This window comes from Oncorhynchus mykiss, chromosome 21, assembly GCF_057628025.1.
Source record: "Oncorhynchus mykiss isolate SJ-2025 chromosome 21, ASM5762802v1, whole genome shotgun sequence".
NCBI classification, from domain to species: domain Eukaryota; kingdom Metazoa; phylum Chordata; class Actinopteri; order Salmoniformes; family Salmonidae; genus Oncorhynchus; species Oncorhynchus mykiss.
This window is the reverse complement of record NC_143042.1, coordinates 44,573,975-44,857,500: the sequence shown is the minus strand read 5'-3', so window position 1 is coordinate 44,857,500 and position 283,526 is coordinate 44,573,975. Positions and strand designations below refer to the sequence as shown.

Below are 283,526 nucleotides of genomic sequence, written 5' to 3'. Positions count from 1 at the left end.
TCTAAAAGCCTGGTATGGTATATTATGTTTAGATTTTGAGTGGAAAAAACATTTTAATACATTTTAGAATAAGGCTGTAACGTAACAAAATATGGAAGAATTCAAGGGGTCTGAATACTTTCCAAATGCACTGTAATACCTTTGTTAATTAACAATTGCTGGTCCTTTGTCTCTGTTGGTAGAGCATGGCTCTTGCAATGCCAAGATAGTGGGTTTGATTCCCGGGACCACCAATACGTAAAATGCACACATGACTAAGTCCCTTTGGATAAAAGCATTTGCTAAATGGCATTTTATTATTATAATATTTCATACAGTAATTATTATATATTATTATTCAATTATTATATATGACATTTTTCGAGTCCCCTTACTGCATCTTAATTTGAGGATCAAGAAAGCATATTCGTGAAGGCATGTCCTTAAACAAAATATGTCTGGCTGTTTTGGCTTCATTTGCTTATTAAGAGAAGAATGTAGCTGAATTATTTGTTGCACTTTGGAAAGAGATGTTTAGGTGTTTTTTCATGGGCTTCTGCGTTCCAGTGGAAGGGCTGGTGGTTACATTGAAATGGACAATTGCTAATTTCTTCATTAATTTGTACTTGTAGGCGACCATGAACAAAGGTACTGGCAGAAGATCCTGGTGGACCGCCAAGCTAAGTTGAACCGGCCCAGAGACAAGAAACGGGGCACAGAGAAGGTAGAGTTCCGTCCTATTTACATTTTTTTATGGATTATTTACAAGTATCTCTAGCAGCACCCAACCTTTTTCTTTTGAGGAAAACCATTTTTGAATGAGCATGTTGTTCACTCATATTATTCTAGGCCTTAAAATTGATTTTAACAGAGCAATGTCTCCCTTTCATCTCCGTTTCTGCCCCAGCTCATTTCCAAAGCCGAGAAAATCATCATAGCCCGGGCCAAGGAGGCCACTAAGCACATCCGCTTCATGGAAGACTGATCAAGACTGTCAAGTTCTACTGTGCGTCCTTTCTTTTCTGAATCCTTTTCTTCCCTAAGAGTTTATTTAAATGTCGGCCATTTTGTCATTCCTAAATAGTTTGATGTTTTTGTTTTACTGTTCATGAGTGGTACAAGCAGAGAAGCCATGGTTTTAAAATTGAATTTTAATAAGTCATGGTAACGTTGTGTTTATTTTTTAAACAGCCATTCTGTCCAATGTAGTTTCAGTTCCACTAACTGGAAGGTTATATATGTTCTACAAGCAGAAAGCAGCTGCATTATTTAAATTGCGAATAGGTTCGCTCACTAGTCTTCTTTTATTGTGTTGTAGTGAGAGCTGCCCAGATTTCAGTTATGAAATATGAATGTAAATATGCTGTACATAGGATTTCAAAACTTGCTCAGAGCTTCGCCCAAGATCTGTTTTCTGTAATTTGTCATGGCACCGATAAACTTTTCTTTTTGAAGTAATGTACCTATTTTCTAATTAATAAACATACATTTTGGTGGTTAAAGGCCCAGTGAAGTAAAAAAAAAAAAAAAAAAGTGAATTTCCTGTGTTTTATGCGTTTCCACACTGTGGTTGGAATAATACTGTGAACATGCCCTTTTAGTTAAAGTGCTGTTTGAAATTTTTTCTTGTGGGATGGAGTTTCGGCTAGCCTGGAAACATCACCAGGGGATAAATGAGTTAATAGACCAACAAAGAGTTCCAAACCTCTGCCAATAGCTTGTTTTCAGTTTTCCCGTCCCCACTCAGACCACTCCCAGACGGTTTCTTGCTTGAGAAATTGCTCTTTGCTAAGAAGCTATTTTTGTTTCTTTTTGACCATTTTAATTGAAAACAATCACAGTAAGGTACTTACCACCCTCACCCAGATAACACAGTAACCAGGATGGAGTGTTACCCAGAAATGATTTGATATTGAGGTAAAAACAGCTGCATTGGGCCTTTAATGGACTGGCTTTTTATTCAGCTCATTAATAAAAACTTAATTGATTATATTGCTGGTACACACATTCTGCTGCATCATGTCCACATTGTTAACTTATAACATAAAATAGCAAAAAGCTTAACGATGTAATGTTCAAGTAAGAATTTGTGACGTCTTTGTATAAAATAAATAAAATGCACAACTAGCATTATCACATTTTTTAAAAATGTGACTATAAAACAATACTGAAGGTGCTCTATTTGAATAGAAAAATAAGAAAGTCCTCTAGCTAGCTGTGTGTGTACAGGTTAGTAGTCAGGACTCTGGCACCCTCTTGGCTTGGCTGGGGAGCATGCAGCTCTTCCTGCTGTGGGAGTAAGGAGACTTGTGGCTGCGGCCAGCTGACTCGGCCCTGTTTCCTGTATCGAGATGGTCCGGTACAGCCTGTGTCTCCCCCATGGAGCTGTACTCAAAGCCAGGAGGACAGCCATCCCAGGCTGGGCAAGATGGGATCTCCTTGGGCGTGTAGGTGGGGCGACAGACAGTCTTCATTCATGGCCTGGGGACTCGGCAGCGTCTGAGTGGGCTTGAAGCTAGTGGCGCGCTGGGCCGTCTTGGGTGTGTATACTGAGTGGAAGGTGGTGGTCTTGGCGAAAGCCCCCTTGGGTTTCTCTAGCTCATCTGCGTGTAAAGTGGGGCGGGGACGCAACATGTCCCAGGCACGGTAGTGCTCCTTCATGGTGGACCTGGTCTGGAGGGGTGCCCTGGCCTCCTTTGTCCAGGCACTCGTAGCTGACATGGTCAGCATGAGCTGTGGGCAGACCAACCATAGTGCCCTCAGTTGGGCAGTACTCCTCAGCATGGTGCCGGTGCTTGGGCTGCAGGGGCCAGGACTTGTACTGATCATGGAACTCGGTGGTCCCCTGAAAGATTGCCGGGCTGCTCTCCCAAGCCACCTTGGCCCTGAAGGGCTTGACGGGCTTGGCCGGCAGGCCCAGATAGTCCTGCCTGTAGGTGGAGACCCCATTGAGTGGGGCGCTGGTGGGCCTGTAGACGGCCTTCTCCTTGGGCTGCCTGGGCTAGACAGGATGGGACATATACTGCGTCTGGTAGTTGGTGGCGCCATCGAAGGGCAGGGTCTCTGGGGCATCGGGTGCTGGTTTGAATCTCTCCCTGGCCTCGGCTGGGCCCTTGTAGCAGAATTCGTCTTGATAGGTGGTTGTCACCTCAAATTTGCTGTTGTTCAACTTCAGGTTGTCACGCGTCCTGTAGGGTTGGACTTTCTGGATTTGCCATGCTCGAAAATCCTCTGAAAATAATAATGAAAGAGAGGACTTAGTTTCATTTGAAATCTATAGGTTATTGGTATCTGATGACATTCCCGAAGACGCACATACTGTACCTTTGTATAAAGACTGGGCAACCATCTTTGCTGTGGGCGGATGGTACCCATCTGGCTTGGTCATGATGTGCTTCTGAACAGGGTGAGTTGGGTAGTCCCTGACGTAAGTGCTGCTGTGTCTCATTCTCCCATCAGGTGGCACATACAACTTGGTGACCTTTGGTGGCCTCTGGGTCACTTCATGGGCCACGTAGTCTGACCTGAAAGACATTAAAGACGTTACACTCATTACTTGCAACGTGCAGACTGAATGAACTACGCAAACTATTAAAGAGGGAATGTTGTCAGAATCAGAATATCATATCGTCTTTGATGAATTATGTGTTTGTCTCTTACCTGAAAGTGGTCATGTTGGATATCTTTCCTTCCATTGGCTGGTACTCATTCTTCAGCTTCTTGGCTGCACGGACAACAGTGGTGCAGTAGGCAGGGTACTTTTCCTGGTATTCCGAGACCATGCAGCCTGGGGTCAGGACACATGGCTCCTCTGGATGGGATCCTTGTAAACAGTGGTGCTTCCTACCAGGAAAAAGGGATTAAGTGTTGGGATTGGTTAGAATGGCCAAGAGAGTGTGTTGTTGAGAATATGCTTTAGGCCAAGTTGGTGTTCAAAACAGTAATGGAATGTAGTTTTTTTTTTTTATTGATCTCCAGTTATTTTGTGTCTCAGCTACATTCAAATAATTATTTGCTCCCACACAGCAAGTTTACAGCCCTTAAGCTTGATAATGTCGTTTAATCAGTTCAGTCAGTGTGTTTGCATTCTTTTGGAAGGCATAGCCCTAAGCCTACCCTACCTTCAAGTAAACATGCATTGCAACCCATACCCAGTTTTTTCTTCCTCTCATCAACGATTTATCAGTCATATAGTTTACTCTCGCTATCACCAGAATATAACTCGCACTCCATGCACGATCAGATAGGAACTCCGATGTATTAACGACCGCAAAGTTTAAACATGAATCTTACCTCCTTGGCAAAGGTGGGCATCTCCAAATTCTGGATATACCTTGAAACATCGCCCTCATGGAATATCCCTGCGCATCTTTACGCTTTACGCTCGGGCGTTGTGACCCAATCCATCGTACCAAACAGTTTTGAAATTATTGACCAGAAGAACATGGATTGTGTTGTAGTAGGCTACAAATGAAGTGCGTAGTGACAGAGCGCTTCAAAAAAATAAATGCAAGTGGATTACTCCCTCTCTAACTGGCGCGTTTGAAGCACTGAGCGAAGACCCGGTGCATATTTGATGAGGGTGAGAAGTTCTGGACGCGGCTGTCCTTTTGCTCTGTACTAGAGGATTATTTTTAGGGTTTTTGTGGTGGAAATGGATTACATGAAGTCCAGCTACTTTTAATAAACAAAAATAGTTACATTTAAATGAATGAACAGCAGATATATAGGTCATTCCATGTCCACTCCAATTACGAAATTGGAGTGGAAATGAATGATTGACATACACTGACGGTACAAAACATTAGGAACACCTGCACTTTCCATTACATAGCCTAACCAGGTAAATCAAAGTGAAGGCTATGATCCCTTATTGATGTCACTTCAATCAGTGTAGATTAAGGGGCGGATACATATTAAAGGATATTTAAACCTTGAGACATGGATTGTGTATGTGTGTCATTCAGAGGTTGAATGGGCAAGACAAAATATTTAAGTGCCTTTGAACGGGGTATGGTAGGTGCCAGGCGCACTGGTTTGTGTCAAAAACTGCAACTCTGTTGGGTTGCGTGTGTCTCAAGAATGGTCCACTGCCCAAAGTACAAAGTACAATGAATGGTCCACTGCCCAAAGGACAATTTGACACAAATGTGGGAAGCTTTGGAGTCAACATGGGCCAGCACCCGACACCTTGTAGAATCCACGCTCCGATGAATTGAGGCTGTTTTGAGGGAAAAAGGGGGTGCATCTCAACATTAGGAAGGTGTTCCTCTAATGTTTTGTACAGTCAGTGTAGGTTACCAGTGATAATAGGCCATGAGACATGTTGCAGCAGATTTTGAGTCAGTGTGATTTTGAGTCAGATCTCCATGACCTAGGCCGTGTCGTAGTTGCAGTGCTGTCCATCTGTTACCCTTCCCTAGCCAAAAAAAGCAGTAGACTGCAGCTGAAAGTGCTGGGTGAGTGCACCGGTTGGTAGGGATATTGGTACCTACCCGCAGGTGCATATCTGGCACATGCATTGGATTGCCATGGTTTCGGTGTGTTGACTCGAAGCTCCAGATATATTATTACATTTTTTTATAACAGTGTTTTGAGAGAATAATGATTCCAAGCTTGCAATTTAATATTCGAGAATGTGCTATTGTTTTTGTGTCATAATTAGGCTTGTTCCACGAGTGTGATCATAGAATTGGAACAAATTCTTTGGATGTGACAGACTTTATGACATTGATATCTGGGCTGTTCTCAATATACTTCTGTGGATTTGTCATAGTGACCTCAACCTATATTAAATCAATTCCATTATGCCATTAATGCATCGCTGGGCATAAGGCCCATAATACAGTACATAGTGAGTGGACCCTAATCCAAAAGCATTTCCAATCTTAGCCTGCAATGTCTCAAAAAGTCCACACAGAGGCAGCCATATCCTGTTTCTTACATTATCAACACAATCACAATCGTACTACCTGCTTGGTTTCATATTACATGATTGAATCACATTGAGAGAGAGAGAGCGAGAGAGTTAACTTTAAACTGTAAAGCTGTGACGCAGTCAAGGAAGTCAAAATAGGACATTGAACTTTGATAACACTTAACAGGCCATTGGAGCTGATTTCACTATCAATCAACATTGAGTAAACATTTATATAAAGTTGGGATTACAAAACCTACCACATCCTGTACAAATACATCATCTTGTTGGCCTAATAACAAAACCCAATGTGACTAAAACCCAAAGTTACACATTGCTTTTGCATTGCTGCTAGACAACTTCAACTTGTTGATTAGTTAAAGCTGCGTTAGACTTTCCTAATATTTCCAAATGCAAATATCGCTTATTGTCTATGATATGTATAGGTCTAGAGCACCTATAGTATAAGATTCAAGACATCAGTAACTACTAGTACAATGGTGACATCACAAAGTGAATGAAAAAAAGTGATGACATTCATTGTTTGTTCTTGAGCCATAGGTTGTACTTTGCTTGTCATCATCACATCATGCTGGGCAATTAAAATGATATGATGATCCATTCTGGATTATAATACACTATGTGATCGTATCATAGTTCACACCAGTACAGTGTAGTAATCACAAACGTCACTTAGTCATTGGAAGGTTCTAGCCTACATTTTATAACCAGTGACGTAGTGGAGTGTAAACTTTGTTTTTACCCACTTTTTTATTTTGTGAATAGGGTTAACCACCTATTACTATAGATCATTTGGGCTCCCGAAGGGTGCAGCGGTCTAAGGCACTGCCTCTCAGTGCTAGAGGCATCACTACAGACACCCTGGTTCGAATCCAGACTGTATCACAACTGGCCGTGATTGGGAGTCCCATAGGGTGGCGCACAATTGGCCCAGTGTCGTCCGTGTTTGGCAGGTGTAGGCCGTCATTGTAAATAACAATTTCTTTCTCAACTGACAATTGCCTTGTTAAATAAAGGTTACATTTTTTTGTTGTTGATTGATTTATGCCCACCTATTTACCCATCGTGTTCAGAATTTATCTTATTTTACCTGCAACTCTGTTGGGTTGCGTGTGTCTCAAGAATGGTCCACTGCCCAAAGTACAAAGTACAATGAATGGTCCACTGCCCAAAGGACAATTTGACACAAATGTGGGAAGCTTTGGAGTCAACATGGGCCAGCACCCGACACCTTGTAGAATCCACGCCCCGATGAATTGAGGCTGTTTTGAGGGAAAAAGGGGGTGCATCTCAACATTAGGAAGGTGTTCCTCTAATGTTTTGTACAGTCAGTGTAGGTTACCAGTGATAATAGGCCATGAGACATGTTGCAGCAGATTTTGAGTCAGTGTGATTTTGAGTCAGATCTCCATGACCTAGGCCGTGTCGTAGTTGCAGTGCTGTCCATCTGTTACCCTTCCCTAGCAAAGGCAAAGGAAATGGGGTTTAGTTCAGTTATGTAGAAAATATCAGTATCTTAGTTCAATATCTATTTAAACCAGACGTTTGAGCATGGCCAAAAATAATAGCCAACTGGGGAACAATTAATTGAGTAACACCAAAGTATTGAGTATTTCAAAATCACATGGCATGATGACTCAGCCCAAAGATGAATTACACTTAATTACAGGCATTGTAATTATAGGCACACTGTCCAGGGCCCAATGACTGTACCATACAACCTAAACGTTGTGATAAAAGTATCCATTATTCTGACACCCATGACTGTAAAGACTCAAGTACTGTAAAATCCAGGTTAAATAGCTGGTCAGTCTATGGAATCCTATGACTTTTTGCTCGGGATATAATCCAAAATGGCCAGCACCTGCTTTTAGGGACTATGATTCAAAGATATTCTCTGAACATAACCAGCATAGAATAGAATCCAAACAGCAGAAAGTTATGACATTGTATGCACTGAAATAAATAGACCATATCACTATGGGATATACACTAGATGTTGACTATCAAGTATAAAGCACATACAATGTATGTCTGACATCATTTATTCTCAAGTGATGCAGAGCAGTTCGTGCCCGTTACCTTTGCCCTAGATTTTTTAGTGGCGACCACGTCAAGTTATGAGCAATATCTCGCGAGAAGCAGATATTATAAATACGGACGCTGTCTGTTCACTGTCAAATCAAACCTGATATAGAGTGAGTTACTATACTGCTGGGAACATAATTTACCAAAGTTACCCAACAGATTTGGTAGGTACATTTTTAAAAGTTTTTATTATATAGGCTGATTATGAGTGACGGTGGTTGTGTTTTGTGGAAAACTGTCCGAACGTGAGAGTTCATCTTTCGATTTTGACTGCGCTGCTGTAACCTTTGCTATACTGTATCATTCAATATCACTTGCACTAATGTGTATGCTGTCGTGGGGTATGTCAGAACATACAGAGGTAGATAGTTTAATTCGTCTCGTCAGCAGAAAATAATCATAATCAACTAGTTCTCTTTTTATCTTTTTAATGAAACGACTCATTTAATTTTGTATAACATTAACTTTTCTCCTCTTGCTTATGTTTGCAGACATGGAGTCAGTTGAAGTCGTCAATAATCAGGTTTGACTTTGGGACTAAAGTATCTAAAAATAAAACATGAGAGCAGAATATAACATACACAAATTCAAATAACTAACATGTTCAAGTGGCATTGATAATGACTTTTTTTTTATTGATTCTGTGTTTTCTTGTCCAGTATTGTGAAAAATCCTAGCAAGTTACACCGTTTTACACTATACTACTGTAGGCAGGACCAGTATCCCAGACATGGATTCACAATCATTATTTTGCTAATTGCCTCCAGTGGATATGATTTGGGTTGCTCATCCTAACCTCCTTAGCAACCTGTAACCTAGTATTTTTTTGTACTTGAGATATTTTGTTGACCGAGTGTTCTAACATCCACTTTCAACTGTCACCAGAATGTGGTTGAGAGGGTGGCCAGCCTCCCCTTGGTGAGCTCCACCTATGACATGGTGTCCAGTGCCTACTGCACCACCAAGGATAACCACCCCTACCTCAAGTCCATGTGTGAGGTGGCTGAGCTGGGGGTGCGAACCATCACCACTGTGGCCCTCACTGGTGCAGCGCCCATCATCGGCAAGCTGGAGCCACAAAGTAAGAATCTAGCCATCTCCAAATCTATAGCAACCTGGTATACTTTCACAAATGTAGACCTACATAGAGTTTCATCTGTTTGATTCATTGGTAAAATCCAGAGACCTAAAAAAACAGAATAAAATACTCTATTGTGAGATGCCAGAATAAGCACATGCTTATTACTAACACAAAGGTGAACTGCCAAGCCTTTTGTGACGATGAGAAGATCGAGTCCGACTTCCTCATTTGTAAGGAGCACGAAGTCTGGCCAGTCATCTCTGAGCTGTTGCTCAACAACATGACCTTTTACCCAGTAATGTGTAAGGCCTTGCCTTGAAGCAGTAAGACTTTTTCTTTTGTATGTATTTATGTGTAGTGATACAAATTATTACTCTCCCTTCCCAACCTTGAATGTGATACATTTAGCTCATTCTTTTCTGCCTTTTTCTGACCCCAGTTGCCATGGCCAATGACCTGGCTTGTAAAGGTTTGGATAAGATTGAGAAGACCTTGCCAATCCTGCACCAGCCTTCTGAGCAGGTATGTGATGACTCAATGCCCAGTCTTTACTTAGCACTGACTGGCAACGCGACAACACACTTCACAGCGAATCAAGCTCATGCCAGTCAGGGAGGCCAACCGTAGAGGGAGGAGTAATGACTCGTACCCTGGGTGACAACCAGTGACGGGTCACCCATTTGGATCTGGCTCTCCCTGTGTCGTAAAAAAGTGTCTAGTCAGTTAGAGGTCATTTAAAGCATGGGGCTCACTTGAAAATCCGATGTCAACCTCGATGTGATCTCACTTTTTAAATGAAGGATAAACTGAAAATTACCCTTTTTTTTCTCAATCCAAATATTCCTGTTTAGATTGTTGCCAACACCAAGGATGCAGTGACCGGTGCCAAAGACGTGATGTCTGTCACCGTCACGGGGGCCAAGGACAGTGTGTCCCACACCTTGACTAGCGCGGTGGACCGGACCAGGGGCGCTGTGCAGGACAGCGTGCAGATGACCCGGGCTGCGGTCAGTGGTAGCGTAAACACGGTGATGGAGAGCCGCATGGCCCAGATGGTCAGTAGCGGAATGGAGACGGCCCTCACCACCTCTGAGCGCTTGGTGGACCAGTACCTGCCTCGCACTGAGGACGAGCTGGGTGAGTGTCAGGCTTCTAACTTGTGGCTCAGTGGGCATAATCCTGTACACAATGTTTTCCTACAATCCAAAACATAAATGTTGTCAATGGACTCTGTTAGAAAGTGAACTACTCATAAATCCATTTCCTAGAATGTGTGAAAATATTCACAACGCATGCTAACTTCAAAACACATACAAGGTCAGCATTTATGATGATTACAATAGTGATTTTATAAGGCGCTTGAGGTTTTTTACACAAAACTTTCAAAGTAATGCAATGCTTTATTTCATGCTCCTATTTTCATCTGGACAGAAATGGAGGCTAAAACGGTGAAAGGGTTCGACGTGGCCAAGGATGCACCTAACTACTATGTTCGTCTAGGCTCTCTGTCTACCAAGCTGCGTAAGAGAGCGTACCACAAGGCCCTGGCCCAGATCAAAGACACCAAGCAGCGCAGCCAGGAGTCCATCTCACAGCTCAACCACACTGTGGACCTGGTGAGTGACACCAAATTGTGGAAATCGAGAACTTTAATTGTCCATAGAATGTGGACATTTTCAGAGGATGAGGAGATGACCTTTCTTTCAAATGATTGAAAATGAAGATCCTATTTATCTCATGAGACTCGTTTTACACTGAGACAGAATACAAACATAATTTTTGTATGAATGGAACATTATATATATTTTTTCCCCAACCCTTTTAGATTGATTACGCCAGAAAGAATATTGACGGAGCTAACCAGAAGGCGAAAGGCAAACTGAGCTCCCTGGTCGAGTGGAAGTCTAATGAAGGAGATGGCAATGAGGCAGAGGTAATGATCACGTTCCAAAGAGCAGTCTCATAAAATACTATTTTAGCCAAGTCATATTGTACATCTACCCTCTGGCAGGTTGCATCTAAATTGCATATTTCAGTTATTTTATTTGGCGAAAGGCTATTTTAATGTGAACATAGATTAATTAAATGGACTTCCTCATTTCTCCCCCAGAACATAGAATCGAGGACCCTGGCGATGGCGCGCTCCCTCACTCAGCAGCTGCAGACAACGTGCCTGGCGCTAGTCTCTGGTCTGCAGGGCCTTCCACAGAACATCCAGGAGGAGGCGCTGTCCCTTAGCCACTCTGCCTCGCAAATCTACTCCAGCTTCAGCAAGGCGTCGGCGTTCGGGGACCTGTCGGATGGCGTTCTAGCCAGCAGCAAGGCCCAGCTGAACAAGATGAAGGAGTCGCTGGATGACGTCATGGACTACCTGGTGAACAACACACCCCTCAACTGGCTGGTAGGTCCCTTTTACCCCCGGCTGGCCCCACCCCACACCGCTGCATCTTCCCCGTCCCAGAAGACACCAGCCCCCGCAGAGGTGGAGATGAAATCCATGGACTCTAAGCACTAGCTGCCTGTTTAACGACTTTCTATCATATCCCATAGTATTATTCCTTCATCAAACATCCCTGAGTCACACTAATGAGCCTGCATTTATTCAGCATGTTGATGAATAAATGTTGATATACTGTTTGACAATATTTAGGCATTCCGACTGAACGTTGCTCCACGTGTGCTCAATAATCTAGCAACATTTGCCCATGCCTTGTCTTATGCAGCACAGTGCTTTTGATACTGTTGTTTTTGACATCATTTTATATCCTGTTGTAATCATAACTTGCCATATAGTAGTTATAGACTCATGTTAGCGCATAACCATGTATGCTTTCATCTTTATACAAGTCTAATAAATGGGTTAATATATCTGTGTGTTGTCTTGCTGCCTTGAAAATACACCGGTTTGAAAGCATGAGAAAATGGAATTTGGTGTTTTTATACATTGTCGCACCCATCTTCCGCTTCAGTGAATTGTGTGTGTAATGCATTGAGATATCTTGGATATGGAGTTGAGTGATTCAACTAACTGAACAGTAGTGGTATGTTTTTCCAGGACTAGGTTTTGCAAGAATGATGCAACCCTCCCTGTATTTATTTGTAGTCTTAAGTCTTACCATTAGGCTGTTTAATTTGTTGGACTTAGTTGCATTTTCCATTGGCAGGTACCAGACTTCACCTTCTCAGACTTGGCCTCGGAACCTGACCTCTCCTCAGTTGAGGATGATGGCATGTCAGATGAGTCCAACAGCAACGAACCCCTATCAGCTCCCCTTGCTCACCAATAACCTGCATTGTCAGATAAATCAAATGTCCACAGGTCATGTGTCTGTAATGCTTAGTTATACTTGAAAATAGATTTTAATATTTTTGAAATACCATTGGTAGACAATCATAGTAGTTGATTTGGCCAGTGTATTTGAAAGTACACAATGTATTTAAATATGTAGGTATTAAATACGCATGGATTTGAACAAAGGTCTGTTCTGTTGTGGATTGAAAAAATATTTAGTCACTGTGAAAGTGACCACCTCTTCCGTTTTACTTCCATGTCCAATACAGTTTTGAATGGGATTCAAGATATCATAATTCATGAACGCAGTCATTTAAGATACCGTTTTTGTGGATTATCTACTGATGCCTTAGCGACAGCATTTTTAATTTTTGTACTTCTTGCACTGAAACGTTTAAAAACTACAAGGCACAGAAGGCGGCCACTTTCCCAGCGTATTTTCATGGCAGGTGTGTGAGCCTTTAAATAAACATTGCAGCTGTACAGTAACCATGGTGTCCTTAGCTGAACATAATGGAAGACAGTGGGATACAGACTAACAGGAATACAACACTCAGTTGCAGATCATTTAGGAGTCAATGTAACCTGTTGTGTTTCAATGATCAGTTCTTTATTCAGTAAAAACACTTACAAACTAAAGAAAAGCTGGGACCACTTTATTTGACATGCTGCTCATAAAGCCTTCAAGACAATGTCTAACAAATATGAGGAATAGACATTTACACAAAATCTCTACAAAAACATTGCCAGGAATCCTTCACATGTCTTCCGATCAGGTCTTAATTCCAGACATTTAATCCTAGTAAAGATTCCCTGTCTTAGGTCAGTTAGGATCACCACTTTAATTTAAGAATGTGAAATGTCAATTTATTTCAGCTTTTATTTCTTTCATCACATGCCCAGTGGGTCAGACGTGTACATACACTCAATTAGTATTTGGTAGCATTGCCTTTAAATTGTTTAACTTGGGTCAAACATTTCAGGTAGACTTCCACAAGCTTCCCATAATGAGTTGGGTGAATTTTGGCCCATTCCTCCTGACAGAGCTGGTGTAACTGAGTCAGGTTGGTAGGCCTCCTTGCTCGCACATGCTTTTTCAGTTCTACCCACAGATTTTCTATAGGATTAAGGTCGGGGATTTGTGATGGCCACTCCAATACCATGACTTTGTTGTCCTTAAGCCATTTTGCCACAATTTTGAAAGTATGCTTGGGGTCATTGTCCATTTAGAAGACACATTTGTGACCAAGCTTTAAATGATGTCTTGAGATGTTGCTTCAATATATCCACATAACTTTCCCCCCCATGATGCCATCTATTTTGTGACGTGCACCAGTCCCTCCTGCAGCAAAGCAACCCCACAACATGATGCTGCCACCCCCATGCTTCACAGTTGGGATGGTGTTCGTCAAGTTCTGCAAGTTTCCACCTTTTCCCTCCAAACATAACAATGGTCATTATGGCCAAACAGTTCGATTTTTGTTTCATCAGACCAGAGGACATTTCTCCAAAAAGTACGATATTTGTCCCAATGTGCAGTTGCAAACCGTAGTCTGGCTTTTTTTTTTTATGGTGGTTTTGGAGCAGTGGCTTCTTTCTTGCTGAGCGGCCTTTCAGATTATGTCGATATAGGACTCGTTTTACTGTGGATATAGATACTTTGTACCCGTTTCCTCCAGAATCTTCACAAGGTCCTTTGCTGTTGTTCTGGGATCGTTCCAAAATACGTTCATCTCTAGAAGACAGAACGCGTCTCCTTCCTGAGAGGTATGATGGCTGTGTGGTCCCATGGTGTTTATACTTGCGTACTATTGTTTGTACAGATGAACATGGTACCTTCAGGCGTTTGGGAATTGCTCCCAAGGATGAACCAGACTTGTTGAGGTCTACATTTTCTTTTCTGAGGTTTTGGCTGATTTCTTTAGATTTTCCCATGATGTCAAGCAAAGAGGCACTGAGTTTGAAGGCAGGCCTTGAAATACATCCACAGGTAGACCTCCAATTGACTCAAATGATGTCAAGTAGCCTATCAGAAGCTTCTAAAGTCATGACATCATTTTCTGGAATTTTCCAAGCTGTTTAAAGGCACAGTCAACTTAAGGTGTATGTAAACTTCTGACCCACTGGAATTGTGATAGTGAATTATAAGTGAAATAATCTGTCTGTAAACAATTGTTGGAAACATTACTTGTGTCATGCACAAAGTAGATGTCCTAACTGACTTGCCAAGAAATGTGTGGAGTGGTTGAAAAACAAGTTTTAATGACTCCAACCTAAGTGTATGTAAACTTCCGACTTCAACTGTATATGATATGGTGGTTCTGTCAAGTCACGTTCCGTGGTCAAACTATAGTTCTAGAGGGCCTCCCGGGTGTAAGGCACTGCCTCCCAGAGTCTCTGTGCCACCAGAGACTCTGGGTTCGAGCCCAGGCTGTCGCAGCCGGCTGTGACCGGGAGGTCCATGGGGCATCTTCATCAGATGACACTCATTGGACTTCATGTTACACAATAAATTTATGTTTTGTTTGATAAAGGTCATATTGCGCGTTTTCAGTAGTTTAATTTTTTTTTTTTAAATAAACATCTGGTGATTTTACAGAGCCACATCAATTTACAGAAATACTCATCATAAATGTTGATGAAAGTGTTATACATGGAACTTGAGATATACTTCTCCTTAATGCAACCGCTCTGTCAGATTTCAAAAAAGCTTAACCGAAAAAGCACATCATGCAATAATCTGAGTACAGCACTCAGACAACAAAACAGCCAAACAGATATCCGCCATGTTGTGCAGTCAACAGAAGTCAGAAATAGCATTATAAATATTCACTTACATTTGATGATCATCAGAATGCACTCCCAGGAATCCCAGTTCCACAATAAATGTTTGATTTGTTTGATAAAGTCCCTCATTTATGTCCAAATAACTCCTTTTTGTTTGCGCGTATAGTACACAATCCAAAATCACGACGCGCAGGCAAGTCCATGCGAAAGTTCAGACGAAAAGTTATACTACAGTTCGTAGAAACATGTCAAACAAAAAATATAGAATCATTCTTTAGGATGTTTTTATCATAAATCTTCAATAATGTTCCAACCGGAGAATTCCTTTGTCTGTAGAAAAGCAATGGAGCAGAAGCTAACTCTCACGTGAATGCGCGTCATGAGCTCATGGCACTCAGCCAGACACCTGGCTCAAACAGCCCTTATGAGCCCCCACTTCACAGTGGAAGCCTCAAACAAGGTTATAAAGACTGTTGACATCTAGTGGAAGCCTTAGGAAGTGCAATATGACCACTGTATCTTCAATAGGGCACGAGTTGAAAAACTACAAACCTCAGATTTCCCACTTCCTGGTTGGATTTTTTTCTCAGGTTTTTGCCTGCCATATGAGTTCTGTTATACTCATAGACATCATTCAAACAGTTTTAGGAACTACAGAATGTTTTCTATCCAAATATACCAATAATATGCAGATATTAGCAACTGGGCCTGAATAGCAGGTAGTTTACTCTGGGCACCTTATTCATCCAAGCTACTCAATACTGCCCCCAAGTCCCAAATAAGTTAACCCGTCTCCCCTTTATCTACAGTGATGGAAGTGGATTTAACAAGTGACATCAATAAGAAATCATAGCTTTTTTCATAGGTCAGTCAGGTGTTCTTAAATGTTTTGTATACTCAGTATCTATGCAAAGTATTCTGCCCTTAATCTCAATACCATTGACGGCCCCTGATGATGGCCGTTTCTGCTGCCCAGAGTTCCCAGCCTCTTCCAGTCTTTTAGTGTCCTCATCACTTTCCTCATTGGTGTCTTCATCTTCCCCGCTGACTTCTTGCTGTCCCTTCTCACCAGCCTTGTTCTTCCCCCCTTCTGTCGTCACATCACTGTCTTCACCCTGCCCTTTCCTCCACCTCTCTGGGTCGGTTTAGACTCCAGTGAGGGAACGAGGAGGAACAATGTGGACAGGATGGTATCAGAATCGTAGAAGAGAACATCTGGAAAAGAGAGAATCCAACCGGCTTACTAAAGCTATTCTCTTTCAGGAGAATCCCCCACAAGCATTTACCACAGAGGTGAAGTTCAAGTAGATCACCTGAAGGATTCCTTACCTTCTTTAAGGTGCCCAGGATGTCTATGATTCTGCAGCAGTGTCTTCAGATGCTCTGGGTCAGGGTCAGGGTCAGAGACAGAGACAGACTGCTCACACTCCTCCAGATCAGTAGGGGTCAGGTTGAGAATAGATGCTGTCTGAGAGGGAGAGAATAATAAGTAGAACAGCTTCTATCTCTCCACTCACCCCAACCTGGTCCCACACCAGGGCCCTCCCCTCGCCCCAACAAGGGCCCGCACCAGGGCCCTTTCCCAACCAGGGCCCTCCCATCGCCCCAACCAGGGCCAGAACCAGGGCCCGCACCACGGCCCTGTCCTCGTCCCAACCAGGGCCCGCTCCTCTCCCCAACCAGGGCCCTGTCCTCGCCCCAACCAGGGCCCGAACCAGGGAACTCTCCTCACCCCAACCAGAGACCTCTCCTCTCCCAAACCAGGGACCTCTACTCGTCCAAACCAGGGCCAGAACCAGGGCCTTCCCCTCACCCCAAGCAGGGCCTGCTACTCGCCCCAACCAGGTCCAGCTCCTCGCCCCAACCAGGGCACGCTCCTCGCCCCAACCAGGGCCCGCTCCTCGCCCCAACCAGGGCCCGCACCTCGCCCCAACCAGCTCCTGAACCAGGGACCTCTCCTCGCCCAAACCAGGGCCTGAACCAGGGACCTCTCCTCGCTCCAACCAGGGCCTGAACCAGGGACCTCTCCTCGCTCCAACCAGGGCCTGAACCAGGGACCCCCTGCACACGTCGACAACAGTCACCCCCTTCACACCGGTTACATAAGCATGCCTGAAGAATGGAGAAAAACACAGCCCAATCCCACAGGACCCCTCCTCTGTTGATACTTACGGATGTTTATTCATTCGTGGAGGGGCCATTTAAAAATATATATTTTTTACCTACATGTCAAGCAAGTTTACAAATGAATGTCGACATGTTTTAGATGATCTAATAGGGTGGAGGTTGCTGAGGGGAGGACGGTTTATAATAATGTCTGGAACGGAGTAAATTGAATAGCATCAGACACATGGAAACCCTGTTTGATACCATTGCACTTATTCTGCTCCAGCCATTACCACGAGCCAGTCCTCTCCAATTATGGTGTCACCAACCTCCTGTGAGTGGCATCAGTACTGTGTAAAGTTGAGCACTGGCAGCATCTCCTCCAGTCTGTCAAAGAACTGCCACACCAGTATCTGCAGCGCTGTATCATACCTAGAGCTGTACTGCACAGGGAACACCTCCAACACAGAGATAGAGTCATTATGTAGTTTAAACCCAGGCATACCGTAAGTAGTAGTCAAATCATACTCAATATTCCCCTCAAGGTCATTCTAGTCCTTTGAAGCAAGGATTTGTGACATGATCTAGACATTAGATATTATCTCACCTGAAGTGTTCCCTCTTCTAGCAGTGTTTGGACCAACTCCACTTCTTTATCTGTTGATGCCTCCACTTCTTTATCTTTGCTCTGAATATGCAATCACACACAAAACAATTGCAAACATCTGCAACTAGGTAAAGCAGACTTGCCTTTAACAGACTGGTGTGTGTTACACATATTGCAGGTTAAGTACCACCTCACGCATTGTGCATGAATGGATTCTGTCTAGGTGGGGCTGGATGGTTTTGTACCCAGCTGGGTTAGACTACACACCACCACAAAATTCAAGAACCAGCTGAAACAGGAGATGTATGCATTTTATATACCGAGGAGACAAACTGAGGAGTCAAATATGTAACTGATAAGGAGTGAATACAAGGCTTTCAGGAAATTGTGACGAGAGCGATCCCATGTCTGAGATCCAGGGGCGAACAAAAGTCTGAATTTCACCCCCGACCCTACACCATTCTCCACCCTAAACACTTCCACCCATCTCACCCTCGCTCTCAGTCCCAGGATGAGATGGACCCTCTGCCTTAAGGTCAGCAGCTCCGGAACCATCTCTAGTTACCAGTCACAAACTCCTCCAGCTTCCCATACTGCATCATGTCATGCTGCTGAGCCACTTGCCACATGAAAGCAGACTTCAGATGTAGTGGTGGCACCAGGAGATGTAGGGAGGATAGAGGGAGATCAGCACCTGTTATCAGAGGTGGAAGTTAGGCAGCTCCTGTCAGTACACTCCACTGTTTTGGTGTGTCTACAATTTGTTGTAAACAATGTTGTTATATGTTTGAAAGTACAATGTCGGTCCTTACATTCTCTCTTTAGCTAGCTAGCTATTTCTACATTAATAAAACAACAATTCAACAAACCTGAAAATCTTGATGTAGGGTCCATTTCCTCACTCACTTGGGGAACTTTCCAATTAGCTAGCTAGCAGGTGCGGCAAAACGTGGTTTTAACGTCTTAAATGTTATGCATTGATTGTCAACAAAATATCACGGCAAGCTGTCCTGGCCAGTAAACAATATTTCGCCATGAGATAGGGTTTGAATATTTTCTGAACTACTTGGCTTAGCTTCTCACAACCATTTAGCTAACTAACTGCTTTATATTCTTCGGATGTCGGATATTTCTTCTTAATTCTTATTTTTTGCCACGCACATTTTTTTCCCCGTGGTATGGAGCAGAGCTTTACATTTGCCTTTAGCTCACTGAATGAATGTGTTGTGACCCCTCTCTGGTGTGTCACGTAAACTAAAGGAAAGCACTGGAGACATAAACCTTTGGAAACGGGGTTACGTCTCAATAGTTTGTGAATTCCTCTCTTTAGCTTTTTGCTTTTTCTTATCGGTTGAAGTAAGGTCATGTGGATATTATCTTGTTTGGCAATATTTAAACATATGTTGTTGTTTTTATTTAAATACCAGCACACCATTCGTATAGATGCTTAGACAAAACGTTATTATAAATGTTAGGTAGCAATTATTGGGCCTCATCAACACACACACATCTATAACGTCATGTACAACATACATGACATTTTAATATGTCCAGAAGGAGTTTTTCCTACTGTCCATCATAATCGATTACATCAGACAACGGAAAGTCACATGTGCAATTAAACACAAATATGGATGAAGAAAAGGTGAGCGACTTCCAACACATTTCATTATCAGAAACTATGACTATTAAACAAAATAAATTGCAATAGTTATAAGAATCACAATTATATAGCCTAGGTCTATAGATATGATGCTTTCAAGACAACTGGAAACTCCGAAAATAATGAGGTCAAATAGTGACTTCAGTGATTTCAGAGCCCTGTCTTGTCTACACTTGACACTTACGTGGGACTTCTGCTATCAGAATAAGAAGATTGCATTGAAAATACAGGTCTAGATGCAAAAAAAGTTGCGTTGTGGTCTGATTGTGTTCAGATCTGTCTGACCACTTCGGGTGGTGGTCAGGGATGCATTGTGTTCGGGTTTCTCCTCTGCCTGGATGCAATCAGGCTACCGAAAGTGCATGCAGTGGGTGACGTCATCAGCACTTTTCATTATAAAGTTGGAGGAAATACTTTCCTAGCGTGTGGGGAATGTGTTTTCCAGCCTCTTAAATTCTAGCCAGCTAGCTAATATTTAGAAAAACTATTTTTTATTTGGCTAGAGTTATGCTAGCTCATGCCCTTTAGCGTTGCTTGCTAGCTAGCTACAGAGGTTAGCTGGCTACTTAGCTACAGTAGTTAGCTACTGCCATCAGTTGTTGTGTTATATTTGACCTACTCCACCGTTTTTAGAACCCATATTGGCATTTTAATATAGTGCGGGAACGGACACAATGTGGACATGGTAGACACATTTCAATGTAAATGTAGACGCAGGACGTGTTCCGAATTCCATGATCAGAACTCCATTATCAGAAAACAAAAGCTGCATGAACTGTCAAGTCTAGACGCCAGAGGATGATCCCAGAGTTTCCGACTTGGAATTCCAACATGGACGACCATACAATTTATTTTTTGCCCAGTCGGATGCTTGTTTTTTCCCCCAGAGCTCCAGTTGTCAAATCAAATCGAATCAAATTGTATTTGTCACATGCGCCGAACACAATAGGTGTAGGTAGACCTTACCGTGAAATGCTTAGTTTACAAGCCCTTGAATGCACTGAAGTCGGATGCCGGAGATTTACAAGTTCCCAGTTGTCTTGAACACAGCATAATTTCAAACGTTTTTGATTTCTCTGGCTAATGCAAATCATAGTTGACACTTATTGTACTTTGCTCAGAGAACCTAATTTCTACCCCTGAAAATAACTATATACACCGATTTGGTTCACTTAGACTATGACTGAACTGTGCCTTTTGTAGACTAGTCTTGCAATGGAATCGCCTAGCCTATGCTAAGTACCCACAGTATCATTTATTGTACATTCAAAAAAATATAACCCAAGTATAAGAACTTACACATTTTGAGCTTTGGGTTGCACATGTCCCACACACACACGCGCGCGTTCGTCTTAACTGCAGCCCCACTTTTTTTGCTTTAACTGAGTGTTGGGTACTGCACTGTGGTGCTGAACGTCACATTGCGGGATTCCAGTTCAGTTGCTGTCCACTGGAATGGGGCTGAATCTCCTATCGTGGCCATTTGCTTGTTGTTTAGGCCTACTAATTAGCACCATCAAAGTTTTAAGCCTACTCCTGTGACAAAGTCACTGCTAGGTCTTCAAAATACGAACATGGTTCGTAGCATAGGAGGCTGCTGTGGGGAGAATAGCTCATAATAATGGTCGGAACGGAGCAAATGGAATGGAAACCATGCGTTTGATGTATTTGATACCATTCCAAATGTTCCGCTCCAGTCCTTAACATGAGCCCGTTCTCCCCAATTAAGGTCCCACCAACCTCCTGTGTGTAGACATACAAAATGGGGAGTGAGGGACAGCAGAAATATTTCTTTAAATCAATGACCAAGTTGAACTTTTATGAATAGGTTGACTTGAAGTTGGAAGTGATGAAGGAAATTGTCACATGGGCCTAACTGTGTGGAACCAGTTATTGGGCCTATGCCTACAACACAAGTGTTATTATGACTACAGTAGGCTATTTTAAATGGGACATGGTTGCATGGACTTCAATTCCTGTCCAGGAATTGTCACAACTACACCATTATGATGTCAAAAAGGTCAACACCTGTGTCCACGGTTCAGACTGTTTAGAGGGCATAGCCTATAACTAGGACACAATTCTGCGCTTTTAAGTTTTATTTTACAAACTTGATCTAATGTTAGATGAAAACACTCTAGGTCTATTTTGGCAGCTTTGTGTTATAGTCTTTTCAACAAAACGTTTATAAAATGTCTACAGATTAAAATATTTAAAAAAAAAGCTTAATTTTCATGAACACTATATATACTGTAGGCTATGATGATTATAACAACAAAAGTTGCTTATAACATGAATTATAAGATAGTCATCAGGAGAAAGGGATGAAGGAGGTGAAGGAACAGATACTCAACCAAAGGAGAAGGACAAGTCTGTCAAGGTAGGATTGGTCCTTTGGTCATTTTTTTTCCCTTCTCAGTTAAGCGATCTTGTTTCATTTTACAAACTTGATTCAAAGTCAGACAAAAAAGAGGCAGGTCTATGTCTTTCGACAGCTTCATGCATATAAAAAAAACTCTTACTTTAATTTTGATGAACACTGTGAAGAAAGAAGAGTTCAGGTGAAGAATGAGAGGAAGGTAAGATTAGTCCTCTGGTCATTTGGGTTCCTTGCTAGGTTTTAATTACTATCTGCCTATGTATTGGCTAAATAATGGGCTGCATTGACTTGGTGCAACACATTAGGGATAATAATTAATGTGGTACCTGAAATCTGTTTCCTTGAAGACGAAGAGAAAATCAAGTTCCAAGAACACTTCTGAAGCAGGTTAGATATTTTTCTATATTAAATTATTGCTTTTCCCAGTACGTGTACTGTTTCGTTAGTGTGCCCTTTGTTGTTCAGATTCATTTTTTTTAAACAAAACAGCTCATGTCCTTTAGGTTCCTCAGTGGCATTCTGTTCACCCAGAGCTCAGTATCCAGATAAATACCAAAACAGAGCTGCAGTAATTCAACTCTTACAGGAGGAAGGCACTACGGAAGAGTCTACTTTACCCGAGAGGATGTCTGCTTCCCAATCATCATCAATTTCATGAGGAATTTCACTGATAGGTATGCTCAAAATCTTTAAATAGCGTCCATTCTTTATACAACAACCCTGTCTGGACCACTACAAAACAACTGAACATGTTAACTTGTCTTAATCAGGCAGTGGGAGGTGATTCAGGAGGGCATGAGAAATCCTGTAAGTTAATCTGTCAACATTTGATGTGATTATTTGATAGAAAGTTGGACCTGAAGTTTATCACATTGACTAACTAAGCACTTGACACCACAGCCTCTTAAAAATAAGTATCATGCTCTTTTTTTGTATTAAAACAAAATATAACGGGAATAGAGTGAAAACAGTTTCCCATATAGCGGAAGAAATCCTCACCCTGAAATCTAGCATATGACAGTTCTAAGAATGAAAAGCTAAAGAACAACTGTTTTTATGGTAAAGTAAGAAGGCAGACACCACATCTTTAGAGAACTAAATATTACAATTATTGTGATTTAGGTGAATTTAAAGTAGTTATTTGTAGAGATCAATATGTAAACATTAGTCAAGATTGATCAATTCTTGTGTTTGTTTTGAAGTTCCCAGACGTCGTTGCAGAGGGCACATCGAGGAGACGCTCGACTGACAGATCCTCTGAATGCCCTCTTTGGGATCACAGAGGCCACAATTCTCCAAACGCTGGGTGATCAATCCTGCTCTTCTGGCTCACCTGGATTGACCAGATCTGTGGTCAGAGATGTCGTGAGTCAGGTGAACTCTGACATCTCACTGATCATCTCCTGTTCCAGCTCAGGTAAATCAAGACCAGTGTTGTGTGACACTGGCAGGCGATATGCCATGCAGGCCGCCCAGAAACTGGTGTCTTATCTGTGCCAAGTTGCGGAAATTTGGAGTCACTGGACAGGCTGCTTCTCAAGCCAAAACCAATCCATCTAAGGAGAATGTGGACATTGAGGCTTCCCTTGCACTGTCAACAGGAGAGGTCATGGCTGTTATGGTCAACTCCAGAGAATGCCAGGGAGGAGAGTAAAGAACAATGGATGTGCTTCGAGAAATCGCACAAAGTCCATTTTTTTTTCTCCCCCGCTTCAAGGGATAGTGTTGGTGGTCTTCTGGAAGACTCCCTAGCAGAGAAAAACAATCTGAAAGAGACTGTATCCTCTGGCTGCTTGGTGAGTCCAAACATCCTCATACTTTCACCTTCTGAGAAAAAGTTTGGATCTCCTGTAATGACAACCATTGAGAAATTATCCAGTGTTGAATTGAAGTCAGAAGCAACTAAAGTTTTTAGCGAAGTCTATCTGCACAAACGTCTGCTTGCACACCTGAGCTTTCAAGTAATCTGGCCAGTGAAAGGAATCTACCAGCTATGTCAGAAGACCATTTAACAACTACAAAGAATGTAGGTTCTGAAGCCTCAAATGGTGGATTCCTTTCTGAGGAGCAGGCCCAGAGTGGTTCCAGTTCTCCTCAGGCTGTGAAACAAGGCAAACTACTGTAAATCGCTCTGGATAATATAATCTGCTGAATGACTCAAATGTAAATATGACACCAACGACTGATTGCTCTCGTGACATTAGGAGGCTCTGAAGGTTTAAGAAGTAGTACGCTAATCAGATGTTCAACAAATACGCAGTTTATTTATCAGTTTACATTTGCTTCAGCATTGTTAATATTGAGTTAATAAGGGCTCAGTAAACTACTTACTTCAGTTGATTGAAAAACTATTGGTATAATATGGACCTCGAGGGGACCTGTAACATGATGCAACATGAGTTCTAGGATAAATACAAATTGAATATACCGGCAAAAACGCTGACTGCAACATATGCACAGTAGCCTACATAAAAATTGCTGACATAGAATACGCAATAACACACAGACATGTCAAGTTCAGAGATCATTCTGAAAACAATGTATTGCCTGCCCTAATACATACTTTCAGAAGTAAAATCTCACTAGTGATATGGATTGTCTGACTAACACAGACATTTGATTAACTTGACTACTTGATTTTAAACATCCTACAATTTGGGGAAAATAACCTCAAATTCTATCTAGACTACAGAGAGCTCAATCTGTGAGAGTCAATCCTCTGAGATTCATAGAAGGAAAGTTTTATATCTGATAAACAACTCACTGAATAGTAGGGTAAAGCATCACTGACATAGGACTCTAGTCTAACTCACATAACTCAGCTGTGGTCTTAAAGCAATGAAGCCAGAACCCAGGATAGAGGGGCTGCGTGAATCTGGTCTGGACACTGTGGAGGAGGGTCATTGTGTCAGAGACACTGTAGAAGGACAGAGTGCCCGCCTGGTGATCCAGGTACACTCCTACTCTGGAGGACTGAGGGCGTGCCACTTCAGTCTTTACATTATTATGTCGGAAAAAGTAACCATTACTACAGCACTCTAAACTCCAGGACTTGTCATTGTGTCCAAATTGACAATCATCTGCAGGCCCAGATCGGCTGATGTCTTTATACGAAACTCCTGCATAAATCTTCCACCCACTCCACTCCACCTCCCAGTAACAGCGCCCAGACAGACCTTCCCTGCACAGCACCTGACACAATTGAGTGAATCTGTCTGGACTACTGTGGTAGGAGTAGCCTTTGCGCTTCAGTTTCACCTTTCTGTTCCGCTCAGACAGAAAGAGTTGTCTGTATAACGTGTTTGCGTCCAGGGTGAGCCGACATGAATCTGAGGGAAGAGAAATTTAAGAAATAAAAATATGATATGAGTCCCCCTCTTTACTTGTATCTCAGGGTTTGTGGCGAGTACCATTGAAAATACAACTGTTAGCAATTGGACTCACATTGTAAGAAGTCGGCTCTGGTCTTGGGCTCGGGTGGGTGTAGAACATCCACTAGATTCACTGAAACGCACATTCACACACAGTGAAAGAGTGTTATGATTAGACAATATAATGCAGTGTAGGCTAGAACTTCAATGTCATCAAAGTATGCAGATGGAACTCTACTTTCTAACCTACCTCTGGTGGAGATTCTGCACCATTCTCTCTTCAAGATACCCTCCAGCTTCTCTCTCAGGTTAGACACAGCCTCACTCACATCCTCAAAGTACTGAAGAGGACAGACATCGATGGTGGGCAAGTCTGAAAATACACTGGGACTGGCGAGAGACTGATAACTCTGCAGAGAGAGAATTTATTTGTATGGATGTTTGACAGTCAATCTTCTGTGTGAACTAACAAATTCCTAAAATGAAGCACTTTGCCTCTCTACGAGAGACATAAGTAGAAGTCCGCTAACTATATAAATAACATACTACTCACTACTTTAGCTAGCTACAAAGGCTTTGGTAAACCCACCCCAGAATAACGAGTTCCTTTTGCAATAACAGACAGATGGTCACTCAGTGAAGCTACCTCCAGAAAATGGATGTGATCCTCTGTGTGTGTCAGCTTTTCCAGCTCAATCTCTCTCCTCTTCAGCTCAGTGATCTCCTGCTCCAAACGCTCCATGAGGGCTTCAGCTTGACTCACAGCTGAATTCTCCTGGGCTACGATCAGTTCCTTCATCTCCGAGCGCCTTCTCTCAATGGAGTCAATCAACTCTGTAAAGATCCTCTCACTTTCTTCCACTGCTGCCTGTGCAGAGCGCTGTTAAAACACAAATGTAGACAAGAGATGGCTTCATGTTAAAAAGTATATTATATTTCTCTGACTTGGAGCCTCAGAAGATTGCAATATCATATCATTGTGGTTCCTGAGATATCAAACGCTTCTCCAGGCGGTTTGGGATCATATGATCTGCCCAACACGACTGCAACAAAGATGACATGGTTAATCTCCTCTGGTCAATACTCACGCTGAGAAACTCCACAGCCTGTTGCAGTTCCTTCAACTCTTTCTCCCTCTCCTGGACTCTCTGGTTGACCTTCTGCTGACTTGTCCCTATCTGCTTCTGTGGACAAAAAAACACTTTATTGAGCTACATGGCAAATCTGCCTCATATGCCTATCTACATGTGATGATTTTTGCCATGTTGTTTTCATCACAATAACTAAGATTAGCTCCGATTCTCACCTGTTTCTCAGTCTTTTCTGCAGTGATTGAGACTGTATCATGGCCTTTATGTTCATCCATGGTACACAGATAACAGATACACTGCTGGTCGGTCCGGCAGAAAATCTCCATCAGTTTGTCATGATGAGAGCAGATATTGTCCTGTAATTGTGTGGTGGCTTTGACCAGCTTGTGCTTCATCAATGGAGCTACATTATAGTGAGGCTGGAGATGAGTCTCGCAGTAAGAGGCTAGACACACCAGACATGACTTGAGAGCTTTCTGCTTCCTCCCATTGCAGAAATCACATTCCACATCTCCAGGTCCAGCAAAGCACAGAGTAGGAGAAGTAGCCTGGAGCCCTGTCTTCTTCATGTTCCCGACCACCATGGCTAGCAGGCTATTCTTCATCAGAGCAGGCCTTGGGGAGAAGGTATGTCTACACTGGGGACAGCTGTAGACACCCGTTGGGTCATCCTTATCCCAGGAGTCCTCAATACAGTTGCTACAGTAACTGTGTCCACAGTTGATAGTGACCGGCTCTTTCAGTAAATCCAGGCAGATAGAGCAGCAGAACTGGCCCTGGTCCAGGAGAACTCCCTGCTCAGCCATTTCACCGATCACTCACAAAGACACACCCCGGCAGTAATGCTACATACAAACAAAACGTGAATTAATCTAGACAGCTAGACGATTAAAATATATCACAGCCACCTAGTTGAACTAGTCTAATTCCAATTCAATAATACACATTTTACCAGTCGTGATGATCAATTCAAGATATGACAATTCAAATGTGGTTCTTATTGTTGAATCGACTAGCAGCGAAGGATCAATCCGAGATCTGTAGGGGACAAAATTATGCGCAACACAGGAAGTATGCAGATCAGCATCCGGCTAATTATTTTCTTCTTGAAATATTTGGCGGTTTGAAGAAGACATTCATCGAAGTTGGCATGCGTAATGTCGATTAACTACATATGTATGGTGTACATGCTTTATTTTTTACGGCAATTGTATTTGTATCATTTGTTGGAATTCGACGACGGTAACGTTAGTTACTATCGCTAGCTATGTTCGCTTTCTGCCCAACTAACGTTAACTAGCTAGACAATTTAGTTAGCTACCGTTAATTTAGTTGCATCGTATGTTTCAGTCTTCTGCTAGCTAGCAGTTAGATCACTTTTAGATCTCAAAACTGTCAGCTTGCTGGAAGAATGTCGACTCTTCAGAGAACGAACGGTAAATATCTGTGGTGGTCTCTTGTGGGTCTTGGATTTCAACCCGAAGTCGCAGCATCATCAGGAGCCAGCAAAGCCAATGTTAAACACATCATTCTTGGACCGTAAGTATTGATTGTTGTGGTAACAGCTAACGTTAACAGTTAGCGTTGACAGTATCAACATCAGTCTTGCAACCCTGTTTCAATCCAGTGAGACAAACTGGCGATGACATGACAATAAAAATAATAGGCATAGGTAGAACGACTCGATTCTCTCAGCTCAGTCAGAAGCCTGTTTTGACACCAGTTTCTCACCAACAGCAATATGTTTGACAAACCAAACAAGGACGCATTCTACATAGTTACCAATTTCCTGTTAGAAAAACTCAACCCCGCACGCTTCCACGATGCATACAGGTATGAAGGTCCCAGTCCCGGCTTGTTTCTTTTCACACATTTGTCATTTTTTGCAATCATGTAAAATGCTGGGTCTTGTATGCAGGCATTGCTGGCCAGTGTTGGACCACAAAGCAGATGCCGAATTCCGTAAGGTGACCTGTGCTTGGCTGCGAGATCTAATGGTAAGGATTTGACATGTCTTCTTTCAGATGTGCACGATTTGACCTACTTGTTGCAGCAGACTACTGTCTGGTCAACAGGTCTAAAGTATTTGAACATTATCTGTGCTTTCAGGATGAGCAGGGGAGCACAGTTCCCAAAGTGGTGGCGTCACTATTCCTCTCGCCTGGTGGACCCAAGTTCGTCAACCTTATGCTCCATCTAGCCAATCATGTCATGTTGCATGAGATGAAGACATTTTCAACAGGTAGTAAGACCTATACAGTGCATTCGGAAAGTATTCAGACCTTGACTTTTCCACATTTTGTTATGTTACAGCCTTATTCTAAAATGGATTAAATTGTTAGAGTGCACGTGCCATTAACAGTGGGCATATTTGCTATATAACACACTTTTTTGTTGTGACAACCATCGGTAGAGTTAAATGTGAACCAATTTAACAATTTTTTTTTGGTACATGGGGATTTGACTGCAAAGTTATTTTATGTGCACTACGTCATCACGCACAGACTTTTTTTTTATATTTTTTTTTATCCGCAAGAAGTAATTTTGATGGAAACATCTCTGGTGGGAAAATTGGCATATTTTACAATAATCACTTTGTCAACAATTGGATGGAATCCTAGCTAGTGGGTATTTTCAGTCAGCCCAATTCTGATATCAGATGAGCTCTGGAAGAAGAGAAAAAACTGATATGAATAGTCTGTGATTGGTCAAAGACCGATTTAGTGAAAAAATATATCAGAATTGGGCTGCCTGTGTGAACGCAGCCAATGTGTGTTAGATGGCACATGGGTCCCAGAGGCAGCGGCAGCCCCTGCCTCTTCTGTGGAAATGGCGCTGAAGCGGTTTCAGCTGGTCAAGACCAGATTCCTGAGAGGAGCTGTGGAACAGGACCTGATGCTGCAGGAGTACCAGAGACAGGCCCAGTAAGTCATGGCTACTACACAAACCACAGGCATTGGATGTGTTTGTAGATACACTGGTGTTTTACAATGCCTATAAGTGTCTAAACATTTGAGACCAATTCGGTTAGATAAAAAAAAAAATATATATTTTAATTGGTTAGGTGTGTTGTGATTCTGGCTAATTAGCACAGGTGCAAATGATGAGCAGGCAATCATCAAGCCACCCTCGTAAAACAGGTGGTCACAGAGGTTTGGAGTTTGTATGCCCTGAGGTGAATGTCTTGCCTTTGCCAGTCAACTGTTTCTTTTCAAATGTGCCTTGTTTTGGCCATTCTACATCTGTTCTCGCTTGTAGGTCTCGAGTGAAGTCTTTGAGAGATTGGAGGGCTGAAGATGCAAAGTATGATGATTTGCATAAGTATGTATGAGTCTCCATCTACCCTTTTTTTAAGTATATATTTTTTGGGACTGTAGTTGAGATGTAATTTTTTTTGTATCAAACATACACCGAGTGCTAATAATCAATGGCAGCTGGTAAAATAAATGTATTTCCCCTGCGCAGGCGTCACAAGAAAGTTGAACAGGAGGGAACCCCTCAAGCTGACAAGATTCAGAAGGTTTTCCTTCATTTTATAAATGACTTATAGTTTGTATAACATGATTAGAAATGGACATTCATAACATTTCTATGTGCAATAGTCTGACCATTTCACCTCTGAACACACCCAAGGTGCGCTCCTTGTGGTCATTCATGGACGGAGTGCTGTCCACCCTGGAGGAGGAGCGGCGGGTGGTGGAGAGTGTCATCAGGGGAGATGTGGACCAGTACACCATGGATGGGACGGACCTTGCCCTCAAAATCCCCCGGGTTCTGCTAGAGCAGATAGAGCAGTTATCCCACCTGGTGAGATGTGCAAAAAGGCCTTTTTAGCTTAGCGGGTGATGGTGCATTTGGAACCTAGTCCATATGTCAGTGCAATGTTTCCCAAACCTCTCAAGTAACCCCAGCTGTTCCACATGTTTATGTTCCAGAGCTAGCACAACCGATGAAACTAATAAATTGTCATTTAGTTAACTGATTGAATCAGGTATGCTAGTACTGGAAATGCTACAAATAAGTGGAACTTTCTGAGTGCTGTGGGTACTGCTCTAGTGTTTATCACTAAGTAAGTTCTGTGTGTTCGCCAGTCGAGTGTGGGCAGTGTTTACGAGGCAGGCCAGCTGAACATCCTCCGTATGCTGGAGCTGCTCCACCAGGCTCTGGTCCTCCTAGGGGAGGAAAGGACCCGGGTGGCAGGACACACCCCCATTGCCCAGCTCCACCCCTTGCACCTGCAGGAGAGGAACCTACAGATGGCCCGTGCCATGGAGGATCTCCGAGTCATGAGGTGGGCTACAAACTGCTATTGCAGAGGCTTGCTTGTTGGGGAACTACTACCCAGTTTAGCAGCATTTAGCAGCATTTAACATGTTTGTAATTCGTTGTCTTTTAACACAAGACCGCAGCAATTTAAATCCATCTTGGACAGTATTAATAGCTATTTTAAACTGTCAAGCTCGGTTCTCTCTGGCATCACTGCATCCCACTGTCTCTCTTTACAGGAAGAGGATTTCAAAGGAAGAAATTCCCGAGGTGAAGAGCCTCATCAGAAAGTTGGAGGCGGAGTGGGACCGGAAGTGGGCGGACTGTTTGAAACGCACGCCGCTGACCTCGTTCCTCAACAAGGATCCTGTAAGTGCCTTTTCTGGTTTGACATGGATGTATTAAATGGCTTTGTCCAGCAACAGCCCCTACTGCCTAGGCCAGGGCTATTCAAATCTGACTGAGGGCTGTACTCTCTCTCTCTCTCTCCCTTTAGGCCCTGGACTTTCTGTTCCCCATGGCTCCTCTGTCCTTTGAGCCGGCCACTGACGCCAGCTTCAAATCCAGCATCTTCTCTCAGTATCCGGCCAATCTACCCGGTGAGTAAAGCAAAACAAAAGATTTCCACTTCTAAGTTGCTTTTATTGTTTAACTGAATATTTTAACAAGTGGTACCTTGTGGTGGTTTCATAACTTAGAATTTCCTGAGGAGAAGCCTGTGGCGACTGACTCTGTTCCAATGGAGACCGTTACCACAATGGATTATACCCTCAAAAGGTATATTAAAACTCTGCTTGCCTTGCATTCATTGTTAATGGGCAACTAGTATTCTGATTCCTCTGTTGTTGGGAGGCAGATACCTGGTCAGTCCTGAGCTGTGCTCTGTCTGTCACAAGCCCTCCCTATAGCATACCTGCTCTCTGATGACCAGGGCGAGTTGAATGAAATCGCAATGGACAGATACGGAGCAGACAACCGTTATCCAGTCTTGTTTTTTCTAACCATATTTCCAACATCATTTGATCCACAGAATGTCTTTATAACAGGTCTCTTTTTTTTCTCTTTTTTTAACAGCCTCTACCCTCCAGCTGTTGAGATGATTACATCTCTTCCTAGTGTGGCCATTTTCCCACTGACTCCCCTCCCTGCACTTTCTGAATCTCCTCTGGCTGTCCCTGCCAAAGCTCCCTCACCAAGCCACCTGCCGGTAGGTGATTTGCAACAGGCGTCCTAATTGGCTTTAAAAATATATATTTTAAGGCTTTGTTTTTAGCTCATTCAATGTTATAAATCTGTTTTTTAGATTTAAAGGCTTTTGGCCTTTTAGTCACCCCTGAATACCAAAATATGTCCCTAATTTATGTACATGTTTAATCACATAGGTTATCTAGAAGAAAAATAAATGCACACCTATTTAGGTGAGGTGCTGGCTAGCGGAGTAGAAAACTTGAAAATAAAAGAGCCGCACACTCTAGGAGCTCGGATGCAAAAATGTAATTACCAACGTTTCAACAGCCAAACTGTCTTCATCAGGGTATGATAATCACCTATGTGACCATTCTGTTTCTTTATAGGCCAGTGTAAGGAAGACTCCTCGTGTTTCTGCAGTGAAGAAAAAGGCTCAGATCCTTGACTCTGAGTTGGACAACTTAGCAAATCGGGTACAGTTTCCATATGGGGGTGCTCTGACCGTCGCTAGCTCTCCCTATAGCATACCTGCTCTCTGATGACCGGGGCGAGTTGCGTGAAATCGCTACGGAGCAGACAATCCATACCTGCATCAGGGGTTGGAACTGGTTTTGGGAACAGAGGAGAATATATAATTTAGTGAAATTAGGATGCTAATAATGGCCTAAACCATTCCAATTCACATGTCATGATGCTCAGCGCTTCAAGCCAAGCCCCCTCAATGTTCACCCCTCTTTCACTCTATCCACACCCTCACATCACGTGCCTGCACTTAACTGTTCATCAAGCATGTAAACAACTAGCTTACATGTTCCATAGCAAGCTGCTCTGTCCACGCTAATTGCTGGAGTTAATGATTGGCTAAATGTAAAAACTGATGATTTTAAATGGTAAAAAATAACTATTTGAACCATTACTTTTTGGGGGTTTGAACCGGTTCAGAACTGTATAATGCTGGTCGGAACACTGGAACGTAACTAAATAACTAGGGGTTCTGCTCGGCACGATTGGAAAATTTCTGTTCTAACCCACTGATCTGTGTATGACTGGTATTGTCTGTACCATGTTGCTTAACATATTCAATTCCTTACTGTTTGTGTGCGTTTTTAGTTTGCGGAGGCTGTGACCCCCAGCCCTGGCAACATAAGTTTACGAGGACTTGAGCTGGGAGACATACTCGATACTCTTGGCGAAGACCCTTTCTCCACCAGGAAGCAGATTCCACGCACCCCAGAGAGTTTGAGTGAGTATTGGGCCTTATTTGATGTAATTTGAAAGGCAGAATGCTCTCTTCAATTTTGCCTTTTGTTGGCCAGAGGAGCAATGTTTTCATTCCCCCCCCCTCAGTTTTGGATGTGAAGAGTTCCTGGCAAAGGGCGGTGGAGGAAGGGGAGGCTCAGAAGGCCTGCCTGTCTGCTACATTTGACTGCGACAATATCCGTGGGTGCCTCATGCCCCTCAGCGAGGTACATGAGGCCTCCCTTGGCCATGACTTTTCCTCCCTGAGCACAAGCCTGGATCCCACCAATGGGTGCAGTACTGCAGCCCCCCAGCAGGCTTCCCTCATGTCCACCCTGTCCTGGGACTCCTCCAACATGGAGGACCTCAATAGCCTGAGCAACAACAACGTGGTCCAGTTCAGCATCAACCAAGAGGTGTTCCCTGAGCAGTACAGTATAGATCAGGAGACACTTCCCGAGCTGCCGGGCAACGACAGCAGCCTCCTGACCTCCATTAACTCCAGGGACATATCCAACACCGAGGAGGAAGAGCTGCTCCTCCCCCACATCCCCTATCTCCTCCCCACAGAGACTGAGCCAGCCCTGCTGGATGCACGCAGGCGTTTGGACAAGATCCAGCAGGCTTTTGGAGAGGCCTCCTTCATGGACCACCGCCAGGGGGTGCCAGAGCCCTCTCTCTCACAGCATGACAAGAGGACCCTGGACGCCAGAGACAGGCTGATGGCAGCAACACTGGAGACCTCAGCCACAGTGGAAGTGACGGACAAGGTCTTTTCCCTGGATCTGGACACTCTAGAGAGCCCCTCACCGCCAAGAACAGGGCAGTATAACCTCCCGCAACTGTTCACATTCTCCCCCATAGACGACCTGTAGTGTCTCCACATTATATATTTTCTGAGCAGTCTTCTAGTTTCTTACTTTTTCACAATTAAGGCTAACTAATTTCAATGCACATGCAATTAAAATATTTGTACATATGTGTGCCAATCTAACATGGTCTGAAACTAACATGGAAACAAGTTTTAAAAAAAATATTTATGTCTAAGATGACATGATGGGTGAGAATAAACAAACATGAATTGTATATTGTTAAATGAATTAAATTGTTACCAATGTCAATCAGGGTTAATCTTTTTGGGGATTAAGTTCCTGGACTTGTAAAGGCCTTGTTTACACTTGCATGGAGTTATTGGGGGTTCAATCATCTAAACTACACTGATGCAATAATTTCAAAGATTTTACTGCGTTACAGTTCATAATGCATTTTTTTTTTTCAATTGACTGATTTCCTTAAGGCTTAATCTATGGATTTCACATAACTGGGATACACACATGCATCAGTTGGTCAGATACAATAACATAGTAATAGGGATGTGCATCAGAACCAATTAGTGTCTGGTGTGACCATTTTTCTCATGCAGCACAACACATCTCCTTCAGAGTTGATCAGGCTTTTGAATGTGGCCTGTGGAATGTTGTCCCACTCGTCTTCAATGGCTGTGCGAAGTTGCTGGATATTGGAGAGAACTGGAACATGCTGTCATATGTCCGAGTATGCAGGCGATGGAAGAACTGGGACAATTTCAGCTTAGAGGAATTGTGTACAGATCCTTGCGACATGGAGCCGTGCATTATCATGCTGAAACATGAGGTGATGGCGGCAGATGAATGGCATGACAATGGGCTTCAGGATCTTGTCAAGGTATTTCTGCATTCAAATTCCCATCGATAAAATGCAATTGTGTTTGTCTGTAGTTTACACCTGCCCATCTTGGGGCACTGTTCACAAAGTTGACATCAGCAAACCGCTCCACCACACGTCATACACGCTGTCTGCCTGGTACAGTTGAAACCAGGATTAGTCATTGAAGAGCACACTACTTCAGTATGCCAGTGAGCATAGTGTTTGGGTGATATCTACTTCAGAATTTTATTTTGGACTACTTTTACTTCACATTCCTAAATAAATGTACTTTTTACTCCATACATTGTCCCTGACACACAAAGGTACTTGTTACATTTCCAATACTTAAAAGGACATGAAAATGGTCCAATTCACAGAAGAACATCCTTGGTCATCCCTACTGACTCTGATCTGGTGGACCTACTAAACACGTGCTTTGTTTTTAAATGATGTTGGTCTGTGCCCCTGACTATCCGTAAATGTAAGAACACAAGAAAAGTGTGCGGTATGCTTTGCTTAATACACGGAACAAAAATCTAAACACGTAAGGTGTTTGTTTCATGAGCTGAAATAGATCACAAATGTTCCATATGCACAAAAAAACGTATTTCACTTTGTGTACAAATTTTTGTAACCGGGATGTGAGCAGTTCGTTGCCAACCTGACAGGTGTGGCATATCAAGAAGCTGATAAAACAGCATGATCATTACATAGGTGTACCTTGTGCGGGGGGGGGGGGGGGGAATAAATAGACACTAAAATGAGCAGTTTGGTCACAACACAATGCCACAGATGTCTCAAGTTTTGAGGGAGCGTGCAATTGGCATGCTGACTGCAGGGATGTCCACCAGAACTGTTGCAAGAGAATTTGTTTCTCAAACCTTAAACCTCCTGCAATGTCGTTTTAGAGAATTTGGCAGTGTGTCCAATCGGCCTCACAACCACACACCACATGTAACCACACCAGCCCAGGATCTCCACATCCGGCTTCTTCACCTGCGGGATCGTCTGAGACCAGCCACCCGGACAGGTGATGAAACTGTGGGTTTGCACAACCAAAGTATTCCTGCACAAACTGTCTGAAGCTGTTTCAGGAAAACTCATCTGCGTGCTAGTCCTCACCAGGGTCTTGACCTTACTACAGTTCGGTGTCATAACCGACTTCAGTGGGCAAATGCTCACCTACAGAAAAGTGTGTTTACAGATGAATCCCGGTTTCAACTACCGGGCAGATGGTGTGGGCGAGGGATTTGCTGATGTCAAAGATGTCAAAGTCAAAATGTTTGGGTGTCAGCTCAGGCATTTTACTAGCAATGCAGTTTGTGGCACAGTATTCCCTAAAATAAGACTATACTCTCGTGCCCCATGGCAGCAGTCGGAATATGGGCAGGCATTAGGTACGGACAATGAACGCAATTGCATTTTATAGAGATCCTGAGGCCCAGTGTTGTGCTGTTCAGCCCCATGTCGCAAGGATCTGTACACAATTCCTGAAAGCTGAAGATGTCCCAGTTTTTCCATGGCCTGCATACTCACCAGACATGTCACCCATTGCGCATGTTTGGGATGCTCTGGGTTGACGTGAACAACAGCGTGTTGCAGTTCCTGCCAATTTAACAGCAACTTCACACAGCCATTGAAGAGGAGTGGGACAACATTCTACTGGCCACAATCAACAGCCTGATCAACACTATGCAAATTATATGTATCCTGCTGCATGAGGCAAATGGTGGTCACACCAGATACTGACTGGTTTACTGATCCACGCCCCTACTTTGTGGTTGTTGAGGTATCTGTGAACAAGTCTTGTTCTACAAGAGATGCATATCTGTATTCCCAGTCAAGTGAAATCCATAGATTAGGGCCTAGGGAATTTATTTTAATTGACTGATTTCCTTATATGAACTGTAACTCAGTAAAACCTTTGAAATTGTTGCATGTTGCGTTTATGTTTTTGTTCAGTGTATTAAGGAATATATATTTTTTACACTTAAATATATTTTAGCAATTACATTTACATATATTTAAAACCAAATACTACTTGAGTAAAATCAAAGAAGTATTTTACTGGATAACTTTGTTTTCATTTTCTGTTAAGGTATCTTTACTTTTAGTATGACAATTTGATACTTTTTTTACCATTGGATGAGCATTTCCCCACTGAATTCAGTTGCGTGGCAGAACTGCAGTCAGGTCAAGACCCTGGTGAGGACGACGACCAAGCAGATGAGCTTCCAGTTGGAGGTACTGCCAAATTCTCTAAAATGACGGCTTATGTTAGAGAAATTAACATTAAATTCTCTGGCAATAGCTCTGGTGGACATTCCTGCAGTCAGCATGCCAATTGCACGCTCCCTCAACTTGAAACATCTGTGACAGTGTTTGACGAAAACTGCACATTTTAGAGTGGCCTTTTATTGTTTCCAGCACAAGGTGCATCTGTGTAATGATCGTGCTGCTTAATCCGCTTCTTAATAATATGCCCCCCGTCAGTTGGATGATTATCTTTGCAAAGGAGAAATGCTAACTAACAGGGATATAAACAAATTTGTGTCCAAAATTTGAGAGAAATTAGCTTTGTGCGTACGGAACATTTCTGGATCTCTTATTTCAGCTCATGAAACATGGGACCAACACTTTACGTGTTCTGTTTATGTGTTTGTTCAGTATAATTCAGTCCCATTTTTCTAGCGATTGGGGAATGTATAAAAGTGAAATATTTCACCTTCTTAAGGGTTTAAGGGTCTCATCAGTAAGAACATTTAGTCATGGGAAACTATATGTTATCCAGAATAATCATTGGATTATTTTTGGATGAATTCTCATTTCTCTCACTTTTCAATTCATGAAATATGGGCCTACTTGATTTTTGAAAAATTGCTTATTTATGCAGTAGACCTAGTATTGGCTATATAACACCCAAACTGACTAAGGGAGCTTGTATATCAAATTTATTGTCACTAAATGATAAAAAAATTCAAATACTATAGCACTCTATAACACCTGTTGAATTTGCAGCCTACAATATTCTGGTGTCAAGACATCATGCATTACATTTCACATGGGGGTAGGGGCATAGGCCTTAGTAAATGCGCCGCCGCAGAAGTCAAAGCAAACATACTTTTTGCGCTTCGTGGAGCAGAGAAGAGCTGTTGTGAAGGAAGTTGTCAAGGAAGTGAGTTTGTGTTTGTACAGGACCTCCCGCCCCGACCTAGCGTCAACCAATCATGTCAATGCAGCTGTACCGAGCCCTCCGCATTGTTACACAATTTGATAGGCGCACGGCGATGCCGTACAGAGCTTGATTTGGCCGCTGGATGCTCCGCAATTGCGTCACACGAAGCATCCGACCACATTTTCAGATCAAGCATAAACTGGCTTTAAGAGGCGGTTGGAAAAAGGCGGAGAGGGTTTGTCATCTGAGTGCCAGTCACTATCTGGGCGGTTTCATTCTGTCTCATGCAGCGGTGTAAAAAAATAAAAATAATTGCTCACTAAAGTGTGACCAAACGCAAACATGGCGACTGCTTGCACCGACAGCTACCGATAAGAGTGTCGTGAACAAGCTATACCTCAGCGAACAAGTGTGACAAAGTTTCCAAGGATTATCGAAGTGCGCACACTTTGTGCCTTCAGTGGTGGTTTTGTAATCTAAAACTGGATCGGAATAACTCGAGCGGGTGAAAGCTGCAAATTGCCTACATGTCAAAATTGTCTCTTGTAGTGTTGTAAACAGCTGGTAAGTATTACAGCACTGTCTGCCTCTATTCTGGTTAGGGAGCTAAAGTAAGTTTGTTTTTGTTAGGGTTCTATGCGCTTTAACTTTGTTAATAAACTGTTACTTTATGATGCAGTAACGAAATGCAATGTTTCAAACATTTAAATTGAAATCCTTTGCGTGAATGTATTGCTAGAGCCCGGTGTCTGCGTAATAGTTTTTTTTTACTACGCAACATAGACGGGCTGTCTCTTATTGAGAATGAAATGCTTTGTTTTCAGTGATCAAATGTTGACCTACTTTTATAATAAAGCCATAGGCTACGATGCAACAGTTGGAACGTAATACTTCCCCCGCCCCCTCTAGGCCCCTTATACCGTGAGAGATAGGTTCTCCTGTAGGCCTTGGGTGTGTCAACACTCAGGTAGTCTATTGTCAGGCAAAACCATTGTCTTTTGATATATCTGCCTCGCTTTCCCAGCAAGAAAGTCTTAAGATCAATTCCAACAATATACTATCAAATGAAACAACCACCACTCATACTTTAACTGCTTTTTAAAAAAAAAAATAGAACCTTTACTTGTTTTTCACAAATACCATTCTCCACTGGAAAACTTTAAATGTGGTAATGGACCTAAAAAAAAAAACATGCAGAGAGCACTTGTAGTATCCTAGTATTTCCATAATTCTCTACTACATGTCATTCAAAGTGTGGACCTCAGTTTTGGCTGAGCCTAAGTGGACTTTTGTTACTGAATTTGCAATGTCCGTCTGCGTTCGTGTGACCCTGACTAAGAATTAAATGTCTGTCAATGACGCTCTGTAACCTACAGGTTCCTGCAAGCCAAGGTGCTCACATACAGTATATGTTGCTCAGCACTTGACTGATTGCCAGCAAGCAACTGTGGTGCTGCAGTGACAAACAGAATGTGTCATTCCTTCCTCCCTACCTCTAAGCGGGTCTCTATGTGTGTCTGCCATGGCAACCTGAGGGCCAAAACTGTGGACATATTTAAGAGATCTTGATACACCTTTTTAGCTTTGCTTTTCCTTAGGGTGCTTTTTTAGTCTTTCTGTTTTTATTTTTTATCCTCTTGTGTTTTGTAGTACATATTTCAGTTTATTTTTATAGTTTAAAAAATATAATAATAATTGTGTGAAAAATTGCGTTGCATTCATGTCTAAAATGTGCTGTATAAGTAAAGCTTGATTTGATGGCGTCTCTGTGCCAGTTGTCTACGGCATTAGTCCCAGCAGGGCAAAGAATGGTATTTCCCCACAGGTTACTGTAGCCACATTTTGGTTTCCATTAGGGTAGCAATGCATTTGTGGTAAAAGAAAGTCTCACCCTCTAAATCAGGGATGGGCAACTTTGATGCAGATGGGGGCCACAAAAAAATCTGAACTCATTATGAGGGCCACAGTGGCTCGCGGGTCTGCGTACCCACATCCATACTCACTCATGCAGTCAGAGCAGGCCTTTTGAGACCCTAAGTGTAATTTTGTTTTAGAGTTAATTTCCTGTCATTTTACACATTTTGCCATGGGGCATAGAGAAAATGTTGCAGTTTTAAAGCAAGTTTGCTACAATTTTACACTACTCCATGGGTGGAGAGATTTTGCTATTATATAAGGGGGAAATTGATTTGGGGGTTGCAGGCCGGACCACCAGTTGCCCATCCATGCTCTATATGCTACCAAATTGAATGGTTTAATTGGTGCTGCATTGCCGAAATGTTGATTTTATGTTAAATTATTAACACATGAAATTGTTGGGACCATATATGAAGTGTGACTTTATTTTTCTACAGTTTATTCTTTGTTAGTCAGCACCTCTACAAACAATTTTTGGGTGTGTGTCAGCTCAGGCATTTTACTAGCAATGCAGTTTGTGGCACAGTATTCCCTAAAATGAGACTATACTCTCGTGAGGAGGAACATAATCTGACTTGTCTCTGTGCATGGGAAAAAATGAATTACACAATCTATTCAGATTTCTATCTTGAATATTGTTTCAGGCCAACCGCTAATGTTGGAATGCAATGAAATGCTGCTCTCTAGCAAGTGGTGCCATAGTACTTACTAGTGTGTCTGTTGTGAGAACTTGTGACTGAGTGGGTGTTGGAGTATGTTTTGGCACATTCAATGTTATGCCATGACTAATTGGGTCATGGACCCAGTTGGGTGTGTCTTCGTGCATACAGTACCAGTCAAAAGTTTGGACACCTACTCATTCAAGGGTTTTTATTTTTTACTATTTTCTACATTGTAGAAATAAGTGAAGACAGAACTATGAAATAACACACATGGAAGCATGTAGTAACCAAAAGTGTTAAACGAATCAAAATATATTTGCCATTCTTCAAAGTAGCCACCCTTTGCCTTGATGACAGCTTTGCACACTCTTGGCATTCTCTCAACCAGCTTCATGAGGTAGCTGTGTCCAAACTTTTGACTGATACTGTAGGTAAATTTAGATATTTCAACTAGGTGCCAGGAGATCTGTGTCAGGTGATGGGAAAATAAGGAAGCAGTCTGGCAAGGGAACATCAACCTAGAAGAAAAAGAAATGCACACCTATATAGGCGAGGTGCTGGCTAGCGGAGTAGAAAACTTGAAAATAAAAGAGAGCTCCACACTCTATAGGGAACAACAACGAACAGGGCTCAAACATAGAGATAGATAGAGGACTCTAGTGCCAAAAATCCTGTTTTAGCATGGGCAACACCATTGAGAACTTTATTTTTTTTAGTAGTCAATTGGGTGGGACTTCTGATGGGGAAAGAAAGTATCACATAATTCCATCCAGGTCATCAGGAGTGTTCAGCCAATGAATTATACTCTTGAGCAAACATTCCATAACTGCATGTGGCAGTAAATTGCCAACTGTGGCTTTGGTACCTGTTCATACAACACACTCCAGGGGGCAGTACACAGTCTTGGTAAACAAACTAACTCATAGAAGTAGAAGAAGAAAATTGACTACTTCAAAATGGAGCTGGCCTCAATGGCACTGCCCATCCTCTGACAAATACAATGTTGAAAAAGTAATAATTAATTTGTACAGCATGTACTTAGGTAGGCCTTTTCCTGCGAAAAAGAACTATGATACCGTTTATATGCTTCACTTCAGCATGCTGTTTAGGTCCATGCTGTTTCGGTGCGTCTCAGATGTGCCACAGAGGAAATTGATATTGTGGTTCGTTCTGTGTGAAGCAGAAGATAATCTGAAAATGGCTTCAGTCTCTTAATTGAGTTACAGCAATAGTTCATATGAGGGAATTTAGTTTGGCCAAGTAGAGTTAGTATTCATTGGGTTCTAGTGCTCACAACAAAGCTTTATGTTTTGCCTTTAACTTTTTAAAATGGCCTTGTTTTCTAAATATTGTATTTTAATTTAGTCCTACTCTTAGTTTGAAGATTTTGCATCCCAATACTCATGTTTCTATAGACGACATAGGCCTCAATTCACCTGAAGCCACAGTGCAGTATTGACACTGTAGCACATGCCTTCAGTTTTCTAAATAAGACGTGCACATCACACACAGTCAGGAAGTCTTTTCTAAATGGAGATAGGCCTACTCGTCCAACTTTGCAAAGGATCATTGAAAGAATCCATTCTTTGGTTTCTTCTCAGGTGACCTATTCATTTCCTCTCACTCGGATGTTTCTGCAATCTTTTTGTTCTGATCTTTCAATGGATCTGGGTGCTTCGTCTGTCAGTGTAGTTAGGGCAGTGAGTGTTTCCCCTCTCCCTCCACTTCCCTGTGGAAACAATGCTTTTTGTCTGGCCGCCCGTCACGCTTGAGGAAGGAGGCAGTGAGTCTTGACGTTTCAGCTGAGCTTTCCTTCACTCTTCAGCTTCCACTGTGGGATTCTTATCCGCTGCCTTTCACCTGTTAATGAGTACCCAAAGTATTATAATGGCACCAGAGCTATTCAATTAGAAATATTTTAATTAAGCCTTTTTCAAGTATATTTTAGCCTTTTGAAAACGCATTCTCTCCCATTTTTCTCTCCCTGTTTCCTGCTTATAGTCATCATAAGCAGGTAGCCTAGTGGTTAGAGTGTTGGGCCAGTAACTGAAAGGTTGGTGGATCGAATCGCCGAGCTGATAAGGTAAAAATCTGTCATTCTGCCCCTGAACAAGGCAATTAAACCACTGTTCCGAGGCCGTGATTTGAAAATAAGAATTTGTTCTTAACTGTCTTGCCTCAGACCGATGATCACGAGGGTTTGTTAGCCTTGTATTTATTCTGTATCTCCTACAGCCAACACAACTCTCATGGATAGAAGACAATGTCACGTCTCGCAGTGCAAACATTTTATCAGGCTTGTATGTAAAGCATGTCTTTTGTTGGATATGTAGGCGATACGAATTCTTTGACATTAAGTGCATTATAAACACCAATGCAACAGTACTATATTTCATAGTGCCCGACTTTCAGATGGTAACCAAGCCGTCTTAGAATGGAACACTGACACAGAGAACCTGCTTTTAGTTGCTGACTGATGAGTGAAAAGAGGGGTAGAAAGACAAGTGAACATTGTCAGGTTCTATTGACATCTCTCTTTACAAGACTCTTTAGAGATGGCGTTCTACATACATCATTGTTGTCATCCAGAGTTTCCCAAGTTATAGTAGACTATATTTTACCCAGGAGGGTTTTAAAGGACCAAAGAGTTTGGTCTGTGTAGTTTTTTTTCTTCATTTTGCCATGGAAAACAATATTATTGGTATTGTCCCAACTTTAGTAGTTACATTGCCTTCAGAAAGTATTCATACCCCTTGACGTATTCCACATTTTGTTGTTACAGCCAGAATTCAAAATTGAATAATTTTTATATATATATATTCTCATCTACACCCAAATACCCCATAATGACCAAGTGAAAACATATTTTTTGATTTTTTTTCAAATGTATTAAATTAAATACAGATATCAAATTTACATAAGTGTTCACACCACTGAGTCAGTACTTTGTATAAGCACATTTTGGCAGCGATTACAGATGTGAGTCTTTCTGGGCAAGCCTCTAAGAGCTTGCCGCACCTGTATTGTGCGACATTTGCCCATTACTCTCTTCAAAATTCTTCAAGCTCTGTCATATTGGTTGTTGAAAATTGCTAGACAACAATTTTTAGGTTTTGCCATAGATTTTCAAGTAGTCTTTAGTGAAAACTGTAACTTGACCACTCAGGAACATTCACTGTCTTCTGTGTAATAACTCCAGTGTAGATTTGGCCTTGTGTTTTACGTTATTGTCCTGCTGAAAGGTGAATTAATTTCAAAGTGGCTGGTGTAAAGCCGATTTCAACCAGGTTTTCCTCTAGGATTTTGTCTGTGCTTAGCATTCTTTTTTTTTTTATTCTGAAAAACTCCCCAGTCCTTAACAATTACAAGCATACCTATAACATGATGCAGCCACCACTATGCTTGAAAATATGGAGAGTAGTACTCCGTAATGTATTCTATTGGATTTGCCCCAAACAACTTTGTCCTGAATACAAAGTGTTAATTGCTTTGCCACATTTTTTGCAGTATTACTTTAGTGCCTTGTTGCAAATAGGATTTTTTTAAAATGGGATATTTAAAAAAATGTTGTCTTCCTTTTCACTCTGTCAATGAGGTTAGTATTGTAGAGTAACTACAATGTTGTTGATCCATCCTCAGTTTTCTCCTATTACAGCCATTAAACTCTGTAACTGTTTGAAAGTCACCATTGGCCTCATGGTGAAATCCCTGAGCAGTTTTCTTCCTCTGCGGCAACTGAGTTAGGAAGGCCACCTGTATCTTTGTAGTGACTGGGTGTATTGATACACCATCCAACGTGTAATTAATAACTTCACCATGCTCAAAGGGTTATTCAATGTCAGCTTCTTTTTTTTTTTTTGTCAGCTTTTTTTACCCAACTACACTAATAGGTGCCCTTTGCGAGGCAATCGACAACCTCCCAGGTCTTTGGGGTTTAATATTTGTTTGAAATTCACTGCTGGACTGAGGGACCTTACAATTGTGTTGGGTACAGAGAGGAGGTAGTCATTAAAACATCCTGTTAAACATGTATTGCACACACAGTGAATCCATCCAAATTATTATGTGACTTGTTAAGCAAATTTGAATTCCTGAATGTATTTAGTCTTGCCATAACAAAGGGGTAGAATACTTATTATTATTTAATTCATTAAATTCCACTTTGGAATTGTGTGTAGTTCAGTGACTAAAAATCTAATTTGAATCCATGGTAAATTCAGGATGTAACACAACCAAATGGGGAAAAAGTCAAGGGGTGTCAATACTTTCAGAAGGCACTGTAAACACACTGGTGTCATTCAAAAGGACCCACAAATGACTCTCATAACCTCAGTCAGTGAACCAACACTGTGTCGGTGTTGGTCCTTTTGCCTCCAACTAGTAGACTTAAAAAAAATAAAATGAACACTGCCTGCATGTCACCTTTTTCCATTGGCTGGTAGTCAAGGGGGCACTCCACCTGGAAAAGCCACAAATATGCATTGGGATATTGTGCTCTTGCGTACAGTTGAAATCGGAAGTTTACATACATTTAGGTTGGAGTCATTAAAACTGTTTTTCAACCACTCCACAAATGTCTTGTTAACAAACTACAATTTTGCCAAGTCGGTTAGGACATCTACTTTGTGCATGACACAAGTAACAATTGATACAAGACACATTTCCAACAATTGTTTACAGATTATTTAATGTATAATTCACTGTATCACAATTCCAGTGGGTCAGAAGTTTACATACACTAAGTTGACTGTGCCCTTAAACAGCTTGGAAAATTCCAGAAAATGTCATGGCGTTAGAAGCTTCTCTTAGGCTAACAGACATCATTTGAGTCAAGTGGAGATGTACCAGTGGATGTATTTCAAGGCCTACCTTCAAACTCAGTGCCTGTTTGCTTGACATCATGGGAAAATCTAAAGAAATCAGCCAAGACCTCAGAAAAAACATTGTAGACGTCCACAAGTCTGGTTCATCCTTGAGCAATTTCCAAATACCCGAAAGTACCACGTTCATCTGTACAAACAATAGTACGCAAGTATAAACACCATGGGACCACGCAGCCGTCATACCGCTCAGGAAGGAGATGTGTTCTGTCTCCTAGGGATGAAAATACTTTGGTGCGAAAAGTGCGAGTCAATCCCAAAACAACGGCAAAGGACCGTGTGAAGATTCTGGAGGAAACCGGAACAAAAGTATCTATATCCACAGTAAAACGAGTCCTATATCGACATAACCTGAAAGGCCACTCAGCAAGAAAGAAGCCACTGCTCCAAAACCGCCATAAAAAAGCCAGACTATGGTTTGCAACTGCACATGGGGACAAATATCGTACTTTTAGGAGAAATGTCTGTTGGTCTGATGAAACAAAAATAGAACTATTTGGCCATAATGACCATCATTATATTTGAAGGAAAAAGGGGGAAGCTTGCAAGCTGAAGAACACCATCCCAACTGTGAAGCACGGGGGTGGCAGCATCATGTTGTGGGGGTGCTTTGCTGCAGGAGGGACTGGTGCACTTCACAAAATAGATGGCATCATGCGGAAGGGAAATATGTGGATATATTGAAGCAACATCTCAAGGCATCAATCAGGAATTTAAAGCTTGGTCGCAAATGGTTCTTCCAAATGGACAATGACCCCAAGCATACTTCCAAAGTTGTGGCAAAATGGCTTAAGGACAACAATGTCATGGTATTGGAGAAATAGAAGCTGAAATAAATAATTCTCTCTACTATTATTCTGACATTTCACATTCTTAAAATAAAGTGGTGATCCTATGTAAACTTCCGACTTCAACTCTATATATACACTGTAATGTAGCCTATTGTATTGAACTTGTGGGTGGCATGTAGCATAGCGGTTAGTGTGTTGGCCCAGTAACCGGAAGGTTGCTGGTGCGAATACCCGAGCCGACAAGGTGAAAAATCTGTTAACGTGCAGGGTACTTGACCCTAATTTGCACTGGGGTGCCCTACTACTATGGCTGACTCTGTGAAACAACACAATTCCCTGCAACTGTCTGGTATGTGACAAAACATATTTGTGTTATTGTGCTCTTATGCCTGCATGATATGCAACATGAAATTGCCTTGGAGAAACACAGCTTTTCATAGAATTGGTGCGAGGGAAGTTTACAAGCTTGTCTTGCATAGAATTGATTGTTCTGACGCTCTATTTCTCAACTGTTGTGTATACTCTGCTTGTCTGTTGAAATCAGATGATGCTCCGACGTGAAATTGGATAATCACTAGGACCTGGAAGACTTAGGAATATGACATTGTCATAGAGTACCACAATATGAGTCATAATACCCATAAATCCTAGCGGTCAAACAGGGAAATGGTTCCAATTTCATTAAAGTTTCCCATAGGGGATTTTAGTGACACTTAAAATAAGGGCTGTGTTTCGTGTAGGCTTACCCTGGTGTGACGTTTTGAAAACCATGTAAATTTCTCTAGGACAGGGTGACTTTTATCAGTATATTTACCCCCTCCAAAATGAAACGCTAATTAGCTGCTCATGTGGCAATCATAAACAACTACAAATGCCATGATGATCTGGATGAGACTGCCGAATCGAGGCAAAGGTAAGAATCTCTGGATTAACTATCTTATGTTAGCTAAATGTTGTAATTAATAAATTGGCAAAATGTCTTAAATGGACAATTCTGTTAACTGTCTTGTGCAAGTTTTAAATCGACACAATACCTGTTAGCAAAGGTGTCAGCTAGAGATGACGTGCAGAAGCTTGCTGGGGATATATTGATAAGTCACCTTGTCCTAATGATTTACATGGTTATCAAATCTTCACGCCAGGCTAAGCCTACACGAAACACAGCCCTTATTTTAAGTGACTCAAATAACCAACTTCTCATCAAGATTTGATTATTTGAACCAACTGCGCAGTGCTTGGGCAAAAACCAGAACGTGCAGGACCGAGTTTTGGAAACCCTGTGTAATGTATTAGTCTTTACGTCAGACTGCAATTGGTTACCCAGAGCAGGGGAAAAAACATCAGGAGTTGAATCAGAGTTGAGTCAACATGTTGCTTGCACTGAAAAACAGGTGGTAACCCATGGAGTATGTTTTAATCACTCTTTTCCCCAGTCATGTGGGTTTTCACTCAGCTTCTTATTTTCCCATTCTGCTGGATGGCTGTGTTATTTTCTCCATCTACGTCTCCAGATTTGTTTTCCCTTTTTGCTGCAAATTGCAGATGAGGCTTATTGCCTCTGGCAAAGAGTTTCAATAAGCTATTCGATGTTGACCTCTTTACCTGCGCATCGGTGGAATTTTTGGCTGATTGCTGCCTGTTATCCGTGTCTAGACTTGACAGTTCATGCAGCTTTAGTGTTCCAAATGTGTCATGCATCAACACCTACAGCACCAGTCAAAAGTTTGGACACACCTACTCATTCCAGGGTTTTTATTTATTTTTACTATTTTCTACATTGTAGAATAATATTGAAGACATCAAAACAAACAATGAAATCACACATATGGAATCATGTAGTAACCAAAAAAGTGTTAAACAAATCAAAATATATTTGATATTCTTCAAAGTAGCCACCCTTTGTCTTAATGACAGCTTTGCACACTCTTGGCATTCTCTCAACCAGCTTCATGAGGTAGTCGGCAGTATTGCATTTCAATTAACAGGTGCGGCCTTGTTAATTTGTTGATTTTCTTTCCTCCTTAATGCGTTTTGAGCCAATCCGTTGTGTTGTGACAAGGTAGTGGAGGTATACAGAAGATAGTCCTATTTGGTAAAAGACGAAGTCCATATTATGGCAAGAACAGCTTAAATAAGCAAAGAGAAAGGACAGTCCATCGTTACTTTATAACATGAAGGTGAGTCAATCTGGAAAATATCAAGAACTTTGAAAGTTTCTTCAAGTGCAGTCGCAAAAACTATCAAGCGCTATGATGAATCTGGCTCTCATGAAGACCGCCACGTGAAAGGAAGACCCAGAGTTACCTCTGCTGCAGAGGATAAGTTCATTAGTTACCAGCCTCACAAATTGCAGCCCAAAGAAATGCTTCACAGAGTTCAAGTAACAGACACATCTAAACATCAACTGTTCAGAGACTGCGTGAATCAGGCCTTCATGGTCGAATTGCTGGAAAGAAACCGCTACTAAAGGACACCAATAAGAAGAGACTTGCTTGGGCCAAGAAACACAAGCAATACACATTAGACTGGTAGATCTGTCCTTTTTGTCCAAATGTGAGATTTTTGGTTCCAACCGCTGTCTTTGTGAGACGCAGAGTAGGTGAATGTATGATCCCTGCATGTGTAATGCGTGGAGGTGCTTTGCTGGGGATTCTGTCAGTGATTTACTTAGAATTCAAGGCACACTTAACCAGCATGGTTACCACAGCATTCTGCAGTGATAGGCATAGTTTTCACTTAGTCCTGTTGAAAAACAAATGATACTAGGACTATGAACCAACACACCTCCAAGCTATTTGACCAAGAAGGAGAGTGATGGAGTGCTGCATCAGATGATCTGGCCTCCACAATCACCTGACCTCAACCCAATTGAGATGGTTTGGGATGAGTTGGACCGCGGAGTGAAGAAAAAGCAGCCAACAAGTGCTCAGCGTATGTGGGAACGCCTTCAAGTCTGTTGGGAAAGCATTCCAGGTGAAGCTGGTTGAGAGAATGCCAAGAGTGTGCAAAGAGTGGCTACTTTGAAGAATGTAAAATAAAATATTTTTGAATTAGTTTAACACTTTTAAGTTACTTCATGATTCCATGTGTCATTTCCTAGTTGTGATGTCTTAACTATTATTCTACAATGTAGAAAATTGTCAAAATAAAGAAAAACCCTTGTAGGTGTGTCCAAACTTTTGACTTGTACTGTACATTTTGAATGTGTCGACCGTGTCCACAGTGTGTCCAGATTCCCTTTTCCCACGCTATATCAAGTGCCAGTATGCGTTCTATTAACGGTGGAATAGGCTAAATATGATAACACGACAATCACAACTGATGGCAGTAGCTAACTAGCCAGCTAACCTCTGTAGCTAGCTAGCAGGCAACGTTAAAGGGATAGCAAACGGGTTAGCAGAACTAGTCCCCCCCCCCCCCCCCCCCAGACTTTTGGGAGGAGTGCTGATGACATCGGCCACTGGATGCGCTTTTGGTAGCCTAATTGTGTCCAGACTGAGGAGAAATCCGCACACAATGAATCCCTGCCCACCACCTGAAGTGGTCAGCCAGTTCTGAACATAATCAGACCACAAAGCAAATTTTGTGCACCTAGACCTGTCTTTTTCAATGAGAGCAGAAGTCACTTGTAAGTGTCAAGTGTAGACCAGACGGAGCTCTGAAGATCATTGAAGTCACTATTTGACTTCATTTTTATGTGTTGGGGGGGGGGGGGATTCCATCCGAATCAAAACAGGCAAACTCCCATTTCCTTTCAAATGGGAGTTTTGTTGCAACCTTGTCCCAGCTCTGTGGCGCAGACAGACACCACTCTGTGATGACAGGTGGCAGGGCCGCTGCTTTGCCACGAGCTCTAGGCAGACTATAACCATGGAGTGGCACTTGAGGGAGACATGGGTCCTGCACGATGGAGGTATTAGTCCAAGCTGTCACCAGATTGATGCAGGTTCTTACCATGTGTTTAGGGCAGGCTATATGTAATATGCTGTTGTATCTTGTATATGAAAGTATTTTGACGTATATTCAATCAACATCTATATCCTGATGTTATGGGGATGAGACACATTATTCTTGTCTTTAAAGAATGTAGTTTTGAATTAATTGTCAGAGCAATATTTTCTGTGTGAACTGGAATGAGCCTCAAGTTTATATGAATTTAATTGCTTTGCCCTCTCTCAGGACCCTCTGGATATTAGTTTGTGTTCTATTTGACTCCCTGGAGATATTGCTGAATCCTGTTTGAGTTTGCTCAAAAGTATTGTTTGATTATAGCACTGTGTAAATGGGAAGGAGATGGCTTACTAAATTGTGTAGGGTTTCAACTCTAACTTAAATTCATGAAACTAAGGCAATGGGATTCCTGTCATTGCAACCTATTGAAACTTTCTGTAAACCGTTATCGAGAGAGAAGCATCTTTTCTTCGGTAGGTGAACTCTGTTAGTTCCTTCTGTGATATGCTCGTATCTCTCTCACTAACTCTGTATGACAGGTGTGGTTGTGTATACAGTTGAAGTCAGAAGTTTACATACACTTAGGTTGGAGTCATTAAAACTCATTTTTCAACCACTCCACAAATTTCTTGTTAACAAACTATAGTTTTGGTAAGTCGGTTAGGACATCTACTTTGTGCATGACACAACTAATTTTTCCAACAATTGTGAACAGACAGATTATTTCACTTATAATTCACTGTATCACAATTCCAGTGGGTCAGAAGTTTACATACACTAAGTTGACTGTGCCTTTAAACAGCTTGGAAAATTCCAGAAAATGATGTCATGGCTTTAGAAGCTTCTGATAGGCTACTTGACATCATTTGAGTCAAGTGGAGGTGTACCTGTGGATGTATTTCAAGGCCTCCCTTCAAACTCGGTGCCTCTTTGCTTGACATCATGGGAAAATCTAAAGAAATCAGTAAAGACCTCAGAAAAAAAATTGTAGACCTCCACAAGTCTGGTTCATCCTTGGGAGCTATTTCCAAACGCCTGAGGGTAGGTACCGCGTTCATCTGTACAAACAATAGTACGCAAGTATAAACACCATGGGACCACGCACCCATCATACCGCTCAGGAAGGAGACTCGTTCTGTCTCCTAGAGATGAAAATACTTTGGTGCGAAAAGTGCGAATCAATCCCAAAACAACGGCAAAGGATCTTGCGAAGATTCTGGAGGAAACGGGTACAAAAGTATCTATCCACAGTAAAACGAGTCCTATATCGACGTAACCTGAAAGGCCACTCGGCAAGGAAGTCACAGCTCCAAATCCGCCATAAAAAAGCCAGGCTACGGTTTGCAACTGCACATGGGGACAAAGATTGTACTTTTTGGAGAAATGTCCTCTGGTCTGATGAAAAATAATTGAACTGTTTGGCCATAATGACCATTGTTATGTTTGGAGGAAAAAGGGGGATGCTTGCAAGCTGAAGAATACCATCCCAACGGTGAAGGACAGGGGTGGCAGCATCATGTTGTGGGGGTGCTTTGCTGCAGGAGGGAATGGTGCACTTCACAAAATAGATGGCAACATATGGAAGGGAAATATGTGGATATATTGAAGCAACATCTCAAGGCATCAGTCAGGAAGTTAAAGCTTGGTCACAAATGGTTCTTCCAAATGGACAATGACCCCAAGCATACTTCCAAAGTTGTGGCAAAATGGCTGGACAACAAAGTCAAGGTATTGGAATGGCCATCACAAAGCCCTAACCTCAATCCTATAGAACATTTGTGGGCAGAACTGAAAAAGTGTGTGTGAGCAAGGAGGCCTACCAACTTGATTCCGTTACACCAGAACTGTCAGGAGGAATGGGCCAAAATTCACCCAACTTATTGTGGAAGGCTATCTGAAATGTCTGACCCAAGTTAAACAATTTAAAGGCAGTACACTCAATTCCCACTGGGAATGTGATGAAAGAAATAAAAGCTGAAATAAATAATTATCTCTATTATTCTAACATTTCACATTCTTAAAATAAAGTGGTGATCCTAACTGACCTAAGACGGGGAAGTTTTACTAGGATTAAATGTCAGGAATTGTGAAAAACTGAGTTTAAATTTATTTGGCTAAGGTGTATGTAAACTTCTGACATCAACTGTATATGTGTCACTCACTGCCATTGCCATTCTCCTCAGACAAGCTGGTCCCCAGTCCCCACTGAATGGAGCTGCATGACGGGGGTTCTGATCTGCTGGAATAATTGAGACGAGGCTGTCTGCTATCCATGACGACACACAAGCCCCCATCCTTCCCCCCCACAAGATCTAGCATCCATGGTGTTTTGTGTGACAGGAATGAGATCACTAACTGTGGGTGGGGGAGACCATTGGGGATGGAGTTAGGGGTGTTCCACTTTACAGCTCACACTGAAGGAAGGAACCACCTCAACCCTATAGATGAGGCTTTTTGCTCCTACTGCTTATTCCCTTGATTTGTGTAGATCTTGCTTAGAAGTTGACACGGTAATATCATCAACTTTATAAGAGTGCTGGGAAGGGGGATATATCGTACATACCGGTATGGATTTTTAAAATACGGTTAGGGGTGTAATGATTAACCAAACCGATGGTTCGATATGTATTGTGGTTTTTGGGTCACGTCTTGGTATTTCATTTTCCTGCTAACAGTTACTGTAGTTAATTTTTGTTTATTTAATAGCCATGTTTACATATTGATTTCACATGCATATTGCACTTTATTTTAGTGTTGAGTAATTGTGTGCTTCATTTAAGAAAATACAAAGTGGTGGTATTCCATATATGATCATGAGTCATATAATGCCTGATGAGCGCACCATCAGGAATATCAACCCTTTACCGTTTTCATTTAAGAAAAGACAAAGTGAAATATGTAAGGCTGACATTGTATAGGTCTATTCTATATTTTCTTACAAAGATAAAAATATGCGCACGTGTGTGACTTTCATAAAGAGGGCGTGTCTTTCACAGTCCGGGGTAATGTAATGGCCTGTCACTTAAGTGTTTCGCCAAAGACCATACAGCATGAAGATAGGCTAAAACTGCTTATCCAATAGAAATCCCCGATCACACTTGTTGGCAATGTCATGGCAATGTTGGCTAGCTAAACTCGTGCGGAGAAACATCGGTTCCAAACGCGCCGAACTGCACATGTGCAGAATGTCAAATCAAAGGCACTCCTTTGATGTTTATGACGAAAATGTTTCAGTTTGTCATTTTCACGAGGTTGGAGTAATAACATGTTCAACTACTTAAGACATGGGCTCGAATCTAGCTTGTGCCTTTTTTAGATTTGGATTAAATGAACAACTAACAAATCATTTTACACTTCTCAATCCCGAACCCCGGCCTGTTCTGTTTGGTCAATTTTGCAAGCGTTCCCGGAAGTCTCGCGACGTTACACCTCGTAATTTAGAAATTCTGTGAGCGCTCTGTAACCCTGGAGGTCCATCAATCTGCAATTAAACGCAACACTGGGTGGATTGGCGAATTCATTGACAATTTGGGTTTTAGCTTGCTTATAGAGTGCGAGTACTACCTGTTTGCTGAAATGGGTACGAGCGGGCGAAGTTCGTAACGTGGCTCGGGCACTTACACGAGATGCTGAAACCCCCTATTCTCACCCACTGAGAATGTGCGCGTTTCCACGTCTATAAATATACATATTGCTCTTGTAATTTCTTTGGTCCGTTCAGAATCAGCTGCGAAGGGCTGCTTGCATGCAAAGGGGAGACGTTGTTTTTTGCGTTTTAGTCTTTCTCCGGTGGTAGGGATACTGGGGTGATGTCGGCGTAAGTGTGTCAACGTGTTTTGAGGTGTTGGCAGCTGCATATGATATTCTCGTTGAGCAGTGGTGACATACTATTTCAGTCCATTGTCGTTGTAATATACTGGGAATCCAAAATGTTCCCAAACTGGAGATTTAAGCGACGATGGAGAATCCTTGTGGTTTATTGACGTCATCATACAGAACTAGTTCCCGGCTGTGCCTCACAAAAGCACAGTTTGAAATACACCAATTTAAGATTTATAATTTTGATTACAACGTACACATAGGCTCTAGTTTTAATGGCGTAGACTGACATTTTTATTCAGTTAAGATTTATTGCCCATAGGCCTAATTGTTTTTATATTTCTATTTGTATTTATTCCGGCCCCCAGCGCGGACGGAACGGTTCGGTAAGGACACGTGTATCGTTACATCCCAAATGAACATCAAACACTATTTTGATACAGTGCTAAATTAAGTGAAGTTCTGCGCATTTGACTACTTTATTCTCCGCTTTGTCCTAATTTGGTTGAGTATAACACCAACATTGAGAAAGCCCATTTAACGACTTTGTTACCATTCTAAGTTCTACTACTACTACTACTACTACTACTACAACGTAATTAGAACTTTGATTATTCAGAAACATAAAATACAGTAAAGTTCTGCCAAAAATTAGAAACATATTTTGGCCATATCCCCTAGTAGGGAGAGATTTAGAGTGCTGTTCAAATTGGACATAAACTTGGCAGTTGGCACACCGTGTCCTGTTAAGGGTGCCACCCTAGTGCGTTTGTGTGTTGTGAGGGTTCCTAGAAAAGACCTCATCTACCCGAGGGCCGTTGGACCAACGCTGCAGGCTTCGTCAGGTTTTCAAGTTGAGACCAGCGCCACAGCCAAAAAACATGACCTTTGCCGGCCAGCACGCCCCCTGGTTGACCAACGGTCAAAGAGGAAGGGAATTTCTGCCATATGGCTTACAACAGGACTGTGTTCTGAAGAGCACAATGTATGGAAATGTTTTGAAACAGAAAATGTGCGTTCTTATTGGACAAGTTCAGGTTGTGCCTCCATGTCGGAATGTTTTTTTTTTTCTTGGGACATAGTCATTAGGGAACACCGTAGCAAAACGTTTTGCAGTCCAGGTTGGCCCTCCCTGTTTTTGTCATTTTTTTCCCCCCCTGTCTGTTTTGGTGTCTAATGAATACGACATGTGAAAGTTGGGTGAAAACAAGAGTAGTTTGAGTAGTGTTGGCACTTGATATGGCCCTCTGTTGCTCAGTCACACAGCCAGCATTGCGGAGACAGCGCTCCTATAGTAAAGGCCAAACAAATACAGTGTGACGCCCGAGTAGTTCAGCTCTGCCCCAGAGGTACACAGGAACAGGTTTTTGTTAGGGAGGGGCCATTTTATGTTCACAACCTTTAGTGACTCGGGCTCACGTTACAACATTAGGAAAGACTAGTTAGAACAATGGACATTTCACAGACCAGTTCAATTCTCCATTATTATTATTATTATTATTATTATTATTATTATTATTATTATTATTATGAACCTCTGCTTGATAATACTCGTATATTAATTAGTTTTATTAGCCCGAGGCCTGCGGTTGCTTTAGTCACTGTTTTGTCTCAACACATTTATTGCTGACTCATTTTATGTTGGTGTCAGATTGTTAAACGGTTAGTTCTGGCCACACATTCTGATTGGCCGATGCCTCTTCCATGTTTCCCCGTAGTCTACACAGGCCGCTATCCTCACAAGACAAGATGGCGGAAGGAGAATGGAGTCCATGCACGCTCATTTTTAATTTATAATAATCCATTTAACAGGTACTTTTATCCAAAGCGACATGTAGTCGTGTGTATACATTTTTTGTATAGGTGGCACCCGGGTATTGAACTCCCAATAGAATAAAAATCACATTTATATTGGTCTCTTACACATATTTAGCAGATGTTATTGCGGGTGTAGAGAGATGCTTTACAGCCATGCTCCACCAACTGAACCATGCAGCACCATAAACCTCAAAGGCTTTTAGTTCAATCCCTACCTAAGCTATCTTTATTTGCTTTCCGGATGTTTAAAGTGGACTTTAAAACAGCCCTTCCCCGCTTTTATTTACTGTAGGCCTACATCTGAATTGAACTGTTTGTAGACCTCAGAGTGCATGTAGGGATACAGTCTCTGCGTGCCACCTTAAAGACCCACACCAGATTGATTTCCTGTGGCAACTCACCCCTGGTCAGATAGAATAACAACACGAGGCTGCCTGGCATTGTTGGGGATGCGTTGCCATGGCAGCGCCAGTGTTTGTCTACCCTGCGCAGTCTGCCCACAAAGAGAAGAACTTCTGCTTGGTTCTTCTCTTATTGGAAGACTAGTTGTCAACACTTTGCAGTTGTGCCTCCTGATGAACAATGCTTATCTGTTCTGTTCACTAAAGTTTATTGCAGCGTACTGGCCGCCTACTTGTCGTCTTATTGGACTAGTGCAATATGTGAGTCATATCGTGTGTGTTCTGCGTAACTGTTGCATGACACACCTGACAAGGGCCTCTCTCTCAACTCTCTCTTTCTGTCTCTCACTGTCTCTTTCCTCTCTTTCCCTCTGTCTACTGGCGGAATTTGATCTGGCCCTATGTGTCAGAAGGAGGCTCTTGGCATGGTGGATCAGGTTTTTGGCAGGCAGGCAGCACATCTCTCCGGATGTGTGGGTGTGGTGTGTGTTGGGGGTACTTTTCTAAGTGTAGGTGTTCAGCAGGTAATCCATTGTGCTGCAGAATTCCAAGCGATTGGGTTGGTTGAGAGTGCCGTTGTCGGGGAAACGGCGGTGGAGCTAATCACTTTGTCAGGACCCTGTGCTGAATACGAAGCTGTGATGATGCCTCTTATCCCGGGGGATAAAGGAAGTGTCATCCATACCAGACAGTGATTATAAAGGGTGATGTTTCCTCTGTTTAATTCCAGCGAAGGGTGTGTTTGATATGAGATGCTGTGTGCATTGGTTTACTTAGGCCGACACAAATTACATCACGACTTTGTTATGGTTGTAGGTAGTTTTGGGGGATTTATTTTGTTCTGAGCCTTACAAGGTGCAGATTTATAGATTTGATGAATGCCAAACTGCTTTGGTATAATGGGGTGTTGGCAGTACAGTGTGTCTGTCTGTGTGCCTGTCTGCCTGTGTTGCTTGTTTATGTGAGGGAGCAGGCATCTGTGCCCACGCTGCCGGGAAGCTGGCATGGCCATGAATGAGTCATACCCCCCACTACTACTACTTCTACCACCTTAAAGGATGATCTGGAATAAGGGTTTGTTCTCGACTCCTGCTGGCACCACACTGACAGCTAGAGAACAAGGAGCTCTTTTTGTGTTAGTGGATGTTTGTGGTCTAACGTTAACTGTCTACAGTAAAAATGTTTTATACTCCGTGTATGAGTCGTCTTCAATAATCCAGTGAGATTGTGAACTAATCATTTGAGTTGTTAATTTTATTCAACAGAAAATATGTACCAAAAGGCAATATGCTTTTTTTAGTGGACTGTAAGTGGATTTTAGTGGCCTAACCCCCACACCTGGGCTGTATGAACAAATCCATATCACGATAAATGTACTAATTGATGGTATAATGATAAATGGAATGATACGTTTTTAACATTAAGCTGTCCCACCTTTTTAAAAATTGTAATTCTCTTTACTACAACTAATTTTATGGTTGTAGCCATCAATTGTTCCATTAACAATCTGTCATTAGTCAACTTACTTCATTTAAAACTAAACTCTTCTCTAGTATAGGCTACTTATCTAATCGTAGTGATCAGTGTCGATCATTTCTGGTTTACACAAACACACCTGCTGCTGCTACTCCTCGTGCTGCTGCTACTACTACTACTACTGCTGCTACTAGTACTACTACTACTGCTGCTACTACTGCTACTGCTGCTACTACTACTACTGCTACTGCTACTAGTACTAGTACTAGTGCTACTACTAGTACTACTACTACTACTACTGCTGCTACTACTACTACTACTACTAGTACTGCTGCTACTACTACTACTACTACTAGTAGTAGTGCTAGGCTGCTACTATTACTACTACTGCTGCTGCTACTACTACTAGTACTACTACTACTAGTAGTGCTAGGCTACTACTACTACTAGTAGTGCTAGGCTGCTGCTACTACTACTACTACTAGTAGTGCTAGGCTACTACTACTACTACTACTAGTAGTGCTAGGCTGCTGCTGCTACTACTACTACTACTACTACTAGTAGTAGTGCTAGGCTGCTGCTGCTACTACTACTACTAGTAGTAGTGCTAGGCTGCTGCTGCTGCTACTACTACTACTACTACTACTACTACTACTAGTAGTGCTAGGCTGCTGCTACTACTACTACTAGTAGTGCTAGGCTGCTGCTACTACTACTACTAGTAGTGCTAGGCTGCTGCTGCTGCTACTACTACTAGTAGTGCTAGGCTGCTGCTGCTGCTACTACTACTAGTAGTGCTAGGCTGCTGCTACTACTACTAGTAGTGCTAGGCTGCTGCTACTACTACTAGTAGTGCTAGGCTGCTGCTACTACTACTAGTAGTGCTAGGCTGCTGCTACTAGTAGTAGTGCTAGGCTTCTACTACTAGTAGTAGTGCTAGGCTTCTACTACTAGTAGTAGTGCTAGGCTTCTACTACTAGTAGTAGTGCTCGTTCTATGCATGATTTCCTGCAAGACAGTAATGTCAGTGTTCTGCCATGGCCAGCAAAGAACCCAGATCTCAATCCCATTGAGCACGTCTGGGACCTGTTTGATCGGAGGGTGAGGGCTTGGGTCATTCCCCTCAGAAATGTCCAGGAACTTGCAGGTGCCTTGGTGGAAGAGTGGGGTAACACCTCACAACAAGAACTGACAAATCTGGTGCAGTCCATGAGGAGGAGATGCACTGCAGTACTTTGTATCTGGTGTGGCCACCAGCTGCATTGACTGTTACTTTTGATTTTGACCACCCCTTTGTTCAGGGACACATTATTCCGTTTCTGTTAGTCACATGTCTGTGGAACTTGTTCAGTTTATGTCTGTTGTTGAATCTTGTAATGTTCATACCAATATTTACACGTTATGTTAGCTGAAAATCAATGCAGCTGACAGTGAGAGGACGTTTATTTTACTACGACTACCGCTACTCGTGCTGCTACTACTACGACTGCTACTAGTGCTGCTACTTCTGCTGCTACTACTAGTGCTGCTGCTGCTACTACTCGTGCTGCTGCTGCTACTACTCGTGCTGCTGCTGCTGCTACTACTACTGCTAATACTACTGCTGCTACAGCTGCTACTAGTGCTAGTGCTGCTGCTACTAGTGCTAGTGCTACTAGTGCTTCTGCTACTACTACGTCTAGTGCTGCTGCAACTACTGCTAAGTACTACTACTGCTGCTACTCCTGCTGCTGCTACTACTACTACTCCTGCTCCTACTACTAGTACTACTGTTACTACTATGACTAGTACTACTAGTGCTGCTGCTACTACTAGTGCTGCTACTGCTACTAGTGCTGTTACTGCTGCTGCTGCTACTACTAGTACTACTGTTACTACTATGACTAGTACTACTGCTACTAGTCCTGCAACGGCTACTGCTACTAGTGCTGATGCTGCTACTACTACTACTAGTGCTGCTACTAGTGCTGATGCTGCTACTGCTACTACTGATGCTACTACTACTACTAGTGCTGCTACTAGTGCTGATGCTGCTACTGCTACTACTGATGCTACTACTACTACTAGTGCTGCTACTAGTGCTGATGCTACTACTAGTGCTGCTGCTGCTACTACTACTACTAGTGCTGCTGCTGCTACTACTACTAGTGCTGATGCTACTTGTGCTGATGCTACTTGTGTTGATGCTACTTGTGCTGATGCTACTAGTGCTGATGCTACTAGTGCTGATGCTACTAGTGCTGATGCTACTAGTGCTAGTACTCCTGCTACTAGTGCTAGTACTCCTGCTGCTACTACTGCAACTGCTACTACTAGTGCTGCTAATACTATACTACTAGTGCTGCTACTACTGCTGCTGCTGCTGCTACTACTACTGTAGTAGTGCTGCTACTACTGGTGCTGCTATTACTACTACTACTACTACTACTACTACTACTACTACTACTTAGCCTACTACTAAGTGATGCTTTTTGAAATCAAGTTCCTCCATACTGGCACCACATGGACAGTGCTAAAGAATGAGGGCCTCTGGGTCAAGGAATGAACACTGTCGGCTCTGCTGCTGACCCCTGACCTCTTATCAGCTAACATGAGCTTAGCACCTCAGGATAGCCTAGCTACGCATGGTGCTAAGGCTAGCACCCATCCACCCTAGCTCAATGCCAATTCATAGTTTAATTCTCAACACTCACCCCTATGTTCACTCTAAGGGATCAACACAGTGTCCTCAAACGGAGCTGACAGAGGTTCCAAAAAATTCAGCTGCACAAATGTACATACAACTACGTGTAGAGCGACGCAAACGGTCCTCTGTTGGCTCTATTTGTGTAGACCCCTTTAGGCGTCAGACTCAGACAAACGTGACAACACACTTTGAGTGACAGCTGCTTGAATGAACAAGTCTAGAGGCTACTCTAAATAGGCGTATGCTTCTGGTCTAGTTATCATGACCGTGTGTCCCTAGTCCATCAATATTGATATTTTCATTGTCACAGGAAACTTGGCAAGCTGCTTTAAAAGCCCATTCAGGCTAGCCTCGTTAAGCTGTGGGTAATGCAATGTTATAACTTAGATGTTATGGCAAGATGTATTTAAATGGCTCAGTCCGTGTTAATTGAAACGTATAGTATTGATTAGCTCTGAAACAAACAATACATCAGTCACTAAGTTTTGTGTTATGTTGCCATAGTGCAAAAAACTGTAAATTCAGCTGTTTTTTTTTTGTGGGTGCGTTTACTTTGGCAGTCCAATTCTGATCTTTTTTTTCACTAATTGGTTTTTGACCAATCAGATCTGAAAAAGATCTGATGTGAATAGCACTGATGTGCTTTGTCAAAAGACCAAATAGTGGTCTTCAGATTTTTGATGTGAAATGTCTGACACTACTTTGAGAGAGCCAGACCCCTCTGCCTACGCATACACATCTAAAAAGTAACAAGACGTTGTTTTCCAGTCACAAGTCCACTAACCACCACCAGACAAACACGGCCTCTGTGTCATAACGGAGCGTTTAGCTGGAACACATTTTATGGTCTGCTTTATTATATGGTAAACAATGTATTTAAAAAAAAAAGTATATTTCTTGACTCTGTTACCAGTGAGGTGTAACCATGGATACAATGGTTTAAATCTCTGCAGAAAGTAGGACCGTCAGTGCCTTATCTCTGTCTACTATAGTGCACTGCATAGCATATTACGGGCTCTGTTGAATCAAGCTAACTCACTATCTGAATGGTGAAGGGGTTGGACGAACAACATATGTTTGGACGAACAAAGCATGTTCGGATTCATTTGGATGAGAACTTTGTTTAATGCGCGACGCGAAAAGAAACTTGCATGCATTTTGATTTGCACACACACAATCTCGGAAGTATTTTGGCCAAGATTCAATATCAGCCATGATCAGTACCTTGCATATGTCTCTATCCCATGATTTGGAAAGTACCACTAAGTAGGCACATGAGGCATGTATAGATTCAATAGCATGACAAACCCTCATGGTATGGAAGGAATGCTGGCTGGCTGTGGTTCTCTCCACTCCACCCCCCCCCCCCCCCCCAGAGCTAAGGAGATGGCCACGGGTAAGAGTGTTCTATGGGATGCATCTGTGTGCTCCTATGAGCCTGAGTGCCTGTCTGTCCCACTCACTCTCTCCATTGAGCTAGCCAAAGAGGAAGCCACTGTGTGCATATGTTGTCTGTCCCCCTTCCCTCACCATTTGACCATGTAACGCTCCAGGGAACTTTTAGCATTTCCATTGTATTCTCCAACCAAACCCCATCAGAGGGGATGCCACCCCTCTCTCATTATCAAAGCGTTTTTTATTGCCTGCCTTGTTTGTGGAAGCCCTCAATCTTTCACAAAACATGAAACTGTATTGTCTGGCTCTTGACCATGATGTAATGCTTTGAGGGTGATATCCAACAGGGATGCAGCACTCACTCTTGAGTCGTGCTGAGAAATCAGTCTTTGATTAGCATACTGCGACGGTATCAAGTGTCTTACAGTAAGAGTGCTGATTTTAGGATCAGTTTGGCCTTTTTTGATGATAACTCATAAAATGACATATGACGGGGGAATCTGATCCTAGTTCAGCACTCCTACTCTGAGATTGTTTATACAGAGCTGAGCTGTGTACCTCCTGATCTAAAATATTGCTCTTTGTTGAGTTGGTAGCAGTTCTGTTTATCCCTACACCTTTTTAGTGAGATAATTAAAGGCTGCTAAATCCAGAGGGATATCCTGAAACTCCCATTTTGACTTTGCTGCTGGTGAATAAAGAAACCCTGCTATGCTTCCCTCCCCAACCGCCTGAACCTCTTTCTTCCTCTGCTGCTCATGTTGCTACACGTGATGCACTGGATAACGTCTGACCTGGCAAGAACAAGGTCATGGTGCCGTGCTGAAAGTCTGAGACAGAGTTGATTTAAACACTATTATGAAGCCGGCTAAATTAAGTCCAGAGCCGTGTGCTCTTTCAGTTCAGAGGAGCCACGTTGCTCCTTTCTTCTTTCTGGCTCCTGCCCCATGCTGCAGCTGACTCCTGACTCACCACTGGAAAATGTCTCTTCCTGTGTGGGTCTCCGCTGCTTTCTTAGCTTTTCTTTCTTCTTAGACGGCCGTGTTGCTTCTTTATGCTATATTCTCCTTCCAAAGCCCAGTGTTTTTCTTGGACGTCTGAATAAGCCCTATTTGCACCACAGAGAACTCCTCCAATTGCTCCAAAGTGTATAAAGCAGTCCATATTCAATGGGATCCCCACACTCTCACATGTCACATTATGCAAGATGATCTGGACTTACGCTGCCAAGTTATTTGAGGCTGTACCGTTGACAGTATTTATGCTTGTGTTTATCGTGCCCAGCCAATGGCTTGTTCAGCGATATGTTGAGGGATTTGAGTACCATGTAGACTATTATAAAAGTAATTGTTTTTTATACCCACAAAGAGAGAGCAGCTATGATAGTTGCCACCCCTTCTGAGTCAAACTTGTGTTGTACATAACAGGTGTAAACTGCTTCCCAAGGATGCAGAGCGAAAAATAGTAACACAAGGAATAAATTGCACATGCTAATTACATATGCTAATGACTAAATATTTGCCATGGTGCTTATTACTGCTAATTGGTGAGTCATGTTACGTCTTCTACAGCCGGAACATCTGTTAAATCATCTCTGAGCTTTAGCATAGCGGTCCTTATTCTCCGGATGGTAACGTTTTATATCCCATGTGAAAAGAATAACAAGACTCCAATTCTTTAGTTTTCACAGAGCGTTTTTTTAAGACTTGTGTTTCGTCTTGATTTATGCTCACAGTGGATTCCACACTGCTCTGCTGCTCTCTTCTGCCTCTCCCAAGTCACGAAGCTCCTAACTCTCTCCATGCCCCTTAGTCTGCGACCAGGAAGTGAACAAGTCCAGTCATTCCTTAAGTACATTAGGTACTTTATGGTGGGATGCTGTTCAGGCACTCACTTACTGTTAGACATATACAATCATATTAGGGATTCTACATATGCTGTTAGAATGTATCGGACTGTCCCATGGTGAAAGTGAGGTATAAGTAGGCGATCGTTCCCATGTGACTTCCTCAGTACCATCTATAGGCTGTGTCCTAAAAGTGAACCTATTCCCTTTAACACCCTAATGACAACCTATTGGGCTCCTGAGTGGCCTAAGGCACTGCATCTCAGTGCTTGAGGCATCACCACAGACACCCTGGTTCAATTGCAGGCTTTATCACAACTGGCTGTGATTGGGAGTCCCATAGGGCGGCGGGCGCACAATTGGCCCGGTGTAGGCCGTCATTGTAAATAAGAATTTGTTCTTAACTGACCTGCCGAGTTAAATAAATATAAATATTCCCTACATAGTGCGCATAGGCTGCGTCACAAATGGCACCCTAAGACCTAGGCTACATTCTCTGACCTCTATCCTCACCTTTTGCTCTTCTCTCTCCTCAGGCACGCCCAGTCATGATCGAGGACAAGGGTCACCGTGTGACCGACTACTTTGTGGTGGCCGGGCTGACCGACAAGTCCACGCCACTGGAGCAGGACCTGTCGGAGACCAAGTCCAGCGGGCCCAAGGCGCCCATCACTGACCTGGCTGTCATCAACAAGTCAGCGGGCGAGACGGTGCCGGAGGGCTTCACCTGCATCGAGAGCACCTACAGCGCGCAGCAGGCCAACCTCAACCATGGCAGCCTTAAGAGCCCCGAGATATTTCTCTGCTACAAGAGGGGCCACGACAAGCCCCCGCTCATTGACATCGGGTGTGTGTGTGTGCTCTTCTGTGAACCCAAATGAACTATTCCAAGTGTGTGAGCACCACACTAGTTAAAGTGTGTTAGTTAGTTACACAATGGTATCATTAGGGTTAACTCTTAAAACAGGAAAGCCATAACCTCTAAGTCCCTTACTCGTCCTAATGAGACCAATTACCGGAGTAGTCATTTCTAATAAAGTTGCTAAGTACATCTAGTTTAATCAATTTCCACTGATAAGAGAGAAAATGGTTGTGAAATATTGCTTCTCGTGTATTATTGCGCTTTTGTGGACTAACCCTTGGTAATATGGTGTGTGCTTATGAGTGTAATGGGTTATATGCTAGATTTATTGAATGCATCCCAATTTGTGAAGTAAATCATTTCATTTTCAGGCACTTTTCCTTTTCTGTCTATTAGGGAAATAAGAGCACCCAATAATGTTGCATTTTGGAAGAGTGATGTCACCCACTATTTAATTAGTGTCTAGAAACCACAGATATTCCCCCACCAGTGGAAAATATCTACTCTTTGTTGTGTTTAGCCTTCACATCAGTTCTGTTTTGTTTCCAGTGGCCATGTAACGTTCTGTGGCCAGAGAAGGAGGTGCGTAGCAATAACCCCCATTGGCTTTACTTGAAATGTGACGACACTGAAGTTTAAACTTTGCACCATGCTAACTCATCGAGACGCCAAAACCTCTTGGTGTTGCAAGGTTGAATAAACTTCAAAAGACCCGTGTATTTACAATTTGTATGTTTTCTGAAGTAGAATGTGCGGTATCTATTGGGGTTAAACTCCAGAGATGGCTCAGTGAAACATTTGTGTTCTGTGGTAATGACTGCCTACTACAGTAGGTCAGACTCGTTCTGCAGAGTGAACAAGAGGCCAGGTCTGAGTGAGGACTGATTATGTGTAGGCAGGAGTCATTCCCCTGCCATTCCCCAACACTCTATCTGCCAATCTCAGCTTCCTCACACGTTGACACTCAGGACTTTTGAATGCAGGTCAGAGGGTGGGCGAAGGCATTAGTCTGTGACACTCTTTCCTTCTCTCTTTCTCAGTTTTGACCTACTGTGGGATATGTCGGACTACATTTAGAAAATTCACTACAGTGGTGTCCTGTAGTTGGAGGCGCTGGCCATACCTAGGCTTATTTTCTTTTGGCCATGGTGGTACTGGGTCTTTCTGTTTCCCTTTCATTCTTACCAGTTTGTGAAAGACTCTGTAAAGGTAATTGCTCCTCCAATTCACTTTATCTGTAGAATGATTCTGTCTAGTTTGTGAATGTGTTTTGTTGTTGTATGTATTCATGTGTGATGAGTGAATGTGCACATATTATACACTAATATTATCTCTCTCCCTCTCTGTCTGTCTCCCCCCTCTCTCTTTATTTCAGGGTGTTATATGAAGGTAAGGAGCGTCTCATCCAGGGCTGTGAGGTAATCCAGGCCACTCCGTATGGCCGCTGTGCCAACGTCAACAACAGCTCTGCCACCTCGCAGCGCATCTTCATCACCTTACGCCGTGCGCCACCCGTCCAGCCCCAGAACTCCCTGTCCGTCACCGACATCTGCGTCATCGTCACCAGCAAGGGCGAGACGCCGCCACACACCTTCTGCAAGGTGGACAAGAACCTCAACTGTGGCATGGTGAGTTGAGTGAGGCCTCTGGTAATGAAGTAGGCTCATGACCAACTCAGTGGCCTTGTGATTATAGTTTCCCTCCTGTGATTGGAAGGTTGGTGCTTCCATCCCTCATCGAGTCATATCAAAGACTCTAAAAATGGCACTCGATGCCTCTGCTTGGCACTCCGCATTAGGAGATGGACTAGAACCCTGTCCAGGGGTGGACTTGTACATCAAGCTCCCTCACGCTACAGAAACAGGAGATGGGCTCCTGCCCTATGGGGAGTTCTGGTTTGGACTACTTGGGCTACTTTCTTAACCATGCCCACACACTCAATTGCTCTAACACATACCTTTTCGGTTGGTTTACAACATTTCGACCCCTAGAAGGGTCTTCGTCTGGGCCAGAAAGTTAGAGCTTTGGGGAATCAATGGGTGTGGAATGTACAGTATGGAGCTGGAATATACCATGTTATGAAATTCAGGCCATGCCACTCAACCTCGCTGAGAACATTCTGCCGAAATGAATCTTTGAAAATGTTGTTTTGAGCCCAAAGTCACATGGTCTTGTTTTTCCTCCTCCAGTGGGGCTCTAGTGTTTTCCTGTGCTACAAGAAATCCGTGTCGGTGTCCAACTCCATTAATTACAAAGCCGGTGAGTCTCGCACGCTATTGGCTCTTTTATTGTTACTCTCAATCTACCCATCTCTCCGCATCAGTCTTTCTTTTCTGCGTTCATTGATGAATAGCTATTATTTTCTCTAGCCTTTTGTTCAATGCTGTTTACCATATGTTTCCACTTGCTTCGTGCCTGAGTTGACTTCACAGTAATTGTATGTTGATCTTCTATGATTGATCTGATTTGAAAGGAGCTTTCTGTGTGCTGAAGATAAGACTAAATGCACTGGCAAATGACAACTCTATCTGTCACTCAAATACCTGGAAACTGAACCACACTCTCCCTGATGATTCCTGGAATAAATGGCTAGAAATTAGCAGGATTGATTTGGGGGCTGTTGTTGGCGTTTTTGAATCTCGAGATATGTTTTGCGTCACAAATGCCACCCTATTTTCCTATAGGCACTGGTCGAAAGTAGTGTACTCTGTAGGAAATAGGGTGTCATTTGGGATAAAGTCCTAGGTTGAAATCGCTATTCGTCAACCTGGAGTTTAGAAAAGGGCACTGGCCTCACATTAGACAGGTTCACGGCGACTCTCATTAGCAAATTTCTGGTGCTAATTTATTTCAAGGTGGAAAATAGTGGTGTGCGTCATTGCTGTCACCCGGTGTTAAATGGTTTATCTTTTCTCTTTTGGGTTTTTCACTTAAATGACCTCCAAACAGGTTCTTATGGACTATACAAAAGCATGTGTAGAAATGTAATGTTTCTGAAGACATTTACCCCTTAAAATGTTCAGAGGGTTTCATTCACGCTATGTATCCACCTTCTTGTAAATACAGCAGTTTGTCCCCATCTCCAACTTGCTACTTTCTGAGGTCAGAGCTGGGTGTTGGCTTAGACGGGCCCCGGTTCAGAGACTCCACATGCACACAGCCTTTATCTTCACTAGGCCTTCTTCCTGTGAGGTGATGACGTTTGTTTGCCAGACCACACGCTGCTTCCTACCCCGCCTACTCCTTCAGTTGCTTTTTTTTTTCTACAACATTCTCTAACGTTCACAATAGGCCATGGGTGACAAGGCATTGGTCAGCAAAGTGTTGATTTCTTTTGAAAATAATGTGTTCTAAATCTCAACACACTGGCTGACGTTAATGAAGGGATGACGAGGGAAAGGGGTTTGATCTTATTCCAAGTTCTGTCCTTTCAACCTCCTCTCGTCCCTTCAATGTTATGATTGTGTAGTGGGATCTGTTGACATCATGTGTACCCCAGTTAGATCCATATTGCATAGCTAGGTTTATTACATGTCTTGTGTGTGTGACTGGCAGTATAAAAAAAAAGATTGATTGATTGCTCTCTCTCTTCCAGGCCTCATCTTCCGCTACCCAGAGGATGACTATGAGTCCTTCCCCCTGTCGGAGTCTGTGCCCCTGTTCTGCCTCCCCATGGGGGCTAAGATCGAATGCTGGACCCCCAACACACGCTACCCTCTCCCCGTCTTCTCCACCTTTGTGTTAACCAACTCCTCTGGGGAAAAGGTAGGTGGACTATAACAATGGCATTTTATCAGTGAACAGGGATTTACACTGATTCATGACTAGATTGATCAGGGCTGTTCAATTTATGTCCTGCAGGGCTGAAACACTTGTTTAGTTTTTCATTAGGAGAGAATGAAAACCGGAAATGTTTTGGTCCTCCAGGACAGGAATTGAATAGCCCTGTGAGAGTTGTCATAGTCAACATTCAAGTCTCACTTCCTGAGCTGCATGTGACATTGGGATTGGGGAGAAGTATTACTTTTCCCCTCAGGTTGTGTGTATCAAGGCACCTGAATGTCAGCTGCCTCTTGAGCAAACTGCAATCTCATCACAAGTTATGTCACAAACCACGTTGCATTTCCCTGAGCTAGAGGGAGTAGGGAATTTGCTTTTCAAAATGTACTTTGCTATATAATTGTTGCATTTCGCAATTTAGTAATGGGTGCATAAATGTTACTCACCCTATCATAAAAATGTGTGAAGGGTGTTCGCTAAAGTCCCTAAAATTCTTGTCAATATATCTTTAATCTAATTTGCTCTGTGCCAGGTGTACGGTGCTGCCATCCAGTTCTATGAGGCCTACCCCATAGATCTCCTCAGTGAGAAGCAGAAGGTGCAGTTGGGCCTGCTCACCACCGTGGAGAAGAAGATGATCCCCAACCGGACAGTCAACACCAACAAGTGCATCTGCCTCCTTTCCCGCTGGCCCTTCTTCGAGTCGTTCCGCAAATTCCTCATGTTCCTCTACAAGCTGTCCGTCTCGGGCCCCCACCCGCTGCCCATCGAAAAGTAAGGATGCCGTCATTTGTCAATGGTGGGGGGTTGGGGATTTGAGTTGGAGATGTGCTTGATTTAGCTTGGGGTTTTCACTTTTGGGACTATTCCGTTGCTTCATTGTACCAGGAAAACAAAATCGGACGCAGCTCAAGATTAAAGTGTTTGACGCATGTATTTGACCCGGGTCTGGAGAGGAGTAGGTGGGTGTTTGAAGCTAATGCTATTATTTTGCTTGCGTGTGTTTCTTTGCCAGGCACATCTCCCATTTCATGCACAACGTGTCCTTCCCCTCACCTCAGAGGCCCAGAATCTTGGTCCAGGTGAGATGTCGTTATTTCTGTGCTGGCGAATGCAGTTTGTTGGTGACGCAGTTGTGACAGCGTTGTATTCTCTTTCAGCTCTCTGCACACGACACCTTGATGCTCGCACAGCCTGTGTGTACTCCTATGCCTCTCAGGTAAGACCTTTTCTAGGCTATCAACATTATATATTTTTTTTTCAATGGCATGATTTCAGAGGGTACGTCCGTTCGACGACTGGTTTAGAGACAGTATAATCTAGGCCTAAGGAAAAACTTCAGTAGCAGAACGAGAGAAAGGGCCCGGTCGTTCCCGTTGTCATGGTAGAGCATCAACTACAGTTTTTCCAGAGGAAATAACGGGGTTAGAAAAGGCAATCATCCACCAAGCACACTCCAAACTTTCTGTCTCTGTAATGCTAAACGCATGAATTACTGACAGTTTTCCCAGGTCAAATATTCACGCTTTGAAACTACCACTGGAAAACAGGCACTAGGACTGTCCCAGAAACAGCGCTGCCTGTCTGTCACATTGTGGACAGTTCCGTCATTATTTAGTGCAGAAACACAGCCCCTGTACAGATGAAATAAACTGTTGTGCTGCTATTGCATTCCACCAAGAAACCGCATGTCTTCAATCAGGCTTTTTCCTCTCTACTTTTCATTTCAGAGTAGAATATGTTGTTGCTCAGCTAGTGAGAAGAACAGAAAGGCCTGCACACTGAATATACTCCCAGTTGACCACCTTCATTGACAACGTTTCAATCCAACATGGATTTTCGTTTGACCTGAAGATCTGTGTCGATTCAAAACGTTGTGAATAAAGGTGGTAAATTGGGAGCATATTCAGCGTGCCGGTCTTTCAGTTCTTTTCATTTTCACAAAGATGTGTCTATGACCACAAACTCTTCAGTAGATGGTCAGCTAGTGAGCTCATGCCTTTTGGGACTGGAAGACTTGCTGGCTAGTGCCTTTGGGACAGATTTACAAGCGTTTGCTGCTTTGCAAAGTTTGAACCTATTACTCTCTGAAAATAAAATAAAGTATTTTTCCCCTTAAAAGGTTTAAAAAAAAAAAAAACAGGTTTTGTAATCTGATCTTTTGTCTCAATCCAGTTTACCTTCACCCCTTTCTGATTTACCCACACACCTTCTTTACTGCACATGTACCAATCCAACCAACCTTTCATGACCCATTGTATCCCTGAGTCTCGTTTGAATCCTTTCCCCAATACCCCTGTGCTCCTCTCTTCCCAACTCTCCTTTCCCTCTCGTCCCCTCCTCTCTCTCCTCAGTGGTGCAGACTACAGTACACTGCTGATTAACCTGGGCTCAGAGAACTGTGCCACGCTGTTGCACTTTGTCCTGCTGGAGAGTAAGATCCTGCTGCACTCCTTGAGACCCGCTGTACTCACCGGGGTGGCAGAGGCTGTGGTGGCGGTGAGTAATACAGGATATGGTCACTCAGTAGTGTTTTTAAAATGGACTATATAAATAAAATGGATGGGTTGGTTGGTTGGTGTGTTTTTTTAATCCAGTTACCGCTTTTATACATTATGTGGACCGTGTAGGAATGACGTTAGGTTAAAATGTGAAAAAGTTTATAAAAATGTGAAAAAGAAGTTTGATTTTCTCTCTGTCTGTGTCCTGCTATCTAGATGATTTTTCCATTCCAGTGGCAGTGCCCGTACATCCCCCTCTGCCCGCTCTCTCTGGCGGGGGTCCTCAACGCACCCTGTCCCTTCATTGTGGGCGTGGACTCCCGCTACTTTGACCTCTATGACCCTCCTCCGGACGTGGTCTGTGTGGACCTGGACACCAACACGATCTACCTGTAAGATCCAGACACTTTAAAGAAGCATTCCCCCATCTGTTAACACACTTATCCTCACTGTTGACGATGCCCCAGAAGCCGTTTTTCAGTCCGTATATCGCATATGAGGTATTTTATAATTTACACCATTATAAGCACATTCCAATAATGCCTTACTAACATTCTGAACCATCTCTGCAGGTCTGATGAGAAGAAACACAGCAACTGGAAGAACCTCCCAAAGAAGCCCTGCAAGAGTCTGTTTAACTCCCTGACCAACCTGCAACACCAGCTGGGCATCGGTACAAACAGTCACATAATTCTAGTTCAACTTTACTCTCGAGTCTCATAGCAACTGCTTCATGCCTGAGACATGGAACCGTGCTGTAAAATATCTGATACAGCATAGTGTGATTGGTGAAAAGGATATAAGTCAATAGCATGTTTAGCCTACTATCCCTAGTCCTTTAGTATGTGAAATGTAATTATCCCTATCTGGTGGCTGTTTTCCAGTGCGTCGGACGGCCCAGGAGGGCTTGGCGGTGGAGATGACCCCCATCGAGGCGGACTTCACCTGGCACAAGAAGATGACGTCCCTGGAGATGGAGATCCAAGAGGCCCTGCTGCGCTTCATGGCCCACATCCTGAAGGGCTACCGTTCCTATCTCAAACCCATCACCCAGGCCCCCTCCGAGAAGGCCACCTCTGCAGACTCACTATATGACCTACAGGGTTAGTGTGGGTGTGTTTCACCACTCTTATCTCAAACCCATCACCCAAGTCCCCTCAAATAAGGCCACTGCCTCCGACTCACTAAACAAACTACACTGTAACAATGGGGAATAGATTGTTTTTAGTCATTCATTCATTTATTTGCCCACAACATTTATCACGGTACCCAGAACAAAATCTTGCGCACACGCTGTATTGTCTGTCCCGAGAGAATACACAAAACGGACGTAAAATGTGCTAATGGACAGTTAAGAAAATACTTTTACTTGGCTCATGCGACTCCTTGTGGCGGGCCGGGCGCCTGCAAGCTGAATTCGGTCGTCAGTTGAACAATGTTTCCTCCGACATATTGATGTGGCTGGCTTCCGGGTTAAGCAAGCGGTTCTTACGGCTAGACGTTCCGCTAGTAGAACCCCTCGACAACATCCGGTGAAATGGCAGAGCGCCAAATTCAAATTAAATTGCTCTAAATATTAAACTTTCATGAAATCACACTTGCAATACACCAAATTAAAGCTACACTTGTTGTTAATCCAGCCAACGTGTCAGATTTCAAAAAGCCTTTACGGCGAAAGCAAACCATGTGATTATCTGAGGATAGCACCCCACCAAATGAACACGACATTCATATTTCAATTCGTCAGGCGCGACACAAAATGCAGAAATAACGATATAATTCATGTCTTTGAAGATCTTCTTTTGTTGGCACTCCAATATGTCCCATAAACATCACAAATGGTCCTTTTTGTTTGATTAATTCCATCGTTATATCTCCAAAATGTCCATTTATTTGGCGCGTTTGATCCAGAAAAACACAGGTTCCAACTCGCTCAACATGACTACAAAATATCTAATAAGTTACCTGTAAACTAGTTCCAAACATTTTAAACAACTTTCCTAATGCAACTTTAGCTATTTTTTTTAAGACGGGATAAACTGCGTTCAATAGTGGATAAAAACAAAGTGGAGTGTGCTTTCAGGTCACGCACCTCTAACAAACAGTACACTTCACTCAACCCTCGTTCTGAACTGCCCTACTTCTTCATTACACAAAGGAAAAACATCAACCAATTTCTAAAGACTGTTGACATCCAGTGGAAGCAATATGAACTGCAAGCAAGTGCCCCAGAATTGTAGATCCCCATAGAAAAGTCATTGAAAAGAGCGTGACCTCAATTATTTTTTTCCTGGATGGATTTTTCTCAGGTTTTCACCTGCCATTATCAGTTATGTTATACTCAGACATTATTCACACTGTTTTAGAAACTTTAGAGTGTTTTCTATCTAAATCTACCAATTATATACATATCCTAGCTTCTGGGCCTGAGTAGCTGGCAGTTTACTTTGGGCACGCTTTTCATCCGGATGTGAAAATACTGCCCCCTAGCCCGAAGAGGTTTTAAGAAGCGCGGCTTGGTGGCTCATGTTTCGGCGGACGCATGACTCGACCTTTGCCTCTCCCGAGCTCGTTGGGGAGTTGCAGTGATGAGACAAGATCATAATTGGATTCCAATTGGATATCACGGAAATTGGGGAGAAAAAGTGGCGTAAAAATACTACAACAACAAAAAATATTTTTTTTAAACTGTAAAATTATTAAAAAAAATTTTTGCACCTAACACATTTCTCAAAGTATTATTATTGCGCAATGTACAGTACCAGTCAAAAAATGTGGACACCTATTCATTACAAGGTTTTTCTTTTTACAGCTAAAATAAGCAATGAGAAACGACAGTCCATCATTACTTTAAGACATGAAGGTCCGTCAACCCGGAAAATTTCAAGAAAAGTTTCTTCAAGTGCAGTCGCAAAAACCATCAAGCGCTATGATGAAACTGGCTCTCATGAGGACCGCCACAGGAAAGGAAGACCCAGAGTTACCACTGCTGCAAAGGATAAGTTCATTAGTTACCAGCCTCAGAAATTGTAGCCCAAATAAATGCTTCCGAGTTCAAGTAGCAGACACATTTCAACATCGACTGTTCAGAGGAGACTGAATCAGGCCTTCATGGCCGAATTGCTGCGAAGAAACCACTACTAAAGGACCGCAATAAGAAGAAGATACCTGCTTGGACCATATTTGAGATTTTTGTTTCCAACCGCCGTGTCTTTGTGAGCCGCAGAGTAGGTGAACGGATGATCTCCGCATGAAACATGAAGGAGGAGGCGTGGGGGTGCTTTGCTGGTGACTTTGTCAGTGATTTATTTAAAATTCATGGCACACTTAACCAGCATGGCTACCACAGCATTCTGCAGCGATACGCCAAAACACACCTCCAAACTGTAAGGGCTATTTCACCAAGAAGGAGAGTGATGGAGTGCTGCATCAGATGACCTGACCTCCACAATCACCTGACCACAACCCAAAGGAGATGGTTTGTGATGAGTTGGTCTGCACAGTGTAGGAAAAGCAGCCAACAACTGCTCAGCATATGTGGGAACTCCTTCAAGACTGTTGGATAAACATTCCTCATGAAGCTGGTTGAGAGAATGCCAAGAGTGAGCAAAGCTGTCATCAAGGCAAAGGGTGGCTAGTTTGAAGAATGTCAAATATAAAATATATTTAGTTGTTTAACACTTTTTTTTGTTTGCTACATGATTCCATATGTGTTATTTCATAGTGTTGATGCCTTCACTATTATTCTACAATGTAGAAAATAGTCAAAATAAAGAAAAACCTTGAATGAGTAGTTGTGTCCAAACTTTTGACTGGTACTGTACATTATACATTGTTTTAATGTCATCCAGGAGCTGTGCTAACCAGACAGCGTATCTGACTGCTGCTCAGTGTTCATAACAGGCATATCTTTCATTTCACAGGCCTAGTCAGTCATTGCTCAAAGTGTCTGAAATCAATCAGCCGTGGTATTGGCTGCAAAGACTTTCCACTGATGTAGGCTTCTTGGAAAGTAATCACATCCTCATTTAGGTCCATGGAGGCCAATGGAGGCTGCAGAACCAGTGGGGAAAGAGCTACACATCTTGGTTATATGACAAGCTGTAATGGCTATATTGTCTTCATCCTGGGTTAAATACTTTCAACTACATAATGCGTTTGTAAGAAAATATACTTGTACCATTATATTCTATTCCCCATTTGATTTAAAGGTTAGTTCACCATCTCACTGAGTTATTGAAGACCCGAGTCCCACACTACCCATTCACTGAATATACATGTGTTTTTTATTACTGGAGAATTGTAATTTAAAATAAGGCCACTATCAAATTCACACAATGCAAATATCCTTTGCCATTTTATTTTGACTCTGGCCACACATCGTTTGTGTTTAGATAACAATTGTGTAGCATTTCCTGAGGGTTTCCTATAGGGTAGGCCCATTGACCTGGCTCTCTGTCCTCTCCCAGGTTTCCTAAAGAGCAGGGAGCGAGCCCACCAGAAGTTCTATTCGCAGCTGACCAAGACTCAGATCTTTATACGCTTCATCGAGGAGTGCACATTCGTCAGCGACAAGGATACAGGCCTTGCCTTCTTCGACGACTGCATTGAGAAGGTGAGCATTATAAAGCAACAGGAGTCCGTGTGGGGGGTCAGTTTCATATCAACTCCGGCTATCCAGGAAGTGAATTGAAATTCAATTAATTATTTTTAAGTTCCAACAGTGTTCCCTGCAGCTAAAACTGCTTGTAATGATGCCATTTTTTATGCTTTGCCTGCTGGGTTGGCCAATTCCATTATAACACCCATCAAGCCAGGAAGTGAATTGAACATCAATTAATTAATTGAAAATGTATCTTTGAAAATAAACTTCACTTTTAGATTTCTGAATTGGAATTTCCCCCCAAACCCTGCTAGACAAGAACGTGGCCCAAGAGCAATGTCAATTTTTGAACCCGATTTCTGTGGTGCTTTTTTAAATGTGTTTTATTGGTGACTCAGTCGTAACATTCCTCCAGGGGAGACTGACGGAGGAAGGCTCATTTTCCTCTGATTTAATCTGTTCTTTTACTTTTTCCCCCTGCAGCTATTTCCCTCTGATAAAGGCAACGACAAAGGCACTAAGGTAATCCCTCGGGCCCTAATCAAGTTTTAACACATCTCCTTTTCAAACTAGTGTCTCTCATTTTTATGCATTAGAAGAATGGTTTTAGTGATTTTGATTTGTCTGTGTTTTTATTTATAGATTGTTTTCTATTTAATTTTTACCCCTTTTTCTCCCCAATTTTGTTTTATCCAATTGTCTCATCACTGCAACTCCCATATGGACTCAGGAGAGGCGACAGTCGAGAGCCATGCATCCTCCGAAACACAACCCAATCAAGCCGCACTGCTTCTTGACACAATGCCCACTTAACCCGGAAGCCAGCCGCACCAATGTGTCGGACGAAACACCGTACACCTGGCGACCATGTCAGCGTACACTGCGCCCAGCCCGCCACAGGAGTCGCTAGTGCGCGATGGGACAAGGACATCCCTGCCGGCCAAACCCTCCCCTAACCCGGACGATGCTGGGCCAATTGTGCGCCGCCCCATGGGTCTCCCGGTCGCAGCCGGTTGCGACAGAGCCTGGACTCAAACGCAGAATCTCTAGTGGCACAGCTAGCACTGCGATCCAGTGCCTTAGACCACTGCACCACTCGGGAGGCTTGTCTCTGTGTGTGTGTGTGTGTGTATGGCCATGTGCGCTGACACTGAGAAGATGTTTTCCTTTCCATAGGTGGAGGGTGAGTCCTCGGAGGACACTAAGCTCATGGAACTAGACGAATCACAGAGGAGTGAGCATACAGTCTTCGTCATGCCCCCAGAACCTCCCACCACCGAGGACGAATCTGATCCCCCTACCCGCTACAGGTGAGCTACCCCCCAGTACAATGCTGCGCCACCAACACATTGACAGCGCAATAACACCAGTGAGACCGGTAGTGTTTTACAGTGGACGTCTGGCTCAGTCTGCATTAGTTTCACTCTCATACCTCTGGTGTTTTTTTCCCCTTTCTCGCTCTGTTAGTTATAAGAGTTTCCCTCGGTTGAGTATGGACCTGTTTGACTGTCCCAAAGAGGTGATACCAGCGCTGAGGAGCAGTACACCAGGGGCCAGCCTGTCCAGCAGCCCTGCACTGCTGGCCAAGAGGACCAAGCAGGTACACGCCCGCGCACATGCACAGTGGCAGGACCATGGGATAGATGCAATGATGTGTACAATAACATAAACGGTCAACCAGAGGATCAGGTGTAACGGGCTGTAAAACACTACAGTACGTTTTATTCGCTTTGTAAAAAAACAGGTTTTGACTAACAGTGACATGATTATTTACCGGTCCTTTTTCAACAATTCAGAGTTAAAGATGAGAGAAAAATACACAGTGAATAACAATAAAGAGTGAAAATAACATGGCTATATACAGGACGTACCAGTACCGAGTCGATGTGCAGTGGTATGAGGAAATTGAGGTAGGTATGTACATATAGTTAGGGGTAAAGTTACTAGGCAACAGGATGGGTTAAACCGTGGCAGAGCGTACGTGGTGAGTGTGAAAGTGTGTGTGTGGGCGTATTGTGTGTGTGTGCTCATAGTCAGTGCAGGATAGTTAGTGCAAAGTGTGTGCGGTAGGGTGTGTTTCCATTTTTAATGTCAGTGCGTTTCTTGCAAGTTCTAACCCCTAAAATGCAATAATCAATAACAATCTAATACTAAAAATAGCAAGGTAGAACCAAAACACGAATACTAAAAATAGCAAGGTAGAACCAAAACACGAGATATAAAAATAAGAACACAATGAAGTAAGTAAGCATACTATACACAGGGTCAGTTCCAGTACCATATTTACAATGTGTAGGGGTACTGGATCGATAGAGGTAGATATGTATAGGGCTATGGTGACTAGGCATCAGGATATATGATAAACAGAGTAGCAGCAGTGTATATGATGATTGTATGTGAGGGAGTGTTTGTAGAGTCAGTATAAATGTGTGTGAGAGCAAATTATGGAGTGAGTGTTTATTTACGTTGGAGTATCCGTGTGCATAGAGCCCTGTGAGTGACGATAGAGACTGTGTACACCCCTTCAAATTAGTGGATTCGGCTATTTCAGCCACACCCATTGCTGACAGGTGTATAAAATGGAGCACACAGCCATGCAATCTCCATAGACAAACACTGGCAGTAGATTGGCCCGTACTGAAGAGCTCAATGACTTTCAAAGTGGCACCGTCATAGGATCAAGTCAGTTCGTCGAATTTATACTCTGCTAGAGCTACCCCTCAACTAAGTGTTGTTACTGGGAAGTGGAAATGTCTAGGAGCAACAATGGCTCAGCTGCGAAGTGGTAGGCCACACAAGCTCACAGTACGGCACCGCCGAGTGCTGTAGCACGCAACACTCACTACCAAGTTCTAAACTGCCTCTGGAAGCAACGTCAGCACAAGAACTGTTCGTTGGGAGCTTCATGAAATGGGATTCCTTGGCTGAGCAGCCGCACACAAGGCTAAGATCACCATGCGCAATGCCAAGCGTCATCTGGAGAGGTGTTAAGCTCGCCGCCATTGGACTCTGGAGCAGTGGAAATGTGTTCTCTGGTGTGGTGAATCACGCTTCACCATCTGGCAATCCGATGGACAAATCTTGGTTTGGCGGATCCCAGTCGAAAGCTACCTGCCCCAATGCATAGTGCCAACTGTGAAGTTTGGTTAAGGAGGAATAATGGGGCTGTTTTTCATGGTTCAAGCTAGGCTCCTTAGTTCCAGTGAAGGGAAATCTTAGTGCTACAGCATACAATGACATTCTAGACCATTCTGTGGTTCCAAGTTTGTGGCAACAGTTTGGGGAAGACCCTTTCCTGTTTCAGCATGACAATGCCCCCATGCAGAAAATGGATGTCCATACAGAAATGTTTTTTTGAGATAGGTGTGGACGAACTTGATTGGCCTGCACAGAGCCTGACTTCAATCCCATCTAACATCTTTGGGATAAATTGGAACGCCGATTGTGAGCCAGGCCTAACCGCCCAACATCAGTGCCCGACCTCACTTATGCTCTTGTGGCTGAATGGAAGCAAGTCCCCGCAGCAATGTTCCAACATCTAGTGGAAAGCCTTCCCAGAAGAGTGGAGGCTGTTATTGCAGCAAAGGGGGGGGGGACCAACTCCATATTAAATGCCCATGATTTTGGAATGATATGTTCGATGAGCAGGTGTCCACATGTTTTTGGTCATGTGGTGTATTTAGTTAGCTATTTAGCAGTCTCATGGCATGGGGATAGAAGCTGCTCAGGAGCCTGTTGGTGTCGGGATTGATGTGCCGGTACCACTTGCCATGCGGAAGCAGAGAGAACAGTCTATGGCTTGGGTGGTTGGAGTTAACTATTTTTCAGGCATTCCTTTTACACCGCCTGATATAGAGGTCCTGGATGGCAGTACAGCTGTAGACGTTTTTTAAGATTTGAGGGCCAATGTCAAACCTTTTCAACCTCCTCCATGACATTGGCCCTCAAATCAGAGACCTGGCACCACACTGCCAGGTCTCTGACCTCTTCCCTAAAGGCTGCCTCATCGTCGTCGGTGATCAGTCCTACCACTGTTGTGTCGTCAGAGACCACGCAGTCCTGGTTGAACAGGGAGTACAGGAGGGGATGAATTGCACACCCCCGAGGGGCCCATGTGTTGATGGTCAGTGTGGCTGATGATGCGAGTGCTAAGGGGCGATAGTCATTTAGACAGATTACCTTGGTGTTCTTGGCACGAGGACTACGGTGGTCTGCTTGAAACAAATTGGTATTACAGACCAGGTGAGTGAAGACACTTGCCAGCTAGTCAGCGCATGCTCTGAGTACATGTCCTGGTATTCTGTCTGACCCCGTGGACCTTGCGAATGTTAACCTGTTTAAAGGTCTTACTCACATCGGCTCTGGAAAGCGAGATCACACAGTTCTGATCAGCTGGGGCTCTCATGCATGGTTCAGTGTTGCGTGCCTCGAAGCTGTTCTGATGTCCAGATGCTGTTTTTGGTCATAGGAAATTATGGCGGAGACATTGTTAAAACAAAAAAAAAGGGGGGGGGAAAAGGAGAATTGCTCAGGAGCCCGTAAAACTGCTACAATTCACTGCAGCGCCATCTTTGTCAACACACATTGGTCAACAACATTGTCCTGATCATTTTAGTTTTACTCACTGTGTCCTGTCTACTGCCCTGACCACATGACCAATTCCCCAATCAGGGAATAACGTTGCCTGCCATGGACGCTGTCGGCTGCTGAGTCATTCTCTCACCTGGTGTTCCAAATGGCACCCTGTTCCCTATATGGTACTGTACTTTTCACCAGGCCTATAGGGTAGTGTGTGCACTATGTAGGGAATATGGTGCCATTTTGGACAACCATTCTCCTTCTGGAATGGTACACAGGCTGGTTCCAATAAAAATAAGTCACTCACCACTGTCATCAGCAGCAACTTATTTACAACAGGGCAGAGTAGAATAGCAGACTCTGGGCTATAACGCTGCTGCTCTTTGAGTTTTGTCTAGGCCAAGTACAGACAACCAGCTTACTTTGGACAGAGATGGAAGAGGGGGTGTGTGTGTTTTGGGGGAGGGGAAGGGTGTTTTTAGAATAATAGACCTCCCAGGAAACAGGCTTATTTTGTCTTGTGATTCTTGTTGTTTTGTCATCCTCTGCTTTTGTGGGAGGCCAATATATTTTTCCAGGTCAGACAAAACTGTTTGCTGTGTATGTGTAGTGCTTGTCTGGCTACATGTAGAAGACCTAAAAAGCACCTTGAAAATAAATATTTTACCTAATATAAACTGGGTGATTTGAGCCCTGAACGCTGATTTGGCTGAAAGCCGTGGTATGTTAGACCGTATACCATGGGTATTACAAAACATTTATTTTTACTAATCTAATTTATAAATAGATTCCATAATATGCACCACAAGTTTTTATATTCACACACATACCACAAACATGGTGCGTGGTGGCTGTCAGTATGTGGCCGTTAATATTTCTGTGGCGCTTGAAAGACTCTCCTCAGAAGGCCACATGCAGTATTATTAGGCCATTATTGTACGGAGGGAGGGAAGGAAGGTTCACCATTAGGAACGTGCACAGTCACACACTCTCCTCCCAACTCTGACCATGAGGAAATAGCACAAGATAATAATAAACTTAAAATCATCTGGAATCACTCATCATTCAATTGTATTCATGTCTCCCACCCCCATTAAAGTGACAAATCAAGCTAAGTTAAACTGAACAGAAATGCCTCTCTGCAGGAGATCAAGCTGGCCTACAAGATGGCCAAGCGCTTCTACTCCGACCCTCCGCTGTGGGCCAAGTGTCTGTTTAGCCACTGCTACAGTCTGTGGTTCATCTGTCTGCCGGTGGGGGTGAGGCTGGTCCAGTCAAAGAGCTGGGCCATGCAGCAGGCCTACAACGTCCTGCTCAAGATGAGGACGTCTGAGGTGGAGGTCCTGGATGAGGTGAGGGGAGGGGAGTTGGGGTATGGGAAGGGTTGGGTTGTGGGGTTTTGGTTATGGGGATAGTGTGGGGATTGGTATGTAAGGGGGGGGTGTGTTTGTCAATGTTAACGTGTGTGTGTGCGTGCGTGCGTGTGTGTGCGCGCGCGAGTGCCATCATTTCCACTACAGGGGTAACGACTACAGTGGAAGTCTACTGTAGCTATTAGGTTGTTATTATTAGCCACCATCTCTCCCTCTGTAGGTGTGTTACCGTGTAGTGATGCAGCTGTGTGGTTTGTACGGTCTGCCGGTCATGGCCGTCCGTGTTCTGGTGGAGATGAAGAAGGCAGGGGTGCACCCTAACGCGATCACCTATGGCTACTACAACAAGGTGGGTTACTTTAACCAGCCCATACACTTACAGGTAACTGCCAAAATAAAGGGAAAGCCAACATAGTGTCTTAATCGGGCGTTGGGCCAGAACGGCTTCAATGCGCCTTGTTATAGATTCTACAAGTGTCTGGAACTTTATTGGAGGGATGCGACATCATTCTTCCACGAGAAATTCCATAATTTGGTGTTTTGTTGATGGGGGTGGAAAACGCTGTCGCCGCTCCAGAATCTCCTTTAAGTGTTCAATTGGGTTGAGATCTGGTGACAGAGACGTATGTATGTATGTATGTATGTATGTATGTATGTATACACTACTGTTAAAAAGTTTGGTCACTTAGAAATGTCCTTGTTTTTTAAAGAAAAGCATATTTTTTGTCCAATAAAATAACATCAAATTGATCAGAAATACAGTGTAGACATTGTTATTGTTGTAAATGACTATTATAGCTGGAAATGGCAGATTTTTTTAAATGGAATATCTACATAGTCGTACAGAGGCCCATTATCAGCAACCATCAACTTTTGTTATATATATAATATTGCCAAAATAAATGGGCAACTGGGTATTTTTATACTTGGCCCTAAGCATAATGGGATGTTAATTACTTAGGAACCATACCTGTCTGGAGGCACCTGCTTTCAATATACTTTGTATGCCTCATTTACTCACGTGTTTCCTTTATTTTGGCAGTTACATGTACATACAGTCCAATTAGCTCCCTGCCCCATCTCCTTTGACCCTTCAGTGTTTGGTCTGGATAGGGTTGAAAGGATAGATTTGGGCAATTTCCCGAGAGTGATGAATTCATGGACACCATTTTTGTGTATGAAGGAAGTTTGCAGTAGTTTTGTGAGATAATACTAACTAGCTTTAGCGCAATGACTGGAAGTCTACAGGAACCATTGGCATGCTACCTTCATACTGGACACAGAGACATAAAAATGGTATCCACTAGTTTGTCAGGCTCTGAGGAAGTAGATAAAGGGCTTCATTACCAAAATATCGAACTATCCCTTTAAGATGTTTTGTGGTGGAGATTCCACCATATTGCTTATACCTTATATATCTGCAAACATTTAAGATTAGGGCACTTTAAACTAGCTCATCAAATACCTAAATTCAAAGCAGGTCCATGTTAACTTGCAATCTGCTCTTTCCTCCAGGCTGTTCTGGAAGGCCCCTGGCCAAGTCGGAACCGCAGCGGTCTCTTCATGTGGGCCAAGGTTCGCAACGTGGTGCGTACTGTGGCCCAATTTAAACAGGCACTCCACCGGATGCCCGCCACGAAAGGACCCACCATCATCACGACAGGTGAGGTGTCAGAACACTACAGGGACAGAGCATGGGAGAGTGTCGTTCACTTAGGTTGGAGTAGAATCACAACAGGTTTTGCACCAAATTCATATTTCTTTCTAAACGTTTTAAATCCATTTTATCGATGCAATGTAATGAATCAGTGCTTGATTGTAGGACAGTAAAGTCAATTCACAATAATAGAGTATTATACTGTCCAGGCTGTATTGCTTTGTTTCTTTGTATAACTACTACATGGTAAAGGGCAGTAGCTCCCTTTTACCTTACTCACCTAAAACTCTGATCTGGGACACAGGAAGTGATGTAGGCTTGTTCTCTGTCTGTAGTGGTGTCGGTGAGCGGCGACCTGCTGAGCCACGGGAGTGCAGACCACTCCAGTGAGGTGAACGGAGAGGATCACACGCTGTTCGCACGCAGCCTCATCATAGGAGACGCCACGGACAACCACTGCAGCACAGGTAGGCTGCAGCACAGGTAGGCTGCAGCACAGGTAGGCTGCAGCACAGGTAGGCTGCAGCCTGGAAACACTGGACCAGGCCACTCACACAACTTTGCCCAGCCCCTAGCTGCTAGCCCCTAACCCCTAGGTACTAGCCTATAGCTCCGAGCCCCAACTCCTTAGATATGCACAGATCTGAACGGACTGGGTAGATGACAACAATATGTTTGTGTCCCACAGGAGGTCAGTCTGACCAGGGCTACGGCTCTAAAGATGAGCTGCATCAGGTGCAAGTGGATTTGGCTCCATCAGCAGCCCCTCTTGTCAATGTGGATCACCGCAGCAAGCCCAAAGCACAGCACAATGGTAACCAAATCAGGCATTTCCAAAATATATACGCCAGTCTAATCTAGAAAAACGCATCTGCTGGTTGAGCATGCATTTTTATTCAGGATTTTCTATCAGCAAAAATTAATAAAATAAAAATGTTCACTTGATGTGGGATAATGTCTCTTCAGATGGGGACATAGCTGGCTCGGTGGACAGTTCTGTGGTCGTAGCGGAGCCCACCAGCCCTGTTGAAGCCATCCCACATGTCCCCAGCATCGTCAAGCTGTCCACAGGAGGGAGCTTCGATACTGCCATGAAGAGAGGAGAAACTGGTAAGTGACAGGAGCAGACCCAAACTTATAAACCTAATCTCAATCTGAGGTTGACACATTTGATATTAAGGTTAACGTCTGCAATATCACTGAACTCTGGGGGGGGGGTGGTTTATTTGAGTAAATTTCCGGACAGAAAAAGGTCCCCAGAATTGAAGGCATGCTTCTGTGTTCCTCTCTACCACCAGCCCCAGGGAAGCTGTTCTCTCTGCGCAGCCAGAGCGAGAATGTCTCTCTGCCGGAGGAGGGTGAGTCTACAGCCCCGGGTGGCTCTGGGGAGGCGGGGCCTGCAGTTCAGGGGCAGGGCCAGCGCCAGAAGGCCTTCTCGGAACGCAGCTGCAGCTTCAGCGTCGAGAGTCGTGCCGGCATGCTGATGGAGAAAAATGGTGTGGACCACATCGCGAGACGCATGGGTGCCGATGCCCGAATCCTCGCCGATGCCCTTTCTGGGTGTGGCACCACCCAACCACCTACAAATCCACCATCCAAGGCCCTTTTTAAGGAGTTGGAGTCAGAGGAGGGGCGTTGTCCGATGCTGGGGAAACTGTCAGAGGAGGAGGGTCCTGTAATGGACCCAACCCCATTGGAGGAGGGGCTAGGGAAAGAGGAGGAGAGAATGGACGGGGAGGATGAGATGGGACTGAAGTTGGAAGAGGAAGGAGATTCAGGGGGGAGGGGTGATAGCTCTCTCCCAACCCTGGAGATGAAGGAGGTGGATGTGGGGGCTGATCCCCTCTCCCTGCTGGTCTCAGAGCACGAAGAGTTGGCCTCCGTAACCAGCCAGGAGCTGCCGCACTCCCTGCCCGCCGTGGTGTCCCGAAACCTGGCAGACGAGATTGAGATGTACATGAGCCTGCGAAGCCCACTGGGCCCCAAGTCCTCCAGTATGGAGTTCCACCAGGGGGGCCAGGGAGGGGACTCTTCCCCGGACACTGCCCCAGTTAAGCAAGCTCTAGAACGGAGGTCCAGCCTCCCTGTGCCCCCTGTCAAACACCCAGGGGGTTCAAGCGGGGACTCGACGCCCAAACGCAGCCCTGCTGCTGTCACGCGCTCCAAGACATTCGCCGTAATAGCCACCAGGAGCCGCGGTGTTGTGGCCAGCCCGAGATCGTCACTGACCGCGCTGGTGAGGTCATCGCAAAATGGCTCGCTGGGCTCGGTCATCAACTCCATCTCAGGCATGAAGATGGACACCCTGCTCTCTGGTCCCAAGATGGACGTGTTGAAGTCAGGCATGAAGCAGGCAGGGAACCTGGCCAGCAAAGTGTGGGGGGCTGTGGCCTCAGCCTATTCCTACTCCGATGACGAGGTGAGCGGGGATGGACTGCAGAACATACATACATAGCTTAACTAAGAAATAACCGTAAAATGGTAATTAATTGCACAAAAATAACCTGCAACAGCCAGATGATATAGATACCACACGGTCAAACACCATTATATACAGAAAAATTATGTAAGACTTTCATTATTCATTTCAGTTTCACTTCGCAAATCATATTGCAGAATGCATTCAATGTTGTACATGGGAATAATATGAAGATTCACAATCGTTTGGAAGTTTGAATTTTTTCTTATTTCCCCCCCCTCCCCAGGATGAGCTGGCCCCGGGCTATAGGGATAGGGATAGTTTCCCTGCCGGGCTGGATGAGTCCATGCTGTCAGGGGGTGGAGGAGGGGACAGTCCCACCCACAGAGGGCCAACCCAAGGCCTGGTGTCCAACGGACTGACACAGAGCAGCACCAGCCTGGCCAGCAGCAGTAGCAGCAGTGACACAGGGAGAGGACCTCACTCCACATGTAAGACGCGCGCGCACACACACACACAGCTTATATAAATACAAAAGTATGTAGGCATATACTCACATACTCCTATATATGCATGCAGAGACAAACAACGTTACCTGTATACACAGTCGCAACTTTACCTCTGCGCGCACAGTAAACACACAAAAAATATGTAGACGGGTGTATGGTTGAAAACTGAGTGTAGAAGTGAGTGACTGTATACTCTGTGTGTGTGTGTGTGTGTGTGTGTAGTGACTCCAGGACGGCCAGGAAGAGGTCCAGACTCTGATCAAGGCTCCCACCACACCAGCTCCTCAAGTATCTACCAGAACTGTGCCCTAGAGGTGAGAATATCATACTCACAATTACTGGCTACAGTACTCAACATACTGTCTCACCGAGTCAAAGAGTGAGCACAAGTGCTTTAGTAACCTGGCAGTACATACATAGGAGCTATAGAGTCATTTTAGACTGTGACATCTTGCTATCCATAACATGAGTTTGCTGCTGTTATCTAGCCAGGGAGCCTCAAGTAGCCTATGCCAGGTGCATCTGTAATGTTTCTGTGTGTGTGTGTGTGTGTGTGTGTGCGTTTCCGCGTGTTCCCAGGTGCTGATGTCCAGCTGCTCCCTGTGTCGGTCCTGTGAGTGTCTGGTGTACGACGAGGAGATCATGGCGGGCTGGACGGCAGACGACTCCAACCTCAACACCACCTGTCCTTTCTGCCGCGCCGCCTTTCTGCCCCTGCTCCACGTCGAGTTCCACGACCTGCGCACCAACACAGCGTGGGTGTCTGTGGATTTGTTGATCGTTGAATAGATCTGTTTAATAGTACATTTTTCCGGTTTAAAACCCAGTGATTTCCCTGTGTTTTATATACACTACCGTTCAAAAGTTTGGTGTCACTTAGAAATGTCCTTGTTTTTGAAAGAAAAGCACATATTTTGTCCATTTAAAATAACATCAAATTGATCAGAAATTCAGTGTAGACATTGTTAATGTTGTAAATAACTATAAGTTGACTCAGGTTTGCCAAAAATCATCTGGAAGCACCTGGATGATCATCAATACTCTTGGAAGAATGTTCTATGGACAGATGAGTCAAAAGTATAACTTTTTGGACCACATGGGTCTCGTTATGCCTGACAAATCAAACACCGCATTCCACACTAAGGACATTATACCAACGGTCAAGCATGGTGGAGGTAGTGTGATGGTTTGGAGATGCTTTGCTGCCTCAGGACCTGGATGCCTTACATTTACAGAGCAGAATTCACGGTTCCTTCTATATCAGAGAATTCTAAAGGAGAATGTCAGGCCATCCGTCTGTGAGCTGAAGCGCAGCTGGGTCATGCAGCAAGAAAATGATTCGAAACACACGATCAAGTCGACATAAAAATGGCTAAAAAGTTGAAGTTTTGGAATGGCCTAGTCAAAGTCCAGACCTAATCCCAATAGAGATGTGGCAGGACTTGAAACGAGTAGTTCATACTTGAAAACCCACAAATGTTGCTGAGTTAAAGCAGTTCTGCGTGGAAGAGTGGGCAAAAATTCCTCCCCGGCGACGTGAGAGACTGATCAACAACTACAGGAAGTGTTTGGTTGCAGTCATTGCAGCTAAAGTTGGCACAACCAGTTATTGAGTATAAGGGGGCAATTACTTTTTCACACAGGGCCATTGGGTGTTGCATAACTTTGTTTCTGAAATTAATTAAATAAGTATGTAATTGTTGGTTCCCTTTATCTAAAATTAGGTTTTGGTTGAAGATCTGATAGCATTCAGTATAAAAATAGAAAAAAATAGAGACGACTAGAAATGGGGAAAATACTTTTTCACAGTACTGTATATGGCTGGAGTTGTGTATGCTCTATTCTGTCTCAAAGTGTTGATCTCCCCTACAGGTTCTACCTGAAGCCCAGTGCATCAGGAGACAGTATCCACAGCGCCAGCCACCAGCCCACAACTACAGACTCCACTGTGCTCGTGGTGGGGGGTGCAGCAGACACCCCGCGCCCGGACCTCATCAGCTTCCCAGAATCCTCCTCTGAGGACCCAGGGGAGGCCCCGGCCAGCCAAACAGCCACTCACAAGAGGTCTGTTCACAGAAATGCCTGTCTCATGAATCACTTAGTGACTATACTAACACAGGTAGAAAAATAACCCAGATGTTTCACCGGATGTATACATCTGGTGAGGAGAGGAAGCCCAGTGGCCGGCAATAGGGGAGTATGGAGCGAAATGCAACTGGGCCTTCATTCTGCCGACGTTCCATAACAGAAATATGCAAATGCATGTTGGAATGCGCCAATAGGGTCTCGTTAGCTTGTTCTTGGCTCTGCCCACTGTGCTTAGTTTGCTCCCATTGAAAAGAACACAGATGAAGTATCTTGGTTTAGTTCTATATATAAACTCAGCAAAAAAGAAATGTCCCTTTTTCAGGACCCTGTCTTTCAAAGAAAATTTGTTAAAGTCCAAATAACTTCACAGATCTTCATTGTAATGGGTTTAAACACTGTTTCCCATGCTTGTTCAATGAACCACAAACAAATAATGAACATGCACCTGTGGAACGGTCGTTAAGACACGAACAGCTTACAGACGGTAGGCAATTAAGATCACAGTTATGAAAACTTAGGACACTAAAGAGGCCTTTCTACTGACTCTGAAAAACACCAAAAGAAAGATGCCCAGGGTCCCTGCTCATATACGTGAATGTGCCTTAGGCATGCTGTACAGAGGCATGAGGACTGCAGATGTGGCCAGGGCAATAAATTGCAATGTCCTTACAGTGAGACGCCTAAGACAGCGCTACAGGGAGACAGAACGGACAGCTGATCGTCCTCGCAGTGACAGACCATATTTAACAACACCTAAGCAGGATCATCTGAACATCACACCTGCGGGACAGGTACAGGATGGCAACAACAACTACCCGAGTTACACCAGGAACGCACAATCCCTCCGTCATTGCTCAGACTGTCCGCAATAGGCTGAGAGGCTGGACAGAGGGCTTGAAGGCCTGTCGCAAGGCAGGTCCTCACCAGACATCACCGGCAATAATGCCCCCTATGGGCACAAACCCACCGTCGCTGGACTAGACAGGACTGGCAAAAAGTGCTCTTCACTGACGAGTCACGGTTTTGTCTCACCAGGGGTGATGGTCGGATTCGCATTTATCGTCGAAGGAATGAGCGTTACACCGAGGCCTGTACTCTGGAACGGGATCGATTTGGAGGTGTAGGGTCCGTCATGGTCTGGGGCGGTGTGTCACAGCATCATCGGGCTGAGCTTGTTGTCATTGCAGGCAATCAACGCTATGTGTTACAGGGAAGACATCCTCCTCCCACATGTGGTACCCTTCCTGCAGACTCATCCTGTCCTGGCCTTCCAGTATGACAATGCCACCACGCACAAAAGGAGCAGTATGGCTGATTTCCTGCAAGACAGGATTGTCAGTGAAGAGCCCGGATCTCAATCCCATTGAGCACGCCTGGGACCTGTTGGATCGAAGGGTGAGGGTTAGGGCCATTCCCCCCCAGAAATGTCCAGGAACTTGCAGGTGCCTTGGTGAAAGAGTGGGGTAACATCTCACTGACAAATCTGGTGCAGTCCATGAGGAGGAGATGCACTGCAGTAGTTAAGGCAGCTGGTAGCCACACCAGATACTTACTGGCTTTTGATTTTGACCCCCCCCTTCGTTCAGGGACACATGATTCCCTTTCTGTTAGTCACATGTCTGTGGAACTTGTTCAGTTTATGTCTGTTGTTGAATCTTATGTTCATACAAATATTTACAATATATATATTTATGTTAAGTTTGCTGAAAATAAATGCAGTTGACAGTAAGAAGATGTTTCTTTTTTTGCTGAGTTTAAATATATATTGTGTGTTAAAAAAAAAAAAATTTACAACGCTCCTTTTTCTCCCCAATATTGTGGCATCCAATTGGTAGTTAGTCTCGTGTCATCGCTGCACCTCCCGTACGGACATGGGAGAGACGCATCCTCCGAAACACAACCCAGCCAAGCTTCACTGCTTCTTGACAACAACACCCACTTAACCCGGAAGCCAGCCGCACCAGTGTGTCAGAGGAAACACCGTACTCCTGGCAACCGTGTCAGCGTGCACTGCGCCCGGCCCACCACAGGAGTCGCTAGTCCCCGATGGAACAAGGACATCCCTGCCGGGCCAAACCCTCCCCTAACCTGGACGACACTGGGCCAATTGTGCACCGCCCCATGGTTCTCCAAGTCACGGCCGGCTGCGACAGAGCCTGTACTCGAACCCAGAATCTCTAGAGGCACAGCTAGCACTGCGAACCAGTGCCTTAGACCACTGCGCCACTCAAGAGGCCAGTTCTAAATATATTTGATACTATTATAAGGGCATCACGTGTATCCTAATGATGCTAACTTCTTCCTCTTTTAAATTGAACTGTCAGAGCCGAAACATCACAAGCTGACGACTTGCTGTAAATGTTTGTTAAAGTTCCTATGTCTCTGTATTTGCCCTCTCCTCTGTACGTTTGTCAGTTTGGTACCGGTACCGGAGCCGGCTCAGTCGGACCCTCTGGGCTTGCTGGAACACCAGGCAGGGAAGCGGGGGACTTCTCTGACGCGCAGTAACAGCGTGGGCGGGCCACTACAGAGCCTGGTCTCTTACCAGAGACAACCCGGACACGGCGTGTCCACCACCAGCCTGCCCTGCAGCCTGACAGAGGTGGTGAGTGTCCTGAGACTGTTTTCATAACGTATCAATAATGTCCTCACAATGTCCCAGTAATGTCCTCACAATGTCCCAGTAATGTCCTCACAATGTCCCAGTAATGTCCTCGCGATCCTTACCACTTCCAGGACTTGAGTCAATTACATTTCAGTAAAGTCAATTCAGGGTATCAATTGAAATTCATGTTTGAGTCGAAAATTACTTTCTGTTTGTGGACTTTCATTGAAATGTAGTTTTCCGGTACTCTAAAACTGCAGCATCTATACTGGCCATGCAGTTACAGTGCATTTGGAAAGTATTCAAACCCTTGACTTTTTCCACATTTTGTTGCAGCTTTATTCTGAAAGGGATTACATACAAAAAATCCTCATCAATCTACACACAATACCCCATAATGGCAAAGTGAAAACAGGTTTTTAGACATTTTAGCAAATGTTTTAAAAATAAAAAACATAAGTATTCAGACCCTTTGCTATTAGACTCAAAATTGACCTCGGGTGGATCCTGTTTCCATTGATCATCCTTGATGTTTCTACAACTTGATTGGAGTCCACCTGTGATAAATTTAATTGATTGGACATGATTTGGAATGGCACACACCTGTCTATATATGGTCCCACAGTTGACAGTGCATGTCAGAACAAAAACCAAGCCATGAGGTCGAAGGAATTGTCCATAGCGCTCCGAGACAGGATCAGGCCTTTATGGTAGAGTGGCCAGACGGAAGCCTCTCCTCAGAAAAAGGCACATGACAGCCCGCTTGGAGTTTGCCAAAAGGCACCTAAATGATTCGGACCATGAGACACAAGATTCTCTGGTCTGATGAAACCAAGATTGAACTCTTTGGGCTCAATGCCAACTGGCATGTCTGGAGGAAACCTTGCGCCATCCCTACTGTGAAGCACAGTGGTGGCGGTATCATGCTGTGGGGATGTTTTTCAGCGACCGGGAGACTAGTCAGAATCGAATGGAAAGATGAAAAAGAGCAAAGTACATAGAGATCCTTGATGAAAACCTGCTCAGGACCTCAGACTGGGGCGCCCATTCACCTACCGACAAATTATATATTGTGTGGATGGTCAGAAGGAGTTATGCAACTGCCTAAAGCCGTCTGTATGTGTCTCTCTCAGGATGGCCTGGGACAAAAGCGGCCCAACCCCATGCCAGTGTCTGTGCCCTACCTCAGCCCCCTGGTCCTCCGCAAAGAACTGGAGACCCTACTAGAGAACGAGGGGGACCAGGTAATACACATTTAACAGACCAAAGAATATGTTCAGAAGGATGCAACATTTCAACTAGACAGGACCGCAAAATGGAACCCATAAATTGTTACATGAATTATGACTTATTTATGTGTCAATGATGTCAAGATGCTATTGTATGTGTGTCCCGTTGACTTTTTAAGTCATTTAGCAGATGATCTGGTCAGTTTTCAACCTTGCTTTTGCTGTTTCCATCATCCCAGGGACTTGACAGATTTGAACAATAAGCTGTAGTACCCCTTTTGAGCACTGTTTAATTCACAACCAGGTGATCTACACCCATAAATTCCTGAGTCAACACCCCATCATCTTCTGGAACCTGGTGTTTTATTTCTGTCGCCTGGACCTGCCCAGCTACCTGCCTGGCCTCATCCTCACCTCAGAACACTGCAACAATGGAGTACAGGTACATGACCATGCAGAGCACCCGTACACACACTACTCCTCTCCACATGAGAGTACTGTAACAATAGACTGGTGGTCAATCTCACGCAGATAGTCACATTCAGTTTAGGAACATTGCTCTCTATGATCACGCCGGAGCACTGTTCAAGTAGGGTAACAGAAGATGACTGTGTTTGTCTGTATTTTTTTTTTTATTCACCATGTTTGCAGCTCCCCCAGACCTCCCTGTCCCAGGACAGTAAACAGGTGTATGTGCAGCTGCTGTGGGACAACATCAACCTGCACCAGGAGCCTGGCGATCCCCTCTACCAGAGCTGGAGGACCCTGCGTGAGTACAGAGAGACAGAGAGCGAGCGCTCGTACGTCTGATCAAGCAATCATCCTCAGAACACTGCATTCTCTCTTTGGGCCTCTGTCTGCGTGTGTGATGTATTTTTGGCCATATTCATTAATGGACAGGATGTCTGCTATTAAAAATATCTATACCCATGACATACATTATTCTAATATATTGAACAGTGAATGTAATGAGTAATGACCCATCTGTTGTTCCCCAGTGGAGCAGAAGGCCACCCTGGCCCCCACGGACCATCAGGAGACACGGACCTTCCTTAACAGCATCGTCCGCAGCATCCAGACGAACGACGTATACGGCCCCATCAATCTGCTCCTCCGAGAGGTCAAGCGGCACCCGGAGGTCAAACGCCAAAGGTACGTCCTCTGAAGCTTATGGCTTTGGTTGATCCATTTTGTGAGACGAAAGCATTGCATTTGTCAATGTTCTCTGTTGGTGTCTGTCTGTACTGTTTTGATCTATTCATGAATCAATCGATCTGTCTCTTATCAGGGGTATCTATAGGGAGATCCTCTTCCTGGCGCTTGTGGCATTGGGACGGGAGAACATTGACGTCGGTGAGTGAACTGTTTTCACAACCCAACCACTCTCTTTAAACCAAGACTGGGATTTGGGTAATTCCAATCAACCACTGTTGTTGAGACTGCTATAGTTACCACAGCTACTATGAGCTTTTCTATCCTGAGTTTGATAAGCTATGTATAAAAAAAACAAATTCTATTTCCAGGTTTCTATCATGTTCTGATTGGATATTCTTCCCTCCTGTGTTTCCGACAGAGGCCTTTGACCGTGAATACCGCCAGGCCTTTGATGATCTGAGCACAGAGCAGCTCAAGGCTCTGCACAAGATTGACCGGCCACCCAACAGCAATGTCCAGTGGTGCCTCAAGTGCTTTGGCGCTCCAGTCATCTGACCTTGCCACCGCTGCCCTCTACTGGACGGTCTGAGAAGTGCTCCACCTGTGGCCCTCACTCACGCCGTGGAGAGGAGCAGAGAGGAGACAGAGGAAAAAGGGGAAAGAAACTTGATGGGTAGTGGTGGGTCAGGGTGTAAGGGAGAATCTTGGACAGATCATTTTTACACCCTCCTATCGCCCAAAGATGGTACTTTTTTTTTTTATCCCTATCCCGAAAGGCCCTATTGTTGATGTTTTTTCTCCTGCCTATTGTAGCTCTTCCCGCAGGCCGATTTGTAACTCAAATAGTTATTTATGTGAATATTCTGGAGGGTGCGGTAGAGAGACTTGTTCTTTATGAAATGGTGTGTTTCTTTATCGATGTTGTAGAGCGAGTGAAGTGTGTATCTCACTGCCCAGTCCTGTGTGACTTTGCTCCAGCTCTGTCCTACTGTCCTGTAGCCCCACGGTGACCTCTAGAACCACCTTGTAGTAACCTAGGAGGCCATTCACCCATGGACAGAATACTGATCGTCACTGTCATTGATGTGCACTTTTAGAAACGGTAACTTTACCAGTCCATTGGTTGTCTTTTTTTGTACATATTTTTCTAAATGGGGGAAATTTGAAAACCGGGGTTGCCTTTTTTTCAAAACGAGGAGGAATATTGGTGCCTTGATAATTTCTCCAGATTCAGTCTTATAAACTAATGTTATTGTCATTGTGGGTGTTTCTCTCGATGCAATTTATTTTTGAGCTGTACTTTTCTCTTGTTTGTGTGTGAATAAGTGTTGGATAAGGGCGTATTGAGGCTGCCGCAGACAGTCAGTCAAGATCAGTTCGAGAACATTCCAGAACCCTGCACTTGTGTCTTAAAGAAAAGCAAGAACTATATGAGTTTGTATTCTTACCATATTGACATCCCAATAGGAGAGAAATAGTATACCCAAAAACCTTGAATGTTCCAGACATTTTGGGACTAGACATCAAACGTAAGCGTGAATTGGAAGGGAACTGAGATGCCAAACCACTAACGTGCAGCTCTTTCCTTCTCCTGCCATCGCTCCATGCCTTAAGCAAGACACGAGAGCTGTTCTCTCACATGAAAAGAAACCATGGTAAGTTACTGCGGTACCTGTTGACCAGTCAGTCAGTCAGTCCAATGTGTTTGTTTGTTTTTAACGATTTCATTTTTAACTGCAACGTACAGTTAAAACGATTATGGTAAAATATGCATTCATGTGATAAAAAATCTGCTTGTGTACATGCTTGGGTCACTCCTTAATCATAAACCATAATATATAGATTAGTACATCTCCCTTGGAAAGCATCATGAAGCATTGTAGTTATGGCAAATACTGTTTTCTTTGGACAAGCTAGCTTTTAAGGTTTACATATTAGTGTGGTCTGCCTTAATTCATTTTGTCACGTCTCTTGTTTTCCATTGATTGTGAATGGAATATCAATTTTGACAATGAAGAGCGGAAGAGACTACACAGAACGTAAAGGACTCATTAAAACCAACGTGGTATAGTGTATTCAAACAGGAGAGCTGTGCCCAGCGCCTATGAATAGAAGTGTCGATCCTAGATCAGCACTCTAAGATGCTTTAAGAATGCGGACCCAAATTACATTCCAGAAAGTATCATAACTCCTACAACGGCTCTACACACCGCGTTGTAGGACAATGGGTGAATATACAGACGTGTGAATATACTGTTCATTGTTCAGATTGTCCTGCTTAGATTAGTACATGATTTAACCACAATTGTTATCCTCTGTTCCAACATTTTAAAGGTTTAAACATCAAACATTACCACCGATGAACATTTATTTCACAATTTCTTTCCAAATCAGTAAATGGGATGAGGATCTAAAACTTACAGGAAACCTAAAATAAACCTAATTCCAACGATTTGTTATGATATGGTAACGTATGGAGTACAGAACATGTATCAGTCCAATCACACAGTGGTGTTATACGTTTGACTAACTTCTTATATTGAAGTGATCCCACCATATGTGGCATTGTACATTTGAGCGTTTCCTGTTGGCTAAGAGCTTATGAGGATATGCTCGCCAGAGGATGTACAGAAAGAAGGTTCTATTCAAAATGGTTAAACGGACCCCCTACTGTCCTGTGGAATAGATGTGAATGTCTATACACTATTGTGCCCCAATAAATTAGTTGTGACCTGATTCAAAACAAACCCTGCATCTAGTGATTTATTTGCATTAGTCACTGCATTGGTTTGGAGACAATTACTAACCCATTCTTCAACATGGCATTAAGGGAGTACATCTTGCCACCAAAACACCAACACAGTTCTGGAAAAGTAACTTTAGTTATGAATGAATGATTTTAAAATACTAACAATATATAAAAATAAATGATACAAATATATATACTGAACAAAAATATAAAAACAGCGTTCAACAATTTCAAAGATTTTACTGAGTTACAGTTCATAAGGAAATCAGTCAATTTAAATGATTTCATCTGGCCCTAATCTATGGATTTTAGTGTCCTTTCCTTGGCCCCAGCACAAGGTGCACCAGTGTAATGATTATGCTGTTTAATTAGCTTCTTGACATGCCACACCTGTCAGGTGGATGGAAACAAATTTGAGTGGGCTGAGATTATAATAATATTTCATATCTCATTATGACTGCAAGAAAAACATTTATAGCATGTTTTTTTTCTAGTTTATCTACGTCTTAATTTCTCCTACTTCCTCTCTCACTACCCTCATAAGTTTATTTTCGTGGTCTTACGCATCAAAGCCATTTGCAGTACGAAAGAACACCAACTGTTTTCGAAGTGCTTGCTTTGCAGGTCGGCTAACCTATTATTAACCAATGAACAGATGACGCCTGATGCAGGAATAACACTTTGGAAAGCTTTTTCTGAACCATTGTCTTGTTCGCGCATACAGATAGTGATCAAACAAAAAACAGTCTTCTGGAAGGGGAATCACCAACATACTTAAGTGTGGTCTAAAGCAACCTAAATCATCTCTTACTCCAAGGTAAGAATTCATCAGTGTACTTCGTCACAGTGACACACCCAATTACACGAAAGCCACCAAAGTTTGGAGTAACCTTTTGACCTGTGTGTCGAACCAAATACTGTGTAATCTACTGTTCACCATCCCTCTTCTTCCCTGACCCTTTCCCTGATGTAAACTAATAGAAATATAAGTACAGTACAATTTTTTTAGGGGAAAATTTATTAAGCTTTTTAAAGCTTTATATCCTACATGCAACCGCAAAATGTTTTGTCTAATCCTGACTATTCTTCTATTCCATAAAAGATGAGATATATCTTTTCAAAACTTCCTAGAAACTGTAAAGCTAAATATGTTACTAGTATCCTAAAGTTAACAATCTAATAAAATAGATGTATCTAAAAGAGACTATGCTGCAAAACAGTGCTTTAGCTATTTCAGTCCCTGAGAAACTGTGTATTGGCACATGCAGTTTGTGTAAGATGGACATATGTGGAACCCGCTTTATCTCCTGATGCAGACACACATAGTACCAGTCAAAAGTTTGGACACACCTAATCATTCAAGGGTTTTTATGGTTACTGTTTACATTTTAAGAGTAATAGAGAAGACATCAAAATTATGAAATAACATATCATGATCATAATCATGTAGTAACCAAAGTGTTAAACAAATCCAAATATATTTTATTTTCTTTAAAGTAGCCTCCCTTTGCCTTTATGACAGCTTTGCACAGTCTTGAAGGAGTTCCCACATATGCTGAGCACTTGTTGGCTGCTTTTCCTTCACTCTGCGGTCCAACTCATCCCAACCCATCTCAATTCTGTCGAGGCCAGGTCAACTAATGCAGCACTCCATCACTCTCCTTCTTGGTCAAATAGCCCATTGTCCTGTTGAAAAACAAATGATAGTCCCACTAAGCGCAAACCAGATGAGATGGCTGCAGAATGCTGTGGTAGCCATGCTGGTTTAGTGTGCCTTGAGTTCTAAATAAATCAGTGTCACCAGCAAAGCGCCATCACTCCTCCTCCATGCTTCACGATCGGAACCACGCGTGGAGATCATCCATTCACCTACTCTGCGTTTCACAAAGACACGGTGGTTGGAACCCAAAAAAAGGACAGATTTCCACCAGTCTAATGTCCATTGCTCGTGTTTCTTGGCCTAAGCAAGTTTCTTCTTCTTCTTGGTGTCCTTTAGTGATTTATTTGCAGCAATTCAACCATGAAGGCCTGATTTCACGCATTCTCCTCTGAACAGTTGATATTGAGATGTCTTTTAACCCAAAATATAAGCTCCTTTTAGTCCAATGTTTGTTAACAAAGTACTTTCATATTCACCTTTATTTAACCAGGTAGGCCAGTTGAGAGCAAGTTCTCATTTACAACTGCAACCTGGCCAAGATAAAGCAAAGCAGTGCAACAAAAACAACACAGGGATAAATAAACGTACAGACTATAACACAAAATAAAAGTATATATAGTGTGTGCAAATCTATATACAATGTAAACTAACTATTTAGCCAAAATAAATTAAATGTAAACTATAATTTTATCATGCATGCTTTATCATTGCATTCATAGCTCTGTATATGAATTTGGGAGTGGTTACATTTTTCCAGCCCCATCCCTCAGCTGGTTACCGAATCAGTGGCGGGGACTCCGCTTTGTTATTGTTTCAACTACTGATTTACCCCTGTAATGATCAGCTTCTGCCAGGCTGAGTCTAGTGAATTAGCCCCCTCTATTGGCACTTTTACATATTTACAGCAAAAAGCAGGCATTAGTGTATTGCTTTGGAAATGCATTAACTCAGGTATTCCTAAACTGGGGTACAGACCATGACGACAGGTGTATGCCAAATACAAATGTGATTGACATTTAAAAAATGGGGCTAAACATTTGGGTGAGGTTTTTTTCTTGCCTGAGTAGCCTCGTTTCACTGACAAAGTTAAATTTTATTTATCTAGTGTTCAGTAAAATAACACAATGTCAAATACAGGTAGCCTCGTCAAATAATTAACATCCAATCACATTAACCATTACTCTCTCGCATGAATTCCACTAACGGTCTGTATGTAGCCAAACGTAGCTGCTGCTCATGTTGGTATCTGTACTGATGGCGCAAAAGCTATGACAGGGAGACATAGTGGAGAGATAAGGCGCATGCAAGCAGTTGCTCCCGACGCCACTTGGGTAGATTGCAGCATCCACCGAGAGGCACTTGCTGCCAAGGAAATGTCTGACAGCTTGAAAGATGTTTTGGACACTACAGTGAAAATGGTTAACTTTGTTAAAGCAAGGCCCCTGAAATCTCGTATTTTCTGCACTATGCAATGATCTGGGCAGCGACCATGTAACGCTTTTACAATATACAGAAGTGCGCTGGTTATCAAGGGACAAAGTATTGACACGTTTTTTAAAAATTGAGAGACAAGCTTAAAGTTTTCTTTACTGACCATAATTTTCACTTGTCTGACCGCTTGCATAATGACGAGTTTCTCACACTACTGGCCTATCTGGGTGATGTTTTTTCTCGCCTGAATGATCAGTATCTAGGATTACAGGGACTCTCCACAACTATATTCAACGTACGGGACTAAATTGAGGCTATGATTAAGAAGTTGGAGCTCTTCTCTGTCTGCATTAACAAGGACAACACACTGGTCTTTGTATGATTATTTTTTTTTGTATGCAAATTAACTCGTTTAGAGACAATGTCAAATGTGATATATCGAAGCACCTGAGTGAGTTGAGTGCGCAATTATCAATCAACCAATCAAATGTATTTATAAAGCCCTTCTTTCATCAGCTGATGTCACAAAGTGCTGTACAGAAACCCAGCCTAAAACGCCAAACAATAAGCAATGCAGGTGTAGAAGCAAGGTGGCCAGGAAAAACTCCCTAGAAAGACCGGAACCTAGGAAGAAACCTAGAGAGGAACCAGGCTATGAGGGGTGGCCAGTCCTCTTCTGGCTGTGCCTGGTGGAGATTATAACAGAACATGGCCAAGATGTTCAAATGTTCATAGATGTCCAGCAGGGTCAGATAATAATAATCACAGTGGTTGTAGAGGGTGCAACAGGTCAGCACCTCAGAAGTAAATGACAGTTGGCTTTTCATAGCCGATCAATCAGAATATATCTACAGCTCCTGCTGTCTCTAGAGAGTTTAAAACGGCAGGTCTGGGACAAGGTAGCACGTCAGGTCAGGGTTCCATAGCCGCAGGCAGAATAGTTGAACTGGTGCAGCAGCACGACCAGGTGGACTGGGGACAGCAAGGAGTCATCAGGCCAGGTAGTCCTGAGGCATGGTCCTAGGGCTCAGGTCCTCCGAGAGAGAATTAGAGAGAGCATACTTAAATTCACACAGGACACCAGATAAGACAGGAGAAATACTCTAGATACAACAGACTGACCCTAGCCCCCCGACACAAACCATTGCAGCATAAATACTGGAGGCTGAGACAGGAGGGGTCGGGAGACACTGTGGCTCCGTCCGATGATACCCCTGGACAAGGCCAAACAGGCAGGATATTACCCCACCCACTTTTCCAAAGCACAGCCTCCACACCACTAAAGGGATATCTTTAACCACTAACTTACTATCCTGAGACAAGGACGAGTATAGCCCACGAAGATCTCCCCCAAGGCATGAACCCGAGGGGGGCGCCAATCTGGACAGGAAGATCACGTCAGTGATTCAACCCACTCAAGTGACGCACCCCTCCTAGGGCCATGATGGAAGAGCACCAGTAAGCCAGTGACTCAGCTCCCGTAATAAGGTTTGAGGCAGAGAATCCCAGTGGCGAGAGGGGATTACGCAAGTACTTTCCCGAAACTGATGACACAAACAACTGGAATCTTATCCCTTTCATGCCCTGCCTCCAGTCCACTTATCGATATCTGAACATCAAAATTGCAACAAGCGGTTCTGTGAAATTTTAATTTAATCAGAAGCCACTGCCAGATTTCTGAATTGGACTGTGCTGTTAAGACACTGATGCCCTTTGCAACCACGTACCTACAGTGCCTTGCAAAAGTATTCGGCCCCATTGAACTTTGCGACCTTTTGCCACATTTCAGGCTTCAAACATTAAGATATAAAACTGTATTTTTTTGTGAAGAATCAACAACAAGTGGGACACAATCATGAAGTGGAACGACATTTATTGGATATTTCAAACTTTTTTAACAAATCAAAAACTGAAAAATTGGGCGTGCAAAATTATTCAGCCCCCTTAAGTTAATACTTTGTAGCGCCACCTTTTGCTGCGATTACAGCTGTAAGTCGCTTGGGGTATGTCTCTATCAGTTTTGCACATCGAGAGACTGACCCACATACCCTCTACTAACCCGCTGCTCATCAGGACTCTGATTAGCTGAAATCAGGTGTGTAAGTTAGAGCAGGGTGGGAGCACAAACCTGCACACCCAGTGACTTTCCAGGAGGAGAGACCACTAGGCCAGTCCACCCCTGCTCTAAATGATACATGACTTGTATACGATGCGTAAGTATGACATCTCTAGCACTGCCACAGGGGTGCTATTCTGTCTAAAGACCTGCAAATAGGACAGAGGTCACAAATCTACAGATTAGAAGGAGAAAACCAGTCCGAGTAACACCGGAGTCATTCTCCCCTGAGATGAGACTGGATGGGAAGTGTAAGCAGAACTGCCAACGCTAGGTCTAGGCATTATCCCACAAGAAAGATTCTATTTCAGGAAGAGTTAGACAATGAATCACAGTCCGTTGTTCCCCATTATGATCTCAACAGTTCCATTATGGGTCAGAATGTATTCTGTGGTCACAGCCAGCCAGCTAGTCAGTCACAGATGGTGTGTGTTTCCATGGCAGCTGGCCCTAACCTTTGATTTGCTGTGGCGGATGAGAGCTGAGAGCAGTCTGTTGGACTCTCCCATGACTCCTGCATGGTCCTTGGCCTCACACCACTCTACCAGACGCTCCACAAGCTTGGAATTGGTCCCCAGCTGGTCTGCCGCATCCGCTGGGGAGAAAACAATAGTTAACACTATTTTACATCCCCATTAACACTGGTAGCTCTCTGGTATATAGACTGAAATGACTCGACATAAAAACTGGTAACTTCTTGTTGAAATTATTTTTAAATGGGTCAATTCTTGGTAACAATGAGTACTTTCTAGTATTTGTTATAATGAATCTCTGAACTCCAAGAAGGAAGAGATAAAAAATCTGTATTGTAACACCATACAGGTATTAATGTCCTATCACCTTGAATTGCCTGCTATTCTAACACCCTGTCAACATCGCACTGTGACACTCCGGTCCATAGCGACTCAAAGATGGACTCCATCGATTATGAGCTGTGTGGAGCAGTGTGTCAAGAAGCAGTTTGGCTTGGCAGGGCCGTGTTTCGGAGGACGCATGGCTCTCGAAAATACTCTGCTGAATAAATAAAATCTTTGCACCTGGATTTGATACTGATCTATTTAAGGACAAATAGTGAGGTATGGAACAAATCAAGTTTAGAGCGTCATTAGGAAAGCATTCTCGCCTCCATTTCAGAAAAGGTTCCTTTAGATCTTTCTGCAAATTTAATGGGTTGAAACATTCACACGTGACTGATTCTGGTCAATTTACAGTGCCTTGCGAAAGTATTCGGCCCCCTTGAACTTTGCGACCTTTTGCCACATTTCAGGCTTCAAACATAAAGATATAAAACTGTATTTTTTGTGAAGAATCAACAACAAGTGGGACACAATCATGAAGTGGAATGACATTTATTGGATATTTCAAACTTTTTTAACAAATCAAAAACTGAAAAATTGGGCGTGCACAATGGGCGTGCACAAAATTGGGCGTGGTTTCAATGAACAAATGTTTTATATGTAAGATCGTTCATAATAATCAATCATTTTGCACTTTAATTATCTTATTATTTGTGCCCTGGTCCTATAAGAGTTCTTTGTCACTTCCCACGAGCTGACACTCATTTTTAGGCTTACAATAATGGCAAAAAACAACATTTGAGAGTGCGCTGACCCTGGTGCAAAAGGGGTTATGCAGCTGGAGGTTAAATGTTTGAAGGGGTACAGGACTATAAAAAGTTTGGGAACCGCTGCTAACTGATTGATTGAATAGTCTGTTCATAACATTTAATTTGGTTAGACTGCTTAAGGGTGGCGTACGCCGCCTGCCCAACTGTAAACTATTTAATATAGTTTAAAAAAAATGCATGTTCATTGAGCAGCTTTTGTTCTGAAGTAGTTATATATTGTGGAGCATTGTAAAACTTATACATTTAAAATAACAATCCAGGCATTGCATGTAAAGTTCTTGTTGACCCTAACTATAATGCCACAGTTTTTTATGATGGACAAACTATAAATAACTGCAACAAGCAACAATTTCAAAGATTTTACTGAGTTACAGTTCATCGAAGGAAATCAGTCAATTGAATAGAATTCATTAGGCCCTAATCTATGGATTTCCCATGACTGGGCAGGGGCCCACCCACTTGTGAGCCAGGTCCACCGACTGGGGAGCCAAGCCTAGCCAATCAGAATGAGTTTTTCTACAGACAGAAATAGCATTTCCCATCATCCTGGTATCAGATAAGATGATTACACATCGGCTCATCCCAGACACCTGTTTGAGAAGATTTTTTGATCAAAGGTTTGTATTTAGAGTTTTATGGTGGTGTGCAAACCAGCTCTTTAGGTGAATTACCTCAAAATCCTGTTTGTGTAGACATCCACTTTGTGTAGTGTCATATCCATTATGCATTACCAATTGTGCGCCGCCCTATAGGACTCCCAATCATGGCCGGTTGTGACACAGCCTGGAATCGTACCAGGGTCTGTAGTGACGCCTCAGCACTGAGATGCAGTGCCTTAGACCTCTGCGCCACTCGGGAGCCCAGCATTTATTTTGAAAGTTTACACAAACACTGGTATATTTAAAGCTATTGTGTAGGCTATAGTTAAAGAAATACGTTTTTAATAAAATACAAATATATGTTATTGGAATTACTCAGAGTCTGCAAAACCTAAATGGGTATCTTGTGTACTCTTTACATCAACCAAAGACTCTTTACATCAACCACTCCTATCACTGCAACGAAATACACGGTTTATGGGATAATCTCAGCTAAAGTGGGGTGGGAAATAGTCAGTACTGTCTCTACTAACCAAATATGGTTAGTTTTGGAGTGTGTCGTTCTCTGTCCCCTCTATAGCGCCCGATTTAGTGCTTGTTGAGGTTGGTTCAGTTTCAGTGCGATTATTAAAACAATTTTTTTAATGAAATGTATTATGAAATAATGACCTTACAATGATTTTGGGGCTTTTTATTGGAAATTCCAAAGCCAAAAATAGTGAACATTGAATTACCAAAACAATGAAAATGTTACATTGTCTCTGTCAGGTCCACATTGGATAGACATCAAAAGAAAAATAGGAAATTACTATGAAACAATAAAATATTTCAGTTGTGTATATTACTTTTTTATTTGATAACTATTATTTTTAATTCCTTAAAGGTTCACCCATTTTGAATGTTGTATTGTTTTTGTGCTTCTCTGAGTGATATTCTGTCAATTCCCTCTGTCATTTCATGTTTTCCTGTGTATCTGAGTTATTGGCATTAAAGCAGGCAGAAATCCGTCCGTTATGACATAGCACCGTGATAAACTCGCTCTCACCACACTGGAAGTTAATAGGAATACGACTTTTAGATCGTGAAAACGTCTATCATACATGTCAGATTTGAATACTGGCCGATGTCATAAATCGTGAGGATGTCTTCTCTCGAATGAGCCATTGATAATTTGCGATATTCCTACCTTGATAAATGTTTCATTTAACGGAGGGTCTAGCACATTTTTACTATTTCCCTGCCTCTTTAGTCCAGGGTGCATTGCATGGTGCCATTGCTCGAGACATTATAAAAGGAGATAGGAATTCAAAGAATGAAGGAACATATAACGCCCTCATTGCACAAAATGATTGCTAATGTTGGGTTTTTGAGTTTGTGCCCAATAGACTCCCATACACTCCTTGAAGGAGAGCTCTCCTGGTCCCAGAATCGCCCAGAATGCACTGCATGGCCCATTGACGAAGCATGGGAAACATTACCCATCTCCTCAACCGTTAAGAATGTTAGACTCGGTGAGGTTCATCGATCTGCGGGTTGAACATGGTGAGATTGCAGACTCCTAAATTGATAGTGCAGTTTGTTTAAGCGATTTTACAGCTAACTAACTATGTTACATGCTGATATTGCCTTTGGTATTATTGTGTTTCGCTACGTTTGCTAGCTTGCCGACCAGTCCTTAGAGAGAACATTGCATTGTGGACTTTGTAGTGGACTTTGGAGTCGACTGGAGCTGCAACAGATTTCCACAAGGATTTTCCATGTTGCTACCAACCTTAAAACGCCAAAATGAAACATTTGTTCACAAAAAATATTGTTTTCACATATTAGTGCTATTTAACACAGTAAATTAAAGGAATGAGTGGTTTTGGGTGGATTTTTCCTTTAAAGTAATCATCTCTGCCCAGGTAGTAGCAGTAACCCAATGTGCTCCCCATACTATACTTACTGTCCTTAGTCATCCTATCCTTAGCTAGCCTGCCTAAGTATGCTGCACAGCTGTCTGACAAAATCATTTGACTAGTTCTTCAAAGTAGATGTTCATGAACTGTCTCTGTCTATCTCGCCCTTGTGTTGTGTACATTCCTCTCTCATGTGGTCTGTGTGTATCTAACCTAAGGTACAGGCTTAAAAGTGTAGGCCTTTCCATCCAGAGATCTGTATATAATGACGAGGTGCTCATGTCTATGCCCTAACAATGGGAGTTGTTGTCCCAACGGTGGGAAGGCAGGCAGGCGACAAGCTTAAATCCAAAATAGGCCCACAGAAACACATTGGGTTTATTTTGGACAGATTTTGGCGAGCGTGAAACCTCTCGCATCGCCTCTTCCTCTCTGAGCCGGAACAAACTGGTGCAATGGATTATGCTCATTGTAATTAATTATAAAAAAAAAATGCGCTGAACTAGGTTGAATATTTGCTTAATGAAAATTACAACTCCCTTCAGCCCAGTGTTCCTCAAAGTTCTTGATTTTATTTCTCTATAAAGAAACAGCTAGTAGAGACCCTACTGAGTATTTCCCAACCTACTTTAGCTGAGACAGGTAGAAAACATATCTCCCTACAAGCCAATATGTATCCCATGTACAGTCTATTACAGTGTATTGCATTGGGGGCTATGGAGGGGGTGGAGTGAAAAGCCAGCAGAAGGCCGTGCGACACAGTCCCTCTCCAAAGCTAACCATACTTGGTTAGTAGAGACCCTACTGATTATTTTCCACCGGACTTTAGCTGAGATAGATACAAAAGTTCTCTCTACAGCCCAACATTCAAATGAAATGTTATTAGTCACATGCGCCGAATACAACACCTTACAGTGAAATGCTTACTTACGAGCCCCTAACCAACAATGCAGTTAAAAAAAATATAGATAAGGATAAGAAATAACAGTAACAAGTAATTAAAGAGCAGCAGTAAAAATAACAATTGCGAGACTATATACAGGGGGGGGGGTGGGTACCTGTACAGAGTCGTTTTCACTATTCCTGACATTTAATCCTAGTAAAAATTCCCTGTCTTAGGTCAGTTAGGATCACCACTTTATTTTAAGAATGTGTAATGTCAGAATAATAGTAGAGAGAATGATTTATTTCAGCTTTTATTTATTTCATCACATTCCCAGTGGGTCAGAAGTTTACATACACTCAATTAGTATTTGGTAGCATTGCCTTTAAATTGTTTAACTTGGGTCAAACATTTTGGGTAGCCTTCCACAAGCTTCCCACAATAAGTTGGGTGAATTTTGGCCCATTCCTCCTGACAAAGCTGGTGTAACTGAGTCAGGTTTGTAGGCCTCATTGCTCGCACACACTACCAGTTCTGCCCACAAATGTTCTATGGGATTGAGGTCAGGGCTTTGTGATGGCCACTCCAATACCTTGACTTTGCAGTCCTTTGCCACAACTTTGGAAGTATGCTTGGGGTCATTGTCCATTTGGAAGACCCATTTGCGACCAAGCTTTAACTTCCTGACTGAAGTCTTGAGATGATATTTCAATATATCCACATAATTTTCCCTTCTCATGATGCCATCTATTTTGTGAAGCGCACCAGTCCCTCCTGCAGCAAAGCACCCCCACAACATGATGCTGCCACCCTCGTGCTTCACGGTTGGGATGGTGTTCTTTTTCGGCTTGCAAGCATCCCCCTTTTCCTCCATATATAACAATGGTCATTATGGCCAAAGAGTTCCATTTTTGTTTCATCAGACCAGAGGACATTTCTCCGAAAGTACAATCTTTGTCCCCATGTACAGTTGCAAACCGTAGTCTGGCTTTTGTATGGCGGTTGTAGCGCAGTGGCTTCTTCCTTGCTGAGCGGCATTTCAGGTCATGTCGACATAGGACTCCAGCATCTTCACAAGGTTCTTTGCTGTTGTTCTGGGATTGATTTGCACTTTTCGCACCAAAGAACGCGTCTCCTTCCTGAGCGGTATGACGGCTGCTTGGTCCCATGGAGTTTATACTTGTGTACTATTGTTTGTACAGATGAACGCGGTACCTTCAGGCATTTGGAAATTCTTCCCAAGAATGAACCAGACTTGTGGAGGTCTACAATATTTTTTCTGATGTCTTGGCAGATTTATTTTTATTTTCCCATGATGTCAAACAAAGAGGTGCTGAGTTTAAAGTTAGGCCTTGAAATACATCCATAGGTACACCTCCAATTGACTCAAATGATGTCAATTAGCCTATCAGAAGCATCCAAAGCCATGACATTTTCTGGAATTTTCCAAGCTGTTTAAAGGCACAGTCAACTTAGTGTATTTAAACTTCTGACCCACTGCAATTGTGATACAGTGAATTATAAGTGAAATAATCTTTGTGTAAACAATTGTTGGAAAAATGACTTGTCATTGTAACGGGTGTCGTCGTCAGATGAGGAAAAATCGGACCAAAGCACAGTGTGGTAAGTGTTTATGACTTTTATTGAACTGAACACTGAACAAAATAACAGTGTGCAGAAAACAACTACCCACAAAACATAGGTGGGAAAAAGCTACCTAAGTATGGTTCCCAATCAGAGACAACGATAGTCAGCTGTCCCTGATTGAGAACCATACCCAGCCAAAACAAAGAAATACTCAACATAGAAAAAATAATATAGAATGCCCACCCAAATCACACCCTGACCAAACCAAAATAGAGACATAAAAAGCTCTCTAAGGTCAGGGCGTGACAGTCATGCACAAAGTAGATGTCCTAACCAACTTTCCAAAACTATAGTTTGTTAACAAGAAATTTGTGGAGTGGTTGAAAAATGAGTTTTAATGACTCCAACCTAAGTGTATGTAAACTTCTGACTTCAACCTTACATGTAGGTAGAGTTATTAAAGTGACAATGCATAGATGATAACAGCGGTGTAAAAGAGGGGGAGAGGGTAGCCATTTGAGTAGGTGTTCAGGAGTCTTATGGCTTGGGGGTAAAAGCTGTTTAGAAGCCTCTTAGGCCTAGACTTAGCGCTCTGATACCGCTTTCCATGTGGTAGCAGAGAGAAGAATCTGTGACCTCTGACACTGCCTGGTATTGAGGTTCTGGATGGCAGGAAGCTTGGCCCCAGTGATGTACTGGGCCATTCGCACTATCTTCTGTAGTGCCTTGTGGTCGGAGGCCGAGCAGTTGCCATACCAGGCATTGATGTAACCAGTCAGGATGCTCTCGATGGTGCTGCTGTAGAACCTTTTGAGGATCTGAGGACCCATGCCAAATATTTTCAGTCTCCTGAGGGGCAATAGGTTTGGTCGTTCCCTCTTCACGACTGCCTTGGTGTGCTTGGACCATGTTAGTTTGTTGGGGATGTGGACACCAAGGAACTTGAAGCTCTCAACCTGCTCCACTGCAGCCCCATTGATGAGAATGGGGGCGTGCTCGTTCCTCTTATTCCTGTAGTCCATAATCATCTCCTTTGTCTTGATCACGTTGAGGAAGAGGTTGTTTTCCTGGCACCACACGACCATGGTCTCTGACCTCCTTATAGGCTGTCTCGTCATTGTCGGGGATCAGGGCTACCACTGTTGTGTCATCGCCAAACTTAATGATGGTGTTGGAGTCGTGCCTGGCCCTGCAGTCATCAGTGAACAGGAAGTACAGGAGGGGACTGAGCACGCACCCCTGAGGGGCCCCTGTGTTGAGGATCAGAGTGGCGGACGTGTTGTTACCTACCCATACCAGTGTCAACATTGTATTTTTTCATTATTGGTCATAAAAAACGTTTTTAAAACCGTCTTTGATTTGGTTTCATAAATTACTTATTGCATTTTCTTGTTGGCACAATAAAAGTGGCCATTGATTAAAATTCAACACTGTTATCCACCTAATTTTCGAATGTTGCTATGGGTATTGCCAAACAATCGACTTCTGCTTTACTGCCCTACTGCAGCGCGCCTGAGTACATTATTTGAAGGTGTCAATTTATAGAGTATAAAAGTCAAGTTAACAAGTGTATGTGTAATTTTATATTTATTTCATTCAGGTTTGCTAACGTTAGCTAGACATACTAGTAGACTATTTCTGTTGTGATAATAATGTTAGTTATGTTGTCAGTTAATGGCCATCCACCAAGCCAATAACTATAAAACGTTGGTGAGCAGCCACGCTAGAGGACACTAACAGTTTATAGTTCAGCAGTCCTACACCTGTCAACGCATCCTACTGCACGCTGCCTATTAGAAAAGTTGTAACAAGACTATTCATGAGGTCTCTCACGCACAGATACTGGTTCAGATCATTCAGTGCTATCAGCATGCGTTCATTGTCAAAAGGACAACGGCAAACTTAAGTCACATGTAGGTGTAACAGTATTGCTTCCGTTCCTCACCCCTACCTGGGCTCGAACCAGGGATCATCTGCACTCACAGACAACAGCCACCCTCGAAGCATCGTTACCCATCGCTCCACAAAAGCCGAGGTCCTTGCAGAGCAAGGGGAACAACTACTTCAAGATCTCAGAGCGAGTGATGTCACCGATTGAAACGCTATAAGCGCGCACCCCGCTAACTAGCTAGCCATTTCACATCGGTTACATAGGCCTAATGAAAATATTAAAGTAACTTGTATTTAAATGTAACAATTCAACAACAAACACTGTTTAGCTTGCGCACATATTATAGCATGTCATTGTCTCCTTGCTCAAGTGGTTTGCAAGTGATTTCCATTTTTCTAATGGTTGTCAATTCCTTTGTGTCTTCTTTTTCACTGTGCTCATCTCTCTGTCTATCCTCTGCAACTATTTGCAATGCATCAGTGCCGCAATGTTATCATAACCGGCCAAAAGTGATCACACCAACGCACTTTGTCTCCTCAACATTCCCTGACATGCATGTTCTATGCTGTGGGCCTGTTCTACATTCAGCAAGAGCAAGCCTGCTCCTTTCCCCAGAATAGGCTATAAAAAATAAATGCCCTATAGCTTTAATTATAGCTTTTCCTGTATTTCACGAGAAGAGTAATGGCCTATTGCAGAGAGGCTTGCATAGCCTATAGCCCAGGGGTAAGGCAACCCAGGGTCTTTCCCTAACTAGGCACCACACCTGAGCAAATTGATCAGTTCAATGATTGCCAAAATTCAACACACCTGGTCATGCATGGTCGGTTAAATCAACCAACATGAAGTTGAAGGTTACCCATCCCTGCTATAGCGTGTTGTCCACGGAACAGCTGGAGGAGAGGCTAGTGAGGTGAAGTAAGATGCTAGGTATTAGGCCATTCATTATCTACAATTTTATTTATTTAATTTTATTATGAAATGACAGATCTGTAGTGCATTCCAGCAGGCTGCAATCTATGGTCCCAGGACACGCAAAACGCCACAATTGATTAGGCCTGTTTTTAGACGTTCATTTTTATCCTTGGGCTACAACAAGTACAATGAGGAATTTATTTTTTATCAAGTGAGTACACAATTATTGTCCATAGGCCAATAATAGGCCATAAACTGCGGTGATGTAGGCTAATTTGAGTAACCTCTTAAACGTCCTATTTTGTTTCATTATGAAATAACTTTCCAACTCCCCGCCCGTTCCTAATGCTGTAGTGTAGCCTATTTCACGTTCAACAAGCGAGAGCGAGCGTGCATCTCGTCCAATAGGCTATTAGTATGCTAAGGCAAATCAATCGAAATAAGTGTCCAACAAGCTTTTGTAGTCTGGCTTTTCCTGGGACTCCACAAGATTTGCGGAGAGGCAGGTGACTAATTGCATAACAGAACAAAGACAGACAGGCAGGTATAGCCTAAATTAGAAGCGTATGCATATTAGCCCATAATTCATAAACTCAATGTTAGGCTTAATGCTGCATTGAAGTCATATTTACGGCGAGGGGAAAAAAGTGGATCAGATAATGAAATCATAGGAAACCTAGCCTACACTATGGGCACCCCCGAAACTGCGCTGAGTGCACTGCTCCCTCCCAGACCCTGGGTACCAGCTCGAAAATCGGCCATATTGTTAAAAAATGTGAAGGACGAGGAATGCATCCTGCCTAGGCTACAACAACACAATGTAATGAAGAACGTTATTGTTGTTTTTAAGTGCGTACAAAACTCTAGTCTAGGGTGTAAATTGCATTGAATAGCCTATGGCCTATATCATTTGAATAACCGCTCAAAAGCCTGGCGTTTTGAATGCATAAACGGCACATAGCCTGCCTGATTGGGCAACCATTTGGATCAGTTATGGGTTTGTTCATTGTAGTTTAGCCTACAACGTCCAGGCACATTAGCAGACCAGTAATATCTGGTGCATTTTTTTCAGGATATTTGGCTAACAGAAGCATGCTAATGCAGGGATTTCTAATGGCATACATATTAATTATGATAATGCGCGAGTGCGGAGGAAGTTGTATCCATAGTTTCCGCGTTTTGCTTTCGGGTTTTAAAAGCGTTAGAAAATTAGAGGTGCGTTCGTAAATTCCCTCAGGAGAGCCCTCAGTGTGCTCTGGGCGTTCGTAAATTCAGAGTTGTCAGATTGTCCGTTCGTTAATTCAAAGCGTTTCGCTTTCTGAGCGTTCAGAGCGAACAACGGCAGTCAAGCACCCAAGCTAACTGGCTAAAGTTAGCTAGCTTGCTAGCTACTTCCAGACATAAATGAGAGAACACCTCACTGACCATTTTTGTCACCCTAGCAGAGCTGGTTAGGCTGTTTTCATGATATCCAGAGCATTGGTGACTGTAACTGTGCTCCTGGCAACAATTTAATGGCATGTTTACTGACACCGGCCATATTCAACGTCCATAAATTCATCAGTTATTCTACGCTTTGGCACACTCAGACGAGAGCGCTCTAAAATCGGAGTAGATAGCCAGAGTGAATTTACGAACACGCCCTAGGCGGATACCATGGTATTGTTGAATACTCATTTCTGATTGCCTTGAAGGGCATTCTAGACATGCATTATTTCCTTATTTTTTTTTTATTTAACTAGGCAATTCAGTTAAAGAACACATTCTTATTTACAATGACGGCCTACCAAAAGGCCTCCTGCGGGGACGAGGGCAGTGATTCCAAATACATTAAATAAAGATATAGGAGAAAACACACATCCCGGCAAGCGAGACAACACTACATAAAGAGAGACCTAAGACGACAGCACAGCATGGTAGCAACACAACACAAAACAGGGTACAAACATTATTCGGCACAGACAGCAGCACAAAGGGCTTGAGTGTAGAGACAACAAACAATACATCACGCAAAGCGGCCACAACTGTCAGTAAGAGTGTACATGATTGAGTCTTTGAATGAATAGATTGAGATAAAACTGTCCAGTTTGTAGTTGCAGCTCGTTCCAGTCGCTAGCTGCCCGAACTGAAAAGAGGAGCGACCCAGGGATGTGTGTGCTTTGGGGACCTTTAACAGAATGTGACTGGCAGAACGGGTGTTGTATGTGGAGGATGAGGGCTGCAGTAGATATCTCAGATAGGGGGGAGTGAGGTCTAAAATAAATGTATAACTAAGCATCAACCAGTGGGTTTTGCGACGGGTATACAGAGATGACCAGTATATAGTGTAGTGATGTGTCCTATAAGGAGCGTTGGTGGCAAATATGATGGCCGAATTGTAAAGAACATCTAGCCGCTCGAGAGCACCGATCTATAAATCTAGCACGGGTAGGATGGTCATCTGAATCAGGGTTGGTTTGGCAACTGGGGTGAACGAGGAGCGATTACAAAAAAGCACTGTATATTTGCATGATAGAATTCAATGGCTATAGTTTTTTACAAGTTTTGTTTGAGCTCATTCTGAAATAAAAAGTCTAATTGAAAACAGTATTGCTATTGTTGAATTCGATTTTCATATTCTGATGTTTTTGTTAGCCAAACTAGCTAAATGTGTTTGTGTGGTTACTACTGTAGCCTAAATTTGCTAGCCACTTCAGGGGTTGTTGAACACATTTCTAGTGGCAAATGTATAGATATGGTATTAACGAGATAATCAACGAGGGGCTCTATGCAATCTCTGGAAAATAATGCAACTTTGTGGAAGGTAAATTCCAGTCTGCTTGCGCGTTCGAACACACATTCTACATAGTTCATTATTTTCCATAGAACGCATAGCCTTTTCTTGAGTATCCTTTATACATCATTTTAAGGAGTTATTGTCATTGCAATGCTTTGAAATGCGGGCTTTTATTTTGAAGGTTTCCTCATTATCATACGAACGTGACCTCGTTTGTGCTGCGGGCAGAATACTAGTCAGTTCTAAATGCAAACCCTAGTAGGTTGACGTTTGTTGCTCTTTCCTGTGTTGGATTGTGCATTGTTCTACTTTTGTCATTGTGACATCCGTATCAAGGGATAGGCTACATTATGTTTATTTTATTTGGATGATTCGAGCAGGCAGCAAGTTGCAAGAACTGGATCGCTGAACCTGCCACTTGCAAGCCCATGATCCCGTTGATTTATCCGCGTATGAAGCGTACTGTATGTTGATGAAATTCAAGCATGTCAGGAAAACAATTTAAAGGTCATGAGGTCAGTTGCTGCATCAAATATTTTATTTTTGGATTTAACATAATATTTTGGGTAAGTGTTTTCTTATTTTTGCTATATTTGTCTCATTGTTTTTCATTGGGAGATCTTCAATCCATGTTGTTAAATTAAACAGTAGGCCCATCTAGAGGAGATGGCTTCATAAATGAAATGATAATTTGTCATTTGTTCATGCTTATTTTACGACCAATCCCTCACAAGCTAGCTAGGTCTATAATAATAGCCGATGAAAAACATTAAAATGTGATCGTTCGACATGTGAATAGCAGCAAAACCTTTTGTTTGTGTTGATATGCATTACAAGCGCTTTTTAATCTAGTTTATTTAGATTTGTTGACATACACAATAGCCTTCACATACTGTATGCTGCTACCCTGAGCACTTTTTCATTTAAAGTCGCCTACACTCCAGTGTCCCCGGTAATCCGCTTTCTGTCCTTGTTTGTCGTGACGTTCGTGACACGTGAGAAGCTTATTGTCCTCACATGCAAATGTATGAATAAACATGAATATGCAATATATCATCATCAGACAACATTATGTCGCATTCAATTCCCACTGCGTAAGAAAGTACACTAGGCCTGATTTGAATGTTCTTCCCGAGCAGTGGCGACCTGTCATTCATGGCAGGTGCAGAGCCCCACATTTTGTTGTTGTTGCCTGTTTTGCATGTTATTTTGGCATTAATACCTGTCACACATCCGTTTGCAAACAATGTACAAAAAAACGAGTTAATAAAGCTTCCATACAAATATGGATCTTCTCTTCTTTGCTTTCTTGAGTAAGGCAGCTCCAAAATGCAGGTGTTTCAGCCACATTTTATGCAGTGATAGCTCGCTGTAGCTTATGCTTTCAGTACTAGATTCATTCTCTGATCCTTTGATTGGGGTGGACAACATGCCAGTTCATGTTGCAAGAGCTCTGATAGGTTGGAGGACGTCCTCCAGAAGTTGTTATAATTACTGTGTAAGTCTATGGAAGGGGGTGAGAACCAAGAGCCTCCTAGGATTTGTATTGAAGTCAATGTACCAAGAGTAGGATGGAAGCTAGATGTCCTCTAGCTACACCCTGGTACTACCCTACAGAGTGCTGTTGAGGCTACTGTAGGCCTTCATTACAAAACAGTGTGTTTTAATCAATTATTTGGTGAAATGTGAATATATTTAGAATAGTTTTTTATCTAAAAATTATAACTTTTTAAATGTAATAATGTTTAAAAAACGTTTACTGAGGAGGATGGTCCTCCTCTGAAGAGCCTCCACTGGTGTCGAGGAAATCATGCGTGTCGTAGAAAAACAGAATTAAAAAGGAATTAGTGCAGGTGCAAAAATAAGTGAACCCCAAGTTGCATTGGTTAAATCAAGTAGGTAAGTATAATCAGGTGGGTAAATAATTGGGTACAAAATGAACCAATCAAAAGGAGAGATTGTTAGGAAAGAGTTTGGGTGGGACTCTGATAAATAGAGATAAGAAACGTGGTCAGTTTGGTGTTACCCATCCAGGTGAATACAAACCACACCATGCCGAGAGGAAAGGAGATCTCAGAGGACATCAGTCTGGGGAAGGCTATACAATCATCTCAAATATATTTGAGCTCCATCAGTCCACTGTGGGGCAAATAATTTACAAATAGAGAACATTTAATATGACAGCAACTCGGCCTAGAAGTGGACGCCCTTCCAAAATATCCCCAAGAGCCACAAGAACAATAGTAAATCAGGTAAAAGCCAACCCCAAACATAACATCTAGAGATTTGCAGACCTCCCTAGCTGCATTTCAGGTAACTGTGTGTGCTTCAACAATAAGAACACTGAATCGAAATGCCATTAATGAGAGGATTGCTAGGAAGAAGCCTCTGCTGTCAAAAATAACCAAACTGCCCTTCTTAACTTTGCCAGAGACCACCTTATCCCAACAGTAAAGCATGGTGGTGGGAATGTCAAGATCTGGAGCTGCTTTTCCTCCTCTGGACCTGGATGACTCCACATCATTAAAGGGAACCATGAATTCTGAGGTATACCAGGAGATTCTTGAACAGAATGTCAGGCCATCAGTAAAGGAGCTAAAGCTGGGCCGAAAATTGATCTTCCAACAAGACAATGACCCAAAGTATTGAAGCAAATCTACCAAAGAATGGCTCAGGAGAAGGACGATTTGTGTTTTGGGTTGGCCAAGTCAAAGTCCTGACCTAAATCCAGTCTAGATGCTGTGGCAGGACCTGAAGCGGGCAGTTCATGCCAGACACCCCTCAAACTTCACACAATTGGCTGAGTTCTGTAAGGAGGAGTGGGCAAAAATCCCTCAAAACAGATGTCAGAGACTGAATAATGGCTATAGGAGACGTTTACTCCAAGTTATCACTGCTAATCTAGGTGTCACAAGCTATTGACTGAAGGGGTTCACATATTTTTGCACACATCAAATCTGAGTTTCTGTTAAATAAACCACTTTTGTTAAATAAACAATGAAAATATATACATTTTTTGTTTCTGTCATTAAAGAATTTTATGTTTATTTTAATATTTTATAGCAAAATAATTACCAGCCCTGTAGGTTTCACATACTTTCAAGCAGCACTGTAAATTGTCAGTAGAAACCACATTTGTTTAAGCAAGTCAGCCACATCAGCTTTTTTTTTTTAAAGGCAGTAGAGGCTGAATGAACTGTTTCACTGCCAGACAAGGCTCTGCTGATAGCCAGGTGTAGCGATGGTAAGGTGTTGGGACAGCTTTATGGACCTAACAGTTTGTTGGCACCATTTGTCACTGTTATAGTGCAATTCATTTATTGATTAGTGTTGTGTAGTGGCTTTGCTGGCATGCATCCTAATTATTATTTTTTTTGTTTGACCAACCAAGATTTACATGCTAAAATCGCCACTGATTCCAAGACAGTTTAGGTGTGTTAGTGTTCGGTGAACAATAATCTAATTGTGACTAGGCCAATTAGTGAATTGTCTCAAATCTACTGCGAAACTATAGCCTACCATTGATTGCTGCACTACGAGTACACACTGAAAAGGGAGGATAGCTTCTAAAGCTCCAACCATTATTTCAGGGACCATCTCAGACACAGGAAGAGCTCATTATAGAATACCCAGTAGCTGGAAAAATGTACTAAATAAACCTCTCAGATTCTATTGTTGGTGGAACATGTATTCTCATTTTGTTTCAACTTCTCTCTTAGAGAAATGCACAAGCCTGAGCTTAATAGTAATTTCTCATCTCCAGAGGGACAAAGACAATAACAATGTTGAAATATAATAACCGTATGGGCCGGATAATCTAATTTGGCTCTTCAACGTCTTTCCCTGAAGGATGGCCCTGTATGGTTTTGGACTGGGAATAGGAGACTAAAGATTTTCTCCGCTTGTCCCATTCGGATGATGTCACGTCAAGGTCATGTGACTCTCTCGGGTCTCATTCTGGCTCACAGGAGTTTGGCCGAATTGATACCGACAGGCCGGTTTCCTGGTCAATTCAATGCTAATGTAATCCCATTCAACGCCCTCCATCGCCTTTGTTTCCCTCAACCCCTCCACCCCTCCCATCCTCCTAAATTCTTTCCCATTCGCCATTGTCTGCTTTCAGTGCCGTTTGCCATGTCCGTGACCGTGAGAGCCAGTGTTGTACTGATTTGGCCATTAGTGAGGTCTTCAGTAAATGAGGCAGCAAGTGCCTGTTTAACCTTTCATGTTAGTGCACCTGCAATGTAGCCATGTCGCTGGCATGCTTAGGCCTATAAAATATGTGCCCTGGGATAAAATCAGTGCCCTGGGAACAGTGGGTTAACTGCCTTGCTCAGGGGCAGAACGACACATTTTTACCTTGTCAGCTCGGGGATTCGATCCAGCAATCTTTCAGTTACTGGCCTTACTGGCCCAACACTCTAACCACTAGGCTACCTGCCGCTCCAGGGTACCTGGGCATTGTGTAATACATACACTACCGTTCAGAAGTTTGCAGTCACTTAGAAATGTTCTTGTTTTAGAAAGAAAAGCTATTTTTTTTGTCCATTAAAATAACCTCAAATTGATCAGAAATACAGTGTAGACATTGTTAATGTTGTAAATGACTATTGTATCCCGGAGACGCCTCTTCACTGTTGACGTTGAGATTGGTGTTTTGCGGGTACTATTAACAACATTAACAATGTCTACACTGTATTTCTTATCAATTCGATGTTATTTTGATGGACAAAATGATGTGCTTTTCTTTCAAAAACAAGGACATTTCTAAGTGACCCCTGAGTCGACTAGGTGAAACATCTGTCTGTGCCCTTGAGCAAAGCTCCTGTAAGTCGCTCAGGATAAGAGCGTTTGCTAAATTACTAAAATGTAAAGGTTGTAAACTCACTGAATGCACTCAACCACTTTTTAACATGATCATTTATAACCCAAATCATTTTGTTCTTTCTGCCATTGGAAGTCAGTATTTGCATTATATAAAAGTTGTATCTACACTACATTCTATCAACATTAGAGAATGTTCTCACGGAGTTGTAATGAACTGAATGTCAGTGGATAAAGGAAGGCTTTGGACACAGCTATAGTAATAGAACCGTAGCCAGGAGACTGGTCCGCCTGGCACCAAAGTATGGAGGACCTCGCAGTGTCTGGTGAAGTTCGGGGTCACATGTTGCACAATTGGAGTCTTTACAAAACAAGAACCATTGAAACCAAAGGGTTAGGGTGTAATTTGTCACTGTCACGTCAGTAGATCTAGTTAAATCTGTATGGACACAGAGGAGTGTGGGGGAAATATGGCTATAGCTTTATACAGTATGATAATCCTCCTCGTCGCTTAAATCTATCCATGTGAGTTTAGACCGAGACCCCCGAGAGTGTTGAAATAATGCTGAAATTGACATTTATCCTCTGGCCCTTGGAGATATTCTCATTTTAATCCATTCTGATATAGTGTCTGACGGTTTTAGGATTTGTCTCGTTGTCAATCATCTCTGAAGCAATACTCTCAGTCCAACCAAGGAGTGTGAATCTGTGTAGGATAATGTATGTCTATCCCCCAAAAGCCACCCTATTCCTTACATATAGTGCACTACTTTTGACCAGAGGTCAATGGGCCCATGGTGAAAATTAGAGCACTCTATAGGGAATAGGGTGCCTTATACGGTGCCTTTTGGGACGTCTCTCTCTATGTATTGATTTGACACACATGCGTATTGGCGGACTTCTTTTCCCAATGTCTCTTCCATAGCTTAGTGCTTAGCTCTGTGCTCCCCAGCAGCCCAGTTAACTTCACCGGCACCCCCTCCACCAATCTAGACACTAGAGGCGTCACCATAGAAACAGCATGAGCTTGCACGCCGACATTTGGCTCCACTGCAATATTTATGTGAGCTGTGTAAAAGACCCTCCAGAAAATGTCCGGGACATCGTCAGGTCAAGTTACCTACATTTGAATGTGTATTGGTTTTTGGAAAAGCTATCAGGTCTGGCCACCCATTTTAATATTCAATGTCATCTCAGGGAATTAAAGTGACAGTATGCATTTTCCTGTGCCAACGTTGCCGTGTCTTGTTTTCAATGGCTGAAGGGAGAATTAATTATAGAGAGGGTTATAATTCACACACGTTTTACAAACAAATAACTAGTATTTATGTGTACTAGTCAAAGTAACCTTTAATCCATCTTTCAATGATGCAGATATCAAATATACCTTACCCTAACATGTTAGATGGTTTATTTTATTTAGGGTGTCTTCAATTATCATGGCTCTCTCTTCCCTCAACCAGGTTACCTTCAAAATGGTACCCAGTGGACCAGATCCACTTTCTCTTTTCTCTAGAGTATGGGGCTTCAAAACATACAGTAAACGAACCATATCTAGACTACGTGATCCACAGTGTTGATAAGGTGGGTCTGATACAGCATTGAACAACCTGAGATTTAACACCATTTAGTAAGTCATTCATCATGTATAGAGTGGCAGGTAGCCTAATGGTTAAGAACATTGGGCTAGTAACCGAAAGGTCACTGGTTTGAATCCGTAAGTGAAATCCGACTAAGTGAAAAATCTGCCGATGTGCCCTTGACCAAGGCACTTAACCCTAATTGCTCCTGTAAGTCGCTCTGGATAAGAGTTTCTGCTAAATGACTCAATTGTAAATATATGAAAATACAGCTTACTTTCTATTCTCACTTTTAACCCCATTGTCTCTGTCATGAAATCAAAACTAGGACTGTAATTACACAGTAATGATAATACTGATTGTGGTGGTGTGATGGCTTATTCTGCTCCCACTCTGTTACAGTGACATTGTGAGTGTCAGTTATTACAGTGGCATGTTTGGTATGAGCATGTCATGCAGGGTTATATGTGACCGTGAGCCAAGCTGAGATGAGAGACAGGTCGAGGTCTTCTCTGACGTCACGACAACGGATGCCTTTAGGAGTTGGCTCGTAGTTGAGGAGAAGGAACTTAGCAACCAGGTTGTTCTTAGGAATCATCTGGCAGCTGAGCTGTAAAGAGGAGCAACACACCTCTAACTTTCGATCATCCTTAGTTCGATGATCAGTGATGCAAGTTCATTGCCACTCTGGAGAAGAATAACTGCAAGGTCATTACATGTAAAAGGAAGGCCCAATATTGATGGCCAAGGTGATGGTCATATTTACTGTCTGTCAGTGGCAAAAACTTGTTGAATCAACGTTGTTTCCACGTCATTTAAATAAAAATGACGGACATTGATGTAATTGTCCTCCAAAACCTAGCCTGAGTAACAGTCTGTTTGTGCTAGCATGTTTGGCTGGACAATGACAGCAATGGAGTTGGCAAGAGCACAAACTGATCTTGGACCAGTCTACCCAAAACCACCCTTATTGTCATTAGTTACATTTGCCAAAACCCCTCAGTTTACAAACACAAATATTAGGGCCTACCTGTAGTCGGTAGTCAGCTGGAAGAGGTTGCTTTAACTGGGACATATGTTTGAGTTACAGCTGGGGTTTCTGTGTTTGTATGAGAACATCAAGCTACCACATTTCTGTGTATCACTCCATTTGTGATTTGCGTGAATGTTTGCATGTCTGAATGTGTGTGTGTTTGTGCCGTGTATGTGTTTATTGACAGTGTGAAACCCCCAGCTGATGAGGCTTAGCTGTTTCTCGTGTTAGTACAGCCTATTGATCCAAGCCCTTGGGGTGTTCCGACCATCAGGACAAACAGGACTGCTCATTCTGCCTCACTGGTCACAGATGTCAGTTCAACGTCTAGTTTTGATTTACATTTGGTTGAGATGTCTTCAACATTCAACATGAAATCAACAAAAAAAATCACAATGTCATTGGATTTAGGTTAAAAGTTGTGAAAAAAAAGACAATTCCATTACATTGATGACTTAAAAAAAACAATTTGTTTTCCACGTTGATTCAATGTCATCACATAGACATTTTGTTGTTGAAATGACGTGGAAAGTGTTTGCCAAGTGGGGCCCTGCCACTGACAGACAGTAAGTATGATCATCACTATGGCCATCAATATTGGGCCTTCCTTTTACATGTAATGACCTTGCAGTTATTCTTCTCCAGAGTGTCAATGAACTTGCATCACTGATCATTGAACAAAGGCTGATTGAAAGTTAGAGGTGTGCTGCTCCTCTTTACAGCTCAGCTCATGTAGCCACACATCTCTTTTGGTTGTGGCACCGTCTTTGCACTCCCCCCTAGCCTCTGATCTCAGACCAGCCCTTAACCAACAGCTCTGTATTACAACCACATGAAGTGGCTCTTGGTTCAATAGCCACTCTGCCAAGGTCCTCTGTTGCTGGCTTGTAGATGCAGCAGTTTGTTCTTATCATTCAGTGACATTATAGGACAAGCAGAGTTAAACATAGCTGGCTGACATGGCCTGATCAAGACAAGCTGGAAGGGTGGAGCGCTTGGGCCTGTCCCGTTCACTTGTTGTTGTTTGAATTGGCCCCGGCATTCAGTCTGCTTCCAAATGCCCGGCCCCCACCCCACAGCATCCTCTCAGACAGACAGGCAGAAGGATGAACAGGCAGAAAAACAGAATAGACAGACAGTCAGACAGGCAGTTAGACAGACAGGCATATAAACAGACAGGAAGGCAGATAAACAGGCAGACAGACAGGCAGGCAGATAGGCAGGAAAATAGACAGACAGGCAGACACTTCAGACACCCCCCCCCCCCCAACTTACCCTGAGACAGTGGTTTTAGATGTTACCACCAAGCCTACCTTTAGTTCTGTCAAACTGAGACAAACCTGGAATTTAAAGGGCTTCAAAATTTCAATCCTCTTTTCTCTTTGCACAAAGTCACTTGTCCCTGTCATATCCTCACATGGTCTCTCCAATAATTGCTATGTGGATTAGAGGTTGACCGATTAATCAGAATTTCAAGTTTTCATAACAATCGGAAATCGATATTTTTGGACGCCGATTTGCAGATTTTTTTTTTAACTATTTTTTTTTACACCTTTATTTAATCTTTATTTAACTAGACAAGTCAGTTAAGAACACATTCTTATTTTCAATGACGGCCTAGGAACGGTGTGTTAACTGCCTCGTTCAGGGGCAGAACGACAGATTTTCACCTTGTCAGCTCGGGGGGATCCAATCTTGCAACCTACAGTTAACGAGTCCAACGCAATAACGACCTGCCTCTCTCTCGTTGCACTCCACAAGGAGACTGCCTGTTACGCGAATGCAGTAAGCCAAGGTAAGTTGCTAGCTAACATTAAACTTATAAAAAACAATCAATCACAATCACTAGTTAACTACACATGGTTGATGATATTACTAGATATTATCTAGCGTGTCCTGCGTTGCATATAATCTGACTGAGCATACAAGCATACAAGTATCTAAGTATCTGACTGAGCGGTGGTAGGCAGAAGCAGACACGTAAACATTCATTCAAACAGCACTTTCGTGCGTTTTGACAGTAGCTCTTCGTTGTGCGTCAAGCATTGCACTGTTTATGACTTCAAGCCTATCAACTCCCGAGATGAGGCTCGTGTAACCGAAGTGAAATGGCTAGCTAGTTAGCGCGCGCTAATTGTCGTTGTGTTGCTGGTTTGAGCCCAGGGAGGAGCGAGGAGAGGGACGGAAGCTATACTGTTACACTGGCAATACTAAAGTGCCTATAAGAACAAAGGTTAATGAAATAGAAATGGTATAGAGGGAAATAGTCCTATAATTCCTATAATAACTACAACCTAAAACTTCTTACCTGGGAATATTGAAGATTCATGTTAAAAGAAACCACCAGCTTTCATATGTTCTCATTTTCTGAGCAAGGAACTGAAACTTTAGCTTTCTTACATAGCACATAATGCACTTTTACTTTCTTCTCCAACACTTTGTTTTTGCATTATTTAAACCAAATTGAACATGTTTCATTATTTACCTGAGGCTAAATTGATTTTATTGATGTATTATATTAAGTTAAAATAAGTGTTCATTCAGTATTGTTGTAATTGTCATTATTACAAATACATTTTTTAAAAATCGGCCGATTAATCGGTATCGGCTTTTTTGGTCCTCCAATAATCGGTATTGGTATCGGCGCTGAAAAATCATAATCGGTCGATTATGGCAGACATCTCAGCTTGAATGTCGGCTCACCACTTCATGGCCAACCTCAACAAAACGGAGCTGCTCTTCCTCTCAGGAATGCCTGAGCATTCCATTCCGCCACTCAGCCCAGTCAAAGCTCTTCTCTGTCTTGGGACCCCAATGAAGGAACAACCTTCCCCTTAAAGTCAGGACAGTGTGGCGTCAAGGGGAACTGGCCATCTTCCGGAAACGTCTGAAACCCTACCTCTCTGAAGAGTATCTTAAATAACTCTCACACGCCCCACTTCAAAAAAGGGCACTTTTCCTACTACCACTGACTTTGATGATAAATACTTTCTTCAGGGAAAATGTACTTGATGTACTTGTGATGTGTTGTTGTCTCATCAAGCTATCTTAAGATGAATGCACTAATTGTACGTCGTTCTGGATAAGAGCGTCTGCCAAATGACTAAAAAGAAATAAATTAAACCAATGACTTCTTTACTTTGCAGACATTGTAGGCTACTTATTAAGGGTGAAGAAACTCCCCAGGAGGATTGTACATTCCTGCTTGTTGATGCTTGACTCTTGTTTAGATTACCCAATTGAAGATGTCCAAACATGACATTTAGTAATGTGAGTTGTGTGTTTCTGTAACCTTTGTAAGCATCGAAGGAGAAATTGAAAGATAATTCATCCTCCGGGAATTTCAATAAAAGTGAACTTGAGGGGGAGGTTTCACCCTTTGGGTATCTCCGTGAGGTTTGTTATGTGATTATTAATGTTACTTATTGTCTGTCTGTTCTCTTTCAGTTGCTCGGTGTGGCCTTCCTGGGCATTGGACTATGGGCCTGGAATGAGAAGGTGAGTGAAACTGGGTAACATAAGAACCATGTAAGAACATACAATGACGTCTAATATACTTTTATTTTATTTAACTAGGTAAGTCAGTTAAGAACAAATTCTTATTTACAATGACTGCCTACCAAAAGGCCTCCTGCGAGGGCGGGGGCTGGGATTAAAAATAAAATATAGGACAAAACACACATCACGACAAGAGACAACACTACATAAAGAGAGACCTAAGACAACAACGCAGCATGGTAGCAACACCAACATGACAACAACATGAAGCAGCATAACATGGTACCAGCACAAAACAGAGTACAAACATTATTGGGTACAGACAACAGCTCAAAGGGCAAGAAAGGTATAGGCAACAATACATCACGCAAAGCAGCCACAACTGTCACTGAGTGTCCATGATTGAGTCTTTGAATGAAGAGATTGAGATATACATGTACTGTACCAGTCAAAAGTTTGGACACACCTACTCATTACAGGGTTTTTCTTTATTTTTACTGTTTTCTACAATGTAGAATAATAGTGAAGACATCATCAACACTATGAAATAACACATATGGAATCATGTAGTAACCAAAAAAGTGTTAAACAAATCAAAATATATTTTATATTTGAGATTCTTCTAAGTAGCCACCCTCTGCCTTGATGACACTCTTGGCATTCTCTCAACCAGCTTCATGAGGTAGTCACCTGGAATGCATTTAAATTAACAGGTGTCTTGTTAAAAGTTAATTTGCAGAATTTCTTTCCTTAATGCGTTTGAGCCAATCAGTTGTGTTGTGACATGGTAGGGGTGGTATACAGCCCTATTTGGTAAAATACCATTTACATATTATGGCAAGAACAGCTCAAATAAGCAAAAAGAGTAACGACAGTCCATTACTTTAAGACATGAAGTTCAGTCAAAATTTCAAGAACTTTGAAAGTTGCTTTAAGTGCAGTCGCAAAAACCATCAAGCGCTATGATGAAACTGGCTCTCATGAGGACCGCCACAGGAAAGGAAGACCAAGAATTACCTCCGCTGCAGAGGATAAGTTAATTTGAGTTAACTGCACCTCAGATTGCAGCCCAAATAAATGCTTCACAAAGTAACAGACACATCTCAACATCAACTGTTCAGAGGAGACTGCGTGAATTGTATTTATTTATATATGTATTATATTTCACCTTTATTTAACCAGGTAGGCCAGTTGAGAACAAGTTCTCATTTACAATTGCGACCTGGCCAAGATAAAGCAAAGCAGTTCGACACATACAATGACACAGAGTTAAACATGGAGTAAAACAAACATACAGTCAATAATACAGTAGAAACAAGTCTATATACGATGTCAGCAAATGAGGTGAGATAATGGAGGTAAAGGCAAAAAAAGGCCATGGTGGCAAAGTAAATAGAATATAGCAAGTAAAACACTGGAATGGTAGATTTGCAGTGGAAGAATGTGCAAAGTAGAAATAAAAATAATGGGGTGCAAAATAAATAAATAAAATAAATACAGTAGGGAAAGAGGTAGTTGTTTGGGCTAAATTATAGGTGGGCTATGTACAGGTGCAGTAATCTGTGAGCTGCTCTGACAGCTGGTGCTTAAAGCTAGTGAGGGAGATAAGTGTTTCCAGTTTCAGAGATTTTTGTAGTTCGTTCCAGCCATTGGCAGCAGAGAACTGGAAGGAGAGGCGGCCAAAGAAATAATTGGTTTTGGGGGTGACCAGAGAGATATACAGTGCCTTGCGAAAGTATTCGGCCCCCTTGAACTTTGCGACCTTTTGCCACATTTCAGGCTTCAAACATAAAGATATAAAACTGTATTTTTTTGTGAAGAATCAACAACAAGTGGGACACAATCATGAAGTGGAACGACATTTATTGGATATTTCAAACTTTTTTAACAAATCAAAAACTGAAAAATTGGGCGTGCAAGATTATTCAGCCCCTTTACTGTCAGTGCAGCAAACTCTCTCCAGAAGTTCAGTGAGGATCTCTGAATGATCCAATGTTGACCTAAATGACTATTGATGATAAATACAATCCACCTGTGTGTAATCAAGTCTCCGTATAAATGCACCTGCACTGTGATAGTCTCAGAGGTCCGTTAAAAGCGCAGAGAGCATCATGAAGAACAAGGAACATACCAGGCAGGTCCGAGATACTGTTGTGAAGAAGTTTAAAGCCGGATTTGGATACAAAAAGATTTCCCAAGCTTTAAACATCCCAAGGAGCACTGTGCAAGCGATAATATTGAAATGGAAGGAGTATCAGACCACTGCAAATCTACCAAGACCTGGCCATCCCTCTAAACTTTCAGCTCATAAAAGGAGAAGACTGATCAGAGATGCAGCCAAGAGGCCCATGATCACTCTGGATGAACTGCAGAGATCTACAGCTGAGGTGGGAGACTCTGTCCATAGGACAACAATCAGTTGTATATTGCACAAATCTGGCCTTTATGGAAGAGTGGCAAGAAGAAAGCCATTTCTTAAAGATATCCATAAAAAGTGTCATTTAAAGTTTGCCACAAGCCACCTGGGAGACACACCAAACATGTGGAAGAAGGTGCTCTGGTCAGATGAAACCAAAATTGAACTTTTTGGTAACAATGCAAAACGTTATGTTTGGCATAAAAGCAACACAGCTGAACACACCATCCCCACTGTCAAACATGGTGGTGGCAGCATCATGGTTTGGGCCTGCTTTTCTTCAGCAGGGACAGGGAAGATGGTTAAAATTGATGGGAAGATGGATGGAGCCAAATACAGGACCATTCTGGAAGAAAACCTGATGGAGTCTGCAAAAGACCTGAGACTGGGACGGAGATTTGTCTTCTAACAAGACAATGATCCAAAACATAAAGCAAAATCTACAATGGAATGGTTCAAAAATAAACATATCCAGGTGTTAGAATGGCCAAGTCAAAGTCCAGACCTGAATCCAATCGAGAATCTGTGGAAAGAACTGAAAACTGCTGTTCACAAATGCTCTCCATCCAACCTCACTGAGCTCGAGCTGTTTTGCAAGGAGGAATGGGAAAAAAATTCAGTCTCTCGATGTGCAAAACTGATAGAGACATACCCCAAGCGACTTACAGCTGTAATCGCAGCAAAAGGTGGCGCTACAAAGTATTAACTTAAGGGGGCTGAATAATTTTGCACGCCCAATTTTTCAGTTTTTGATTTGTTAAAAAAGTTTGAAATATCCAATAAATGTCGTTCCATTTCATGATTGTGTCCCACTTGTTGTTGATTCTTCACAAAAAAAAAACAGTTTTATATCTTTATGTTTGAAGCCTGAAATGTGGCAAAAGGTCGCAAAGTTCAAGGGGGCCGAATACTTTCGCAAGGCACTGTACCTGCTGGAGCGCGTGCTACAGGTGGGTGATGCTATGGTGACCAGCGAGCTGAGATTAGGGGGGACTTTACCTAGCAGGGTCTTGTAGATGACATGGAGCCAGTGGGTTTGGCGACGAGTATGAAGCGAGGGCCAGCCAACGAGAGCGTACAGGTCGCAATGGTGGGTAGTATATGGGGCTTTGGTGACAAAACGGATGGCACTGTGATAGACTGCATCCAATTTGTTGAGTAGGGTATTGGAGGCTATTTTGTAAATGACGTCGCCGAAGTCGAGGATTGGTAGGATGGCCAGTTTTACAAGGGTATGTTTGGCAGCATGAGTGAAGGATGCTTTGTTGCGAAATAGGAAGCCAATTCTAGATTTAACTTTGGATTGGAGATGTTTGATGTGAGTCTGGAAGGAGAGTTTACAGTCTAACCAGACACCTAGGTATTTGTAGTTGTCCACGTATTCTAAGTCAGGGCCGTCCAGAGTAGTGATGTTGGACAGGCGGGCAGGTGCAGGTAGCGATCGTTTGAAGAGCATGCATTTAGTTTTACTTGTATTTAAGAGCAATTGGAGGCCACGGAAGGAGAGTTGTATGGCATTGAAGCTTGCCTGGAGGGTTGTTAACACAGTGTCCAAAGAAGGGCCAGAAGTATACAGAATGGTGTCGTCTTCGTAGAGGTGGATCAGAGACTCACCAGCAGCAAGAGCGACATCATTGATGTATACAGAGAAGAGAGTCGGTCCAAGAATTGAACCCTGTGGCACCCCCATAGACTGCCAGAGGTCCGGTCAGCAGACCCTCCGATTTGACACACTGAACTAAATCAGAGAAGTAGTTGGGGAACCAGGCGAGGCAATCATTTGAGAAACCAAGGCTGTCGAGTCTGCCAATGAGGATGTGGTGATTGACAAAGTCGAAAGCCTTGGCCAGATCAATGAATACGGCTGCACAATAATGTTTCTTATCGATGGCGGTTAAGATATTGTTTAGGACCTTGAGCGTGGCTGAAGTGCACCCATGACCAGCTCTGAAACCACATTGTATAGCAGAGAGGGTATGGTGAGATTCGAAATGGTCGGTAATCTGTTTGTTGACTTGGCTTTCGAAGACCTTAGAAAGGCAGGGTAGGATAGATATAGGTCTGTAGCAGTTTGGGTCAAGAGTGTCCCCCCCTTTGAAGAGGGGGATGACCGCAGCTGCTTTCCAATCTTTGGGAATCTCAGGCGACACGAAAGAGAGGTTGAACAGGCTAGTAATAGGGGTGGCAACAATTTCGGCAGATAATTTTAGAAAGAAAGGGTCCAGATTGTCTAGCCCGGCTGATTTGTAGGGGTCCAGATTTTGCAGCTCTTTCAGAACATCCGCTGACTGGATTTGGGAGAAGGAGAAATGGGGAAGGCTTGGGTGAGTTGCTGTGGGGGGTGCAGTGCTGTTGACCAGGGTAGGGGTAGTCAGGTGGAAAGCATGGCCAGCCGTAGAAAAATGCTTATTGAAATTCTCAATTATAGTGGATTTATCAGTTGTGACAGTGTTTCCTATCTTCAGTGCAGTGGGCAGCTGGGAGGAGGTGTTCTTATTCTCCATGGACTTTACAGTGTCCCGGAACTTTTTTGAGTTAGTGTTGAGTTAATTTCTGCTTGAAAAAGCTAGCCTTGGCTTTTCTAACTGCCTGTGTATAATGGCTTCTAGCTTCCCTGAAATGCTGCATATTACGGGGGCTGTTCGATGCTAATGCAGAACGCCATAGGATGTTTTTGTGTTGGTTAAGGGCAGTCATGTCTGGGGAGAACCAAGGGCTATATCTGTTCCTGGTTCTACATTTCTTGAATCGGGCATGCTTATTTAAGATGGTTAGGAAGGCATTTAAAAATAAATAATCAGGCCTTCATGGTTGAATTGCTGCAAAGAAACCAATACTAAAGGACACCAATAAGAAGAAGAGACTTGCTTGGGCCAAGAATCACGAGCAATAGACATTAGACCGGTGGAAATATAAGATTTCCAAATATGAGATTTTTGGAGGAGGAGGTGTGTTGGTGTCGGGGTGCTTTTCTGGTGACACTGTCAGTGTCACTTAAACAGCATGGCTACCACAGCATTCTGCAGTGATACGCCATCCCATCTGCTTTGCTCTTAGTGGGACTATCATTCGTTTTTCAACAGGACAATGACCCAATACACCTCCAGGCTGTGTAAGGGCTATCTGACCATGAAGGAGAGTGATGGAGTGCTGCATCAGATGACCTGGCCTCCACAATCACCTGACCTCAACCCAATTGAGATGATTTGGGATGAGTTGGACTTCGGAATGAAGGAAAAGCAGCCGACAAGTGCTCAGCATATGTGGGAACTCCTTCAAGACTGTTGGAAAAGCATTCCTTCTGAAGCTGGTTGAGAGAATGCCAAGCTGTCATCAAGGCAAAGGGTGGCTACTTTGAAGAATCTAAAATATATTTTGATTTGTTTAACAATTTGGTTACTACATGATTCCATATGTGTTATTTCATAGTTTCACTGTTATTCTACAATGTAGAAAATAATAAAAAATAAAGAAAAACCCTTGAATGGGTAGGTGTGTCTGAACTTTGGACTGGTACTGTATATTACACAAATAAATCATACCATAAGAAGAGCAATATACAGTAAGAAAAGAACATACCCAGCTAGCACATAACGTTCTGAGAACCGTATCTCTTAGAGTTTGGTGAGATAGTGGTTGTGATATGGATATTCTCCATACAACCTTCCCACAGCATTCTAGGAATGGTGCATTGTAGTTCCTTGGTTTTGGAACATTTTCAGCACATTTAAGGAAATGTAGTTATTTTCTTGGTATTACATGACTTTCCTAAAAGTTCAAACATGGTTACATTTAATGTAATGTTTGGTAGTTCAGAGGATGTTAATGAACAACGTTCTTCTGTGGGAATTTCAACACATCAGCATAACGTTTCCTACAGGTTTCCTCATGGTTCCATTTAAAGTAATGTTCTCAAATTTTTCAGAGAACCTTAAACAACGTTCTTCTGTGGGAATTTCAGTAGTTCAACATAACGTTCTAAGAATGTTAATTAAAAACATATTTAATAAATATCTCATTTGATCCCGCAAGCTCGTGCTTGACTCTTTTATTTTATTTAACTAGGCAAGTCAGTTAAGAACAAATTCTTATTTACAATGACGGCCTAGGAACACTGCCTTGTTCAGGGGCAGAACAACAGATTTTTACCTTGTCAGCTCGGGGATTTGATTTTGCAACCTTTTGGTTACTGGCCCAACACTAACCACTAGGCTACCTGCCACCCCTACATATACTCTACCTTCCCCACATATACACTACCATCAGAAAGAATTCACACCCCTTGACTCTTTCCACATTTTGTTGTGTTACAGCATGAATTTAAAAGGGTTAAATTAAGATTTTGTGTTACCAGCCTACACACAATACCCCATAATGTCAAAGTGGAATTATGTTTTTAGACATTTTTACAAATTAATAAAAAAATGAAAGGCTGACATGTCTTGAGTCAATAAGTAGTCAGCCTCTTTGTTATGGCAAGCCTAAATAAGTTCAGGAGTAAAACTCTGCTTAACAAGTCACATAATACGTTGCTTTGTGTGCAATAACAGTGTTTAACATGATTTTTCAACGACTACCTTATCTCTAAACCTCACACACATACAATTATCTGTATGGCCCCTCAGTCGAGCAGTCAATTTCAAATGCAGATTCAACCACAAAGACCTGGGAGGTTTTTTATTGCCTCGCAACTAAGGGCAGCTATTGATCGCAGACATAGAATATCTCTTTGAGCATGGTTAAGTTATTAATTACACTTTGGACGGTGTATCAATACACCCAGTCACTACAAAGATACAGGCGTCCTTCCTAACTCACTTGCCTGATAGGAATGAAATCACTCATGGATTTCACCATGAGGCCAATGGTGACTTTAAAACAGTTACAGGGTTCAATGGCTGTGATGGGAGAAGGCTGAGGATGGAGCAACAACATTGCAGTTACTCCACAGTACCAACCTAAATGACAGAGGGAAAAGAAAGAAGCCTGTACAGAATACAAATATTCCAAAACATGCATCCTGTTTGCAACAAGGCATTAAAGTAATACTGCAAAAAATGTGGCAAAGAAATTAACTTTTTGTCCTGAATACAAAGTGTTATGTTTAGGGTAAATCCAACACAACATATCACTGAGTACCACTCATCACATTTTCAAGCATGTTGGTTGAAATCAGCAAGGACTAGGGGGTTTTATAGGATAAAAAGAAACGGAATTAAGCTAAGCACAGGCAAAATCCTAGAGGAAAACCTGGTTCAGTCTGCTTTCCAATAGACTTGTGGAGACAAATTCACCTTTCAGCAGGACAATAATCTAAAACGCAAGCTACCTTTAATGTTCCTGAGTGGCCGAGTTACAGTTTTGACTTAAATTGTCTTAAAAATCTATGGAAGACTTGAAAATGGCTGTCTAGCAATATTCAAAAATCAACTTCACAGAGCTTGAAGAATTTTCTAAAATAATCATGTGCAAATATTGTACAATCCATGTGTGGAAAGCTTTTAGAGACTTACTTAGACTCACAGCTGTAATCGCTGCCAAAGGTGATTCTAACATGTATTGACTCACGGGTGTGAATACTTATGTAAATGATATGTATTTCATTTTCAGTACATTTTCTAACATTTCTAAAAACATGTTTTGACTTTGTCATATTGGGGTATTGTGTGTAGGTGGGTGAGAATTCTTATTTTTTAATCCATTTTGAATTGAGGCTACAGCACAACAAAATGTGGATTAAGTCCAGGGGTATGAATATTTTCTGAAGGCACTGTACATTCCATTCTCGGCGTCAATAAAACTCTCTATCCGCTATCTTGTTAAGTGTGTTCAGGTGTGTTGGCCGTGGCTACTAATTGTCCACACCTGATCTTAATGAGTGCTTGTTTCCTTTGAAATGGGGTCTGTTTGAATAAACTAAAATTAACAACTTTGTATGAGTAAAAAAAACTGGCATGCTAGCTCGATCCTGGTGTCGAAGGGAACTTACTCCATGGATAGAAAAAATAAGATTAGATTAGAGGTTTGAATCTCACTGAATCCGTGCCATCATAAAAAATAAATGTCTTTGCATGATTAATGCCTAATTTAATGAATGTCCATGTGTCCTATCTGTGCTTGGAGTTCAAAACAATTAACTTAAGCTAGAAGTCTTATTGAAACATTCAGTGAAAGTTTTAAGGAAGTTATTAAAAAAGCTCCAAATAACCTTTACATTTCGTTCAAAACATTCACAACATTTAAAGAATGTTCTCAGAACATTACTTAATTACCTTCAAATAACAGCATTTCTGTTCTCAGAACGTTAATAAAACCTCCAAGGAAAACTTGCAATGAACCATAGTAAAACGTTTTTAGAACCTCCCTGCAACCTAAAAATATATTTTCTCAGAACAGTTTTACTTCCGGTTTTCAGAACGTTAAAAAAACGTTCAGTTTTAATGCTCAGGAAACGTATGTTTTCGCTCCCGGAACCAATGGGAAACCAAAAACTTCCAGCAACTTCCCGCAACTTCCAAGGAGCCAAATGGGCTAGCTGGGTAAGGTCTCATACACTACATGGCCAAAAGCATGTGGACACCCCTTCAAATGAGTGGATTTGGCTATTTCAGCCACACCCGTTGCTGACAGGTGTATCAAATCGAGCACACAGCCATGCAATCTCCATAGACAAACATTGGAAGTAGAATGGCCCATACTGAAGAGCTCAGTGACTTTCAAAGTGGCACCGTCATAGGATTAAGTCAGTTCGTTGAATTTCTGCCATGCTAGAGCTGCCCCAGTCAACTGTAAGTGCTGTTATTGTGAAGTGGAAATGTCTACGAGCAACAACGGCTCAGCCACAAAGTGGTAGGCCACACAAGCTCACAGAACGGGACCACCGAGTGCTGCAGTTCGGTAGCGTCTAAAAATCGTAACACTCACCGAGTTCCAAACTGCCTCTGGAGACAATGTCAGCTCTAGACCTGTTCGTCGGGAGCTTAATGAAATGGGTTTCCATGGCCAAGCCTAAGATCACCATGCGCAATGCTAAGCATCGGCTGGAGTGGTGTAAAGCTCGCCACCATTGGAGCAGTGAAAACGCTTTCTTTGGAGTGATGAATCACTCTTCACCAACTGGAAGTCCAACGGACGAATTTGGGTTTGGTGGATGCCAGGAGAAGGCAACCTTCCCAAATGCATAGGGCCAAGTGTAAAGTTTGGTGGAGGATGAATGAATAATCGCGAGGGGCTGTTTTTCATGGTTCGGGCAAGGTCCCTTAGTTCCAGTGATGGGAAATCTTATAGCGTACAATGACATTCCAGATGATTCTGTGCTTCCAACTTTGTGGCAACAGTTTGGGGAAGTTTCCTGTTTCAGCATTACAATGCCCCTGTGCACAAAGCGAAGTCTGTACAGAAATGGTTTGTCGAGATCGGTGTGGAAGAACTTGACTGGCCTGCACAGAGCCCTGACCTCAACCCCATCAAGCACCTTTGGGATGAATTGGTACACCAACTGCAAGCCAGGCCTAATCAACCAACATCAGTGCCCAACTTCACTAATGCTCTTGTGGCTGAATGGAAGCAAGTCCCCCGCAGCAATGTTCCAACATCTAGCAAAGAGGGGGAAAACTCCATATTAATGCCCATGATTTTGTAATGAGATGTTCGACGAGCAGGTGTCCACATAGTGTAAATATTACAGAAATAAATAATCTGATAAGTACAATAGATAATTAGTCTTTTCCCTGGACCGCCCTTGTGTCTGGAAGAGTAGCAAAGCATACAATTCTTACTGTGCTCACTTAACACATCTCTGTCTGTCTGTCTCTGTCTCTGTCTCTGCGTCTGCCTCTCTAGGGTGTTCTCTCCAACATCTCGTCCATCACAGACCTGGGGGGCTTTGACCCCGTCTGGCTCTTCTTGGTGACGGGAGGGGTCATGTTCATCCTGGGCTTTGCCGGTTGCATCGGAGCGCTGAGGGAAAACACCTTCCTGCTCAAGTTTGTACGTCCACAACTCTCTCACTCCCACTCGGGTCGCTCCTTAGACATGGACATTAACAAATATATGAATATACACTCCCCTCTGTATTAATTTAATTTGGCTCTATACTCCAGCATTTGGGATTTGAGATCAAATCTTTCATATGAGATGACAGTAAAGAATGTAAACCATTTATTTGAGGGTATTTTCATACATATATGTTTTACCGTTTAGAAATTAAAGGACTTTATGTATGTAGTCCCTCTATTTGAATGCGCAAATGTTTTGGGACAAATCCACTTATAGTGTATTAAAGTAGTCAAAAGTTGAGTATTTGGTTCCATAGTCCTAGCACACATTGACTACATCAAACTTGTGACTGAAAACTTGTTGGATGCATTTGCAGTTTGTTTTGCTTGTGTTTTGGGTTTATGTTGTGCCCAATAGGAACTGAATGGTGAATAATATATTGGGTCATTTTGGAGTCACAAACTAAAAGTTTTAGCTTCACTGTCGAACTAAATACGGAGTGTCTATGTATTACTCCATGAAAAGCTCTAAATAATACCTATGCATTATTAGGGTTATCATTAGATGTCTTTATATTCATCATTGACTCCACTTTGAACTCCCACTCCCTCCCCAGTTTCCTGGACTCAAATTAAGCTTATTCTTGGACTGTCCCACTCTGTATAGTCCATGATGAGTAGGCTTAATCTGAGTCTGGGAGACCAGTCCTCCATCTCCCCTCTATGACATGTCAGAATTACAGCTGATTAATCAGGTGTGTTAGTGCTGGGTTAGAACACAAATATACACCCCCTGGAACCCCCAGGAATGGAGTGAGAAACACTGGACTTTGGGGCTTAATCATAGCTTTGTTCTATGTTTGCTCACATGCTCCCCCCCCCCCCCCCCCATTCTGTTCCAGTTTTCTGTGTTCCTGGGGATCATCTTCTTCCTGGAGCTGACAGCTGGAGTGTTGGCCTTCACCTTCAAGGACTGGATCAAGGACCAGCTCAACTTCTTCATCAATAACAACATCCGGGCATATCGTGACGACATCGACCTCCAGAACCTTATAGACTTCACTCAGGAATATGTACGCGGTTGAAAATCAGTGTGAATGTGTGTCAGAGGATGCTGGTGGGAGGAGCTATAGGAGAATGGGCTCGTTGTAATGGCTGTAATGGAATACATGGAACTGAGTCAAGCATGAGGTTTCCAAATGTTTGATGTGTTTTCTACTGTTCTATTTATTCCATGGAGCTCTGGTTTGAGTGAGGTGAAGAGTTGGTAGGTTGCGGGGGTAGGAGCAGGTGTGCGTGTGTTCGAGTGAGCAGGAGAGAGCCTGGTAGCCCCACTCACAGGCATGGGAGAGCATAGGCCCAACTACTAGGGAGCCAGACCCAGCCAATCAGAATAAGTTTTTCCCCACAGACAGAAATACTCCTCAGTTTCATCAGCTGTCCTTGTGGCTGGTCTCAGACTGAAGCCAGATGTGGAGGTCCTGGGCTGGCGTGGTTTGATGTGGTCTGCGGTTGTGAGACCAGTTGGAATGATGTTGGAGGTGGTTTATGATAGAGAAATTAACATTCAATTATCTGGAAACAGCTCTGGTGGACATTCCTGCAGTCAGCATGCTAATTGCACGCTCCTTCAAAACTTGAGACATCTGTGGCATTGTGTTGTGACAACTGCACATTTTAGACTGGCCTTTTATTGTTCCCCAGCACAAGGTGCACCTGTGTACTGATCATGCTGTTGTCGTGGGAATTCTACACATGGGACACTCAAAGTTTATCTTAAACGAATCATTGTTTATTAAGATTCAAGAGTTTTCTGGGCTCTCCCAAGTGTCATTGGTTTTGAACAAGATCTTAATGAAAAAGACAATCAGCTGCCAAACTGATAACAGCTTTGCTCACCTCACCCTCCAAGAGTTCTTCACAGCACTATCATTGGTTCTGTGTGATGAGGAAGAGTCAGAGAGAAGGATCACCAAGCTATTGGAAGGATTTGCTAACGGAATTGCAATCAACTTGGGAAATGCAATTTTGCCATTTCTATTTGGCCTGTTTAACAGAAACACGAGTTGCTTCCTGAAGGAGCATTTCAACATTGACCTGCCAACTGATTCACAGTTTTCGATACTGGATAAAACAGTCGACTTACCCGAAGTCTGAACCCCCCCCATGAAGTTATACATCTCTGCTCAGCTCTTCGGGAGAACGACAGTCTGACTCATTTCAGTGCGAGGATAGTCAATCATCTTTATGATGAGCAGATGGCCTTGCTCCTCATGGCTCTTAGTGTGCAGCAAAACCTCTTAGAACTTGACGTAGGCACTACTGTGGTGGCGGAGACGGCATCACGTTTGGTAAGCTTAATCCTGAGGTGTGAAAGGCTACACAGTGTACATATCCGCTTGATTGGCATCCTTTTCCATGCCTATATTTCCAGCAGTGATAAATGGTCACGGTGTTTTCATTTACTTGTTACAAGACGAGGCTCGCCAGAGAAGACCACAACGGTAAGTTGTTCTGCATTTGGCTGACACAGGAGGCGATCAGAGTACTTTGTGGATCCCAAGGTCGTAAAGACATCAAGCTAACCGTTTCTGGGTGGAGATGTGACAAACCAGAGTATCAGTGCTCTAACCTGAGATGGGTAAAAGAGGACTGCAACTCTCTCATCACACTTGAGATACAAGGGGGAACAATCACAGAGCAGCTAAATGAGTGCAGGTGTTCACAGTGGTGGTGTTCATATTTGATTGACTTTGGCAACGAGGTGGCGGAGTATGGTTGCCGCGAGGAAGGCTCATAGTTAAGACTGGAATGGAATACATTTAACAGTATCAACCACATGGAAACAGGATGTGACAGAATCATGTGTTTGATACCTTCCCATCATTCCATTCCAGCTATTACAATGCGCTCCTCCTCCAATTTAGTGGCATCAGCCACCACTGGCACTAAATTGAAATCTCCACCCACCTGGGGCACTGCAACCAAAACAAACTGTGGCATCCATAGGCTAAGTTACTGAAATCGAGATTGCCTTTCTTAAACACTTCAATGACTTCCAGTAGATATTTCAGAAGAGGGCAAGTCCTTGAGGGCTCAAGTGTCTACTGGGATATGCTTCTCTTGAATCTAATCAATGAACTCACTAGATTGCTGTGAAACTGCAATTACTACCATTGCTGTACTTAGGTTGTGTGTCAAATTAATAACGTTGTACATGCTTCATAATTGATCCCTATATTTGTTCTAGATTGTTTGAAATTTGTTTGGAAGATGTTGTATTGCTCTGTGTGTAAAGGGTATGAACTTCTCAAGACAAATCATAGTCTTAAGCACCAATGACCTAAATGTGACAACAACAAAAACACATTTATGTTTAAAACTTTTGGTTATGGAAATGGATTTATACAGACAAAATGTGAAAGAGAGGGGGGGGGAAAGGGAGATAAACAGTGGAAAGCTAATGACAGTGTTCAATACAATTTACCCCAGCACTAGCTAAACCCTGTTTCCTTATTGGGTTGCTAATCACCTCGTAAAATTATTATTATGTGCTAAAGCTATTAAGCCTACCCTTCTTGTGAGGTTACCATTTTAGAGTTATGCTGAATTACTTACAGTGCAATACAGTAGTTTTGCAACAGCATGATGTGTAATGAGATACTGTAATACATGATTCATAACATCTACATTTAAGTTGTTTTGCTTCACCTAAGAATGTGTCTTAAAATCTTCACTCAAGTTTCTTATATTGTTAATGTAAATTATTTGATATGCTTTAGCCCACATTTTTATTGAATTCACAAGGGCTTTCTTGAGTAGAATCTCCTCTCTGGCGCTGGATTGGTCTAAAGTCAGTTTCTCTATTCAGTAGCAGGCCTTTGTTAGTGTAGCCAACTGGTTGGAAGAGACGCTTGTGGCGACTCTGACCATATGACTCCCAGATCGTATTCCATCTGAGCCTCTATTCACAAAGCAACTCAGTTGGAATGCTGATCTAGGATCAGTTCACCCCCTTTGTTATTCATTAGGGTCTGAAAGCACTCCTGAGACACTGTGAATACGGGCCTTGTTGTCAGGCCTTCCCCAATCTCTGTTGGTCACACTCCACCCACACTGATGCTGTGTGAGACGAGAGAGGAATTCACTACAAAGTTATCCCCTCTAAACATTGGACCTCTTTTGTTTTGATCATGTATGATACCGCTGCAGAAGAGGTGTGTGTGTGCGCGTGCGAATGCATGTGTTGTGGGGTAAAATAATTATCCTGATCTCAATGGGACTTCCTGGATAATTAAAGGTTAAATAAAAAGGTTTAAAAAAACATGGATTCCTTATTGACGTTCTCTTCTTCTCTGTTTTCTTCTCCTTAGTGGGATTGTTGCGGCGCATTCGGAGCGGACGACTGGAACCTCAACATCTATTTTAACTGCACGGACACCAACCCCAGCCGGGAGAAATGTGGAGTCCCCTTCTCCTGCTGCACCAAGGACCCTGCGGCAAGGAACTCTCACAGGGGCTAGGGAGGGTTGGTCAGAGACATGGGTCATGGGGATCGGCAAATCAAGTCTTACATTTTAAAGTGAAAATTACAAACTTCAGAAGCCTTTTTAAACCTCAACTAGGCTACAAGTTTCCATTTGCTACTGTGCAGGAAAATTCTCTGCAACAAAAGAGTGGTCAAATTAAGAGCCTACGTTGAAATGAATGAGTACTATAGTCCCTGAAAATACAGATTTACATGGTTTTCCATTATTTGGTTTGCCCCGATGACAGTATCTATGAGAGGGCAAAACTCATTTCTCAGACTGGCACCAAGGTTAAGGGCACCAACACACTGGGATTTTGTGTCCTGAGAATTTTGGATGGAGCTAACACTTAATTGGGAGTTGCCGTCAAAATGACAACGAATGATGATTGTCAAACAAAAAACGGACCATCTTTTGAACAGGAAATGTCATGTGTGTCAGTGGTATTATCAGTGGTGGTCAGGGTTATGACAGTTGACATCTGCTTTTTTTGATAACACTTCTATTTCTCTTCATTAGGAGGATGTGATAAACACGCAGTGTGGCTATGACGTACGAGCCAAAACTGTGAGTGCTGTTCCATTTCTCTCTGTCCATCTACCTCTTTCCTTCTACACTTTTCCTTGATATAGTGACCTTTATTATTATGGAATCTAAGAGATACTCAGAATATAGAAAGTCAAATTATATTAAAGGGTTATATGATGAATGATCACATATGGTTGTATAATGAAGGATTATGTTTGGTTTTCATGCCATTTGCAGGCTAAGGAGCTCCCTCTAATAAACATGTTACTGTCCCTTGTTGTAGGACGTAGAACAGAAGACCTACATCCATGTGAAGGGCTGTGTGCCACAGTTTGAGAAGTGGCTACAGGACAACCTGACGCTAGTGGCTGGGATCTTCATAGGAGTTGCGTTGTTACAGGTGAGAGAAACGTTTCTTTGACTCCTTTTAGCCTAGTGTACAAACAGGGCTAGCTACTCTCCGACTCAGAACATTAACTTGTCTCATCAGGGTGACAAGGTGTTGAAGGCGTTCCACAGGGATGCTGGCCAGTGTTGACTCCAATGCTTCTCACAGTTGTGTCAAGTTGGCTGGATGTCCTTTGGGTGGTGGACCATTCTTGATACACACGGGAAACTGTTGAGCGTGAAAAACCCAGCAGCGTTGCAGTTCTTGGCATAAACCGGTGCGCCTGGCACATACTACCATACCCTGTTCAAAGGCACTGAAATATTTTGTCTTGTTCATTCACCCTCTGAATGGCACACATACACAATCCATGTCTCAATAGTCTCAAGGCTTTAAAATCCTTCTTTAACCTGTCTCCTCCTTGTTATCTACACTGATTGAAGTGGATTAAACGAGCAGAAATTCAGAGCAGAGAAGCTTGCATGTGACTCAGTCACTGGTTACTATGGCTGACCATGTAAAACAATACATTTCACTGCACCTATCCGGCATATGTGACAATATAAACACGTATACACTGAATAAAAAATATAAACGCAACATGTAGTGATGGTAAATTGTTTCATGAGCTGAAATAAAAGATCCCAGACATTTTCCATACACACAAAAAGCATATTTCTCTCAAGTTTTGTGCCCAAATTTGTTTACATCCCTGTTAGTGAGAATTTATCCTTAGCCAAGATGATCCATCCACCTGACAGATGTGGCATATGAGGAAGCTGATTAAACAGCACGATCATTACACAGCTGCACCTTGTCCTGGGGACAATAAAAGGCTGCTTTAAAACTTGCAGTTTTGTTACGCAACACAATGCCACAGATGTTTTGAGGGAGCGTGCAATTGGCATGCTGACTGGCCTCACAACCACAGGCCTCGTGTAACCGCGCCAGCCCAGGACCTCCACATCCGGCTTCTTCACCTGCGGGATCATCTAATGCCAGCCACCTGGACAGCTGATGAAAATGTGGGTCTGAACAACTGTCAGAAACTGTCTCAGGGAAGCTCATCTGCGTGCTTGTTTGTCCTCACCAGGGTCTTGATCTGAGAATTGAATGTTAATTTCTCTACCAATGTCGTTTTTGAGAATTTGGCAATAAGTCCAACCAGCCTCACAACCTCAGACCACGTGTATGGTGTTGTGTGGATGAGCGGTTTGCTGATGTCAACGTTGTGAACAAAGTGACCCATGGTGGGGTTATGGTATGGGCAAGCATACGCTGCCAACAAATACAATTGCATTTTATCAATGGCAATTTGAATGCACAGACATACCGTGACAAGATCCTAAGGCCCATTGTTGTGCCATTCATCTGTCGCCATCACCTCATGTTTCAGCATGGTAATGTATGGCCCCATGTTGCAAGGATCTGTACACAACTCTTGGAAGCTGAAAATGTCAGAGTTCTTCCATGGCCTCCCTACTCACCAGACCTGTCACCCATTGAGCATGTTTGGGATGCTCTGGATCAACAGCTACGACAGCATGTTCCAGTTCCTGCCAATATCCAGCAACTTCACAGAGCCATTGATAAGAAATGGGATGACATTCCACCAGCCATGATCAACTCTATGGGAAGGAGATTTGCCTTATGCAGCGCGACATATGTTGGTCACACCAGATACTGACTGGTTTTCTGATCCACGCCCCTACCTTTTTAAGGAATCTGTGACCAACAGATGCATATCTGTATTCCCAGTCGTAAAATCCACAGATTAGTGCCTAATACATTTATTTCAATTGACTGATTTCCTTATATGAACTGTAACAGTCAAATCTTTGAAATAAATTGTTGCATGTTGTGTTTGTGATATATATATATATATATATATATATTTTAATGTGAATGAAAACATGATTTAATTACAAAAGACATCACATTCATAATTATCTTTCTTTCTTTTACAGATATTTGGAATATGCTTGGCACAAAACTTAGTTAGTGACATCGAAGCTGTGAGAGCAAGCTGGTGAGGAAATATAAAATACTTAGAATTAACATGAGACGTTCATTTTATCACATCTGATGTGTTTCCTCATTCCCTGCCACTTTTTATTAACTGGGTTTAATGGTGCTAGAATCCTACTTCGTAGGATAGGCTTTAACAGCATGGAAAATCAATCACTGAATCCAAGGTTCTAAATGGTGTTTTGTTTGATAGTGTGCCATCATGTGGACCAAAAGGGAATTTGGAATCACATTTTCAATACCAGACCGTATTTTAGAAAAGGTGCTTCATTATATTTGGCATAGAATAAAGTAAGAAGATATTGCGCCGTATGTATCAAGCTGCTGTAAAAGAAACCATGGTGGAATTTAACTCCTCAAAATGAAGAAAAGTTCAACAGTATTGATGTTTGTAACCACTAAATCTGCATTTTACAAGGTTCTTACTAGTTTTTGGCTACATATCAACCTTGATCCAGAATATGCTGAGTAAAACTTTTATTTGTACTTTGACTTTGCTCTGCTTCCTAACTTAACCTATTAGTTTGACTGAGTCATTTGGCGAAGGTTCTACGCCCTGCTACTTCCAGCTGGCCGCTCAGCTAGGAGACAGGAGCACAGCACCCCCTGTCCACATTACTATCCCATCCCTCTGCCACACCATCGTCATGCCAACTCACCTCACACTTCATTTTTCATCCCCCATACTTTGTCAGGATGCCCCCGCCCTCTCTCTCCATGCACCGACCCCTGCCTCACTCTGGAAAAAAAGGGTCTGCATACTACGCATGAGGAACGTACTCGCGAGCGTGTGTATGAACTGTAGCCGGTGGGTGTTGTTGTTGTCCTCCGTATGACCTGTAGCTGGTAGAGGTTGTTGTCCTCCGTATGACCTGTAGCCGGTAGATGTTGTTGTCCTCCGTATGAACTGTAGCCAGTGGGTGTTGTGGTTGTCCTCCGTATGAACTGTAGCCAGTGGGTGTTGTTGTGGTTGTCCTCCGTATGAACTGTAGACGGTGGTTGTTGTTGTCCTCCGTATGAACTGTAGCCGGTGGGTGTTGTTGTTGTCCTCCGTGTAGACGGTGGGTGTTGTGGTTGTCCTCCGTATGACCTGTAGCCGGTGGGTGTTGTTGTCCTCCGTGAATCAGTAGTAGTCACTGTAGTGAATGATTTACCACAGCCCAGACCCTGCAAGACCCATGTTTCATTTATTGTATGTTAACATTAATAAAGTACAGATCAGTATCAGGGAATACAACTCTGGCAGAGATATTAAGATTATAGATCGAATGTGTTTTATTTGGCCCCCTAAGTTTTGAGCAAAAAAATAATTTTCACTGTTGATCATAAACTAATGTAAAAACAGAAAATCGTCTCCAAAGGATTTTAATTTAGGAAATTTGTTCCCAAAGCAGAGGGACATATGTTATATTATCCAAATAATAATAATAAATGGGATTCATATAACACTTTTCTTCCAACTGAGGTACTCAAAGCGCTTTACATAGTAGGGGGAAACTCACCTCATCCACCAGCAATGAGCGGCACCCACCTCAGGGGTGAGGAGTGATATGCCAATCAGGGATGATTAGGTGACCATGTTGGAAATGTAGCCATGACACCCCTACTCTTACAATAACCGTCATGGGATTTTGAATGACCAGAGTCAGGACACCGTTTTAACGTCCCATCCGAAAGACAGCACCCTACGCAGGGACAATGTTCCCAAATGTAATCAAGGTTTGAAATTGTTTTAGTTAAATATTTTATCCATGTAGGCTTCTTGCTGTCAATTGGCAGTCTAAAAATACATATTTTCTTGTGCTCTGGCCCCACGACCATCCGCTCAAGAAAATAATTGTCCTGCGGCTGAATTTAATTGATGATCCCTAACGTATAACATTTGTATGTAAGTCAAAATGTCAGGCTAAGATGGAGGCTTAACTAGCTCACTGTTGGCAACAGTCTGCCAACAGATTTAAGGACATGACCCATTTCCTTCAGCCATCAGTTCAACCCAGATCCTGTGGTCATGAAGAATAGAAACAGTTTCAGAATAATAACCAACTTCCCTCAGATCCCTCCACCAATCCTTTGGCCACTCTCCCACTCTTGTCACTGTCCCAAACTCTGCACCCCTGTGCCAAGCCATCACTCTGTGCCTCCCTGCCCTATTCCCACCCAACTTCTCCACCAGGAGTGTATCGAGGATGCATTACATGTTCACCGGAAACTCAGGAATGTAAATAGAATTTAACATGTGGTTCCAGAGTATTGTGAACACTACTGAATATGCAGCAGAGTGGGACTGAAAAACACCTGATAATATTTGACAACTTTAGGCATTCTGAATGCTCCCTCTCCCTGGCTTTGCTCTTATGTAATGAAAGGAACATGTTTTAAACCTTCCTTTTGCTTTCTCTTGCTGTGTAGTTTATTTACCTGATGTCGCTGCCCGGCTTGACCCAGGAACTCACAGGTAAGGATCACTACCAAGTCACCTAGCTAAGCGTAAATGGTACAATACATCATAATTGACTTTTGTCTCAAATACAACCGTGTCATTGACTTTTCTCAATGCTGGCCCTAGTAATACTGAAACTATGATTAGTTTGTTTTAAGAGCTGTGTCTGACCTTGATTTCCATTTGTCCCAAGGTCCAAGGTCTCTTCAGCATGGCTACGCCAGTCTCGGAGCATCAAAAGATGCTAGAACTAGGAATGATACCACCTGCACCATATTCCGTCATGATGACTGGCACATTCTGATCCTTTTTAAAGATGTTTGGGGTTGCAAAATTCCAGTAACTTTCCAGAAATCCCAGTTGGAAGATTCCTCCAATCAGGATTTCTGGGAATTTGGGGAAGTTACCCACGCTTTGCATCCCATTTGTTCCATGTGGTTCCATCCATGTGGTAAACACTGTGTAGAAATGTACAGAAAATAATGAAGACAAAAATTACTTGGGGGGGGGGGGTGTGTTTGTAAATGCACTGCATGCCTATCACAATGGCATGGACTCGTTTAAATTCATGATGTACAGAAGCTCTTATTGACACAGGTATTTTTAACAGTAAAATGGTAGCTGTATGTGGCGACACTGAGCATTAGGGAAGAGGGTAATGGTGCTAGAATACAAATGTACAGTAGTAGTCGCAGCCCTCAAGTCGTTCACTTTGAACTGCAGTAGCCTTGTCGGCTCAAGCGTTTTTGTGGCACAGATGGGCATTCGTTATATTTCATGGCATCTCTACCTGGGTGAAATACATACAGGTACGTTACATACTTTCAAATACTTGAGGTGGGCCTGATTTAGCACTTTTGGGGGGGACTAGTCAATTGGTTCTATTGTAACAGACAAGCTAAATCAAGCACACTTCCAAGTATCAATGTATTTGACCCAGGTCTGATCTCTACACACTCTACATTAAAATGAATTGTCAATACATTCAATGAACTGAAACTTCATGTCCATTTCTTGCTATGGTAGTCCTCTGTTTTCAATACTGCTAAGTGATGTGTCAATCTTTAGGAATCCCTGTCACTTCATATTCAATCTTGTTCTGAGGGCTGAAAGTGATTTGTTCGATTGCTCAGCGGGAGGAGCTTACATTGACCAGTGAGTGAATAAAACTAACTCACTTCCTGACATTTGTTGGTGGTGGAGGGCGTAACACATGGGTTGCTGTGCTGAGGGTTTCTAGCTCAACGATCAGTGAGTCAAATTAAATAAATGCTTGTAGGGAGGTGGCAGGCGCGTTAAATACAGGTTGAGACAAGTTCCCTGTTGAGGATCCCCATGTCTTGTTTTCCAACCTTGAACTTTCTAAAGTTAACCAATCACTTTTCACATTTGTCTACCCATTTCTTGTGACTGGTTAAAGGACCAAAACCTAAGGCAGGTGGATGGGGTCCTGGGTGGCAGAGGTCGTAACATGCATTAGGTCCTCGGTTCGATTCCTCGTGTGGCTTTTAAAATAACTTTTACTCCTTTCTGCCCTCAGAACAAGAAAATAAGGGTTTGATTCAATCTGTATCGTGGAAGTTCAGTGCTATAGCGCAATTGACACTTAATGTCCCACGTTCACGGAGATTGCGCTCATGGTAAACTTTGCATATAGGCTCAACAGCTTCTACCCCCCCCAAGCCATTAGACTGCTGAACAATTCAGGAACATTTCCACTGATACCCCCTCCCCTCTTGTACACTGCTGCTACTTGCCGTTTGTTTGTTACCTATACATAGTCACTTCGCCCCCACCTACATGTACAGATTACCTCAACTAGCCTGTACCTCTGCACACTGACTCGGTACCGGTGCCCCATCTATATAGCCTGGTTATTCTTAGTGTTACTTTTTATTTTTACCTACTTGGTAAATTATTTTGTTCTTGAACGGCATTGGAGGTTAAGGGCTTGTAAGTAAGCATTAAGGTAAAGTCTACACTTGTTTGATTTGATATCGGCTCAATCGCAAACTACCGTTACATTTGAAATCGCACTGAACTTCCACGATACGGATTGAATCGAGCCCTTTGTTTTTCTTTCATGCCCATGAAATAAATAATTTTTGTTGACCTGCTGACATTGTTAATAGTACTAATTATTATTAAAAGGACGACAGAAAGTGAATTGGCAAACTCTTTCTCCCAGACTCCATTACGCATTAATGTATTGGTCAATGGTGCTTTGGCTAGTCCCTCAGATGGAACTAATTCCAATCAGAAACAGTGACAAAGGTGTGATCAATGGAGATTACAGCACCTCAAAGCCAGGCATGTGAAGCTGCATTCTATTCGAGATGGAGCTTCTGCTTACCACTAACCTAATTGTCTAAGATCCATGAAGAGAAGTGAACAAGGATAGATGCGAGGGGACAACCATATGAAATGGAATGCAGCCTAGGTGACGCCAATGCACTCAGGAAACATGATTACAGTGACTTATCAATATTATGAAACAGACGTCACCCTCTTACTATATCAACAGGCAGTACAAACTCTAGAAACAGATACATTATCGCCAGCAATCATCTTTAATTATCTGTTTGAGTTACAATCTTCCAAATGTACAACTCAATGACATTTACAACAAACATTTATACTGTAACGCAGTTAGTTTGTAGTTACGTCTTGATTGGATTGTGTCTTTGTAAAGTTACAAATCTGAAATTACCATTCATACCTGACAAAAAAAAAAATTTTAACAAGACCGATTAGTAAACAAATAATTTATATTTAAAAAAAACGCCTATGTCACCAGACGTTGCCTAACGCAGTAATCCATCATGCTGGAATGGGCATGTTCTCGATACTTGGAGTGGGAGAGAAACCATCACACATGCAAACAAAGCGCTGGCTGGGATAAACCATAGAGAAATACCACACGTATTTGGGGGATCTGGACTGGCCCATTCTGACAGGGTTATGGGGAGGTTCTCGTAGCTGTCAGGGAGACCACGTGAAACGATGCAGCCAGATTCCAATCGACGGTGACGTTCCAGGTCATCTCTTTTGCAGTCACGTTATATAGATGATCAGATCTCACAACACCTGGAGAAGTGTTAAATAACTTAGGAACCACATTAATATGATCTAGAAATCTTCTGAAATGTGCAGCGCTACAGCAAAAAAGACACCCTGGAACCCCCCCCCCAAAATCAGTCTTCCCTGGCGCACCTGGCTAATCATAATCCATTCAGACATATACTACACACCTGGTAGGGCTGACTGCTTCACTGTACACTCCGAGACCAGGGAGAGAGTGACTGTTCATCTGGGGGATGTAACTTATACAGGATTCCTCAATGTTAGGTGAGAATTATTACATGCTAGTGGAGTCAGCCTAGGGTATGTTCAGTTGGGGTTAAACATTTACAACATTGCAGAAAGAAATCTAACACATTTAGTTAACACAATTCCCTATTCTACTTGACAGACGGTCATATCTGTTCTACATAATATATTTACATCTGAACATTCTGTAACATTTCCCCATTCTAAACATACCCTTGATATAACAGTAAGGTTGTTTGAGACAGCAAGTTAAGTTTAAATCGGGTTTGTATGAAAGTTAAGGGAAGAGAGAAGGATCGGTTGGGATTATCAAGAAAAATTGACTCGTTTCAAAGGAGTTAAGTACAACATGACTGAACTCTACTCAGCTCTGGAAGATCTGCCCAGGGCTGTGGTTTTGGGTATGCGAGGGTCAAAATGAACATGGACCATCAACTGGACTAAAACATGCAGTTCGTCTTCAACTCAAGCTAAGATGGGACATAGGATGGATGCATGGCTGCTTAGTTTGTTTTCAGACCAACCTACTCAGTTTTTTTTTGTTCTTTTGTATTGTTTTTCAACGGGTTTCACAGCTATGGTCATCATAAAAAGTGTTCTCTTTGTATGTCTATTGCAGAAAGAAAAGGCTGTCTTGTTTTTATTATGGAGGAGTACGCATGCGTGAGCGGCGGTAGTGTGGGAAGGCAGGCTAAAGGCAGGCTGTAAGGCAGGGGGGGGACCAGCTGGCTGTTGACAGGGGCAAAGGGACAGGATACCTTGGCACGTGATGATAGGACACACAGAGGGAAGTTCTGGAGAGAGAGGGAAGGGGGGCAGGGATTGGCTATGAGGCAGGCATTGGGGGGAGTGGGGGATTGCGGGCATTAAGAGTCCTTTAGCTCTGTGCCGTTAGCCTCTGCTCTGTGAGCGACGCCTGGTGGGACACCGTTTTGTTCTCGTGCGACCGCAGCTTGGAGACCACGTCGATGAAGGCCAGGCCCTGCACTTCTTTATGGAGAGGCTCTGGAGGAGGGAAAGATAACAGGTCTCATTCAGAAGTCTTTAAAGGAAGAGCACAAATCTAAACCAGAACATTCAGCTACATCCCAATGTCCATACTAGTACACCACTCTGCTATGCCTTAGCTTGGATATTGGAGCAGAAGTTGTGTCTAAGTGGCTAATTCAAAATGGCCGCCCCTTTTACCTGAGCCCATGACCGCACAGATGAGGATCATGGAGTTGTATTTGATCTCCGGGGCGGTCCTCTCGTCTGAGAGCAGCTTGTGGAGCACCTGCACCAGGCCAGCCCCGACAAAGTCCTTTTCAGCCCCCACTGAAACCATGAAAAACACAAGTCACAGACTAATTTGTCCAATTGTTTTAATGCATTTCAATGCCCCACCAGAGTCAATGCTTTGCTTCTGAGAAAAGGGTGTACTGAGCACCCCGTTACAAATGCTTCAACAGTGAATTTAATTTATACAGTGCATCTCACTAGGTCAAAATTGCTTTCCATTGTATGGTTCTAACTCACCCTGTGCATCATCAAACTACTTGCAGTTGATTCAAGCCATGCAATATCAGGTCATGTTCAGTAAGCATGGAAAATTGAAATTATTTTTAAACCGAGTAAAACAGGAACTTTGCCCCCCCCCCTCCATTTCTAAACATTTTACTACAGTGTGCCCTACTGAACACAACCCAGGCGCAGTCAAAGGAAGTGCTACCAATCTGGACTTTACAAAACCATGTGGCTAACACAGTAGTCAGAATTAGGCTGCACTGTGACATGAACCTGACTGTGACCCCTGACTCTTACCCAGGTCCAACCCGGCGATGAGGCCCAGAGCCACCAGCGCCTCGTTCTGCATGATCATGTGTTCGCTCATCGCCATGACTACTAAGTGCTTCACACCTGCCCCCTGGATGACTGTTTTTACGACGTCCTAAAACCACAAAAACAAACATTTCAAATGGGGCACAATTCTAAAACGGGGATATTTTCTCCACCTTGTGGGGGAGCTACTGGGTGTGCAGGGTTTTGCTCCAGCCCTGCCCTAACCCACATACCCTCTACTAACCCGCTGCTCATCAGGACTCTGATTAGCTGAAATCAGGTGTGTAAGTTAGAGCAGGGTGGGAGCACAAACCTGCACACCCAGTGACTTTCCAGGAGGAGAGACCACTAGGCCAGTCCACCCCTGCTCTAAATGATACATGACTTGTGTACGATGCGTAAGTATGACATCTCTAGCACTGCCACAGGGGTGCTATTCTGTCTAAAGACCTGCAAATAGGACAGAGGTCACAAATCGACAGATTAGAAGGAGAAAACCAGTCCAAGTAACACCAGTCATTCTCCCCTGAGATGAGACTGGATGGGAAGTGTAGCAGAACTGCCAACGCTAGGTCTAGGCATTATCCCACAAGAAAGATCCTATTTCAGGAAGAGTTAGACAATGAATCACAGTCCGTTGTTCCCCTTGATCTCAACAGTTCCATTATGGGTCAGAATGTATTCTATGGTCACAGCCAGCCAGCTAGTCAGTCACAGATGGTGTGTGTTTCCATGGCAGCTGGCCCTAACCTTTGATTTGCTGTGGCGGATGAGAGCTGAGAGCAGTCTGTTGGACTCTCCCATGACTCCTGCATGGTCCTTGGCCTCACACCACTCTACCAGACGCTCCACAAGCTTGGAATTGGTCCCCAGCTGGTCTGCCGCATCCGCTGGGGAGAAAACACCAGTTAACACTATTTTACATCCCCATTAACACTGGTAGCTCTCTGGTATATAGACTGAAATGACTCGACATAAAAACTAGTAACTTCTTGTTGAAATTATTTTTAAATGGGTCAATTCTTGGTAACAATGAGTACTTTCTAGTATTTGTTATAATGAATCTCTGAACTCCAGGAAGGAAGAGAAAAAAATCTGTATTGCAACAGCATACAGGTATTAATGTCCTATCACCTTGAATTGCCTGCTATTCTAACACCCTGTCAACATCGCACTGTGACACTCCGGTCCATAGCGACTCAAAGATGGACTCCATCGATCGCCATGTCACTTTGGATCCAGCTGGACTGCACTTGGCCTTGTTCGGTCCTACCCAACCCAACCACTATTCGATGAAGATGCAAACGTTTGGCGGAAAACATATCGCATTCTTTGCTTTTTAAAATGTATTTGTAATTTATTTTTTTAGACTGCACTTTCCAATCAATGGCTTCCCGAGTGGCACAGGTGTCTAAGGCACTGCATCGCAGTGCTTGAGGCGTCACTACAGATCCGGGTTCGATGTCTGGCTGCGTCGCAGCCGGCCGCAACCGGGTGACCAATGAGGCGACGCATAATTGGCCCAGAGTCTTCCGGGTTAGGGGATGTCCTTGTTCCATCTCGCTCTGCTGACACGGTCGCCAGTTGTACGGTGTTTCCTCCAACACATTCGTGAGGCTGGCTTCCGGGTTAAGTGAGCAGTGTGTCAAGAAGCAGTGCGGCTTGGCAGGGCCGTGTTTCGGAGGACGCACGGCTCTCAAAAATACTCTGCTTAATAAATAAAATCTTTGCACCTGGATTTGATACTGATCATTTTAAGGACAAATAGTGAGGTATGGAACAAATCAAGTTTAGAGCATCATTAGGAAAGCATTCTCGCCTCCATTTCAGAAAAGGTTCCTTTAGATCTTTCTGCAAAGTTAATGGGTTGAAACATTCACACCTGATTTTGGTCAATTTAAATAGAGCGCGAAGCACAGACGTCGGGGGCATCACTAGGAAGTTGTTCTACAGTGTATTAAATGAGCTATAATTGTGATATATAGGTGTTATAAAGATGCTCTACCCTGTGTGTCGATGAGCATGCGTAACGTCCCCAGCAGTTTGAACTGGACAGGAGGCATCTCTGACGGGAGGAACTTCAACACCGTATCGGACACACCAGCTGACAGCATTTTAGCCTTGTTCACCACTTAGGGAAAGATTATAAATAAAAGATTAAACATGTTAAATAAATAAATTCAAACTATGCTCCCTCCTCAAAGACATGTATAATCTGCTTTGTTTCCTTAGATATGGACTGTACATGTCAATGTTGTACACCATGAAAATAAACAATACACTAACTTAGCAACAATTGTATTCAACCAATATTAACCTAAGGCTCAAAGAAGGAACTTAAGTACAGGGAAGCACTTTTGACTAGAAGTTGTTTGTAGTTGCATTTGCCAAGACCTGCCCCCACCCACAGATCAAAGACGTACAGGGGAAGCACTTCTGACAGGAAATGAATGTTAAAAGACTTGCCTTGAACCTACGAGTCATATAGAAAATATAGAACACAGTATACTCAATCATGCATGGAGCGCCTTGGGCTTCTCACCAGGAATGGCCAGGTTGCGCAGGGCGCTGAGCGCGGCGTGCTGCACGGTGACGTTACCCTCCTCCACGTGGCGATCCAGCAGCTCCAGAAGCTTCTGAACAATGCCTGATTCCACCATCTGTATGCAGTTACCATCTGTGGGGGGGGGGGGGGGGGGGGGGGGGGGGGGGTGAATAGTAATTCAAGTAATTAAGTAGTAAGTAAAGCCACAATTTTCTAAACAATATTTTCCTGGCATTAATATTTCTGAAACTCTGTGGTGAAGCTGAGTAATGGCCTGGAATGACTGTCATGCTTGGGACTTGTATTCAGCTCTCTGAGTAAGAGTGTTTTCATTGGGGGGAACTTAACTAGGTAGAAAGTGGGGGGGCGTGCTAAAGTCGATTCTGTTCTACATGGCAGAGAAGTGTGTTTGCTCTATATACAGAACATTTGGAAATTACTCATACCTTCCTTTTCCCACATTGTTTACAGCCTTATTCTAAAATGGACCGAATAAAATAAAAAAACTCAATCTACAAACAATACCAAATAATGACAAAGCGAAAAACGTTTTAGATTTTTTGATTAAAAATAAAAATACCTTATTTACATAAGTATTCAGACCCTTTGCTATGAGGCTTGAAATTGAGCTCAGGTGAAACCTGTTTCCATTGATCATCCTTGAGATGTTTCTACAACATGATTGGAGTCCACCTGGGGTAAATTCAATTGATTGGACATGATTTGGAAAGGCACACGTCTATATAAAAGGTCCCACAGTTGACAGTGCATGTCAGAACAAAAACCAAGCCACGAGGTCGAAGGAATTGTCCGTAGAGCTCCGAGACAAGATTGTATTGAGGCACAGATCTGGGGAAGGTTACCAAAACATTTCTGCAGTATTGAAGGTCGCCAAGAACACAGTGGCCTCCGCCATTCTTAAATGGAAGGAGCTTGGAACCACCAAGACTCTTCGTGGAGCTGGCCACCTGGCCAAACTGAGCAATTGGGGGAGAAGGGCCTTGGTCAGGGAAGTGAACAAGAACCCGATGGGCACTCTGACAGAGCTCCATAGTTCCTCTGTGGAGATAAGAGAACCTTCCAGAAGGACAACAATCTCTGCAGCACTACCAATCAGGCCTTAATGGTAGAGTGGCCAGATGGAAGCCACTCCTCAGTAAAAGGCACATGACAGCCCGCTTGGAGTTTGCCAAATAGCACCTAAAGGACTCAGACCATGAAAAACAAGATTCTCTGGTCTGATGAAACCAAAATGTAACTATTTGGCATGAAGGCCAAGCATCATGTCTGGAGGAAACCTGGCACCATCCCTACGGTGAGCATGGTGGTGGCAGCATCATGCTGTGGGGATGTTTTTCAGTGGCAGGGACTGGGAGACTGGTCAGGATCGAGGCAAAGATGAACGAAGCAAAGTACAGAGATCCTTGATGAAAACCTGCTCCAGAGTGCTGAGGACCTCAGACTGGGGTGAAGGTTCACCTTCCAAAAGGACAACGACCCTAAGCACACAGCCAAGACAATGCAGGAGTGGCTTCAGGACAAGTCTCTGAATGTCCTTGAGTTGCCCAGCCAGAGCTCGGACTTGAACCCGATCAAACATCTCTTGAGAGACCTGAAAATAGCTGTGCAGCGATGCTCCCCATCCCAACCTAACAGAGCTTCAGAGGATCTGCAGAGAAAAATGGGAGAAACTACCCCAATACAGGTGTGCCAAGCTTGTAGCGTCATACTCAAGAAGACTCAAGGCTGTAATTGCTGCCAAAGGTGCTTCAAAGTACTGAGTAAAGGGTCTGAATACTTGTATAAATGTGATTATTCATTTTTTTTGTATAAATTAGCAAAGAAATTCTAAAAACCTGTTTTTTGCTTTGTCATTATGGAGTACTGTCAGTGGTTTAAAACTGTAACTTAAACTGTGGAAAATGTCAAGGGGTCTGAACGCTTTCCAATCACACTGTGATTCTAGAATCTGAGTGTTATATTTTAGTCTTTCGTACTGGTCCCCTGTGAGAATTGAACCCACAACCCTGGCGTTGCAAGGGCCATGCTGTACCAACTGGGCCACATGGGACCCTGATCAGGGGTGCGAAGGTGAACGGCAAGGCAATGGAGCGACGAACTGCCCTTGCTGTCTCTGCCTGGCCGGCTCCCCTCTTTCCACTCGGATTCTCTGCCTCTGACCTTATTACGGGGGCTGAGTCACTTGCTTACTAGTGCTCTTCCATGCTGTCCCTAGGAAGGGTGTGTCACTTGAGTGGGTTAAGTCACAAACGTGATGTCAGAGACCATGGTCGTGTGGTGCCAGATCAACAACCTCTCCCTCAATGTGATCAAGACAAAGGAGATGATTGTGGACTACAGGAAAAGGAGGATTGAGCACGCCCCCATTCTCATCGATGGGGCTGTAGTGCAACATGTTGAGAGCTTCAAGATCCTTGGTGTCCACATCAACAACAAACTATCATGATCCAAACACACCAAGACAGTTGTGAAGAGGGCACAACAAAACCTATTCCCCCTCAGGAGACTGAAAAGATGTGTCATGGGTCCTCAGATCCTCAAAAGGTTCTACAGCTGCGCCATTGGTGGCGCCACACACTGCCTGGTGTGGCAACAACTCGGCCTCCGACCGCAAGTCACTACAAAGGGTAGTGCGTACGGTCCAGTACATCACTGGGGCTATACTCAGCCTCGTCTCAGGGTAGTAAGTTGGTGGTTTGTTGATACCCCTCTAGTGGTGTGGGGGCTGTGCTTTGGCAAAGTGGATGGGGTTATATCCTCAGTGTCACCCGACCCACCCGTCTCCAGTATCTATGCTGCAATAGTGTATGTGCAGGGGACTGGGGTCAGTCTTATATCTGGTGTCCTGTGTGAATTTAAGTTCTCCCTCCCTCTCCCCTCCCGGAGGACCTGAGCCCTAGTATTATGCCTCAGGTAAGACTGGCTGTCCCCAGTCCACCTCGTCATGCTGCTGCTCCAGTTTCAACTGGTCTGCCTGTGGCTAGGGAATCCTGACCTGGTCACTGAACGTGCTACCTTGTCCCGGACCTGCTGTTTTTAACTCTCTCTACCTGCGGTCTCAAACTCAATGCTTGGCTATGAAAAGCCAACTGACATTTACTCCTGGGGGTACTGACCTGTTGCACCCTCTACAACCACTGATTATTATTATTTGACCCTGCTGGTTATCTATGAAGGTTTGAACATCTTGAAGAACAATATGGCCATGTACTCTTATAATCCCCACCCGGCACAGTCAGAAGAGGTTCCTCTCTAGAGTTTTTCCTAGCCACCGTGCTTCTACTATTGCATTGCTTGCCCTTTTGGGTTTTAGGCTGGATTTCTGTATAGCACTTTGTGACATCTGCTGATGTAAAAAGGGCTATAAATAAATTTGATTGATTGATTGATCAACTGGTGCTGTGGTGCTTATTACTAGAGAGAGAAGTGTATCTGTTCTACATGATCCAGTGTGAGTGATGAGATTAGTCAAGAGGCAGTTTTATCCTGAATAACCCATTTTGTTGGTTCCCTATCCCAGCAGGCAAAACTGGTTGAATTATTTCAGTTCAACATAATGTAATTTCAACATGGTAACGATGTCCTTTCAACAGTGCAATGACTTAATTTCAACCAGGTTTGCCCACTGAGCTGTTACTACAGACAACATGCGCAGTAATCTCTTTACCGTTGCGGGCAAAGTTGGCAATGGCCAGTGCCCCTGCCAACTGCAGCTGGTGGTTGTGGGATGGTACCCAGGAAAGGACCCTCTCGAACACACTGCCCTTGCCCGCGTCAAACAGCTTCTGCATGGACTCATCTGAAGGGAGAGAGATGTGGAGAGGCTGTCAACACAAAACCCCTGCCCACAGCACCAGAGGGGAGAGAGATGTCAAAACACCTGCCCACTGCACCAGAGGGGAGAGAGATGTCAAAACACCTGCCCACTGCACCAGAGGGGAGAAAGGCCATCAAAATGTCACAGCAGTTATTTACTAAACAAAAGAAATACACAGACCACACACAAATAAGCATATACGTTTCTGGAAGAAAATGTTACAGGATAAATGTCCTACTTCTTGGCTTTAGTATAACAAAGTGGTGAGTGAAGATTGGAAGGCAAGTAGAATGCTATGTTTATGTTTTGAGGAACAGAAATGGAAATGATCTATACTGTTCCGGAACAGAACCGTTATTTTAAAAGCATACATTCCGGGCATTTTTATTATTATTTTTTAAATAGATCAAATAGGCCCCACAAAAACAAAACAAAAAAATCACAACAAAGCACCTACGCAAGGCCACTGTCACTCATTAACGTATTCCAGTTTCTGTCTGCCAGCTGTAAATCTTTTGCCAGTGTGTGTCGCGTGCACGTTTGTATGCTACCTTGCCTCTACTCCCTCAAAAGCATAGGCTACTGATTTTACGAGCGTGATTTGGAAGATGGGGAGAGATTATTAATTTGAGAATAATTAATTCACTTTTTCAAAACGCTAGTAACAGATACTATAGTTATCACGTTTGATTTATTTAACAACAACAAAAAACTAAAAAAAAGGTACAACGTTTTAAATCTGGTGCTGCTCTGCACACCCAAATGTAGTTAACGAAGGTTCAAATCAGGAAGGCTTGTCTGAATACTTGTCCAACTTCATCCAGTAAGCATAACATCATTCACTTTGTTTCCTAGTCTATGGGCCGAGTGGGAATAAATCACCAGCATAGTCTTGTTTCTTCTCCTCTCCTATAAGCCATGTGTGAAACATCATTCTCCTATTTACCTTATAGCCTAGAAGCACTCCCCCCCCAAAAATACACATTCCGCATGCTTGTCTATACAGAAAAATAAAATACTTCACCAGAAAGCATGACTTAGCCACAGAGGAATCGAGGATCATTAGCTGTGGACTGTTTCACAAGCTCGTAGGCCTATCAATGCCTATTTGAGAAGACCAGTATTTGGGCTGCGCGCGTGGCAATAGGACTAGCTGATTATTGAGTTGAGGTTGTCAGTGAAATGTTGAGACAAGATGGGGAGGGGTGTGGCGACGATACAGGAGAGTCTTTCTCCAGAACGGAAGAAGCTGGCGATCTTGTAATTAATGACTTAACTTTCATCATTTAAAATTCCGATTTTTACGATGAACCACGTGGCAAGGATTTTTTAGAAACCAAAACGTTATTATTGAAATGAAATATTAAAATCATAACTGGCATGCAGAATGGTAGGATCAATTGTAAGCTTCCACAAACCTGAAACTCACCGGCCGCCTATGAAGTCTGAAGCATTTTGAAAACATAATTGTTTGAATCCTGAATGTTTTATTTTATGGAGGCATGTCTAACACCTATGAGGCAGGCCTACCATCTACCAATCCTACCATTGAGACATGCCCCATAACACGAAAATAAAAACGGCAGGATTCATCCAATTAAGTTAGTTTTCAAAATTCATACTGCCTCCAGCTCACATTGTAAAGTGTTTGGTGATGCACTAATAGCCTGCTGAGTGCACTTGAATGGTGTTGGATTCCAGCTCGAAATATACGTCATGTTATCATAGTAGAACTTATTGATTACTTTCCATGTAAAAGGAATGTAAAGTCAGCAAAAAAAGAAACGTCCCTTTTTCAGGACCCTGTCTTCAAGATCATTTGTAAAAATCCAAATAACTTCAGACTAGAGGTTGACCGGTTACGAATTTTCAACGCTGATACCAATTAAATCGGCCAATTTTAATTTTTTGCTTTGTAATAATGACAATTACAACAATACTGAATGAACACATATTTTAATTTAATGTAATACATCAATAAAATCAATTTAGCCTCAAGTAAATAATGAAACATGTTCAATTTGGTTTAAATAATGCAACAGTAAGAACAGTAAGAAAAACAGAAGTAAAAGTGCAATATGTTCCATGTAAAATATGTGCCATGTAAGAAAGCTAACGTTTCAGTTCCTTGCTCAGAACATGAGAACATATGAAAGCTGGTGGTTCCTTTTAACATGAATCTTCAATATTCCCAGGTAAGAAGTTTTAGGTTGTAGTTATTATAGGAATTATAGGACTATTTCCCTCCCTCCCTATACCATTTGTATTTCATTAACCTTTGACTATTGGATGTTCTTATAGGCACTTTAGTGCTGCCAGTGTAACAGTATAGCTTCCGTCCCTCTCCTCGCTCCTCCCTGGGCTCGAACCAGGAACACATCGACAATTAGCGCGTCCTAACTAGCTAGCCATTTCACTTCAGTTATACGAGCCTCATCTCGGGAGTTGATAGGCTTGAAGTCATAAACAGCGCAATGCTTGACGCACAACAAAGAGCTGCTGGCAAAACGCACGAAAGTGCTGTTTGAATGAATGTTTACGCGCCTGCTTCTGCCTACCACCGCTCAGTCAGATTATATGCACGCTAGATAATATCTAGTAACTAGTGATTGATTGTTTTTTTTTTATAATATAAGTTTAATGCTAGCTAGCAACTTACCTTGGCTTACTGCATTCGCGTAACTCCTTGTGGAGTGCAACGAGAGAGAGGCAGGTCGTTATTGCGTTGGACTAGTTAAGGTCGCAAGATTGGATCCCCCGAGCTGACAATGTGAAAATCTTGGCGGTTAACCCACTGTTCCTAGGCAGTCATTGAAAATAATAATGTGTTCTTAACTGACTTGCCTAGTTAACCAGTTAGAGCTCTAGGGGCGCTATTTCATTTTTGGATAAAAAACGTTCCCGTTTTAAGCGCGATATTTTGTCACGAAAAGATGCTCGACTATGCACTGACACGGCCTGCAACGAAAACATGCGGTCTCTCCTTCACTGCAGCCGAGGTGAGTAAGACATTTAAACGTGTTAACCCTCGCAGGGCTGCAGGCCCAGACGGCATCCCCAGCCGCGCCCTCAGAGCATGCGCAGACCAGCTGGCCGGTGTGTTTACGGACATATTCAATCAATCCCTATACCAGTCTGCTGTTCCCACATGCTTCAAGAGGGCCACCATTGTCCCTGTTCCCAAGAAAGCTAAGGTAACTGAGCTAAACGACTACCGCCCCGTAGCACTCACATCCGTCATCATGAAGTGCTTTGAGAGACTAGTCAAGGACCATATCACCTCCACCCTACCTGACACCCTAGACCCACTCCAATTTGCTTACCGCCCAAATAGGTCCACAGACGATGCAATCTCAACCACACTGCACACTGCCCTAACCGATCTGAGCAAGAGGAATACCTATGTGAGGATGCTGTTCATCGACTACAGCTCGGCATTCAACACCATAGTACCCTCCAAGCTCGTCATCCAGCTCGAGACCCTGGGTCTCGACCCCGCCCTGTGCAACTGGGTACTGGACTTCCTGACGGGCCGCCCCCAGGTGGTGAGGGTAGGCAACAACATCTCCTCCCCGCTGATCCTCAACACTGGGGCCCCACAAGGGTGCGTTCTGAGCCCTCTCCTGTACTCCCTGTTCACCCACGACTGCGTGGCCACGCACGCCTCCAACTCAATCATCAAGTTTGCGGACGACACAACAGTGGTAGGCTTGATTACCAACAACGACGAGACGGCCTACAGGGAGGAGGTGAGGGCCCTCGGAGTGTGGTGTCAGGAAAATAACCTCACACTCAACGTCAACAAAACTAAGGAGATGATTGTGGACTTCAGGAAACAGCAGAGGGAACACCCCCCTATCCACATCGATGGAACAGTAGTGGAGAGGGTAGCAAGTTTTAAGTTCCTCGGCATACACATCACAGACAAACTGAATTGGTCCACTCACACAGACAGCATCGTGAAGAAGGCGCAGCAGCGCCTCTTCAACCTCAGGAGGCTGAAGAAATTCGGCTTGTCACCAAAAGCACTCACAAACTTCTACAGATGCACAATCTATCACCGCCTGGTATGGCAACTGCACCGCCCTCAACCGTAAGGCTCTCCAGAGGGTAGTGAGGTCTGCACAACGCATCACCGGGGGCAAACTACCTGCCCTCCAGGACACCTACACCACCCGATGTCACAGGAAGGCCATAAAGATCATCAAGGACATCAACCACCCGAGCCACTGCCTGTTCACCCCGCTATCATCCAGAAGGCGAGGTCAGTACAGGTGCATCGAAGCTGGGACCGAGAGACTGAAAAACAGCTTCTATCTCAAGGCCATCAGACTGTTAAACAGCCACCACTAACACTGAGTGGCTGCTGCCAACACACTGACACTGACTCAACTCCAGCCACTTTAATAATGGGAATTGATGGGAAATGATGTAAATATATCACTAGCCACTTTAAACAATGCTACCTTATATAATGTTACTTACCCTACATTATTAATCTCATATGCATACGTATATACTGTACTCGATATCATCGACTGTATCCTTATGTAATACATGTATCACTAGCCACTTTAAACTATGCCACTTTGTTTACATACTCATCTCATTTGTACATACTGTACTCGATACCATCTACTGTATCTTGCCTATGCTGCTCTGTACCATCACTCATTCATATATCCTTATGTACATATTAACCTGTTAGAGCTCTAGGGGCGCTATTTCATTTTTGGATAAAAAACGTTCCCGTTTTAAGCGCGATATTTTGTCACGAAAAGATGCTCGACTATGCATATTCTTGACAGTTCTGGAAAGAAAACACTCTGGAGTTTCAGAATCTGCAAAGATTTTGTCTGTAAGTGCCCCAGAACTCATTCTACAGGCGAAACCAAGATGATGCATCACCCAGGAATTAGCAGAATTTCTGAAGCTCTGTTTTCCATTCTCTCCTTATATGGCTGTGATTGCGCAACGAATGAGCCTACACTTTCTGTCGTTCGCCCAAGGTCTTAGCAGCATTGTGACGTATTTGTAGGCATATCATTGGAAGATTGACCATAAGAGACTACATTTTCCAAGTGTCCGCCTGGTGTCCTGCGTCGAATTCGGTGCGCAATTGCCAGCTGCTTCTACTTTACCATTTGATTCAGGGGAGAAAGCATGTGTCCAAGAACGATGTATCAATGAAGAGATATGTGAAAAACACCTTGATGATTGATTCTAAACAACGTTTGCCATGTTTTCAGTCGATATTATGGAGTTAATTTGGAAAAAAGTTCCCGTTTTGAGGACTGAATTTTCGGATTTTTTTTGGTAGCCAAATGTGATGTATAAAACGGAGCTATTTCTAATACACAAGGAATCTTTTTGGAAAAACTGAGCATCTGCTATCTAACTGAGAGTATCCTCATTGAAAACATCAGAAGTTCTTCAAAGGTAAATGATTTTATTTGAAGGCTTTTATGTTTTTGTTAATGTTGCGTGCTGGATGCTAACGCTAATGCTAACGCTAAATGCTAACGCGAAATGCTAACGCTAGCTAGCTACTTTTACACAAATGATTGTTTTCCTATGGTTGAGAAGCATATTTTGAAAATCTGAGATGACAGTGTTGTTTACAAAAGGCTAAGCTTGAGAGATGGCATATTTATTTCATTTCATTTGCGATTTTCATAAATAGTTAACGTTGTGTTATGCTAATGAGCTTGCTGATAGATTTACACAATCCTGGATACAGGGGTTTTTTCATAGCTAAACGTGACGCAGAAAACGGAGCGATTTGTCCTAAACAAATAATCTTTCAGGAAAAACTGAACATTTGCTATCTGAGAGTCTCCTCATTGAAAACATCTGAAGTTCTTCAAAGGTAAATGATTTTATTTGAATGCTTTTCTGTTTTTTTGTGTAAATGTTGCCAGCTGAATGCTAATGCTAAATGCTACGTTAGCCATCAATACTGTTACACAAATGCTTGTTTTGCAATGGTTGAGAAGCATATTTTGAAAATCTGAGATGACAGTGTTGTTAACAAAAGGCTAAGCTTGAGAGCTAGCATATTTATTTCATTTCATTTGCGATTTTCATGAATAGTTAACGTTGCGTTATGGTAATGAGCTTGAGTCTGTATTCACGATCCCGGATCCGGGATGGGGAGATCAGAAAGGTTAATGCAGCTGGTGGCCACACCAGATACTGACTTACTTTGGATTTTGACCCCCCCCCCCCCCCTTCATTCAGGGACACATTATTCCATTTCTGTTAGTCACATGTGGAACTTGTCCAGTTTATGTCTCAGTTGTTGAATCTTCTGTTCATACAAATATTTACACAGGCTAATAAGTTTGCTGAAAATAAACGCAGTTGACAGTGAGAGGACGTTTCTTTTTTTGCTGAGTTTATATGTTGGGGTCATTGAAGGGTGAAAAGGGACTTGGTGTATGTTTATAAAGCATGTTTTACTCCAGCAACAATAACCTGTGGAGCAGCAGGAGAAATCCCACTCAAAATAGGCTCTGTATGCTGTGCGCGTAGGATAGTTGTGTTGGATAAATAAGATAAACGATGACTAACAGATACACACACAGGCCAATTTAAATTACACAAAATTATGCAATTGAACCTATAGACCGATAAGCATGACAGTCAAATCCATTTCCATCGATTGGTATTTCCATCAATTAAAAAGCATTATTTTGCAATGCATTTTCCTTTCTCCCGGTAATTTTTTATTTAAAAATCGGCTTTTCATAATATTTTTGGGCCAAAAGCCGGCAATTGCTGGCTAACGGAAATCGATGTTGGTTTGTGTGTGTGTGTGTGTGTGTGTGTGTGTGTGTGTGTGTGTGTGTGTGTGTGTGTGTGTGTGTGTGTGTAGTACCTCCCAAAAGCAGCAGCACCATCAGATCTGAGGCAGTCTTGAGCTGGGCCACATCCTCATCCCTCTCCCCATTCACGGTGTGAGTCACCACATCTAACAGACACTCCACCAGGCCCGCCTCCACCAACTGCAGCTTGATCACATCTGAGAGACAGTTACACAAAATTAGAAAATGACAGCATTTCCTGGAGGTGGATTAACTATCATTCAACTCCCACACACCCCACTTTTGTTCCTTTAGACTATACACCCCAATCATTGTCCATTTCTGTCCGTCAAAAGTACTTGAGTCAACAATTATTCGGACTGTGTGAGTTTGTCGGACAATCGTTAACTGTAGTCATTCATCCGGCAATAACTGTTGGGAGCTGGAAACACAAGCATTTCATTACACCCGCAATAACATCTGTACGTGAGCAGTAACATTTGATTTGAAATGACTCGCATTGAAAAAGCATTGGCTGCATCTGAAATTCTCAGACACAAAATCCCAGTGTTCTGACAGCCTCATCTTTTTCAGGATGTATATCTTGATATTTTCTTTATGTACTCAATTCCTACCTGAGTGTCAGAGTAAAAAAAAAACAGCAAAAAAATAATAAAAAAACATTTTTTTTTAGGTGTCCACTGTCCAGACATGGATAATGATGGTTCAGTATACACCCAGTGTACAAAACATTAAGAACACCTGCTCTTTCAATGACAGACTGACCAGGTGAAAGCTATGGTCACTTGTTAAATCCACTAGATAAAGGGGAAGACAGGTTAAAGAAGGATTTTTATGTCTTGAGACAGTTGAGACATGGATTGTGTATGTGTGCCATTCAGAGGGTGAATGGGAAAGACAAAAGATTTAAGTGCCTTTGAATGGGGTATAGTAGTAGGTGTCAGGCGCCCTGGTTTGTGTCAAGTACTGCAACGCTGCAGGGTTTTTCATGCTCAACAGTTTCCTGTGTGTATCAAGAATGGTCAGCCAGCCAAAAGAGATTCACAACAACAAAAAAATGATTCACTCCAGCAGGGAACTGATTACAGGAATACTGCATGTTGTAAGCGGAGACAGAGTGGGCGCAGTTAGACAGAAGCAAATATAAAAGGAAAATGCTATATTTAGTTGTAAGACGTGAGCGCCCAGAGTCCGCAGCTGAACTGAAGGACTTCCATGTGATTTGCTGAACGAATGCAGTCCACTCAAGAACATGGCTATGAACTGGAATTCCTGTCTCACTTTTGTCGTTTCATTTCTGGTCTTCAAGTTATCCCACTTAAGTAAGTCTAACAATTGAGTTATCTTCAATTCATATAATCTTACCAGTAATATAGATGGAGTGATTATTTAAAAAAAAAAAGTGTTACTAAATATGCAGATGAGAACATCAAGATTTATGTGGTCAATTATTTGCTAGGTCAAAGGTTTGTTTGAAAATAACAAAAGTGGTTTCGAGACGCATTCAACACAGTAATGAATTGTCCATTTTGGATAAAAATGTTTGGACATAGCCCTATATCCAAACTCTGTCCTATTTGTCTATTTTCAAAAGGTACTGGATGCAGGTTTGTTTGTGCCATTTGTGCTAACCATCTACAATGTCAAAGTACAGCACACAGTATGGTTGTACTGTACAACTCAACCGACTATTTCTAAAAACCCCAGGAGTAAGAAATGGAACGGCACACTTCCTGAACCACCTAAATCTGGAGTGGCAGGTACCCACCCTACTGGTTAAGAGCGTTGGGACAGTAACTGAAAGGTCGCTGGTTCGAATCCCCAAGCCGACATGGTGAAAAATCTGCCGGTGTTCCCTTGAGAAAGGCACTTAAGGTTAATTGCTCCTGTAAGTCACTCTGGATAAGAGTGTCTGCTAAATGACTCAAATGGAAATCTTTCACAGAACAGCTTTGGCTCAGTGGATAATGCCTTTTATGAGAATGAGGTTCTATAAAACCTATATTTTTCTGTCTTCGTAGCGGAGTTTGAGACCACTGTTCCCAGTGAGACGCAGCTTGCCATCCTGGGGCAACATATAGTCCTAGACTGCAGCTTCCCTGTGGACAAACAATGGGATCCAACGCGGTGCCAGATTGAATGGAAGTTAGACAAGGTGGTGGTCCACAGTTTCTACTATGGTCAGGACCACCTGAACGACCAGAGCAGTCGCTATGTCAACAGAACCAGCCTGTACCACTCTGATATACAGAAGGGGAACGCTTCTCTCAGGCTGGAACGTGCCACTCTGGGAGATGAGGGAAACTATACCTGCACTGTGCACACAGAAATGGGCCCAAAGAGGACATCTGTATCCCTTAAATTAGCAGGTAACACCCACATCTTTATTTCTGCTTTTTGGAACAAGGAATAAAAGTATTTATTCCTAATTTTTTGAGAAACAATCAAGCACCTTGTATAAGAGATATATATATATGACTCATGATTTTGCACTCTTTACAAACATGTTATTCAGTAGAACATTTAGTTGCTTTAACAGCAATTTGTCGCCAATGAAGTAGATAGGGGTTGTTATGGTCACGCTCCCCTTCATATTCTTAGCAACTACACTTCTGCAGAAGGCATACAGTTAGTCATGATACTACTTTAACATCCAATTATATCATTGTTCGGTATAGCATTCTACCCTGAGCCTCGCCTGAAGTTCTCAACCTCTGCCTGTGGTGTGGAGCTACTCTTGACCACCGAGGGGTACCCCCGACCCTCAGTGCAGTGGCTGACTGTCAGTGGCGAGGACGTCGGCGACGACACAGTCACACACCTCTCCCAGGACACACAGGGCCTATACACTGTTTCGAGCACAGTATCCCTGCAAGGAGCGGTCAATAAGACCCTGACGTTTGTCTTAAAGAACGAGGCTCTGGGACAGGAGATCAGGAGAAACATCACACTTCTCTCAGGTAACTTAAAGGACAAGGAAATATCATTTTTTATACGGCAGTGCATTTGTTGTAAAGTGAAAATGAAAAAGGTAGGTTGTCGGTAGTTTATATATTAAGTGAAACTGGAAGAAAGAGGCAGGCCTACGTAGATAATGTGTTGTTGTGATAATGTGTTGTTGTGATAATGTGTTGTTATATATTAAGTGAAACTGGAAGTAAGAGAGGCAGGCCTACGTAGATAATGTGTTGCAAAGCGAATCTGACTGTCTTTTCACTTGTTTTTTTAATAACAGGAAATAGTGTTGACGTGTCACCTGGGGTTTACCAAGAGAGATGGTGGTTTGTTATTACTGTCCTGGCTGTGATGCTGAAATACTTGTTGTGTAACTAAAATGTAACCATTTGTTGTTTTGCTTCTTGGACTAATTTGTAATGATGCACAATGCCACTAAGAAAATTGAATAAACTGTACAGAATGCATCTGTAAATAAGTAAGTTTGCTATGCTGCATTTACAATTATTATGTAGATCTATGTACTGTATATTACAGTCATATGTCCTAACATCGGTAATACCCTCTTTAAACTAGGGGGCACTATTTTTATTTTTGGAAAAATAACGTTCCCAAATTAAACGGCCTATTTCTCAGGACCAGATGCTAGAATATGCATATAATTGACAGCTTAGGATAGAAAACACTCTAAAGTTTCCAAAACTGTGAAAATATTGCCTGTGAGTGTAACAGAACTGATATTGCAGGCGAAACCCTGAGGAAAATCCAAATCAGGAAGTGCCTCTTATTTTGAAACCGTTGTGTTCCTCTGCACCCCTATTTGGCCATTGAAAGGGATATCAACCAGATTCATTTTTCTACGTATTCCCTAAGGTGTCTAAAGCACTTTGACGTAGTTTCACGCCTTTATGTTGAAGAATGAGCGTAAACGACTACATTGCGTAAGTGGCCAGCTGAGGGCTCAGAGTGATTCTTGTGTAAAAGACAAAAGGTAGTCGTGACCGCTATTTCCGGTGGATTTCTCAACATAAAGTGACCAACAAACGGAGGTATTTTGGGTATAAAAATAATCTTTATGGAACAAAAGGAACATTTGCTGTCAAACTGGGAGTCTCGTCAGTGAAAACATCCGAAGATCATCAAAAGGTAAACGGTTAATTTGATTGCTTTTCTGATTTGTGACCAAGCTTCCTGCTGCTAGCTGGACATATTGCTATGCTAGGCTATCGATAAACTTACAAACGCTTGTCTTGCTTTGGCTGTAAAGCATAATTTCAAAATCTGAGATGACAGGGTGATTAACAAAAGGCTAAACTGTGTTTCACTATATTTCATGAATTTATATTTTTTTACCGTTGCGCTATGCTAATTAGTGTAGTTGATGACAATTCTCCTGGATCCGGGATGGGTAGTTCCAAGATAAATCCTTAGTGTTGCCCTGCACTTGGAATGCTTTTCCAACAATCTTGAAGGAGTTCCCACATAAGCTGAGCACTTGTTGGCTGCTTCTTCACTCTGCGGTCGACTCATCCCAAACCATCCCAATTTGGTTGAGGTCAGGGGATTGTGGAGGCCAAGTCATTGGATGTAGCAACCCCATCAATCTCCTTGGTCAAATAGCCCTTACACAGCCTGGAGGTGTGTTGGGTCATTGTCCTGTTGAAAAAACAAATTATAGTCCCACTAAGGGCAAACCAGTTGGGATGGTGTATCGCTGCAGAATGCGGTGGTAGCCATGCCGATTAAGTGTACCTTGAATTCTAAAATAATCAGACTGTCACCAGAAAAGCACCCCCACACCACCTCCTCCATGCTTCACGGTGGGAAATACACATGCGGAGATCATCCGTTCTCACAAAGACACAGCGGTTGGAACCAAAAATCTCAAATTTGGACTAATCAGACCAAAAGGACACATTTCCACCAGTCTAATGTCCATTGCTCGTGTTTCTTGGCCCAAGCAAGTCTCTTCTTATTGATGTCCTTTAGTAGTGGTTTCTTTGCAGCAATTCGACCATGAAGGCCTGATTCACACAATCTCCTCTGAACAGTTGATGTTAAGATGTGTCTGTTACTTGAACTCTGAAGCATTATTTGGACTGCAATTTCTGAGGCGGGTAACGCTAATTAACTTATCCTCTGCAGCAGAGGTAACTCTAGGTCAATGACGGCCTAGGAACAGTGGGTTAACTGCCTTGTTAAGGGGCAGAATGACAGATCTTTCTTTACCTTGTCAGCTCGGGATTCGATCTTGCAACCTTCCCGTTACTAGTCCAACACTCTAACCACCTGCCGCTTCATAGTGATTGATGGTTTTTGTGACAGCACTTGAAGAAACTTTCTAAGTTATTGAAATTTTCCGTATTGACTGACCTTCATGTCTTAAAGAAATGGACTATTGTTTCTCTTTGCTTATTTGAACTGTTCTTGCCATAATATGAACTTGGTCTTTTACCAAATAGGGAAATCTTCTGTATACCACCAACACCTTGTCACAACACAACTGATTGGCTCAAACGCATTAAGGAAAGAAATCAACTTAAGGCACACCTGATAATTGAATGCCAAGAGAGTGCAAAGTGGTCATCAAGGCAAAGAGTGGCTACTTTGACAAATCTCAAATATATTTAGATTTGTTCAACACGTTTTTGGTTACTACATACCTGTCATTTAATCATTTTGATATCTTCACTATTATTCAACAAAATAGTAAAAACCCTTGAATAATTAGGTGTCCTAAAACGAGAGAGAGCGTGAGCACACAGAACAAAAATTTAAAACGCAACAATTTCAAAGATTTTACTGAGTTAAAGTTCATAAGGAAATCAGTCAATTGAAATAAATTCATGAGGCCCTAATACACTGCTCAAAAAAATAAAGGGAACACTAAAATAACACATCCTAGATCTGAATGAATGAAATATTCTTATTAAATACTTTTCTTTACATAGTTGAATGTGCTGACAACAAAATTACACAAAAATGATCAATGGAAATCAAATGTATCAACCCATGGAGGTCTGGATTTGGAGTCACACTCAAAATTAAAGTGGAAAACCACACTACAGGCTGATCCAACTGATGTAATGTCCTTAAAACAAGTCAAAATGAGGCTCAGTAGTGTGTGTGGCCTCCACGTGCCTGTATGACCTCCCTACAACGCCTGGGCATGCTCCTGATGAGGTGGCGGATGGTCTCCTGAGGGATCTCCTCCCAGACCTGGACTAAAGCATCCGCCAACTCCTGGACAGTCTGTGGTGCAATGTGGCGTTGGTGGATGGAGCGAGACATGATGTCCCAGATGTGCTCAATTGGATTCAGGTCTGGGGAACGGGCGGGCCAGTCCATAGCATCAATGCCTTCCTCTTGCAGGAACTGCTGACACTCCAGCCACATGAGGTCTAGCATTGTCTTGCATTAGGAGGAACCCAGTGACAACCGCACCAGCATATGGTCTCACAAGGGGTCTGAGGATCTCATCTCGGTAACTAATGGCAGTCAGACTACCTCTGGCGAGCACATAGAGGGCTGTGCGGCCCCCCAAAGAAATGCCACCCCACACCATGACTGACCCACCGCCAAACCGGTCATGCTGAAGGATGTTGCAGGCAGCAGAATGTTCTCCACGGCGTCTCCAGACTCTGTCACGTCTGTCACATGTGCTCAGTGTGAACCTGCTTTCATCTGTGAAGAGCACAGGGCACCAGTGGTGAATTCGCCAATCTTGGTGTTCGCTGGCAAATGCCAAACGTCCTGCACGGTGTTGGGCTGTAAGCACAACCCCCACCTTTGGATGTCGGGCCCTCATACCACCCTCATGGAGTCCGTTTCTGACCGTTTGAGCAGACACATGCACATTTGGGGCCTGTTGGAGGTCATTTTGCAGGGCTCTGGCAGTGCTCCTCCTGCTCCTCCTTGCACAAAGGCGGAGGTAGCGGTCCTGCTGCTGGGTTGTTGCCCTCCTACGGCCTCCTCCACGTCTCCTGATGTACTGGCCTGTCTCCTGGTAGCGCCTCCATGCTCTGGACACTACGCTGACAGACACAGCAAGCCTTTCTTGCCACAGCTCGCATTGATGTGCCATCCTGGATGAGCTGCACTACCTGAGCCACTTGTGTGGGTTGTAGACTCCGTCTCATGCTACCACTAGAGTGAAGGCACCGCCAGCATTCAAAAGCGACCAAAACATCAGCCAGGAAGCATAGGAACTGAGAAGTGGTATGTGGTCACCACCTGCAGAACCACTCCTTTATTGGGGGTGTCTTGCTAATTGCCTATAATTTCCACCTGTTGTCTATTCCATTTGCACAACAGCATGTGAAATGTATTGCCAATCAGTGTTGCAGAAGCCACATTGTTTGAATGCAGTCAGTTGTACAACTGACTAGGTATCCCCCTTTCCCTCACCAGATTGATCTATTCATTTTGTTATTATTTTACATTAGTATATGGCTCCCCCTCTTGCCCATTCATTGTACTGCGGCAAGTGTGTAGTCTAGGACAAATGGAAGAAGTTGGGCGTTCGGTAAGAGTCCTAGCTAGACGTGTCTTGAACATACATAGCAGACCATATTATGTCTTTACAGTTCCAGTAATCTACGCTTTATATTGAACAGAGAATTCATTTTTGTTAATATAAATAATTGCGGCACCATGTCCCTGGATCTCGGAGTGCTTTTTGCTGTTTGGCTTTTGGGAATCTTGAATGTGGACTGTACGTGTTGGGGGAAAAAACCCGCTTCAGGCTTGGGCAGTGGCTATGGTCAAATGGTAAAGAGGTCACTACAGCAGTACGGTCATAGACGAGAGAAAGGTATACAGGGTTCGTGTGTGGGGAGAGCGAGATTAGATGTTTGAGTCTGGGATTGTATTGTGTATGCATGTGTGAGTGTGGTGCATATGCGTGCCAGAGAGAGGGAGAAGTTCTCTGGAGTAGAGTTAAATCAGGACATCGTCTAAGAACATGGCAGAAGGGGATAACTCAGTGTGCTGCCAAGAATGATGACAACAGTCAGTGAGTCTCTCCCTCTGTCACACATGCACACACGCGCTCAGTCTAACACACGAGTGTAGAAAACATTAGGAACACATTCCAAATATTGAGTTGCACCCCCTTTTGCTCTTAGAACAGCCTCAATTCGTCGGGGCATCAAATCAAATTTATTTGTCACATACACATGGTTAGCAGATGTTAACGTGAGTGTAGCGAAATGCTTGTGCTTCTAGTTCAGAAAATGCAGTAATAACCAACGAGTAATCTATCCTAACAATTCCAAAACTACTACCTTATACACACACAAGTGTAAAGGGATAAAGAATATGTACATAAAGACATGAATGAGTGATGGTACAGAACGGCATAGGCAAGATGCAGTAGATGGTATCGAGTACAGTATATACATATGAGATGAGTAATGTAGGGTATGTAAACAAAGTGGCATAGTTTAAAGTGGCTAGTGATACATGTATTACGTAAAGATGCAGTAGATGATAGAGTACAGTATATACATATGAGATGAGTAATGTAGGGTATGTAAACATTATATTAAGTAGCATTGTTTAAAGTGGCTAGTGATATATTTTACATCAATTCCCATTATTAAAGTGGCTGGAGTTGAGTCAGTGTGTTGGCAGCAGCCACTCAATGTTAGTGGTGGCTGTTTAACAGTCTGATGGCCTTGAGATTGAAAAACAGCTTCTGTCTCTCGGCCCCTGCTTTGATGCACCTGTACTGACCTCGCCTTCTGGATGATAGCAGGGTGAACAGGCAGTGGCTCGGGTGGTTGTTGTCCTTGATGATCTTTATGGCCTTCCTGTGACATCGGGGGGTGTAGGTGTCCTGGAGGGCAGGTAGTTTGCCCCCGGTGATGCGTTGTGCAGACCTCACTACCCTCTGGAGAGCCTTACGGTTGTGAGCGGAGCAGTTGCCGTACCAGGCGGTGATACAGCCCGACAGGATGCTCTCGATTTTGTATCTGTAGAAGTTTGTGAGTGCTTTTGGTGACAAGCCAAATTTCTTCAGCCTCCTGAGGTTGAAGAGGTGCTGCTGCGCCTTCTTCACGATGCTGTCTGTGTGGGTGGACCAATTCAGTTTGTCTGTGATGTGTACGCCGAGGAACTTAAAACTTACTACCCTCTCCATTACTGTCCCATCGATGTGGATAGGGGGGGTGCTCCCTCCGCTGTTTCCTGAAGTCCACAATCATCTCCTTAGTTTTGTTGACGTTGAGTGTGAGGTTATTTTCCTGACACCACACTCCGAGGGCCTTCACCTCATCCCTGTAGGCCGTCTCGTCGTTGTTGGTAATCAAGCATACCACTGTAGTGTCGTCCGCAAACTTGATGATTGAGTTGGAGGCGTGCGTGGCCACGCAGTCGTGGGTGAACAGGGAGTACAGGAGAGGGCTCAGAACGCACCCTTGTGGGGCCCCAGTGTTGAGGATCAGCGGGGTGGAGTTGTTACCTACCCTCACCACCTGGGGGCGGCCCGTCAGGAAGTCCAGTACCCAATTGCACAGGGTGGGGTCGAGACCCAGGGTCTCGAGCTTGATGACGAGTTTGGAGGGTACTATGGTGTTAAATGCTGAGCTGTAGTCGATGAACAGCATCCTCACATAGGTATTCCTCTTGTCCAGATGGGTTAGGGCAGTGTACAGTGTGGTTGAGATTGCATCGTCTGTGGACCTATTTGGGCGGTAAGCAAATTGGAGTGGATTTAGGGTGTCAGGTAGGGTGGAGGTGATATGGTCCTTAACTAGTCTCTCAAAGCACTTCATGATGACGGAAGTGAGTGCTACGGGGCGGTAGTCGTTTAGCTCAGTTACCTTAGCTTTCTTGGGAACAGGAAAAATGGTGGCCCTCTTGAAGCATGTGGGCACAGCAGACTGGGATAGGGATCGATTGAATATGTCCGTAAACACACCAGCCAGCTGGTCTGCGCATGCTCTGAGGGCGCGGCTGGGGATGCCGTCTGGGCCTGCAGCCTTGTGAGGGTTAACACGTTTAAATGTTTTACTCACATCGGCTGCAGTGAAGGAGAGTCCGCATGTTTAGGTTGCGGGCAGTGTCAGTGGCACTGTATTGTCCTCAAAGCGGGCAAAAAAGTTATTTAGTCTGCCTGGGAGCAAGACATCCTGGTCCGTGACGGGGCTGGTTTTCTTTTTGTAATCCGTGATTGACTGTAGACCATGCCACATACCTCGTGTCTGAGCCGTTGAAATGTGACTCTACTTTGTCTCTATACTGATGCTTAGCTTGTTTGATTGCCTTGTGGAGGGAATAGCTACACTGTTTGTATTTGTTCATGTTTCCGGTCACGATGCCCTGATTAAAAGCAGTGGTTTGCGCTTTCAGTTCCACGCGAATGCTGCCATCAATCCACAGTTTCTGGTTTGGGAATTTTTTAATCGTTGCTATGGGAATGACATCTTCAATGCACTAATGAACTCGCTCACCGAATCAGTGTATTCGTCAATGTTGTTGGACGCAGTGCGGAACATATCCCAGTCCACGTGATGGAACAGTCTTGGAGCGTGGAATCAGATTGGTCGGACCAGCGTTGAACAGACCTGAGCGCGGGAGCTTCTTGTTTTAGCTTCTGTCTGTAAGCAGGGAGCAACAAAATGGAGTCGTGGTCAGCTTTTCCGAAAGGAGGGCGGGGCAGGGCCTTATATGCGTTGCGGAAGTTAGAATAGCAATGATCCAAGGTATTACCAGCCCTGGTTGCGCGATCGATATGCTGATACAATTTAGGGAGTCTTGTTAAAATCCCCAGCTACAATGAATGCAGCCTCAGGATATGTGGTTTCCAGTTTGCATAGAGTCAAATAAAGTTTGTTCAGGGCCATCGATGTGTCTGCTTGGGGGGAATATATACGGCTGTGATTATAATCGAAGAGAATTCCCTTGGTAGATAATGCGGTCGACATTTGATTGTGAGGAATTCTAAATCAGGTGAACAGAAGGACTTGAGTTCCTGTATGTTGTTGTGACCACACCACGTCTCGTTAACCATAAGGCATACGCCCCCGCCCCTCTTCTTACCAGAAAGATGTTCGTTTCTGTCGGCGCGATGCGTGAAGAAATCAGTTGGCTGCACTGATTCCGTTAGCGTCTCTCGAGTGAGCCATGTTTCCGTGAAGCAAAGAACGTTACAGTCTCTGATGTCCCTCTGGAATGCTACCCTTGCTTGGATTTCATCAACCTTGTTGTCAAGAGACTGGACATTGGCGAGTAGTATGCTAGGGAGTTGTGCGCGATGATCCCGTCTCCAGAGCCTGATCAGAAGACCGCTTTGTTTCCCTCTTTTACAACGTCTTTGTTTTGGGTCGCAGGCTGGGATCCATTCCGTTGTCCTGGGTGAAAGGCAGAACACAGGATCCGTTCCGGGAAAGTCATATTCCTGGTCGTACTGATGGTGAGTTGACGTTGCTCTTATATTCAATAGTTCTTCCCGACTGTATGTAATGAAACCTAAGATGACCTGGTGTACCAATGTAAGAAATAACACGTAAAAAAACTAAACTGCATAGTTTCCTAGGAACGCGAAGCGAGGCGGCCATCTCTGTCGGCCATCTCATGGACTCTACAAGGTGTTGAAAGAGCTGCTGGCCCATGTTGACTCCAATGCTTCCCACAGTTGTGTCAAGTTGGCAGGATGGACCATTCTTAATACGCTCAGCAGCCAGCCTCAGCCCAGCAGCTATGGATACGAGAACCACTTCACTCCAATAAGCAGTTACTAAGGCCACAGCTGACTCCACATAATACAGGCCCGACTCCCGTGAGTGAAAATTTACCACTGTACATTAAACTGATGACAATCCCCCTTTAAAATATCATATACTGTCCCAAAACAAGGTTAGCTTTCTACTTGGCATAAGAGCACGTTTTGGTTTTAGGTGCCGACCCAAATCCAGCCGTGGACGCTCAATTTATTTGTTGTTGCAGTGTGCACTTCAATAAAAGCAGTTTCCTCGCCTAACAGACTTCAACCAACGCATTATTCATTTCCGATAGAACGATACAGCTGAGGGGAGTTTCAAATTCTGAACTGGACATTTAAAAAAAAAATGCACCACTTTTTCTGTATGCTTATCTGACATGTTAGCATGGCTAATGTAAAAATAACCATAGGGATGCATTCCCTAGCTATGCTAATACAACATTAGCATTATAATTCAACACTACATTTCTGCACCCTAGCCATCATTTTCACATACCTCATTCTCCCCCCCTTCTCATTTCTTTCACAAGTTCTCGCTCTTATTTATAAAAAAAAATAAAATAAAAAAAACTCTATTCCTATCTATCTATTCAGCCATCTATAGTTGTCAGGATATATTGTGTTGGCATATTGGTTGTCAGGGGAATGTGACGTCATAATGTAAATGTGTGTGGATCTGAAAATGTTTTCTGCATACTGTAACATAGGTGGAAGATTGATACTATTGGTTCACAGCCAAGCTTTGAATACCAATTATTATCTGTATTTGTAAAAAATAAAAAATATATTTTTTTAAAGTAATCCTTGACAAAAATCCTTGACAATGTCAAATAACTCAAGCATAGATTGGTCACTTTTCTTTCTAATTTGGGACACAAAAAGTAAAGACCATGAGTAAAGGCATCACATGATTCCCAGCCGAAACGGTTTGTGCATAGACAGTATTATGACTGCAATTCTGTTAGGTTTTGGACTTCCGGAAGGTTTTTTTGGGGGGGAGGGGGGGGCTGTTCCGATCACAAAAATGTTTGAGGCAAGCCGAAATCAGTAGGCGAAGTCCACGTCTTCTCGTCAGCGATTGGTCAAAAGAAGGGATCATTCAACGAATCGCCTGTTGTCATTCAAAAGAGACGACTTGTCCTCATGCAAATTTTTTCACTTGAGAAATAAATCCTGCATCAAAACATCCTAGTCAAATGCAAAATCCCCTCGGCAAAATGTAAAAATGATTTACAGATTTGAGTTCTTACACTAATTCGGACTACTTTGAGTTTGAGGAAGTGTATACTGGCTAGGGCGTTTTTTTTTTTTTAAACAGTACGTTTTTTAAAAACAGTACTGCTGCTTTTTTCTCTTTTTTTCAAGCGTAGATCTTTTAAGGGAGTATGCGAGGTAGGTAGTAGGTGCCAGGTGTACCGGTTTGTGTCAGGAACTACAACGCTGCTGGTTTTTCAGGCTCAACATTTTCCTGTGTGTATCAAGAATTGTTTTATTTAACTAGACAGAATGGTCCACTACCCCAAGGACATCCTGCCAACTTGACAACTGTGGGAAGCACTGGAGACAACACAAGCCTGCATCCCTGTGGAACGCTTTCGACACCTTGTAGAGTCCATGCCCCAACAAATTGAGGCTGTTCTTTGGCCAAAAGGGGGGAGGTGCAACTCAATATTAGGAAGGTGTTCCTAATGTTTGGTATTCTCAGTGTATGCTAATATATGCTACAAATACTTTTACATTTGCATGAAATTTTACTGGTCGTATAGACATATTTAGCAAAATGCTTGTGTTCCTAGGGCCAACAGTGCAGTAGTATCTAACAATTCACAGCAACACACACAAATCTAAAAGTAAATGAATGAATTAAGACAGACATTTCAGGAGGAGCAAACAAATGTCCTTGTTTTTTTAAAGAAAAGCTATTTTTATCCATTAACATCAAATGATCAGAAATACAGTGGACATAGTCATTTACAACATTAACAATCGTAGCTGGAAACGTCTGATTTTATGGATTATCTACAGAGGCCCATTATCAGCAACCATCACTCCTGTGTTCCAATGGCACGCTTTTTTTTTTTAAAGGTGTGGATCAGCTTAATATTGCAAATAGATTGCTTCCATCAATGTAATTGTCTGCATCATATCCAATCACCCATATATTTTTGGGTAAATATACACTTTTTTTCAATTTTTAGAATATACCTTTATTATTCCTCGCAAACCCAACCACCCCTCCCCCAATTGGAGTAAACTAATGAACAATAACACTTATGTATAAAACTGAAGGTAGAAGCCTATTACACATTTTAGACAATATATTTTACAATTGTTACTGTTTTTTTTAAATCCTTCCTCTTTTTCTGATGTCCATCCAGTTTGATTTCTATTTGTAACTGCGCAATATCACGAAATTTGTTGTGTTAGCTAATCCAAGTTTATCCTTTTAAAAAGCGAATTGATAGCACAGCTGAAAACTGTTGTCCTGCTTAAAAAAAGCAATAAAACTGGCCTTCTTTAGACTAGTTGAGTATCTGGAGCATCAGCATTTGTGGGATCGACTACAGGCTCAAAATGGCCAGAAACAAAGACTTTTCTGAAACTCATCAGTCTATTCTTGTTCTGAAAAATTAAGGCTATTCCGAGAGAAATTGACAAGAAACTGTTGATCAGTGTCTGTTCTTTTGCCCATCTTAATCTTTTTTAATGGCCCGTCAGATGTTCTTGGTCACCTCCCTGACCAAGGCCCTTCTCCCCCGATTGCGCAGTTTGGCCGGGCGGCCGGCTTTAGGAAGTGTCTTGGTGGTTCAAAGCTTCTTCCATTTAAGAATGATGGAGGCCACTGTTCTTGGCGACCTTCAATACTGCAGAAATGTTTTGGTACCCTTCCCCAGATCTGTGCCTCGACACAATCCTGTCTCAGCGCTCTACGGACAATTCCTTCGACTTCAAGGCTTGGATTTTGCTCTGACATGCACTGTCAACTGTGGGACCTTATGTAGACAGGTGGGTGCCTTTCCAAATTATGTCCAATCAATTGAATTTACCACAGGTGGACTCCAAGTTGTAGAAACATCACAAGGATGATCAATGGAAACAAGATGCACCGGAGCTCAATTTCAAGTCTCATAGCAAAGGGCCTGAATACTTATGTAAATAAGGTATGTTTTTATATTTGATATAAATTTGCAAAAAAATTCAAAAACCTGTTTTTGCTGTGTCGTTATTGGTTATTGTGTGTAGCTTGCTGATAGTATTTTATTTAATCATTTTAGAAAAAGGCTGCAACATAACAAATGTAGAAAAAGTCAAGGGGTCTGAATACTTTCCAAAGGTAATGTATAGTGTATATTTAATATTTATAACCTGACTTGCCGGTCTTAATTGCCCCTGTGGGGATAAAGAAAAAGTTGTATTGAATTACCATTCTCAGCGAGTGGAGCCAGGACCTCAAAGATCATCTCCTTCTTCTCGTGCTCTGCCTGCTTCTGGAACAGACGTACCAGCTCCTCAGCGATGTTCGTGGAGGCAAACTGTTCCTTACTGGACTCTGCAGAAATTAAGTTAAATCAAGATGAAATGACTGGTCCAGTCGGTTTGTGCGCAGGCCAACTGTGTTCATTCATTTTCATGCCAAGTGTACGGCATGATAACGATCAAAGATTCAGCACCATGCTAAAGACATACACACCGGAATCAGTTCTGTCCATGGACTTACAAAATATGTGAATGACTGGAGAGTCCACAGCTCAACTTTTATTGGGGCTTGACCATTTTTTATGCTCAAAGCCCAGGCCCCAGAGAGCATGGTATAAAGCTGAACTAAGTCCAGAATGGCGGGGTGGAAGCAGTATTCTACTCAATGTACCGTATAATTAATTTAGAATACATTTTCTTTGGTTTATGCCCAAAATACATAGTGACCTCTCTGATCAGCACTAAGATGTCCCACTACCCACCGAGCTCAGCCAAGTTTCCGAAAGCGATGAGGCACATCTCTGTAAGAGCCGTGTTGTCTGAGTGGAGCCCCAGCAGCTTCACCAGGGTGGGAATCACCCCCATGTTAATCAGCTGGGCCTGCAAGGAGTCTGGAGAGGACACACAGAAGAGATCAGAGGATAGGTAAGAGTACTGCCATCTAGTGTTTGAGAGGTTGAATTACAATATGGCCACAAAGATCAGGGTGGGCAGTGTTAGGCAAATTAACTAAACAGAAACACCCTTATGTGTGTGTGTGTGTGTGTGAGTGTGTGTGTAATTTATGAAGAGAGATACATTGGGCTATGAAAAAGACTGTCAGCCTTGCTCTGCCAGAAAACACACACCCACACTAGTCAATAATATAATTAGAAGTGGAAAAGCTAATGGAATGTATAAAGCCAAACGTCTTGAAATCAAGTCTCAAGAGGATTATAAAAAGGCAATTTCTAAAAAAGGGAAATTAGTTCATGCAAACAAGGAAACAAATTTGCACATTAGAACTACCATTTGCTAAATGTAGACTAGCTATACAGTATATATTTTTTTCATATACAGGATATCAGAGTGCAGATGTATTTCCCTGGTTGTAGTGAGCTCTGGAAAACCAGCTAGAAGAGCCTAGAGAGGAAAGATAAGAAAAAGAGTTGATTAAGTTGACTAAGAGACTTCCAATACTGACAAAATGGGCGGAGAGAGAGAGAGAACAAGAAGAAAAAGGAGAAGTTAAAGAAAAGAAGAATGGGAAAGTGATGAGACAGAGGTAGACGATAAAAGGCTAGAAGGAAGGAAGGAGGGGAAGCAAGTGAGTGAGAAAAGGAAGTAAACCAATTGAAAAATAGTTATATTAGTGAATTATTAAGGGTTCTCTCTGAAATACAAGCTGACATTTTTTGCTGGTACTTATTGAAAACAACCACCATCAACTGTCATCCGCCAGAATTGTTATTCACTCAAAACATTAGATCCTAACCATAATCCACAACCATAGGCCTCGACACGAGCAGAGCGAATTCCAGAAACATAAACCAACTTGGGTCAAAGTTTACATTTACACAAAAATATTGATTTCTATTTCTTCAATTTGCACGGACGCTGTAAAAACCAGTGGACGTGCAGAGCTTCTATTAATGTTAATGAAGGTTATATTAGCTGTGGTGACAGTTTACAAACAGCCAGCTGAAGGAAATGGGCCGCTGGCGGCCACAAACTCATTTGCATTGCGTAATTGCAAAAATGCTCCGGCCCTCGCTGTGGTGCGCAGAGCAGACCAACTCCATTACTCTGACGTGTTAGATTCCGTATATCAGCGGAGAGAAAGCGGTTTCTCTCCTCTTCACCGTTCCAAGGACGTGTAGAGCATGCGGTATTTGTATGTATTATTTTCAACCATCAACTTTTTCAGCCTTTTGAGTGGTGACATTTGAGACAGCGTTTGTTTTATTGTAGCCGATGACAGGGCTTGGAAACAACTCTAGGCTACATTTCACACCTAACCTCGTGCTAAATAATTCAAACTTTATTTAATAAATTACATTTATAAACAGTGTTGAGCAGGACGTAATTGCACTAGGGAGTTATATTACACACTTTGTTATTACGTTTACTTACATTATTTTCTCAACTTTGGTATAGAGGCTACATGAAGTGTGTCTCGTTTTTCTCAAACATGCTTTTCATGGAGCAGCAATAAAAACAAATGGCCTTATTCAAAGCTAAACAGATTGGAGGCCACAACCAACCATAACTGACTAATGGAGTCAAAACATGTCTGTGTGTGAGATATTTGAATCTGATTTGAATCCAATTTGACTTAAGTCAAATCAGGCTTTGCTGAGCTCCGTGAAATGGTTTGATTTAGTGCAGTGAAAGCGGTGCTTGGCAGCTGATGCTAAACGTCAGTGTCACCGGAAGTAGCACCACTTCAAGCAGAGGACAGTAACTCGCATGGAAACAGAATTCCACACATCGTGGAACATTTACTTGAACGGGGATGGCCGTTCTACTAACTCTATTTCTGTGTAACCACAGCACTGTTTAACGTCTGATGATCTGATCGCAGATCATTAGGTTTACGAAGAAAATCCTCCTAGCTCCATGTTTGATTGGGGGAAAGAACAAGAGTTGTCACTGACTTGCATGTACCCCCCCTGAACGCCACATTTCTGCTCACATTTAAATTCTCAGTCTATTTTCAACGGGAGGACAAAAGAGTTGATGAGTGACCTTGGACTGGTCAGAGATCGTACGGGAGAAGAGATATGCATCTTGCCCCCACGGAGGAGAGAAAGTTATAGAACTTGGCCCATTCATTAATAATTTACATTATTCAGAGAGGAGCAGTACGTCGTGGAACATCAGGGTTAGAACGTAGACGAAAGGGGCATAAACACTCACCGAGCATCCCTGTCACAACACCACTAACCAGCCTGGGGTGTTTTCATTCATGCAAACCGTTGCAAAATTGTTTTGCATCAGAACAATTCATAAACAGTTTATGGGACAAATTCAGCGACAACTCCCTGTTTCGGCCCATTTACTTCAGTTTGGTTCCTGGTCATCTCGCTTAACCCAGAACTAAAATCTTGTGTAATTTGATCAGCTATGGCAATTCTGGGTCTAAACACCAGAATTAATGCTGCTCATTATCCTACACATTCTACACCGCCGCAACAGATTCTTCAGTTTACGTGCAGAATCGTATTCTTTGGTTTATGCACAGAATCTGTGATGAGGTCACTAGTGAATACACTCCTGGGGAACAAATAAGACCAAAACTCAACTTTCTGTAATCCAATTTGATGAGGGTTCCACAGCAGCTACTTGAAATGCTTTACATGTAGACTCAGCAATGACATCATACCCAGTGGGGTGACTTCCTGCTTACCGACCTCAACCAATTTCAAATCTGGCAAGACTGACACTTCACTATTGTCTCTTCCCAATGTGGGCAGGCTTCAAGTGAGGACGCACATTGGGAAGAGTCAATAGTGGCTGTTTTGGTAGATTTGATTTGTTGTTGATGTCTGTAAGCAGGAAGTTGTCCCCCCCCCCCGCTGTGTATGATGTCATATTGCAGAGTCTACCCTTAAAAAGGTAGTGTTAAGAGTTGTGCAGTAAAGATACTTGCAAAGGAAAATGAGTCACTGCTAATCCCCAGTGGCAAAATCATTGCATCACAACAAGACTAGTTAATTAGCTAGCACAGTTAAACGGTTCTAAACAACGTGTTCATTTGAATGAAAGATTCATATTTTATGGTGAGTCTGTATGAGTCCAAAATGGCACCCTATTCTCTGGTCAAAAGTAGTGCACTATGTAGGGAATAGGGTCCCATTTGGAACGTGGCCTAATTAAACTGGAACAGGTGCTGGAAGGTTGACAGCAGAAGTTATCCATATTGATTAGGCCGGACCTTGCACCTGGATGGACCATATAGGCTTAGCAAGGAGGGTTGTGGGAGAATAGGCAATCTAACTAAAAAACAAGAGAGTGCTGTGTAAAGGGGAAGAAATGGCTGCAGTATAAGCTGTAGGGACACCATCACCACCAATTACAAGGACAAGCAGTCTCTGCTTTAAGAGGAAAATTACCAAGGCCTCAAGCAAGATACAATAGAAAGCAATGGAAGTGGACTTGAAGCAGACAGACCACTCTCCAGGGAACAGATATTGAACAATCCTCTTTATCACTACCTCCTGTCACCATGGTGAGTAAAGGCTGAGTAATATAAAACTTGAACATTGGCTAAAATCTAAATTTGTCAAGACCTTTTTAGACTTCAAAACCAGTCGGCTAATGAGTCCATGCCCCTACACCATCTATTATAAAGTCCCAGTTGTGTAGATCCAGCGATATGGAAATAACAATTAGTTTGGATTTGAGGCATGTAGCAGCTGCAAAAGCTAATGGAGGTCCACATAAACAAGCACAACAGATGGCCTGGGACGTGGACTCGTTTCACCATTAATTACATTTGAGGTCTGAAAATATCAGACAAAACTTTCATTTTTAAGTAAACCATCACTTTAAGACTGGATAAAAGCTGTCAACATGACGTTTAGTACAGTCACCAACACTGCCAAAGTAGGGCGGCAGGTAGCCTAGCGGTTAGAGCATTGGGCCAGCAACTGAAAGGTCAATGGTTTGAATACCCGAGCCGAAAAGGTGAAAAATCTGTTGACGTGCCCTTGAGCAAGGCACTTAACACTAATTTCCTCCAGGGGCGCCGTAATACTATGGCTGACCCTGTAAAACAACACATTTCACTGCACCTATCCGGTGTATATGACAATAAAACATCTCACTTTATCTCTTAGATTAATTCTTTAAAAAGTTTACTCTGTTCAGATTGGTTAATTTAGTTTATCCGGGGGGAGTTTGTTATTACCATTTTCATTGCTATAGTTCATCAGCATGCCACAAAAGACAGTCAAGAGCTTTCCATTGTCCGGGTCAGTATTTTGGGACAGTGACTTTATGTGTCCAGCTACTATCTGAGCCCCTCCCGCCTGGTCAACTGCACTCCTGCCCTCATCTGCAAAACAAAGAGGTCAGGGGGACATCAACAAAGAAAAACCACAAAAATCACAACAAGCAACCTGGAAAATAAATCAATAGAGAGAAAGTTAAGCAAGCAGTAAAAAATTAAATAAAATACACAATCACAAAAATGCTATTTAAATATAACCATAAATAATGATTCATCAGAACATGGAAAAGGAGAGGCAAAAATATAAAATTAAAATAACTAGCATTACCAAAGCTCATACCCTTCATACAGAACTGGGAGTCGTGACATAATTCCAGTGTGTTTTTGGTCATGCCCACCCAAGTAGGGCTGGCAGAGTTAATCTTGTAACTCCAGTTTGTCATTTTAGTGCACTCCTTTCTTTTGCGATTAATCGTAGCCTGAAAGCATTCAAAACGCACTGGAAAAAAATAAAAAAAGGTATGCCTTATACATTTTCCTTGATTCCGCTTACCGTTACTTTGGACATAAAACACGTCAATATTCTTGTAATGCTTTTCGTATAAAAAAATAAAATATAAATCGTAAATTACAGTTCAATTTGATCAAATTCGGAATTTGCAATTAGTCACGGTTAATCACAGCAAATCTTCCGATTAACTCAAAATATACAGCGAGCAGTGCTCGCACACATTATAGTCAATAGTGGTAGCAACAACCATACTAGAGTCCAGCTAAACAGAATGTAGCTGAGTCATGTTATGCAAATGAGCATGACTGAACAGCAACAGAGGTGGAGTGATGAAACCCAGCTGAATTGAGGAGAGACAAAACGGCTGTTCTCTTTGTGCAAATAAAAGGCCACATCTTGGGAACTGAAAACCAGACAGCCTTGGGACCATGGGAGTTGAAGTTATGTCATACCAAGTGACTAGTCTGTTTTTATTAAATCGTTTTTAGCAGAGGCCTCATTGAGTAACCTGAATTAGCACCACATTACTACAGATCACAGTACCGTTGTGGGATACTGCTCGACATAACAATCGACTACAGCCATGCAAATCCGATCTTTAAAAAAAAAAATGCGAAGTGCAATAAGCCGGTCATAGTTATAAATCATTAAACGAAATAGGACTCAACCTCACCTGTGATAGAAACGTGGTTAACAATGCTAGTTGTGGTCAACTAAAATGGAGATTTGTTGGTGCTCCTGAGGTTAGGGTTTGAACTTTAAGGACGTCACCTTTGCCTGCAGACATCGCGTAGACAATGAGTGCTTGATGTGCCAAGAGAAAATGTAGCATGAAAGACCAGAGCCCGGAGGGAGGCCACGAGCTCTGATAAATACGCTGAGTGTACAAAACATTAAGAACATCCTTCCATGACATTGACTGATCAGGTGACTGACCAGGTGAAAAAGCAACAATCGCTTATTGATGCCACTTGTTAAAGTCACTTCAAAATCAGTGTAGATTAAGAGGAGACAGGTTAAAGAAAGATGTTTAAGCCTTGAGACATGGATTGTATGAGTGCCATTCAGAGGGTGGATGGGCAAGACAAAATATTTAAGTGCCTTTGAATGCGGGGTACGGTACTACGTGCCAGGTGCACCGGTTTGTGTCAAGAAATGTGGAACGCTTTCGACACCTAGAGTCCATGCCCCGATGAATTGAGGCTGTTCTGAGGGCAAAGGGGGGTGCAACTCATGATTAGGAAGGTGTTCCTAATGTTTAGTATCCTATTCTGGTTGAATTTCCACAGACTACAGACCAGGAATGAATGACTTTTCTTAGAACTCAGAATTGGGGATAATGTCCTTGTCAAAGTAAACACTAATTAAGGAATGGGGGAGTATTTCCCCTTTGTGAAAATGACAAGCCACATCCTGTGACAGTACGCCAACGCTGGACATCGTAGAGTCAACAAAACGTCTGTACAAGCGTTGCGTTAGCCAACACAGGAACATATCGACGGCAGACTATATGGGGATGTCTGGAGTGTAGCTAGCAGAGGAAGCGTTATGGGCCTTGTCAGTATATCATTGTCTGTACTAGCGGTTTTAACACAGAAACACAACACATTATACAGTGTTATGTGTGCATAGCGGTGGCAGCCAGAATGTGGTGTCTGGAGCGTAGCTGGCTTGTTGGCTGAGGAAGTGTTATGTGATCAGTCATCCCGTTCGTGGACATGCGCAGACTGGTTCGCCTCTAGTCTCCCGATACCAGCCAACCACGACCTTGCTAGTCCACAGCCAACCACGTCCCCCACATCCAACCTCAACCTGGTTGGGACACCTGCCCACTTCCTTAACACTTGATCATGGACAGGAAGAGAAATGAGGGGAGAGAGATGGAGTTGAGAGAGAGGAAGCCAGAGAAAAAAGTGTGAGCGCAAGTGTGTGTGTGCATGTGCATAGACTGGAGAGAGAGCGAGAGAGAGAGTGCAGGAGAAGGATGGAGAAGGACTAAAAGCAAGGGAGAAGGACTAAAACTGGCTGGAATCTGGATGGCATTAATGGACAACGGACAAAATGCTGGCACTGTTTTTCTGTTGCTAGGTCTGGAAGTTGTATGAATGCAATTGGCAGTTGAAGTGGTAGGATTGTTGCTGTGTTGATTACATTTTGAAAGGGCCAGAACCCGGAGCAACCAGACAGCTACAGACTCCCTCTAAACTGATTTCTTCAGTGGTGCCCCTATTAAGAGTTGAAAACAGCTGCAGCTCTGACTGACACACACACACACACACACACACACACCTGCCACCATGCCAAAAAAAGGCTTCACCAATTGCCCCCACACTCAAACTCTTTCTGATTCTATCAAACCACAGACATCTGGGAAACAATGCCCCAGAAACAACAGCTGCCATTAAGGCCTCGACCCAACAGACAGACCACTAACCACTCAGCAAAACCCGACAATGATATTTTCTCCTCAAATGTATTCACGACAACTCTTGATTAAGTCACCTACATTTTTTTTATTCTAGAGGCATCGGGGGAAGTGATTGTAAGCAGTTTTACCTTTGTGTGACAGACATAGGTCTCTGAGGTGTCTGTCTGGGGAAAGAAATGTGGCAGGAGCTCTGGGCTAGAATGATTATGGCTGCCACTCCGTCGCCTCTTGAAACGGACAGAAATTCTCAATAGTACATTTGACATTAGTCATTTAGCAGATGCCCTTATCCAGAGCGACTTACAGTATTAAGTGCATACATTCTCGCACTGGTCCCCCGTGGGAATTGAACCCACAACCCTGGTGTTGCAAGCACCATGCTATACCAACAGCCACACGGGACAATAGTGACAGAGCTGCCTAGCGAAGCCTCTTGCTAGTCCACAGATGAAATATGGATTTCATATTGATAAATGGGGTGAAGCACAGACAATATCATACTGGTAGTGACCTCAGAGTATTCCAATTTACAGCCGGCCAGAGTATTCCAATTTACAGCCGGCCAGAGTATTCCAATTTACAGCCGGCCAGAGTATTCCAATTTACATCCGGCCAGAGTATTCCAATTTACATCCGGCCAGAGTATTCCAATTTACATCCGGCCAGAGTACTCCAATTTACATCCGGCCAGAATATTCCAATTTACAGCCGGCCAGAGTATTCCAATTTACATCCGGCCAGAGTATTCCAATTTACATCCGGCCAGAGTATTCCAATTTACATCCGGCCAGAGTATTCCAATTTACATCCGGCCAGAGTATTCCAATTTACATCCGGCCAGAGTATTCCAATTTACATCCGGCCAGAGTATTCCAATTTACATCCGGCCAGAGTATTCCAATTTACAGCCGGCCAGAGTATTCCAATTTACAGCCGGCCAGAGTATTCCAATTTACATCCGGCCAGAGTATTCCAATTTACATCCGGCCAGAGTATTCCAATTTACATCCGGCCAGAGTATTCCAATTTACAGCCGGCCAGAGTATTCCAATTTACATCCGGCCAGAGTATTCCAATTTACAGCCGGCCAGAGTATTCCAATTTACATCCGGCCAGAGTATTCCAATTTACAGCCGGCCAGAGTATTCCAATTTACAGCCGGCCAGAGTATTCCAATTTACAGCCGGCCAGAGTACTCCAATTTACATCCGGCCAGAGTATTCCAATTTACATCCGGCCAGAGTATTCCAATTTACATCCGGCCAGAGTATTCCAATTTACATCCGGCCAGAGTATTCCAATTTACATCCGGCCAGAGTATTCCAATTTACAGCCGGCCAGAGTATTCCAATTTACATCCGGCCAGAGTATTCCAATTTACAGCCGGCCAGAGTATTCCAATTTACATCCGGCCAGAGTATTCCAATTTACATCCGGCCAGAGTATTCCAATTTACATCCGGCCAGAGTATTCCAATTTACAGCCGGCCAGAGTATTCCAATTTACATCCGGCCAGAGTATTCCAATTTACAGCCGGCCAGAGTATTCCAATTTACAGCCGGCCAGAGTACTCCAATTTACAGCCGGCCAGAGTATTCCAATTTACAGCCGGCCAGAGTATTCCAATTTACAGCCGGCCAGAGTACTCCAATTTACATCCGGCCAGAGTATTCCAATTTACAGCCGGCCAGAGTATTCCAATTTACAGCCGGCCAGAGTATTCCAATTTACAGCCGGCCAGAGTATTCCAATTTACAGCCGGCCAGAGTATTCCAATTTACAGCCGGCCAGAGTATTCCAATTTACAGCCGGCCAGAGTATTCCCCACCTCCAATATATCCAGATGAGAAACAGGTTATATCGCATTATATTATGATGAACTAAGACTAAACAGATTTTCAGCAGACCAATGTCATCAAAAAGAGCAGATAATGCTAACAGTCGGTTTAGAATCCGCTGACACCTGTTTCCCCAGCATGATGCAATTCAGCACCTCTGGGAGGGGAGAGGGAAGAGAGGAGGGCCAGTTGAAAGGAAAAGTCGATTCAGTACTTCCCCTATAATTACACCTAGGCAAGATGCAGTCCCCCTTTCTTATAAAAGTTGACCTCCCCTTCCCATAAATTATAATAATTATGGCGGAACCCATAGACACCGATTCCGGGTCCTTTTCCAACTGGCCTATGACAAATGTTTAAAGGAATCCTATACGAAATGTGTAAGAGAAGCCTTTGAGAGGGAGACCTATAGTAGGATGAACTTACGGCTGTCATAGCAGATGTTGCCCAGGGCGCGGCCTGTCTGCAGCAGCACCTCCTGGTCCTTGGAGTGGAGCAGCTGCACCAGGGGAGGGATGAGGCCTGCCTCCACACAGGGGCTCCGCATGAACTCTGGAGGGGAGAGGAAGCAGTCAGGATTAGGCTCCAGGGTAAAGTTTACCAACAGTACAGACCTGGGATAAACTTCCCCATCCCCAATCTTACACATTAGTGGGGGACATTTTTTTAAAATGACCCTTTTTTTTCAGTTAAGAACAAATTCTTATTTTCATAGAAGGCCTAGGAACAGGGGCAGAACGGCAGATTTGTACCATGTCAGCTCGGGGGTTTGAACTTGCAACCTTCCGGTTACTAGTCCAACGCTCTAACCACTAGGCTACCCTGCCGCCCCATGATCTGTGTCTAGGGGAAACTTCACCCTACTCCTACCTTCATGGTCCATTCTGTCTCGATGAAGGAGATGAAATTGAAAATCAAGTTGAAATTGACTGAAAAGTGGACCAGTTCTTTTTGGAGGATTTTGTCATTCAGAGAATGCGTTTCAGTTCATTTGCTGGTTTGACTGGAATTGAAATGCATTTCACTATAACCTCCAATCTGCTCAGAAATATACTGTGTGTGCCAAATTCCAATTGATTAGTCAATGGAAGACTGGATGCGTCTTAAGTGCATCCACATTTGACCATTTTTATATGAACGCATAATAATAAAAAAAAGTTCAACTCTGGATGAAACAACTCTGGATCTTTGTCAGAAATACATTTAAGGCAGCCCTAAAGTTCTGCCAAGTACAGAAAACCTTCATATAATACTGACTAGGTTTTAAATAAAAAGTGCTTAAACACAGGTATGCAAGAAAAAGGTTATTTTAGTCCAGTATCTTTCACACAGTAAGCCTTCCACTGTGGACTGGGCATAGACAATTCCGGGGGCCTCTGACAGATAAAATGCCAGCGGGTTGGTGCCAAGTCTCAGGCTGGCACATCAGCAGGCAGCGATCCATTCATTATGTTAGACTTGTCTTCCCCCAACTCTCAAGTCACTTCCTTTCAACTCTGCGCCTGCCTTCCCTGAAACCCACGCATAAATTACACTAAAAGCACTTAGTATGGCCCAGTTGTTGCTATAACTGCAGTATGCAAGTTGAGAGGCCTGCATACTGTAATCTGCCACATTGCTAATGGAAGACTGCTTGAGTCCAACATGTGGCCAAGAAAATGTGTGACTTCTCTACAATTGGAGCGTCAAGAAGCCATCAACTTATTTGAATGCCCAATCTCAACCTTAGTATAAAGCTTTAAATAGGGAACAATGCAGATGTTATTTCATGTCTATTAAGTGCTTCTGTGAGCGTTATGAATGCCTTAAGTTGATTGATTCGTTCTAACCTCTAATCTCAACTAGATCTTACGAGTTCCTGAATCTGAAAACGAGCCACTCACTGCTGTGCATTTTCCCTTGATCAAGCTACAGTATGGCAGGAGGTAAATGCATGATTCACTGTGCTGACGTTGTGTGAAAACGACTACAGTCTAGAAAAGCAAGACGGATGGCAACACCAACAGACAGGTCTCCTATGGTCTAGGAAAGCAAGACGGATGGCAACACCAACAGACAGGTCTCCTATGGTGCCTTCTGTTAGAGAGACTGAAGCCATCTGTTGCCGTTGGAATGGGTAAAGGCAGAATTGCTTATGGGGAGTGGTGTGAACAAACAGAAATGAGCACAGGGACTAGACCACAATCTAGGCTACACAGCAAACATCTATAGAATAATCACCCATAAGTGACTGTCTAAGATTGATCGTCTTTAAGAGAATCATCCATAATCTTCACCATCAGCCCACAACTAGATAAATCACAATCCCATTAAAATAACAAAATTAAGATAATGACAATTAAATGAGAAATACAGATGTATGCTAAACCGCCACTATGACAGACACACAAAGCTGAGAATATGATAAAACGTTTAATATAAAAAATACAAAAATGGTATACAGACAAGATGGTAGAACCAAAAGTGAAGATAATTATGTTTCCTGGGGAGGATGAGATGAGGTGTGGAGAAACCAAGCGGGGGGAGCCTCACCATTTTTGGCCACCTCAGCTATGATGTTGGCTACTTTGGGGGTGCAGGAGGACTGTGGGGCCAGCAGGGTGGGAAGCAGGGAGAGAACGCCCATCTCCTGGACCTTCTCACTGGCATTAGCATCTAGAAGGAAGAGGGGAGAAAGGAGGTGAACAGTTGAAAAAAAAGACAAGGGCTCCATCTCAATGTGTCTTTCATTGATTCCTTGCATCCTATCCCCTTGGCCCTTTCAACCATATTGGAGAAGAAGATCCAAGGTATCTCCCATCTCACCTTCGAATGCTTTTTGAGAAAGAGGAAAGTAGAAAGACTGTAGGGAATTGAGGAAGGATTAATTGAAAAAGAGCCATGGGGTGAGTTGGGCAAGGAGAGGCAGATAATCCCTTCCCATCCAGGTCATTCCATTTTTGGGGTTATTTATGATCATCCTAAACCAAGCTCCAGAAAATGGCCCATACAAATCAAATTACCTGCGGGACGACAGTGCAGCCCTGAAATTATTATTAACCTCTTAGCCAATTTTGGATTTTTTTATTTTACCTTTATTTAACTGGGCAAGTCGGTGAAGAACAAATTCTTATTTACAATGACAGCCTAGGAACAGTGGGTTTACTGCCTTGTTCAGGGGCAGAACTACAGTTTTTTCCTTGGCAGCTCGGGGATTCGATCTAGCAACCTTCCGGTTACTAGACCAGCGCTCCAGCCCCTAGGCGTCACGCGGCCGCCCCTAGGCGTCACGCGGCCGCCCCTAGGCGTCACGCGGCCGCCCCTAGGCGTCACGCGGCCGCCCCTAGGCGTCACACGGCCGCCCCTAGGCGTCACACGGCCGCCCCTAGGCGTCACACGGCCGCCCCTAGGCGTCACACGGCCGCCCCTAGGCGTCACACGGCCGCCCCTAGGCGTCACACGTGACATGTTGAAAAGCTCCCTGCGTATTTATGCAAGTTACCGTTTCTTGTAGCGGCTGTAACTCAATCCCCTCTTTCCGCCATTATAACGCTTGTGTGCCTATTCCATGACACGAGGCTTCTAAAAGCTGTGTTTTTCTACACAAGAGGCTCCAGACAAGGAAATGGTCTTTAAATCCAGAACCGTTTGAGCTACAAAGGGGAGACTCTCACACACACAAAGGTGTCAGTTATTTTTCTCTACGACTCACACAAGCTTAAGGGGAGTAGTCTGAAGGTAACCTGGTACCAGGCTGTAAAAATAGCACCACGTGCATAGGGGGTAAAAGTGCCACAAATGAAGTAACCAAACGGGTCTAAAAATGTCGGAGTTGTCTTATCTCTCTCAGACATAGACACTTCAAAACCATATTCATTACAATACATTTTGACTGTGTTTTGTCATATACAAATGTGTAATTCAATCCGTTTCTATGGGCTATAGCAGTAAAGCTATAAATGTTGCGATCTAAGTCCTTAGACCTGCAGGGTTAACCAATGAAATGATTATTACCGTCACTTGGATTTTTACTATTAGGCTAAAGGTAGCATCGGCAAAAGTGTGCGCCTTTTGGTTTTCTTGGCCATCTCCTCATCCAAACAGACTATTGCACGTTCATCACTTGTCAGCGCCAAAAAGAGACTAGGAGGTTGTGCTTCCAAGTGCAGTAGAACATTAAACCTATCTACACCAGAGCACAAAGCTAAAAAGACAGAGGATGCAGAAAGCCAACAACTCGATGAATTTAAAAGCACAGAAGTTAGGCCATTACAATGCTCCAAAAACAAGATACTTGATAGTCCAAGCCAGATCATGCAGATGGTTATTAGTGATGGTCGGGAGGGGCTCAATACAGTTACATATCGGGATATGACTGACAATATTTTATATCGTTATGACAATACTGCAATATTTTTGCGCTAGTTGGCTATACCTGCACCAAAACTCTAGTATTTTCCTTCATAGCTTGTTCTCCATCTTGTTTTTAAATAGAGAGAACATTTTCAGCACACTCCATGACTGATCAAAACTTGTTCTCGTGCCTCTCCATTTTCCCTCTGCAGCAGACATGGTGATCAATATGTTTGGAACATCGAATCGCAATAAAATCACAGTATCGAATCGTAATACATATAGAATCGTGAGAATCGCGATACATACTGTATCGGCACTTAAGTATCGTGATAATATTGTATTGTGAAGTCACTGTCAATTCCCAGCCATATTGGTTGTTCCCCAAACTAAGGAGGACAGACAGGTTTGTGAATAACACTGACTGAGATATTCTCTTAGGCCTTGTACGAAAACAAAATGTGAGCCTAGTGACTAGAATGTTTTTTTTGTTCTCCAAATAGTCTAACTAAGCTCTCCATTTCCTCCATCCTGTACTGTGTATTTCACTTACTCTGAGGAGTGTGGGTCAAACTTACTGTTGTGGGCCAGTGCTTTGAGCAAGCAGTCCAGGCAGCTCTCCACACTGTCTGTGGCGCTGTCCGCTGAGGCTAGCTTCAGCTTCTTCAGCGCTTCGCTCAGGTTATCTGCTGGGAGAGGAGGGAAAAAGTGAATGAGCACTCGTCCTAACCTGTCAATTTACTCCTCGGTCTAAGGTAGAATATGCTATTTAACGTTTTTAAATCACACTGTGGCTGGATGTTAGATTTGACCACAACTACCTTGGGCCATACAGTATAGAGCAACCCACAAGTCATATCACACAATAAAACAGTATACGAGAGAGACATGTAGGCAAAACTAAATCCGCCATCCGTGATTTTGTGAATTCTGAATAAAAATGTGTCTCAAAACAAGCAGTCTAATCACTGTTTTAGTAACGTTACTACACAGCAAGACAAAGGTAGCAGACAGCAGGATTGTTTCTGGGTCAAAATGGGGTTTAGCTGGGAGGCGTGGCAGGGTCGTGGTATTGGGCACAGTTGACAATTGACAAACGTAAAAAAAAATACATCTCTTGGCCGCGGAGACAATTTTGCCATTTTAAAGCCAATTTCCTTCAATTCTAAAAAATGTTGCCATGGCTTATGATTTGTTCTTACGCTATCGGAGTGACTCAAACAGTATTACAAAGTCAAGGGAGACCCATAACATGACAAATTGTCCTGAAAACATGCATCATTTTTGTAATTTAAAATTTCCCAACTATCTAAGCCTTTTGGCTCCTCAGACCAAATAAGAATGCACACAGCTCTGTGCTGCATCATCACTTCCCTTCCTCATTCTCCCGCTCATATGGTAGCTCTAGACACAACACTATGATAGACAGTCCAGGGGTCATACAGTGGTGAGCCCTAGTACACTGCTCAAAAAAATAAAGGGAACACTTAAACAACACAATGTAACTCCAAGTCAATCACACTTCTGTGAAATCAAACTGTCCACTTAGGAAGCAACACTGATTGACAATACATCTCACATGCTGTTGTGCAAATGGAATAGACAACAGGTGGAAATTATAGGCATTTAGCAAGACACCCCCAATAAAGGAGTGGTTCTGCAGGTGGGGACCACTTCTCAGTTCCTATGCTTCCTGGCTGATGTTTTGGTCACTTTTGAATGCTGGCGGTGCTTTCACTCTAGTGGTAGCATGAGACGGAGTCTACAACCCACACAAGTGGCTCAGGTAGTGCAGCTCATCCAGGATGGCACATCAATGCGAGATGTGGCAAGAAGGTTTGCTGTGTCTGTCAGCGTAGTGTCCAGAGCATGGAGGCACTACCAGGAGACAGGCCAGTACATCAGGAGACGTGGAAGAGGCCGTAGGAGGGCAACAACCCAGCAGCAGGACCGCTACCTCCGCCTTTGTGCAAGGAGGAACAGGAGGAGTACTGCCAGAGCCCTGCAAAATGACCTCCAGCAGGCCACAAATGTGCATGTGTCTGCTCAAACAGTCAGAAACAGACTCCATGAGGGTGGTATGAGGGCCCGACGTCCACAGGTGGGGGGTTGTGCTTACAGCCCAACACCGTGCAGGACGTTTGGCATTTGCCAGAGAACACCAAGATTGGCAAATTCGCCACTGGCGCCCTGTGCTCTTCACAGATGAAAGCAGGTTCAAACTGAGCACGTGACAAACGTGACAGTCTGGAGACGCCGTGGAGAACGTTCTGCTGCCTGCAACATCCTCCAGCATGACCGGTTTGGCGGTGGGTCAGTCATGGTGTGGGGTGGCATTTCTTTGGGGGGCCGCACAGCCCTCCATGTGCTCGCCAGAGGTAGCCTGACTGCCATTAGGTACCAAGATGAGATCCTCAGACCCCTTGTGAGACCATATGCTGGTGCGGTTGGCCCTGGGTTCCTCCTAATGCAAGATAATATTAGACCTCATGTGGCTGGAGTGTGTCAGCAGTTGCTGCAAGAGGAAAGCATTGATGCTATGGACTGGCCCGCCCCTTCCCCAGACCTGAATCCAATTGAGCACATCTGGGACATCATGTCTCGCTCCATCCACCAACGCCACGTTGCACCACAGACTGTCCAGGAGTTGGCGGACTATTAGGGTACTAGGGTACTACAATAGTAGGGTACTATTGGTTATTCATCATAATGAACGATATCAGCAAAATGTCCACAATAAGTGGCCAGCACCTAAAATGTTTGGTTTATTGTCCCAGCTCTAGGCAACGGGTATCAAACCATTACGACTGCGTCAACATACTCACTGGGTAAACACCAACATGTCAATAAAATATGAATTAAAGTCATGTTGGGATCCGCCAGTACTTTGATGGGTCCTTATCGTAATGGACATTCTCTGTGTCTAGACAGTACACCTAGTATGCTGGGCCAACTAATAATTTAGAGATTTTGGTGTCTGGAGCGGTTACAGTGCTCAGCTAATTGGATTCTGGGCTGCACGGGGCCAAGAGGAGGTGCGGTGACACAGAGACAGAAAGCAAAGACCCTGACGTTCCCCATCCCGCAGATGTTCTCCTGTGTGCAGTGAGGATTAGGATTAAATCATATGACATTTTAAAACCAGTCAAACGAGACTTTCTTTTTCCAGGCTGGCCTCCATTCTATAATGGATTTTTCTTGCCTTTCAGATTATGGTATCTGTCAGGGTCCCTCCTTATAGCCAATGAGGCCTGAGTCAGGTGTTCCCATAACACGTCATAAAAACACACAGGCAATGTTTGCATAAAGACATGACAGGGCCAGTCAATCCTCCATAAGCATTAGGCCTAACTTTCTGTTCCAAGGAGTCAAGATAGCCTACTGACGATTCTACTCATCATCTACTTAAATCAAAAGGATTAATGGGTCCTTCAACGAAATGAGTACCTTTTTGGTCATGTAACCTCATCCAACATTGTTATAAAGAGTGCGTGTTCAACTTAATAAAAAAACATGTTTTCCCATCAGAAGTCAACATACACTTAGGTTGGTGTCATTAAAACTCGTTTTTCAACCACTCAACAAATGTCTTGTTAACAAACTATAGTTTTGGCAAGTCTTTTATGACATCTACTTTGCATTACAAGTAATTGTTCCAACAATTGCTTACAGACAGATTATTTCACTTATAACTCACTGTTTCACAATTTCAGTGGGTCAGAAGTAGAGGTTGACCGATTAATCGGAACGACCGATTTCAAGTTTTCATAACAATCGGAAATCTGTATTTTTGGACGCCGATTTGCAGATTTTTTTTTTAACTATTTTTTTTTACACCTTTATTTAACTGGGCAAGTCAGTTAAGAACACATTCTTATTTTCAATGACGGCCTAGGAACGGTGGGTTAACTGCCTCGTTCAGGGGCAGAACGACAGATTTTCACCTTGTCAGCTCGGGGGATCCAATCTTGCAACCTACAGTTAACTAGGCCAACGCAATAACGACCTGCCTCTCTCTCTCATTGCACTCCACAAGGAAACTGTCTGTTACGCAAATGCAGTAAGCCAAGGTAAGTTGCTAGCTAGCATTAAACTTACCTTATAAAAAACAATCATAATCACTAGTTAACTACACATGATTGATGATATTACTAGATATTATCTAGCGTGTCCTGTGTTGCATATAATCTGACTGAGCATACAAGTATCTGACTGAGCGCTGGTAGGCAGAAGCAGGCGCGTAAACATTCATTCAAACAGCACTTTTGTGCGTTTTGCCAGCAGCTCTTCGTTGTGCGTCAAGCATTGCGGTGTTTATGACTTAAAAACCTATCAACTCCGAGATGAGGCTGGTGTAACCGAAGTGAAATGGCTGGCTAGTTAGCTCGCACTAATAGCGTTTCAAACATCACTCGCTCTGAGCCTTGGGGTGGTTGTTTCCCTTGCTTTGCATGGGTAACGCTGCTTCGATGTGGTGGCTGTTGTCGTTGTGTTGCTGGTTCGAGCGAGGAGAGGGACGGCTATACTGTTACACTGGCAATAAAGTGCCTATAAGAACATCCAATAGTCAAAGGTTAATGAAATATAAATGGTATAGAGGGAAATAGTCCTATAATAACTACAACCTAAAACTTCTTACCTGGGTATATTGAAGACTCATGTTAAAAGGAACCACCAGCTTTCATATGTTCTCATGTTCTGAGCAAGGAACTGAAACGTTAGCTTTCTTACATAGCACATATTGCACTTTTACATTCTTCTCCAACACTTTTTGCATTATTTAAACCAAATTGAACATGTTTCATAATCTACTTGAGGCTAAATTGATTTTATTGATGTATTATATTAAGTGTTAATTCAGTATTGTTGTAATTGTCATTATTGCAAATACATTTTTTTTTTCTTTTTAAATCGGCATTTCTGGTCCTCCAATAATCGGTATCGACGTTGAAAAATCATAATCGGTCGACCTCTAGTCAGAAGTTTACGTACACTAAGTTGACTGTGCCTTTAACAGCTTGGAAAATTCCAGAAAATAATGTCATGGTGTTAGAAGCTTCTGATTGGCTAATTGACATCATTTGAGTCAATTGGAGGTGTACCTGTGAATGTATTTCAAGGCCTACCTTCAAACTCAGTGCCTCTTTGCTTGACATCATGGAAAAATCTGAAGAAATTCAGCCAAGACATCAAAAAATATATATTGTAGACCTCCACATGTCTGGTTCATCGTTGGGAGCACTTTCCAAACGCCTGAACGTACCACGTTCATCTGAACAAACAATAGTACGCAAATATACCATTGGACCACGCAGCCGTCATACCGCTCAGGAAGGAGACGCATTCTGTCCCCTAGAGATGAACGTGCTTTGGTGCGAAAAGTGCAAATCAATCCCAGAACAACAGCAAAGGACCTCGTAAAGATGCTGGAGGAAACAGGAACAAAAGTATCTATAGCCACAGTAAAACGAGTCCTATATCGACGTAATCTGAAAGGCCGCTCAGCAAGGAAGCAGCCACGGCTCCAAAACCGCCATGAAAAAGACAGACTACGGTTTGCAACTGCACGTGGGGACAAAGATCGTACTTTTTGGAGAAATGTTCTCTGGTCTGATGAAACAAAAATAGAACTGTTTGGCCATAATGACCATTGTTATATTTGGAGGACAAAGGGAGGCTTGCAAGCCGAAGAATACCATCCCAACCATGAAGCACAGGGGTGGCAGCATCATGTTGTGTGGGTGCTATGTTGCAGGAGGAACTGGTGCACTTCACAAAATAGATGGCTTCATGAGGAAGGAAAAATATGTGGATATATTGAAGCAACATCTCAAGACATCAGTCAGGAAGTTAAGGCTTGGTAGCAAATGGGTCTTCCAAATGGACAATGACGCAAGCATACTTCCAAAGTTGTGGCAAAATGGCTTAAGGACAACAATGTCAAGGTATTGGAGTGGCCATCACAAAGCCCTGACCTCAATCCTATAGAACATTTGTGGGCAGAACTGGAAAAGCGTGTGCGAGCAAGGAGGCCTATAAACCGGACTCAAGTTACACCAGCTGTCAGGAGGAATGGGACAAAATTCACCCAACTTATTGTGGGAAGCTTGTGGAAGGCTACCTGTAACGTTTGACCTAAGTTAAACCATTTAAAAGGCAATGCTACCAGATAGTGTATGTAAACTTCTGACCCACTGGGAATGTGATGAAAGAAATAAAAGCTGAAATAAATAATTATATTATTCTGACATTTCACATTCTTAAAATAAAGTGGTGATCCTAAGACAAGGAATTTTTACTAGGATTAAATGTTAGGAATTGTGAAAAAACTGAGTTCAAATGTATTTGGCCAAGGTGTATGTAAACTTTGACTTCAACTGTACCTATCGCGTGCCAAATAAAGAAACAAGGTTGACTAACAGGGTTGGAGATTATCTTAAAAGTGCAGTCAAAAACATACATTTTCCCGTGTTTTATATACACATTTCCACACTGTGGTTGGAATAATACTGTGAAATTGAGGATGATGCTCTTTTTAGTGTAAGAGCTGGTTTAAAAGACTTCCTGAAATGTAAACCTATTTTAGCATGCCTGGTGACATCACCAGCTGATTAATTCATTAGTTCTAAAAATCTGTCAATAACAGCTAATTTTCAGTTTTCCCCTCCCCACTCAGAACACTCCGACAGTCCTAGCTAAATTCTTGCTTGAGAAATTGCTCTTTGCCAAGAAGATTCGTTTTTTTTAACCATTTTAACTGAAAACAATAAGTACTTAATTATTACCCAGAAATAATTTGATATCGAGACAAAACGGCCCTTTTGTGACAGGGAGAATGGAAGCTTACTGTGTGCAACAGGAAGGGGCAATTGAATGCAAACTATCCAGAGTTGGATAAAACAAACAAAAAATGAAGTTTAAAAAAACGTGGATACCATGGATGTTTATATTTCTGCACGCAGTATGAAGGAAGTTAACGCATGCTACACTTTACCTGTAGACAACCAGTTGCCAAACTACCTCTCTTCAAACTGCAAGCAGAGACATAGAAATGGTTTCCACAAGTTAATCTAACTGTGGGTAAGTACAGAACTGACAGTATTTTTTGTTTTTAAATTGCCTGTCTATCTACGGGTTACAGGGTTGACATTATGATCTACCTGCTCAGTTTTCCACCAGAAAATTGCCAAAGTATAATACCAGATCAGAGTTTTATACTATGATTTGACTATTACATGCTCAATGACTCTTATGAAAAAGAAAAATTAAGGAATAGTTTCACCATACTAAAACGAGAGTTCAGTTCACATAACAAGGTTGAACTTAAAATGAAGGACAGACGTTGTGAGATTAATCACTAAATCAATAACAATCTTCAGAAATAACTGTCAAATCAACGAGAGTTTTACAATGGTAAAATCTTCCTAGAAGTCAGAGGGCGCACAGAAGGACATGCCAAAATGCAGAATTTTGGCCACTCAGATATGATGTTCCATGTGGTCTATGGTAAAGGGCACTTCATTCAATATAACAGCTTTTAAAATTCATGCTAAAAAAGCTGCTAAAAAAGGTACTAATTTGGTGGAATGACCATGACAAATGCAATGACCTAAGTGTTTCTGCTTAGCTGGAGCACCCCTGTCCTATAGAGATACTGTGTTTGTGGATGGATGGGTTCGTCGGACCTCCTTTCTGCTGAATCACGTAGGCTAGTACCGTATGATTGCACCTTGTACAGCAATGAAGGCTCAACATATACCCTAGAATTCTGGAATAGTCAAAAACCCTGATGTGACAAGAGTACAGTACATCCTCCGCAACAGTCCAATGCAAGTCACTAGAAATGATTTATTCTGGTTAAAATGGGAGTAAGTACATTACACCAAGAGATAGCATCCTCAGTCAGCGCATTTCTTACCAAATGTCAAGCACACAATTACTAAGAGTGGCCATGAACATTTTGATTTGTCAGTCTGTCTCTGTGTTTTTGTTTAACTATCCCGTTGGTACCAAAGTTCCTCACAAGGATAGTAAAACATGGACAATTCAGACAATTCAGACAAGTGGGGACATTTTGCAGGTCCATATAAGGAACATTTATATTTTAGGCATAGGAGTTAGGTTTAGGGTTACAGGTCGAAAAATAGGATGGAATCAATTCTTTGGTCCCCAGAAGGACAGCAATATAAAACGGTGTGTGCATAGGCCTATTGCGTAACAGTGTGAGATGGATGATACACATCAGCGCTTTAGACAGTTTAGTACACTGATGTTAGTAAACAAGTAGTATGGCTGTCATAACATGTATGCAGTGCATGTGGTTAACTAAATAATACATAGTTGAGGAATCAAGGGAAAAAAATCCACACGTTATAAGGAGTCTCAAACTGAAACAAACGCAGCTCGTCTCCAAAAATGACAGCAGCTTATGGCTGTCAAAAATGCAGGTGGTTCTGTCTAGCAATGCCCCGTGTTACATAATGCGATTCTCGGTCTGACAAGTATACGCTACGATGGGCATGTGAACCGCTAGCTGCCCGCCCGTTCTCTATGTTCACCCCACCTCACGTTACTCCTTTGAATCTAACGCTAGAGCCACCAAGTGCGGTCTTCTAGCTTGATGCTCCCAAAGGAAATGCTTCTGCTAGTTAACGTTAGCTTGGCTAATTATGATACCCTACCCTGGCATGGCATTTGTGGGCTACTATGTCGACGTCTGTCTATTTCATATTGACGTTAAATGACAACTGAATGACGTTATGAATCAGATGTTGATTACTCACCCATTTAGCTACTGTAACGTTAGCTAGTGTGAGTGATACTCCAAGCAGTTTCGGATCAGGATGCGCCCAGGAGGCTGTCAAATTGCTATTCGCAGCGAAAAACGTGCAAGTTGTTAGCTAGTGTTGGTTAACAACACTTTATTTTATTTGAAGTCGCTATCTAGCTAGCTGATAAATAATATACCCAGGCAAGGCCCACCTTAGCTAACCCACGCCGTTTCGTCCCAGGCAAAACCAGTAAGCCACAGCACTCTCTCCCTCCCAGATGCCGCCGGGAAAGCTTGAAGTGTAGCCTATAGTACAACCCCACCTCACGACTATGGTATGGTTGAGTAATTTATCCGCTAGTAATATTGATCCACATCGACGCCAATGTTCGCTACTTCAACCAGAGTTTGCTTCAACTCTACTCGACACGCACTTCCTACTACTCGCTCGCTTGCACATGCAGCAGCTACAGATTCCACGCAAGTGAATCGCAGCCTATTGCTGGCGGTTGATTGGCTCTTGGCCTGCACATAACTCGTTTTCCACGATCATTGGCCGAAGTCTGTCGTTTGTTCGTGCCACGCCCTAAGGCGTTATTAAAAATGTCCAAATTTCAAGTGACATCCACTATTCATAGCAATTAAGTCATACAAATATAATTGTTATAGACTAACAAAATTGTAGCCACATGGTTTGGTCTGCTAGCTACTTTACTGGAAGACTAAGACACTATTTTCATTGAACTAGTATCACAGGCCATTGGAAATAAACATTACACAACAAATTGGAAATCGCAAATTTAAAAATTAGTGGTTTGGAAGGAATCAGTGGCTAACTGCAAGGATTGCAAAGCGATCACTACCCTGCTATTCAGTGGAGTGGGTGTGTGGTCCCAATTATCGGTTTAAGGGTCTCTTTTCCAAGCTTAAAATTATAAAAATTCTACATTGGCCATGCTGTCATGCCAGCAGGCTTTCTGCCACACTCAAGCAATTTGACAACTGGGAACTCAAAAAATGAGCTGCAACTGGGAAAATACACTTTGAATGGTCGGAAACTCAGGCATTCCATAATTATTTTGCCTTTATTTAACCAGGTAGGCCAGTTGAGAACAAGTTCTCATTTACAACTGCGACCTGGCCAAGATAAAGCCAAGAAGTGCAGCAAAAACAAGAGTTAAAAGCGTACAGTCGATAACACAATATAAAAATCTATGTACAGTGTGTGCAAATGTAGAAGAGTTGGGAGGTAAGGCAATAAATAGGCCATATAGGCGAAATAATTACAATTGAGCATTAACACTGGAGTGAGATGTGCAGATGATGTGCAAGTAGAAATACTGGGGTGCAAAAAAGCAAGAGGATAAGTAACAATATGGAGATGAGGTAGTTTGGTGTGCCATTTACAGATTGGCTGTGTACAGGTAAAGTGATCGGTAAGCTGCTCTGGAAGCTGACGCTTAAAGTTAGAGGGAGATATAAGACTCTAGCTTCAGTGATTTTTGCAATTAGTTCCAGTCATTGGCATCAGAGAACTGGAAGGAAAAGTTAATTGCTACCAGAGTCTGGGTATATGCAACAGTTTGGGCCGCCTGGCTCTTTGCGAACTAATTTGCCAGAATTTTACGTAATTATGACATAACATTGAAGGTTGTGCAATGTAACAGCAATATTTAGACTTAGGGATGCCATCCGTTAAATAAAATACGTAACGGTTCAATATTTCACTGAAAGAATAAACGTTTTGTTTTTGAAATTATAGTTTCCGGATTCGACTATATTAATGACCCAAGGCTCGTATTTCTGTGTATTATATTATAATTAAGTCTATGATTTGATAGAGCAGTCTGACTGAGCGATGGTAGGCAGCAGCAGTGTCGTAAGCATTCATTCAAACAGCACTTTTGTGCGTTTTGCCAGCAGCTCTTCGCAATGCTTCAAGCATTGCGCTGTTTATGACTTCAAGCCTATCAACTCCCGAGATTAGGCTGGTGTAACCGATGTGAAATGGCTAGCTAGTTAGCAGGGTGCGCGCTAATAGCGTTTCAAATGTCACTCGCTCTAAGACTTGGAGTAGTTGTTCCCCTTGCTCTGCATGGGTAACGTTGCTTCGAGGGTGGCTGTTGTCGATGTGTTCCTGGTTCGAGCCCAGGTAGCGGCGAGGAGAGGAGAGGAGAGGAGAGAAGCTATACGGTTACTGGCAATTCTAAAGTGTCTATAAGAACATCCAATAGTCAAAGGTATATTAAATATAAGTCGTATAGAGAGAATTAGTCCTATAATAACTACAACCTAAAACTTCTTACCTGGGAATATTGAAGACTCATGTTAAAAGGAACCACCAGCTTTCATATGTTCTCATGTTCTGAGCAAGGAACTGAAACGTTAGCTTTCTTACATGGTACATATTGCACTTTCACTTTCTTCTCCAACACTTTGTTTTTGCATTATTTAAACCAAATTGAACATGTTTCATTATTTATTTGAGGCTAAATGTATTTTATTGATGTATTATATTAAGTTAAAATAAAATGTAAGTGTTAATTGAGTACTCTTGTAATTGTCATTATTACAAAAAAAACAAAAGGCTTTTTTTGGTCCTCCAATAATCGGTATCGGCGTTGAAAAATCATAATCGGTCGACCTCTAGTTAACATGCATGAAACCAAGGCTTTTACGGTTATAGAAGTCAACAAATGAGAGCGCCTGGGGAATGGGAGTGGAGCTAGGGGTTGCAGGGCCTGGGTTAACCTCTACATCACCAGAGGAGAAGGATAAGGCTAAAGTCTAAGAGCTGGTCATCTAGTGCATTCGGAACAGAGAGTAAAAGGAGCAGATTTCTGTGTGTGGAAGAATAGATTCAAGGTATAATGTACAGACAAGGGTATGGTAGGATGTGAATAATCACTAACCAAAACAGCAATAGACAAGGCATATTGACATTAGGGAGAGGCATGTGTAGCTGAGTGATCATAAGGTCCAGTGAGTAGCTAGCCGAGCTGGAGACACAGCGATTCAGACAGCTAGCGGGCAGGGGCTAGCAGGCTAGCAGATGGGCCTCCGGGGGACTTCGCAACCGAAGAGCCTGTTGAAACCCCCTTCGGACGGTTACGTCGGCAGACCTGTCATGATGGATCGGCGGGGCTCCGTGTTGGCAGTAAAAGGGTCCAGGCCAAATTGGCAAAATAGGTATTGTAGCCCAAGAATTGGCTGATGGACCTCTTCGGCTAGCCGGGAGATGAGCCTAGCTCGAGGCTAAGCTCCAGGCTAACTGGTACTTGCTTCGGGACAGAGTCGTTGGCCAGGAGTAGCCACTTGGATAGCAGCGAGCTTGCTGCGATGATCTGGTGTAAAAGTTTCAGAGCTTGCTGTAGGAATCCGGAGATGTGGTAGAGAAAAAGCAATCCGATCGATATGCTCTGGGTTGATATAGCGTTGTGCAGACTGGCAGGAACTAACCGGGCTGAGGCTGGCTGATAGCCGAGTTAACGGTGATGACCGCTAGCAGTCGTTAACTGACTACTAGGTAGTAGCTGGCTAGCTTCTGATGGGGGTTCAAAAGGTTTCAAAAAAATAGCAGATCCGTACAACATTGGGTGAGGCGAGTTGCAGGAGAGTATGTTCAGTCTGTAGATGGAAATTGAGATTAAAAATATATACGAAATAAATAGATCACAGCTGTCATGATTCAAACTGTTTTTGTCTTGAAAGCACTATAAAAATCAGAGAATGCCAGACTGATGTCAAAATTAGCCTGTGAAGGACAGCTGCACCACCTTCCTGTTCAAGGGAGCACAGCACAACAAGAGGAGCCCAAAACTATATTGTATGCTGCTGCATAAATCATGTAATATGCATACTGAAGCTAAGAAAATAATATTAAGTGTATGTTGTGTAGTAAACGGTTAGTAGCCCATGTGCCTCACCCTAATAATTTGGTCTATTTTCCCCTCTTAATTTCACCTACTGTTCTGACTTGGTGGTGCACATGTAGCCTATAACCTGTTTTAGAGAAATGTAATCATTGAATATTGTAAGAGCTTTCATTGTCTGCTTATATGCCCCCTTTATTTATCCTACGGTTCTGATTTGGTGTACAGGGAGAACACTAACAGCGGCTCATGTTCTGAATTCTGTCGCTGTATATTTCAAAAGTGCTGAACAAATAGTTATGGCTACGTCCGTCCTAGCTCGCTCATTAATGTCTTAGTCTAAATTATGGATGGCCTCTTATCCGTTTGTTGTCCTCTTATGCCATAGTTTGTAAATCTCAATTGTCAGTAGAAACTACATTTGTTTAAGCGAGTCAGCCATATCAGCTATGTTTTTTTTTTTTAAGGCAGTAAATGAGGCTGAATTAATTGTTATAGTGGAATTAATGTATTGTTTAGTGCCGTGTAGTGTAGTGGCATGCATCCCCACATTTTTGTTTGCCCCACCAAGATGTACAGTTAAAGTCAGAAGTTTACATACACCTTAGCCAAATACATTTAAATTCATGTTTTCACAATTCCTGACATTTAATCCTAGTAAAAATTCCCTGTCTTAGGTCAGTTAGGATCACCACTTTATTTTAAGAACGTGAAATGTCAGAATAATATTAGAGAGGATTATTTATTTCAGCTATTATTTCTTTCATCACATTCCCAGTGAGTCAGAAGTTTACATACACTCAATTAGTATTTGGCAGCATTGCCTTTTAAATTGTTTAACTTAGGTCAAACATTACAGGTAGCCTTCCACAAGCTTCCCACAATAAGTTGGGTGAATTTTGGCCCATTCCTCCTGACAGAGCTGGTGTAAAGGAGTCAGGTTTGTAGGCCTTCTTGCTCGCACACGCTCTTTCAGTTCTGCCCACACATTTTCTATAGGATTGAGGTCAGGGCTTTGCGATGGCCACTCCAATACCATGACTGTTGTCGTCCTTAAGCCAATTTGCCACAACTTTGGAAGTATGATTGTGGTCATTGTCCATTTGGAAGACCCAGTTGCGACAAGGCTTTAACTTCCTGACTAATGTCTTGAGATGTTGCTTCAATATATCCACATCATTTTCCTGCCTCATGACATCTAGTTTGTGAAGTGCACAAGTCCCTGCTGCAGCAAAGCACCCCCACAACATGATGCTGCCACCCACGTGCTTCACGGTTGGAATGGTATTCTTCGGCTTGCAAGCCTCCCTTTGTCCTCCAAATATAACAATGGTCATTATGGCCAAACAGTTCTATTTTTGTTTCATCAGACCAAATAACATTTCTCCAAAAAGTACGATCTTTGTCCCCATGTGCAGTTGCAAACCGTAGTCTGGCTTTTTAGTGCCGGTTTTGGAGCAGTGGGTGCTTCCTTGCTGAGCGGCCTTTCAGATTACGTCGATATAGGACTTGTTTTATTGTGGATATAGATACTTTTGTTCCTGTTTCCTCCAGCATCTTTACAAGGTAATTTGCTGTTGTTCTGGGATTGATTTGCACTTTTCACACCAAAGTACATTCATCTCTAAGAGACAGAATGCATCTCCTTTCTGAGCAGTATTACGGCTGCGTGGTCCCATGGTGTTTATACTTGCGTACTATTGTTTGAGCAGATGAACATGGTACCTTCAGGCATTTGGAAATTGCTCCCAAGGATGAACCAGACTTGGAGGTCTACAATATATATTTTTTGATGTCTTGGCTGAATTTCTTCTGATTTTCCCATGACGTCAAGCAAAGAGGCACGGAGTTTGACTCAAATTGACTCAAATTATGTCAATTAGCCAATCAGAAGCATCTAAAGCCATGACATAATTATCTGGAATTTTCCAAACTGGTTAAAGGCACAGTCAACTTAATGTACGTAAACTTCTGACCCAATGGAATTGTGATACAGTGAATAATAAGTGAAATAATCTGTCTGTAAACAATTGTTGGAAAAATTACTTGTGTCATGCACAAAGTAGATGTCCTAACCGACTTGCCAAAAGTATAGTTTGTCAACAAAACGCGTTTTAATGACTCCAACCTAAGTGTATGTAAACTTCCGACTTCAACTGTACATGCTAAAATCGCCACTGATGACAGGGAGTCATGTGAAAATCAATTATCCTGAGAAGGGCAGAGATTTTTTTTATCCTTGTATTTTTTATAGCTGTAGATTGGTACTGTCGACATTTCGTATTATATAAATAAATCATATTAATCCTTACTCCCAGAGGTCATTTGAGCATACGGTCCTGGCTATAATAGCCAATGTTGGGGAGTAGTGAACTAAATGTAGGACTAGTTAAATTAGTAACTAAACTACATTTTGCAGTAGCTTGGGCGTAGTTGAACTAAATTCAAATATCGATAGCGTTTTCAGTAGTTAATTATTTTTGTTGCCATGTAGCGGTGTAGTTAAATATTGGAACTAAACACTACTTTTTTGTCAAAATAAAACATGGGTGTAGTAGACATTGTATTTTCTTTTTCAGCATCAGACCTGTCTAATTTTCACTTGAAACATTGCTGTGTTTAATAGGATATTTTGACTACAGACTAATCTGTTCATGCTATTTGCATTCTATGACATTTCAGACTTATGACAAATTAGTTTGGAAGTAGTGTGTGACTTTATCAAAGTAGTTTTAGTTAAGTAAACTATATTTTTCTTAGGGGTAGCTTTAGTGCAACTTAACTTCTTCCAGTGTGAAGTAATTGGTAAACTATATTTTCTGAATAGCTTGAAAATAACCAACCTGGCCTGTCCCTGACAACTGTATTCATATAGTAAATCTACTCAATATTTACATTTCTATTTTGCGGATAAAAAAAAAAAAAGTAAGCTTACAGAAATACTACCTATAACCTGTAATTCACATCTACACAGATGTTCCAGTTCCCAGATGTTCCAGTTCCCACTTGCACGAGAGCCGGGTTGCATTCAGTGCCACAGAACGGTTTGCAACATTGAATTCAACGGAAACGGTACTGAATGACCAGCGATAAACATATGTCAGTGATCGGCAATAGGTGGCCCTTGGGCCAAAACCAGCCCTTGAGTGATTTTAATTATTTGTGGTATTACTTTTTTTGGTTAAAAAGCCTAAAATCACTAGGAATTTTAACAAAAAATGTGTTTAATTTAGTTATTCGGTTTCCCACAAATAAGAGACATATGAGATCTTGTCTCAATATAATCAAGGTATGAAATTGTTATTTTCAAATACAATCTATTATTGGGCTTGTACAAATTATTATAATTATGTTCTGCCCCAGACTATCACGGTCATATGGTGTGTTGCACAAGTTATTTTAAATGGTCACACCCATATTGATCAGGCCACACCCATATTGATCAGGCCACACCCATATTGATCAGGCCACACCTCGCCACATCCACCAAACGTGTCATTCAGTAAAAACCATAACGCAAGGTAGCACACATTGAAGCGGAGTGAACGCGCCACTGATGTAAATGAACTCCTGTGTTACTGCCATCTATTGGTGTGCTTATCAACATGCAGACCAATGTTTGTCATCTTCACTTGCAGGGTTTCCCTAACTCTGTCCTGGGGACACGTTTCGTTTCTTTGCCCTACACAGATGACTCATAACCAATTCATCATCAAGCTTTGGTTGTTTTAAATCAGTATCAGTATCAATATCTGTGTAGTGCTTGGGCAAACACCAAAAAGTGCACCAAGGAGGGTACCCAGGACAGAGTCTGTGAAACCCTGATAGGCAGGTAAGAATATTGGCTCATCCTTTACTTACCTTGAAAGCCGTCGTACAGATGAGGACTTGCTGCAATTCACTGTGTCTGTAATAAGAAGGCCTTTGTCATCGCTAAGCTTCACTCCCCTCTCTTTTCAGGATGCAAAAGTGATTACTGAAGTCCCAGTCCTGGGTGAATGGGTTGCGGAGTCAATATTTTGGGACTAATCATCTTCTGCCTGGTCTTTGGAGAGAGGGATATCATTAACATGAAACTATTGTTGTTTAGTGATTCTGAATTAAGAAATCATTATGGAAGTAACCAATGCACACTTCATTTCAGGCATATTGTCCATGTCGGATTTACTCTATCATTGCTCTACTTCAAAAGGTAGGCAACCCTGGTCCTGGGGTGCTGCAGACACTTCATGTTTTTAATTTAACCTACCTGGAAGACCAGGTGTGTTGAATTTGAGGCAATCACGGGTACTGATCAATTAGCTCAGTTGGTCAGGTCTCAGGTGTGATGTCTAGTTGGAACAAAATCCTGCAGTAGGCCTACCTGCGACACTCTAGGTATGCGGTCCACTTAAAATACACACCCTCGACTTATGCCCTTGGGGGAATCCCTGAGCGGTCAAAATGATTAGCCAAGCAAGGGAATTTTGCAACGTAAGCCCCTCAACCCTCGTTATTAAACGACTTTGCGAGTGTACAAGTACACTGCTCAAAAAAATAAAGGGAACACTAAAATAACACATCCTAGATCTGAATGAATGAAATATTCTTATTAAATACTTTTTTCTTTACATAGTTGAATGTGCTGACAACAAAATCACACAAAAATTATCAATGGAAATCAAATGTATCAACCCATGGAGGTCTGGATTTGGAGTCACACTCAAAATTAAAGTGGAAAACCACACTACAGGCTGATCCAACGTTGATGTAATGTCCTTAAAACAAGTCAAAATGAGGCTCAGTAGTGTGTGTGTTCTCCACGTGCCTGTATGACCTCCCTACAACGCCTGGGCATGCTCCTGATGAGGTGGCGGATGGTCGCCTGAGGGATCTCCTCCCAGACCTGGACTAAAGCATCCGCCAACTCCTGGACAGTCTGTGGTGCAACGTGGCGTTGGTGGATGGAGTGAGACATGATGTCCCAGATGTGCTCAATTGGATTCAGGTCTGGGGAACGGGCGGGCCAGTCCATAGCATCAATGCCTTCCTCTTGCAGGAACTGCTGACACACTCCAGCCACATGAGGTCTAGCATTGTCTTGCATTAGGAGGAACCCAGGGCCAATCACACTAGCATATGGTCTCACAAGGGGTCTGAGGATCTCATCTCGGTACCTAATGGCAGTCAGGCTACCTCTGGCGAGCACATGGAGGGCTGTGCGGCCCCCCAAAGAAATGCCACCCCACACCATGACTGACCCACCGCCAAACCGGTCATGCTGGAGGATGTTGCAGGCAGCAGAACGTTCTCCACGGTGTCTCTAGACTGTCACGTCTGTCACATGTGCTCAGTGTGAACCTGCTTTCATCTGTGAAGAGCACAGGGCGCCAGTGGCGAATTTGTCCATCTTGGTGTTCTCTGGCAAATGCCAAACGTCCTGCACGTGTTGGGCTGTAAGCACAACCCCCACCTGTGGACGTCGAGCCCTCATACCACCCTCATGGAGTCTGTTTCTGACCGTTTGAGCAGACACATGCACATTTGTGCCCTGCTGCAGGTAATTTTGCAGGGCTCTGGCAGTGCTCCTTGCACAAAGGCGGAGGTAGCGGTCCTGCTGCAGGGTTGTTGCCCTCCAACGGCCTCCTCCACGTCTCCTGATGTACTGGCCTGTCTCCTGGTAGCGCCTCCATGCTCTGGAAACTACGCTGACAGACACAGCAAACCTTCTTGCCACATCTCGCATTGATGTGCCATCCTGGATGAGCTGCACTACCTGAGCCAGTTGTGTGGGTTGTAGACTCCGTCTCATGCTACCACTAGAGTGAAAGCACCGCCAGCATTCAAAAGTGACCAAAACATCAGCCAGGAAGCATAGGAACTGAGAAGTGGTCTGTGGTCCCCACCTGCCGAACCACTCCATTATTGGGGGTGTCTTTCTAAATGCCTATAATTTCCACCTGTTGTCTATTCCATTTGCACAACAGCATGTGAAATGTATTGTCAATCAGTGTTGCTTCCTAAGTGGACCGTTTGATTTCACAGAAGTGTGATTGACTTGGAGTTACATTGTGTTGTTTAAGTGTTCCCTTTATTTTTGTTTAGCAGTGTATATTCACTCCTGGGCATGAAACTCCCCATAATTCAATTTGCGACGATTGTACCTCCGCCAAGAAAAGTCTGCGAAAACTTAACTTAAAAACATCAATGGAGAAGTCACCATTCAAGTGTAAGTAAAAACTAATTGAAATAAGTTCTAAATTGTGCTACTAATGCACATGACGGCACAAACACGTCTCATAAAACATTAATGTTTTTGTTTGGTTGTATTTTTTAAATTGTATAAATAAAAATGTTTCCTTCAGAGGTTCCAGCTAGGCAGACTGTTAGTTTGCTAATTAATTTGTTATCTATCATACAGTAGTCGTATATTAATAATTATATAGTTAATATAAGTAGACATGTAATCTTAATTGACTGTAGCGCATATAAAGCACCCACAAGCTACCGGTGGCTGAAAACACAATCATCGCGGGGTGAACGAGTGACGAATTTCCGGCCAAGGGTGGTCAATTTAAAAATCATTCCTTACTCCCTCGCCCCTTTATTTTTTGCTTTTATCTTTATTATGGTTAAGGAAACCGAACAGCACATTCTCCCATAACAAACTAAAGTCATCACGAATATTAACAATTATAAAACTGAATATCTTTTCATGATTGTTTTACATGTAGACAATGCCAAAATAAATATGAAACTGTTTCTGGATGCTCAACACCCTCCCTCGCCCCTTGCCCTGCAAGTGTATACTCGTCAGACGTCATGAAACGTCATCAGAAGTGTCTACTTAAGGGGATAGGGTGCGTCTTTTAAGTGCCCTGCTCCACTTTATTTTTTTTTATCCCAGGCAGCCGATAGTGGGCGCTAGATCTCCACTGTCTTCTTGGATTGATGTGCATTCCCGGCTCGCACATAGAGGCTGTAAAGGCATTATTTTCCTCCTTAACCATCTTTAATGGCGGGCCGTCTGGGAAAAAAAGCTGGGAAAATATGTACTGTCTTAATTACAACACAATTTTCAGATTCCCTGGCAACTTTAGGGAGTTGTCAAATATAAGCAAAACTGGAGGAGGGTCAGGCTTTTTGTCAGGGGGAGGGTTTAGTATTATTATATATTTTTTTAACCAGGAGAGGGTAATGAAATTTGTAATCAATTAAATGGGGCGCAGGTAGCCTAGTGGTTAGAGCGTTGGGCCAGTAACCAAAAGGTTGCTGGATTGAATCCCAGAGCTGACAAGGTACAAATCTGTCGTTCTGCGCCTGAACAAGGCAGTTAACCCACTGTAGGCCGTCATTGTAAATAAGAATTTGTTCTTATCTGCCTTAAAATAAAAATGTCATATTGTATCAGTGTTTGTTAATTAGTTGCTTATTATATTGCTTATATAATATATGTGTGCCCGATGCTGCCCCTCACCCGATTCTCTGCTAGGCCTAGTGTGGTATGGCCTCAAAGGTCTCAAACAAATGATCCATAGCCTATATATAGGCATATATATAGGCATATATAGGCATGCTCGGAGAAGGGCCAAGTTATATTTCTAAGAAAATGTTTGCGCTGCTGGGAGGGTGTAGCCTATATAAAACTAGGCTGCCATATCACAGACTGGTTAATAAAAATAAATAATTAAGATGGGCAAAAGAACACAGACACTGGACAGAGATATGGCTTTTTCTTTGCAACTCTGCCTAGAACGCCAGCATCACGGAGTCGCCTCTTCACTGTTGATGTTGAGACTGGTGTTTTGCGGGCACTATTTAATGAAGCTGCCAATTGAGGACTTGTGAGGTGTCTGTTTCTCAAACTAGACACTCTAATGTACTTGTCCTCTTGCTCAGTTGTACACCGGGGCCTCCCACTCTTTTCTATTCTGGTTAGAGCCAGTTTGCGTGTTCTGTGAAGGGAGTAGTACACAGCATTGTATGAGATCTTCAGTTTCTTGTCAATTTATCTCATGGAATAAATAGCCTTCATTTCTCAGAACAAGAATAGACTGATGAGTTTCAGAAGAAAGTCTTTGTTTCTGGCCATTTTGAGCCTGTAGTCAAACCCACAAATGCTGATGCTCCAGATACTCAACTAGTCTAAAGAAGGCCAGTTTTATTGCTTCTCTAATCAGAACAACAGTTTTCAGCTATACAAAAATAATTGCAAAAGGGTTTTCTAACGATCAATTTAAAATGATAAACTTTGATTAGATAACAAAACACGCCATTAGAACACATGAGTGATGGTTGCTGATAATGGACCTCTGTACGCCTATTCCATAAAAAAATAATTAGTCCTTTACAACATTAACAATGTCTACACTGTATTTGTGATCCATTTTATGTTATTTTAATGGACGAGAAATGTGCTTTTCTTTCAAAAACAAGGACATTTCTAAGTGATCCCAAACTATTGAACTGTAGTGTATATGAGCATAAATAAAATATGATACTCTAAGTTTGTAATATTGATGGGCACCAAAATTATTTTTTATTTTTCAAGTCCATTTCTGCTTGATACCTGGTATTTCAAATTTTATTTCATATTTTGGATGTTCAACACTTATAGACCCAGATGATATATTCATGAAAACAGTGACCCAAGTCTTTCCAGTATGTGAATATAGTACAGTGTGTGAGAGAGAAATTGAGCTGCAGTTCCGACTTAGAGACACTGACTATTCATACATAGTATGTTAAAGAATTCTAATGAAGTAACCCTTTTGGACCACACTATCTGCCACATTGAAGAACTCTGGGTTAAGTATAAAACACTGCATGTATAAAACTCTAGTTCGGCCACTGCTTACAGCCTACTTCATACAGTACCAAAACAACATGACAATTATTCAAAAATCAAGCCAATTATTCAAAAATCAAACCCATTCAATGTTATTATTATTATTATTTCAATAAAGAAATGACCAAGGCCTGTCATATTCGATTGATGTGTAGCCTACTCTGTTGCACGAGCTCATCGAGGCCAGGCCATGTCTAGCTAGCTGTTGCCCGGCCCCGGGCTAGCTAAGTTACATTAAGACAAAAAATTATCTGGATAAAAAGTAGGCTACAAATCAGGTGCGCTAAAACGCAAGCAGCGAGAGAAACTTTAACTTTAATTGCATCCTGTGTTCCACTTAAAACCGACTTCTCATAGTCATCATCCTTGCAACCTATTTCTTCTAGTCATCGTCCTTGCAACAAGAAAAACGGCATGGAAAAGCCAACCGCTGCTAGCGCTAGCGTGACAGGGGCTACTTGAGGCGATGGAAGGTTCTGTGCTATCCGGTGTCATTGGGACGTCCCTATCCACTTTAAGTTTTAATTGGACGTGGTTATTAAGGTAAGGTTCCAAATTCAAAATCCCAAAACGCTCTATTTACCCTAACTGGCCCTTATGGTTAGGGTTTACGACGTCCCAACGATCACAGATAGCAGTGACTATGATGCGTAGCCTCTGCGCGGGTGTCGATTAATAAAATGACTCGTGCGAACAAGGCTTTCTAAATGCCCTGCTGCTGCAGCATATAACCTCAATTTAATTCTAATGAATGATGCATGTTCCTTGTGTAGCCAAAACAACGTGTTTTTGTTGGTATATTGGAGCACCCTGTACTGCTTTTTGACTTCTAGCTTCTCAAGGTTTAAAATAGGCCTACTTGAGGAGAAACGGGGAAAAAATTGAGATGGAGAGAACCACTCTCACTATGAAGAGCCTATTGGACACAAGCTGGGCCTCCTGGAAACAGGCCACAGAAACGGTTATAATGAGCCTGCCCACGATCCTTGAAGCCCTGCGCCGAATAAAGCACCATAGCCATACAAGCTTACACCAAAGTCGGCCTCTGAAGTCGATGACCTGATTAAAGAAAATGTGCACATTTGAGTTGATATTTATGTTTTGGAATTCTTTACTAAAGAAAACGTACATCCTTTCTAACTATAGTATCTGCAAAATGATTGGATAGACGTAAACACTGCCGTGGACTAATTGACACCTGGATGGCTGAGATCAGACAGATGCGCACAGATGAGACCTATGACACAATGGAGAACACTGCGAAAGAGACTGCCTGACAAAACAAGCAACAACTGAGTTTGCGAAGAGGGCGCACGAGGAAGCGGCTTCATGAAACTACAACATGGCTAGATCGGCTGAGCAAAGAACCCAGTGACTTTTTTCTTTAAAACATTTTTAAATTGGTCTTTGGTTAAGATGAATGCAGTCAGAATGTTATTACAGGCCGCTTGAACATCACCGATCTGCACCTATAGGCAGGCGGTATGTGTGTGTGTGTGACACTGCCTGCCGCACGTGTTGCTTAAGCTGTGCCAGTTTTGTAGTTGTAGACCTACTTTATCTTTGAATGTCGGCTAAATGAGCCTGTCATGTGCTGCGATTAATGGTTTTGATGAATCTCTGATTGTGTACTGCTGTCTATGGTGCTGACTACCTGCAGAGCTCTCCGGGCCGTTGTGCTTTGTAGAGCGACGTGTTCTTGAAGTTGAAACATTGTTTTGCGTTTCGCTGTCCGACTTCCAATCTGTTTTTCTTTGTTGTGTTTCGAAACATGCGTCTGGCTATATCTCTGTATGTTGTATTGGACATTTTCTCAACAGAGATGTGTTTCCATCAAATTGACTTGTTGGGGATAAAAGTATGTGCATATAGAAATAACTTTTGCGATTAAATTCCCATGTACCGAATAAAAAATACAAGTTAAATGGGTTTCCATCGCATTTTCAATGCTAAACTGATCGTTTTGTCACTATAAATGTTGCGTATGTATAACGAATGTGCCCACTCTGATATTGGCACGTGCGCTCTAGCCAACCATTTGCAGATACTGTGCGGGTATAGTATACTACATGATGAGATTATTTGTATTTGTCAGACGTCAGCCAAGCATAGATCCTCATGTCACCAGAATAAAACCCTCAATTTTTATTGAAAGGAGCATCAAGCTCATCGCCTTGCACTTTCACCACCCTCTGAAGTTCATCAGAACTTATTTAACCTGTAGCCCAATTAATTCAAATCAAAGTTTATTTGTCACGTGCGCCGAATACAACAGATGTAAACCTTACAGTGAAATGCTTACTTACAGGCTCTACTCAATGCAAATACACAATGCAAATAGTTCGGGTAACCATTTGGTTACCTGTTCAGGTCTTATGGCTTGGGGGTAAAAACTGTTGTGCTTCCTGCTTTAAATTTAGCTTGTAAGCAGGAATCAGGAGAATAGAGTTGTGGTCGGATTCACGAAATGGAGGGCGAGGGAGAGCTTTGTACGCGTTTCTGTGTGTGGAGTACAGGTGATCGAGAATTTTTTTCCCTCTGGTTGCACATTTAACATGTGGATAGAGATTTGGTAGAACTGATTTAAGTTTCCCTGCATTAAAGTCTCCGGCCACTAGGAGCGCCGCCTCTGTGTGAGTGGTTTCCTGTTTGCTTATTTCCTTATACAGCTGACTGAGTGCGGTCTTAGTTCCAGCATCTGTCTGTGGTGGTCAATAAACAGCCACGAAAAGTATAGCTGAGAACTCCAGGCAATTTTTATTTATTTATTTCACCTTTATTTAACCAGGTAGGCAAGTTGAGAACAAGTTCTCATTTACAATTGTGACCTGGCCAAGATAAAGCAAAGCAGTTCGACAGTAGTGTGGCCTGCAGTTTATCACAATATACTCAACTTCAGGCGAAATTGCATAATTTCCCATGTTGTCGTGACATTTTTTTATCCAACATTACTTGCAAAGTTACTGACATAACCAAGTTTCCATCCAACCTTTTTAACATCAAGCCATTTTAAGGTCGCTGGAATTATATTTTGGACAAACGTGCGCATGCCTACAGGATACTTTTGAAGTAGCATAATCAGAGGAAAATATTGTGACTGGTTGTGTTTCTGACACATATATCATACATTTTAAAATATAAATTATAAATATTTGGGCTATTTTGAAACTCGCTTGAAAACAATAATGCAATTATTCATTGCATTGTGGTTTTATAGGCTATTCTAGGTAGGATAATTGTATTGTCCCTAAGAGAAAAACAGGGGAGCTGCATGTCTCATGTCTTCACTATTCTTTCATGCGCAATAATGCACCTGGTTGCTCCGCTGACTGTCAGGTTTTCGTATTTGTTATTGTGGATTCATATTGATTGCTTTTATGTGTGATATGGTTGCTTGTTCTGCAGATTTGGACAAATGTCCCTGACGGACACCGCAGCGGGGGAGAAGACCCCCGCAAACAGCCCCTCCACAGTCCAGTCCCATGAAAGACCATCTACTGTCCAGACCCCCACTGATAGTCCGGCCCTCCGCTGACCATGAGTAACCCCACTGAAGTGAAGATCACAGTCAGCCAGTCGCCTAACGCCTCCTCAGAAAGTCAATCCTCTGAAGGCATCGGAGGCAGCAGATTCTCCCGTAGTGATGCGGGGAGCATACTCAGTCGAATAGAGCATACTCCACAACAGCCCCACAGTGGACAGACTAGCACCCAGGTTTATATGGGGTGATAGGATTTTAATACATGCATTCTGTTTTTTTTAAATCAGTTTTGTTGATAGATTTTAGAAATATTATAGTTCTAATAATTCATTTTGGAATGATTAAATGTAATGTATTGAACATCTAAGAATTCTGTATAAAATTAACTGTAATTTGGATTAGTTAATGCTGTTCTAATTAAACATTTAGAACATAACCAATTTCTAAACATTCTTCTGTCCTTATCATTTCATAACATTCTTCAGTATACAGTATACCTGTGAAATACAGAATGTTTATTTTTATTGTAAAATAATGAACTTGGTAATTGTAAAGAACTGTTAATTCGTTGTTTTATTGTCTTTTTATAAGTTATATATTCTTGTAGAATGCCTTTCGGTGTTAGAGTAATGATTAGGTGTCTAAAGACACAGTAGGTGGCAGTGTATTCTGGGAATGGAGCCTTCGTGTGTCTGTGAGGGAGGGACGGGGTGTGTGTGTGGAATGGTGGTGGGTTGGAGGTAACCCTTACGGGTAAAAACCTGCTGATCGATCTCATTCTCTGTCACGCATACTTTCTGCCTCACACACACACACACACAGAGCGACACACGCAGGAGGCGTTTTTCTCCCTCTCCATCAGAAACAACTGACGACCACGCAGGAGAGCTGCATCTTCTGTTTAGGTAGTTATAGCTGGAGCGTATACAGCTACTAGCCTCTACTGCCTGCTTACATCTGTCAGCTGGCCTCCCAATACGTGGATCCTTTTGTGTCCGACTTCCATTGTGCCATCTATAGTGGGGGCTAAAGGAAGTCGCCGCCAGTGGACAAGATGAAAGAACACAGGGGCTGGGACCTCAAAGGCTTACTGAAGAGGAACTGGTTGCTGATTGCGACCATTGTGTCGGTGCTGTTAGGTAAGTGAAAGTGAAGCCCCCCCTAACCCTTTTGTCTGCGCTCGGCTTAGTGTGAAGAAGCCCTGCTTGATGTCACACACTCCCGCGTAGCTGCCTGTCTGTCTCCACTCTCTCTCCTTGCTCTGTCAGTGCACCCTCCCCCTTTTCCCACTCCCTCTCTCCTTTTTGTCTATTTTGACACAATTTTAATCTCTCCTGATGTTTTCCACTGCTGCAGTCCAGGCTTTGAGTCATCCAGAAGCCTGTCTTGATCCTATAAGGATGTGTAGGGCTGGGGGACTGGCTGATGAGAATTGTAAAATATATATATATATATATATATATATATATATTTATCCTTTATTTAACTAGGCAAGTCAGTTAAGAACAAATTCTTATTTACAATGACGGCCTAGCCTGGCCAAACCCGGACGACGCTATGCGCCGCCCTATGGGAGTAGTAATGTGCATGCATGGGTGTATTTGTTGTGTGTGCATAATGTTGCCTTGTGCATGCTGCGTGTGTGTGCACCTGTGTGTGCATGCAGCTGTGAGGATGTTCAAAGATGGATGCGAACAGTGTGTGTGTGTGTGACTGTGGCTGGTCATACTGTTTGTTTCTGTGTGACTGTTCATTATATGGATGTGCACAGCAGTCTCTGCCACTGCTACGCTGATGCCCACTCTCCTACAGAGACAGGGTTCCCTGCACTGTTGTATGCTGTGCTGCCTCCCAGAGCATGTCTCACTGCCTCAGTCAAACGGAACTAGAGTGAACTGACCCACTCCACTGGCTCCTTCAGTCAGTCAGTTATTCTGCATCAGTCCTTGCAATTTTGAATCCCTTGGGACGCCCCCCCCCCCCCCCCCCCCCAAAGTTGAAAAGTTGGTTATGGTTAAGGTTATGATAAGGATAGGTGTTAAGTTTAGGGTTTAAGGTAGGGACGTACCAAGGATTCCATATAGCAGGGTTTCCCAAACTTGGTCCTGCCCACCGTAATGCACAATTTCACACTGTCTTCTGACGCTGCCTGCGACCTGTTGTTTTGTAAAAAACAGCCCTCTGATTTTTAGGGCCTGTCACTGAATTGTCCTGCCCTGTAACCATTTTGTTGTGTTTGCTTGGTTGGACATTTATGATTTTATGGACTAAATGGACTTTGGCTCAGTGGCAGTATTGTGTTTTAAAGGCTGTCAAACCATTAAATGATAAATGCTGCTTTTGAAGGGCCCTCCACAAGGATAATGCAATTTCTGCTTATGCAGTTAGCCACTGGGGACATATGTCATTTCAACGTCTATTCCACGTTGGTTCAATGTAATTTCATTGAAATTACGTGGGAACAACGTTGATCCAACCAGGGTGTGCACAGTGGGTATTTTCAGAATGTAAACCCATAAACCTGACCAAATAGATAACCTATTCCTATTTTTATTTTACTTTCTTGGAAAAAAACATTGTAATTTACAATAACATTGTAACAGTTGCCATGGAGAGGAGAGTTAGTAGAGCCAATAACCCTTATGCATATTCCATGATCGAACACACTTTCTACCGGTGTGGCGATTTCCGGTCAGTCTAGATGTTATCGACGATATAACGTTACTACCACTATGTCGCCGTTTTTTCACTAGGTGTCTTCAGGACTTGCCTCAAATTAATATTAATGATGTACATCGAATTGTTAAATCAGCCTCCGAGACTCCAGCTAGCAAGAATGAAAAGGGGTTCCAGATGTATATAGGAAGCTACATAGACAACTATGAAGGTGAGTACCAAGTCAGTGACAGATGTAACGTCGGCTAGCTACAATCATTAGCTAGCTAATTTAACTATTAACTGTAACTAGCTAGTTACTTCGTAAAATGATGTAACGTTGACAGAATCTACCTGAGAATGTGTGTATTTTCGTTAGCTTGGTTAAGTTATGCTTGCTAGCTAAAAAATAATTTTTATTCATGTCCTCTACACAGTATTTAACAAAGATACATTGACAGGGGAGAGAGATCACCGTGAGGGCTGCCTGTCACAGGTCCATGAGGAAGAGTGAAAAGCTGCACAGCATGAGAGCAGGGAAAGGTTATAGATAGCTACTAGGGACCTTGTTAAACATCTCCTGTGAGACACTGTCATCATGGTCAAAATGTGTTGGAGACAGTGTCAACTTTTAATCGTATCGGTAGATAGATATTAATGATGGGTCCCAATCCCAATTTAGAATTGGTAAAGATCTTTATTTGGTAAAGATCTGTTGATGCATTGTTTGGTATTGTGTTACTGAGACACAATCTATTCCTGTATAGTTAAAATGAGCCCCTAGTTAGTTATTGTTATTTATGGGCTGCATCATTCTTGTTTCTCACTTCAGTCTTTCATCACACTTATCTTCACAGATGGTGTTAAAGCACTCCGTACCAGTGATAGTGGTCCAAACCACTGCTCCTGTGTTGCAGGAAGTGCTATGTGCAATCATCTGGTGGCCCTTCTTTACCAGACAGCGCACTACTTTCAACTAAACATTCTTTCTGCACCACCAGTTCAAAGCAGCACAGAAACAGAACAGTGTTGGCACAAGCCAAGAACACTTGTGAGTCTATCAATATCCATAAAAAAATGCACCTGAAAAGTATTCAGCCTATGTAACAGTAAATCCTTGTTAATTAAGGTGTGAAGCCAGGTCCGGTTTGATGGGATAGAGTTCCGTAAACCTACTAACTCGTGTGCTGATGGAATAAGTTAAGTTGGAGGTTCCTAGAATGGAAACATTTTAGAAAGCATTTTCTTGTGATTGTTTTTGTATCCAGATGATAAGCCTAAACAGGGCGTCTACGATGTAATGACAAATGTTTGGGACAAAGACTGGGGGGAAATCTATAAATCTGTATATTTTAATTCATTTTATTCGAACTTTTGGGCTTGTGCGGTTTATGGAAAAGTTACTTGAGTCTTTGTCATAGGAATCTCTCCAACCTGATGTTAAGGTTTTAACATGTTTTGCAGAAGTTCTCTCTACAAAGTGCTCAATGGATACATGCCTGACATGGACCTTCTCCGCGTCTCAGAAGCGTATGACAACTTTTCTCCACTTACTGCCACTCTTGTGACAACAATGGAAATGTCAGCTGACGTGCCCCTGGTTGAGTCCGCCTTTGGGCCAGTGCAAGCCGGCAGTGTTCTGTCCTATCAGCTTCCACAGCCAAAGACCCGTGAAATTGTGATGATTGCCGATGCCCCTTCTCCACCAAAACTTCCATTAGATGGCTACAGGCTTCTGTCTTCCCAGTGTGCTTACGTCCTTAGCCATCAGGAGCAGTTCCACCTCAAGGCATTAGAGACAACCTACGAGATGTCACACAAAGTCGAGGTTGCTACAAGGGAGCAGAGCAGTAGCCCGGAATGGGATCAGCTCAGGAAAATGAGAATAAAATCCTCTCGTTTCCTAAAGGTTTGCCATGTCCGGGGAGAGACCTCAGCTGACCACCTAGCTGAGCGGATGTTCAAGGGATCTGGTATGCAGACCATGGAGATGAAGAGGGGGCTAGCCATGGAGCCAGTGGCTGTACAGAAGTACTGCACACTGAAGAATGTTAACTTCTTTCCGTGTGGCTTCGTAGTGCACCCAGATGCTCCGTGGTTAGGATCCTCTCCAGATGGAATCATATATGATCCCAGTGTGAGACCACATTTTGGACTCTTAAGAGGTCAAGTGCCCAAATGTACCAAGTATTGTTGACTGCCCTTACCTGAAGATACAGAATGGAGAGCTGAAGTTGAAGAGATATCATGCTTACTACTGGCAGGTGCAAGGTCAATTCCTTCTCACTTTGTCATCTGTGCACAGGAGGACATCCTAGTTGAAAGGATTTCTAAAGATCTACAGGTTTCAAAAACTAAGAGAGAAGGTTGACCACTTCTATTTTTACCACTACTTGCAGAAGTGTCTCTCGCACCTGAATGGATCCCCTGCATGGGTGCCAAGTTGAGTGGTTTTATGAAAAATAAGTTATTGATGTTCTTGTGAAGAAATCTACAGTAGAATAGATTTGTTAAAAAAATATATATTTCTGCAAATGTTCAACGGTTCATTTAAACAATTACACATCTCTAACATTGTATTCAATCTTGCATTCCGGCTATTCTGTGTTTACTTGATTTCTTTCCTCCACCCCTATTACTCATTGCCTAATTAAAGCCAATACAAGCTCCACACAAACTGATATTCACTACAACACAAATGATTGATACATGTCGTAGATTAACAAATTATTATTTTGCTGCTAGCAAATAAACACATGTTCATTTACACTGGTTTGGCCCATGCTCTGACTAAAGGTCTGTTTTGATAGTTGACCAACAGGCACGCCACTGCAAGTAATTGGTTGATGCTGCCTGAGATGGTTTGTGTCAAACAGCGTGTGCTCCTTTACTCTATGGATCATTCTTTCAACATGTACTCTCAGCCTGGCAATGGATTGGGTCTCTCTAACCTCATGCGCTGGCATCTGTGTGCGTCTTGACAGAAAGGCTGGCCGGTAGACCTTGCACGGAACAATGTAATCTACGAGAAAGCCCTTATCCACCATAAAGGCCATGTCAGGAGTGAGTAAGGAAATAATTCCAGACTACTTGAAGATATCCTTGTCACTCACAGATCCAGCATACAAAGATGACACAAAAGTGACAGCTCCATGTGGTGACATTCCCAACATGTCCTTAAAGGTACAGTGTGACTTGTAGGAAGAAAACACCTCACTCTGCAGTAGTAGTGAAGATGTTGTCTGGCAGTGGAGTTCAGTGCAGTCCATCACTACCTGGGTGTCTGGATAGTCCTTGAACTCCGGTGGCAGGTGGGCTTTGATGGTTTCCTTGGGGATCCATATCCGTGCTGATCCAAGCAGACAGTAGAGGAAGTTGGCCTAAGAGATGATAATCCGGCTCACTGTCGATTGGTGAATGCTGAACCGATGGGCTAAATCCTTCTGCTTCAGACCCAGAGACAGATGAGTCATAAACAAGAAGAACTCGTTGATTGATGGCAGTCTGAACGTAAAGAAACCCATTTTAGTACAATAGTCCTTATATTCGGTCCATAACAACAAGTAAATAATGTTTAACAATTACAGTAAGATCATATAATGTACTCTTTAAGTATTTAATGAAGTTGTCCCTTCCCGGTTTTCTTGGAGTAACAATTGTTTCAGATGGATTGGTGCTTGTGATTCTTATAAACTTGGTCTCTGCTGCCCGCTCAATCAAGTGCCAGAAGGCCATCGGGTGGGTGGGTGTAGCTTGCAAATCTAAAGATGGACCCAGAGTATTTGAATACGAAAAAAGCTCATTACTGTTATTACCTATCTTCTCTAAGCCCTAGCACTAGACATGACCTATCTGCTATTGTAGCCTGTTTTCTTGTTACTGCAATTCGTACTGTAATTCACAGCAGCAAATTTGTTTTAAAATGTTCCGTTATTTAATCTGGAAAGTGGACTAAGAACCAAATCTTATTTGAAGCAACGACCTGGGAGCATTTTTGGGGGTTAACTGAAAACTAGTGTAAAGACAATATACATCCAATGTGCCTACTTAGGCTAATATATGCTAGCCTAATTTTAAATAACAATGAACATGTACTTAAAGTTAAGATGGACTTTGGGATAATATAATTAATAGTAAATAATAAGCAATAGTAATGCTGGATAATAATTATTGTACCCTGTGTAAAAACGTACAGTATATCCTCGTCAGAACCAGCAAATCGCTGTAGACCAAAGCCGCGTTGGGTGATCAGTTTCTCCAGCTTGGCTCAAAGCTCCTCAATTTCTCTTACGTGCTCATGGTTTGCCATTAGGGCCATTTCCAGGGCTGCGGGTTCAGGGACTGCACAGTAATCATGGGTCTGGACCGGATCAGAGACTGCACAGTCCATAGGCAGTGCACCTTGTTCTTCACCCCCCTCAGTCGGAGCAGGAGGTTTCAGTCTTTCCCAAACACCAGGTCTCTTTTGAATGTGCCATTTCCACGTGAAGACAGTATGAACAACACCTCTTTTTAGGTATTGTCGCCCCCCCCCCAATTTTCCCTCAACAAAGTCACTTTCGACGAAACGTGTACTACACACCTTTGTGTGTTTGGTGACAGTAAAGTTGTCACGACGTAGTGCCACCAACCACCTTTTTCTGAGCTCTACATCGGGAAACTATGGAAGCTCACAATAACATTACATTTGGAAGACACTGAAAAGAGGCACTGAACAATGTTCATTAGCACCTCCTTCGCCTAAGATTGAGTGTTCTGATTGAACCTTGATTGTTAATGAATTTCATCCTCAAAATTGCAGAATATTACTTACATTAACAACTCTATTCTTTAGAAAGTGTCATGGAATCTTGAGTGACCACAGAGAGTCAACACCTCATTTGGATTACATACTGAGATGGGCACTCTGTCAGTCTGTAATTTGGTTGGTTTGCCATGTAATGCCTTAAACAGACACACAGTTCTGCCATGAGATGTCACACTGTAATGGAAAACTAATGGTAATTATTTGTATTATTAACAGTAAAATAATTGCTGTATTTCGAATGGCACTGTAATTCCACTCCACAGAAAACAGTACCGTACCCTATTGTTGGAGTGCCAAAAACCTTTTGACCCCTAGTGGGTGCATGGTATTTTAAATGAGCATTTTTGTCATTTCCTTTTGGTCTGTTTTGCCATGTAGTTGCTGCTTGTTTGGAAGCCTTTGTAACGCCTCTAGAAGTGCAAATATTTATTAATATGCTGCAATGATTGGAAGCACTTTACCTAGCAGCCCAACCTGGTCTCAGAGCATTTCTTATTATTCTGTACGTAAATTCGAGACACTCCATATGTTACGTTTTTGTATAGTTATATAACACAGATGGCTACCAAAAGGCAAAAACGAAAGGAGGGTGGTTGGTCGGGGTGGAAGGATGGGCGTATAATGCAAACGTCAAGAATGATAAAATTATAAAGTTGTCCATGATGAGATGCGAACTCGCAACCTACAGGTTGCTAGACTTTTGCGTTATATGTTTGAGCTATTTTCAAATCTCATCACGGACAACTTTATAATTTTAGCTAATTAGCAACTTTTCAACTATTTAATACTTTTTAGCTACTTTGCAACTATACTGAACAAAAATATAAACGCAACATGTAAAGTGTTGGTCCCATGTTTCATGAGCTGAAATAAAAGATCCCAGAAATGTTCCACATGCACAAAAAGCTTATTTATCTAAAATGTTGTGCACAAATTTGTTTACAACCCTGTTCGTGAGCATTTCTCCTTTGCCAAGATAATCCATCCACCTGACAGGTGTGGCATATCAAGAAGCTGATTAAACAGCATGATCATTACACAGGTGCACCTTGTGCTGGGGACAATAAAAGGCCAAATTTTGAGGGAGAGTACAATTGGCATGCTGACTGCAGGAATGTCCACCAGAGCTGTTGCCAGAGAATGTAATGTTTATTTTTCTATCAAAAGCCGCCTCCACCGTTGTCTTAGAGAATTTGTCAGTACGTCCAACCGGCTTCACAACCGCAGACCACATGCAACCACGCTAGCCCAGTACCGCCACATCTGGCTTCTTAACCTGCGAGATTGTCTGAGATCATTATGGACAGCTAATGAAACTGAGGAGTATTTCTGTCTGTAATTAAACCATTTTGTGGGGGAAAACTAATTCTGTTTGGCTGGGCCTGGCTCCCCAGTGGAAGGGCATATGCCCAAAATGCTCTGAGACCAGGTTGCTGAGCAGCCAACCTGCTTGCACTAATCCCATATAATTACAGTAAAATACTGTGAAATACAAACCGCTCTCCTCAATGAATTTCATTAATTCATCCATTCATTCTGATTACAGTAGCATTTACACAGTACTTGCTTCAATACCATATTTGTATTACAGTAGGTGTACTGTAATATGAAATACATATTTTTACTTGCCACAGAGCTGCCTGTAAGCTACTGTCAAAATCACGGTAACGGCTTTACAGTGCACATAAAAGTTCACTACTACACCATGTGGCCTCTGTTGCTGGCCATGCTTACTCTCTAGTAGCATGGCAGCCCTTCCATGCCAGTTCTGTACTTAAGATATTACATGGGCGGGATTGTTGGACTACGTCTTGTATGTTTAATTCATAACATAAGTAATTTAGCTTTGCCAATAACTGTCCTATTGTGGCATGCTGCAAGATTTTACTCTCCATAGGCCCTGTATTCATAAATAGTCTGACGAGGAGTGCTGATCTAGGATCTGGTCCCCTCCATATCCATATACTCTTATTATCTAAAATACAAAACTGATCCTAGCACACATACTCTGTGAATACAGACCCAGATCTCAATAAATGTGCCGACTCATCCCATTTTGAAGGAATCACGTTATTTTACATAAATTACCAGATAGAAATTGCATCACAAAATGGTAATTACTTTAGCAATAAGGCCTGAGGAGGTGTGGTATATGGCCAATATACCACGGCTAAGGGCTGTTCTTATGGAGCCCTTACAACCTTGCCACCATTACCACAATCACCACCACCATTATCAACTTACCTGGTAAAATAAATAAATAACATTTTTGTTTTTTTACTACCACAGCCACCTCCGGTGTGGAACAACTTCTGTACAGTATATCATGAGAGGGTTTATTTTGAATTAGGAATGATGTAACCTATTGAGTTACAATTCGCTGTGTCACCACTTTTCCCAACCTTTCACAGGGTTGTTTTATGGTGGCTTGTAGTGGTTGATGACACACAGGGTGGGGAGGATGGAAGTGGATCAGCGTAACGTTTATGGGCGAACCCCCCCCCCCCCCATAAACGTTACATACAGTGTATTTCACAATGTCACAACCTTAAACCCATGTCATGAAACCCTGTGCAAAGCAAAAGTTATGTAACACCTTGCCCATAAACTAAAAACGAGAAAGTCACACAGTCATAATACTGTGGTAGCCTACTTGGCAGCTCTTAAATAATAGCGATGCTTACATTTTAATTTGACATGGCATGCAGGTCAAACACCAATGTTGTTTCTTTTGTCATCATTATATCTCCCTCTCTCCCACTACATTTCCACAGTGAAAATCCTTCATATTCAGTGAATGGGTAGTGTGGGAACTGGGAACTAAACTTGTGATGTATTGAACAAACCTTGTACTGAACTAACCTTCGTAAACTAACCTTGTTCAACTCTCTCTCTCTGTCTCGTTCTCTCAGGGATAGGCCTTGGTGTGTTGGTTAGGGAATATGCCTCCCTTTCCCACCTCGATAAGCAGTATTTTGGATTCCCGGGAGATATCCTGATGCGGATGCTCAAGCTGGTCATCCTGCCCCTCATCATCTCCAGCATGATAACAGGTAACTTGGGATGAATTGTATCTCAACAGCTCTATTTCAGTCACTCTGCACTATGCTTAATGAAGGGGGCCATCAGAGAATGTGTACAGATATCTTAGTCAAAGACAACTAAAATAGTCCTAGTCATTGAGAGGACTTGTTGACAGACATGCTTCCTTTGGGTGACCAGGTCTTGTTTGTGTTCACAGGAGTGGCCGCCCTGGATTCGGATGTTTCCGGAAAGATAGGTTTGAGGGCTGTGGTTTATTACTTAACCACCACCATCATTGCAGTCATTTTGGGTGAGTTAAAAGTGCCTGATCTCACTCCCTTTGAATGACATTTGACTATTGAATGATGGGGAACATGTTTTTCAGGTATTGCATTGGTGATAACCATCAAACCTGGTGTCTCTCAGAAGGCAGAAAACATCGACAGGACAGAGATCACACAAAACGTCAACACCGTCGACACACTACTGGATCTTGTCAGGTGACAGCTTCCAGTGTTTCCCCTATAATTATTTTCAGCAGCGGTGGCAAAGTTAGTTTGAGGGAGGGGTGGCCGAACCGAACCAATTTAGCAGTCAAATAAATGAATATGATAATTAAGTTGATATAATTTCTATAAAATGCCCATTCTACATCAGTCAGAGATGCAGTGAGTAACATTTGGCTCACATTGTTGTCATCTCAACATTTGTCCTATTCGATCCACAGAAACATGTTTCCTGAAAACATAGTGCAGGCTTGTTTCCAACAGGTAAGAGTCTTTGTCTGATTTGTACATTCAAGCTTAAGGTCACTAGCCTGGTCCCAGATCTGTTTGTGCTGCCTTGTCAACTCTGATGAGAATCGTCAAGACGGCACAAACAAATCTTGGGGCAGGCTATACAATCACTGCTCTTTGAGGACAAAACATGGTTTACATTCAAATGTAACCATGTCAAATGTTACTATTTTAATTCAACCAGTACAAGACAACGCGCAAAGAGTTGGAACCCTCTAAAGTGAAGGAGAACACTACAACCACAATGTTCCCTTCTTTCTCTACCACTGTCATGGCAACCATTTTCCCCCCAGAGGTAGGTGTTACTGTTTATTCGCCTGTGTGTCAAGAGCTGTGACTTGATAGGATCGAAGCTGGCAAGCCCGGTCTTCTTTTCTTACTTGTTTAGAGTTCATCCGATGGCTATCTGTCCAATTACAATATTTTGTGGTATGAAAATGTGTCCATGTCAGTCTTTTTTTCAGATGAGCCTTGGTGCGTTTACACATGGCTACCCACATCAAGTGTGATGGCTATGACCACACAGTACTTCACCTGTGGATTTTTTGACCAAAATCTATTTATATTTTTATACTTGCTTCCTTATTTCTCCTCTCTGTAGAACATCACCAAGGACTATATAATAGTTGGGTCATATTCTGATGGGCTCAACGTGCTGGGCCTCATTGTGTTCTGTGTGGCGTTTGGCCTCGTCATCGGCAAGATGGGTGAAAGGGGACGCATCCTGCTGGAGTTCTTTGATGCTTTAAATGAGGCCACCATGAGGCTAGTTCAGATTATCATGTGGTATGTAACTACAGGCCACCATGAGGCTAGTTCAGATTATCATGTGGTATGTAACTACAGGCCACCATGAGGCTAGTTCAGATTATCATGTGGTATGTAACTACAGGTCACCATGAGGCTAGTTCAGATTATCATGTGGTATGTAACTACAGGCCACCATGAGGCTAGTTCAGATTATCATGTGGTATGTGGAGCGGCCGGGTAGCCTAGTGGTTAGAGCGTTGGACTAGTAACCGAAATCTGTCGTTCTGCCCCTGAACAGGCAGTTAACCCACTGTTCCTAGGCCGTCATTGAAAATAAGAATTTGTTCTTAACTGACTTGCCTAGTTAAATAAAGGTAAATAAATACATGTAACCATGAGGCCACCATGAGGCTAGTTCAGATTATCATGTGGTATGTAAATACAGGCCACCACGAGGCTAGTCCAGATTATCATATGGTATGTATTGCTGAGTTCACATGCTAGTCGGAACTTGGACATTTCCGATTTGCGAACTGGTTGAAACACAACCAGTGTTTTCTAGTTTCGACTAGCATGTGAACGCGGCATAAGTACCTTGTAGTCTACAGGCTATCTTTACTAATACACCTTTTTTTTATCTTAAAATTCACCCTCCATCTCACTTAGCTACACTACAAATGTTTAGAATCTTGTAGTTCACATTATCTATTTTCTATGCTATTATATGAATGTACTGTAGTATTCAATGCTAATCCAGTGGAGGAGGTGATGGTGTAAATGTGGATAGCATTAACATAACCATTGTTATTATTACAGCTATATGCCAGTGGGGATACTCTTCCTCATTGCTGCCAAGATCATCGAGGTAGAAGACTGGGAGATCTTCAGGAAGTTGGGCATGTACATGGTGACAGTTTTGAGTGGGTGAGCCTAAACCAGCATTCTCTCTCTCCACAACATTGGTAGATGTTGGTATAATTTCATTATTCCAATATGTTTTCATTAATTGAATTCACTTAGTCTATTTTATGAGAATTTGTAAGATTCTTATTTGCATAAAATAGACGGAGACCAGTCTTATCAAAATTAGATAATAGTATTTATTCTCGGAGCGCGCTGCCATGTAACCACGAACAACAGTTTATATACAAAATTTGACGTCATTGGTTCTAGAATGAATCTCCTCCTCTCGACCAAGACAAAGCAGGTTTAAAAGTTAATTCCGACCTACTAGCGCACACACGACACACAATATAACTGAATTAACTCTTGATCCCTCACCATTATCCATCACCACTTAGCTGACAGTTCCAGCTAATGCAAAACCTAAGAAAACACAGTCTTTATCTGAACATTCCAGTGCTAAGTTGAGTCGGTTCAACCATAGGTTAATTACCCTTTCTGCTTACTTAAAAAAATAAACACTTCCAATCTTCTCCAACCTGGCTGGAATGGTATTTATTTTATTTAATTACCCCGTTTCAGGCTCCACAATCCACTTATGAATTCATATTGTTAATCAGATATAATAAAACAGAGTATAAGTTTACTTAGTTACAGTTCTATTTGAAATGGGGATATTGTTTAGTCATTTATTCATACAACTCCTAACAGTAGATTTATAGCTGTCATTAGGGTCCAGTATTCTTGTAAAGATACTGTAAAATGTCATCTCTGTCCTGGCACAGATAAGAACCAAGGACATTTAAAACGGCTTAACCTGCAGATGTGATAATGAGGCCTTTAGCGGACACCTGTCCAACCATTAATTTTCCGGACAGAATTATGCTTCTGCGTGAACAGGAAAATGATTTTCTCCAGAGTCTAGTGGGGGGGAACGCTGTCCTTGTGTGTCCTAAATAGCACTCTGTTCCCTATATAGTGCACTACTGTTGACCAGAGGCCTATGTGCCGTGGTCAGAGTAGTGGACTACTTGATACCCAGCCCTGTTTATTCTTTTATTATAACCTGGAAAAGAGCCCTAGTTAACCCCCAGTGATTAGTCAGCTATTTCTTACAGTGAGCCAAAATCAAACACTTTTTTGTAATGTTTTACTTTTCTCCTCAGCCTAGCTATCCATTCTACTGTTTTTTTGCCGCTGATCTACTTTGTCATTGTGAGGAAGAACCCGTATACCTTTGCCTTGGGGATGGCTCAGGCACTGGTCACTGCTCTCATGATCTCTTCCAGGTAAGCCTCGGTCACTATTGGGGATCATAGAATATGTTGTGTATAGCAAAGCATAGCAGTAAACGCTGACATATCTATTTATTTATCCATTAATGTAATACATCTATTTATCCAATCCATCCATCTGTCCGTTATTCCATCCATCTATCCACCTACCTGTCCAATTATCCATCCATCCTTCTTTAACCTAAATGCTACCTCCCTCTAGCTCTGCCACCCTGCCTGTCACCTTCCGCTGTGCCGAAGAGAACCTCCGGATCGACAAGAGGATCACCCGCTTCGTGTTGCCCGTGGGCGCCACCATCAACATGGACGGTACAGCTCTCTACGAGGCTGTCGCTGCCATCTTCATTGCCCAGCTCAACAACTATGATCTTGACGTGGGTCAGATTGTCACTATCAGGCAAGTCCCCAACACCTTGGGTTGACAGGGGATTGTGTATTTCGATGTACTCATTTTGGGCAGGTGAAAGTGTCATGGCATATTTCTAACCAGACGGAAAGTCTTTGGCGGCCTCAGACTTCAGAATGGGTACGCCACCGAGTGATGTAAGGAAAAATGTATTTGTGCGTGACAAAACAGACTTCACACTGGAAGCTCAATCATGAAATATGTCATGGCAGTATGTATGTTAGTATCATGTATCAAGCATCAAGTTACTGACCTAATAATATAAAATAATTAAAATTGTAATGAGGGTAATTGACTGTTTCCTCTGATTTTAGTGTAACAGCAACAGTAGCCAGCATCGGAGCTGCCGGTGTACCTAACGCTGGTTTTGTTACCATGGTGATTGTGCTGACTGCCGTTGGACTACCGGCAAATGATGTCACTTTAATTATTGCTGTGGATTGGCTGCTGTGAGTAATACCTTGTTGGGTGAAATATTGTCAAGAGAAAATATTGTTTTAGTGATTAATCCAATGGTGTGACATTTTAAATGTAGACTCAGCAATAGAACATCACCATACACAGTGAAGACAACAAAAACATAAATCTGCCAAGACTACCACTACTTTCTCTTCCCCTTAAACATTGCCCAGGAGGGACGGTCTTGGCAGGTTACGTTTTGTTGAAGTTTACAGTATCTTTAACTGATTATCAACGGACAATGTTCACTCGCCATTTCAGAGACCGCTTCCGCACCATGATCAACGTGCTGGGAGATGCCTACGGAGCTGGCATCGTTCAGAAGCTGTCCAGGCGGGAGCTGGAGAGGATGGACGGCACCTCGGACGTGACTAACCCCTTCGCCCTGGGGACCACGCTGGACAACGAGGAGTGTGAGAAGAAGTCCTACGTCAACGGCGGCTTCACCGTCGACAAAACCGACGCCATCTCCTTCACCGAGACCTCCCAGTTTTAGGAGGAGGTGGGGGGGGGGGGGGGGCAAAGAAGTGCCAATGCTGCTAGATGTTTAGCCTGGTTCTGTTTGTAGCCTGGTTCTAGATCTGTGACCAACATTTCCTGTTGATGCAGGATTACTGCTGGAGGATTATTTTCCTGCTGCAGCACACTGGCTCAAATTAAGATCCTACATCTGTAGCAATATCAGCCACCACCATCTGTTCTATCTTGATTCTCTTTCCAGCACTGTCCCCGATGATCAGTATGTTTTTTTAACCACAAGTGGAAATCCTCAGCAGCCCTTAAAATGAGCTGGGCTGTATCTGAAATGACACCCTATTGCTTAACTAGTGCACTACTTTAGACCAGGGCCTATGTAGAGAATGAGGTGTCCTTTGGGATGAACCCATGCTCTCTTTTACCAAAAGAGCTTCCATTGTTATGTTGACATAGTGCCGACAATGTACACATTCACTTTTGAATGAATCAATACTTTTGCTATTGTTTTTACATAGAGGGAGCAAAGGAGACTACAAGAGCCAGAGCTTTTGAAATGCATACCTACAACGCGTGTGTGTAACTGAAATAATATATCGCCGGACTGAGCTGTGTATATGTACTGTGAAAGAGCATGGAAGAAGAACTATGTTCTTGATGTTCAATACACTGTATATTGCAAAGATTCAAACACTTTGTTTGCTCTTCAGAAGCAAATTATTTTTGTGTGACTTATTTCGTTTTGTTCATTTTTGTTCTGGGGGGGGGGGGGTCAGATACAAAAAAACAATCAAAGAAATCCATACAAAGACAACCCCAACCCATTCCCCCCCCTTAGTCTCCACCCACCTGCCCGCATTCTCCCTCCCCACTCAGAAACCATGCCTCCCACTCCATCTAGCCCTTCTCCCGAAGAAAGCATGCCTCCCATCAGTCCCCCCCCCCATCCCCCAACAACATCCAGAGACCCCAGTACCACCCCTTCCCGTGGGCCTGAAAGCGGAAAAAAAGTTTTAAAATAAATATATATAATTGGTTTGTATGTGTGGCGCTTTAGCTGAGATTGTTCTTTACATAGTCAAGTATATTTGTTGGTGAAAGTTAATGTTCTTAAGCTTTACAAAATGTGCCAAACATCTTATTCATTAATTCATTAACTTTATATCATTAATCCATGTAATTTTATTGCATGAAGCAATATTACAAATATATACAGTGGGAAACTTGTGATGAACATAGACCTGCTGAACGTCTTTTTCAAGTGACCAATAGCCTTTAAGAAAGTAGAGTTGATGGGCACACTAACGACGTTTGAGTTATGAATTGAATTGAATACTGTGAAATATTTTCTTAATGAATTGCTAAAGAGGATGACTTTTTAATAAGGATGGTCTTGACAATAAAGGCTTTCTGATAACGAATGCTAACTTTAAACGCTTCATGTTTGTTTGTCAGAGAAACAAAGAATTGTGGGGCTTCTGAGGCAATGTTTTGGAAGACCCAGCAGTAGAATCCAGGAATTCAATTGAATGCAGTTAGTACATCTTCCAACATCAACCATGAAACCTTAGTTAGATACAAAGCCTTCCAAACAGCTCATTATGTAATAACTTTATGTAGCCTTACTTTGGGCCAGCAGGTAGCCTAGTGGTTAGAGCGTTGGGCCAGTAACCAAAAGTTTGCTGAATTGAATCCCTGAGCTGACCAGGTAAAAAAATCTGTCATTCTGCCCCTAGACAAGGCAGTTAACCCACTGTCCCCCGGTAGGCCGTCATTGTAAATAAGAATTTGTTCTTAACTGACTTGCCTTGTTAAAGGGTAAACTTGAGAGAGATGAGCCTTAATATAAAAAAAAATTCATCCCTTGAGGCATGGGATTATTGAAACTGCCTCTTCATTTTACAGCTCATTGCAATCTGACCTCTACGACTTGTTTTTGCTCTATAACAGAGGCATATGGGCCTAATTTGAGGTAGTAGACAACGTTATTATAGAACATCTCTCAACTTGGTGACTTATTGAGTATAGGAAAGCAAGTCAAGGGCGATGTAACCAACATTTGATTGATCAGATGTGGCTCAAAATAAAGCTTGTGAATCCGGTTCTTCTGTACATTTCAAAAGCACATTATGATGAGAACAACAATCAATGGCTAAAGTGTGTACAGTTCACAAATGACTTCAGTATATGAATCAACATGTACTAGATGTAAGCTAATAAAGAAAAATATAACTTGGGCGTTTCTCTTTTTGAGTGGTTTTGGAAATGGTTGAGAATGCAGAATTAGAGTTGTGGACATTCCTGCTTTCATTTACTTGTTTCTCCCTGTCCAGCATCTGACCATTGGATGTGCATCCTTTGGTTACTGTACAACCTTGTTTTTATCTACAAGAACGACTTGGCAAACCATTTGAAATACTGCAGTCACTGCATTATACCACAGGTTGCGGTTTTGGATCCTCTAGACTAGCAATAGAACGGTCATAGCTTAGGAAGGCACAGTGATGGAACAGAATGTTCCTGAAGCAGGCAGTCAGTGCATTAATATATAATCACCTAACCGGCTATTTCCCCTGAGTGATGTTAGAGCGCAAAGAGCACTATCGACCTACCCATGATTCCCCTTTAATGTCTTTCCACCGACGCACCCGAGGACTCCACAAAGTCAGCCCGTTTGCTGGCTACAGGCCAGAGGCTCATCCAGGAAGGTGCGACATGACAACGTTCAGATAGATATACATTGTGTCGAGCAGATATTCTTCTTTGTCATGGAGAATAGGCAACCCAGTCCGCTCTACATGTTACAGTTCTATCTGCAGGTTTCACTCTCCTGAACACACCCAAGAGTAACAATATGATGTTACTGTACCATAGCTTATATTTTCAAATACTGTACATTCAATATAGGGTGAGAAATTCATGATTTCTTTTTGTTAGATAACACAAAACGATTTATTCACACAAAATGACCATGTCCACAGAACATGACTATAATGACATACATTTCTATGGTTTCTGCCTCAATTCAATACCATAAATAAACATACAAAATGACTAATAACATTAGCGTTAATATGAGATGCTTTGAATTCTGGTAAATCTCTTCAATAGCCACCGTATGACTTAATACTTAATTTCAGCTAACCGTAACACACACACACAGAGTGAATTATGACATCATTATCGTATGAAATCAATGCCGAAATGAACCGGACACTTTGGCTTCTTCACTGGTTGTATAGAAGATAAAGCTTCAAGTTGTTGAGTGAACGGCACCCCTGGAAATAAGGCAGGTAAATCCAATCAAAATCCCTGGAACGTCAACTTTGATTGAAATATTTCTAGACGGGCCTTCTACTGTCATTCAATACAGAAATGTAAAGGTATTCAAATATGGATCAATACCAATGCAGATCAAGGCCGGGGATTCTACTGTGTTATCATAATTGTGATACAATACTGTCATGGTAATTCATGTTCGGAAGAAGAAGAGATTTGTTTGAATACACTGTGACACGCCAGTGCAGCGAGGCTATCTGACTATTCCCTCTTACCTTCCCAGGCCGTTCCCCACTGACTCCCTAGGGTGGGCATCGGTTAGGGGAGATGGACCTCCGGGCTAGGACCTCGTCTATCTCGGAGTCTGTGGCCCCCTGAGGACCAACCAATACATTAGCACTGAGTTCTCACACATACACATCACTAGCTTAATCCCAGTTGGTTTATGATACAGTAACTTGTCATTGACAATAAAAAACAGACCTGTCTTACTACATCACACTATAGCCAAAGAGAAAGGAGAGAGAGAGAGAGGAGGGTCAGGGGGAGAGGGAGCAGTGGAGTCTGCATATTACTTTCTGTCATTCTGCTGGAGTTCCAGTTCCCTATGGATCGATTCTGCATTTCTATCTGGTCTATTCCCCTATCTACGGCAGCCAGACACGTCACACAACTTTTAGGGAATTGCTAATACTAAAATTATTTTTGAATGAGGGTGATGTGAGCCGAGGATGAGGCAAGTTATAACATGGTCAAAACATTAGCTTCCAAACAAAGTGTAGGGATCAGGCATGACTGCAACCCTGGGTTCAAATACTAGGCTCTACTTTTAGCTTTCGTTCTAGTCTGTCTGGAGTGGCAGCTGGGCGGGGTTGGCCATTTTACAACTATTTCTATTGCTTCCATTGTGCCAGGCAAGCTCAATGAAGCTGACAGGAAACGGCAGTAACTGGTCAATTTAAGTTACTGTTCAATCTTGTCAAGGTTAAATTGCTGGTGTGATTGCTGTCATGGTTTCCAACGCAACCACTGCAGATGAACGCAACATGTGTCTTACTCACACGGGCAAGTCTGTGCACCGCTCTAGGGGTGGTAAGGAGTCCTCGGACGCGGTGTTGGACCTCCTCCCACATGCCCTGGGAGCTGGGGCGTGACCTGTCCATAGAGATAAGAGACAAGGATCAGGACAGGGTCAGGCCTGAACCAACTGAGATGGAGGACATTTGTCAATGGCATTACGCTCCTTATAGGAGCCAAGAGCTTACATCAAGATCATTCAAGTAAGCTCAACATACCCATTTTGTCTCGAGCTTTCCCTGTAGGAGTGCCAAAGCATGGAATGGCTGGGTGTAGCGGTGGAGGATCTCCCCATGTTAACCAGGGAACACCGTTGGCTTGGACCTGGTGGGTAGTCCAGGAGATTGTCTGTGTCAGAGGACAGGGACTGTGGGAGACGAGGAGAGGAGTCGTTGGTCAGGGTGGGTCTGGCCATGACAGGGGAGAGGTGGGGTGTAGGGGAGTGTCCAGTCCCAAGCCAGGGGTCGCTTTTCTAAGGACAGGAGGAGAAGAGTAGAGCAAAGCAGGGGGTAAAAAAACAACAGTAAAATAAAATAAAAACTATTTGATTCAGTTGTGTCCAAAGCCTGAAATTATCCTATCATTTTCCAAACGGAATGAATGGTTGGTTTTATTTAGAGCTAGTGTCCAACGGTGGATGGATTGATGAGATGAGTTCAATGTCCTATTTCCTTCATCAACAAAGTTGCACCACTGAATGTGAATGTCATCATCTCAATGATGTTATGCCCAGTACAGGGAATCATTACCACATGACTGGGTAGGGTCGAGGATAAAACCACAGCTGGGAATATTCTTCAGTTCAAATAACAGAATGCTGTTCTCTGCCAACTGCTGTCTATAATGCCATACATACACGCACACACATACACGCACACACATACAGTCATGGGCATGCACACGCAACATCTCCCTCTGCAACTGGATCCTGGACTTCCTGACGGGCCGCCCCCAGGTGGTAAGGTAGCAACACATCTGCCACACTGATCCTGGGGTGGCAGGGTAGCCTAGTGGTTAGAGCGTTGGACTAGTAACCGGAAGGTTGCAAGTTCAAATCCCCGAGCTGATAAGGTCTGTCGTTCTGCCCCTGAAAGGCAGTTAACCCACTGTTCCTAGGCCATCATTGAAAATGTGTTCTTAACTGACTCCCTAGTTAAATAAAGCTTAAATAAATCCTCAACACAGGGGCCCCTCAGGGGTGCGTGCTTAGTCCCCTCCTGTACTCCCTGTTCACTCATGACTGCACAGCCAGGCACGACTCCAACGCCATCATTAAGTTTGCCAATGACACAACAGGGTCAACGACAAGACAGCCTATAGGGAGGACAACAACCTCTCCCTCAACGCGATCAAGACAAAGGAGATGATTGTGGACTACAGGAAAAGGAGGACCGATGCACCGATTCTCATTGACGGGTTGTAGTGGAACAGGTTGAGAGCTTCAAGTTCTTTGGTGTCCACATCACCAAGAAACTATCATGGTCCAAGCACACCATGACAGTCGTGAATCGGGCACGACAAAACCTATTCCTCCTCAGGAGACTGAAAAGATTTGGCAAAAAAGCTACTGGTTGCAATTGGTATGGCAACTACTCAGCCTCCTACCACAAGGTCCAGTACTTCACCGGGGCCAAGCTTCCTGCCATCCAGGACCTCAGTACCAGGCGGTGTCAGAGGAAGGCCCTAAAAATTGTCAAAGACTCCAGCCATTTATTCATAGACTGTTCTCTCTGCTACTGCACGGAAAGCAGTCTCGCTATTGTTATTTTACTGCTGCTCTTTAATTACTTGTCACTTTTATTTCTTATTCTTATCCCTATTTTTGTTCAACTGCACTGTTGGTTACCCATAAAAAATAAATCCTTATGAGAGCTAAGAGTTTATTCGATGGAGAAGGCTCCTATTTTGAAGACAATATGCTCAAATCTTTTCACATTAACTCTATACAAAAGTGTGTAAGTAAGCATTTCACTTAAGGTGAAATATTGTATTCGGCGCATGTGACTAATACAATTTGATTTGACACACACACACACACACAAATACAACTATGTATGAACTTGTTGCTGACTCGCTGTCATGACATAGCAGATGTCATACTGTCATTTGTCACCATGACAGTTCACACCACTAGATGTAAAATATACTTACATGACGGGGTAAAAACTCCTCATCTATATCCCAGCTGGAACCCAAACTGAGCTGTGCCAGCCGCCCCATATTTCCATGACAACCGTCCATCTGGTTGGCTTTGCACGGGGAGAGGGAGCGTGATCTGGGCATCACTGGTGCCCGCCAGGCACCGTCCCAATCTCCTCTCCGGTGTCCCTTTCGGGACCTTTTAGTGCGTTTCTTTGGCACTACTGTCCTCTGTGATTGAATGAGTGAATGAGCAAAGAATTATTCCATATGCTCAGTGTTTCTCAATCTTAGACCTTGGTCCAATGGGAATAAGTGGTTGAAAAAAAGTCCTGCACATTATCCTACAATGGGTTAGCCTGGTCCCATATCATGGTGACCATAGGAGTTACGAAAGCACAAAAAGATCTGGGAACAGGCTAATAGAGAAACGTTAACATTAAGTGGAAGTCTATGGAGAGTGCTAATGACGTAAACTGAAAGCATTACCATTGGAGACCTGAGATGGGTGCTGTTGACCTCTGCGTTCGCAGAGCACTCACTGATGGTTGTTCTGGTGGAGAACTCTAACCTTGGAGCAATGCCCTGGGAAAGATGAGCGTGAGTAGATCATTTGAATGGATACTGGCCCAATTCACTAGTTTGAAGAGCAGTTTAATGCATCAACGTAAATTGTATCCTCTCTGTGCAGGTACGCTGCCTCTGTATTGTCCTAATCGGACCTATCAATCAGTGTCTAGTGAACCATCGCCGTCTCATACATCTCACTGAAACAGGACTACAGCCTGGTTCTCCATAGTGATGGTGTAAGCTCTCTCCTACTTACAGGGAAGCTAATGGAGCGTGTCATGAGAACCTCTCTGTCCACTCCAGAGAAGGATGGAACCAATTTGGGCTCTGGAAATAGGAAGCGTCTGGCGTCTTCCTCAAAGCAGGCCAGGGCCTCCCCCACTGCAGCAAAGCACACAGAGGTCAATCACTGCAGTCCTGTGTGGCTCAGAAAGTAAGAACACACCGCAAAGATCATGGGTTAATTTCTTGCAGGGGTCACGTATACTAAAATGTATGCGCCCAATGTACTGCAAGTTGTTTTGGATAAAAAGCAGCTGCTACATTTGTATTTATTTTTTATTTAACCTTTATTTAACCAGGTAGGCAAGTTGAGAACAAGTTCTCATTTACAATTGCGACTTGGCTACATGGCATATATGCTACAATGCTTCCCAACTCCGGTCCTGTAGTACCCCGAACCGCACACATTTTTGTTGTAGCCCCGGACAAAAAACACCTGAATTAACTCATTGAGGGCCTGATGATTAGTTGACAAATTAAATGAACTGTTTTTTTTCTTCTGGGGCCTCAATAAACATGTGTACTGTTGGGGGTACATGATGACTGGGGTGGGGACCACTGTATTAGACTGTGCCTGTATCATGTTAAAGTTAAACTCTTAGCTTACAAATTTGGACCAAAGTCACTTCTAAACATTTTGAAGATTACTGCACCTGGGGGGATCAACTGTACCAATTCAACTTTGACCGTTTCATCTGGTGGGGGGGAAATAAGCAAACACACAGTCGTTGAATATGAGCATACAACATTGTAGTAGCAAAATTAATCAAATAGGCCTACAGCAGTGGAGGCTGGTGGAAGGAGCAATAGGAGGACGGGCTCATCGTAATGGCTGGAATGAAATTAATGGAACAGAGTCAAACGTGGTTTCTGTTTGATACCGTTCCATTTATTCCATTCCAGCCATTACAATCAGCCCATCCTCCTATAGCTCCCCCCACCAGCCTCCACTGGCCAACAGGTATATCAAATATAACATACATTCCAGCATCTCTGCAACATCTCCTGGGTCAACAGCATAGTGGAACACCTGGATGTGAACAGAAACTGAACAAATCTCATTTAGAAAATCTTGTTCATTCCCATTTTAGAATTGATCTGTTACTAGTTTATAGAACCGCTGCATGGTGTCAACCTCCTGGCATCCAAGAGTGCTACAGGGAATTTAGGCTTTTGTTCCAGCCCTGCTCTAAGTCAATGAATCATACCCCCAGATGAAAAGCTGATTAGTTTATACTGTGCAAGAGCTGGGGTAGAACAAAAACCTACACTCCTGATAGCTCGTCAGGAGAGGGGTTAGGCCATACTTGGTTTGGAATCACCAAGAAGAGACGCGTCACATTAACCCACTTTCTCAAATCTCATCTTCTCTCGAAACAGGAGAGGGAAGACAGGGGGGAGACACACAGACTTGCGGTATTGGCTCATGAAGCACACACTGAGGTAGATGTCATCCTTGGCTGGCAAATGCACACCAGGGCATGATACCTGAAATGTAATTAATAACTGGTTATGGTGTCATGAACAACACCGGCTTTGCAGATACACGTTCACCATGTTTAATGTAGCGATTTAATGTAGCAAGATCCAAATTGGGGCTTGAACCAACAATTCTCCGATGATGACCATCTGTGGTGCCATAAAAGCTCTGGCCTCATAGCATAGGCAGTAGTATCAATACACTCAAGGCTACATAATAACTGCAAATCAAAATTATATAGCCTGGCAAAATCAAACAGTGGGTGGATCCCACAAATATATCACCGAATGTCATCACTGTTATGTATAGATCTTGCATGAAAGCTTACAAACTAAAGTCAGCTAGATATGCATGTGTTTGAACAGAGACAGTTGAGTTAAGTCTCAAGACAGCCAATTTATATGCACCACTGTACACGACGCTCCACAAGTAAACTACTACCTGGGAAGCAGGTCGCTAGCTGGTTGCATTAACAAAAATGTCTTACCGCTCTAAACTGTAAGTCAACTACCACTTTCATTGCTTTCCGATACATTAATTTCAACAGTTTGAAGGTGACGCTATTCGTTTGATGCTAGCTAGCTATTAATTTAGCAGCACAGGTCAGCGTCATGTGTTTCCATGGCGTCTGAAACTTCCGGTTTCAACCAAATTATTTTAGGTGCATTATCTTTCCTTGGCCACAAGAGGGTAGTAGGCACTACTGTATACTACTAGAGCAGTGATTATCCTGTAGAATGACCAAATATTTTATTTTAACCCTTTTTTACATTGGGATTTTTTTTTTGCCCATTTATTTTAACCCTTATTTTACATTGGGATATTTCTTTTTTAGACCAGAGGAAAGAGTGCCTCCTACTGGCCCTCCAACACCACTTCCAGCAGCATCTGGTCTCCCATCCAGGGACTGACCTGTGTAATAAGTCATTTTTACATATGGAGAATATTTTTATTTCAGTAATACCAGTCTGCTGTGTAAGTATTTTTTTTAAAACATTTTAATGAAACAAGGCTTGCTGCAGAGCATCAAGAATAGGTCTGAAGGTAGAACTGCAGATATGTACGACTTGTTCACTTAATATAAGCACTCCAAGTAAAATATCTTCCATTAAATAAAGCTGAAAACAGAAATTTTATGTTATTTAAACATTGACTAAAAAAAGATGTATAATTCGGCAAAATAAATACAAAACTCACTAAATCAACCATTTTGCAATCGATAATTCGCATTAGGACACAGCTATGCTGCACTCATATTTAGGGGCGTCTTCCAACTGCAGTGTGTCCTGTCATCCCTGTACGTTCTACTGTTGGTCCTGTTCGTTGCCCGTTGTGTTCGGTGTGACCGTCTCTGCGTCTCTGTCAGATTCCTCCTCATCCTCCGTGGCTATGCCCTCCTGGCCCAGGGGAATGGCCCCTTTCCTTAGAGGCAAGACAGTGAAGAAGGCTTCCTGCCAGTTCCCTTTCTCCAGGTACACCAGTATGATCTCAAACACTGTGCCAGGGAACACACAAACACATAAATTCATAAATACAAATAAATCCTGAGCACATTAATTCTATCACATAAACTTCATATACAGAAGTATGTGGACACCCCTTCAAATAAGTGGATTTGGCCATTTCAGCCACACCCGTTATTGACGTGTATAAAATCGAGCACACAGCTATACAATCACCATAGACAAACATTGGCAGTAGAATGGCCTTATTGAAAAGCTGTGACTTTCAACATGGCACCGTCATAGGATGCCACCTTCCCAACAAGTCAGTTTCATAAAATGTTTTGCCCTGCTAGAGACGACCCGGTCAACTGTAAGCGCTGTTATTGTAAAGTGGAAACGTAAAAGAGCAACAACGGCTCAGCCGCGAAATGGTAGGCCACACAAGCTCAAAGAATGGGACAGCTGAGTGCTGAAGCGCGTAGCGCGTAAAAATCCTCTGTCCTCAGTTGCAACACTCACTACCGAGTTCCAAACTGCCTCTGGAAGCAACGTCGGCACAAGAACAGTTTGTTGGGAGCTTTATGAAATGGGTTTCCATGGCCGAACAGCCACACACAAGCCTAATTTCACCATGCGCAATGCCAAGAGTCGGCTGGAGTGGTGTAAAGGCTTGCCTCCGCTGAACTCTGGAGCACTGGAAACGCGTTCTCTGGAGTGATGAATCACGCTTCACCATCTGGCAGTCCCACGGACCAATCATAGTTTGGCAGATGCCAGGAGAACGCCACCTGCCTGAATGCATTTTGCCAACTGTAAAGTTTGGTGGAGGAGGAATAATGCTCTGGGGCTGTCTTTCATGGTTTGGGCTAGGCCCCTTAGTTCCAGTCCACATACCTTTGATCATGTAGTGGACCACTAATGCTCTGTAAAAAATCATTTCATAAGGGTCAATACCACATGACTAGGCCACAGTCAATGGAGTTGGTGTCATATCTTGACGGGTAAATCATTAGGATAGTTCCTCACCGTGGTTGACCGCCAGCACTTTGCGGCTATTCATCTTGACAAAGCTGTTCAGTGGGAGCTGTGCGTGGTCAATCCCCAGCTCCTGAGCCCGTTTAAAGGTGATGCCCTATAGGACAAGGTTAAAGGTCAGACCAACAACTGAGAAACATGGGACCTGAAGAGGGCTCCATTTAATTGTCTCAGATCTACGCGAAGTGTCTAGGGGTAGGGGGGCGATTTGGAACTGGACGTCTTGACTTCCTGGTCAACACACCCAATCTGTTAGATAAAATATTAATATTTTTGGTGTCCTGAGGCAATCGAACATATCTTCTAAATATTCTAGGTAATTGTGGTACAGACCTTGTGGTGGTTGTGGTCCACCAGGCCTCCGATGACATAGGCCTTGGTTTCATCCAGCTCTGTCAGCACATTGGGAGAGTCAGAGGTCAAGTACACCAGCTCCTCCTTGACCACCACCTCATGGTACGCCTCTGTTTTGACCGTTATATCCTGCCCCGGACACACACACAGAAGGTACCAGGTGTTAATGTAATTTTCAGCCTTTCCCTCTTCACCTATAGAAGTCCTACGGCCTAATGACCCCTTACTCTTCCTCCAGTTATACAGCTCTTTAACCACCCAGATTACATCCCTCAGTAGTGGGATATTCAAATGGGTTAAATCGCCCCCAAATATAATGGGTTGGCATCTGATGGAATGTGTTTGGGAGAGGCGTTGACTTGTGAATGCATTCAGTTGCACCCAGCACTCAAAACACAGACTAGATATGTTGTCCCACTAGACAAGATTCTTGCCTACCTTTCACCAGAAGTTTAAATATGGAAACTCTCACTAGACATTGAGGATTACATTACTCCCTATCGGTATATACGCAAACGCAGTGCATCACGCGCAGCGTACCTGTGAAAAACACACCGCTCTGTATTTCCCTTGGTCATTTCAACATGCATTGCCTGTGTGCGTATTCAAACTAACAGACTTTGTACACTCACCTTCCAGTTAACCCATCCTTCATCAGTCTTATCCATGTTTTGCTTCAGCTGTCCACCAAGGCTGGTTAAATAAAACTAGGAGAAGAGAGAAAATACACCACTTGAGTCTTGAATCACTTGACTTCAGTGGAGGTTGATGCTGCAGGGGATGACGATGATGGCAATGTCCTGTGGGGCAGGTAGACTGACCTGAACAGGGTGCGCCGCTCGTCTGTTAACTGAATAACATCTCTGGATTTGTTTATGGAGCTTCCTAACATCCTACACAGGGGAGACAATACATAAACACAGGATTCAATACTGTGACTTTCTTGTATTTACATGGAACGTTGCAGACAAACAGAAATGTCATGATTCTTTACTCTACATGTCTGAGATTAATGTCTGTTCTACATAATATTTTTCTATCAGGACATTCCACAAAATTGTGCCCTACTGACCACAGGGGCCCTGACAGCCTACCTTAAACATCATGAGGTTATCGAAGCTGCAGTCTATCACCAGTCTCAGGGGGCTACTGGGTGTCACCTCTTTCCTCAAACGCTTCCGGCCCACAAACTCCCCTCCCTCCTCCCCCTGGTTCTTCCTCTCAAGGCTCCTCTTCTGCCTCTTCTCCTTTCGCTTCTGCCTGGGTAGCACACCAAAAACAAGAAGTTATTCAAATGGAAGGATTTCATGACACTATAAAAGATCAGACAATATTTTCATTTCACCTTTATTTACCCAGGCAGACCAGTTGAGAACAAATTCTCATTTACAACTGCGACCTGGCCAAGATAAAGCAAAGCAGTGCGACACAAACAGAGTTACACATGGAATAAACAAAAAGTACAGTCAATAACAAAATATAAAAAAATCTATATACAATGTGTGCAAATTAAGTGAGATTAGGGAGGTAAGGCAATAAATAGCACGTAGTGGCGAACTACTTTCAATTTAGAAATTAAGCACTGGAGTGATAGATGTGCAGAAGATGAATGTGCAAGTAGAGATACTGGGGTACAAAGAGGGGGGGGACAATGTGGGGATGAGGTAGATGGATGGTCTATTTACAGATGGGCTATGTACAGGTGCAATGATCTGTGAGCTGCTCTGACAGATGGTGCTTAAAGTTAGTGAGGGAGATATGATTCTCCAGCTTCAGTGTATTTTTACAATTCATTCCAGTCATTGGCAGCAGAGAACTGGAAGGAAAGGCAGGCCAAAGGAGGAATTGGCTTTGGGGGTGACCAGTGAAATATAAAGCTGCTGGAGCGCATGCTACGGGTGGGGGATGCTATGGTGACCAGTGAGCTGAGATAAGGTGGGGCTTTACCTAGAATAGACTTATAGATGACCTGGAGCCAGTGGGTTTGGCAATGAATATGAAGCGAGGGCCAGCCAAAGAGAGCATACAAGTTGCAGTGGTGGATAGAATGAGGCTTTGGTGACAAAACATATGGCACTGATAGACTGCATCCAATTTGCTGAGTAGAGTGTTGGAGGCCATTTTGTAAATGACATCGCCGAAGTCAAGGATCGGTAGGATGGTCAGTTTTAAGAGGGTATGTATGGCAGCATGAGTGAAGGATGCTTTGTTGCGAAATAGGAAACCTATTTTTACATTTTGGATTGGATATGCTTAATGGGAGTCTGGAAGGAGAGTTTACTGTCTAACCAGACACCTAGGTATTTGTAATTGTCCACATATTCTAAGTCAGAACCGTCCAGAGTAGTGATGCTGGACAGGCGGGCAGGGATCGGTTGAAGAGCATGCATTTAGTTTTACTTGCATTTAAAAGCTGTTGGAGGCCACGGAAGGAGAGTTGTATGGCATTGAAGCTCGTCTGGAGGTTAGTTAACACAGTGTCCAAAGAAGGGCCAGAAGTATACAGAATGGTGTCGTCCAAGTAGAGGTGGATCAGAGAATCACCAGCAGCAAGAGCGACATCATTGAGGTATACAGAGAAAAGAGTTGGCCCGAGAATTGAATCCTGTGGCACCCCCATAGAGACTGCCAGAGGTCCGGACAACAGGCCCTCTGATTTGACACACTGAACTCTGAGAAGTAGTTGGTGAACCAGGGGAGGCAGTCATTTGAGAAACCAAGGCTGTTGAGTCTGCCAATAAGAATATGGTGATTGACAAAGCCGAAAGCCTTGGCCAGGTTGATGAATACAGCTGCACAGTATTGTCTATTATCGATGGCGGTTATGATATCGTTTAGGACCTTGAGCGTGGCTGAGGTGCACCCATGACCAGCTCGGAAACCAGATTGCATAGCGGAGAAGTTACCGTGGGATTCGAAATGGTCGGTGATCTGTTTGTTAACTTGGCTTTCAAAAACCTTAGAAAAACAGGATAGGATAGATAAAGGTCTGTAACACCTTTGGTCTAGAGTGTCTCCCCCTTTGAAGAGGGGGATGACCGCGGCAGCTTTCCAATCTTTGGGAATCTCAGATGATACAAGACGTTGAACAGGGGGTTGCAACAATTGCGGCGGATAATCTTAGAAAGAAAGGGTTCAGATTGTCTAGCCCAGCTGATTTGTAGGGGTAAAGATTTTGAAGCTCTTTCAAAACATCAGCTATCTGGATTTGGGTGAAGGAGAAATGGGGGAGGCTTGGGCAAGTGGCTGTGGGTGGTGCAGATCTGTTGACCGGGGTAGTTGTAGCCAGGTGGAAAGCATGGCAAGCCGTAGAAAAATGCTTATTGAATTTCTCAATTATCGTGGATTTATCAGTGGTTACAGTGTTTCCTAGCCTCAGTGCAGTGGGCAGCTGGGAGGAGGTGCTCTTATTCTCCATCAACTTTTAGTGTCCCAGAACATTATGGAGTTTGTGCTACAGGATGCAAATGTCTGTGATAATTTCAATACGACATGATCATACACAACAAGGCACTTCCTGCTTACGAAAATCAACATTAAAAATGTATCATGTGGGCATGCTTCAAGGCACAACTTGCCATAAGTCAATAGTGGCAATCTATGTAGAGTTGAATTCTGTTGTTGTTAATTTTTGTAAGCAGTATGATGATGTCTTACTGTTAAGTCAATAATTGGTCACTATGTACATAATCACAAAGAAGTAGCCTAAGTGAATGCATCAGGGGAAGTTTTTATTGAAAACATTACTTAACACTTAAAACAGTAACGTATACCTAGTTAGCTACTTACTTACGAAGGTTCCTCTCCTCCTCCCATTTCTGGTGCCTCATAAGCTTCTTTCTCTGTTTTTTTGAAAGAGTCTCGGTTTCTCCATTATTAGCACTGCTCTGTCCATCCTTATTCTCAGCGGCACTGGCAACATCATTCTTCTCATTTGACGGTGTTAAATATTCGCTGGACATTGGTCGTGTGTTTTTACTTCTGTTGCAAACAGCCTGGTTGTCGCTACTACTAGCTAGCTAGTGTTCAAATGCACGTACTACTGGGAAAGTAAAGCTTACCAACCACATGCATATAATAATTCACACACACATTTGCTAACTAATGGTTTAATTTTTTTAACTACCCTATAAAAACATAATACATTGGCTAAATGTTCCCTGTCAGTCGGGCCATTCCACATGTACCTTTTTCCGTTGTTCCACAATGTATCCTCACCGTTTTCCGCAAAGTCGCACAATTTATGACGCTCTGCCTCTAGACAAAGATCTAGGTTCAATCTATCTATGCACACTATGGTGGTAGAAATGAAAGTAAAACTTCTAAAACTAGTTTAACTTGTTTCAGTTGCAACGAGAGAGGAGATATTGAACAACATGAAAATCTTCACTGTTCTCCTTTGTTTAATTCCATATGCAGGTAAATTAGAACATATATTATGTTATTAATATTATTATTTTCTGTTTACCCTTTATGCTATCTTTCATCCCTGTTGTGGCGGTTCACAACCTCCCTATTAGTGTTGAGCGATTGTTTTTTTAGGTCGGTTTGTTGATTATTAAAAAATATATATCATGGTTTTCGATTTAAAAAAACATAAAATGCATTATAAAATGGAGCATTTAAATGAAAATAATGAACATTCAATTGCCAAAACATTGGGTAGACATCAATAGTAAAATATAAAAGGACTATGAAATAATACAATATTTATTTTGTGTATATTACTAGTTTTTCTTTGGTGACTTTATTATTTGTCATTCCTTAAAGTAATCAACTCTGCTCAGACAGTAACAGTCACCCAGCCAGGCTATCTAACATGATGTCCTCCCCATACCATAGTTATCCTATTTAACTAGCCTGCCTAATTATGCTGCAGAGTTGTCTAAAGAAATCATTTGACTAGTTCTTCAAAGTAGATAAATCATACTTTCACGAACTGTCTCTGTCCTTCTCATCGTTGTGTTGTGCACATTCCTCTTTCAGGTGGTCTGTGTGTATCGCTAACCTTACGTCCAAAGATCATTATATAGTAACATAATTATATATCATTATATAATGACGAGACGCTCATGTCTCCGCCCTAACAATGGGAGGCGTTGTCCCAAAGACGGGAAGGCAAGCGACAAGCTAGGTAGAAACCCATTGGGTTTATTTTGGACAGATTTTGCCGAGAGTGAAACCTCTCGCTTCGCCTCTTTCCTCTCTGATCCGTTTGAGCAGGAATGAACTGCCGCAATGAATTGTTTTTTATGGTTAATTACTACGTTTCTGCGCTGAACAAAAAATCTAAATGGATTTCAAGTAATTAATCCAACGTCGGTAAATTAGTAAATTAGGCCTACTTGTTTACTAACCATACAAAAAACTACCGAAATGAAATGTCGTTTAATCGCTCAGCACCATTCTATATTCTTCCCAGGTGTGCTAGGATTCCTACAGGTGCAATGGCTGCGCTGTCAACTGACAGATGAGTATGTATGGACAAATGCTGAGGGACACATTGAAAGTAATAACAGCTACAGAGATGCCGTGTTGCAGTTTGACAACTCTGGGAACAGCGCTTTGTTGTCTGACTCAATCACATTCCTTGTTGCAGGTGAGTCAGATCCGTGGAGCCTAAACTCAAAAACTATGTTTATTTTGTCATTACTTTACCCACCTATTACGCTGTGTGTTTTGCATTAGGGTTTATCCAGAGCGATTGATATGGTTTATACACTCTTAGCACCTTTTTTCTGTCTCTCCCTATAGGATAACCCTTTTTGGTTCCAGTTAGAACCCTTTCCCCAGAGGGTTCTACACAGAAGCCAAAAGAGTTGTATCTGGAACCAAAAAGGGTTCTCCTAGTCCTATGGCAGTGTTCACAAACCTTTTATGAGGAGTCAAGATCACTGCTCTGATTTAATTATATATATTTTTTAAACAAAATAACATTAACCTATAAACTGTTCTGTAGGCATTATGTTTGGGCTGTAGGACTAATATATGTGATCACAGCATATTAGCTCTATGCCTGGCCTGCCAATATTGTTATTCTTAGACCATATTATATTTAAAAACTCAAGCTTTGATAACAAAATAGATCAGTTGTTGTAGCACTTGCGTAGAAAGGGGGGGATCAAATCTAGACGTCAGTGATCTTCAAGGTCGGAAAGTCGGAGCTCATGAAAGATGCCCGAGGTTCCAACTTGAATTCCGAGTTAGATGACCTTTCAAAACTATTTTTTTCCCAGTAGGATCACTTTTTTCCCCCGACTTCCCAGTTGTCTTGAACACACTGAAATCTGACATTTCTGAGTTTCCAGTTCTTATGAACATGCCATTAGTCTAAGGAGAGGCCCCCGGGTACACTGAACAGAGCGGTGGGACACCGTCTTCCAACCAATGGCGAAACTGGAGTAGCACCACATCTGCCTCATGCACAAACTTCTGTCGTTCCTTTGACAAGAGAATGTGAAATATTCCTCGATATTAAAATAAACACGTGAGCTGCTAATAATAGTAAAAACGCAGGGCTATCGATACACTTGGCTACTCATACATTGTAGCGTGAGTGGAAGTACAGAGAATAGTTTGTTTTGTAATAGTGTTGATTAAAAACAGTGACAGTGCTGAATTAAACATTTAAAACCATGACCACAGAGACACTGTCAAAGAATTGGCCAGCGCAGTAGGCACACTCGATTTAGACACACATACCCGGTGTGACATTAAATGGTTAAAAATGGGAACATGTTGCTTACCCGGTGCGCAGGTCGTCTGAATCAATTGCACCTAATGCCTACAGCGGGGGAAAAAGGAGCGAAAGCCTTTATCGTTGGCTTCATCGTCGCCCTGTTGGCCACCACGGTCCTATGGGGGCAGCCAAAAAACCCTTTTGGATCCCTTTTTCAAAGAGTGTAGGGCTCTGGGATTATCCACACATTTTCTACCACAACAACCCTGAGTAAGAGAAACAACTTAGATACAAAGTCATTGTTTTTCTGCTACTTGTGTTTGTTGGAATTCTAACCCAGATGTATCTTCCCCAGCATCTAAGGTGGATATGAGGAAGTTTGTGGAGGGTCCGGTGGATCGACTGCAGTGTGACATCCACAGGTACAGCAAAGGGATGAGCCGTGTGCGCTGGCCAAGCCTGGGAGGAACGGGGCACGACATCTGGTTCACCTGCACACTGCGGCACACCGCAGGCCTCTTCAACATCACCTCCTTCCTCAGAGTCACCACGGCCACGACCATGTCGGCCCACCAGCCAGACTTCTTCAGCTGGCTCACCATCGGAGTTAAAGAAAAAATAAGCGCCTCAGGTATGGTGCAGACCAATGGATTTATTTTGTATTGTGGACATACACTGCTCAAAAAAATAAAGGGAACACTAAAATAACACATCCTAGATCTGAATGAATTAAATATTCTTATTAAATACTTTTTTCTTTACATAGTTGAATGTGCTGACAACAAAATCACACAAAAATTATCAATGGAAATCAAATGTATCAACCCATGGAGGTCTGGATCTGGAGTCACACTCAAAATTAAAGTGGAAAACCACACTACAGGCTGATCCAACATTGATGTAATGTCCTTAAAACAAGTCAAAATGAGGCTCAGAAGTGTGTGTGGCCTCCACGTGCCTGTATGACCTCCCTACAACGCCTGTGCATGCTCCTGATGAGGTGGCGGATGGTCTCCTGAGGGATCTCCTCCCAGACCTGGACTAAAGCATCCACCAACTCCTGGACAGTCTGTGGTGCAACGGATGGTGGTTGGTGGATGGAGCAAGACATGATGTCCCAGATGTGCTCAATTGGATTCAGGTCTGGGAAACGGACGGGCCAGTCCATAGTATCAATGCCTTCCTCTTGCAGGAACTGCTGACACACTCCAGCCACATGAGGTCTAGCATTGTCTTGCATTAGGAGCCAACCGCACCAGCATATGGTCTCACAAGGGGTCTGAGGATCTCATCTCGGTACCTAATGGCAGTCAGGCTACCTCTTGCAAGCACATGGAGGGCTGTGCGGCCCCCCAAAGAAATGCCACCCCACACCATGACTGACCCACCGCCAAACCGGTCATGCTGGAGGATGTTGCAGGCAGCAGAACGTTCTCCACGGTGTCTCCAGACTCTGTCACGTCTGTCACATTTGTGGCCTGCTGGAGGTCATTTTGCAGGGCTCTGGCAGTGCTCCTCCTTGCACAAAGGCGGAGGTAGCGGTCCTGCTGCTGTGTTGTTGCCCTCCTACGGCCTCCTCCACGTCTCCTGATGTACTGGCCTGTCTCCTGGTAGTGCCTCCATGCTCTGGACACTACGCTGACAGACACAGCAAACCTTCTTGCCACAGCTCGCATTGATGTGCCATCCTGGATGAGCTGCACTACCTGAGCCACTTGTGTGGGTTGTAGACTCCGTCTCATGCTACCACTAGAGTGAAAGCACTGCCAGCATTCAAAAGTGACCAAAACATCAGCCAGGAACCATAGGAACTGAGAAGTGGTCTGTGTTCACCACCTGCAGAACCACTCCTTTATTGGGGGTGTCTTGCTAATTGCCTATAATTTCCACCTGTTGTCTATTCAGCATGTGAAATGTATTGTCAATCAGTGTTGCTTCCTAAGTGGACAGTTACATTGTGTTGTTTAAGTGTTCCCTTAATTTTTTTGAGCAGTGTACATACAAATACAGCATACACTTTAACATATACTCATGTCTATGATTTTATACAGGTATGTATGGCAGTGGTCCAACCTAAGATCTGTCTGTGTACCTCTCCTCTATTGCCCTTACCTTCCTCACACTCTCCCTGTGTCCTGTCTTTATGTAGCTGTGATGGTGCTTATGACCCGCTCTCCATCCGTGCGGGTGGGTCTGCAGAAAGAGACGACCCTGCACTGTCAGTTTGCCGTGGACCACAAGGTCCCTCACCTTACAGTCGAGTGGCATTTTCAGCGGCGCGGAGGGCGCCGGACCAAGCTGTTCAGCTACTCCAGCCGCTCAGGTCAGACAGAGGGCAGCGGGGTGGCAGTGAAGGGCATTGCCGAGGGGGATGCCTCCCTGACTGTGCCCATCACCAAAGTGAGCAGTGAGGGGACGTACGTGTGTTCCGTCCGCGTACCCCCACTCAACGGGAGTGTGGACATCGCTCTGCACATCATAGGTGAGACCTCTAGGGGTATGAGTGAGGCAGCTCACTGTGTTGGGGTCAATTTAGTTTTCAATTCAGTAAAATCAGGAAGTGAATTGAAATCATTGAAAATGTCTTAATGACATGAGGAAGTGCAACTTTAAATAATCACACAGGTGCATGGCAGATACTAGATGCCCGTCTTTTGTGTTTCACTCTTCTCCTCCCTCAGAGCCTCCTGATGTTTCCTTGACCACAAAGGAGGAGCAGATCCCCAGCATAGTGTGTGAGGCTAATGGCTTTTACCCCTTGGATGTGGAGATTGACCTTTTCAAGGAGACTAGCAGTGGTCAACGGCCTGAGAAGCTGGGGAACATCTTGCACTCTAGTCACCTCCAACATCATGACAATACTCACTCTGTGGCAGCCTTCATCCGGCTGCGGCCCTCCCCTCAGGACTCGGGGTGCGCAATATATTCCTGTAGAGTGTCACACGTCTCCCTGCAAGGTCTGTACATCCACAAGAGCATTATCGGCCCAGGTGAGATCAATCAATCAATCAATCCAATGTATAAAGCCCTATACATCAGCACCAGTCACAAAATGATGCAAAATAAGTAAAAGCAAAAGATGGTCAGAAAAACAGCCTAGTTAGAAGACACCTACAGATGACTTAAACAGAGCAGGTTTTTAGAGGACATTTCTGTTCAAATGTTAGGAGTAGATCCTCTGTGTGAATGTAATACTATATTATATTTAACCTGTGATGAATCTTATCAGGCTGTTGGACTTGGATTCATCTGACCTTGCCTGGACTGGTATGCCTGATTTTTCTGATAATTTTCATAGGTGAGCCTTTCCTACTCTGTGGACATAATCATTGAGTCACTGCTAGAATGATTGATAGTTCACTCAAATTATAAAATATCCTTTTGGTTTCTTTAACCTGTAAACTTGTTCAATGGATTAGTGTTGATTAACTGTGAGGACAAATTATTTTCTTTCACAGCAGTAACAAGACGGCGTTATTTTTAACAAGACCGTACAAAGACGATAAAAGAAAGACGAAACAAGAAAGACTCCACCTCCTTGTCCCCCTTTTGCTGCTCAGTGGGTCAAATGTTTCTGGTAAGCTTCCTGAGCGGCATGACGGCTGAGTGATCCCATGGTGTTTATACTGTCGTACTATTGTTTGTACAGATGAATATGGTACCTTCAGGCATTTGGAAATTGCTCCCAAGGATGAACCAGACTTGTGGTCTGCAAAATAAATTCTTAGGTCTTTTTCTGAGGCTGATTTCTTTTGATTTTATAATAATGTCAAGCAAAGAGTGTCGTGGTAATTTCCTGTATTACTAAGTGAAAGGAGAGTTTACAAACCACACACAAGTCAGAGTTATACTTTAAACTTAATCTTTTAATAATATGAGCTTCACCATAGCCCTTTGACTCTCAGATCAATTCAGTGTCTAAATGAACAACTGAGATCTTTTATAGCAAAGATCCACCCCTATCAACTCACAATGACGAACCACAGGTCTTAGGAAAACTGCACAATGGAAGACTTTTACTTGAGAGAGGAGTATCCCATAGCCAGTGTCATGACGTTGGCCTCTTTGGGTATAGAAAGCCCATCCCCCTCTCCCTGCCTCCCTCTTGCCTCCTTCAACTAGGCTGCTGTGGTCAGAGGTCGTAAATTCCTGAGAAGACCTCATGGACACACAGTTATAGAGTAGTTTTTCATGGAGACAAAGGAAATCCTTCCACCTCACAGAACTTGAGGTACGAACAAATTTCATGTTCCGGAGAAAGTGTAAAAGATCGGTGAAGAATCCAGCTACGAACTGGTCCGTTTGTCACAACTTGCGAAGCACATGGGAGACGGTGTGGCCACATTACCATAATGCTGTTTATATAATAGCCCCAGATATAAGGTTTACATCGAATTGTTGTATAAGATGAATGAGTGAGTATGATACTGTTTACACAATTTTACAATGTGATTTTGGACTGTTTAATGAAGAAACTCAAAAAGGGAATTGGAGTTAACTAAATCAGAGGACCGCCCCTGAGCCCAGTTAGGGTCAGACATCCTGGGACAGCCCTTTTCTGCCATTCTGAATAAAACCCAACTTTGAGAAATTATCCCCAGACCGAGCTTACCTCAATTATGAGATGGCTAAAGGTTGCAAACCATTGCTGAATATTTTAACCATACCACATGGTTAAACTCTTAGACTATCGATACCGACAGAATGAGAACAAGTCTTTGATATTAATTACTAGTCTGCAGCTAGGAATTCGGTATCATTGAACGCGAAGAACGACAACCGCCGAAACATCCATCTTTAACGAATGTCACTTTGAACTATCCCCTCTAACCAAGACAGAGGGAGAGAGACGGACAATTCTACAAAAGAAAGACTTTTCACCAGCGATCAAGACGACACACTGAGCGTAAATATATTGATTCATTGCAATTTTTCCAGAATGATTGAGTGTTCATGTGTAAAGGATTAGCATTTAAATTGTTATAATTATTAACTCTGTAGTGACTTCTTAGTCGACCCCCACTTCTCCTTTTTCTAACAAGCCGCCATGCTGGTTCAGCCCACTAGGGCACATTTTCCTATCATTTCATGTAACCACATTTACCATGTTTGTTTGTTTGTTTGTTTGTTTATGAATTTCTGTGAATTACTTAGTTAGTAATAAATAAATTATTTAAGACAATTGATGTATGGATGACTCATAGTGAAGACTGGGTTCGTGCAGATAACCAACAATTTACGACGTTTGGAATGAGACTAACGTGAGTTAAAATAAATAAATCATTAATCAGAAGACTATCGATCAGATATGAAAATATCTGAAAGATTATATTGGGAAATTATAACTTTGTAATCTGAATACTTTCCTTGGTGCCCCGACTTCCTAGTTAATTACAGTTACATGATTATTCAGTTTAATCGCGTAATACTAATTACAGGAATCTTTTATAAAAACGAAGTCTTCAATTTAATGATAGTAAAGACACGACACCAGGCAGCATAAGCTATAAATTATCGTTCAGCCTGCTCGCTAAGACATGGTTGTACTTCTCGTTCTTCGTACTTCATATTACCAAAACATTACCTCATCCAATGACTTACAGTGCCTTGCGAAAGTATTCGGCCCCCTTGAACTTTGCGACCTTTTGCCACATTTCAGGCTTCAAACATAAAGATATAAAACTGTATTTTTTTGTGAAGAATCAACAACAAGTGGGACACAATCATGAAGTGGAATGACATTTATTGAATATTTCAAACTTGTTTAACAAATCAAAAACTGAAAAATTGGGCGTGCAAAATTATTCAGCCCCCTTAAGTTAATACTTTGTAGCGCCACCTTTTGCTGCGATTACAGCTGTAAGTCGCTTGGGGTATGTCTCTATCAGTTTTGCACATCGAGAGACTGACATTTTTTCCCATTCCTCCTTGCAAAACAGCTCGAGCTCAGTGAGGTTGGATGGAGAGCATTTGTTAACAGCAGTTTTCAGTTCTTTCCACAGATTCTCGATTGGATTCAGGTCTGGACTTTGACTTGGCCATTCTAACACCTGGATATGTTTATTTTTGAACCATTCCATTGTAGATTTTGCTTTATGTTTTGGATCATTGTCTTGTTGGAAGACAAATCTCCGTCCCAGTCTCAGGTCTTTTGCAGACTCCATCAGGTTTTCTTCCAGAATGGTCCTGTATTTGGCTCCATCCATCTTCCCATCAATTTTAACCATCTTCCCTGTCCCTGCTGAAGAAAAGCAGGCCCAAACCATGATGCTGCCACCACCATGTTTGACAGTGGGGATGGTGTGTTCAAGGTGATGAGCTGTGTTGCTTTTACTTTTTTGCTTTTGATCAGTCTATAATTTTAATGGTAGGTTTATTTGAACAGTGAGAGACAGAATAACAACAAAAAAATCCAGAAAAACGCATGTCAAAAATATTATAAATTGATTTTCATTTTAATGAGGGAAATAAGTATTTGACCCCTCTGCAAAACATGATTTAGTACTTGGTGGCAAAACTCTTGTTGGTAATCAGAGGTCAGATGTTTCTTGTAGTTGGCCACCAGGTTTGCACACATCTCAGGAGGGATTTTGTCCCACTCCTCTTTGCACATCTTCTCCAAGTCCATTAAGGTTGAGGCTGACGTTTGGCAACTCGAACCTTCAGCTCCCTCCACAGATTTTCTATGGGATTAAGGTCTGGACACTGGCTAGGCCACTCCAGGACCTTAATGTGCTTCTTCTTGAGCCACTCCTTTGTTGCCTTGGCTGTGTGTTTTGGGTCATTGTCATGCTGGAATACCCATTCACGACCCATTTTCAATGCCCTGGCTGAGGGAAGGAGGTTCTCACCCAAGATTTGATGGTACATGGCCCCGTCCATCGTCCCTCTGATGCGATGAAGTTGTCCTGTCCCCTTAGCAGAAAAACACCCTCAAAGCATAATGTTTCCATCTCCATGTTTGACGGTGGGGATGGTGTTCTTGGGGTCATAGGCAGCATTCCTCCTCCAAACACGGCGAGTTGAGTTGAAGCCAAAGAGCTCCATTTTGGTCTCATCTGACCACAACACTTTCACCCAGTTGTCCTCTGAATCATTCAGATGTTTATTGGCAAACTTCAGACGGGCATATATATGTGTTTTCTTGAGCAGGGGGACCTTGCGGGCACCGCCAGATTTCAGTCCTTCACAGCGTAGTGTGTTACCAACTGTTTTCTTGGTGACTATGGTCCCAGCTGCCTTGAGATCATTGACAAGATCCTCCCGTGTAGTTCAGGACTGATTCCTCACCGTTCTCATGATAATTTCAACTCCAGGAGGTGAGATCTTGCATGGAGCCCCAGGCAGTGGGAGATTGACAGTTATTTTGTGTTTCTTCCATTTGCGAATAATCGCACCAACTGTTGTCACCTTCTCACCAAGCTGCTTGGCGATGGTCTTGTAGCCCATTCCAGCCTTGTGTAGGTCTACAATCTTGTCCCTGACATCCTTGGAGAGCTCTTTGGTCTTGGCCATGGTAGAGAGTTTGGAATCTGATTGATTGCTTCTGTGGACAGGTGTCTTTTATACAGGTAACAAGCTGAGATTAGGAGCACTCCCTTTAAGAGTGTGCTCCTAACCTCAGCTCGTTACCCGTATAAAAGACACCTGGGAGCAAGAAATCTTTCTGATTGAGAGGGGGTCAAATACTTATTTCCCTCATTAAAATGCAAATCAATTGATAACATTTTTGACATGTGTTTTTCTGGATTTTTTTTGTTGTTATTCTGTCTCTTACTGTTCAAATAAACCTACCATTAAAATTATAGACTGATAATTTCTTTGTCAGTGGGCAAACGTACAAAATCAGCAGGGGATTAAATACTTTTTCCCCCCACTGTATACAATAATGAAATTATTCAATAAACGATTTATTTCTTTGTTTATTGAATATATTTGACGTTCACGTTTTTTGATTTGCCCTGTTTTTTCAGTGACATCGGTGTATTTAATTAAGTTGTATAACTTGTTACTTTACTGTTATTCCTCTCTTTCAGAGTTCACGATCATAACGTGTGGCTTCAGTTGTTGAAATGCGACACACTTTCATTGTTGCTATTGCTACGGCAACAATAATCAAAAGAACACAGTTTATGTGGAGCCAGTTGACAACAAGAAAAAGACTGCCTTTGCCTCTTTTGAGGAGCTGGAGTGAAGCCATTTTTGAGGAGTGGTCAAACCTTATTTTTGTCTGCTGTGTTAATTGTTTCAATTGTTAATTATGTTTTTATGTTTAGTAAGTCACCTGAGTCTCTCATCTCTGTACTGGAGCTGGTATAACTTAATGTACAAAGCACATTCAGCTTGTCAGTATGTCTATATGGTATAGTCTGTATCCATTCTCATGAGGAAAGTAAATAGCATTATAATTCAGGATAGGTAGTAACTGAATATATATGCTCAATTAAATAATATAATTACAAAGTTATAACACAATTTTAACAGTACATAACATACATAACAAGTATGTTGTTCATTGCAACAATATCAGTAGCTTGTCTCAAATATAGCATGAAGCAAAAAGTGTTACAACACATGTGCTGGTACCACTTTTTATAATATTTCTTAAGATCTTCAAAAATGAAATATGTTTGTATTCAACGTGTGCCTTGCACAAACGTGTGTGTCTGTATTCAGTATGGGACTGTCAAACTTCAGATTGACACCACCCACCTGTGCTTTTTTTTTGTCTAACGTTTGACTCCGCCCACATTGACCCGGCCCAGAACTGCACACTGCAGTCAGAGGTATTTGTTATTTTTAGATCAGCGTTTACAGTGGGTAGAGAAAACGGTAGCGGAGTACCAGGAAGAGAATGATCGGTTACGAAAAATGCTGCGGATCACGCAAGATAAACTATGTAGAATCGTTGCGTATGTAGCCTAATATTGGAGTAAACTTAATATTGGAGTAAGGACCATACATGTTCTGTTTAAAGGCGAATTGTCGCTTGAAGCCAAAACAGCCAAATACTCCATATAAATGTGAATAGTTTCTTAATTGCGGTACGATTCTATTAACAAAAATACCTCTTCTACGTCACTTTTGTTTTGAGCCGAAATCACCGGCCAGAGCGGGACTCCCGGCTCAGGCTTAGGAGGTAGCTGGTTACGAAACAAATGCAATCACTTTGGGTGATTTTATTTTACATGGCCGGTACCCCGGGTTGGCAGAGTTTGTTTATTTTACACCATTCCATAAACGTGTTGTTTAGCAACAAAACTGAGGCGTGCGGAACTATGGGGCAAAACAGACTGGGTTGGCTTAGAGATTGTTGACAACATGTAGCCTAAACTATATTTTGTCTGCAATGTTTATTGAAAACCAATATATTTGCACAATGATCAATTGTTGTCTCTCAAATACATAGTTGCGGTTGTTGGTTAGCTAGCTAGCGAATTTTAGCCATATTAGCATATACATGACAGTCAAAAAAAATTAAAACAAGACATGGCAGACATATTAAGAACAACATTTTTTTTAAAACTAGCTGAAACAAGACACCTACGATTCTCCACATGAAGGCTTTTTGTAATTGTTGCAAGCTATCTGGCCATCCAGAATCACGGCCTTCTGCCCCATTGAAGCACATCATTTTCGTGACGTTGTCAGCTAACCCGTCTATTGGTCTTTAAGCAAAATCTTCACCTACCCAGGTTACCGGTCCATGCAAAACGAACTTGCCCTTTTAAACAATGTTTACAGAAGACAGCCAATACAAATCTTAGGAAAAACAGTATTTATACTAATTAATTTCGCAGAATCATCACTGCATATACATTTCTAAATAGCTGCTAGTGTTGGCTCTCATTTGAGGGATAGTTTGACCCTCGTCCGTGTATTGTATTGAGGCCAGAGATATTTATAAGAGAGGCGCCCAGATTTTTTCATGCCACCCTGGTCTGAAAATGACAGCTGCATTCTAAGTCCCATTACCGACAGGCGCTTATGACAAACACTGGCACAATAACAAAGATATTGATCTGAATTAGGCAATCAATTGTGTGTCATCGTGATGACTATAAACTTTTATACTAACATCACCAATATGAGGTAAAAAAAACAATGTGTATTTCCTGTAATTCTTGTGTGGTTTATTAAATAATTCCACTCTGAAACCTTATAATTATAACTGTATGAAATTGATTAGAGTCATAAAATTATAATCTGATGATGTGTGTAGTTTTAGTCGGAATCAGGTTAAACAAGGTATCTGTACAGTGGAAAAACACAGACTGTCTGAGCAAGGCGTAGCTTAGGAGCTTGTGTGTGTGTGTCTAGTAAAATACAGAAGAACAATTGAAACTGGCTAGGCCTCTGAGAGACTTGGGAGAGGACAGGGAGTACTTCTCAAGGTCTCTCTAATCTCGGGGGAATGGAACTGTCGGCTGGGTAGTGATACAAAGTGGTGCGAACTGTGGAGAAGGATAAAACTCACCTACCGTTTGTGTGTATGTATGTGCGTAGGATATCTACTGTTTGTGTGGAAGTATGTGCGTAGGATATCTACTGTTTGTGTGTATGTATGTGCGTAGAATATCTACTGTTTGTGTGGAAGTATGTGCACAGCTATAAAATGGATGTCTTTGTATTCTTGACTTTAGAACGTTCTCTGAATAAACTGTACTAGCCTTTTGCATAAACTGAGTCTTTGTCGAATTATTATTATACCCATGGTCTTACAAACCTTGGGGATTAGTCAAAGCTATTGATTGTTATTATCATTAGGATTGAAAATTCTCTTCACAGTGGTGAAAATGTTACTCTGTGTAATGTAGTAACACCATGGGGAAAGTTGCGAAATATAAAATAATTAAATGTCAAAATAATTTACTCTCTCAATTTAGGATGATATTAAATCAAGCACACTCAGATTTTTTTTTACAACTATTACATATTTCTTACTACTGTAACTATAGACATAGTTTAAAAAAAATCCCTAACCACAATTTAACCAGGTGCTCTAGACTAGAGCTTCCATATGACTGTGCAGCAGGCTGAATGTTCAACATCCCTACTCCAATGCATTTCATTGGAGACATACATTGAATCTTCCTTTTGATTAACTGAGGGGAAAAGCATGAAATGGTCTAAGTACAATTTACACTTGTTTGCAATATGGTTTTGGAGACCTTGAACACAACTTAATTAGCATCCTAAAATGGCAACAAAAAAAAATACAAAAGATTTGAGCCAACTTTAAAAAAATTCCCTCCCATGATTCCATATTAGCTCAGGAAGTGTCGTAGTTCAGGTAAATGTGCAATGCAAAAATCATCTGTGGGCGCACAGTAAGTGTATCATTTGTATTTGATCAAATTTTGGGGTGATATGAATGTAGAGTTTCTAAGCTTTGTGGATTATTAAAGGTTACAGTGTCTGGACTTTTGGACACATTGACCGCAGTGTGTTCCATAGTAGGCATGAGAGCCCAAGCCCTATAGTGCTTGTGTGATCGAGAGGAAATACCTAGATATCTGCACCCAAGCATGTCTAAAGGCTGTATAGTTCATAGAGATCTATAATTCACGTGTTCTGTTTCATTCTGTGGTATATAGATAACGTCTGCTCCTCCTCTCCTCCCCTCCAGACTCCCTCCAGTCCTCTCTCGCTGTCTCTGAAGAGGAGATTCCCTCTGAGCAGCAGCACTGTAAGCAGGAGTGGAGCTCCAGTCTGGGGAAGGAAGAACCAGAGCCCACACAGATTAAAGAGGAACTCAGGACCAGTCAGGAGGAAGAGCAGCTTCAAGTGCTGGAGCCTGATATCATAGAGTTCATATTCACTCCTTCGTGTGTGAAAAGTGAATGTGATCAGGAGGACCCACATTGGTTCTTGACTCCTCCCCAAACTCAGACTGTGGAGAACAGAGAGAGTGACTCTAAACCAGTGAATCTCAAACCTTTTGGCACTGTGACTTACCTAAAGGGTCTCGACATTCCCTGTGACCCTCCAGATAATCAAAACAATACCTCCAGGCACCGCTCATCCTTAAGCAGCGACCCAGTAGGACTTGACAGAAGCCCACCATTGCATCCTAGCCCACTATTGGATCCCAGCTGCCCCAAAGTAAGAAAGCTGGACAAAAACGGAAAGAAATTAGAGCAAAGAGATCTTCTGTCAGAAGATGGGAGTAAAAAGGCAGGATGTGGACAACACTTTTAGGAAAGCAAAGCAACTCTGAATCGTTCATACTGTGGGTTTCAGATGAATAGCTGTGTGATGGATTTACTTGTGTAAAATGTTCTATGTGAATTATGTGAAAAAAGTTTGATATGATTTGAATGATGAGGTAATGATCAAAAATGAATACACAGTATTATGGGAATCAGGTGCGCTGTTAAAAGTCTGTTGACGTCTTCAAGCCTTAAGAAACTGGAATTCCTGGAATGTTTCTCAAGGTGATGAGAGAATGGTGTGATTGATGTTATTGATTAAAAAAAATGTAAGTGCTTTCCAGAAAAGATGTCCTTGCATTTGTCCAAGGGTATTTCTCATATAGTTTGACCAAGTGCTGCTCATTCATGATATTGTTTATTTTGGGAAGTAATGATTAACAGTAGACTTCTGATACGTGCATTGTGTATGAGCCCATACCGTGTTTTAAGTGCTCTGCAGTGTTTTTCCAGTCAATACTATCCAATGCTATTCTTCCTTTATCTTGTAGTTATGACTGGTACCTTGCAGAAAAAAACCATCCATATGGGGCACTGTGTTATGTTCATGGGCTCGCTACCCGCTGATGCAAACAGAAGAAGAAGACAATGCAGAAGTAAAAGTCAAAGAGGGTTTTTGTTTGTGACCACCATTCTTTCCTCTTTGATGAAGGCAAACTAGCTGAATTCCCAACTCTCAGTCGACTGAAACGTGTTTGGGGGCTGCCACATCCGCTCCAAGCTGTTGGAGTTAACAATAATCATCTGTGTTTCAATGCGTTTTCCAATCCAGTTCATGCAATAAATGATCATCACATTACTAATTAGAACCGTTTTCTCACTCATAGTTTATCAAAATGTGGATGGGTTTTACCTGGAAGGCACAGGCCAGCTTTAACTAAACCAGAGAATGCAGTTATAAGGATAAACACAGTATGCACTCATACACAATGCACTTAGGCATCGACTGTTAACTGGTTTGTACCTTGCAGTAAAACCCCAACCTTATGGGGTTGCTGCGAGGTAGTTTATGGACTCGCCACCCGCTGGTACTAAAGGAAGAAGAAGACAATAGAGAGTATCCACCCACGAAAACGCATTTTGGTGATGACATTGAACTTCCTTATGAAATATATGTTACCAAGCCAAATATGATTATTCGTGTTATTAGTCGTTCAGTGGGGTCTTTCTCTAACATATATTTATGCAATAAGGTCCGAGGGGGTGTGGAATATGCCAATATACCATAGCTAAGGACTGTTCGCGTGGAGTGCCTGGATACAGCCCTTAGTCAAGAGGTATATTCACCATATACCACAAACCCCGGAGGTGCCTTATTGCTATTATTAACTGTCTACCAACGTAATTAGAGCAGTGAAAATAAATGTTTTGTCATACCCATACGGATTTCAGCCAACCAGCATTCAGGGATCGAACCACCCAGTTTATAATTAACATTATATCCAAAAAGTCGGATTTCGTAACCTAATACATCCGATAATAAGCACCGAGCTCTGTTGACATAGAGGTGCAGGTTCCTCGCAAGAACTTCAGAGGATTTTACATTTTGTGGTCGTCATCTTTAAAGTTGTTCCAGCCTGTCACAAAAAGCAACATTAGCATGACACAAGCTGAATTAAAAGGCTTTCAAAATAAAATGCTTGGTATTTGCTTACAAGGCTACTACGCGAGTCAATAGATAAATAATACACACGATTCAGGCTACATTATTGCATGTTTCTGATCGGTGATAGATGAGAAAACGAATAAATGAGATATACCACCTCCACTTGTCCGGCCAGAGATCAATTAACCAAATATACAGACAGAGATTCATTGAAACCAAATCACATTGGTTATCAGACAAATCACAGGCTTTTTGTTGGGAGTAGGACAGGCTACTACGCGAGTGAAGAGCAAAATTCACTTGTATAAAATGTACTGATCAGATGATCATTAGCACTCAGCTTAATTTAGCTAACATTTTCCCAACCTAATTGTTACTAAATATCCAAACGGAGATTCAGTGGAAACAAAGATCTGACATTGATTGATTTATGTCCCCCACGGTTGTCTCAAAGCAGAGCGATGGCGCTGTCCCAATCAAAATGGTGCTGACCACACACAACTATTTCTTTAAATTAGTATAACGGTTATATATGACTGGGAGTTTCAGTATATGTAAGAATTTGATACATGCCTTCAATTTCATAAGCCTACTTTATTCCAATATTTTCATAATTCAGTTGATAACTAATGTGAGTTTTCCTCTCTCTGCGCTTTTTCTAGGCCCAATGACTGTTTCCTCATATCTTCACATGCCGCCTCCGCCTTGTTGTTCTCAACACCAGTTCACATCAATATAGCCTACTGTTTTCTAGAAATCAGGCTTTTTTCGGGCTCATTTAATTTATGTGATGTCGGGCCAGTGCTCCGCGTTCAGCTCACCGGACTTGGGTCAGACCAGATCAATTTTCAGTTATGATGAGAACTTTAAACTGTATTCGGTCTCTTGTCCAAGGACAGTATGTAGCATGCATGACTTAATACTATGTGATATGCTATCTGACGTAAACGCCTGCTTTTTAAGATGACATTTGTCTGTCTCTTCCCAGGATGCTGCTCCTGATTGGGATTTGAAACTTTGTGGACATGCAGATTTTTGATTGGTGCAAGAGGGAGAGCGCAGTTAAGGACTGCCTGCTGATGACCTAGGTACAGTTCAGTCTTGTTAGTTATAATAGTACTACTATTAGTAAATTCTTTAAAGAATACTTCAACGTCAAATTAATAGGACATTGACTTCATCACTGCCCGACAAATCTGACAACTCCTCCATAAAGTTGGCTTATCATAGGCAAGAGTATGCACCCATAGCCGCCAATCAAGTTACACTGGCCAATTGACAACTTTATCTTGCCCCAATGGCTTGACAGGACAACACAAAAGTTAAGACAAGTAAACAAATGATTGACATCACTGTAATACATGGTAATGCATTTGGTGAGGTGTGTGTATATAACGATTTACTGCCCGCTTCTTGCAATTCATTTCTGAAAAACAAATATGTAATGTCTATAAATGGTTGATAATTGATAAGCAGTAATGGGCAGTCACTACAATCACAGGGCTTTTATTGTTTTATTCTGTGTTGATACAGTATTCCACCCACATAATGCATTTATTGTACAAATCTACTCTCGGTGTCTATGTCCTAATTTTCTTTCTTCGTTCATTTTTTGTCTTGTCTTCTTGCTTTGTGGATGTTTTTCACATGTGTCAGCAGAGATGCCTTCTTAGTGAATCTTTTACCACAGACTGAGCAGCCATGTTGTTTCTCTCCTGTATGAGTCAATTTATGAACGTTTAGGTTCCCCTTGGCACTGAAGCTTTTCCCACAGTCAACACAGCTAAATGGTTTCTCTCCTGTGTGACTCCGAACATGATCTGTTAGGTTATCCTTACGACGGAAGCTTTTCCCACAGTCACCACAGATGAATGGCTTCTCTTCTGTGTGAGTCAGTATGTGCCTACTTAGGTCCCCCTTCTGACTGAAGCTTTTCCCACAGTCACCACAGCTAAAATATTTCTCTCCTGTGTGAGTCAGTGTATGCTTGGTTAGGTTCTCCTTGAGACTGAAGCTTTTCCCACAGTCACGACAGCTAAATGGTTTCTCTCCTGTGTGAGTCCGTATATGCTTATTTAGGTCTCCCTTCTGACTGAAGCTTTTCCCACAGTCACCACAGTGGAATGATTTCTCTCCTGTGTGAATCCTCATGTGCCTGGACAGATCTTTTTTGTATTTGAAGGTCTTGCCACAAACAGGACAGGTGCAGGTTTTCCCACCGTGACAGAGTCTGACATGGGCCTTCAGTTTACAGATGGAGTTATAACATTTATTGCAGAAGTGGCATTCACTGAGTCTTTTCTTGGCTAGAGTCACATGCCTCTGCAGGTCAGCTTTCAGAGCAAACGCTTCACCACAGTCACGGCAGCAGTGAATTTTTCTAGACGTGGTGCTGAGCTTCAAACAGTGTTCCCCCACTGATGGGTTTGGATTCAATGGTGAGCTGGGATCCAATAGTGGGCTGCTGTTCATTCCGACTCGGTCGCTGCTGACGGCGGAGTTGTGGCTGGAGGCATTGTTTTGATTATCTAGAGTGTCACAGGAAGTGTCTAGACCCTTTAGGTAAGTCACAGTGCCAAAAGGTCTGAGATTCACTGGTTTAGAGTCACTCTCTCTATTCTCCACAGTCTGGGTTTGGGGAGGAGTCAAGAACCAATGTGGGTCCTCCTGATCACATTCACTTTTCACACAGGGAGGAGTGAATATGGAGTCTTCGGCATCAAAGAGCCATTGAAGCTGCTCTTCCTCTTGACTGGTCCTGAGTTCCTCTTGTTCCTCTTTAATCTGTGTGGGCTCTGGTTCTTCCTGCCCCAGACAGAGGCTCCACTCCTGCTTACAGTGCTGCTGCTCAGAGGGAATCTCCTCTTCGGAGACAGCGAGAGAGGACTGGAGGGAGTCTGGAGGGAAGGAGAGGAGGAGCAGACGTTATCTATATACCACAGGATTAAATCGAACACTAGAAGTATATACAGTACCAGTCAAAAGTTTGGACAAACCTACTTATTGAAGGGTTTGTCGAATAATAGAAGACAACAAAACTATGAAATAACACATATGGAATCATGTAGTAACCAAAGAAGTGTTAAACAAATACATTTTAGATTCTTCAAAGTAGCCACCCTTTGCCTTGATGACAGCTTTGCACACTCTAGGCATTCTCTCAACCAGCTTCACCTGAAATGCTTTTCCAACAGTCTTGAAGGAGTTCCGACATATTCTGGTCATCTGATGCAACACTCCATCACTCTCCTTGTTCAAATAGCTCTTACACAGCCTGGAGGTGTGTTGGGTCATTGTCCTGTTGAAAAACAAATGATAGTCCCACTTTGTGTAAACCAGATGGGATGGCGTATCGCTGCAGAATGCTGTGGCAGCCATGCTGGTTAAGTGTGCCTTGAATTCTAAATAAATCACAGACATTGTCACCAGCAAAGCAATCCACACCATCACACCTCCTCCTCCATGCTTCACGGTGGGAACCACAAATGCATAGACCATCTGTTCACCCACTCTGCGTCTCACAAAGACACGGCGGTGGAACCAAAAATCTCAAATTTGGACTAATCAGACCAAAAGACAGATTTACACCGGTCTAATGTCCTTTGCTCATGTTTCTTGGCCCAAGCATGTATCTTCTTCTTATTGGTGTCCTTTAGTAGTGGTTTCTTTGCAGCAATTCAACCATGAAGGCCTGATTCAGTCTCCTCTGAACAGTTGATGTTGAGATGTGTCTGTTACTTGAACTTGGTGAAGCATTTATTTGGGCTGCAAATTCTGAGGCAGGTAACTTTATTAATGAACTTATCGTCTGCAGCAGAGGTGAGTCTGGGTCTTCCTTTCCTGTGGCGGTCCTCATGAGAGCCAGTTTCATCATAGTGCTTGATGGATTTTGTGACTGCACTTGAAGAAACTCAAAGTTCTTGAAATGTTCCAGATTGACTGACCTTTACTTTAAAACAATGTTTTAAATGTATCCTTTATTTAACTAGGCAAGTCAATTAAGAACAAATTCTTATTTACAATGACGGCCTACACCGGCCAAACCCGGGCCAATTGTGTGCCGCCCTATGGGACTCTGAATCAGGATGTCTGTAGTGACACCTCTAACACTCTGACCTCTGCGCCACTCGGGGGCCCTCATGTCTTAAAGTAATGATGGACTGTCATTTCTCTTTGCTTATTTGAGCTGTTCTTGCCATAATATGGACTTGGTATTTTACCAAATAGGGCTATCTTCTGTATTCCACCCCTACCTTGTCATAACACAACTGATTGGCTCAAACGCAGATTAAGGAAAGAAATTGCACAAATTAACTTTTAACAAGGCACACCTGTTAATTGAAATACATTCAAGGTGATGACCGCATGAAGCTGGTTGAGAGAATGCCAAGAGTGTACCAAGCTGTCATCAAGGCAAAGGGTGGCTACTTTGAAGAATCTCAAATATAAAATATATTTTGATTTGTTTAACACTTTAGTTTCTACTTGATTCCATGTTTTATTTTATAGTTTTGATGTCTTCACTATTATTCTACAATGTAGAAAATAGTAAAAATAAAGAAAATCCTGGAATGAGAAGGTGTGTCCACACTTTTGACTGGTACTGTATATTCCTATGATATACAGACGCTAGTGAAAGTCTACACACACCTTGCACAGTTTTCAAATGTTGATGCCTTGAAATTAAATGCAAAAAGGGATTAGTTTCAATTTTTCTTTTTACTACCGATATACACAACCTACTCCACATTTTCAAAATGAAAGAAGATTATAGAACATTTTACAAATGAATAAAACATTAAGATGTGTATGTCTCCACATTGAAGAGTTGATACTTGGTGGAAGCACATTTGGCAGCCATTACAGCTGTGAATCATTTTGAATCCGATTCTACCAACTTTGCACAACTCTTAGGGCAACATATATCTATTGTTTCTGTCAAAAAGTGCTCAAGCTCAGTCTATTTAGTTTGGGAATCATTGATGGACAGCAATATTCAAACCATGTCTCTGATTTTCAAGCAGATTTAAGTCAGGACTGTGACGGGACCATTCAGGAACACTCAACAACTCTTGGAAAGCCATTCTGTTGTCTTTGGCATTCAAATGTGTGTAATTGTCCCACTGAAGAATTTAAATCTGTATTCTAGGTTAGGTTTTTGGGAAGACTACGGCGGGTCTTCCTCTAACTTTTTAACTGTGCTTTGCTCCTTTCATATTTATTTTGATTCCGACAAACTACCCAGTCTGCATACCCCACCACAATAATTGAAAATAGAGTGTTTCACTCTGTGATTTGACCAAATCTGTACTTATTAATTTGGGCCAAAAAGTTAATTTCTTTGCTATGTTTTTTTTTTACAGTATTACTTAACGGCCTTGTTGCAAAAAGAATGGATGATTTGGAGTGGATTTTAACACAGACTTTCTTACATTAATTTTGTCACACAGGCCAGTAATGTGGAGTGAATGCAATGTTGTTGATCCTCTGTATTTTCAACTATTGCGGTGGCAGCATCATGTTATGGGTATGCGAGTCACTGGCAGGGACTGGGGACTTTGTCAGGATCAAAATACATTTAAAATGAGGAAAGCCCTGGTTAGAAGTTAAAGGAAAACCCTCCAACAATTTTGACAATTGTCTATACTTTCATTTCCTTGGATTAGGTTGTATAGATCAGTAGGGAAAAAATCTAATGTAATCCATTTTTAGATTTAATTTTAAGGCAGCAAAATGTGAAGACTTTCACTAGCGACTGTATATCATAGAGGAGGGTGAAGACTGTGAATGGGGTGTGGAGACCATCACTAGGCACTGTATACAGCCTTTAGACACGTCTGAGTGAAGATATATAGCTATTTGCTTTCATTCACACAAGCCACATAGGGCTTGGATTCTCACTCCTATTGCCTACTATGAAACACACCGAAGCCAATGTGTACGAAAGTCCTAACACTCTCTGACCATTAATAGTCCTCACTGTCAATACGATTTTGGAAACCTTAGAAACTTTACTTTCATATCACCTAAAAACTATTTTAACAAATACAAAAGATGGTGTTTTCCATTGCACATATACCTTAACTATGATGCTTCCTTAGCTAATGGAAACAAGGGAGGCATTTTTTAGGTCAGTTAGGATCACCACTTTATTTTTAGTATGTGAAATGTCAGAATAATAGTAGAGAGAATGATTTATATCAGCTTTTATTTCTTTCATCACATTCCCAGTGGGTCAGAAGTTTACATACACTCAATTAGTATTTGGTAGCATTGCCTTGAAATTGTTTAACTTGGGTCAAACGTTTCAGGTAGCCTTCCACAAGCTCCCCACAACAAGTTGGGTGAATTTTGGTCCATTCCTCCTGACAGACCTGGTGTAACGGAGTCAGGTTTGTAGGCCTCCTTGCTCGCACACGCTCTTTCAGTTCTGCCCACACATTTTCTATAGGATTGAGGTCAGGGCTTTTTGATGGCCACTCCAATACCTTGACTTTGTTGTCCTTAAGCCATTTTGCCACAACTTTGGAAGTATGCTTGGGGTCAATGTCCATTTGGAAGACTAATTTGCGACCAAGCTTTAACTTTCTGACTAATGTCTTGAGACATTCCTTCAATATATCCACATAATTTTCCATCCTCATGATGCCATCTATTTTGTGAAGTGCACCAGTCCTTCCTGCAGCAAAGCACACCCACAACATGATGCTGCCACCCCCATGCTTCACGGTTGGGATGGTGTTCTTCGACTTGCAAGTCTCCCCCTTTTTCTTCCAAACATAACGATGGTCATTATGACCAAACAGTTCTATTTTTGTTTCATCAGACCAGAAGACATTTCTCCAAAAAGTACGATCAAAGTCCCCATGTGCAGTTGCAAACCGTAGTCTGGCTTTTTATGGCGGTTTTGGAGCAGTGGCTTCTTCCTTGCTGAGCGGCCTTTCAAGTTATGTCGATATAGGGCTCATTTTACTGTGGATATAGATACTTTTGTACCTATTTCCTCCAGCATCTTCACAAGGTCCTTTGCTGTTGTTCTGGGATTGATTTGCACTTTTTGCACCAAAGAACATTCATCTCTAGGAGACAGAACGCATCTCCTTTCTGAGCGGTATGACAGTTGCACGGTCCCATGGTGTTTATACTTGAGTACTATTGTCTGTACAGATTAATGTGGTACCTTCAGACGTTTGGAAATTGCTCCCAATGATGAACCAGACTTGTGGAGGTCTACAACTTTTTTCTGAGGTCTTGGCTGATTTCTTTTGATTTTCCCATGATGTCAAGCAAAGAGGCACTGAGTTTGAAGGTAGGCCTTGAAATACATCCACAGGTACACCTCCAATTGACTCAAATGATGTCAATTAGCCTATCAGAAGCTTCTAAAGTCATGACACCATTTTTCTGGAATTTTCCAAGCTGTTTAAAGGCACAGTCAACTTAGTGTGTGTAAACTTCTGACCCACTGGACTTGTGATACAGTGAATTATAAGTGAAATAATCTGTCTGTAAACAATTGTTAGAAAAATTACTTGTGTCATGCACAAAGTAGATGTCCTAACCGACTTGCCAAAACTATAGTTTGTTAACAAGAAATTTGTGGAGTGGTTGAAAAATTAGTTTTAATGACTCCAACCTAAGTGTATGTAAACTTCCAACTTCAACTGTATATCACCTCAAAGCTGTGTTCCACAAGAAACAACCTGTGTGGTAAAATTATGTTGGATTATTATTAAATTGAGTGTTCAAGGTTTCCAAAACCGTATCGCAATCAATTATCAATTTTTTCTAGATAAAGCGGTTCACACTTGATCAAATCATCATCCTCAGCTAATCAAAAGGCAGGGTTGTTTCTGGATTTAAAAAAGTGGCTTAGGTGGGCGTGGCAATGAGCCTGGTTGGCCTGACTACATTTTAGAGGCCCTTTTTTAGAGAAATGTGTGCATTTCTAAGCAAATTTTCTGCAATTCCACATATTCTTTGCAGTTTTAAAGCTAGTTCCCTAGCATTTTTCATCCTGATTTTTTAAATAATATTTTAAAAAAGACACTTAGGCGGCACGCCCAAGGTTTGCAATGGCAGAAAAATCCCAGAGGGACCTTGAATAACTCCAATATAGCATTGGAATCAGAAGGGCAACAAAAGGACTTTCGGGAAGTAAGTTCAAATGTAATTGTTTTCAACATTTGTCAATGGAAAAATGTGTGATATGGCTGTCCAAGCGAGGGAAAGCATTGGCACTTCAGTGCTACTTTTATCCATTCAGGGCAAAAGTTAAAACTACTTTAACTTTTTTTTTATTTTTATTTTTTTTATTTTTTAAATGTGATCACTGAAAGCCTAAACAGTTTATTAATTGACTAGAAAGAACTGTAGCTAGACATTGGTAGATCTACATACAAACCTATTCTACATAATTTTATCTCTGGGGTGAGCCGCAGCAGCCTCCGTAGGCTATCATTCTCCTCCTGATACTCAGCTACCGTTTTCTCAACTGCGGCAAAAATCTCCACAGCAGCAGACACCGTTAAACGCTCATTTAAAAACACACTAAATAACTTTAGTTTAGACATTTTCAGTAGACTGAGAGTTGGGTATTCAGCTAGTATGGCTTCTTGACATGGGTCCTCCTGATCACATTCACTTTTCACACAGGAAGGCGTGAATATGGAGTCGTTGGTATCATAGAGCCGAAGCTGCTCTTCCTCCTGACTGGTCCTGAGTTCCTCCCGTTCCTCTTTAATCTGTGTGGGCTCTGGGTCCTCCTGCCCCAGACTGGGGCTCCACTCCTGATCACAGTGCTGCTGCTCAGGGGAAATCTCCTCTTCAGTGATGGTGAGAGAGGGCTGCAAGGAGTCTGGAGGGTAGGAGAGGAGGAGCAGAGGTTATCTATATAAAGTGATTGCATTCCTTTTGGAACCGGGCTGCATCCCAGCCCTGAACCAGGTGCCCCACTCTGGCCTAAGGCGAAGTTGCCTCAAAAGAAAAGTGACGTAGGAGCATGTGGAGTAATGCACAATTCAGAGTCCAAAGCCACGATTGTATTCCATTGTGACATATCTGTCCCGCTCTGTCACCACTGTGTCCCAACCAACACGACTCCGCTTATGCGGCTCCTATTCATTTTATTAATGTGGTGACGGTTGGAAATGGTGTGAGGTGCGCTGAGAATTCGAGCAAACAGATCCATATTCTAGAACACTGCTGTACACGAACATCCTTTGGACTCTGACAGGTGCTTAATGAGTGGGATTCTGTGTTTTCACATGCTAAAGTTTTATTTTGATAAAAACGCTTTACCTGCCTTCCCAATGAAAACTAGTTTGACATTTGTTTTATAGAAAGGTGTTTCTAAACTATGAATTATGCTGCATTGTTGACAATATGAGCGAGCAGCATAGATTAGGCTACTGTTTGATTTGAGCAGGGTGCGCCTCCCTCACCGGCTTCGCCTAGTCACGAAGGGCCATAGCTTAATCTAATCCCATCATTAATAAGACACTGCAGTGCCTTCCAATGAATCATTAAAGAAGTATCAGATTACATTATTGCATATCGACCATTGCAAATCTGAAGCTATGATCTAATATTGCAGAGTACCTGAGGAGTTGAGTTTTGAGTTTTTTTTATTAACCTCTCTAAACCCTTACCGTGTACCTATGTTTGTCCTCTGTTGTTGTGCTCCTTCCTTTGTTTGCTGAAATCCATGTTTTAATAAAACGTTAAATACAACCACGATTGTTTCCTAAGATACAACCCCCGACAGTTGCTCTAAGATGCCAACTCAGTGCGAATGCACATGTGCCAATACAATCTCAACAAGGAAACAGTCGGTGGGTCTATTTGATGAACTTTTTATTAAAAAGTATGGATTTCAGAAATCAAACAAAAGCATGCAACAGAGTACAAACATTGCTACATGGTAAGGGTTTAAACAGTAGCAGGCGGATTTAGGTGTAGGCGACATGGGCAGCCGCCCAGGCCGGCCGCACACAAAAATTGTAATGGTGACATTTGCACGTCACGTCAATGATATCATGTCACCGTGTGGGACTGTGGGTCAATTAACCTTGTCGGAGTGGGCACCCTGATTCTAGTTTGTGAGCTAGGCAGTCTACTGCATGGGAAGGTCTCCCACTCAGAAGTATGAGATTGGGAAGGGGGCGTTGGTAGGTTGAGCTCAGGTCTCCCCACTGGAAGCCAGAGGTAGGGGAACGGGGGAATCTATCAAATAGCGCACCTCTAACTTTGTACAGTACTAATGCAATTGGTAGAATCAGTCACACACATTTTTTTTCTGGTTTGTGCAAAATCGTTAAGAATAAAATAAAACCAGTCTCAGAATTTGTCTTACTCTTCCAGTGACCGTACCTGAAGTTGAGAGGAGCTTTTCAAAGCTCAACAAATCCTACCTGAGGTCCAACCATGTCACAGGAACAACTTAGTGGCCCTGCTGTCATCAGTATTAACCATGCAATTGCTGGGCAGATTTCTTATGATGATGTAATTGATCACTTTGCATCAAGGAAGGCAAGAAAGGTCCAGGTTTAGATGGCAGTTCTCTTCTTTATAAGTGTGTTATTCTATTTGTGCATTTGTGTGATAGGATTTGTGCAATTTAGTTTTCTTTGTGTTTTTTGTTAGTAATAGGGTAATAATTCGATTCTCTTTTAATATTTGTATTTATATACTACAATTTGTTTCTATCTGTCTTTGTTACTTCTTTTTGATATTTCTGAGTCTTGTTTTTGTATATATTTTTTATATTTATATAGTTAAATGTTATGGGGGAGGTGAGGTACTCAGTAGATCTAATTCAGCCTTTAGTCATAACTGAGTGCAGATATATGTAACGTTATGCTATTTCAATCAGATTTTCATGACAATTTTTTTCTCCATTCACGGTAAAAGTAACAGTAGATAACTGTTTTTAAAAAAAATATGGAATAAGGATCACCGTTAGCCTAAACAGTGTATTAATTTATTAGAATTATAACTAGCTAGTAGACCTACATACGAACCTATACATAGTTTTATCTCCGGCGTGATCAGCAGCATTCTTCTTAAACGATCATTCTCTTCCTTGTACTCCACTACTGTTTTCTCAACTGCCCCGAAAATCTCAAGAGCGGCCGCCGATAAACGATCATCTAAAAACACACTAAACGACTGTAGTTTAGACATGTTTTACTCGACTGCGAGTTTGGAATTCAGCCAGTATTCCTTCGTCAAAGAGAGTTGAAACGTAAATATGAATTTTACTTCCGCATTTTCTTCTTCTCTTTGTATCAGCGTGTGGCGAGCCTATTAACACAACACAGCGCTCCATGTGGATGGAGTTTTACTGCACGGGACAGACAAGTTAAAACTAAACCAGATAATGCAATCACAATATTAGAAGAAATCTCTCTCTCTATCTTTCTGTTTTTTTTTTAGCATATTGTACTTGTCAACTACTTGCACGCACGTTACCACTCCACTATGTCTCCCTATCAGTACAGATACCGACACATCTTGACCACAAAAGTCCATTTGATGTCACAAAGCTGTCCAGTGCTTAAAAAATATCTCATCCTGTTGTCCTGGTTTCCAGAAGAGGATGTCTTCCTTAATTGACCCTCCATAAACGTAACTGACATATACCTGGAGCTGTGCCAGGCCCGCCACGCCACGTCTGTTAACTCATCCAGCTATAACGCATATAATTCACTGGCTTGTATGCGAAGCAGTAATTGTTTCAAAAAAATATCCTGGCATATCACTGATTCGTTATGAAACAGTGTTGTTTGAGGAAGTCATTGTCTGTATCGTTTTTTGGGCCTTTTCCCCCAGCATTGTCCCAGCCATATCTGCGGCAGCAGGAAGAATTAAGTCCTCCACAATAGTATGGGGCTTGCCTGTCCTAGCCACTCGGTAGCTCACCATATAAGGCGCTTCTAGCCCTTTATTATTAATGGTATCTGTTGCTTTTATACATGACTTACTACTCAAAGGTCATCTTAATTCTCGCTCAAAATACTCCTGTTGGCTTATTTTTCATATTGGCATGTTTTGTTTCTAAATGTCTGCGCAAGAGTGAAGGTTTCATTGAGTTGTGAGATAGTACTTTTGCACATTTAACACACAGTGGCTGAGGAAAGGCACTACTCCCAATGTAAGTGAACCCCAAATCAATGTAGTTCTCATCATATTTGCGCCTCTTCGATTGTCCAAAGTCCCTGTCTGTTGTTCAGTGCTTTCCCGGGTAAGGGGGCAGTAGCTCTTCGGCTGCATCAGATTCACAACTGTTAGTGTCCGTGCTAGCTGGGCTAACAACAACATGTATAATTACTGATGCTAGCATTAGATGTGCTCGTGGAAGCAGAACAACTTGTGTCATGGACAGGTGCAGGTGTAGTACTGCTGGTAGTAGCAGCTGGTAGTAGCAGTACTACCAGTAGAGCTGGTATGTGTCTCTATGGACGCGGGCCTTACTTTTTTAAAACCATTTATCGATTTTCGAGCAAACGGAATGAGCAGCAGCTACATTTGGCTACATATGGACTGTTAGTGGAATGCCCGCGAGTAATGGTTAATGTGATTGGATGTTAATTATTTGATAGGGCTACCTGTATTTGACATTGTCTTGTTATTTCGCTGAACACTAACTTAGATGGTTTAATTTTATTTTTGACGGTGAAACGAGGCTACTCGGGCGAGAGAAAAACCTCACCCAAATTGGAAAATATAAATTAACTGTTTGAAAATGCGAAGATTTAATCATTATTATTTTTAAAATGTGAATCACATTTTTATTTGACGTAGCCCGGTTCGGGAATACCTGTTCTATAGAATACAGACCATTTCCAAGGCATATTTGGAGTTTTGTGGAAATACACCATCCTGACATATTTGGAGTCCAGATGTGTATTTTAGACATACTGCATATACAATTTCACACATGGGACATTTCCTATGGCCTCATCCAATATCCTGAGATACAGTATGTGACATCCTATTTTCTCTCTTCATGTTGACAAATACTAACTGTATACTGTACATAGCATATCTGTTTTTTCAGCACATTCAAGATAGGAAGCTATGTTGATTCCAGATATTTCTTGACTGAGGTCCATTTCCGGATCTTGATCATCAAAAAAAAAATGGACGATTTCTGCGTTTTCAGCACATAACACTGCAAAATTGTGCTGATTTGGACGCAGTGTTTGCAGCATACTGCAGTTATACTGCACAGTAATCTTTTTTCGTAAGGGAGGAGGGGAGAAGTCCTCAACTTCAAAACTTCTCTCCATAGCAAAGCTAGTTTAGCTTACCTCTCTGTCACTACTCACTACTGTCCTTGTTTGATGTGATTGAATGGCAACTACACGACCAAGAAACATCCACATCAAACCACACCCAAGACAACTCTCTTTTGGCTTCAGTCATGCCCGCTAGTCATGCCCGCTAGAAAGACAAAAATGTCCAGCCCCCCTTTAAAGTCAAACTCACTACAACATATGTGTTCTGTTCTGTATATAACATAAAGAAATAAGAAAAAGAGAACAAGTTCTCTTCAACTATTTCAAATTTATTGAACAACTCTCAAAATGTATATTTGCTTGCAAAAACACATTCATTCGCAGTAGCAACATATTTTAAGCCATAAAGTATTCTGTGCTGTGTTTGTTTTCTTTAACTGACACTGGTTATCTACATTTCCTGTGGCCAGTAGAGGCCAATTATATTCCTTTGCTACTTCACAAAAAATCATCTGAATCTTTTATTTTTCCCTCATGTTCTACGTCCATAAGGTCAGGTGGAAGGAGATCTCCATATTTAAAAGACACAAATGTTATTTGTTTCTTCATCCTTTGAACCATTATTTGTAGACTTTGTGCATACCCTCAGCATTCTCTAGTCCTTCTGTCCAATTGTTAGCACACACACTTCCCTTCACAATGGCACCTCCAAAAGATTGTGACACCTTTTTTTTATCCAACAAAACCTATAAAGTGTACTGGGTCACAAAACATCCAGCCCTAGACAACCCTGAAACATTCCACTGCTGCAAATCAATTGTATTTTTTTTTTCACAGAGCAATGTTTAATTTATGAAGACAAGTAAAATTATAAAAGTAAGGGCTCTGTTCAATCTGGATTGCTGAAGCGTTATAGATTGCGCGATAGAAACGTAAAGGTAATTTCTGATTGAGCCGACATTGAATGCAGTCTCTCTCTAACGTGGGAACATTGTCTTTCAATTTAAATCACGCTGTAACGCTGAACTTCCGCGATACGGATTGAATAGAGCCCTAAATTGTGTCAGTGGGTTATCCTGCATAAGAAATATCAAATAGCAATCCCAAAACATACTCATAAAGAGAGACAGATGGACTGGCCAGCAGTTCCGAAGGCATGTGGTTTGCTATACACATCAATATACAACAGTAATATGCTTCCAAAACACACTTCAGTTCATAAATGTGAGAATGCTCTGTCCCTGTTACTATAAAAACAATAAAATGGATAATACTTTCCTCACTGCATACCTTGTGTTCTTATGAAATGTCTAAACATTCACCTCTTACCTACTGTAGAGCACTTAAATGTGACAGGGCAAAATTCTCAACACTTAATGACATTTCAGTAATAAACATACAGAATAAACAGGCAACAACATACTTATTTCAGTATAAGTACTGTATAGCAAACCAAACCAGATATTGCACAATTTGTATTCAAGACAATGGCTCATTCATTTTCAATAGAAAAATTATAGCGGGCCTCCTGAGTGGTGCAGCGGTCTAAGGCACTGCATTGCAGTGCTACAGGCATAACTGCAGACCCGGGTTCGATCCTGGCCTGTATCACAACCGGCTGTGATCGGGAGTCCCATAGGGCGGTGCACAATTGGCCCAGCGTCATCCAAGTTAGAGGAGGGTTTGGCCGGGGGGGGGCTTTACTTGGCTCATCGCGCTCTAGCAACTCCTTGTGGCAGGCCGGGCGCCTGCAGGCTGACCCTGGTCATTAGATGAACTGTGTTTCCTCTGACACATTGGTGCGGCTGGCTTCCGGGTTAAGCGGGCAGGTGTTAAGAAGTGCGGTTTGGCGGGGCATGTTTCAGAGAAATCATGACTCAACCTTCGCCTCCCGAGCCGGTTGGGTAGTTGCAGCGATGTGACAAGATTGAAAAGGGGGGTAAAATATCCCCTTATTTTAGGCACTAAACTATCTCCATAGACACTTCCATTCATTTTTTAACTGGTACTGGGGACCTTCAGAAGAGTCTTGTGAGTGTGTAGACCCAACTGTTTGGATGCTAAACCCAGAAGGTGTCAGAAGAGGCGTCCCGACTTCAGACGAGTCCTGTGATGCTTGTGGGGGCCGCACAGCAAAACGGAGAACACCATTGTGTTCGTTAGTTTGTAGGCCAAACTGTTTGGACGCTACAGACGTTTCCGTGAGAATAACTATTTTCGGGATGTCGCATGGTCTGACAAACACTGCTCTAGCTCTGCCACCTTTCACTGCAGATGCGGAAGTGCCATATCGGCGGATGTGGTGGATTGAGACGCAGCCCATGTAAAAAACAGAGATCTCTAGATATCTCTTAAATAGACGGATTTTGACGGGGATTATTGTATTGTTAATTACATTTCCGTGGGGCAGCAGAAATTGTCGGCTAAAGGTTAAAAAAATATATATCATAAGATCATCCTGTACTAAAATCACCAACAGCGAGATAGCAAACAGCAGGTGGCACCGTGACAGAGAGAAGGGAGGGAGCCAAGTGCAGGTTCAGATCAAGGTCAAGAAAGACACAAAAAGATACATAAGCCCTGTCCTATTCTCCTACCTTGCACTCTGAAGACTGAGTTCAAGTGTGCTGTCCAAGTGTGCTCTCATGCACTTGCTAAATAACTAAATGGGACAACCTAAACCCTCCCGGAAGTCATACATTTAGAGAACATAGACCTCAACTGTGGAGAATGAGAAAAAGCTTATGGTCCTGCGTGACTCAGTTGGTTGAGCATGGCACTTGCAACTCCAGGGCTGTTGGTTCGATTGCCACAGGGGACCAGTACGAAGAAAATGTATGCACTCACTAATGTAAATCGCTCTGGATAAGAGTGTCTGCTAAATTACTCAAATGTTAAAATGTCTACAACATGTTGCCCAATCCATTCCTAGGGACCCTTCAGGGAGTGCTAATTTTTCCACAGAAAACCTAAAATAACTCAACCCTTGATTAGTTTACTCAGAAGTGTTAATGCTGTGCTAGAATAAAGATGGTGGGGATCCCACACAAATGCTGTCGATCCCACACAAATGCTGTCGATCCCACACAAATGCTGACGATCCCACACAAATGCTGACGATCCCACACAAATGCTGACGATCCCACACAAATGCTGACGATCCCACACAAATGCTGTCGATCCCACACAAATGCTGTCGATCCCACACAAATGCTGTCGATCCCACACAAATGCTGTCGATCCCACACAAATGCTGACGATCCCACACAAATGCTGTCGATCCCACACAAATGCTGTCGATCCCACACAAATGCTGTCGATCCCACACAAATGCTGTCGATCCCACACAAATGCTGTCGATCCCACACAAATGCTGTCGATCCCACACAAATGCTGTCGATCCCACACAAATGCTGTCGATCCCACACAAATGCTGTCGATCCCACACAAATGCTGTCGATCCCACGCAAATGCTGTCGATCCCACACAAATGCTGTCGATCCCACACAAATGCTGTCGATCCCACACAAATGCTGACAATCCCACACAAATGCTGACGATCCCACACAAATGCTGACGATCCCACACAAATGGATTTGAAAGGCAAATCTTCTTAATGACCAATGGTGCATGGTTTGAAAATTATGCTTCTCTCGTGAAGATACATGTTTTTTTTTTATCATTACTATTATTAATTCAATGTCCAGATTAAATTGATTATCATGAATGCCTGTGAATACAATTGTGGTTATATTGCATTGCATGAGTATTGCACTATGAAATCACAAAGGACACAAAATCATATAAATCAAAATCAAAATATACAGCACTAGGTAAAAAAAATATGCTTTTATTAAAGGGATACCTTGGGATTTGTATCCAGTATGAAGGAAGTTAGAGGATGATACCCATAGACTTCCAGTCATTTTGCTAGCGCTAGTTAGCATTCGTTCGCGAAACTACCTCTAACTTCCTTCATACTGGACACAGAGACATAACAATGGTATCTATGACTTCATCTGATTCTGGTAAAGTAGATAAAGGGCCTCATTGCCAAACTACCAAATTATCCCTTTAACGAGTGGATATTGTTTAACAATTCAAAATGTCAACCAAGCTCCCAAGTTTAACACAGAGGTGTTAAAATAAGAAGAAGGGGATGGTAACCTACTTCAGAGAAGGGTGAGGCAATAACAATTCTATGTCTGTTGAGATGACTAATAACCATGATGACTGTGATGACCGTGATGGATGTATGAACTATAAAGTCCAGGCGATAGGATTAGAGGCACTGGACGATCCAGAACACATCAGGAAACATCAAAAGTCACTCCTGTGTGGGGCACAGAACACAATGTAATGGGAGATTAGGATTAGCAAACCGGGAATGTGTCATGTTTCCTACATAAAAAACAGTAACACTTTTAAGGGTACCTACAGGAATTCATAAAACAGTCAATAAGCCATACATGCCGCATTCATGCTTATTCACTGCTACAAATGAATGCGGTATGTATGGAAATATCCTTCCCCCCCAAAAAATGAACCACAGAAATTACAACACAAACATGTTCTGCAAATAACATTGATACTCCTTGTTTTATCAATAAAATCTAATGTATTTGTCACATGCACCAAATACAACAGGTATTTGCATGGAAGCGGATCTGAAGAGCACTGGATTTGACACAATACCTTTTGTGAAGCAGCCTTTTTCGAACATTTGCTAAAAACCTGTATGCTACCCAGCCAGCATAAATGTTATCTGCATATGAGACCTTACCGTGAAATGCATACTTACAAGCCCTCCAACCAACAATGCAGTTTTAAGAAAATTAAGTTAAGAAAATATTTTCTAAATAAACTAAAGTTAAAAAGTAACACAATAAAATAACAATAACAAAGCTTTATACAGGGGTCCCAGTACTGAGTCAATGTGTGGGTCAATAACCGTAACCAAGGTGAATATACAGTGGGACAAAAAAGTATTTAGTCAGCCACCAATTGTGCAAGTTCTCCCACTTAAAAAGATGAGAGAGGCCTGTAATTTTCATCATAGGTACACTTCAACTATGACAGACTAAATGAGAAAAAAAAATCCAGAAAATCACATTGTATGATTTTTATTTATTTATTTGCAAATGATGGTGGAAAATAAGTATTTGGTCACCTGCAAACAAGCAAGATTTCTGGCTCTCACAGACCTGTAACTTCTTCTTTAAGAGGCTCCTCTGTCCTCCACTCGTTACCTGTATTAATGGCACCTGTTTGAACTTGTTATCAGTATAAAAGACACCTGTCCACAACCTCAAACAGTCACACTCCAAACTCCACTATGGCCAAGACCAAAGAGCTGTCAAAGGACACCAGAAACAAAATTGTAGACCTGCGCCAGGCTGGGAAGACCGAATCTGCAATAGGTAAGCAGCTTGGTTTGAAGAAATCAACTGTGGGAGCAAGTATTAGGAAATGGAAGACATACAAGACCACTGATAATCTCCCTCGATCTGGGGCTCCACGCAAGATCTCACCCCGTGAGGTCAAAATGATCACAAGAACGGTGAGCAAAAATTCCAGAACCACATGGGGGGACCTAATGAATGACCTGCAGAGAGCTGGGACCAAAGTAACAAAGCCTACCATCAGTAATACACTACGCCGCCAGGGACTCAAATCCTGCAGTGCCAGACGTGTCCCCCTGCTTAAGACAGTA

At 42.6% G+C, this 283,526-nt stretch overlaps 14 protein-coding genes, 2 long non-coding RNA genes, 1 other non-coding gene and 1 pseudogene across 58 annotated transcripts in view; 11 read left to right on the top strand and 7 right to left on the bottom strand.

The window, feature by feature from the left end:
• Positions 1–1,438, top strand: part of larp7 (La ribonucleoprotein 7, transcriptional regulator) — a 10,261-nt gene extending 8,823 nt beyond the window's left edge. Inside the window, exons 12-13 of the mRNA XM_021578134.3 lie at positions 612–703; positions 887–1,438. Of these exons, the coding sequence (XP_021433809.2) occupies positions 612–703; positions 887–964 (170 nt within the window). The 3' untranslated portion in view covers positions 965–1,438. The remainder of the gene's footprint in view (positions 1–611; positions 704–886) is intronic.
• Positions 1,439–2,089: 651 nt separating this feature from the next.
• On the bottom strand, positions 2,090–5,760 carry LOC110500651 (uncharacterized; annotated as a pseudogene). The gene is made up of 4 exons (XR_016490343.1): positions 4,273–5,760; positions 3,640–3,822; positions 3,304–3,503; positions 2,090–3,210 (listed from the first exon to the last, which is right to left on the bottom strand). The product of XR_016490343.1 is annotated as an uncharacterized LOC110500651 (transcript).
• Positions 5,761–8,003: 2,243 nt separating this feature from the next.
• Positions 8,004–12,563, top strand: LOC110500648 (perilipin-2). The gene is made up of 9 exons (XM_021578132.3): positions 8,004–8,169; positions 8,497–8,528; positions 8,891–9,086; positions 9,526–9,608; positions 9,938–10,223; positions 10,518–10,702; positions 10,912–11,019; positions 11,197–11,487; positions 12,251–12,563. The coding sequence occupies exons 2-9, from the start codon at positions 8,499–8,501 to the stop codon at positions 12,371–12,373; spliced, it is 1,302 nt and encodes a 433-aa protein (XP_021433807.2). The 5' UTR covers positions 8,004–8,169; positions 8,497–8,498; the 3' UTR covers positions 12,374–12,563.
• Positions 12,564–13,013: 450 nt separating this feature from the next.
• LOC110500647 (uncharacterized) lies at positions 13,014–21,161 on the bottom strand. 18 transcript variants are annotated; one of them, XR_002470135.3, is made up of 6 exons: positions 20,841–21,161; positions 18,371–18,572; positions 17,879–17,959; positions 17,601–17,714; positions 16,495–16,633; positions 13,014–16,380 (listed from the first exon to the last, which is right to left on the bottom strand). It is a non-coding gene; the product is annotated as an uncharacterized LOC110500647 (long non-coding RNA). The 18 variants fall into 18 exon arrangements; XR_016490344.1 differs by having other exon boundaries at positions 17,601–17,729; positions 20,841–21,142; XR_016490354.1 differs by having other exon boundaries at positions 17,601–17,709; positions 20,841–21,142.
• A 2,992-nt stretch (positions 21,162–24,153) lies between these two features.
• On the bottom strand, positions 24,154–27,458 carry LOC110500645 (E3 ubiquitin-protein ligase TRIM16). Of its 3 annotated transcripts, none has more exons than XM_036958113.2 (7): positions 27,336–27,458; positions 26,599–27,228; positions 26,381–26,476; positions 25,939–26,172; positions 25,543–25,702; positions 25,366–25,425; positions 24,154–25,250 (listed from the first exon to the last, which is right to left on the bottom strand). In XM_036958113.2, exons 2-7 carry the CDS (start codon positions 27,187–27,189, stop codon positions 24,721–24,723), a joined length of 1,671 nt encoding a protein of 556 aa, XP_036814008.2. In that variant the 5' UTR covers positions 27,190–27,228; positions 27,336–27,458; the 3' UTR covers positions 24,154–24,720. The 3 variants fall into 3 exon arrangements, with proteins under 3 accessions (XP_036814008.2, XP_090070886.1, XP_090070887.1); XM_090214760.1 differs by having other exon boundaries at positions 25,543–25,633; positions 27,336–27,447; XM_090214761.1 differs by lacking the exon at positions 27,336–27,458 and having other exon boundaries at positions 24,165–25,250; positions 25,882–26,172; positions 26,599–27,239.
• LOC110500644 (HAUS augmin-like complex subunit 6) lies at positions 27,428–34,192 on the top strand. Of its 2 annotated transcripts, XM_021578127.3 has the most exons (16): positions 27,439–27,922; positions 28,121–28,216; positions 28,302–28,380; positions 28,493–28,625; positions 29,163–29,307; positions 29,642–29,704; positions 29,849–29,903; positions 30,017–30,190; positions 30,475–30,674; positions 30,889–31,018; positions 31,146–31,248; positions 31,348–31,426; positions 31,724–31,856; positions 32,224–32,310; positions 32,948–33,080; positions 33,185–34,192. In XM_021578127.3, exons 1-16 carry the CDS (start codon positions 27,795–27,797, stop codon positions 33,949–33,951), a joined length of 2,505 nt encoding a protein of 834 aa, XP_021433802.3. In that variant the 5' UTR covers positions 27,439–27,794; the 3' UTR covers positions 33,952–34,192. The 2 variants fall into 2 exon arrangements, with proteins under 2 accessions (XP_021433803.3, XP_021433802.3); XM_021578128.3 differs by lacking the exon at positions 32,224–32,310 and having other exon boundaries at positions 27,428–27,922.
• Positions 31,496–31,626, top strand: LOC118943015 (small Cajal body-specific RNA 8). The gene has a single exon (XR_005038752.2).
• A 3,793-nt stretch (positions 34,193–37,985) lies between the features above and the next one.
• Positions 37,986–95,685, top strand: LOC110500643 (DENN domain-containing protein 4C). 3 transcript variants are annotated; one of them, XM_021578125.3, is made up of 34 exons: positions 37,986–38,501; positions 64,116–64,426; positions 65,817–66,069; positions 66,631–66,700; positions 68,037–68,206; positions 68,754–68,995; positions 69,237–69,303; positions 69,382–69,440; positions 70,576–70,720; positions 70,939–71,114; positions 71,295–71,395; positions 71,607–71,825; positions 75,192–75,337; positions 75,809–75,847; positions 76,502–76,635; positions 76,793–76,925; positions 81,049–81,255; positions 81,497–81,625; positions 82,792–82,939; positions 83,269–83,400; positions 83,622–83,747; positions 83,900–84,043; positions 84,232–85,352; positions 85,639–85,843; positions 86,084–86,175; positions 86,441–86,616; positions 87,734–87,925; positions 90,365–90,554; positions 91,688–91,798; positions 92,088–92,225; positions 92,435–92,552; positions 92,782–92,935; positions 93,072–93,136; positions 93,357–95,685. In XM_021578125.3, the coding sequence occupies exons 2-34, from the start codon at positions 64,128–64,130 to the stop codon at positions 93,491–93,493; spliced, it is 5,838 nt and encodes a 1,945-aa protein (XP_021433800.2). In that variant the 5' UTR covers positions 37,986–38,501; positions 64,116–64,127; the 3' UTR covers positions 93,494–95,685. The 3 variants fall into 3 exon arrangements, with proteins under 3 accessions (XP_021433800.2, XP_090070882.1, XP_090070881.1); XM_090214756.1 differs by having other exon boundaries at positions 38,145–38,501; positions 64,116–65,650; XM_090214755.1 differs by lacking the exon at positions 37,986–38,501 and adding an exon at positions 42,278–42,599.
• A 16,797-nt stretch (positions 95,686–112,482) lies between these two features.
• LOC110500881 (tetraspanin-5) lies at positions 112,483–145,327 on the top strand. Of its 3 annotated transcripts, XM_036958110.2 has the most exons (11): positions 113,248–113,636; positions 123,955–124,005; positions 134,264–134,410; positions 135,321–135,491; positions 138,792–138,917; positions 139,467–139,514; positions 139,759–139,875; positions 141,831–141,892; positions 142,587–142,699; positions 144,304–144,349; positions 144,528–145,327. In XM_036958110.2, the coding sequence occupies exons 1-9, from the start codon at positions 113,556–113,558 to the stop codon at positions 142,660–142,662; spliced, it is 879 nt and encodes a 292-aa protein (XP_036814005.1). In that variant the 5' UTR covers positions 113,248–113,555; the 3' UTR covers positions 142,663–142,699; positions 144,304–144,349; positions 144,528–145,327. The 3 variants fall into 3 exon arrangements, with proteins under 3 accessions (XP_036814006.1, XP_036814005.1, XP_090070880.1); XM_036958111.2 differs by lacking the exon at positions 142,587–142,699 and having other exon boundaries at positions 112,483–113,636; XM_090214754.1 differs by lacking the exon at positions 142,587–142,699 and having other exon boundaries at positions 113,260–113,585.
• A 1,561-nt stretch (positions 145,328–146,888) lies between these two features.
• Positions 146,889–201,229, bottom strand: LOC110500641 (rap1 GTPase-GDP dissociation stimulator 1). Of its 12 annotated transcripts, none has more exons than XM_036958104.2 (16): positions 200,877–201,175; positions 200,678–200,762; positions 192,473–192,583; positions 190,095–190,217; positions 187,989–188,114; positions 182,744–182,890; positions 178,335–178,463; positions 177,800–177,925; positions 162,749–162,892; positions 155,719–155,850; positions 152,028–152,162; positions 151,491–151,616; positions 150,236–150,375; positions 149,468–149,594; positions 148,853–148,981; positions 146,889–148,669 (listed from the first exon to the last, which is right to left on the bottom strand). In XM_036958104.2, exons 2-16 carry the CDS (start codon positions 200,679–200,681, stop codon positions 148,542–148,544), a joined length of 1,827 nt encoding a protein of 608 aa, XP_036813999.1. In that variant the 5' UTR covers positions 200,682–200,762; positions 200,877–201,175; the 3' UTR covers positions 146,889–148,541. The 12 variants fall into 12 exon arrangements, with proteins under 12 accessions (XP_036813999.1, XP_036814000.1, XP_090070873.1 ...); XM_036958105.2 differs by having other exon boundaries at positions 192,473–192,580; positions 200,877–201,168; XM_090214747.1 differs by having other exon boundaries at positions 192,473–192,580; positions 200,678–201,229.
• LOC110500642 (CD276 antigen homolog) lies at positions 163,690–166,132 on the top strand. The gene is made up of 4 exons (XM_021578123.3): positions 163,690–164,017; positions 164,717–165,064; positions 165,374–165,655; positions 165,931–166,132. The coding sequence occupies exons 1-4, from the start codon at positions 163,948–163,950 to the stop codon at positions 166,026–166,028; spliced, it is 798 nt and encodes a 265-aa protein (XP_021433798.2). The 5' UTR covers positions 163,690–163,947; the 3' UTR covers positions 166,029–166,132.
• Positions 201,230–213,538: 12,309 nt separating the features above from the next.
• Positions 213,539–217,284, top strand: LOC149973258 (uncharacterized). Its single transcript, XR_016490342.1, has 2 exons — positions 213,539–213,906; positions 216,769–217,284. It is a non-coding gene; the product is annotated as an uncharacterized LOC149973258 (long non-coding RNA).
• Positions 217,285–217,467: 183 nt separating this feature from the next.
• Positions 217,468–233,848, top strand: LOC110500880 (excitatory amino acid transporter 3). 4 transcript variants are annotated; one of them, XM_036958098.2, is made up of 12 exons: positions 217,468–217,983; positions 227,219–227,359; positions 227,548–227,640; positions 227,716–227,830; positions 228,058–228,100; positions 228,312–228,422; positions 228,729–228,913; positions 229,694–229,801; positions 230,947–231,069; positions 231,278–231,472; positions 231,796–231,930; positions 232,202–233,848. In XM_036958098.2, the coding sequence occupies exons 1-12, from the start codon at positions 217,899–217,901 to the stop codon at positions 232,434–232,436; spliced, it is 1,569 nt and encodes a 522-aa protein (XP_036813993.2). In that variant the 5' UTR covers positions 217,468–217,898; the 3' UTR covers positions 232,437–233,848. The 4 variants fall into 4 exon arrangements, with proteins under 4 accessions (XP_036813993.2, XP_036813994.2, XP_036813995.2 ...); XM_036958099.2 differs by lacking the exon at positions 217,468–217,983 and adding an exon at positions 219,452–219,731; XM_036958100.2 differs by lacking the exon at positions 217,468–217,983 and adding an exon at positions 221,899–222,562.
• On the top strand, positions 220,874–222,083 carry LOC149973257 (uncharacterized). The gene has a single exon (XM_090214745.1). It carries the CDS (start codon positions 220,953–220,955, stop codon positions 221,694–221,696), a length of 744 nt encoding a protein of 247 aa, XP_090070871.1. The 5' UTR covers positions 220,874–220,952; the 3' UTR covers positions 221,697–222,083.
• A 1,489-nt stretch (positions 233,849–235,337) lies between the features above and the next one.
• Positions 235,338–241,905, bottom strand: LOC110500639 (spermatogenesis associated 6-like). The gene is made up of 11 exons (XM_021578119.3): positions 241,729–241,905; positions 241,112–241,249; positions 240,743–240,791; positions 240,415–240,456; positions 239,736–239,860; positions 239,399–239,494; positions 238,922–239,140; positions 236,989–237,242; positions 236,755–236,848; positions 235,969–236,067; positions 235,338–235,692 (listed from the first exon to the last, which is right to left on the bottom strand). The coding sequence occupies exons 1-10, from the start codon at positions 241,774–241,776 to the stop codon at positions 235,996–235,998; spliced, it is 1,137 nt and encodes a 378-aa protein (XP_021433794.2). The 5' UTR covers positions 241,777–241,905; the 3' UTR covers positions 235,338–235,692; positions 235,969–235,995.
• A 69-nt stretch (positions 241,906–241,974) lies between these two features.
• On the bottom strand, positions 241,975–248,333 carry LOC110500640 (tRNA methyltransferase 10 homolog A). 2 transcript variants are annotated; one of them, XM_021578121.3, is made up of 7 exons: positions 247,865–248,333; positions 245,170–245,335; positions 244,897–244,968; positions 244,708–244,782; positions 244,055–244,204; positions 243,713–243,818; positions 241,975–242,736 (listed from the first exon to the last, which is right to left on the bottom strand). In XM_021578121.3, exons 1-7 carry the CDS (start codon positions 248,035–248,037, stop codon positions 242,546–242,548), a joined length of 933 nt encoding a protein of 310 aa, XP_021433796.1. In that variant the 5' UTR covers positions 248,038–248,333; the 3' UTR covers positions 241,975–242,545. The 2 variants fall into 2 exon arrangements, with proteins under 2 accessions (XP_021433796.1, XP_090070870.1); XM_090214744.1 differs by lacking the exon at positions 243,713–243,818 and having other exon boundaries at positions 242,169–242,736; positions 247,865–248,323.
• On the top strand, positions 248,324–255,936 carry LOC110500638 (tapasin-related protein). Of its 2 annotated transcripts, none has more exons than XM_036958102.2 (7): positions 248,324–248,494; positions 249,498–249,674; positions 251,110–251,385; positions 252,904–253,236; positions 253,436–253,744; positions 253,984–254,052; positions 254,216–255,936. In XM_036958102.2, exons 1-7 carry the CDS (start codon positions 248,452–248,454, stop codon positions 254,236–254,238), a joined length of 1,230 nt encoding a protein of 409 aa, XP_036813997.2. In that variant the 5' UTR covers positions 248,324–248,451; the 3' UTR covers positions 254,239–255,936. The 2 variants fall into 2 exon arrangements, with proteins under 2 accessions (XP_036813997.2, XP_021433793.3); XM_021578118.3 differs by having other exon boundaries at positions 254,213–255,936.
• A 10,135-nt stretch (positions 255,937–266,071) lies between these two features.
• Positions 266,072–275,859, bottom strand: LOC110500637 (uncharacterized). Its single transcript, XM_021578117.3, has 3 exons — positions 275,594–275,859; positions 272,977–273,429; positions 266,072–267,469 (listed from the first exon to the last, which is right to left on the bottom strand). The coding sequence occupies exons 1-3, from the start codon at positions 275,754–275,756 to the stop codon at positions 266,178–266,180; spliced, it is 1,908 nt and encodes a 635-aa protein (XP_021433792.3). The 5' UTR covers positions 275,757–275,859; the 3' UTR covers positions 266,072–266,177.
• Between the last annotated feature and the right edge of the window lie 7,667 nt (positions 275,860–283,526).

Excerpts from the sequence above, each read along its gene's own strand:
- LOC110500648 (XM_021578132.3), top strand. The coding sequence starts at position 8,499 with ATGGAGTCAGTTGAAGTCGTCAATAATCAG. Across the intron at positions 8,529-8,890 it reads TTGAAGTCGTCAATAATCAG|AATGTGGTTGAGAGGGTGGC; the intron begins GTTTGACTTTGG and ends AACTGTCACCAG. Across the intron at positions 11,020-11,196 it reads GAGATGGCAATGAGGCAGAG|AACATAGAATCGAGGACCCT; the intron begins GTAATGATCACG and ends TTTCTCCCCCAG.
- LOC110500645 (XM_090214761.1), bottom strand. The coding sequence starts at position 27,189 with ATGGCTGAGCAGGGAGTTCTCCTGGACCAGGGCCAGTTCTGCTGCTCT. Across the intron at positions 26,173-26,380 it reads AGGCTGTGGAGTTTCTCAGC|CGCTCTGCACAGGCAGCAGT; the intron begins GTGAGTATTGAC and ends GTGTTTTAACAG. Across the intron at positions 25,703-25,881 it reads AAGGAACTCGTTATTCTGGG|AGTTATCAGTCTCTCGCCAG; the intron begins GTGGGTTTACCA and ends CTCTCTCTGCAG.
- LOC110500644 (XM_021578127.3), top strand. The coding sequence starts at position 27,795 with ATGTCGACTCTTCAGAGAACGAACGGTAAATATCTGTGGTGGTCTCTT. Across the intron at positions 27,923-28,120 it reads AAACACATCATTCTTGGACC|CAATATGTTTGACAAACCAA; the intron begins GTAAGTATTGAT and ends TCTCACCAACAG. Across the intron at positions 31,019-31,145 it reads CGTTCCTCAACAAGGATCCT|GCCCTGGACTTTCTGTTCCC; the intron begins GTAAGTGCCTTT and ends CTCTCCCTTTAG.
- LOC110500643 (XM_021578125.3), top strand. The coding sequence starts at position 64,128 with ATGATCGAGGACAAGGGTCACCGTGTGACCGACTACTTTGTGGTGGCC. Across the intron at positions 81,256-81,496 it reads AGGTGGAGGTCCTGGATGAG|GTGTGTTACCGTGTAGTGAT; the intron begins GTGAGGGGAGGG and ends CTCCCTCTGTAG. Across the intron at positions 92,936-93,071 it reads CCGGAGGTCAAACGCCAAAG|GGGTATCTATAGGGAGATCC; the intron begins GTACGTCCTCTG and ends GTCTCTTATCAG.
- LOC110500881 (XM_036958110.2), top strand. The coding sequence starts at position 113,556 with ATGTCAGGAAAACAATTTAAAGGTCATGAGGTCAGTTGCTGCATCAAA. Across the intron at positions 134,411-135,320 it reads ACACCTTCCTGCTCAAGTTT|TTTTCTGTGTTCCTGGGGAT; the intron begins GTACGTCCACAA and ends ATTCTGTTCCAG. Across the intron at positions 139,515-139,758 it reads ATGACGTACGAGCCAAAACT|GACGTAGAACAGAAGACCTA; the intron begins GTGAGTGCTGTT and ends CCCTTGTTGTAG.
- LOC110500642 (XM_021578123.3), top strand. The coding sequence starts at position 163,948 with ATGGCTATGAACTGGAATTCCTGTCTCACTTTTGTCGTTTCATTTCTG. Across the intron at positions 164,018-164,716 it reads CTTCAAGTTATCCCACTTAA|CGGAGTTTGAGACCACTGTT; the intron begins GTAAGTCTAACA and ends CTGTCTTCGTAG. Across the intron at positions 165,065-165,373 it reads TGTATCCCTTAAATTAGCAG|CATTCTACCCTGAGCCTCGC; the intron begins GTAACACCCACA and ends TGTTCGGTATAG.
- LOC110500641 (XM_090214746.1), bottom strand. Across the intron at positions 188,115-190,094 it reads AGCTGAGGTGGCCAAAAATG|AGTTCATGCGGAGCCCCTGT; the intron begins GTGAGGCTCCCC and ends TCTCCCCTCCAG. Across the intron at positions 178,464-182,743 it reads GAACTATAGCAATGAAAATG|ACTCCTTGCAGGCCCAGCTG; the intron begins GTAATAACAAAC and ends TGTCCTCTCCAG.
- LOC110500880 (XM_036958098.2), top strand. The coding sequence starts at position 217,899 with ATGAAAGAACACAGGGGCTGGGACCTCAAAGGCTTACTGAAGAGGAAC. Across the intron at positions 227,831-228,057 it reads ACACTACTGGATCTTGTCAG|AAACATGTTTCCTGAAAACA; the intron begins GTGACAGCTTCC and ends TTCGATCCACAG. Across the intron at positions 231,473-231,795 it reads GGTCAGATTGTCACTATCAG|TGTAACAGCAACAGTAGCCA; the intron begins GCAAGTCCCCAA and ends CTCTGATTTTAG.
- LOC149973257 (XM_090214745.1), top strand. The coding sequence starts at position 220,953 with ATGTTTTGCAGAAGTTCTCTCTACAAAGTGCTCAATGGATACATGCCT.
- LOC110500639 (XM_021578119.3), bottom strand. The coding sequence starts at position 241,776 with ATGTATCGGAAAGCAATGAAAGTGGTAGTTGACTTACAGTTTAGAGCG. Across the intron at positions 241,250-241,728 it reads TTGACTTACAGTTTAGAGCG|GTATCATGCCCTGGTGTGCA; the intron begins GTAAGACATTTT and ends ATTACATTTCAG. Across the intron at positions 240,457-240,742 it reads TGTTGCAGAGATGCTGGAAT|ATGAAACGGTCAAAGTTGAA; the intron begins GTATGTTATATT and ends CCCCCCCACCAG.
- LOC110500640 (XM_021578121.3), bottom strand. The coding sequence starts at position 248,037 with ATGTCCAGCGAATATTTAACACCGTCAAATGAGAAGAATGATGTTGCC. Across the intron at positions 244,205-244,707 it reads AAGGATGGGTTAACTGGAAG|GATATAACGGTCAAAACAGA; the intron begins GTGAGTGTACAA and ends TGTCCGGGGCAG. Across the intron at positions 243,819-244,054 it reads TGGACCACAACCACCACAAG|GGCATCACCTTTAAACGGGC; the intron begins GTCTGTACCACA and ends CTTGTCCTATAG.
- LOC110500638 (XM_021578118.3), top strand. The coding sequence starts at position 248,452 with ATGAAAATCTTCACTGTTCTCCTTTGTTTAATTCCATATGCAG. Across the intron at positions 251,386-252,903 it reads AGAAAAAATAAGCGCCTCAG|CTGTGATGGTGCTTATGACC; the intron begins GTATGGTGCAGA and ends GTCTTTATGTAG. Across the intron at positions 253,237-253,435 it reads CATCGCTCTGCACATCATAG|AGCCTCCTGATGTTTCCTTG; the intron begins GTGAGACCTCTA and ends CTCCTCCCTCAG.
- LOC110500637 (XM_021578117.3), bottom strand. The coding sequence starts at position 275,756 with ATGTCTAAACTACAGTCGTTTAGTGTGTTTTTAGATGATCGTTTATCG. Across the intron at positions 273,430-275,593 it reads GGAGATAAAACTATGTATAG|ACTCCTTGCAGCCCTCTCTC; the intron begins GTTCGTATGTAG and ends CCTACCCTCCAG. Across the intron at positions 267,470-272,976 it reads GATAAAATTATGTAGAATAG|ACTCCCTCCAGTCCTCTCTC; the intron begins GTTTGTATGTAG and ends CCTTCCCTCCAG.